We start from the raw sequence: 288,358 nt of genomic DNA, 5'->3' as shown, positions 1-288,358 counted from the left end.
GTTGTAGTCGCTTTACTTATTAAGAGTTAAGATGGAAAATCTAATTCGCTTTGGCATGCACCTGCAAAAGGGGGTAAATACAATCTAGTGTAATTACATGATTAAAAAAAATATCAATATGAAAGTGTGGTGTAGCCATTAAACTGAATCAGCACTTTAAAAAATGTCAAATTCAATAATATGCAGAGCATACTTTTATTCGTTTTAGTTGTCACAAGTTTACTGACATTGAAGCCAAACGTGTCGCTTCAGAAAATAGCGTAAAAATGCAGTAATGTGTGTTACGATTCTTACGGTAACCTGCCATTTTGTTGCTTGGTTACTGAACTGGTCTGGTGATAACACTACACAGCAATTGACAAATCATATAGACAAATTCAACATGGTACTCGCTCTTACGTTTGTTGATTTTACCCGCTTTTTCTTCAGGCCTTGCGAAATCCCGAGACGCGCGAGATATGATAAAGTCGGGATATATCGGAAGAAGAAGCTGTTAATGTCTTATCTACATCTCTGAAAAACGTTAAATGTTTTCATCGTTCTACCCTTCCTTTATAAATGTTTGGAGAATTTATTTTTATATGTAAATCTAGTACCCAGTTTAATCTCGAAGATGTGCTCGATCCATGTCATGTTGCTAAGACAACATGCTTACGTAGGAAGTTCGATTAAGAATAAATGTTAAAGGGATCTTTTCACGCTTTGGTAAATTGACAAAATTGGAAAAAGTTGTTTCAGATTCGTAAGTTTTCGTTTTAGTTATGATATTTGTGAGGAAACAGTAATACTAAACATTAACCATGCTCTAATATAGCCATTATATGCATCTTTTGACGATTTTAAAATCTAAAAATTATAAAGCGTTGCAACGCGAAACGATTGAATAATTTGGAGAGTTCTGTTTTTGTCGTTAAATTTTGTGAAACTACGAAGATTTCTTATATTAGGTATAAAATACGTCAAAAATGTGTACTCGGCGGAATAGCTCAGTAGGCTAAAGCGTTTTTACTTCAGGACTCTGGCAGGACTCCAGGGGTCACTGGTTCGAAACCTGCTCCGGGCAATGTTCTTTTCCTTTTTTTAATTTTTTTCTTGATTTTTTACTGGAGCTTTTATGATCCAATGTTTACATTTATCAATATAAAGCATTTAATGAATAAGTTGAAAAAAATGCCAAAATCTGTGAAAAGGCCCCTTTAATATTGATCAGATCTCCTGGAAACATATGATACAGGTTTTTACATTCTAATTTTATCGAACATTAAACTTACTATGCAGTACTTAGGCATGTGTCAGCATTGCCCAGTTAAGAAATTAATCAACAAAACGACAGATTTTCTAACGTTTGAAGTTTGACATTATATAAATTTATGATCATGTTTAAAAAAACGTCGTAAATGATTGTGTTTAATGTAAAAACATAATTACTTTATATTTCATGTTTTTTTTGTAACAGAAATTCACATTTTCGTCACACAATACTGTATTGAGTTATTCTCATGTAACTAGTTTAATAGAAATATTTATGAGGTCACAAATACTAGAACAAAGGGTCAATTACTTTGCGACTTATTTTTTTAAACTAAAATATATAGTATAGTATAAAAGTATACTGAAATACGGGGTGCGATTTTAATAACATTGCTCTGTATACGAAAACAAACGTGTTTAAGACATTAGTGATCAGAGTCTTCTTAAGTAGATTCTCGTATTAAAGACAGTGATGGACAATTATTCAGAGGTTATTGGCAATCTGGTTGATTATCGCCCCAACACGTCAATAATTGCCGGTGGGCCGAAAACCTGAATGATATATTTGACTCATTATGGCAATGATAATCAAACACCAGGTTGCCAATAACCTCTGAATAATAGCCCATCACTGTCTTTAGTACGAGAGTCTACTTAAGAATATTGACAACATATTTAATTAATGATATTAAAAATCAAACTTTATAAGACAAACCACGATGCCGTTAAATTGACACTTTTAATTGACAGATGTTGTGTTCCGTTCACAGGAATGCTACATGGACTAGGTTGTGACGGAAACGTTCAATAATGTGTACCGAGGAGGTTGCCGAGGAAAAGAAGTAAGTACGTTGCTTGAACTGCTGCCACGCAATTATGTGCTGGGTTGTTTAATTATTTTCTTAATATAAAACATTATTTACAGAAATTAGGTAAATTTCTGAAAACATTAGCATGCCTTTTTGCAGAGTGTATATTTCGTTGCTTGGTTAGAATCGATGTTTATGTATTAGCAGACATGTGTGAAACTCGTTAATTTTATCTCTCTATATATCCACGATCTTTATTGTGATGCCGTGACAAACAATAATTTAGATATTATAAATAAGCAAGGACTTACTCTTGCAGTAATGCGATTTGTAAACATATATTTTGTTTGTGAAATTAAGGCATGAGGGACTACAGGGCCGGTTGCTTAAAGCCGTGAAGTCCTTATACAGTGATGGGAAATGTTGTGTGAGAGTAAATTGGTTAGATTCAGAGTGGTTCGACGTCAAATGCGGCTTGAAGCAGGGCAGTCCTTTGTTCCCTGTGCTATTCAATATCTAAATCAATGATTTGATATTCTTTTTGAGTAACTTATGAGTAGGTATTGACATAGATAATCAACAAGTATGTGGTCTCCTGTTTGCTGATGATGTAGTTCTGCTCGCAAAAAAATTCTGATGACCTCCAACTGTTATTCGATTCTTTTTCTGCCTGCTGTTAATGAAATTAAATGCAAGTTAACTGTGACAAAGATTGTTAATTTATTTTAGACCAAAAAGTGTTTAAAAAACTGAACATGTGTTTAAAATTGCTGGAATGAACTTAGAAATTCTACATTGTTAAAAATACGTTGGTGTTATCTTAAATGAGTACTTAGACTACCATGAAATAGCAAATAAGTGTAGCTAAGTCTGCGTCTAGAGCACTGGGTTTAGTTATTTCTAAATATAAAGCTTTTGGAGGCTTCGTGTTTTCAACCTTTACAAAACTGTTTTAGTCCATGATATGGCCAATAATTAATTATAGTGCGTCAATATGGGGAGATAAATCCTATTCATGCATTAACGTTGTTCAGAAAAGAGCCAAGCGGTACTATCTTGGTGTTGGTAAATACACGCCAAATGCGGCTGTTTTGGGTGAAATGGGCTGGACACCACCAATAGTTAAACAATTAGGATATGTTTGTAGAAAGCATTTTAGAAATGTGAATATGGGTGAATCTAGAATTTACAAGAAAATGTATAATTGGGCAAAAACAATATATGTTCGAAATGGGTACACAAGATTAAAGGTGTGTTTGAATTATCTTAATATGTCATATATTGTAGATATACCATTTGATAATAGTAAACATGTTATAATTGATATAGAGTGATATAAGTTATTAGCAAAGGAAACTGTTAAATGGAGAAATTTTGTTAATAGAGAATCTGGACAAAAGGGCATAGGACGTAATAAATTAAGGACGTAATAAATTAAGGACTTATAAACTATTTAAAGTAAATTTTGGTACTGAAACATATTTTAGCGGTAAAATACCATTCAATTATAGAAGTGATTTAACTAAGTTTAGGTGTGGTGTGGCGCCGCTAAGTTTAAAGACCGGTCAGTATGAAAATATAGAGCTATGTAATATGACTTGTTTCTATTGTACAGATAAGATTGAGGATAAAAACATGTACTCTTTCACTGTCAGTTGTATGTTGATGCAAGGAAAATGCTAATGTATAATATAAGTGTAAATCCTGCTAATCATGCCATGTCAGATTGTGAAAAAATTAAATATATATTTACTACAGAGAATGTTATGTATTCAGCCCTAACCTGCTATTCTATTCTTCATAAAAGGAAAAACTACATCTACTCAAAATAACAATGAGATATGTACGCAGACTATTTTCGCACGATATCCCCGATCGTCGACTGTCCTACCCTATATTTCTCCGACAGAATCCTGAGTGTAGGTTTCGGGAACATCTCTAATTCTTTTATCAAATTGATTTGGTCTTCTAGAGACAATTCCACGGGCCTTCGCTTAGAAGGAGGTTTGGACATTTTTAGTCTTAGTTATCTTAATTACCAATTTGAAAATCTAAATGAATATATAAATGCAACTGCTTCAAGAACTCTGCAAAGCACCATTTTATATGACACTAAATTAGAATTTGTAATAAACTACACAAAATATAATAGCATTAAGGTTATTAAAATTTAACACAGCTTTCTACATCAACAACAAAACACACTAAAGAACTCTATGTTTGTTATCAGTAATTATAATCAGTATTATCACCTCTATTGATCGATATATACATCACAGGGCAAGTATCTTTAAATTGGTTTGCGATTTTTACAGTTTACAAATTTTCGACCACCTTTATTAATTTCACGCGTTCATAATCCGCTATATACAACTTTTCGACACTAGGTCTGAGGTGCGATAAAGTGGCCCTGAGCGGTTTTGAGGGGTACAATTACGTATGGAATGACCCAATTTTGATCCAAAGAATGACCGGTATTCGGAATTGAGGGGATTCCGGTCTCGAGGAGATATTTTACGCATGGTATTATAGGGGAAAAAATGGGACCGGACAATTATAGCGGTTTAGAGAGGATTCCGGTATAAAGAGGATCCGGTTTAGAGGGTTTCCACTGTAATTAACTTTCAATGCTATCATAAGTGTAAAGAAAATGAATTATCTTGAACCTGTCATTTGTAAACGTTGTAGCGACTATGGTATATAAAAAGCATAATAGCCGTATCATATCTGTGATACTCACTCTTCTGCGTGCTTTCTCATTTTGCATATTTTATAAACTTTTCAAACATAAATTACAGAGCCACATCAGTGCACATACTATGTTTGACAATTCATTCGTTCGTTGGATATTGTTTGCTGTTTTAAACACATATTAGGTCATATCACGGAGATTTAGTTAACCTTACCATGTGTTCATGGGCAAACTCACGTATTCAAGTGCTCTTACGACTATGTGCTCATACCCACTTTCGATCGGGAATCATCATGAAAGTATTGCCGTAATTAAGGAACAAACATGTCTAAGCTTATTGAATTAGAGAAAAAGAACAATGATCAAAAGAGAAAAAGTATATTTTCACGCACATGGGATTGTGAAATCACGTCCGTACACATAGCATCATTAACTTAGGAAAGGAAACAACGAAATATAAAGTTTGGTATGATATACATGTGAAATAAAAGAGAATGGTGTAATTAAAGAGCATGTCAAGTTTTGAATTTATATGCTAAAACGTAATGTTATAACCCACAAACGTTTTACTGTAACAGACAGTTTTTAAAGATAAGTGGTACAGAAAATACACGTCGAATACCTTTTTAAAGATATTTCTTGTTATATTTGATCGAGAATGTAACCCGCCTCCCAGTTTCGCGGCAAGGATCAAGTTCCCCACGGCTACTATTTCCCCGTACCCCCAATTTTTTTACCCATTTTTTTTTCGTACCCATTTTTTTTTCGTACCCAAATTTTTGCTCGTAACCAATTTTGTTTCGTACCCAATTTTTTTCCTACCCAATATTTTTATCGTGACCAAATCTTTTTACGTATTTATTTTTTTTTTTTGCATAATTGTTGTACCCAAAATTTTCGTACATATTTTTTCCTACCCAAAATTTTCGCACCCACATACACAATTGGGGTGATGTAGATAAACTTAAATAGATGCTTTTATATCAATCCTGTTCAAAAGCATCGTCACACAAGTACTGTCAGTACTTTGATCATTATTATATGCACAATTATAACATGCTAGTTAGTGCAAAATAACTCACTTAAATGGTGTGCACCCAGACTGAGGAGACCAAAACCTGTATAAAGTCACACAGAATTTATGGGAAACTGGGTAGGGTTGTTTATTCCTTTGGAATAAGTATGTGCTGGATGTCTGTACTGGTAAATATGTCTCTCTGAAATCAGTCTGGCGTCACCGTTCGGGTTTAAATGTATATTGTTTTAAAATGTAATCAATGTCGCTATAGTCTTAGTCAACAGGGTCTGTTAGTTTGTATCTAAGCTTAGGTAACTATTGCTTATCAGTTCATTTCCGACCTGATTAGAGTTGATAATCGATTTCTTAAACCATTTTATACTATGCGCGTTAGTGCCACTATTGTATACAGTGTCAGTATTTTACTTCATTATATCTTATGGCAGTTTTTAATAATAGATTAGCAATTGTAACCCAACTTTTAATTTAAATATGTATATAAAGAACAAGTATGTGAAAACTAGGAAATATTTTACTCCTCATAGTCTCTTATAATTCTTACATAGAATGGTCATTTTCATGTTTATATGAATGTTTTCATGCTCTGTAATAAGTATGTACATGAAATGGATGAGACTAACCACTTAAATAAAACATTGAATTGAATTTATTTGTTCAGTAATATGTATACATGCATAATATGTATTATAATACTTATTATTTTAAAGAACAATTATTAAGCAAACAAGTTTGTTTAACACGGCTAATTTCAATATAAATGCTTATAAATTTGAAATATGCAGAATTGATTACATATACTACATGTTGTAGATGCTTTATTTTCAAATGATCAGTCAAACAAAGAAAAATTGTTGTGTTATATTCTTTGCTGTTGTGGTACTTTAAGCAATGCAAAGGGGGTACAGCTGGTGCGATAGGAAAGCGGGATGAGGTCGTCAGCTGCTCACAGTAAGTCCTCTTCCATCCACTAAATCCCATACGCTTTACGGTAATTGTATTCGCCAAACACCTGCAATAAATCCGCACTTCTAACGTAACAGTTACATTTCTAATTATGTATCAGTTATTACTTAATGTTTCTTATAAATAGCGTAATTTCTAGATATTAAATTATAATTGATCAACATTTTGATTAAGGAAATCAGAAGCATCACTACACGAGCAAAAAGATGTGTTTGTGAAACACTATGTCCCCAATATTTTTTACCTTTGACCTCCAAGGATGACCTCATCTTGACCTTGATCAAAATGTGCAGCTCCATGAGATACATATGTATGCCAAATATGATGTTGCTATCTTCAATATTGCAAGTGTTATGGCAAAGGTTAAAGTTTGACGATTTTGACCCATATTTTTATGCCCCCAGATCGAAAGATCGGGGGTATATTGTTTTTGTCCTGTCTGTCTGTCCAAAACTTTAACCTTGGGTACAGTTTAATAACTTTTGCAATATTGGACATAACAACTTGATATTTACCATGCACGTGTATCTCATAGAGCTGCTCAATTTGAGTGGTGAAAAGTAAAGGTCATCCTTCAAGGTCAAAGGTAAAATATCATTGTATTTTTTAACCTGCGTTAAAGTTTTATCATAACTTTTTAATATTGAACACAGCATCTTCATATTTGGCATGCATGTGTATCTCGTGGAGCTGCACATTATGAGTGGTGAAAGGTCAAGGTCATCATTCAAGGTCAAAGGTCAAAAATTAAAAAAATATATATATCAATCTCTTATTTACTTCTCGTGGAGCTGCATATTTTGAGTGGTGAAAGGTCAAGGTAAACCTTCAAGATTAAAGGTAAAAATTATAAAAAACAAATTTTCATAACTTTTTTAATATTTAACACATGTGTATCTGGTGGAGCTGCACATTTTGAGTGGTGAAAGGTCAAGGTCATCCTTCAAGGTCAAAGGTAAAAAAAGCGGTGCATTAGGGGGCATTGTGTTTCTGACAAACACATGTCTTCTTTACCTCTGACCGTAAAGAATAACATTGACCTTGACCTTTCACCGCTCAAAATGTGCAGCTCCATGGGATACACATGCATGCCAAATATTAAGGTGCTATCTTCAATATTGCAAAAGTAATGGAAAATGTTAAAGTTTGACGCAAACCAACAAGCCAACAAACAAATCAACAGACATAGCAAAACAATATTTCCCCCCGTATATACTGGGGGACATAAAAATGAAATCTATTTGATTTCAGTGTAAACGAGTAAATACCAAGGGACCTTTTAATTAATATGTATTTGTTTATAGTTTCTCAGAACTTGTATGATATATTTCACGTCGATGCTTGGTGGCAGGTTGACGCATATACCGCATCGAGAACCAATGCTATCTAATAAATATCTGTTGAATGTTCATCCATTTTTGAATACGAGTCTTTTCAAGTTCCAAGAAGGTATACAAGGTTACAGGTCATATCTTTACACCCATTTAAAACGTATCACGCACATACAATCCCCTCGATCGAGTCTGTTTTAAGGTATACCAAGCGTCGAAACCAGCTAGATTTCGCTGGTGTCGACAAAATATTCGAATCAACAACGCATCGTTTGATTTCTTTATATTAAAACGAAATCAAGTAAAACTATCAATGCAAATTTGTGCTGATAACGTTTATATATGAATCTCCGGATTATAAATGTTTTTGTATTTGTAAATATATTTATACATGCACAAAAGCATGTGCTTGTTGAGTTTTTGCATTATGCTCTTGATACAAAATGCCAACTTAAACCTCAATTGGTATTAAGATTTATCATTCCATTAACCGTGTGCGTCTGAAATTACTTTCATAATTTAGGATCCAATTGTATATCCTACATAAAAAATTATATTAATGTCCTATTTCAAAATTATTTCATGTAAAAAAATATAAAACAAATACAGTGTACGTTATAGCAATAGCCAACATTTTAAAGCTAGATGTGGTTTGGTACCATAGATTTAACGAGATACACAATGCTCGTTTTAATTTTGTAGTGTGACAATATATTCCATGTGAATTTCTCGCGACGATATCCGAACATTACCAAGCAAACGTGGATTGGCTTAACGCAGCGTCGGAAGCACGATGTAGTCTTATGAGCTTCCCAAAGCCCATCTCGCGTTCTCTCGTAAATGTTTGGATATCGTAATATTTTACGACATATTCTTTGACTTTCAGTGTTTATGGGGCTTTAATATTCGTATTAACAACTCACTTCTCCTTGTTATCAGATGCTGTTCACACGGCGACGACTGTAACAAACTTTTGTGTGGAATTAGACAGGGTAATGACTTTTATATATTCATATATATGATAATCAAATTGGTATTTGTTTTTAAGTTGCCAACACATGTTTCTCATACATGTATAGAATACTTGATTTAGATGCTAGCATTTTGAGATTTACTCACTTGGGTTAATTATCTGCATTGCATCATTTATTATATAATATCACCAGTAAGATAATTCTATAATAAAGTATAAAATACACAAATTGATATTTTGCATAGTATTTATCTCAGTTTTTTACTAGAAACATTTCAGAGCATTTGACAAATATGCAGAAAGAAAATAACTATGGATTTCAGTTTTTCCAACCCTAAACATTTTATTTCACCAATACAAATTTCAAGCGCGGAGTCATTTGCCTCCTGCTTTTTAATATCTTTATTAATCCCTAAAAACCTTGCTCCAATCCCTGCGGAAGTAACCAAGGTGCGTTTAAATTTGAAAATATATACGCACATTACAATGTATCATTGAAAGATTTCGATAACACTTAATGAGTACCATTGCAGTATTTACCCTTAACAAATATGTAAAAATTCTGACTTCTGATCAAACGGTTCAAGGCATTTTCATTTTTTATTGATATGCTACGATATATTCTTATATGATGACACCTTGACAATGGATAAACGACGTATTTGCGCTGGGCATATGAAATGTGTTGCCTTTCAGATTTTTTTGGAATAAAAAGAAGTCACAAGGGACAGGTTTAGCTTTATTCAGAGGTTAAGGAAGCACTCCAACCTTTTCATTCATTAACAAAAACTAAACTAAAAATATACGCCACTTGTGCGATGCCGTATTGTCATGCAGAAATATGACATTGGTATAAATGCACAGTGTTCTCTTTTTTGCAATATGTATTGAGTTCGTTTAAGAACTTTAGTCTTGCAAAGCTTTGTATTTACGAATATTCAATTAATTCTAGCAAATTGAAGAACGAAACATTGATATTTAAATAATATTGCATTATTACATTATTTACTCTTACGGACCGTTGCCTTTTGACTCACTTCGTTTTCAATTTAAATTTAACCTATATCACGTCACCAATGACATTGTTTTTAAACAGCTCGTAATTCTAATGTTTGAACAAGGTTTTTTGCGCATCTGTGCTCTTTTGTGCTTATTTTTCAATATATTGACAACCCATCAAGCAAGGATCTTAAGCATGTTCAAAATAAGTTTAAGTATTGTAGAAAATACTCCCAACAAGATGTGAAACATACTTCGTATTTTCCAGACAGTGTATTTTGCAGAAGGCACGCATAATTCTCTGTATAATACACACATATTTTTTTGCATAAACACGCATAATTTTTGGCATAAATACGCATAATTCTTTGCATAAGACACGCATAATACTTTGCATAAAACACGCATAATTCTTTGCATAAATAACGCATAATTCTTTCCATAAAATACGCATAATTCTTTCACTCCAGCAAACTGCTGTACAGACAATCCTGTTTTGTCGAAGTCATATGTATTTTTATCTTCTTTTAAAACCAGTTTTCACCTAAATTCTGAATACAGCGCATAACTTTCAAAAATGCACTTTATTATTTTATTATGTCCATTCACTAAACACATTTCACCAAAAACGTCTTTAAACTCTATGCAACGAATACAAAGACTCCTCATATGGGACAGTAATGCCGCGGCGAATTGAGACTCTATACCAACAATAGTTGTATAATTGTATATGAGTACACTTACAATATTTAGCTTTTCATAAATACATGCCAACTTAGCGGATTTTAACGGGAAAGGATACATTATAAAACTTGCATCTAAATATACCCACGACTGTCGGTTCCGCGTGATTATCGCGATGCCGTCTGAAAAAAACGTCCACAACAATTCATACTTGAACGCTTCTAGTAATGCCTAGTTTCATTCCTCGAAAACCAAATAGTGTCATGGTTCAAATGATTAATCATAATAATTATTTGACGAAAAAACAATTAATAAGATTATTCTAATTACTAGTCACAGCTTTATAATCTTTGTTCAATAGATGTACACATATTATATGTTTTCTCCACAGGTACCATACGCTTATTTGCAAAGCAAGTTCATTATTTATGTATTAATAAACATGTGCTTTTAGAAATTACCAACACATTTCAATGCTACTTCTGCGACTCATCCAAGTCTGATCAGGCATCAGTCTCCAACCTTTCGGACTGTATCACTCTCACTACGTGTGACACCGACCAGGTAACTTTTTATGTATGGAACCCCTTTTTGAGTTCAGCACGACTGCTTATCATCATTAGAAACCACGATGGAGGTTTACGATAGAAAATAAGAATTGTGATCCAAATAAAAGAATAAAACTTACATCTATATAAATTAAATGGATGTGAACCGGACACCAATGCTTTAGAGAATAAATGAAACCGTAACCAATTTACTAATGTTACATTATGAAAAACAAGAAATGCATTCAGCCGAGCCATGTTCATGATTTAACAGAACACAATACATTAAATACTGTATTTTTCAAGTGTAATGTTCAAACTTCAAAACATGTTAGTAACGTTTGCACTAATTTTTGCTTGCACATGTCTATAGTGTTCCTGCATATTCGTATATCAGAGATTTCAAAAAGTAATGTTTTGTAATGTGTAACTCTGTGTGACGGACCCTATAATTACTATAGAATGCGTGTTTGTATTGTCAGGTTTGCTATGCCCGCAATGAGTACCACCCAGGATCGGCTACGACGTTCAAATACGGGTGTCAGAACAAATACGTGAGTCGTGATACAGTTAATGGTTATACATACAAATAGCGCAATCGCATCTGAGAATGTAATGCTATAAGATTAACATAAACGTGCAGTGCCAAATCAATCACACAAGCCTCTGAAACCGTTTCTTTTACCTACCTTTGTCATTATACATGTTTGTCCAGTTTAATGAATGCATAATAGAGGAACATTCGTATACAATGACAATCGTATTTGCTGCTACACACACATTGAATAATTTAAACGCTTAGTCAGTGTACTCTGCTTATGCTAATACGTGAATACAAGTATATTCGTAAAGTCTAATTTGTTCAAGAAGAAGAGGAGTAATGGCGTAATGGTGAGATCGTTGCTATCTGATTCGGAGAATTCTATGAAAGAGCGTTTTTACTAAACGTAATAAAGTTATGCTGACATTGGGTGTAATCAAGCTATTTCGTTTCATCGAAAGTAATATTCGTTTTATAATATTAAAAATACTATTGTAACCACAGACCCAGTACTAGAAAAGGTACATGTATTGACGCACTCATTTTCATATGAGCCTCGTCTTATGAAACGTGGTTTAAAACATGTGCGTAAAGTGTCGTCCCAGATAAGCCTGTTCTGTCCACACAGGTTTATCAGAGACGACACTGTCCGCCCAAACCGGATTTTTTATAAGAAGAGACATTCTGTAGACGAAAAATATCATACAAGCGGAACGTGTCGCCCCTGATTAACCTGTGCGGACTGCATGTGCTAATCTGGGACGCCACTTTATGCAAATGCATTAAACCCCCTTTTCTCAGAGCGAGGCTCATATCAACCATAAACGTCTAAAAACCACAGCCGGGCACAACTCCTTTAGCAACACAAATAGTGCTAGACATCGAAAAATAAAACAGATGACTCAAACAGAACATCAAACGCAATATAACGTTTAACTGTAAATATGGACTCATTAGCAAAGCTTCAAGATTAATTCAAACTCTGTTTCAGATATGTAGACTATTGATGAAGAGGGTGTTCGAAGATATCCGTCATTGTGCGGGTAGTTTTTCTTCACCAGATTGCCAACATGAGAGCCCAAACTGCGATGTCTGCTGCGGAGACGGAGCCTGTAACTACGGCGAATGCAAGATCCTCAAAGGTATGGTTCATGAGTCTCGTTCTGGTAAAACTGGGTTTAATGCATGTGCGTAATGTTACGTCCTAGATTAACCTGTGCACTTATCGTATATAATAATAAGCTTTGGTATAGTATAGTATACCTGTTAAACTACTCTACCATACACGCAGTATACATGGCGCAGGTCAGCACATAATGTAGTCTCGGAGAATCAGGGATGACCTGTAAATAAACTATGACATACACACAGTATATATGCTGCATGTCAGCACATAATGTAGTCGTGAAGACTCAGCAATGACATGTAAATAAACTTAGACATACACGCATTTTATATGGTGTCAGGCTGCAAATATATACAATTCCTTGTGTACGATTTTACATTGGATATTGTGAGGAGAGTATATCTCTGAGCCATTTAAAAGTTCTCGTTCACACAGTTGAGTAGTGTTGTTTTATGTTTTCTCATCAAACTATAATATTAAGAACACGCCAAAGTAATAAAAATGCAATCAAGAAAAAGTTGAAATACTAGAAAAACAATGTCTGTACTGGGATTCGGACCCGGCATTATTAAAAGCAAAATTTAAACCATATTCTGGATCCGTAAGAACATACCAAGATGTATTTAAAACAAGTTTAATGATACACGTTTTATCTACACGATTTATTATTTAACAATTTTGATTGATGATTGTGTATTGACGATTCGATATTTTAGTCATATTGAAAGCTGAACATGTCGAACTAACACAGTGTCTGCTCTTTTCAGCTCGCCTTTTCCAACTGTGGACTGCAGGCAAGTTCAACAATGATACCCTTAAAGTCATTCCATAGGCGCTGCGAGTGGACCCGTCAGATTTAGTTGTGTCAACTGTGTAGTTTGACCGTTAATAAAGCTTTATAATATTGTGTGTGGGTGCTAATCTATAAGAAAGTTGCAACTAGGTAAATAATTTGTTTTATTCCATCGTTATGCCCGCAATAATAAATCAAAGTACTGACAGTACTGGTGTGACGATGCTTTTGAAGAGGATGGATTTATACAAGCATCAATTTAAGTTGATCTACATCATCACAAATGTGTACGAAAAATAATTTTGGTACACAAATTTTGGGAACGAAAATAATTATGCCCAAAAAATTTGGTTAAAGAAAAAAATTGGTTACGAAAAAAAATTGGGTACGAACATTTTTTTGCAACAAAACAAAAATTGGGTACGAAAAAATATTGGGTACAAAACAATTTTGGTACGGAAACAAATGGGGGTACGGGGACGTAGTTCCCCTGGGGCACATGACCCAAAGTCAAGTCACATATTTCAATCCAGGCCATGTCAAACTCAAAGTGTCAAAGTCAAATGAAAGATGCGTTCATTAATTATCGTCCCATTGTTTACTACTGCCATTAATGTTTATATAATAAAACTGATGACCATCATGTGAGAGAAAATTCACATTAGCTTAGTATATCAGGTTTAGCAGCCTTTCAGGTAACACAGTTGGCTAGTTTTCAATGTCGCTTCTGGGGATCAAACCCGCAGCACATCCTCTTGCAATCAGTGACGACACTACCACTAAGCTTTTAGGAAGATTCTGAAATTTTTCGATCCCTCGTCAGAGCAACCAAACCAAAATTTAAGTCAAATATTGCTGACTCGGTATTATTGAGTCAGTTCATGAGAGATAATGGAAGATGCAACATCTCTCACACCCCCTAGCATCGCCTTAAGCAGTATTCAATTCTCAACAAGAAAGTGCTGTAGTCATTGATCTCGAGGGACCAGAACAAGAGGGCTATGATGGCTCTGTATCGCTTCACTGTTTTTTATGTGAAGCAAGGGCTGTTTGTAAAACATGGACGCCCACCATATTGGCTGTCAGTTATAGTGGCAGCCATTGTGTTAATACGTTTTTTTGGCACTGTGACCTTGACTTTTGACATATTGACCAGAAAATCAATATGGGTCATCTGCGAGTCATGATCAATGTACCTATGAAGTTTCATGATCTTAGGCATAAGCATTCTTGAGTTATCATCCAGAAACCATTTTACTATTTCGGGGCACCGTGACCTTAACCTTCGACCTAGTGACCTGAAAATCAAAAGGGTTCATCTGCGAGTCATGATCAATGTACCTATGAAGTTTAATGATCCTAGGCGTAAGCTTTCTTTAGTTATCATCCGGAAACCATGTAACTTTGTCAAGTCTCCGTGACCTGGACCTTTGACCTAGTGACCTGAAAGTCGATAGGGATCATCTGCTTGTCATAATCAATGTACCTATGAAGTTTCATGATCCCAGGCGTAAGCGTTCTTGAGTTATCATCCGGAAACCATTTTTCTAAGTTGAGTCAGCATGACCTCGACCTTTGACCTAGGGACCTGAAAATCAATAGGGGTCATCTTCGAATCATGATCAATGTACCTATGAAGTTTCATGATCTTAGGCATAAGCATTCTTGAGTTATCATTCGGAAACCATTTTACTATTTCGGGGCACAGTGACCTTAACCTTCGACCTAGTGACCTGAAAATCAAAAGGGTTCATCTGCGAGTCATGATCAATGTACCTATTAAGTTTCATGATCCTAGACATAAGCGTTCTTGAGTTATCATCCGGAAATCATTTTACTATTTCATGTCATCGTGACCTTGGCCTTCCACCTAGTGAACTGAAAATCAATAGGGGTCATCTGCGAGTCATGATCAATGTGCCTATGAAGTTTCATGATCAAAAGCATAAGCGTTCTTGAGTTATCATCCGGTAACCGTTTTACTATTTCGGGTCACCGTGACCTTTGACCTAGTGACCTGAAAATCAATAGGGGTCATCTGACAGTCATGATCAATGTACCTGTGAAGTTTCATGATCCTAGGCATAAGCGTTTTTGAATTATCATCCGGAAAAAAGTTGAATACTTGTAAAACAATGTCTGTACTGGGATTCGGATCCGGCATTACTAAAAGCAAAAGTGAAACCTTACTCTGGATCCGTAAGAACATAACAGGGTGTTTTTAAAACAGGTTAAGTGATACACGTTTTATGTAAACGATTTATTTTAAAACAAGTTTGATTGAAGATTGCGCATAAACGAATCGATATTGTTGTCATATTGAAAGCTGAATATTATAATTATTATAAGAAAAATTGAAGACTTACTCTGGATCCTTAAGAGCATAACAGGGTGGTTTTGAAACAAGTTTAGTGATACACGTTTTATCTTAACGATTTATTATTTAACAGTTTTGATTGATGATTGTGTATAAACGAATCGATATTTTAGTCAAAGCTGAACATGTCGAACTAACACAGTGTCTGCTGCTCTTTTCAGCGCGCCTTTACAACCTGTGGGTGTCAGGCAAGTTAAACAATGATACCCTTCAAGTCATTTATTAGGCGCTGGGAGTGGACCCGTCAGATGTAGTTGTGTCAACTGTGTTGTTTGACCGTTAATAAAGCTGTATTATGTTGTGTGTGTGTGTGCTCATCGATTAGGAAATTGCTACTAGTTAAATAATTTGTTTTATTTTATGCTTTCCGTTTGTTAATAGAAAAATATCAGTGAAACAAAACTGATATTTCACTGTTTCACACAGTGAAAAATAACAGTGACTAATATCGATAATTTTCTCTGCTTTACTGTAAATTACGTCATTCTTTCGACGAAATGACATCATTATTCCAAGGGAATCCTCCAGTTAAACTCTTTTACAATGTAAACAAACGGTGAAAAAAGCATAAAATGAAAAGAAAATTTGTTTGATTTGGTTTTATAACGATTTTAATTTACTGGTGATCATAAATCATATATTTTTATGATATCTCATGAAATCAAATCGGTATACCACCGAATCCAACACATATCCTCTATTTATCCCATCATTATGCCCGCAATAATAAAATAACACCCGAACGATAATGACACCATTTTGTGTTCATTACGTTGTGCAATATTTACAGTAAGCGTTTGATTTCTGCAGTTTTCTGATTTTCACCTTTGTTTTGAAGTATGGAATACGTGGAAATGATTGAGTACATGTACATGTTGTATATAGAATTCCAGGTAAGTGTAGATTTCAAATAAGTTTATTTAGCTCAGCTAAAATTATCTCTATTTGTATTCCACAATAAGCTCGTATTCGCTAAGCGTGTCATTTATTTAAGAAAGATACATTGAATAAAATGGTAACATTATACGTCGCCGTGGTGTAATAGATGTGGTGTCTCCTAGCGACGGGTTCAATCCCCACCGTGGGATCTCCTCCAAAGACACCAAGTACTGGTTCTAGGCCCAGAAAACGGACTCGAGAGCGTGTATATAAGCCGTAGGCTTTCGACGCAATTGAGCTGTAATATATAGGTGTAAACTAGCATCATACCTCTGCGAACGTTTTGGGTTAAAGTTCAAAGACTGCTGAAATATGATTGAGTATTTTTAAAATGTTACTGGTAAGCGATCGATCCCCCACATTAATAACTACGAGGTCGTTTTCAATTACTAGAATTCGTAATTCGTAACCAATGCCATATTACTAGTTTATCATACCGCTGCATTGATATCTGTCTGATACAGCGTTGCATGATATATTTTTTATCATACCGCTGCATTGATATCTGTCTGATACAGCGTTGCATGATATATTCTTTATCATACCACCGCTTTGATATCTGTCTGATACAGCGTTGCATGATATATTTGTTATCATACTACTGCATTGATATCTGTCTGATACAGCGTTGCATGATATATTTGTAATCATACCACCGCATTGATATCTGTCTGATACAGCGTTGCAGGATATATTTGTTATCATACAATCGCATTGATATCTGCCTGATACAGCGTTGCATGATATAAGTGTTATAATACCACCGCATTGATATCTGCCTGATACAGCGTTGCTTGATATATGTGTCATCATTCCACCGCATTGGTATCTGCCTGATACAGCGTTGCATGATATATTTGTTATCATACCACCGCATTGATATCTGTCTGATACAGCGTTGCATGATATATTTGTTATCATACCAACGCATTGATATCTGCCTGATACAGCGTTGCATGATACAATTGTTATAATACCACCGCATTGATATCTGCCTGATACATCGTTGCATGATATATTTGTTATCATACCACCGCATTGGTATCTGCCTGATACAGCGTTGCATGATTTACTGTGAAACCATTATAATTCGTCCGACATTAATTTTCGCCTTTTTCGTCCTTCGACCGATGGACGAATTCAAGATCCTAACAAACAATCATGTCCCATATTTGAAACAAATAAGACTGAATTACCGTAGGCATGAGGCATTTAAATCCAGCGTAATCCACGCATATACACAGGGCTTGAAATTAGCACTCGAAAAATGCGAGAAAAAAAGATTGCAAGGTAAGTTATAAGCCACTAGTATTTTTTGCAAATAAAGAAATAGTGAAAAAAAAACGAGTTATATTGCTTAATGCGTTCGACGGCATGAACGCTAAACCGTAGGTTAAGTTTTTGAACGTCCGAATACCCATATGCGGAAGCGCGCACCTTGTTTGTTGACTGGTTGACTATAATACATATACACAGATGGTATTGATAAAAAGAACATGAAACAGTCGACTATTCACACAAGTTAAATCCGGTTTTGACACAAGGGGTGTTCATTATACAGTGTACTGACAACTGACATTTCCTGTAAAACGCGAATGCAATAAGGCTGTATCGAATGCGTCGACTTCGTTTAGGTATAAAAGTGTTGATTAGCGCTAAGTGTTAACAACTTTATTACCCATTGTGTGTATTGTGTTTTTCATGGGTGTTGCAGATTATACAGCCTACACGCGGCGAATCCGGATTAAAGACAATACATTAAACGCAATTAAAATATGACCATGTGTGATCAACACCTGACATCATAACAAAGAACGTGTCAATGACATAAAATAATAAGGGACAGTTACTATCACCTAAAATAACAGACTTGTTAATTGGCATATGCCAAACAAGGCCCACCTCCTGCAAGTGACTACCAAGTGTCAACTCTCTTTCCCAAGCACGATTTTTCGCAATCGCGTATTACATGTATTACAAACAAATCGGACGTTTTTTTTTCAAAACCAGAAATGGACGAATTTAAGAGCGGACGAAATAGTCATTTTTATGAAAAGGGCGAAATTTTGTGCCGACGAAAATAAATGGTTTCACAGGATTTGTTATCATACCACCGCATTGATATATGTCTGATTCAGCGTTGCATGATATATTTGTAATCATACCACCGCATTGATATCTGTCTGATACAGCGTTGCATGATATATTTGTTATCATACCACCGCATTAATATCTGTCTGATACAGTGTTGCATGATATATTTGTTATCATACCACCGCATTGATATGTGCCTGATACAGCGTTGTATGATATATTTGTTATCAAACCACCACATTGATATCTGCCTGATACAGCGTATCATGAGATATTTGTTATCACACTATCGCATTGATATCTGCCTGATACAGCGTTGCATGATATATGTGTTATCATACCACCGCAATGATATATGCCTGATACAGCGTTGCATGATATATTTGTTATCATACCACCGCATTGATATCTGCCTGATACAGCGTTGCATGATATATTTGTTATCATACCACCGCATTGATATCTGCCTGTTACAGCGTTGCATGATATATTTGTTATCATACCGCCGCATTGATATCTGCCTGATACAGCGTTGCATGATATATTTGTTATCATACCACCGCATTGATATCTGTCTGATACAGCGTTGCATGATATATTTGTTATCATACCGCCGTATTGATATCTGTCTGATACAGCGTTGCATGATTAATTTTGTATCATACCGCCGCATTGATATCTGTCTGATACAGCGTTGCATAATATTTTTTTTATCATACCACTGTATTGATATCTGTCTGATACAGCGTGGCATGATATTTTTGTATCATACCACCGCATTGATATCTGTCTGATACAGCGTTGCATGATATATATGTTATCATACCACCGCATTGATATCTGTCTGATACAGCGTTGCATGATATATTTGTTATCATACCTCCGCATTGATATCTGTCTGATACAGCGTTGCATGATATTTTGTTTATCATACCTCCGCCTTGATATCTGTCTGATACAGCGTTGCATGATATTTGTTTTATCATTCCACTGCAATGATATCTGTCTGATACAGCGTAGCATATTTTTGTGATCATAACACCGCATTGATATCTGTGTGATACAGCGTTGCATGATATTTTTTTATCATACCACCACATTGATATCTGTCTGATACAGCGTTGCATGATATCTTTGTTATCATACCACCGCATTGATATCTGTCTGATACAGCGTTGCATGATATTTTTATCATACCACCGCAGTGATATATGTCTGATACAGCGTTGTATGATATAATTGTTATCATACCCCCGCATTGATTACTGTCTGTAACAGCGTTGCATGATATATTTGTTATCATACCACCGCGCTGATATCTGTCTGATACAGCGTTGCATGATATATTTGTTATCATACCACCGCATTGATATCTGTCTGATACAGCGTTGCATAATATTTTTTTATCATGCCACCGCAGTGACATATGTCTGATACATCGTTGCATGATATATTTATTATCATACCACCGCATTGACATCTGTCTGATACAGCGTTGCATGATATATTTGTTATCATACAACCGCAGTGATATCTGTCTGATAGAGCGTTGCATGATATATTTGTTATCATACCACCGCATTGATATCTGTCTGATACAGCGTTTCATGATTTTTTTTATCATACCACCGCATTGATATCTGTCTGATACATCGTTGCATGATATATTTGTTATCATACCACTGCATTGATATCTGCCTAATATAACGCGTCCTGATATATTGTTATATATTGTGGTAAACAAGAAGTTTTTATATCACCCGATGATAGGAGGAAGGTAATATTCCTCGAAATCAACCATAATCATATTAAGTAAAATCGAATCAAATTCTTTAAAATAAGCAAGTTGATACCATTACGTTATATATTTTATACACGAAATCAACACAAACAAAAAAACAACATGTTTTACAAATATTGGTCCCGTTTCAGATACAATTCATCTAAGTTTTTCATAAGAATTCTGCGATAGTAACGTTCGAACTTTTATACGCCAATTCCTACGAACGTTTCATAAACACGTTCGCAAACTTAAGAATTATTACGAATCTTACGAACGTTAAACAAGTCTAGTTCTTTAATTGAATATTTGAAAAGACGTCACAATACAATTTGGCGCCATCTGTCAGATTAATTCTACAACAGGCAATAAAGCCTTATGATTACGAATACATTTTATTTTCCCTTTTAAGTAAATGTGAAGTCGTACGCAAAAATTCATTAAAATTAGGTCGATGTTATTTGACACGAAACGTATTTTTGCAATACTTTAACTGCACCCGATATGAATTGATGTGAACTAAAACATGTAAAATGTGTTATTTTGGTAACTATTTCAGACGAACACTGACTCCTCGAAAATTAATTGTAAACGATTTACAAAGAGTTCATAACGTTCGTCAAGTGTAACAATTTCTTTTTGTTCATATTGAAATGCATTATTGGGGTTAAAATGGTGTGTAGCAAAAAGCTGAAAGTTACTGTCGGTGTTGAATATATTTACATGGATTTACAACAGAGCGTACTTATATTGATTGACATGGAGACATTCTTCACTAAGAAGATGGTATTCCACATTATGAATCTGCATGAAATTGTGATAAAAGTCGCATTTGTAAACATTGCAATATACTATTTTGTTTTGGAAGAAGAATACATGTTAAAACTGGCTAAATTTAATTTTATTATAGATTTATAATGTAATTCTATGGCATTTAAGTAGTAATACTAACCTTGCTTAGATGTCTGATTGTAATATAAGTAAAGAGATTTGTTAGTTTGAGCTATTTTTTCAAACATTTTTCATATCAATACATTTTGAATTGATTTAAATAAATAACAGCTGCTTCAAGTACATTTATGGTTTCATTTGTGTTCATTATTTCACATTCACTTCTGTTGAGATAACTAAGAAAAAAAAACAAAAAAACATTTTGAGTGGTGAAAAGGTCAATGTCATAATACAAGGTCAAAGGTCAAATATCATTGTATTTTTCTTTCCTTAAACTTTAACCCATTTATGCCTATTGGACTCTCCCATTCAGCTAAATTGGATCAATTTATCATGACTGGCAGATGACCCCTATTGATTTTCAGGTCAGTAGGTCAAAGGTCAAGGTCACAGTGATAAAAAACGTATTCACACAATGGTTTCCACTACAACTGACAGCCCATATAGGGGGCATGCATGTTTTACAAGAAGCCCTTGTAAATTACTTAAATATAACCTTAGTGTGGGGTCACATGGGCTCTTTGACCAACCAAATTCGGTCTTGGCCACAATGGCTCTTTGTTCCTTCCAGACCGTTAAGTGGTATCCAGTATGGTCAAAATTAACAACCCATCTCCACCCCTTCTCCGCCATAAGGTTTTAACTCCCGTACTATGTATGTTTTTACCAGTGTGTAAAACACATTTGTATATTATTTTACTGTTATAAGCATCAAGTTATTTTCTTTTATACTTATTGTGGGCGTGTTTTTATCGCTGTCATCACATTCAACTTCACAAATTCATGTTTTGTATGTGTATGGCGTGTTTTGTATAACCCATTATGCCTTTCTGGAAAGAATCTGTTGTTTGTTTATCTTTTTTATGGCATTTTAAACTAAATGCCAGTTTTAAATTAACAATATTGTGTTGGTTCATTCCTTCAATATAAAGAAGTGAAACTCCAGCTGCAGGAGTCATACCTTCAAGTCATACGAGCGCGTCCGGTCTATGATCTTTTCATTACCACCGAGGACTATACATAAATAATATTATTCAGCAAGAAAGGTTTGAATTTCGCTTTCGAATTGTAGGTTTTTGCTAATAAATGAAGTATGCAGTTTTGAAAAATAGCAAAATTTCTGTTCTATACAACTTTTTTCCTGTTTATATTCCCATGCAAAATGCTTTCAGAATGTAATGTACATGGGCAATCATGCAATGCAGGACCTCTCGGTAGAACCAAGATCCATGTGTTACACTGGCATATCGGTCAGACATACACACAACTTCTTCATTATCAAGAACATTAACTCTCCATATATGTTGACGCTTTACATAAATACTGTTTCAATACATAGTATGAGGGAAATGGTTGAGTGGAAAAAGTGTCAGGCTCTAAGCTTAGAGGTTATGGGTTCTTCCCTACAATTGTTATGACCATGTTTCCGCATATATCAGTACTATTGGTGGCTTCTATGATGCTAACATACTTGGGAATTTGTCGTGTGTGGCATCTCGAAAAAATCCGAATGCTAAGGCCTCCAGCACTGATCGAAAGGGTTTAGCTTATATCATGAATGAACATCGAAACAGCAAATTAAATAATAACAATCATTTATCTTTATTCTTTATTGTAATAATAACCACAGTAAAGATTAACATACAATAAGTGTATGGTTAACATTTTGCCGGTTAATGTCTTTACATAATGAATATATGCATGTAGCAACAACTTTTTGTTTTGATTAAGAGCGTTTCAATTCACCACCAACATAATCTCTACCTTAAAAAAGATTAGGCGTTCATCCTGATAGACTGTCTAGCTCGACCAATATGACTATTCAAGCCAGTTTAACTGTTACCTTTTCAACGTGTAATTTTATTAAAACAGAACACCCCTTAAAGTCAAGGCAATGAGACAATTACCGCCGTTCTAATTGACATCTCGACCCCTCGCGTCAAACTTTATACTGGGCTGAAGATAGTGATATGGGCTGAATATAGTTCACACTCCGGTTTCAGACTAAGATCTTCAACCCAGTAACAAGCCCAAAACGTTTAAGTTCATTTACATAATAATTCCACTTGTAATTGTATTACAACAGAACTCCCCATAACGTCAATGCAAATTCAACATATGACCAACATTCTAATTGACATCTCGACCTCTAGTGTCAAACTTTATACTGGGCTGAAGATAGTCATATTAGACTTTGGCCTGACAGGCTTCAGGCTAATATGACTATCTTCAATTCGGCCTCCGGCTTCAGACTAAAACGATGAAAATCATGAACAGGGTAAAACACATCAGTGAACTAACAGATAATCTAAGTACATAATTGCGTACTGGTATCATTCAAAGAGTGCAACTGTTATGTTCTACATGTATCTAAACAAGTATGAACAGTGATCTAGTTTTGGAAGAAGCATTAACCTATTTTATAAAACTTAAAACTTAAATGATATGTCAGTCATCTATATTATTCTTGGATTCAAATTTCTGAATATTCGTTAACTGACGGCAAACCTCCAAACAAAAATAATAATTTCAATCTGATTCCTGAGAACTTTGTCCATAATCTACTCTCTTAAGTTTTCCAGAATACACATTATATTCACTGACCCCCCACCCCCCACTAATATTTGCACCGCACAAAACAGCATACGGGTTTAAATTTTGACGGTTGGTGTAATTCAATGGGTTCTCCTTGTTTTGTTCAGAGTATACTGCCATGTTTGTTTCTTTCTCATTTGGCCCTGTGTTCGCCAGCACTACATCAGCAATGATGTCTGATGCCTTTACCTGTTGGTCAATTGAGGGAACAGAGTAATCATTCACTGTCTGTACATTATTCCAGCCAGCAATATGTGCAATTTCCGTTGAAGGTCTCCCTGCTTTCACTTATGTGTTTGGAAAAATTGTTCTGCAAGAATGATTCACGTTGCGACCTTCAAGCTCCCTCTCTTCTGCTAACACGTTCATCATCTTACCTTCCCTACAGCAGTTTCGCTGTACCAGACATCCGAACTTGGAGATTTTATGTCTTGCAAATAAAATCTACACATGAGTTTCGATGGTCTATGATCCCTGTAGGCTTTGTAAACCTTTACTGGGCAGCACGGGTCGTCAGGCCTCTCAAAAAACTTCGGCTTAACTTTTCTTATATCGGTTGACTTTGTCCCACTCCTAGTTTTTGTTCATCATTCTGAAATAAACCATAATATATGGTTGAGATAAACCTGAAACTCTTCTTTTTGTATGCTGACATTTTCTTTAATAATAAATTTCAAACTTTGAGTGTTACTGTTTGGGAAACCATTAATACAGCTTTCATACAAACTATGCACTTGTGAAAGAACTTTTAACCCTTTCAAAGCTGAAACTATTTGCAAACAGTCTGGATCCAGACCAGACGCCACATTCAAACTGTTTGCTATTGTTAGTGTTTTTTGGAAAACAAATTTGAATAAATTCAGCAGATGACATCTTAGAAGACGACAAATTCCCAACATGAAAAGGGTTAATGCTTTTAAATACAAGTGAATATTTCCACAAAACTTTTGCATTCAATATACTTTAGCACCTTAAATGTGTTGATGCAACATTAAGCAAAACATTAACAATCCTTTCTTTATATACATAAGGTGCACAGATTTTAAAATATTATGGAACTGACAAAGTCGAAAATTCTGTGACAATTTGTCACAAAATGTTAAAATCAAGTACCGTTACATTCTAAATATTCTCTTTCATCACTTGTATTTTAAACGATATGTCACCCCACAGCAAATAAAGGTGATCTTGACGACCTCGTAAACCGAAGAAAATTCCATTGTTCAACCAGATAGTGTATAGCAACTGTTCTGGCGTTTCTGAAACAAATATAACATACATATTAATTTATCAACCGGAAAATAGGAACTGTATATATAATTGAAATTTACTTACAATTCACCCACACACTCAAATCGACGTGTAAATTATATTACATGGATTATAAATTTTAATAAAGGGTTTAGAAAACCAAAAGTAGTTTAAAATGAGTTTGCGTATTTTTAGATTGGCAAAACAGCGTTTTGATGAAAATAGCGATATAAAAAGAATTAGTCATTTACAGTATCAAATACAAAAAAACATCCAAGGAGTCCTTTGCTTCTTAGCTTTTCTATTTTCTGTTAATGGTTCTGCTCGATTAGTCTTGTTCCCCATTCCCTGCGGTTTTAAGTACTTCCTTTTAGACTCAAGAACTCGGTTGGAGTGCGAAAACAAACTGTCACGCTTGATGCTGAACTCCACATGAAAACCAACAATATGCACTTGCCACCCGGATGAATTTGTCCGAGCATACACATCTAAATCATGCAGTCACATCTCAGATTGATGCTGCCTGCCTTCAGACTACTGTATTGAAATGACTATATGCTCGAAATTCTTTCAACAGACAACATGAAAGACACTATTTTATATTCGGCTGACTGTGAAACAAGCTTTCCTTTTAACTTACTTACGTTACTTATGTTGTTCTGCCGGCTGTGGGGTCCAAATAAACACCGAGGTTTCTCTGGCAGTTTTGTATGCGTTTTAACTAATTGAATAAGTGTCTTGATGAACATACCAGGCCCCGATTTCTCGAAAATTCTTAAGTCAAATTATTTAAGTTAAGCTGGTAAAAACGAGCTTAAGTTGATCGCTTAAATTAATCCGATTTCACGAACAAATTTACGGGATTAACTTATTAGCTTAAGTACGTTATTTTAAACCAAGTACTTAGCAGGCTTATTTCTGTTATTGCGGCTTAAATATGGCGGAGATACGGCGTCGTATTCGTCAGTTGCGAAGAGTTGTCAGGATAGAGAGAGTGTTTCAAGATAGGTTGAATCCGCTTGAAGTCCTGTCGGACGAAGAGATTGTTCGGCGGTATCGTTTCCGTAGTAGAACAATAATGGACATTGTTGAAGTGCTGTTCCCCTTCTTAGAGAGGCCGACGAAGCGCTCGTCACCTCTCCCACCACTTTTGAGCGTTTTAGTAACGCTTTATTTTTTTGCCTCGGGAGCCCACTATGTGGTGATAGAGGACGTTCATGGAGTTTCGGCGCCCTCTATATGCAGATCCGTCAATAGCGTTGTGAAACTGCTGGCGCGAATGGGCTTGCATCGGATAAAATTTCCCAGAGTACTTGGCGACACGAAGGCCAAGTTTTATTCCATTGCAGGTATATTATGATAGCTATCATTCTTTTCCTACTTAAAATTTTCTGCATAAAATATTGGTGATTTTTAACCTTCATTTTGCTTGTTATTTTCTAGTCTGGATTACCTGCCCCTTTCTAGGTTTTCCAAATGTTATTGGTGTCATAGACTGCACCCATGTGAAAGTTCTGGCACCAAGAGAGTATGAAGCTGACTACGTAAGTCGCAAAGGCTACCATTCACTCAATGTACAAATAAATTATGTGAAATGTGTTTATTGTTTTGAAACATCAAACATTCACTTTTTATTGCATTCTTTTAGAGTCTATGCTTTCAAACATAATGGAAAACTAATAAATTGGCTATGCAAATTAACTATGTGCAAATTGTGCTTAATAAACACATTCTTTTTTCCATTTAATTTACATAATGAGGGTACTTCTGCAGTGCCATGTTACTATGGATTTTGTAAAGTTTTTAGATGGCCCAGTTTGAATCGCATAAGAAAATGTGTGAATAACAACATTTTGCACAGACGCGAACTTCTGTATGATTCTACAATTGCTGCTTTCAGATGGTGTGCGATTCTGGCTATCGTTTTCTGAACGTGGTGGCAAAGTGGCCAGGAAGTGTGCATGATGCCAGGATATTTAGAAATTCCTTACTTTGTCAGCATTTAGAAAACGGTCAAGTATTGTTTATAATGCATATATTGTTGTTATCCATACAGTTATTACCATATAAAGTTTTAGTTAATCCATATTGAAAAATTATATATTTTTGAATAATTTAATTGACCTTGACAGAGTTTCTTAATAACCACACTGTCCATTCATTCAGCTGTTCTTTAATGCACCTTCATATTTTTGCATATTTTAAGGGTCATGTACTAAGAAGCTGCCTTTGTTTATGACCAAATAGAGAAAAAAAGGTTCTTGAGAATGTTGCTTATATACACTTAATACCGAAAACTTAATTAATAATGCTTAATTGTGTATCAATTTTGCTTGATGTAATTTAACATTGATGTATTTCCATATCTCCTGCAGGAACTCTTGATGGATGTATCTTGGGTGACAGTGGGTACCCCAGTAGACGTTATCTGATGACCCCTTACTTACAAACAAGGAACAGGGCACAGGAAAGGTAAACCCCAAAATCAATCACTTGTTTGTGAGAAATTACACATTTCTTGAATTTTCTTTTGTGAGTGTGCATATCGAGATTCTCATGTGCATGTAATTCATAAATATTTTAATACTTCTACGATTTTCCAGTGCCCGCGAATGTTGTCTTTGGGACAAATTTATGTCATTAATAAAATAAATATTTTGCAGAATAATATTAACAAAAAAGATTTTGTATTAAGAAATCAAAGTTAAAAAATCATTACTTGTTTACCAAAATGACCCCAACCTATAAACACGAGCAGACAAATGTATCAAGATCATCTTATAAATGAACCCATCCCACATTATACCCCCCCTCTCAACCCCCACCCCCTCAAAAAAAAATTGTTTCCTTTTTTATTTTTTAAAGATATAAGGGTATGGGGAAGTAGTACCGGTGGGAAACTAGACCCATTCAGCCTAAGTACCAGTTAATAGATTGTTAGAGATTGTCCCGAACCTCTCGATAAATTTGAAAGAGGACCGGATCCATGCTGCCTTTACCTTTATCAATGATAATCAGCGAGGTATGCCGATTGAGAAAATTTAGCTAACTCAATCGGACTGGCTCGGATTTTTTCATAGGTCGCCATTGTGAAGAATTTTCATGGTATGGTAACTTATACGAGCAGTTTCGCTGAAGCAGCATTGCAAAAATCATATCATGCAATCATATTAATAACATTTAATGTTATTTCAGATATAACCGATCACTACTATGGACCAGGGTTATTGTGGAGCAGGCATTTGACGTTTTGAATTGTCGCTTTGCTTGCTTGGCGTATGGCCTGCGATGCCACCCTGGAAGATGCTGTAGCATTATCATTGCTACTGTATTCTTACACAATTATGGACTTGACTGTGGTGACATCTTGGAACGCAATCAGGATATGGATGTAAATCAACCCCCCAACATTGCTCATCAAGAAAACAACAATGGAATTCAATACAGGGATATATTTGCTGAACGTTATTTTTCTTAAAGGTTTTCCTTGCATGTATATACATATGTGTCGCGTTCTGAAAAAAACTGGGCATAATGCATGTACATAAAGTGTTGTCCCAGATTAGTCTGTGCAGTCGGCACAAGCTAATCAGGGACGACACTTTCCGCTTTTATGACATTTTTTTGTTAAAATGAAGTCTCTTAGCAAAAATCCAATTTAGGCGGAAAGTGTTGTCCCTGATTAGCTGCCTGTGTCGACTGCACACGCTAATCTGGGACAACACTTTACGCATATGCATTATGCCCAGTTTTCTCAGAACGCAACTCATATACAGACAAGAAATGTTTATGAAACAGGTATGCCCCCCCCCCCCTAAATGCTATAATATCAACACAACTATATAAAATAAATGTTAAATACATATTGCTTTGTATGAAAAACATAACAAATAACAATTAATTTAACCCTTTCCCACTTGGAAGCAAAGTGAAAATTGCTATGAGCTAACAGCATAAATCCAGAACAGCCTGCATGTAACACGCTGTCTGTTCAGGTTTTATGCTGTTTGCTGCTCGTCCGTATCATGGGGTTGGAAGTGTGGCCTTTAAAAGTTGAATTTATTAAGAAAAGTCTTTAATTAAATTTAACTTTCTAAGGACTTCAAATCAGTCAAAATACGTATCTAAGTGATAAAGGGTTAAAAAACAATGTAAAGATATTATGGCAAGAAATTATCTATTTGTTTCAATATAAGTGTTTTGTTGAGTTCATGTATTTCCTTTTCTTGGACAATTTTATTTTCATAGTAAATCTGCTTTGCCTCCCAGGCTCTAATCTCGCTGGTAATTCGCCGGTTTTCAAGATCGTACAACTCTTCCTCCACATCAACCTTCCGTTTCTTCATTGATTTCTTGCCTGCATGATAATAAAACACAATATATTATAGTATTTGCTTTGTGATAGTTCATGCTTAAAAATGAATATCCTGATTGGATTCCAAGATGTCGCCACAGCCAAGTCCATAATTGTGTAATTACATGTATACAGTAGCAATTATAATGCTACATTTTTTGAGCTTACTTGATTTCTCAGGTGAGCTTTTGTGATCGGTCTTTGTCCGTCATCTGTCGTCCACATTTGGTTTGAAAACACTCTAGAGGCCACATTTCTTGTCCGATCTTCATGAAATTTGGTCAGAAGATTTGTCCGAATGATACTTTGATCGAGTTCAAAACTGGGTCATGCTGGGTCAAAAACTAGGTCAGTAGCTCAAAATAAGAAAAACCTATTACACACTGTAGAAGTCACATTTCATGCACAATCTTAATGAAACTTTGTCAAAATGTTTGTCTTAATGACATGTTGGTTGAAAAACATGGCTGGCAGGGGTGGGAGTTAGCGCATTTTCCTTATATTTATATAGTAAAAAAAGCTTGTGAACACTCTAGAAGTCACAATTTTTGCCCAATCATCATGAAACTTGGTGAAAACATTGGTTTAATAAATATTTCAGATGAGGTCGAAGATGGTCCCGATTGGTCAAAAAACATGATCGCCAGGGTAGTGGGACAGTTTTTATTATATGAGTATAGAGAAACCTTGTGAACTCTCTAGAAGTGATATCGTGAAACTTAGTCAAGACTTTGGTTTTATTGATATCTCAGACAAGTTGGAAAAGGTCTCAGTTTGGTTCAAAAAAACACTTTTTAGCTCACCTGATTGCTCAGGTGAGGTTTTGGGGTTGGTCGTTGTCAGTCGTATGTCCGTCCGTCCACATTTGGTTTTTAAACTCTTTTGCATTCACATTTCCCAAGCATTCTTAATCGAAGCTATATGGCTACAAGATCTGAGTCAAGTTTGATAATGAGCAAAATCGCATAATAAATGACAGAATTATTGCCCTTAAATTGTCAATGATGATACTTGACCAAGATTATTTTCTTGATGATATCAATGCAAAGTATGACATTGGTTCATGTGGGGTCAAAATCTTGGTCACAAGGTTCAAATTTTACAAAAACCTTGTAAACACAAGTAGAACTAGCATTACTTGCAAATGTTTGCATTGCAAAAAAACAACATGCAAATTGACAGTACTCAATCAGAATTAATAATATGCTCACACTGAAAAAGTAAACAGAAGAGAACCAATCTAATATGCTCTAGAGGTACTGAATTTTCAACTAAACAATAAACAAGGCCTTGTTAAAAAAGGATGAGCGAACTAGGGCCATCTTGGCCCTCTTGTTTTTAAACAAGTTCTGTTTTGATTATGGTGATTTCTTATGAAAAACGTGTTAACAATTACTTAACATATTATAATACATATATTGTTTTAATTAGTATGTAAGTGGCTTATACTCACCTCTGTTTTTCTCTGGTTGTCACTCCTGTTGAAACATCCGACTCCAAGAGTATCTCGTATCTGTTAGAAAATTATTGATATTGAAAGAAACATATTTCTACAATTGATAAACCATATTTTATGTATTTTTTCCACAGAAATAAAATAAGGGAAATTTACAAAGTGTTATATTGTGCACAGTTGTCCATGTTTTACGAAACTTCTTCACACTAACTTGCCTTTATTACAACGGAAGACAGACATAGTTTATCCAGCTTTGTGAACTTACAGTACATTCCCGTTCGATATGCCACTGGAACATGGCTCCGTTGTGACAGCTGCAGGTGGGGAGCATTTATGCACGCTGCAGGTGGCTGTTGAAGAGGACGGTTGACCCTCTTTTGGCGGCCTGTTCTCATTCTCGAATGTGCCTACATAATCACACAGTGATTCATAAGATTAAAACAAGCAACTGTTATAAGTTATTATTACTAAAATTCTTCACAATCAAGCCAGTTTTCTTAGCTTGTAGATTAATGGAATACAAATCCAGTGACCGCTGGTTCTATCCTCGGTTTTTGCCAGGCCCGATTTATGCCAAGCCATACATTCTCGCTCGCTCTGGCATCATAACCCAGTAGACAATTTATTGACTGAATTACAGTTGCTGGGTGCACAGGGACATTTGATGTAAATGATGCCCGATTGTACAATAATTTACATTTATAAACATTTAACTGAAATATCACACAAACGCTATGCAAATTACTTACTTTCCACACCCCGGTATTCCGTCCAGTTGGTGGGGATTTTGATCGCGAAGAATACCGGCCACGATCTCTTCTTCAATGGAGAAGTCCACCCTTCCATGGCCAGTTGATCTGGAATCGTCGACTTTACTACGCACTGAAATGAGATCTCATTTTGATGCGCAATCAAATAGATATTTAATTGTAGTGTAATTGCGTTTCATTCATTTAAATTGACGTTATTAGCTTTTTAGCATAATCGGGCATTCGATGCTTTGGGAGAAACTCCACCGGTCTGGTATGGTGACCGCCAGCCGAACTCTGTACCGCGAGTCCGAATTAATGAGGCGATTCCGACATGAGGCTGCATTATGTGTGGAATCAGTGCGTGTCCCAGCACTCTAAACTAGATCTACTTAGCCTAGACTAAGGAGTACTGTGATCAATTGTGAATGATCAATCTACTTTTTTAACTTTTTTTAAAAACTATGATGTGATCTTACGTGGTATGTGTGTGTGTGTGGGGAGTGGGTGCATATAACCCAGAGAAAACACCAACTGCCGCCAACAAAAATCACATTTTCAGGGAGCGGGAATCGAGCCATTTATTTTGAAAATTTTAAAGGGGCTTTGGCAAATGAAAATAATAATATAATGCAAGCGTATATATCCACGGTTTAAACTGGGTATATTTCACATGAAATGTTTGAGGCATTTTGACATACAAAACATTTCATGAATTGGTTTTTGTTTGTTTGGCCCTTTTCTTGGTGTTTACCGAATTTCTATTGTTGTCTTTTACTACATGTGGTTCTCCAACGAATATGTATTCGCTTAGCGCATGTGTTAAATATTTGAAATTAAAATTGGAATTGTTTTTTCGTTGCCATAGTCCCTCTAACAACCGCTATAATAACGCTATGAAGTTCATATAATGATATTTGCTTTGCATTCTCGCCATAAAACTTTTTTCCAATAATACGATATTGCAATACGGCTTAGTTATGAATATACTGAATACACCCATTAATGTTACATGGTATGCTCCGTATACTGAATTTGGGACAGTTCATTTTACAAACGTTAATTTGTTCATTACTTAAAATTAGCGCGTATGTTATTCAATAGTATTAACATTTGATAACTATTAATGCATTACAAAATGAATTGTATTGACAATACGATTAACAAAACTGATATGTTAAAAAAACAAACTAATTACACATTCTCATGACATGCTGTGTAAACCGAAATAGTGACATCAACCAATGAAATTGGACCGTGTGCAAAAGCGCGTCATCACCCGCGAACGACCATTTCAGTTTAACCGTTCATAAGTGTGAGTCGTTCATTTAAAATTGGAAACTATGAAAAATTCAAGGCATGGATGTTTTAGATGGATTACAGTGCTATAGTAGATTTATATGCTTGAAATAATAGTGGTGATTTTGACAAATGAGCTAACATTGGTGAAGATTTCAATATGCACTGGGACATATAGATTAACATGTCTCCATTTGCAATTGGTAACTGGATGAAATTTTCTTTTATGATTCAGAAATGGTGAACTAAAAACCGAATGATGACATTCAACCCTAGTTTACCCATTTATGCCTAGTGGACTCTCTCATCCTTCTAAATTGGATCAATGTATTTCCAAAATTAGGGATGTCTAGTATATTTATTTCTATATTTAGAATATATTCTTACATAAATTCTTTTAAGCAAACAGCGCAGACCCAGATGAGGTCAGCGCTGTTTGCAAAGGCCTTTTTTCTAGACGCTAGGCATAAATGTGTAAACATGACAAAACTGGAACTTTTACTTGAAATATAGAAACAGTAATGTTAGTAGGATGCCGTAAATGGATGAACATGTTGAATTTACCACATGGATCGTTTTACACACTTAACATGTAGACTATTCAATTTCTTTAGTGGGACAATTTGAAATTCGTTTCCATTATGTAAGTGCCTAAAGCAGCTTTGTTCTCGTTCATGTACATGTTTCATTGAATGAAATGCGTACGTTGTCGTTTGTATAAAGCTTTGGGGAATTACATATTTGACTTCATTATGGATACAGTAGTTTCTTAAGGAATGGACATAAACATGATGAAAGGTAAGTCCTTTCTAGTCTTTTATGTTGAATATTTGTTAACCGAGAATGGTGTGTTATGCGATAATTATAACATGTTTCGCATGCAATTTGTCTTGTACACCATTAACTATGAAAATATTTGCACAATGCATTTTCTTTCACTTTTTAATAACCTCGTTTGAAATGGATTTCACTAAGACGAAATGCGTACTGTATTGTGTCGCTTCTATTGTAAAAAGCACCTAACTTACCACTGTTCTTGAACATGGTTTTGATCTCCTCCACTCCCCGATTTTCTGAGCATACGCCTGACCTGTAATTTTTATATTTTAATGTTTTATCAGCGTATATACGAATGAGCAACTTAGCATGAATAAAATAATTTCTTTTTTTGCGAACATTGAATGATTTGTTCCGCATGTAATAAATCGTGGTTGTTTATAAATTTGTTAAGAAAATAAGAAATTAAAAGAATACTATAGTAGATCTCGTTTTACAAATTACTGAAAATAAACCTCATTTATTATAAACAATAACTATTTAGTATTATTACACAATATACATTAACTTTTGCAAAAATCAGAAAATTTACAAACGCGTTCAAATCCAGGGCGATTTTCTCCCAGCATAGCTTCTTTTTCAGCTTGCCTTAATTTGCCCCTTGAAATCGCTCAAAAATCTCTTCCTGGGATTTGATAAGTTCTAAGGCAAAGGCCTTTTCTGCCTTTGACCAATTTTGACAGCGTTTCTTGTTTTTTTCTTCGGCCATTTTGTTTTGTTTGTAAACAGACGACTTTTAGAAGAGTACCGATTGTACCCAAAACTATCGGCAAGATAATCGCATAAAAATCGCTTAGCTAAACTCTTCGCTCAACTCGTTTAAGAAATCGGTTTAAGTTGCAGTACTTAGCTTAACCACTAAATGGGGTTTAAGTCTTAATTTAATCTTTATAACTTAAGAATTTTCGAGAAATCGGGGCAAGAGATTTAAAGCACATGTCAATTTATCAATGTGATAAGATTGACAATTATGATGAGTTCAAGAGAGAACTTCGGAAATCGAAACAGAGTTGAAAGAACCTGTTAAAGAGCAAAAGTCCTGTAAGGCGATTACCAAAGTACCTCCACCTGATAACAATGACTTGTCAGAAATGAAATTATTGCTACAGCAATTGAATGAAAGGATAGCAAATTTAGACAAGGAACATGGCAATTCAATAAATACATATCAAAGCAGATACCCACTAGGAAGCCGAGGTGCTTACAGGGGTAAAATAAGTACTGCTAATCGTGGAAGGGGCACATACAGGTCAACAAGACCTACTGCGGGTACCTCATTTCAAGGTACATGTTACATGTGTAACCAAAATGGTAAAAAAATGAGGACTTGTCCTATGAATAAGGACAGTGAGATCATTTGTTACAAATGTAACCAGAAAGGCCACAGGCAACTAAATTGCCAAAAATTTTAAGTGCTCAGGTTGATGGGTCGAACTCCAGCACGAGGATTCAGACCCGCAATTATTTGGTGACACAAATGAAGCGGAAATTTCAATTAATAATATCAGTACCATTGCTTTACTTGACACAGGCAGCTGTTGTCTCAAAAAAAAATTTATAACAATCTTTTATCTTCAGTCACTGTACAACCGTTGACAAATATAGCTAACATTTAATGTGCAGATGAGAATAGTGTACCATATGAAGGCTATATTGAAGTTGAAATTCAAATTAAAAATGCCTACCTAAAGCTGAAAATAGAAGTTGTCTTCTACTTGTTGTGCCTGACACCAAGTACTCTAACAAAACACCAGTTATTCTGGGAACTAATGTTTTGCAGGAAATTTTGTCACATTGCCAATCTCAATATGGAGATCAATTTTTACAGAAAACAAACATGTACAGTCCATGGTACTTAAGTTTGAGAACAATGGTACTAAGAGAAAAAGAATTGAAAAGAAAGCCAAGAATTGCTATTGTCAGAAGTGCTATACCGCACAAAATACTTCTAAAACCAAATCAGTGTATTGACATTAGGGGATATTTGGACAAACAAGTTAACCATCCAGATACAACAGCTATTATACAGGAATCAACTCTGAGTAATTTGCCATCATACATAGATTATACAACAGCTGCTGTACAAATTAAGAAAACAGGCTATTCTAAGTGAATGTTACTCTTTCAAATTTAACATCTAATACCGTTACTATATCTCCAAGAGCTATTTAATGTGAACTTCAACCCGTCACTATTGCTGAAGAAGTATTTGAAAATATTGAACAATGTCAAAGAAAGCAAATTGTTGATCAGTTGAAAATAGATACACATAACATACTTAATCATGAACAAAAGGAAAAATTAAAAGAATTATTAGAATTACATATAGACATATTTTCTGTTTCTGATACTGACATTGGCCAATGTAATTCTATAAAACACAGGATTGATTCAATCAATGAAACACCTTTTAAACAACGTCATAGGAAAATACCACCTGGTATGATAGAGGAGGTTCGTCAACATGTAGAACAACTCCTAGCTAGTGGTGTCATTAGACCTTCCAAATCTCCTTGGACTAGTAATGTTGTACTAGTAAAGAAAAAGAATGGAAAGCTTAGATTATGTGTTGACTTTATGATGTTAAATCAAAGGACAGTGAAGGATTCATATGCATTACCTAGAACTGAAGAATTTTTTGACTGTTTAAATGGAGCTCAATATTTTTCAACAATAGATTTAAAATCAGGATATCATCAAGTTGAAGTAGAAGAAGAACATAAAGAAAGAACATGATTTACAGTAGGATCAATAGGATTTTTTTAGTTCAACGACATGCCTTTCGGACTCGCCACATAACAACGCCTAATGGAGGAATGCCTGAAAGTACTCAATTTGTGCATATGTGTCGTTTTCCTGGATAATTGAATTTTTTTTAGCGACGCATTTGAAGAACACTTAGAAAGACTAAATACTGTTTTAAATGAAATCTTGCAATTTGAAATTGGCTCCTAAAAAAGTTTTTTTCTTTCAACCCAGTCACTTTTCTTGGACATGTTGTTAGCAGTAATGGGATTGAAACAGATCCAGCTAAAATTGAAAAAGTAAAAAAATGGCCAGTACCAGAAAATTCATATGTATTGAGATTTTTCATAGCCTTTGCAGGATATTATCGACGCTTTGTCAAAGATTTCAGTAAATTAACAAGGCCATTGAATGATCTTTTACCTCCTACAGTTAACAAAAATAAACATAAAAATTCTAAAGAATGGAAATGGACTGGCTAAGCAGGGACGACACTTTACGCTTTTATAATGTTTTCTGTTTAAAGAAAGTCTCTTCTAAGCAAAAATCCAGTTTAAGCGGAAAGCGTCGTCCCTAATTAGCCTGTGCGGACTACACGGGCTAATCTAGGACGACATTTTACGAACATGCACTAAACCCCCTTTTCACAGAGCACGGCTTAAATATAAAAAATACATTCGCACGGGCCTAGTGACGGAACCTCACGATTAAGTAGGGCGTGATTCAGGATTATTGAAGTGGTTGCGAATAAGTCGATACATAACTCTGAGAAAGAACATTATACCAGTAAATATTTCTTAAAAATGCTCTGGTTGGTGATGCTTTTAAATCGAGAATTAATAAGTACCTTATATAGATCAAAAGGTAGACGTAGTAACCCACCAAGTGCTAGCGTGGGATAGCAGCAGGTGCGCACACATGTCAGTTACACGAACATACCCGACGTGTGTGACGTCATATTTAATGTAAGCCCTACATATCATGTGTGCGGTATTAGGGCTTTCCTGGATTCAGTATTATTTATTTAATTCTATTATTTAGTCAAATATCAATACATTGAATTCAGTTCTTGATTAAGCCACGATCTCGCCATTTCCTGTTGATCTTTATTCGGTACTTAAACTCGTGGCTCCTGCGCTTTCTGTATTGTTGGAGAGATATGTGGAGGAATCTGAAAGTAACAAGCGCGTGAAATGTAAGCGCCACTCCGAGTGAAAATTTATATTTTCTATGGTCATGAGTGAATTAAAATCCATATTCCACCAAATCCAACAAATTTTCTTTTTATTTTATGCTTTTTTTCACAGTTTATATACAATGTTTAAGAGTTTAACTAAAGAATTTCGCTGGGATAATGACGTCACTTCGTCAAAATGACGTCATTTCACAGTAAACAGTGAAAAGTATCGATAATTTTCACTGCTGATTTTCACTGTTTGCGACGTGAAATTATCAGTTTTAGTTCACTGATATTTCTCAATAAACCACCGGAAACCTGAAGTTAAAGTGTGAGTCTTTAGAAGACATCACAATCAGAGTTGTCGTTCTTTCTCAACAACGTTTGCATGCCACTCTCTATTTTTGCAATTATTGATCGCTGTGTATGATAAATTGCCTTTCAAAATTGTGTCTCGGACAACAAAAGTCTTAGAACGAATGACACGCACTTCTTGAAGCAGTTATTTATACCAGTTGTGTAAGGGTCAGATATCACGTCAATCAAACAATTGTATTGCTGTGTTGAGCCAATAGATCATTTCAATCAAACAATTGTATTGATGTGTTGAGCCAATAAATCAGTCCCATCATACATTTGTATTGCTGTTTTGAGCTAATAAATCAGCCCTATCATTTGTATGGTTGTGTTGAGTCAATAAATCACTCCCATCAAACATTTGTATGGTTGTGTTGAGCCAATAAAGCAGTCGCATAATACATTTGTATTGTTGTGTTGAGCCAATCATTCAGTCCCATCAAACATTTGTATGGTTGTGTTCAGCCAATAATTCAGTCCCATCAAACATTTGCATGGTTGTGTGGAGCCAATAAATCAGTCCCATCATGCATTTGTATTGCTGTAATGAGCCAATAAATCAGTCCCATCATTTCATATAGTTGTGTCAAGCCAATAAATCAGTTCAAACGTACATTTGTATTGCTGTGTTGAGCCAATAAATCAGTCCCTTCATACATTTGTATGGTTGTGTCAAGTCAATAAATCACTTCAATCATACATTTGTATTGCTGTGCTGAGCCAATAAATCAGTTCCTTCATACATTTGTATGGTTGTGCTGAGCCAATAAATCAGTCCCATTATACATTTGTTTGGTTGTGTAGAGCCAAGAACTCAGTCCCATTATACATTTGTGTTGTTTTGTTGGGTCAAGAGATCAGTCCAATAAATTCATTTTTCTTTGACATTCGATGATAACCAATTAGTACATTTATTAACTGATCTCAAAATGATATTTTTTGTTTCAACTGCAGACATGTATATATGCAAATATGATTTCCCTCATGCCTGGCTTAGGTGATCAAATCAGTTTAATGAGTGGACGATAAATATGAAGACGGTGCTTGCTGCGAACCAGTAAGCCGTAATAGGGCCCCAAAAGTCCCGGTGTCTGTCCTCTAACGGGGTTAACGATGATCAGACAAGGGGCAATATCGGGTCATCTGCGACCCCATCCCTCTCCAATTAAACTTTTTGGGTCAGCTGCCGTAACCCCTGTCCTCCACACCCCGGTAATCACACACTAAAATGACCCTGACTAAATATAAATTTCGACATAAGTATACATTCCGGGGTCGAAATTCAAGTCTATAATCCCGTATATCCACATGCTCTAAGAGAATATATATGCATAACTAATTTTGCAAAAGATCAATTAGGGTCACAAATCCATGAAAACAAAACAAAACATTTACGAAGTGTTATAGTATTGCCGGATTGATTACAAAGTGTTACACATACTAACGAATATTGTCTTCTGACTACTTAAGAAAACGTATTTGTACACAATTGAACCAAATGACTAGTGCACAATTTTAACACGTAACCACTATATAACTCTGGGGTTCTTTAGGGTATTATAACTCACATAAGAGGACTATACAACTCAATACTTTTCAGTTTTCTCGTATCAATATATTCATGTAAATACACAAATAAGTGATCAGCATGTAGTATCTATGGAAACGTCCCATCATGTAAAAAAACAATTACATATTAAGTATGATGCATAATAATAATGGTAATATTATAATTAATATACACTGTAGATCATACTTATTTATACTATAAATAAGATATGTCGTGTTCTAGTGGCCAATAACACCTGAACATTAAACATTATTATGCAATAAAAATAGTAACAAACATACAAAGAAACAAATATATATCACATGACAAGAACAGTATATAACACATAGCACACAGTTATATTACCAATTGGTGGAATTGAATGGCTCCTCTTACTTCCAAGTTCTACACTCCAAGCTCACGTGACTGCTGTAAATAAAGCATGCACAAACATTTTTAAGTGCACTGATTAGTAAAGAATTAAAACGATTCCAAATACTAAAATATTAAAAGAATTGAATCCATTGTGCAACCATTTCAACAATCGCGAAAATATAACATTTAACATTACTAACATGTCAAATCATTCTTTAAATACAAATGCAATAGTAACAATTGATTGAATACAGTTCATGACAACCGAATACAACATACCAGCCAGTGGAAATCCTGATTTAATACTAATACAACAGAAGAAGAAAATGCCTTTCTTCTCCAAATTCCCACCAAAAGTGAACAATTCAATCAGAAAACCAAACCCAATAGTGATAAAACTGGCCACAAGAAATTGGGTAACAAATAAATAAAAAGGGTTAAAAACCACTCGGGTACATACTCCCCCGCTTTTCTAAAAGACGTCCCGTCATAAAGTATACGTCTGTGTATGTCCATGTCATGTTACACACAAACTTATCTCCTATATACACTACTTGCTATTTACTACTAAATATTATTAACTATATACACTACTCACTATTTACCACTACATAGTTTTACATGAAATCAAATTTCATCACACAGCTATGTAGAATACTTTGCACTTCATACAAAGTATTCATTATACACTTTATATTATTAAAGTATTATACACTTCGCGAACTCCCCCACAACAGAAAATGTGACCGCACAATTTCAGATGTATAAACTTACAAAATGTTCCTCAAAATTAAATGAGAATGATAAAAACACTTATTAAAACAATTTACATTTTATTATAAAGAATACATTCAACTCATTTCATAACAGCTCCAATTATCTGGTGATCTATATTGGTATCAATTTGATCTAAAATACCAGCATTAAATAATACAGATAATGCTTCAATTTTACAATCATGAGAAATTTCGGCCATGCAATTAAGATCATAATCTCTAAGTCTATTCGGTGGATGTCTTTCTCTGGTAGATCTTCTGGGTACTGGGACTGGTGGTTCTCGAGTTGTTTCAGTTGCAACAGACTGACTCTTCCGTGTCCTCTCTGTACCATCTTTTTATTCTGACATCCTGACCTGTGTCTGTAAGCTGAATGTCTTGTTCAGTGTCATGGTCTATGGGTTCTTCAGCTGCTTCTACACTGTTGCCATGGAGTACTTCGGCTCCTTGACCAGTCATATCAGCTGCTTATTCACCTGTTTCATCTGTTGTTCTTGCTTCAGGTTCGTCCATTGTTTCTTCTGTCTGCTCAGCAGAAATAATTCCTACTAAATGTCTTAGATTCTCTTCATGTTCTTCGTTCTGACTCTCTTCTGTATGTAGATCTACATCTGATATGTCCACTTCTATGCATGGATTGTGGGCATCCCCAATTTGTTTTGTAGTAGCTACAAAATCTAGTCCATCTTCATCTTCTTCCTCAGTGACGTCACATACAACTGTCTCATCTGTGGCTTCTTTACAGCACTCACTTCTGACCCCTTTGAACTTTTCTCAAGTCCAATACGATCTGTTCCTTCACTACCATAAACTTCATTCTGACTTTTAATCAGAATCAATAAGTTTCTGTGGAGAACTTTTTCTCTACCTGAACCAATTTTTTTGACTCTGTACACTGGAATACCACAACATATTCTTGTTCTTCAAATCTATCATCAATTTTATGCTTTCTATCAAATGACACTTTTCGTACTAAAACACGATCACCAACTGATATCCTAACAGCTTTTGCCTTTTTGTCATATTGTTTCTTTTGTTTATCATTTGCCTTAGTTACATGTTTTTCTACAATTTGTTGTGTTGTTTTCATCCTAGATCTTAAATCCTCCATGTATTCATATGTAGATTTGTTGCCAAATTCCTCTCTTGACTTTTCAAAAACTGCATCAATGGTCAGTTTTGGTTTCCGACCAAACATTATTTCATGTGGAGAAAATCCAGTTGAGACATGGGGAATGCAATTATATGCATTAACTAATGATTTAATATAGTGTTTCCAATCTGTTTTCTGTTCTTTTTTGCCAGTGTTCCTAACATATCTAAAAGTGTCCTATTAAATCTCTCTGGGCAGGCATTTCCTTGGGGATGGTATAGAGTAGTATGGCTTTTTTTATATTTGCTAAATTACAAAGCTCTCTAATGATTTCACTTTCAAAATTGGCCCCTTGATCTGAATGTAGGCGTGTCGGTATCCCATAATGTATTATAAAATTATTGTAGAATGCTTCTGCTGTAGTTTTGGCTGTCTGCTTTCTGGTTGGTACGGCTAAAGCATATTTGGTGTAATGGTCTGTTATGACAAGTACATTGTCAATGCCACCTTTAGCTGGTTCAAGTGTCAAATAATCGAACACACTAACTCAAGTTGATATTAGGTATTAATGCTAACTAGTGGAGCTCTCTCATTAGTATTTTTCTTTCTTCTCAAACACCGTTCTTAACCATTGATCCACTGTTCTATATCGGCTGCTACACCTGGCCAATAAAATCTCTCTTTAATTAATTTAGTTGTTTTCTCCTTTCCAGGATGACCTACATTGTTGTGTAATCCTTTCAATATTTCTTCTTTATAACAGTCAGGAATGACTAACTTATGCTATAAGTATGTAACATGCGTAAATAATATTAGGTACTACGTATGCGCATATGACCAGGGTTTTACTGGAATAAACTATGAAAGTTCTCACATGGGATTTTTTTTTCAGAAACACAAGCTTCTGTTAAATATAATTCTTATTTATAACAAAAAGACAATATATATATATATATATATATATATATATATATATACAAAAATGCATATAAATAGTGTCTTTTTTGTATTACAAGATGATGTTTACAATATTTGTAACGACTCCAATGGTATAACAAAAATCATAATTAATAGTATTTTCTGTTCATTTTGAAAACTACAAGTGCAATATCTACTGTTACTAAGTCTGTATAAATACTGTATATGAACTGTTGTGTGTTGAGTTTGTAAACTTGCGCATATTTACGATTTCAGTCTCCAACAAACAGTTGATATGCTACATTTGTGTAGACATGTCTCATCTTGAACTTTGTGATACATTGAAGACAAGGCCGATGGGGAAGTAGGACTTTTATGTTTATAAATCATTTGCATATATTTGAATACGATTTTTAACATATTTTATAACTTCTTTAATAAAGCGCTCTTTTGAGATTTGTTTACATTTGATGTATCTTTATCTACATTAAGAAATGTAATTCTTTTCAGGTGTATGTGCTAGAGCGAACTCATGCAAAGTACATATGTGCAAATATGTCGGTTACTACAAAGTTCACATACAGCTTCGTCTTCATCAACTAGTCCATTTTCTTTTGATAATTATCTGGAAGTTTTTAAATCATTATTTCTACATAGAATTCTCCCCTTCCTTAGGCAATAAGGTGTTGTTTGTTTATTATATTTCATTTGCTTTATTTAATATCAGTTGCTATAAATTTATTAATAACAGATATCATTTATACCGTATACAGGTATATTTATTTTGATCGTTTTGATTTAGTTGTTGTATACATATAATCAAACATAAAGTCATTGTGCGAAATATTGCATCATAACCCATGCGATCAAAGTGGTTAAGGTGTTAAAGGGATCTTTTCACGGTTTGGTAAATTGCCAAAATTGAAAAAAAGTTGTTTCAGATTCGCAAATTTTCGTTTCAGTTATAATATTTGTGAGGAAATAGTATTACTGAACATTTACCACAGTCTTATATAGCCATTATATGCATCTTTTGACGATTTAAAAACCTAAAAATTATAAAGCGTTGCAACGCGAAACGATTGAATACGTTGGAGAGTTTTGTTGTTGTCGTTTATATTTACGAAACTACGAAGATGGCTTATATAATGTATAAAATACGTCCTGCATGAACACTCGGCAGAATAGCCGAGTGGGCAAATGCGTTTGTTTTACTCCAGGACTCCGGGGTCACTGGTTCGAGCCCCGGTGCGAGCTACATTTTTTTCTTTTTTTAATTTTATTCTTGATTTTTCACTGGAGCTTTTAAGATCTAATGTTTACATATATCAAAATAAAGCATTTAATGACTAACTTCAAAATATGCCAAAATCTGTGAAAAGGCCCCGTTAAAGGTAACCCTCTTTTGAAAGTCATGTTTGAACACAAATACAGTTGATTTATTATTTTATTAGCGTCGTTAACATATACGGGTATGTCAGAACTAGTTATGTTTAATAAATGTGAAGGTTTAGTCTCAGAACAGGAACAAGGCCCATTGCGTTATACCTGCAATCATGTACGAACGATTCAACAATGCACGTCTATTAGACCGTGAAAAAAGCACCAGGTGAGTTTTAATACGTGTACGATAGTTCATTGGAAATTATGCACGATTGTATATTGTTCTAATTGAAAAATTTCACATTATATTTTTTTTTAAACACATTAAGTCTAAAAGCTGTGTCTCATTTAAAACATGAACACAATAACTACCGGTCTCCTATTCATATGCAATTTTCTAGCATAGCAACAGTGTATTTTATTTTCTGATAAATGTTTAATTTCTCGTCATGCAGTATCGAATCACACACAATTCAAGATTGGGTGTGAGGATTCACCGGAATGTCGATATAATACTAGTATATTCGTATACACGATTTATAGATCACTGATGATTTATTTGAATTGTTTATTGAGATTTATAGATTTATATCTCAGTAATCGCAAGTTCATTTCTGAATGCATTTCCAGTGCAGCGGTACCGTGAACAGATTGCTTCGTTCTTCGCCATGCTGCAAATCCTTTTTGACAAAGACTTTTTAAACACCAATTGCACACATCCCCACTCCATATGCATACTTGGTAACCAACGATAGTTTTCTAAGAAACGTGTAATACACACCAGTAAAGTTAACTCTGTGAAAGAAAAAGTGCTCGCAAAATGATGCCTTCAAATTATAAGAGCCTTTTGGAATACTTTTACAAATATAACAACAGGTTTATTATTCAGCAAATAAGCTGTTGCAATCGTGTGGCTTACGTATGCGGTACATAAACAAACATACACATTTACACGCAATTTTAGATTTGGAGTTTTGTATTTCATGTTTACAGATTTAATCGCAATATGTGTATTATTGAAAGATAATGTCCTTTGTGTTATAATCATTCGTTGTTCATCAAATGGTTTTAATGTAAGGAGCAAGATTTTTATCATATTAATAGGTGTCGTGAACCTGCATTCTGGCATACTAACTGTGATACTTGCAATGTATGTATTTTCATTTTAATATCAGCATGAGATAAATGTTGTCTATTTGTGTTCATGTTAGAATTAGTATAAGTACATGTTAGGTATTTCCCTATTGATAAATAGCATTGCTATTATATAAATTTATATTTAACTTCAGGGTGACGCGACATCTGGTTAAGTAATGTGCATCTGATCATGCGTATAACATGTACACACTCACATATGAAGATCAAAAGAACAAAATCAAATGATGCTGAACTTCTCTAGTTTAAACATATATTGACTACAACTCGCCTACTCCACAACATATACGCACTAATCATACCCATACAATACGTTGTCTAGTCGAAATACTTTCACTGTCTGGATACGTCTGAGTATACAATAAAACGTCTATGAGTATATTCCGGCGATAGGCAACTATAAGTATTAAAAGGTTGTATTTACAATAAAATACTTTGATATCTGTCTTACATGTACAACACAGTTTTACTATTCCCAATAATACTGTAAGCTTATTTGATACAATAATAATAAATAATGTATCAATAACTTACTTAAGAATCGTATACTTAATAAATAGTGTAAACATGAAATCAAGCTTCGTGCATTAAATCTTGCCAATAAATTATTTACGATTTGTTGACAATATGCATATATTTAATGTTTTGTGGTATGGGGTTTGCAAATAAGAAAACATGGCGTCTGACATGTTTTAGGTGGCATGTCTTTATACTAGCGCAAGTCCGACCGCTTTAAAAGTTATTGTCATCAAATATGTAATGTTCCTGTTTTAATGCGTTCTATAGAAGGAATACGTGATGACATGTTCATGTGAAATACACACGTGATATATGTCTAAATAGGACTCGTTTTGCACTTTACTTCACTTAATATGATAAGTAAAATTTCCAATTTCAGAACCTTTTTAAAGTGGTTTATGTTCCTTAATTATGAAGAATTCTTTTTTCTCATAAAAAGAACCCTTTTTCATACCAAAAAATAAATAAAAACAACTCACCCAAATCACTTGAACGTCCGCCGCTTCTAAATTTTAAATAAATATAAAGTAGGTTTAACAACTCTAAAAATAATAAGTTGAGGGTTAACAAATATGCCAGTAGGTGCAATATGATTAGAAAATTGAAGAGCATTATTATCATTTGAAATAAACTTAGCATTTAAGCGTATTAGAATGTTTAATCGGCTCCTTTCTTGGTATGTAAGAAATACGTGTATTTGTGTTTAGTGTGGCTATATAAAAACACTTAAAGATAGTAACCGCAGACTGCCTTTAACACCTAAGCAAACGATTTGTTTGTTTCATTTTTGCATCATTTTTCAAAAATAGTTCAAGTTCTAAAACAATTTTAAACATATTGTAAAGACCTAATTGGTTGTGACTTTGATAATGGATTGATAAATTGATCAGGTATTTGCTCAAGAAAAGTATACGGTAAACGGATTCCTTTAAGAGGGCTTCAATAGGAGCTCTTTTTTTAAAATTTGTTTACAATTATATTCAAACGACAAACACATTCATAAAATCAGACAATCAACACATGATTTAGTGCAGTACTAGATTAAGTATCTCACAAATAGGTTATTCTTATATTTTGCCAAGGTGTATGTATCTCGCAATTGTGTGAACATCATACATCAGCGAGAACATCATCTTTAGCTCTTAAACAACTATTCACATCGTCAGTTATTCAACAATAGAAAACTATACTAATGAAAAGCGAGCGTTTAGCACCAGGCCATGTGCTGTACTTACCTACAGAAGTGCAAACTCGGTAAATGTAATAGTTGTGCCAGAAATGTGATAGCCACACCATACGGGTACATGATTATGATTAATAATGACTTAAAAATCATGCTACTGTAGTCAAAACTGGCAATGCCACAGAATAACATATTTTGTATAGAATTACATTTTGAAATAACATAAACATTTTGACTAAACAAAAGTCAAGAATGGCAATACTTGGAATGCCATAAGATTTATCGATCAAGTTTATGTCAAATGTCGGGTTGAAATGTTTTATATTGAATTGTATTGCATTAAAATTATCAAACACCAATTCACACAGATTTGATATTTAGTATATGAAATCAGATTGTTGTCCTTCACATGGATTGTTAAAATCATGCCCCTGCGTTTGGATCTGGCCACGCCCCTAACGCAGGCGAACAATCTACAGCCATCTCATTAATGGCATGTTTGCGAGTTGCGGAGCCTCTGGTATAAGATCTTATATATTTGTTTATATGACCACAAAATAATGATAGTACGATCTTATTTAAAAATCAACAAACAGCCTCTCAAGAGATTACGTGTCTTAAAATTAAATAAAGCAAGCAACGTCTGCTTAATCGAGTTTGTGTAGGTCTGAAATGAATTTTCCCAACGATAGTATCTGTGCTACTCGATGTTTGTCCTACGGTAACAACTATCGGTCCAATCATTTTTCTGAAAACTAAAGCATATTTTCGTTTCAGCACGAAATCTCAAACACTAAGAATCCTTATCTGATGAATTTCGGTATGATGCATCCCTTTAGGGATATAGGTCGTTCCGGTCAAATGTTTCTTTCTCATAGAGTGATTGGAAATATGTCAGACAAAATATAGCAGTTTTCGAAAATGTAGAGACACTCTAATTATGCTACATTGGCGAACGAATAAAATGTTTCTTTCTCATAGAGTGATTGAAAATATGTCAGACAAAATATAGCAGTTTTCGAAAATGTAGAAACACTCTAATTATTCTACATTGACGAACGAATAAAAGCACGTGCTTGAAACATAAATTGCCGTTTAGAATTAATTACTTTTATATGTGTTTACTTTAAGCAGTTGGGTGAAACCATTTTCTTTTTACTTTGTTTTAATGTGTATAGCCCTTGCTCGAATTAACATGCCATTTATTTTTGGCTTCTATAATATTGTCATATTCTATTTTTGTTTCTCTAATTGATTTTATAATGTGTTCATCATCAGCTGTGTTATTGTTTAATTTTTTTTCTAATGTCTCTAAGTTTTCAATAACTTGATTTTCTTTCTCCTGATTTCTTTTTTTGGTCGCAGATGAAAATTTTATACTGACGTTTCTCACAGTCCCTTTTATCAGCTCCCATAATGTATTCGGATTACTATTTTTGTTAAGTTCTACTACTGTTTTTATTGCATGTTTGATTTGTGTTTGATACTCTTCTTTTAGCAGTATAGTATTATTTCATTTAAAGTATCCAGGTCCTTTGTCTTGTATTTTGTTATCGATAGTTATTTCTATCATTGAATGATCTGTTTTGTAGCCTGGTTTTATTTTGGCTCTATTTATTATGTTACACAGATTTTTTGAAATTAAAAAGTAATCGAGTCTACAAAATATGGTTGGTTTTCCATTTGAGTGCCATGTTTGCTCCGGATGAGATACTCGCCATATGTCAATTAAGTGACATGAATTTATAATGTTGTTTATTGTGTTTCTACATTTTGTATGTGTCTCTTGTTTACCGTTTTTCTTATCTAGTTGTGGATTTAGAATTTTGTTAAAGTCTCCTCCTATTATATAATTTTGTCCAAATTTTGAAGAAAATGCTTTTCAAGTTGTTCAAAAAAACTTGTCATCATTATTTGGGCCATAAACAGTTATTAAGGCTAAAGTGATCTTATGGGCATTTTGCACTGTTGAATTGAGCTGAAAAGAATTAACAGGTCAAAAGAGTTAATTAAAATGTGGTTACTGATCAATTATCTGCGACTCATCTTGCTACCAGTTGTTTATAAAAATATATTTTATATTCGATATTCTTACGTGACCCACCCAGTCCTGTAAGCCGAAATGATCTGTAAAACAAAGTCGTGTCTTTGTGTCGTATGAACGAATCTGCACTAAAACTAAATTTTGGTTCAAATCGTTCATGCATGATCAGTTGTCAAACGAAAGTACGGTTGATATTCAAATGCATTATTTTTCTCTTTCCAGTATATTGTTTTGATATGTTGATGCTGCATTATTAACTATAAGTGTTTATGAAGTGAAAACACCAAAAATAAACAACGGTTGCGATAGACACCTATAAACTGTTAGATGCCCATAGTGTCACTATAATTCTTGGTTATTTATTGTAATATCTATTGTACATAGTCTGCCTGGTATTAATTCCTTAAAATCACCTATGTTCACATTGTCCCTATTTGTTATTAAAATACCGAAGCCCTCACTATTACACTTTTTCCCATTGAAGAAGTTTGTTTCATTCCATTCAGATCGCCATTGAGTTTTTGAAAGTTTGCTGGTATGTGTCTCCTGTAGTAAACACACTGTGTTATTATTTTCATCAAACCATTTAAACAGACTTTTTCTTTTATCACTGTTGTTTAAACCTCTGACATTGAGAGAGCATATTGTTTCACACATTTTTAATGTTTTAAAATGGCTTTATTTTTTAATTGTATAATGGATCTGTCCTATTAAGATGAAAGAGTTGTGTTTAAAACAAGTATAAAGACATGAATAACATGTATGGAAAAATGTACGTGGTCGGTAGTTTCTGTATAAATGAAATATTAAAAAATATGACGATAATTAGTACATGTGTGTTAATATATATATATTACTTAATGTTTAATGTGAGCTTATTGTTTCTTTTGCGTGGTTTTGTTTCTTTTGTCATTTTTTGCCTTTTATATAAGTCATTAAGATCAACTTATATGGATGTCTATCTATAGATGCAAACGTACAAGAATGCCAAAAAAGCGTACGTGCATTCTTTCGTGCACGTGCGTACGCGGTATTGTGTGTGAATGTGTGTGTGTTTGGTGTGTGCGCGTGCGTGAGAGTGTTCGTGCACGTGCTTGTGTGCGCGTACGCGTACGGGTGTGTGTGTGTGCGTGTGTGTGAGCGCGTGTGTGTGCGTGTGTGTGTACGTGCGTGTGCGCGTGCAAGTTTGTGTGCGTGCATGTTTGTGTGTGTCTGATATTGGGTGCGTGCGTGCGTGCATGTGTTTGCACTTGTGAGAGCCAATTTGTTTTCTTTCAAAAAGACAAATAAGTACATACATATGCGTATACAGTACAATAACACCAAGAAAAACAACAGCACTATTTTCAAAATCATTATCACCACTAAGAAAAACGGTAACATCGAGGATGATCTAGGATACATTCTTTTGCAATTTTGATATTTGACAATTTGGTAAAAGTTCTCCACGCCAGGACCGTATGTACCAATACATTATGCACCGCTGAACAATATAAGTGTGTCTTCATGCAACTTCATCCAAGATGATATCGTTTTGCCACATGTTGGTGGTTACTTAAACAAGTTAAGTTAATCAAAGATATCAACCAATTGTAGTTAAATTTACGTAAATGTATGTAACGACACTAGTTATTATCTATAATTGATTTATAGAACGCTTACAATAGTAATCGCTAATCGGTTAACCTCATGAAGCGAAAGTGGCAAAACAAACAATGTTATCCAATAATCGGTTAACCTAATGAAACTTAAAAGGCGAAAAACACATTGGCCTAGTCTTATTTTAGGTACAAATAGCATATCAAAAGTTTGTATTGATTGCTATCTTAGCATTTGCCTGTTTACATTTTTTACAACTTGGTATAAATCTGTATTAGATATATAGTAAATGCATACTTACTGACAAGTTAAACACGTTTCCTGTAGCATAAATATCTAACAATCAGCTAATCTATCGGAGTCTGTGTGTGTGTGTGTGTGTGTGTGCGTGCGTGCGTGAATCCGTGCGTGTGTGTGCGTTGCGTGTGTATGTGCGTGCATGTGTGCGTGTGTACGTACATGTGTTTGCACTTGCGCAAGTAAATTTGCTTGTCTAAAAAAACAGTTACATACATATTCGTATACAGTACAATAACACCAAGAAAAACAACAGCATTACGATCACAATCACTATCACCACTAAAAAACTATAAAATCGAGGGTGATATGGAATGCATTCTATTGCAATTTTGATGTTTGACAATTTGATAAAAGTTCTCCATGCCAGGACTGTGCGTATCAATACATTATGCGGTCTGAACAATATAATTGTGTCTTCATACAACTACGTCCAAGATGATATCGTTTTTCCACATGTTAGTAGTTACCTTAAAAAAGAGTTTATCAAAGATACCAAATGTATATAGCATATAGCGTCACTACAATTAAGTATCTATACTTGATTCATATAACGTTTACTTGTCACAATATTATCCAATAATCGGTTAATCTAATGAAGCTAAAAAGGCGAAACACATTAGATTATCATTATTTTGGACACAATAAGCATATCAAAAGTTTGTATCGATTGCTATCCTAATTGACAAGTTTAACATGTAGTGTCCTGTAGCATAAATAACCGATTATCAGCCAATCTAAAAGAGCGAGAAATCAAAAAATCGATTAGATTAGCATTCGGACCACTTGCCATGTATTACAAAATGCATACATGTAATTTATCATTATAATTGTTATAAGTACATTCATATTAAACTGTTCTACTTGAACATCTTATTACATATCTTACAAATATTACTTTTTAGCCACTTTATTGTTTTTGCATCAATAAAAAACTTCTTTTTTTATATTGATTGAAAAAACTAGTGTTTGGCAGTATACAAATAATTCATTAGATTGTACATAGATATCAAACAAACGTATTTAAAATTCACACAAATGCACATATCTACCATGTTATTCTGTATTTATAATAAATCTAACGAACACTTTTTTGCAATTCTTTTGTAAAAGAGTCGTTTTTATCTATAAACGATGTCAACTTGTCGTTCATCAATTTCAGTTCGACTTTCAAATCTTGAATTTGGCTCTCCATACTTTCACCCTGTATTTCAGGAATCGTTTTTCCTTTTGATGCGGCTATTTTACCTTTTTTCTTCTTTTGCTTTGCAACCACTACTTCACTTATACTTGACTAACTCACTCTCGCTTGTACTAATGTGCTTTCGCTTATCCGCCATTGACTATTTTCTTTTGAGAAGTATACATATTTTGACCGTGGTGTGCAGACGTGCGTATTATTGTCAGTTTACACATATGTCAAAATGTTCACATTCAATATTGCGACATCCTCTTTTGTAGCATAGCATGACCATCGGCACTATAAAAAATTTACATTGTCGTTATTTTTCAATTTAAAATGAAAGTCGTATGACCTCGTTACAAGAAAATTTCCATTTTTTGTCACAAATATCACTTTAATCCAGTGAAAATATTCCCTTTACTAGGTTTTATTTATTCTTTCGCCCCGTCCAAAAAAATACGTCTTCCCTCGAAGGGAAACAACTCGAACAGCATTTTCTTTTTCCGAGATACTTAAGTATTTCTTTTACCTAAATACTTATATATTTGCCCTGTAACGCAAATGTAATGGTCCACTGTTTTAAGGTATCCTTTCAAGTTGTATTACCGTAATTTGTTTGCAAAAGACATAATCAAAGTGTTATCACATACTCTTTACGGGGATAAATTCTGAAAAAATAAGATTATAAATATTATATTATAATAACATTATAAAATGTCCGAAAATTTACACTAATTAATTCTGGACGAAAACCCGTATGTCCGAAAATAAAGAGCAATGAAAAGCTTTTTTTTGCCAAAACCTAAAATATTTGTCAATTCATTTGATTGATAACAATAATCAATGTAGTGATGAACTCGTCATTACTTCAGTCAGTAATTTTTTCAGTATCTTACATATCTCCTGAAACGGCAAGTACATGCGAATGTATAGAGACTTCCATTTGACTCGTGCTAATATTTTACATTTTATAGACTCCTAGCTCGTTTTTAAGTTATGTGCGCCAGCGTGGGTCATTTTTAAAATAAATGAAAACCCTACATACCAGTACCTCGTAATGAACATAAGGCCTTGAAGCTAGGCGCACATTATTTCAAGAAGCTCACACACAAGTCTCAGTTTAAGAGTTCCGTCGAATGGTGATGGAAATTAATGCCCGTGATTGGATTTGATATAACATTAGGTGAACAATAACCCTTCTCAAGCAAGAAAATGATAGAAGGGCCTTAGCATTAAGATGTCAATTTGGGCTATGTTTCCGTTTTAAAAAGAGATTGGGGGGGGTGAAAGCGAAACGGCTCTAACTGACATTTTTTCAACAAAATGATTTTTTGTATATTTTGTATCGCAACATTCATTCCCATTATGTATTAAAATATCTTAGTTCCAGGCATCAAATAAAAAGTAAAATTGAAATTTGTCCTAAATCGTGTAGTACAATTAAATATATGTTAGTGCGAAAAGGTTCTATGTGCAGTAAAGTGCTACTTAGAGCTCTTTCGCATTCAGGTGGTTGTTGTTAAGAAAAATTCTAAATGAAACTTTTAGCAATAATTGAGGAATATATTTACAAAACAAAAATAATATATTTGTATTTTGAACACTTCCAGAACAAATAATATTTTGTAACTGATGAAAACTAAGAAAACATATAGATTCACTTAGACCTTTTTCGTACTGAATTTGTGTAACTTTACAAATTTTCTTAAATTATTGATTTATGTGTAACATAAAAAAATAACTTTTTGACAACTTTCATATTAATTTAATCTCTATTTAACATTCAGTTTTATGTATACATGTCTATTCTTTAAACTACAAAGCTTATTGAAAAAATGGAAACGTAATATCAAAAAAGCTTGTTTGATTTGAAATGAATTTCTAAGAGATGTGAGCCTTGTTATGAGCTCTACCTAACTTTTTAATGTAAATTGTCTGGTTTTCAAAACAATAAGAATAAACGCATTAAAGTGTTCATATTTTGATTGTTGTATAATTGTTAAATTGCAGATACCTTAAATCTTTCTATTCTTCTCTCGGAATTACCTAGTACCTAGTTTGTTGTATACAACGTCATAGAAAGTGAAATATGAAATTTATGATAAATAAATATTATTGCATAAACTCTATCTATAATGTCCTCTGGCGGGGTGCAGAATCTTGGCAAAAAGACGGCTTGAACGGGAGAAATCGTGTATTAACAAGGCGATTCATGTGCCGTTCAAGCCTTGTTGTGTGTTTTTAATATCCTTAAACTGTTCCACGCGCAGATAATTCCCTTAGTCTTCTTTGAATTCTTCTTAGTGGATTCAATGAAGTTGTAATGAACTTTGTTAATAACTCCAGCTTCGACGACTTTCCAAGCATAAATGGGGAACTGAATAAACACCAGTTTCCTCATGCATGCAGGGATTAAGGCAATAAATATTTCAATCCACTTTTCAAATTATACCATCTGCACACTCTTGACAACAGCTTTATTTTATTGGCAACGTCAATGAAGTTAAGGTTATGTACTCAACACTTTCAAAAAACAATGCTGTACATTTAAGTGTTTATGTACCTTCAACGTTCCTGCTGTATGCTTGAAATACTTGAGTGACAACATATTGGCAGTATTATTTTTTAGAAAATTTAGTTGGAACGAAATAAGATAGATCTGAAAGAAAGAAACATTATTAAAACAATTACTTATTCTGACGATTGATTTATCCGTCATGACCAGTAATATCCAAAATAATTCCCCATTTCTTACTTTGCGCGGCTGCATTTGAAATTTGAATTAATCCACTGTTTAAACACATTTTAAATCGAAAACTGCCTATCCGAAGGTAAAGCCTCGTCATTTCTGATGATGACCGAGTGAGGCATATGTAAAACACAACCTTGAACTGAATAACGTCATATGAAATAATCAAATTATTGTGTAGGTGCCGAATGAACAAAACATATTGTTTTTAATGTTACTTTAATGTATATTGGTATGTGTGATTTGTGTTTGCAACAATAGCGAAAATACACATTTTCTCGGACATGATCATCTGCAGGCGCTCTCATAATCCGTTCCTGCCCTTGTGTTGCGCACTCGGGGAGAAACGGATTTTTAAGCGCCCGCAGGTGATCATGCCCTCGAAAACGTGTAATATCCCTATATTAACAAATATTACAGTAATTTGGTTGATATTGTGGTATTTACCAACACTGATTAGTTCCAGTGATTTGAGGTGAGATGTGAATTAATTGGTTAACTAATTACTTTTCTGGAAAGATAATAATTCGTATAAAACTCTAAAAATAACATTGAATCAGAAGACTAACATTTTGGTGTGATGTAATTTGGTTTGTATCAGTGTCATTGGATGTTAATCAGAGAGTAACCATTCAGGAGTGCTGTGATGTGCTTTGTATCTGGGCCAGAGGATGTTTATCAGTAAGTAACCATTCAAGAGTGACGTATTTTGCTTGTTATTTATGCCAATGGAAATTTATCAGTAAGTAACCATTCAGGAGTGATGTGATTCGCTTGGTACCTGTTCCATTGGATGTAAATAAGTAAGTAATCATTCAGGAGTTATGTGATTTGCTTGTTACATTTGCCAGTGGATGTTTATCAGTAAGAAAGCATCCAGGAGTGATGTATCTATGCAAGTGGATGTTAACAAGATGGGAAGTAATTAGTACTGCGTTTTGAGGTATTTAGTTCTTATACTATGTTTATGAGATGAGAACTAGTTTAACTATAACATTATGTCATGATGAGTAATTATAAAAATGACTGTGATCTGTAAAGTTATTTGTTTCAGGACTGACTGTTTATAAGATGTAAAGTTCTTATTGCCTTGACTGTGTGAAACGCAAACTAGCTGAAAACTGATTGCTATATCGGTATACAATCATGTTGTGTCTCATGCATCTTGTATTGCACTGGGATATGTTAACTCCATTCTGTATTTCCTTTGAATGGTATTCACATAGTATTGTATTGACTTATAAAAATATCCTAAACATGATGACAATAATTGTTTTATGGAATCTCAAAAGTCAGTGGTATAATATATCTATATGTAATCATGCTTCAATGTTACTTCATTGTTACTAATCATTTATGCAATAATAACATTATACATTCTGGTTGTGGCGCCCTTTTAATGAAATGTGAAACACCAACATCCCACTATCGCCATTCTTAATTCTGTCTCTGCATACTACCGTAACTCTTATTATATTAAGACTCTTCACATTTTATAAAACATAATGCTAAAATCGTGCTCTTTTACATAATGGTGGATGTTGCTGTTGTTGTGTGCTTGACTTTTGAGTATGTACTTTATATAAAAAAGGTCAGAATGTTCTGTCAGACCTTAGGTTATTCTGTCAGACCAAAGAACAGACGTGAAATTTCAAAAGAAAACTGAGAAAAATGTAAACAATAAGAAGTACGTAAATATTGATTCATCATTTTAGTTTGTATCATATTACTATGAGTAACAAAGTAAAGACACAAAGTTTGGTTACATCCACTTCCTCATTATTAAAGTCACAAATACAATCACTATCTGTATCGTATCTATTTAAAAGCTTAATGCCATTTCAATGTCGTCTTGTTCCCAGTCTTTTTCATCGTTCTGCGAGTTCCCAGGCTCTGGCTCCTTGGGAGCAATTGCCCTGGAAAAAAAATATATGGAGGATATTTGTTAATGTCAGTGTGAGATCGTTTGTTATTTCACGAGTGATCATGGAAAATATATTTTCACGATTGGCGTAGCCACGAGTGAAAATATTATTTTTCTATGATCACGAGATTAACAGCTGTTTCCCTTTTGCTGAAAATTTACCCTTTCTCGGAGCTCCTCCCGTAGCGTGCCTCAATACATTGATATGACGTCGTTTTGTTGACGTAATTACGTCATTATACCAGGGAATATCTTCAGTTAAACTCTTTTACAATGCTAATAAACGGTAAAAAAAAGCATAAAACTAAAATTTGGATTCGGTGGAATATCGATTTTAATTCACTCGTGATCATAGAAAAAAATATAAACAAGGATATGAACAAGGGAAGTACATCTTGATATGATAATCTAAAAATAGAAAAAGGAATTCCGACAATTTGTTATTTTCATCGGTGAAAATAATTTCACTGCTGTTATTTCACTGTGTATAAAAGAAAACATCATTTTATTCTTAATTACATTGAATTTGTTTTGAGTAACAGTTATTTGTTTTAATTCATGGTCTTCCAAGACTCAACGAATTTACAAGGGGCGCTTATCCTCGTATTTTTTCCACTAGCTCACGGGCGTTTGCAAGTCATCTTATCCCGTTTTGAATTTTCAGGCTTTAAAACTTCCACATTATTGACATTCTATACATAGATGGTGACGTCATTACGTTATTGTCAGTGAGACCGGTGTGTACACAATGCATTGTTGATATTTACCTATTTACTACAAATTTACTAAATACAAAAGAAGGACAATGAAAACGAAATCACCTGGTTATAAATCCCCGTTAAGCTCCGTGCATGTTCGTCGATATTGTTGATAACCGCAAGCTCTTGCTTTGTTTAACGTTCACTTTTGTTTAAAACTAAAAGTCGATCGAATGATGGTCAGATGAACCGATCCTGGCATGAAGCACGCACTTATTAACTCGTCACCAATATGCAGGGAACCAAATGTATTTCAAGAACATTCATCACTAAACACAGATTATTTCCGATATTTCACAAGAAGACTTTAGACCAATCAACAGTGGGTTAACTGACCGACGAATACACTCGAATTTCTCAACATCTCGTATTTCACAAAATCGGCAAAGTGCGTATTCCGCCGTATTTAGCCAATGTTCTTTTAATACTTTTAATTTCTTGGGTAAACCCGAAAATATTTGTGTCGGACATTTTGGCCCGACGAGTTAAGAATTTCGATAGGCCCTTGACTTTTTGTGCCGGACATGTCCGTAGGTCCGACCGAGTTTCGGGAAGTCTGCACCGTCAAGACATGCCACATTCACTGTATGTATAACTAATAATGTATTAAACTAATATTTATGATTTTAAATCATTAAAGATATAATTTTGTTAACTAAACTCTGCAATAAATTTTGATGTATAATGACATGGCTTCGGCCTACAAAGTACGCCAAATATTTGCTAAAGCATAAATTAATTTCGCAAATAATGATAGAAAGATAAAAATCATTTCAAACTCAATCTTAAATTCCGAAAAAGGTTTCAAATAAGAATGAAAAACTTAAGGGTCTATCACGTAAGTTTCACCGATGCACCTTTTCTAACGTGTTACTGATTGTTGGAAACACTCACTACGACAACTTTTTTTGATTAGTGTGTTGTTAATTCAAAACAAAAACATTATTTGTTAAAGACATTTTAATGAATACTTTTGTGCATCTCCAATGTTAAGACAAAAAACAACTGCAATAAATTAATATTAAGAATAAAATAACGTCAATTGATATATAAATTTTTTAAGTATTATTAAATGATATAAGAACAATAAATTTAGGTTATCTGTTTCGAGCATGTTTTTTCCTAATATATTTTTCAGAAATAACTTTATAGAAATGTTAAGAGTATTAAATTGAAAATATATGCCTAAAAGTGAAAATTATTAATGTTTTTTCAAGTCACTGAATGTCGCTTTCACCTTTTTCGCTGTTAAAAATTAGTTGAATAAAGTATTTGTTAAATGCAAAAGGATCTAAGTGCCATTTTTTAATATTGTTTTTGTTTTCAATATAGGAAAATTATTTTATATAAAATAAATGCTTTAAATTGATCATTTTAGTTATTTTACAAATCACTTAGGACTGTTAAGCTCTTAACGCTGAGTACAAAAAAATGTGAAATTTCAGTGCGAAAAGGTTCTAAGTTGTTCGAATAATTTTTTTGTTTGTGAAATGTGATAAGTACAGATTATTCCTTATCAAACTTGGTATTATACCATATATATATATATATATATATATATATATATATATATATATATATATATATATATATATATATATATATATATATATATATATATATATATATATATATATATATATATATATTTATATATATTTATATATATATATATATTTATTTATATATATATTATATATATATATTATAAGCCTTCATTGTTTAAAGTCTTAATCTGATTAAGTTTTAACCTTCTCCTGTAAATTTTTGTAAAATGCGTTTAGAACCGTTTCGCTTTCACCCCTCGGAGTGTACAGTGCAATTCTACTAAGGTGTCACTGATAACGTTTTGGGAATGGCCGAATAAGGAACTAATAGTAGAACACAACCCAGCGTGCTTCTCACGTGATCTGACTGTTTAGCGTTCATGTCATGACTCTCATTTAAAACGCGTATGTGGTGAACTATTATCATCACGATAAAGATATACGCACAGTGTTTAATAAGTCAGTTATAATGACAATCAAAACATATTATCATAATGGGAAATGTTCGCATTGCGTCTGATAATAACATACATTTATATCAATATTTCATATTCATTTTACACATTGTGAGGTTTAAAAAAATTAATTAATTAACACAAATAATCCCTGCGTAACCCTCTAAACAATGTTATATAATAAATTTAATTTGCTAAAATATGTGAAAATCGAGCATCATCATATTGTAAACATTAACATTGGATTTTATTATCGATGGAATGATCGATCACACGGGCAAGCTGTTGAAATTATTTCTAGTTTATAGTTGTGTCGTCAATATCAATCGCAATATTTTATAGTACATTTTGTCAGAACGGAATTTTAAACATCCGATTATATAAAAGTTCATTTTTTTTATAACTCGGCATTGCCGGTGTTTTCATTTGCGAAATATAAATGGTACATTGCCTATACATTAATATGAACAATATTAATACATTTTATGGTCATTTAAACAACCAAGGTTGTATTTATTCTTAAGAAAATCTAATAACATAAAGATAAAGTGTTTTCGAATGGAAAACACGTACATAAATAATCATAATTTACGTTAACTGCACTAAATGCTCTGGAGTTAAATTATCTCAAAATAACAGGTCTTCATATCATTAACGGTCGTTGATTCTTACAATTCAGCGGTGGTTAAGTGTTAATCGACTTGTAAGAAATAGGAGAAAATATAAAACGTATGTGTATGATATTATTATTTAACTTATGGTTAGAAAACATAAGGAAGAAGGATAATTCTCATTTGGTCTTTTATGTCTAAACAATTAAGTATAAATGAAAGCCCGCGTGTGTACGACTAACAATACAGCAAAATATGTTTGTAAAAAAGTAATTCCATCGAACATTTGCAAATGCTGGTAACTTAAGGGTCAGTTTACTAATTGCACATCTATAAAACTGTTAATTTCCATTTATCATTTCTGCACCCATGAATTTCATCGCAATCAATTAAGAAGTCAGTCATATAGTATATATACATAATAAAATGTATGATTCTGGATAGTTTTTAGTTGCATCCTATTTTATGTAATATACTAGCAATAATTGATAAATAATAATTATTATTATTATTAATAACTAATAAAGTCTATTAAACAAATATACGTTTCCTTTGATTTGTGTCCAGTTCGAATCTTATGATCATGCGCTGACACGTCGACTTCTGAACCATAACCTGAGTTGCTGTTGTCTGGAGTTGGGGATTCGTCTGAAATTGTTTTGCAAAATAAATTTACATGCCAGCACACTCTGAACATGTTCATTTTTTTAATTAACTTGGAAAACAGTTGGCAATGTTTAAACTGAATCATTGCTTCTTCATTACAACAATGATTACATTTATGTTTGCTTTTAAATATGACGTTTATATGCATGCATATCTACCTGCAATCTTCACAACGTGTGGAAAACCTGTTAATTGTAGTTGTAATTAAAGATTTTTAAGAAGAAGTAGAAGTAATAATGGTAGTAAGACACGAGTGTTTATTAAATGTGTGTGAATTAAATAAAAATTTCCCTGTGACGTACCTCAACCAGTGTTTCTAAACTCTTGGATTGGCCCATAACATATTGTGTAGGTGCAATTTTAAAGGTCTGACTTCAAGTATGTCTATATCATAACAGGCATCGACATCCCTTTAAAACTTTTGTATTATCTATTGAGAATATCAAATAAAAATTTGTAAATAAATATAGTAAAATGAACAAGTTTTCATTACAAAAAATGTTACTCTTATTCGAAAGATCTATGAATAAACGTCTTTTTATAGATTTTTGCCTATCCGTTAATACCCGTGTATGTTATGAGACGTTCCACTGCTTATAGTGTGTGACTTCAGATGCAATGTGTGTACTGTCAGAGAGATGTGTCTATGGACGTTTTACATTTCATCAAATAAGATACTAACGGATTTAAAAGTGCATCGTAGAGTTGGTACAATTCATATTGTAAAGATTTAGAGTACATGTATTTGGAAACAATAAAATAGATTTGTTTAAACCGTTTATGTGGACATACGATTGATAAAAACTAAACAGCAATCGATAGTTCACAATGTATTCCGGATGTGAGCTACAAATCAGAAAATAGGAAATAAATGAAATTTTAAACCTTCTGCAACTGAAGTTAAAGCTGCAAGGACATTAACCCATTGTGTTCATCTTATCAAAGCTATTGTTTGTGTAGAAAATGTGTACAGGTTGAGTGTAAAGTGAGCTGTTTACTAACGTATCTTACAAGAAATTCTACACAGATAGAACTGTTTGCCTTTAATCCTGGATGTTCCAATCACGACCCACATCATAAGCTAATTTGCTCTATACATGAGTGCACACGTCTCCTTGTGTGAGTCTAACAAAGAAAGGACCAAAACATAATTATAATAAATCTATTGGTATCAACGAACATTGTATTTTATTCTCAAGCAAACCAAATTTAAAAAAAAAACATATTAAAATATTTAATATGTTTCGCCTAAAATAAAATGCTTCATTTCATTTATTTCCATTTAATTTTTATTCACTTTCATGTCTTGACATGTCCCCTTCCCTGTCACCAATATTTCACCAATATATCTACTGCAATGTATCCGTAGTAAATTGACGTATTTTTTATTTTGTATAGTTTCAATGTGTCAAAACTTTCTGATAGTGTACATTAATTCTGATTAAAATTTTGCTTCATAAAAAACTACACGTACTAAGTTGCACGTCTATACTTAGCATATGGTTTGTTGCAACTCGCAAACTTTTCATGAGTTGAACTTGACAGATGGCAGCAACAATTTCGCGCTATTATTAAAACAAGGGTTTTACATGGCTTACATGTATAGTAAATGTAATAAATGCTAAACATTGTAGATGCGTTCGAAGGGACTTGAGGCAGCAAATAATACCACATTGCTATAGACAAACAGTTTTAATCAGTCTAATACATGGACATGGTAAAATATACATTTACTGGAATTTCAAGCTACCGCCTATCTGTACTGTTATATTACGTGAATGGAAAAACTGTTATTACGTGTTAATCTATCTGCGGTAAACGATTACTTCATTGACCGACGTCAATCCAAAATAACAGGCCCCAATAAACCCCGCTCTCAGAAGCATTTTCTTAACCGACTGTACGATGTACAGCACATTTTGGCGACCAGGCAGTAACCTGCGAATTTTTCTCGTGACACATCTGCGTCAGCATACATAACTCTTATCAGCGGATTATCTCGTACTATATGGGGCGTTTATGTCGATAACGTGTAGAAGTAAGTACCGTGTGCTCTTTTAAAGTAGGGAATACTGACACATTTATAGAGTTCCTCTGTGTCTTTGCGAATGCATCTATTGGCTGACCTGTCCCTTTGACCTTTAATAAGAGCTGTGTTACGCGATTTCAACGTTACACTCAGTGGACTATTTCATGATACAAAAATGTAAACTATGCTCTTCCGCGCCGCGAACTCTTTATCGACTCGGATGCGCGGGTGCGGAAATATCAGGTTTTTACTACATAACAAATTTGGCTTGCAAAACGTGGTATTAACCCTTTTTATTCGCTAGCGAAAAACTACACATAAAGGTTTTAGAGTATATTTCGACGACTTGTGTATGTTTTTATTTCACGAATAATATATTTATAATATAATAATATATATTTGATGTGATTTCATGTGATAGGAAAAATAAATGTTTTCATTTGTTGTTTATTTATTTAATGAATCGTTGAAATAAATAAAACACATTCTCAATGAGATATGCGTTATGTCTGCTTACTGAAGCAACTGTCGAAAAAAAGGAATCGTGGCAACAGCTAGTACGAGTACCCATGTATTGTTGATAAACATGAAACCGTATCAGTTAATACTGATATTGATTTCTGCGATTTATTTCATGCACTTTTTTTTATATATATGGAACTGATTTTGTTGCTATATGTAATTGAAAATGATATACATTTTACATCTATTTTACTGAATTACATTGAAGCAAAACTAAAACTAAAACGAGTTAAATAATTTACACATTTCCGAATAGTATGTCAAATTATTATCATTTTACAATAACGGACTATACTGTACAGCGGAAATAGCACTCAACCAGTACCGATTTACTTGAATTTGGGTATGTTGGATTTGTTGGTTTTCATATATGTTCCATATCGTACCAATCTCTTTGACATTTTATGTTTATTGCTTATTATTATAGTATGGCACAGTTAGCATGCATGCGTGATTTTCATCCCGGCATATATATCAACGTCTCAAGTGCGTTTCAAAGGTCACTGCTGCAACAGTTCCCTCAACGGATAAATTCTTTCTTACACTGTCAAAATTCCAATGTAAACATCGAACGTGTACATAGTTTATTTAGATCGACCATGTAGGTAAGTGGGCTGATCAATAGGTGTAACAGTTTTTAAAAAGGCATAACGACGATAATTTCATCTTAAAGAAGACTCAAGTGGGGTTAAAGCTCTCGCACATTTTAGCGAACAAACACTACAGTACCTTAATCAATTGTCAGCGTGCTACATTGTGTAATAATGGAACGTATAATTAACGCTCCATTCTAAATTATTTTAATATTTGTCCGCCACCTAGGTATCAGACAGAGAAATATATCTATGTTTATTAAAATTAAAGTGCTGCTTGAGTAAACAAAACAGAGACCTGAATGTAAAACAATCATTTAATACATTATCATCATTTATTTAAAAATAATATACGTGTACCATAAAAACCGTTTATATACATCAGAATCATCAATAACAAAATTAGTTTGGAACAACTTTTTTATAATCGAAGGCAAGTGTACATTTTATTAGAAAGCTGGGTTCATACCAATTACCTCTATTAGGAATGCAAACTGCGTTTCTCATAAGAACTTCAAACAAACTGAACATGTAACCGAATTGGTGGAGCCGCACTCTACTTTGTCTCAAACTTCCACAAATTGTTCGCACAATTTTTAACAGAAGTATGCAGGTGAACAATTTCACAATCTTATTCATATGTTTAAATGGCTCCATCTTTTAAGCAGCAATACTTTATGCGTTACACGTCTAAAAAATATGTCATTTTTTAACAAACTTACTCCTTTCAAATTAAATGTCCTGAGATTCAAACTCAAGTTTTAAAATATTATAATTAATTTACACAAATTACATTTGCAATCCTTTTTACCAATTTGATTATGTCTCCCAGTTTCTCAATTTATGGTAACAACATAATAATCAACCTAATGCTTTTGTATACTAATGGGCGCGTCTATTAAAAACGTCACAATTAAATAATATTTTTTGGATTTAGGAGATGCAAAATCGACTTGTATTGTTATTTTGAAACCAATTGTGTGTATAAAAATCGACAAGCTTTTGTTTAAACATAATAAGCAAAATATGGACATCCCTGAATACTAACAAACAAATCCATACATACCTAAATCCGTAATGATGTAACACATTATTTATTGTTTGAATATCAGTGCAAGCATTTAAGGGTGGTGACAGATAGTGTTTCATTTATTAGAGATTATGATCTTATATTTCATAATGGCATATGCAAATTATTTATTAATGTATATGATTGTGTTATTCATTGCTCAGTTTATATTAGCAAATTGAATATAACATAATTAAATCAGTTTAGTTTGTATTATTGTTTTTTTTGTAACAACGAACATCATATGTCATACATTTTTGCTGCATTGCTTAGATTTGAGGACTTTAGTTTTAATTAGCACTTTCTAAACACGACATGTCCTCCTTAAAAGATAAGGCATCTAGAGGTCGCAAAATGTTCGCCGTAGATAAATAAATAATTGAGACATAGACATTTTCCATATTATGGCTTTATTTTATTTTAAAAAAGAAAACATTTATTGTCATATAAAAAGATTTTATTTAATAAAAATACACTTATCGATGTGTTGTATGAACGAATTTGTACAGACTACTCGATTTTGGTGAAGACACAGACACTGTATCGATTTTTTATATGAACAAATCTGCACAGAATATCCGCTTTTGTTATAGCACCCGACACTGTATCAATGCGTTGTATGAACAAATCTGCACAGAACATTCGCTTTTGTTATAGCACCAGACACTGTATCGATCTGTTGTGTAGACAAATTTGCACAGAATACTCGCTTTTGTTATAGCACCAGAAACTGTATCTATCGACGTGTTGTATGAACAAATCTGCACATAAAATTCGCTTTTTGTAATAGCAACAGACACTGTATCGATGCGTTATATGAACAAATCTGCAAGGAATATTTGCTTGTGCTATAGCACCAGACACTGTATCGATGTGTTATATGAACAAATCTGCACATAATATTCGCTTTGGTTATAACACCAGACACTGTATCAGTGTGTTGTATGAACAAATCTGCACAGACTATTCGCTTTTGTTATAGCGCCATACACTGTATCGATGCGTTGTATGAACACATCTGCACAGAACATTCGCTTTTGTTATAGCACCAGACACTGTATCTATGTGTTGTATTAACAAATTTGCACAGAATATTCGCTTTTGTTATAGCACCAGACACTGTATCGATGTGTTGTATAAACGAATCTGCACAGAATATTCGCTTTGTTGTAGCACCAGACACTGTATCGATGTGTTGTACAAATCGGCACTGAATATTCGCTTTTGTTATAGCACCAGACACTGTATCGATGCGTTGTATGAACAAATCTGCACAGAATATTCGCTTTTGTTATAGCACCAGACACTGTATCGATGTAATGTATGGACAAATCTGCACAGAATATTCGCATTTGTTATGGCACCAGACACTATCGATGTGTTGTATGAACAAATCTGCACAAATTAGTTGGGATTTGTCATAAGTGTATATGTCGCTTGTACATAATAAATGTTAACTGTATGATTTGCAATAGTTCAATGCTCTGACTTCGTTTATTTTCGGATAACACCGCTTTTGAATGTTCATACTATTTTTTCATCAACATTAAAATTGTTTTAACAAAATATTACTCGATCGTGTATACTCGCTTTAGAAAGCATTCCTGTTGTTGTTTTTTAAGAGCTATGAAACAGGCCCTCCTATTATGTTACCACTAATTTAATTCGTAGGCCTTTTTATCGCTCTTTTTGTAGAAATCTTATCAGCCAAGGCAGCCTTTATCTGACCTATGCGCTGAATAAAGATTCACTTACATGTGTAACGAAATGAGACCTCACGATTTCACTTGACATCGGCCTCTTATCCACATTCAATGTATCACGAATAGATGGTCCCACTGATCATTGTAAGTCGACAGAGAGCAGTGAGTTAAATATGTTTATTTGATTTCTTCGTTTTGTTTCTAGCTTTAACTTTATTTTGAATCATGCATGTATCCTTTCCTAATGCAACACATTTACGCGGTGTTTATTTTACCCTTTCAGAAGAAAAAAACGCATGCGAAAATGAGTGAGTAAATTATAATCATTAATGTGTTTTAAAATGTAATTTGTCTTGATGTTTAACCTTAATATCAAGTAAGAATTAGTATGGGTGGTTTGAAGTTACATAATGATATTCTTGAACATTTGTTTCACATGCTATACTTCGTTGTTCGTTAAATACATGAATGCTTAAAATGTTTATTTAAACAATAATTATGGTCGGGCACATGGTCATGTTGATTTAAACAAAAATAAAAACAAACTCTGTGGGGTAAATGAAGCTTTATTCTAGTTAAATCATGCACATACACTCACAATTCCAAAAGGCGCATGCCATTCGTGTTAATACAAAAACAGGGTTAGCATTAGGTAAGGCCGACTTTTCATATCAGATAGATTATTAAATAAAAATAAAAAGGGGTAAGGGAGGTAGAAAGCAATTCCGAGCAAGAAAAGCGCTCGACTAATCAAGAAGCCCGCACCATGTAACCCACCGGTCATGACCTTGTCACGTGAGGTTTGGCGCTCTGCATAGTTTTATGTTAAAAAGATATTAAGTTATTAAATACCAATTTAACAAAAGAAACAGCGGGAGCTTCATTCTACAAAACTCAAAAAATCCTTCTTATTAAGCGAGCAATATTTAGTCAAATCATTACCATTAAGACAAAATTCAATACTGTGCATGACAAAAATGCAAATACGATGTTTCATAATTTTACCAGGCATACATGTATGTAATAAACCATTGTGCATATGAAAGTTCTTAAGGTCGTAACTCTAAAGTATGTGGGAGTATAAAACTAAAATTTTAACTGTGCTGAGAATTGTCATACAAAACTATACATATGTTAGATAGGATTTATTCAAGTGTGTAAACGAAACTGATATATTATTAAAAACATGTGGATTTCAAATATCCATACAGTATAAAAGAACCAGCTGAAATGTCATTCTTGTGACAGAAAGATGCCCGAATGGCCGAAAAGAATTCCAATTTTGCCAGGGTCATTGTCAGTTCACTTAGATAATATTTCACATAATAAATACAAACGTCTCCGCGTAGAGGCTTGCAAGTACCTTATTTGTGATAGACGAAAGCGGTGCTAGCATAGTGGGCACATTTATTCAATTCCAAACTGTGTCTAGCTGGCCTGCGCATAAACGACTGTCTGTCATACGTGTAAGTGGCACTTCGGAGATGCGCTTTCGTATTGATTAACTTTGTAATATGTAATGCGAGTTCGGTGCCAATATTTCTTTATTTATTACACTGATAAACCAGCATGTTGAAAAACGTACGATTACAATTAATACACTGTTAAAGCAATTTAAACTTCCAAATTACACTTTGAGAATGGCGCTATATAATCGTTTTACAAATAAGTGTTTGCTTTAAATCCTAAAGTATTTCAGATGTGTTTTCGTCTATAAAGGTATCACTTTCGGAACCTACCGTAATCTCATGTATAATAATCTTTGGAACGGCCCTTCGAATTTGTTATAATTTATTTGGCATCTTTATTCCTGGAACAAACGTCTGAATTCATGTAAAACATTTTTGTTTGGTCGCACGGTTTAGCGATTATAATAATTCGTCTAAATAACAAATACTCTTTTTGAAACCCTTTCTTGCCATAACTTGCACTCGCGGTTTGTGGTATACGATTAAATAACTTTGACATAGATGCATCAAACGGAAGACGTTTATTGATCATAAATGTTATATGAGAGTCACCAGAAAATGTCAATATACGCTAGGTTACTTTGATATTGTATTGATACAATTTCACACTTATATAAGCATCGGCCACGTGGATCTTTATAATGAAATAACTTGGTGTCATGTGACTCATGGCATCTTAACGTGTATTATCTTAAGGGTTCCGTCCTTACGTAATCGTTTAGCGCTTAACCCCTTGGTCTGCTACAGTTTTACCAGTCTGACCTTAGATGACCCTTTTTAAGGTATCGCACCTAGAGCTGAAATAATACTTGGTGTCTCATCGAAATCTTCACAATGCCCATTTTAATCACTGGTAAAATTTGGTAAAATTTGGGATTCACAACGCGCGCGGCCATCAGCATTGATTACCGATAGTCTGACCTTAGATGACCCTTTCTAATGTATCGCGCCTAGAGCTGACATAATACGTGGTTTTTCATCGAAAACTTCACAATTTCCATTCTAATCTCTGGTTACATTTGGGATTCACAACGCGCACGGACATCCGCATTTATTACCGATAGGTATTTATTAATTTCAACACTTTCCAATATTGTTTCGGGTACACGATTTTAAGACCAAGCTTTATTCCATTGAGAGTGAACTTGCGATCACAAGCATCCAAAGGTAAATCATGCCTCAATGCTTAAAAGTTCAGGCTCATAGATCTGGTAAATTTTAACTGGTCCATCTTGGCGGGTATCCAGGCTTCTTTGTTACGGTACCGATACTTAGTTTCAAAGGGGCAATAAAGTTTTTTCCATGATGATACGACACTTTACTCATGGTTGCATCGATGCTAAAATTCTTTTTTGTCGCGTGACGTTACGTTTTGATTAGAATTTGAAGTTCCGTATGTGTGGAAAGAATACCAAACGAAACCCATGCTCAATATTGAGTTCGTTATTCCTTGTGAAGTCAAAGATTTTTGTAATGTAAGCTAGGTAGAACTCGACATCGGTGCGTTTGATCATGCCGGTGCTGAGGAGCTTGTAAAGGATTCGCATGCTGGCAGACCCCCCCCCCCGCCATTCTTCTACGTAGATTAAGGGCAAAGGGTGGTCCGCAGACGTTTTGATGGCAATATTGTTTGTTCTCCCGGTCGCCACTTCCGCTAAGCACGTATACTTGTCTTTTACTTTTTGCGGCCAAATTAAGTCTTTTCGTCTAGAAAAATGGGTTACATGTGTCGCAAACATGTGTACTGCTTTTATAATTAGTATTTGTCTAGGATCCATGACAGACATGTCACCGTGTGCTGGTATGTATATGTCGCCCGAGGCACTTACAAGATTGTGAAATGACTTACCTGCCTCTCGAACTATGTGATCATTGATCCTTGATGTCAGATGTGGTATAGTCATGCTTTGCTGGTTCATCTGCCATTGTTACTTTCATAGCTCCGAGTCTTTGAGATCGGTCTCTGTTACAAGTCTGATCCTTTTTTTACGCCATAATCTCTCATTGCCGTGGTATATGATAAACGTGCTAAAAATGAGTAGCTATGTACACGACATAACTTAATTAATCACTTCCTCAATTACATTGTCCATTATATGTTTCTGTTTCCTTACTTTCGATTGTTAACATGGTTGTTATATTCGCGGGTATTTCAATTTTCATCACAAGCAAAATATTTTAAGCAATTCCTAACAGCAATGCCGCGCGACTATTCAAGAAGCCCGCCTTGTTACCGACAGGTCATTACCTCGTAACGTGATGTTTTGCGTGCTATTTGTTTGTATGTTTAAACAATTTTAAGTATTTAATAGCAACAAATTTGTCGTACACAGAGAAATATAGGATAATTAGGGGTTTGATAAATTTAACGTTATTAGTCTATTTCTACGTATATTAAGAAATCATTTAAGCTCTGACATTGTCATTATGTATTGCATTTGTTAAGGATATGACCAACGCGTTCAATTAAATATGATATAAATAATTATTCGTGTTTGGTTTTATAAATGTATGATTTTAGATACATGTACGAGACTTGTTATTGGCGTCGCTTTCTTCTTGATTGGTGGTAAGTTATGTTGTTTTTTTTGTTTAAAAAAAATTTGATTGCGTTTTTGAGCTTGTCAATTTTGCGTTAAATATCCATGCTTTCACTGCTCGTAAATATCAAATATATTATGCAAACAAATGCAGTCAAATGACTTCGGTACGATCGATCGTATTGTACCATTTTTCTCAGATTCAACTTATTGTCATAAAGATCTAATTGTTCTGGTTGCCGAACGTTATATTTCGGTAATTAATGAATTAATGTTCATGGTTTATATTATATTTAATTAAAGGACCATGCTAATAATATTACATGTGGTTGTTTTTTACTTTGTTGAAAACCACTTCCTTCCATTTAGTTGTATAAGGCTTATTGATGATCATACGAAAGTCGATTTCCAAATACATGAAAGTAATGCCATACACGGTGGCGATTTCTAAATATCATGAAAATATTTTCAATATAGTGTTTGGCCAGGAAATCCCGGTCGCGGATCAACTGAAGTGTCGATTATGCAACAATGCATTGGAGGGTAGAGATTGCACGAAGCTGGCGGTATGCGACAACAGGACCGAGGTATTATAACGTGATTTGTCATTATTGATCAAATCGTAAAATAATCGCATTTATTGAATTGGTCATATGCACAAAACTATAATGGGTTTCTTTCCAAAAGAATGCAATACAACATATGCACATAATTATACATCTCGTAGGAAGGTCATGGTGTAATTTAATATAACTAGGAACTCATCAGAATTGTGGGCATTCTATTGCATACATATAAATTGACTTCGAACGGTGTAGGAATTGCACGTAAAACAATGATTAGGTAAACTTTTTGTAAGAGCACAAATGTGAAGCAGTGATAGCCGATCTTGGCTTTTTATTTTCTTAATGACGTTTGCAGATATATGAATTGCAAAAGGTTATTTCAAATCAATTGTTGACCCCAAATTACGTACATAATAATAAGGTAAGTAAGGCTTTGTTTACAAAGTAACATACATCAACACATGAATTTCATAAAACACTACACAGCAATCTCTATTCGATAAAACACACTGATTTGCTTAAGTCTTTTCGATTGAAAATTCATTAAAATGGATTCGACAAAAACTGAGTTTTAAGTATTGAAACATGTATGCCGTAATCAACTTAAAAACAATTACTAATCGAAAAGTTATTTGCTATCGTCAAAAACATAGGTTTAATAGGTTTGGTGACCTTTGTTTATAGTTAAATTGTTATTTTGTTTTCCAATTTAATAACAATATGCAATGAAATTCAGACATCCTTTAAGTCGGTTGAACTATCGTAAGGAAAGTTTAGTTACGTTAAAATTAATTCAATTTAATTGAATTTAGCAAATCAGGATCTCAGACTAAATATTTATCTCAGTGAATTTTGCAAAAATAATAAAAATCTCAACATGTAAATCATCAAACAAAGTTAAAGGTTGGCACAACAAAAAAGGGTAGATTTTGTTTGAAATATAAACAATTTTTTTCATCTCTTTACTTGATTATGGCATATTTGACCGACTATTATTCTTGCTGTATCTTATGAAGTGTTCAATTGTCTGTCTTAGCAATTTCATTGTTGTAATTGGCGTGCGTGTAAATGCATAGCGCAAATTATGTATTAAGTAATAAAGTGGTAGTAATAATATTATATTATTACTATAGACATATCACAAGTGGTTGGTACATGTATGGGACGCTTACCCCAATAATCCGGTGTGTTTTGACACCGACATCTCGGCAATTATGCATTATAGGCAAATACGTTACACTTTTCTCCAAGACGGCGTCTACAGTCGCTATTGAATATTGACGAAATAACTATCAAGAGCACTAAGACCGAAACAAACACGAAGTCTCATTGTTACAAAAAAACAGAGATGTAGATAACAGAGATAGGCAGCTCGCGCAATATCGGCAAACTTTCGCACCTCGCGTGGTTTCGGCGAGATAATTCTAAGCGCGCACCTGTTTGTCGGTTGCCACGGTAGTTAATACGCTTATCAACATTTCTGAAACACGATTTCGCGTTCCAGGTTTTGTGATTGGAAACAAATTAACTTTTACGTATTATCAAAATGAGAATGTATGCAGTATTATCATACAATTGTAATGTGTCAATAAAAATAAATCATATGCCAAATTGTTTTATTTAGCGATTATATCCGGCTCCAGTTTGAAGAAAAAAAACAATGATAACCGGTATTTAAGGATGCCTTTGAAATACGATAAAATATTCAAATAAAGGAGCGAACAGAATCTTACGACAAACAACTTATAATGTTTGTTTTAATTAGATGTTTGTTTTTCATTTTAATTAGATTAATCCGAATGCCAGTTACCTGGGATTAAATTTGAACTAAGCTGTGAACAAATTTGAGCAATTATTTTGGTCTGATCTAATTAAATGTTTGTGTTCTTTTTCTCTTTTATTACCGCTAAATATAATGCACGATTTTACCAATTAGAACATTGCCACCTAGAGTATGTAAATATAAATCTTCAGACCAGTACACTGTGCCATTATCCGATATTTAGCATCTCGGTACCGTAATGTAGTCGCTTTTCTGTGTATCTTCACCATGTCTTAGACGGATTTTGTGTCATGTGATGACGAGGATTTAAATCTGGATTTACTTCTAGGTATAGCGATTATGATGAACATTATGATAGTGAATTTGTGCAGGCCATCTGTCATTTGTGTATGAGACTCCAGAATGTACAAAAGTAATGAAAGGCATATTTGGATATCGAGGACATGTTGTATAGAAGCATAATCTAAACTTTAAAGGTACGCCCTCTTATGTGCATAATGCTATATTATATGATATATGGCCCGGCTCGAGCCTATGAAACCATGTGTGATCATACGGTCTCGTAATAACCTTCAAAGTAACAATTTTAGTCCATTCCATACAATAATACTTGAACATAGTTTTTACAGTTGAATGGCATTTCTATATAACTTCATAATTCATTACCAAATACCAATACACCTGGCAAAACATATTCAGCAATGATTGAGTAAGTTCTTGGACTCATAGCCGGTTAATTTACTTTTGAATTTTCGAAGATACCATATCATCTTCATCAGCTGATCACTGGTTAACTGACGTCACAGTCACATGACCGGTGAAGGGTGACGTGATACGAGGAGACTGTCATACACCCGGGATAGCTTGAGTCCCTTGTCCCTGTTAAGTTTGAGATCAAACAGCGGCGGCCATCACTTTTAAATTTAATAAGCAGTCGTCGATCATTAAATGTCCCCGATTTATATTAAGATTCAGTTATTTACGTTTCCATCCTCAAGTCCGCCTTCTTCTTGTCGTTTATATGTTATTGTTAAATGGGTTCCAAGTGATAGTAGATGTGTTATGAATTTAGATGTTATTGGCCGAAAGTTCCTAATTTAAAAGCTAGCGTTCCCGCTGTATCGTCATTTGTATACTTTCCCGCGCTGTGATACTATTTTTTATTTTAATATTTACAAGATATTTACATTGTAGTTCAATCAAGCACAGTGCTTGTACTTTGTGCTCATCTGTTTTATACATCTTTTCAAGCACAGTGCTTGTACTTTATTATTATATTATAGTATGAAATGACATGAATGGTACTTACCGGTTTCGCATGTTCGGTGTTGCCATTTTTGGCAACTATCGCATTCAATTGCTTGCTGCCTTGGACCCACATTCCTTTAACACAATATACACGGATAATCACACAAAAATGGGGTGTATAAAATCTGGTGTAATTTTCTTTATCAAAGGAATATCACTATGAAACTGTGAAAATACATAAAGTGCAATAAGCAATGTATACAAATATAAGTTATGATATGATGCAATGCACCCTTCTTAGCTTTGGTCACTCAAAATATGCAAGGTTATTGCAGAAAATCCAAATTGTTGAAAGTAAATATCTGAAAAACTGGATATATTGAAACATTTATGATATGATTCATAGTATATGTTTTCAATTTTAGTCGCTGAAACTATGAAAGTTTAGAGGGAAACACATTTTGGCTTAAATAATGCACCCACAAAATGGCGTAAATAAAATCTGGTGTAATTTTCTTATGTAAAGGGATAAAATTATGAAACTAAGGACAAAAATACAATTACATCAGCACTGAACAAAATATTAGTTATAATATGATGCAATGCACCCTTTTGTAGTTTATGTCACTCGAAATATGCACGTCTTGATGGAAAACCAAAATGGCTGAAAGCGAGTATGTGACAACTGGGGTAAATTAAAACTTGTCATTTAAAGGTATATCACAATCAAGTATGGGCAACCATAAAACTTAATCTGCACATATGATGTGATCCATAGTTTATAATCGGAGTTGTAGTCGCTTTAATTATTAAGAGTTTAGATGGAAAATCCAATTCGCTTTGGTATGCATCTGCAAAAGGGGGTAAATACAATCTAGCGTAATTACATGATTTAAAAGAATATCAATATGAAATAATGGGTAGCCATTAAACTGAATCAGCACTTTAAAAAATGTCAAATTCAATAATATGCAGAGCATACTTTTATTCGTTTTAGTTGTCACAAATTTACTGACATTGAAGCCAAACGTGTCGCTTCAGAAAATAGCGTAAAAATGCAGTAATGTTTGTTACGATTCTTACGGTAACCTCCTATTATGTTGCTTGGTTACTGAACTGGTCTGGTGATAACACTACACAGCAATTGACAAATAATATAGACAAATCCAAACATGGTACTCGCTCTAAATTCGCTCTTACGTTTGTTGATTTTACCCGCTTTTTCTTCAGGCCTTGCGAAATCCCGTGACGCGCGAGATATGGTAAAGTCGGGATATATCAGAAGAAGAAGCTGCCAATGTCTTATCTACATCTCTGAAAAACGTTAAATGTTTTCATCGTTCTACCCTTCCTTTATAAAAAGTTGAAGAATTTATTTTGAGATGTAAATCTAGCTACCCAGTTTAATCTTGAAGATGTGCTCGATCCATGTCATGTTGCTAAGACAACATGCATACGTAGGAACTTCGATTAAGAATAAATGTTAATATTGATCAGATCTCCTGGAAACATATGATACAGGTTTTAACATTCTTATTTTATCGAATATTAAACTTACTGTGCAGTACTTAGACATGTGTCAGCATTGCCCAGTTAAGAAATTAATCAACAAAACCACATGTTTTCTACCGTTTAAAGGTTGGCCTTATATAAATTCATGATCATTTAAAAATAACGTTGTAAATGATTGTGTTTAATGTAAAAACATAATTACTTTATATTTCATGTTTTTGGTAACAAAAATTCGCATTTTATTCACACAACACTGTATTGAGTTATTCTCATGTAACTAGTTTAATAGAAATATTCATGAGGTCACAAATAGTAATACTAGAAAAAAAGGGTCAATTACTTTGCGACTTATTTTTGTAAACTAAAATATATAGTATAGTATAAAAGTATACTAAAATACGGGATGCGATCTTAATTACATTGCTCTGTATACGAAAACAAACGTGTTTAAGACATGTGTGATCAGAGTCTTCTTAAGTAGATTCTCGTATTAAAGACAGTGATGGACAATTATTCAGAGGTTATTGGCAATCTGGTTAATTATCACCCCAACACGTCAATAATGGCCGGTGGGCCGAAAACCTGGAGGATATATTTGACTCAAAATGGCAATGATAATCAAACACCAGGTTGCCAATAACCTCTGAATAATAGCCCATTACTGTCCTTAGTACGAGAGTCTACTTAAGAATATTGACAACATATTTAATTAATGATGTTAAAAATCAAACTTTATAAGACAAACAACGATGCCGTTAAATTGACACTTTTTATTGACAGATGTTGTGTTCCGTTCACAGGAATGCTACATGGACCAGGTTGTGACGGAAACGTTCAATACTGTGTACCGAGGAGGTTGCCGAGGAAGAGATGTAAGTACGTTGCTTGAACTTCTGCCACGCAATTATGTGCTGGGTTGTTTAATTATTTTCTTAATATAAAACATTATTTACAGAAATTAGATAAATTTCTGCAAACATTAACAAACCTTTTTGCAGAGTGTATATTTCGATGCCTGGTGAGAATCGATGTTTATGTATTACCATACATGTGTAAAACTCGTTACTTTTCTCTCTCTTTATATCCACGATCTTTATTGTGTTGCCGTGACAAACAATAATTTAGATATTATAAATAAGCAAGGACTTATAGTTATGCGATTTGTAAACATATATTTTGTTTGTGAAATTAAGGCATGAGGGACTAGAGGGCCGTCTGCTTCAAGCCGTGAAGTCCTTATACAGTGATGTGAAATGTTGTGTGAGAGTAAATTGGTTCGATTCAGAGTGGTTCGACGTCAAATGCGGCTTGAAGCAGGGCAGTCCTTTGTTCCCTGTGCTATTCAATATCTACATAAATGATTTGATATCCTTTTTGAGTAACTTATGAGTAGGTATTGACATAGATGATCAAGAAGTATGTATTCTCATTTTTGCTGATGATATAGTTCTGCTCGAAAAAAAATGATGATGACCTCCAACTGTTATTAGATTCTTTTTCTGCCTTGTGATCACGAAACTAAATGCAAGTTAACTGTTATAAATCAAAGATTGTTCATTTTAGACCAAAAAGTGTTTAAAAAACTGAACATGTGTTAAAATTGCTGGAATGAACTTAGAAATTCTACATTGTTAAAAATACGTTGGTGTTATCTTAAATGAGTACTTAGACTACCATGAAATAGCAAAAAAAGTGTAGCTAAGTCTGCATCTAGAGCACTGGGTTTAGTTATTTCTAAATGTAAAGCTTTTACAGGCTTCGGGTTTTGAACCTTTACAAAACTGTTTTAGAGTATGATATGGCCCATTATTAATTATAGTGCGTCAATATGGGGGGATAAATCCTACTCATGCAATAACGTTGTTCAGAATAGAGCTATGCGGTACTATCTTGGTGTTGGTAAATACACGCCAATGCGGCTGTTTTGGGTGAAATGGGCTGGACACCATATATAGTTAAACAATTAGGATCTGTTTGTAGAAAGCATTTTAGAAATGTGAATATGGATGAATCTAGAATTAACAAGAAAATGTATAATTGGACAAAACAATATCTGTTCGAAATGGGTACACAAGATTAAAGGTGTGTTTAAATTATCTTAATATGTCTTATATTGTAGATATACCATTAGATAATAGTCAACATGTTATAATTGATATAGAGTGATATAAGTTATTAGCAAAGGAAACTGTTAAATGGAGAAATTTTGTTAATAGAGAATCTGGACGAAAGGGCATAGGACGTAAAAAAATAAGGACTTATAAACTATTTAAAGTATATTTTGGTACTGAAACATATTTTAGCGGTAAAATACCATTCAATTAACTAAGTTTAGGTGTGGTGTTGCGCCGCTTAGGTTAAAGGCCGGTCAGTATGAAAATATAGAGCTATGTAATAGAACTTGTTTCCATTGTACAGATAAGATCGAGGATGAAATACATGTACTCTTTCACTGTCCGTTGTATGTTGATGCAAGGAATATGCTATTCTATTCTTCATGAAAGGAAAAAATACATCTACTCAAAATAGGTTTAAAACTTTAATGAAACCTTCTTTGGAGTATTTTTAATTTTTGACGATGCTGCGAAGCATCGTCTAAGTTATCATATCATGAAAATATTCTTCACAATGGCAACCTATGTAAAAGACCGAGCCAGTCCGATTGAGATAGCTCGATTTTTCTCATTGACATAACTCTCTGATTATCATTGATAAAGGTATAGGAAGCTGAGCTATAAATGGGACAGCATATTTTGGGAAAAGATTAAATAATAGCTTGAAAACGTAAATTTGAAATCAGTTATATTCAATCCATTATATGTTTATAGATCAATGAAACAACTATGTATTTTCTGTATTGTATTTGACATTTGTCGTGATTCAGTAAGTAAATTGCGAATTTAAACGTGTATACAGTGGAACCCCTCAAAACCAGACATCCCCGGGACCAAGAGGAAATTCCGGTTTAGAGAGGATTCCGGTTTAGAGGGGACTTTGTCTATTTTAATTTCAGAAGCTCAATAACATTGCTGATATGGAAAAAACACTTTCAGCTAAATTTAATAGTTTATTTACATATAACATTTATTGATACTGCATCACATAAGAACAACACATGTCACTTAATCTATTGATTTGAAAGCAATATCATTCACCACATAAAAACAAACAGTTCAACCTGAAAAACAAACAATTTTACACATGTATGCATTTTTTAGGGGAATTTAGTTCCTTTTTTACATTGAAAAACATCTTTCAACGACACAGCCACCCATTAGACGCTTTAAAGTCACTTATTCCTAGTTCCTTAGCAAAGCTCCGTGCCTTTTCCTGTATGATCGGACCAGAGATCGGCAATGACTTAGCCCTTACAATACAGAACCAGTCCCATACAAGTTCGATGATGTTTCTAAATTTTATTTCGTTGTTAAAACGACTTTTGTTTGGTGAAGAGTTTTCCCAATGAGATATGTACGCAGACTATTTTCGCACGATTACCCCGATCGTCGACTTTCCTACCCTATATTTCTCTGACAGAATCTTGAGTGTAGGTTTAGGGAACATCTCTGATTCTTTTATCAATTTGATTTTGTCTTCTAGAGACAATTCCACGCACCTTTGCTTAGAAGGAGGTTCGGACATTTTTAGTTTTAGTTATCTTAATTACCAATTTAAAAATCTAAATGAATATCTAAATGCAACTGCTTCAAGAACTCTGCAAATCACCATTTCATATGACACTTAATTAGAATTTGTAATAAACTACACAAAATATAATAGCATTAAGATTATTACAATTTAACACGGCTTCCTACATCAACAACAAAACACACTTAAGAACTCTATGTTATTTATCAGTAATTATAATCAGTATTATCACCTCTATTGATCGTTATATACATCACAGGGCAAGTATCTTTAAAATTGGTTTGCGATTTTTACAGTTTACAAATTTTCGACCACCTTTATTAATTTCACGCGTCTTAAATCCGCTATTCACAACTTTTCGACACTAGGTCTGAAGTGCGATAAACCGGCTCTGAGCGGTTTAGAGGGGTACAATTTTACTTATGGAATGACCCAATTTGGATCCAAAGAATGACCGGTTTTCGGAATTGAGGGGATTCCGGTCTCGAGGAGTTATTTTACGCATGGTATTATAGGGGAAAATGAGACCGGACAATTTGTCCGGTTTAGAGTGGATTCCGGTATAAAAAGGATCCGGTTTAGAGGGTTTCCACTTTAATTAACTTTCAACGCGATATTGAGTGTAAAGAAAATGAATTATTTCGAACCTGTCATTTGTAAACGTTGTAGCGACTATGGTATATAAACAGCATAATAGCCGTATCATATTATTTGTGATACTCGCTCTTCTGCGTGCTTTCTCATTTTGCATATTTTATAAACTTTTCAAACATAAATTACAGAGCCATATCAGTGCACATACTATGTTTGACAATTCATTCGTTTGTTGGATATTGTTTGCTGTTTTAAACACATATTAGGTCATATCGCGGAGATTTAGTTAAACATACCATGACGTGTTTATGGGCGAGCTCACGTATTCAAGTGCTCTTACGACTATGTGCTCATACCCACTTTATATCGGGAATCATCATAAAATTATTGCCGTACTTAACGAACAAACATGCTTAAGCTTATTGAATTAGAGAAAAAGAACAATAATCAAAAGAAAAAAAGTATATGTTCATGCACATGGGAGTGTGAAATCACGTCCATACACATAGCATCATTAACTTAGGAAAGGAAACAACGAAATATAAAGTTTGGTATGATATACGTGTGACATTAAAGAGCATGGTATAATTAAAGAGCATGTCAAGTTTTGAATTTATATGCTGAAAGGTAATGTTATAACCCATAAACGTTTTACTGTAACAGACATTTTTTTTAAGACAAGTGGTACAGAAAATACACGTCGAATGCCTTTTTAAAGATATTTCTTGTTATATTTGATCGAGAATGTAACCCGCCTCCCAGTTTCGCTGAAAGGATCAAGTTCCCCACGGGTACTACTTACCCGTACCCCCGAATTTTTTTTCATACCCTACATTTTTCGTACCCAATTTTTTTCGTACCGAATTTTTTTTCGTACCCAAATTTTTGCTTGTAACAAATTTTTTTTGTACCCAATTTTTTTCCTACCCATTTTTTTCCGTAACCAAATCTTTTTACGTTCTTAATTGTTTTTGGCATAATTATTGTACCCAAAATTTTCGTACCCATTTTTTTGCTACCAAAAATTTTCGTACCCACATACACAATTGTGGTGACGTAGATAAACTTAAATAGATGCTTTTATATCAATCCTGTTCAAAAGCATTGTCACACCAGTACTGTCAGTACTTTCATCATTATTATATGCACAGTTGTAACATGCTAGTTAGTGCAAAATAACTCACTTAAATGGTGTGCACCCAGACTGAGGAAACCAAATCCTGTAATAAGTCACACAGAATTTATGGGAAACTGTTTAGGCTTGCTTATTCCTTCGGAATAAGTATGTGCTGGATGTCTGTTCTGCTAAATATGTCTCTCTGAACTCAGTCTGGCGTCACCGTTCGGGTTTAAAATGTATATTGTTTTCAAATGTAAGCAATGTCACTATAGTCTAAGTCAACAGGGTCTGTAAGTTTGTATCTAAGCTTAGGTAACCATTGCTTATCAGTTCATTTCCGACCTGGTCAGAGTTGATAATCGATTTCTTAAACCATTTTTTATTATGCGCGTTAGTGCCACTTTTGTTTACAGTGTCAGTATTTTACTTCATTATATCTTATGGCAGTTTTTTATCATGTATTAGCAATGGTAACCCAACTTTTAATTTAAATATGTATATAAAGAACAAGTATATGAAAACTAGGAAATATTTTACTCCTCATTGTCTCTTATAATTCTTACATAGAATGGCCATTTTCATGTTTTTATGAATGTTTTCATGCTCTGTAATAAGTATGTACATGAAATGGATGAGACTTAAATAAAACATTGAATTGAATATATTTGTTCAGTCATATGTTTACATGCATAATATGTAGTATAATACTTATTATTTTATAGAACAATTATTAAGCAAACAAGTTTGTTTAACACGGCTAATTTCAATATAAATGCTTATAAATTTGAAATATGCAGAATTAAAGCGGGTATATACGATTTTTTATAAGTGTTTAATTGTAATATATTGATAAAATATGTTACAATAACACAAAATAGGCAAGAGAAATTATACATTTAAGCCGAATTTCATAAAATGCAGCAAAGACAAATTAGCGCCCGAGCCGATTGTGACGTACATATTTTCCTACAATAACCGAATCATTCGTCTTTGTATTAGGATCGGAGTTAGTGTTCGTGTGTCGTATGAATAGATATCGTTGCAGGAATTCAAATAAACCGTTAAACTAAGTTTAGATTCACATCGTACATGTATGGTATACATGCTGGCGAATTCGGCTGTACAGCCGTTTTCAATTTCAGAATTAAATATTTGGCTTATTTCGCATTTTTCGACACATGTTCTTCTTAACTTTTATTTTAATTTATATTGAAATATATATATTATAAGTTGTGTACACATTTTATATGAATTCATAAATATTTGACAAAATCGTATATACCCGCTTTACTTACATGTAATGCATGTTGTAGATGCTTTATTTTCAAATGATCAGTCAAACAAAGTAAAATTGTTGTGTTATATTATTTGCTGTTGTGGTACTTTAAGCAATGCAAAGGGGGTACAGCTGGTGCAATAGGAAAGCGGGAAGAGCTCGTCAGCTGCTCACAGTAAGTCCTCTTCCACCCACTAAATCCCATATGCTTTACGGTAATTGTATTCGCCATACACCTGAAATAAATCCGCACTTCTAATGTATCAGTTACATTTCTAATTATGTATCAGTTATTACTTAATGTTTCTCGTAAATAACGTAATTCCTAGATATTAAATTATAATTGATCAATATTTTGATCAAGAAAATCAGAAGCATCACTACAAGAGCAACAAGATGTGTTTGTGAAACACTATGTCCCCCATATTTTTGACCTTTGACCTTCAAGGATGACCTCATCTTGACCTTGATCAAAATGTGCAGCTCCATGAGATACACAAGTGTGCCAAATATGATTTTGCTATCTTCAATATTGCAAATGTTATGGCAAAGGTTAAAGTTTGACGATTTTGACCCATATTTTTATGCCCCCGGATCGACAGATCGGGGTATATTGTTTTTGTCCTGTCTGTCTGTCCAAAACTTTAACCTCGGTTAAAGTTTAATAACTTTTGCAATATTGGGCATAACAACTTGATATTTACCATGCACGTGTATCTCAAAGAGCTGCTCATTTTGAGTGGTGAAAAGTAAAGGTCAAGGTCATCCTTCAAGGTCAAAGGTCAAATATCATTGTATTTTTTAACCTTCGTTAAAGTTTTATCATAACTTTTTAAATATTGAACACAGCATCTTCATATTTGGCATGCATGTGTATCTCGTGGAGCTGCACATTATGAGTGGTAAAAGGTCAAGGTCATCATTCAAGGTCAAAGGTCAAACATTAAAAAAAAATCTATCAATCTGTTATTTACTTCTCGTGGAGCTGCACATTTTGAGTGGTGAAAGGCTAAGGTAAACCTTCAAGGTCAAAGGTCAAAATATAAAAAACATAAATTTTCATAACTTTTTTAAATATTTAACACATGTCTATCTGGTGAAGCTGCACATTTTGAGTGGTGAAAGGTCAAGGTCATACTTCAAGGTCAAAGGGAAAAAAAGCGGCGCATTAGGGGGCATTGTGTTTCTGGCAAACACATCTCTTGTTTACCTATGACCGTGAAGAATAACATTGACCTTGACATTTCACCGCTCAAAATGTGTAGCTCCATGGGATACACATGCATGCCAAATATTAAGTTGCTATCTTCAATATCGCAAAAGTAATTGAAAATGTTTAAGTTTGACGCAAACCAACAAGGCAACAAACAAATCAACATACATGGCAAAACAATATTTCTCCCAGTATATACTGGGGAACATAAAAATGAAATCTATTTGATTTCAGTGTAAACGAGTAAATACCAAGGGACCTTTTAATTAATATGTATTTGTATATAGTTTCTCAGAACTTGTATGATATATTTCACGTCGATGCTTGGTGGCAGGTTGACGCATATACCACATCGAGAACCAATGCTATCTAATAAATATCTGTTGAATGTTCATCCATTTTAGAATACGAGTCTTTTCAAGTTCCAAGAAGGTATACAAGGTTACAGGTCATGTCTTTACACCTATTTAAAACTTATCACGCACATACAATCCCCTCGATCGGGTCTTCTTTAAGGTATACCAAGCGTTCGAAACCAGCTACATTTCGCTGGTGTCGACAAAATATTCGAATCAACAACGCATCGTTTCATTTCTTTATATTAAAACTAAATCCAGTAAAACTATTAATGCAAAATTGTGTTGATAACGTTTATATATGAATCTCCAAATTATATATGTATTTATATTTGTAAATATATTAATACATGCACAAAAGGATGTGTTTGTTGAGTTTTTGCATTATGCTCTTGATACAAAATGTCAACTTAAACCTCAATTGGTATTAATATGTATTATTCCTTTAACCGTGTGCGTCTGAAATTACTTTCATAATTTAGGAACCAATTGTATATCCTACATACAAAATTATATCAAAGTCCTATTTTAAAATTATTTCATGTAAAAAATAAAACAAATACAGTGTACTTTATAGCAATAGCCCAAAAGTTCAAAGCTATATGTGGTTTGATGCCATATATTTTACGAGATAAACATGTTTGTTTAAATTTTTTGTGTGACAATATATTCCATGTGAATTTCTCGCGACGATATCCAAACATTTATGAGCGAACGTTGATTGGCTTAATGCAGCATCAGAAGCACGATGTAGTTCACATGAGCTGCTCGAAGCCTATCTCGAGTTCACTCGTAAATGTTTGGATATCGTTATACTTTACGAAATATATGTTGACTTTCAGTGTTTATGAGGTTTTAATGTTAATATACACACTTTTCCATGTTATCAGATGCTGTTCAAACCAAGACGACTGTAACAAACGTTTGTGTGGAATTAGACCGGGTAGTTTCTTTTATGTATACATATTTATGATAATCAAATTGGTACTTTTTTTGTTGCCAACACATGTTTCTCATACATCATTTTTGGCACAGAATACTTGATTTAGATGCCAGCATTTTGAGATTTACTCACCTGTGTGAATTATCTGCATTGCATCATTTATTATATAATATCACCAGTAAGATAATTCTATAATAGGGTATCAATTACACAAATTGAGATTTTGCATAGTATTTATCTCAGTTTTTTACTAGAAACATTTCAGAGCATTTAACAAATATGCAGAAAGACAATAACTATGTTTTTCAGTATTTTCAACCCTGAACATTTTATTTCACCAATAAAAAATTCAAGCGCGGAGTCATTTGCCTCCTGCTTTTAAATATCTTTATGTATCCCTAAAAACCTTGCTCCAATCCCTGCGGAAGTAACCAAGGTGCATTTAAATTTGAAAATATATACGCACATTACAATGTATCATTGAAAGATTTCGATAACACTTTTAATGAGTACCATTGCAGTATTTACCCTTAACAAATATGTAAACATTCTGACTTCTGATCAAAGAGTTAAAGGAATTTTCATTCTTTGACGATGCTGGAACAGCATCGTCTAAGGTATGATAACCATCAAACAATTATTCACAATGGCGACCTATGTAAAAGACCGAGCCAGTCCGATTGAGATAGCTCGATGTTTTCTAATCAGCATACCTCGCTGATTATCATTGATAAAGGTATAGGAAGCTCAGCTATAAAAAGGACAGCATATACTGGGAAAAGATTTAATAATAGTTTGAAAACGTTAATTTTAAATCAGTTATATTCAATCCATTATATGTTTATAGAAAAAACAATGCATTTTCTGTATTGTATTTGACATTTGTCGTGATTCAGTAAATAAATTGCGAATTAAAACGTGTATTATTAACTTTCAACGCGATCATGAGTCTAAAGATAACGAATGATTTCGAACCTGCCATTTGTAAACGTTGTAGCGACTATGATATATAAACAGCATAATAGCCATATCATATCTGTGATACTCGCTCTTCTGCATGCTTTCTCATTTTGCATATTTAATAAACTTTTCAAACATAAATTACAGAGCCACACCAGTGCACATACTATGTTTGACAATTCATTCGTTTGTTGGATATTGTTTGCTGTTTTAAACACATATAAGGTCATATCACGGAGATTTAGGTAACCTTACCATGTGTTTATGGGTGAACTCACGTATTTAAGTGCTTTTACGACTATGTGCTCATACCCACTTTCGATCGGGAATCATCATGAAATTATTGCCGTACTTAACGAACAAACATGCCTACGCTTATTGAATTAGAGAAAAAGAACAATAATCAAAAGAGAAAAAGTATATGTTCATGCACATGGGATTGTGAAATCACGTCCGTACACATAGCATCATTAATTCAGGAAAGGAAACAACGAAATATAAAGTTTGGTATGATATACATGTGAAATTAAAGCGAGGTGTTATTAAAAAGCATGTCAAGTTTTGAATTTATATGCTGAAACGTAATGTTATAACCCACAAACGTTTTACTGTAACAGACAGTTTTTTCAGATAAGTGGTACAGAAAATACACGTCGAATACCTTTTTAAAGATATTTCTTGTTATATTTGATCGAGAATGTAACCCGCCTCCCAGTTTCGCTGAAAGGATCAAGTTCCCAACGGGAACTACTTGCCCGTACTCCCAATTTTGTTTCGTACCCTACATTTTTCGCACCCAATTTTTTTCGTACCGAATTGTTTTTCGTACCCAAATTTTTGCTAGTTACCAAATTTTTATTTGTACCCAAGTTTTTTCCTACCCAAATTGTTTTCGTAACCAAATCTTTTTACGTACTTAATTTTTTTTCTGGCATAATTTTTGTACCCAAAATTTTCATACCCATTTTTTTCCTACCCAAAATTTTCGTACCCACATACACAATTGTGGTGATGTAGAAAAACTTAAATAGAAGCTTTTATATCAATCCTCTTCAAAAGCATCGTCACACCAGTACTGTCAGTACTTTGATTATTGCTATTCTACGATATATTCTTATATGATGACACCTTGACAATGGATAAACGACGTATTTGCGCTGGACATATGAAATGTGTTGCCTTTAAGCTTTTTTCTGGAATAAAAAGAAGTCACAAGGGACAGGATTAGCTTTATTCATAGGTTTAGGAAGCACTCCAACTTTTTCATTCATTAAAAGAAACTTAACTTACAAAAATACGCTCCTTGTGCGATGACGCATTGTCATGCAAAACTATGACATTGACATATATGCACCGTGTCCTCTTTTTTGAAATATGTCTTGAGCTTTGAACAACTAAGTCTTGAAAAGCTTTGTATTTACGAATTTTACTTTACGTCTAGCAAACTGAAGAAACAAACATTGATATGTAAATAATATTGCATAATTACAGTATTCACTCTTAAGGACCATTGCCTTTTGACTTACCTCGTTGTCAATTTTAAATGCAACCCATATCACGTCGCCTATGACGTTTTTTTAAACAGTTCATAGTTCTAATGTTTGAACAATGTTTGTGCGCATTTGTGCCCTTTTCAGCTTATCTTTCAATATATTGACAACCAATCAAGCAAAGATATTTAGCATGCTCAAAATAAGTTTAAGAATGGTAGGAAATGCTCCTAATAAGATGTAAAGCATACTTTCTATTTGCCTGACGGTGTAGTTTGCAGAATTGTTTGCATAAAACCCGCATAATTGTTTGCATAAAACACGCATAACTCTTTGCATAAAACACGCATAAGTCTTTTCATAAAACTCGCATAATTCTTTGCATAAAACACGCATAATTCTTTGCATAAAACACGCATAATTCTTTCACTCCACCAAGCTTCTGTACAGACGTTCCCGTTTTGTCGAAGCCATATGTACATATAAATATACCCACGACTGTCGGTTCCTCGTGATTATCGCGATGCCGTCTGAAACAAACATCCACATCAATTCATACTTGAACGCTTCTCGTAATACCTAGTTTTGTCGAAGCCATATGCATTTTTACCTTCTATTAAACTCTAAAACCAGTCCGCAAATAAATTCTCAATACAGCGAATAACTTTCGAAGAATACATTGCATTAGGTCCATTAACTGAACACATTTCACCACAATCGTCTTAAACTCAATGCAACAAATACAACGACTCCTAATATGGGACAGTAACACCGCGGCGTATTTTAACTCCCAACAAACAATTGGTGTATAATTGTATAAAAGTACACTTACAATGTTTAGCTTTTCATAAATGCATGCCAACTGGGTGGATTTTAACGGGAAAGGATACAGTATAAAAATTACATATAAATATACCCACGACTGTCGGTTCCTCGTGATTATCGCGATGCCGTCTGAAACAAACATCCACATCAACTCATACTTGAATGATTTTCGTAATACCTAGTTGCGTTCTTAGAAAACAAAACAGTGACATGCTTAATATAATTAACCATAACACTTATATGACTTAAAACAAATAATAAAAGTATTTCGATTACAAGTCACAGCTGAATAATCTTTGTTTAATAGTACATATATTATGTTTTCTCCGCAGGTACCATATGCTGGTGTGTAAAGGATGTTCATTATTTATGTAATTATATACACGTGCTTTTAGAAAATATGACCACAGGTCAATGCTACTTCTGCGACACATCCAAATCTGACCAGGCATCAGTCTCCAACCCTAAGGACTGTATCACTTTTACTACGTGTGACACCGACCAGGTAACGTTTTATGGATGTAACCCCTTTTTGAGTTTTTATCTCAACTGCTTAACAGCATTAGAAACCTGGATGGAGGTATACGATAGATACATTGAATACTGTATTTCTCAATTGTCATGTTCAAACTTCCAAACATGTTAGAAACGTTTGCATTAATTTTTGCTTGAACATGACTATGGTGTTCTTGCATATTCGTATATTAGAGATTTCAAAAAGTTATGTTTTGTTATGTGTAACTCTGTGTGACGGACCCTATAATTACTATTGCATGCGAGTTTGTATTGTCAGATTTGCTATGCCCGCAATGAGTACCATCCAGGATCGGCTATGACGTTCAGATACGGGTGTCAGAACAAATACGTGAGTCGTGATACAGTTAATGGTTAAACATACAAATAGCCCAATCGCATCTGAGAATGCAATGATATAAGAATAACATAAACGTGCAGTGCCGAATCAATCAGACAAGCCGCTGCAACTGTTTCTTTTACCTACCTTTGTCATTATACATGTTTGTCCAGTAATGCATAATAGAGGAACATTCGTATACAATGACAATCATGTTTGCTGATATACACAAATTGAATAATTTAAACGCTTAGTCAGTGTACTCTGCTTATGCTAATACGTGAATACTAGTATATACGTAAAAGGTAATTTGTTCAAAAAGAATAGGAGTAATGGCGTAATGATGAGATCGATGTTATCTTATGCAGAGAATTCTATGAAAGAGCGTTTATACTAAACTTTACTTTTTAATAAAGTTGTGCTGACATTGGGTGTAATCAAGCTATTTCGTTTCATTTAATGTAATATTTGTTCTATAACAAATACTATTGAATCCATAGACCCAGTACTAGAAAAGACACATGTATTAACGCACTTATTTACATATGAGCCTTGCCCAATGAAAAGTGGTTTAGAGCATGTGAATAAAATATCGTCCCAGACTAGCCTGTTCAGTCCACACAGGCTAATCAGGTACGACTATTTCCGCCTAAACCGGATTTTATTATAAGAAGAGACATTCTGTAGACAAAAATTATCATAAAAGCGGAAAGTGTCGTTCCTAATTAACCTGTGCGGACTGCAGGTGCTAATCTGGGACGCCACTTTACGCAAATGCATTGAACCCCCTTTTCTTAGAGCGAGGCTAATATCAACTAGGTAAAAGTCCAGAAACCACGACCGGACACAACTCCTATTGCCACACAAAAAGTGTAAGACATTGACAAACAAAACATGTATCTCAAACAGAACACAAAAACACAATACAATGGGCGCACCGACGTTTAACTGATAATAAGGAATACTTTTCAAAGCTTCAAGATTATTTCAAACTCTGTTTCAGATATGTAAATTCTTAATGAGGAATGTGTTCGAATTTATGCTTCGTTGTGCGGGTATTTCCTCAGCAGAGTGCCAACATGACAGCGTATTCTGCGATGTCTGCTGCGGAGACCGAGCCTGTAACTACGACGATTGCAGGATCCTCAAGGGTATGGAACATAAATTAAATAAGTCTCGTTCTGGTAAAACTGGGTTTAATGCATGTGCGTCATGTTACGTCCTAGATTAACCTGTGCACTTATCGTATATAATTATAAGGGTCGCTTGTGGTATTGTATATATGGCGCAGGTCAGCACATGAGGTAGTCAAGAAGACTCAGCGATGATCTGTAAATAAACTCTGGCATACACACAGTATATCTGGCGCAGGTCAGCACATAAGATAGTCGAGAAGACTTAGCGATGACCTGTAAATAAACTCTGGCATACACACAGTATATACGGCGTCGGTCAGCACATAAGCTTGTCGAGAAGACTCAGCAATGACCTGTACATAAACTCTGACATACACACAGTATATATGGCGTACGTCAGCACATACGATAGTCGAGAAATCTCAGCGATGACCTGTAACTAAACTCTGAAATACACACAGTATATATGCCGCAGGTCAGCACATAAGGTAGTCGAGGCGACTCAGTGATGACCTGTAAATAAACTCTGACATACACACAGTATAATATGGCGCTGGTCAGCACATACGGTAGTCGAGAAGACTCAGCGATGTCCTGTAAATAAACTCTGACATACACACCGTATATAAGCGGCAGGTCAGCACATAATGTAGTCGTGAAGACTCAGCGATGACCTGTCAATAAACTCTGAAATACACACAGTATATATGCCGCAAGTCAGCACATACGGTAGTCGAGACGACTCAGCGATGACCTGTAAATAAACTCTGACATTCACACAGTATATACGCGGCAGGTCAGCACATCAGGTAGTCGTTAAGACTCAGCGATGACCTGTAAATAAACTCTTACTTACACACAATATATATGACGTAGGTCAGCACATACAATAGTCGAATAGACTCAGCAATGACCCGTGAATAAACTCTGAAATACATACATTATAATATGGCGCAGGTCAACACAAACGGTAGTCGAGAAGACTCAGCGATGACCTGTAAATAAACTCTGACATACACACAGTATATATGCCGCAAGTTAGCACATAAGGTATACGAGAAGACTCAGCGATGACTTGTAAATAAACTATGACATGCACACAGTATATATGGCGCAGGTTTGCACATAAGGTATAAATGAAGACTCAACGATGACCTGTAAATAAACTCTGACATACGCACAGTATATATGGCGCAGGTCAGCACATTAGGCAGTCGAGAAGACTCAGCGATGACTTGTAAATACACTATGACATGCACACAGTATATATGGCGCAGGTCTGCACATACGGTAGTAGTGAAGACTCAGCGATGACCTGTAAATAAACTCTGACATACGCACAGTATATATGGCGCAGGACAGCACACAAGGCAGTCGAGAAGACTCAGCGATGACCTGTAAATACACTCTGCCATGCACACAGTATATATGGCGCAGGTCAGCACATCAGGTAGTCGAGAATACTCAGCGATGACCTGTAAATAAACTCTGACATACACACAGTATATATGCCGCAGGTCAGCACATGATGTTGTCGAGAAGACTCAGCGATGACTTGTAAATAAACTCTGACATACACACAGTATATATGGCGCACGCCAGCACAAAAGGTAGTCGTGAACACTCAGCAATGACCTGTAAATAAACTCTTGCATACGCGCATTATATATGGTGTCGGGCTGCAAATATATTCAATTCCTTGTGGGCAATTTTACTTTGGTATTTGCTAGGAGCCGCGGACAGTATTGATTTGTTAGTCTGTGTTCGTCTTTGCAAAAAGTACAATTACTCTCAGATTTAACACTATCAAATGTTTTATACCAAAACAAAAACATCCATAAGTTAAATGCATTTATATCCCGTAAAGTGTTATCCGATAGTCGACAGTACACAGGTTTATCAGGGACGACATTTGCCGCATTAATTTGATTTTGCTAAGTAAATATTTTGTTAAAGGGGCCTTTTCACAGATTTTGGCATTTTTTAAACTTATTCATTAAATGCTTTATTTTGATAAATGTAAACATTGGATCGTAAAAGCTCCAGTAAAAAATCAAGAAAAAAAAAAAAAGGAAAAGAACATTGCCCGGAGCAGGTTTCGAACCAGTGACCCCTGGAGTCCTGCCAGAGTCCTGAAGTAAAAACGCTTTAGCCTACTGAGCTATTCCGCCGAGTACACATTTTTGACGTATTTTATACCTTATATAAGCAATCTTCGTAGTTTCACAAAATTTAACGACAAAAACAGAACTCTCCAAATTATTCAATCGTTTCGCGTTGCAACGCTTTATAATTTCTAGGTTTTAAAATCGTCAAAAGATGCATATAATGGCTATATTAGAGCATGGTTAATGTTCAGTATTACTGTTTCCTCACATATATCATAACTAAAACGAAAACTTACGAATCTGAAACAACTTTTTTCAATTTTGTCAATTTACCAAAGCGTGAAAAGATCCCTTTAAAACGAAACATATCATAGAAGCGGAAAGTGTCGTCCTTAGTCTAGTTGACACTTTACGCACATGCACTTAAGCCCGTTTTTCGAAACGTGTCTCAAATTAACGCTATATTAACTATTAAATAGTAATTGATATGCATGTTCGTGTGAGCTTGTACAAAAAATGCGTGAATTGGATATTGTGTGGAGAGTATATCTTGGAGCGATTTAAAAGTTATTGTTCACACAGTTGCGTAATGTTGTTTTATGTTTTCTCATCAAACTATAATACATATAACACACCAAAGTAATAGAAATACAATCAAGAAAAAAGTTGAATACAAGTAAAACAATGTCTGTACTGGTATTCGGACCCGGCATTTATAAAAACAAAATTTTAAAATTACTCGGGATCCTTAAGAACATAAAAGGGTGTTTTTAAAACAAGTTTAGTGATACACGTTTTATTCATACGATTTATTTTTTAACAATTTTGATTGATGATTGTGTATAAACGATTCGATTTTTTGTCATATTGAAAGCTGAACATTCGACTTAACGCAGTGTCCACACTTTTCAGGGCGCCTTTTCCAACTGTGGACTGCAGGCAAGTTAAACAATGATACTCTTCAAGTCATTCCATAGGCACTGGGAGTGGACCCGTCAGATGGTGTTGTGTTAATTGTGTATTTTGACCGTTAATAAAACTGTATATAGTTGTGTGTGGATGCTAATCTATAAGAGAATTGCTACTAGGTAAATAATTTGTTTTATTCCATCCTTAGGCCCGCAATAATGAAAAAGTGTCAGAACGATAACGACGTCATTTTGTGTATAATCATTACGTAATGCAATATTAACAGTAAGCGTTTCTTTTCTGCAACTTTCTGATGTTCAGTTTCGTTATGAAGTATGAAATATGTGGAAATGATTGAATGAATAGAATGCCAGGTAAGTGTAGAATACAAATAAGTTTGTATTCGACAATAACCTCGTTTTCTCTAAGTGGGACATTTATTTAAAAAAGATACATTGATAAAAATAATTACATCATACGTCTACAAAGAATTTGGGTTAAAGTTCAATTTTGCTGAATAATGATTGAATTTTTTTAGAATGTTACTGGTTAGCGATCGTTGCCCCTACAAAATAATTACGTGGTCGTTTTTAATTATTCATAATTCATAACTGATGCCATATTACTAGTTTATCATAACACCGCATTGATATCTGCCTGATATAACGTTGCATTATATATTTTTATATCATGGTCAACAGTAAGTTCTTATATCAGTCATGTGTGGAGGATGGTCATATTACTCGGAATCAACTATAAAGTACTCATTTTTATTAAAATCGAATATGACTCAACATAACAAAAATTTGGTAACAAGATGCAGTATGTTTAAGCACAAAATGCAACACAAACCGCAAAAAAAAAACAACATTTTTTTACAAATATTAAGCGTGCTCATGACGTCATTATTAACACGTCAAATGACAAAAGTCATGTTCTTTCCCGCTAAAACTGCAGCTTTTAAGCGATTTTTTCCTTATTTCCATAAAATCGGGGACGAACAGGTATGATAAACAGAAAAACAGGTTACTGCCTGATCTTTTTGTAATATATGAGGCTCGGCACGAATAATTTAACGGCTCGGCAAGCCTCGCCGTTATATTATTCTAAGCCGTGCAAGATATATTACAAAAAGATCAGGCAGTAACCTGTTATTCTCTCTTTATCATACCGTTACATTAATATCTATCTGATGCAACGTTGCATGATATATTGTTTTAGTATACCTCTCTTTCATTCACAATGCTAAACTCCCAAAGGCCATAGTGACATAAAAATACTGTCAGACCAAGCGGTAAAAAAAATAACTGACCATAAAAAACCTGTTGCCCGCTCAAAAATACTGTCGCCCGCTATCTTAGCAATCACGTGCAAAATGCTAAACATTTCGATATTTGATAACCATGTATTGTAATACATATATGGAAATTATTGTGTACAAAAGATTACAAGACTTTCAATAAAAAAGTAATGCATCAAAAAAATTAAATTATACTTTTTGCTTGATGATCAAAGTGTTTCATATCAAATCATATATCTTATAATTGCTTGCTTTATAGCCTCTGTAATTCAAAGCTGGTTCAGTGGCTTCGGCGTAGTGGATATGGAATGCAAGATAATCACAGGTATGAATATTCATAAATAAATTTATATATTTCATTTAATAGATAAGGCGCATTGAGACGTGAAATCGAGTCCGTTATTTAGGAATAACAAGCTTAAGTCTATTCAAAGATTTTGAGAAAGCTATCAGAACAGGCATCATTATCCGGATTTCCGTGTCACAAGTAGTATACCATATACTAAACCGAACGTTTCACACTAAGATCTAATATTACTAGACACACGTTCGTTTATTAATAAACGTGCACGGCTCAGATGGGGCAATATATAGAAATGGTCGCGGCAGAAGTAACGATACGAGTTCGCGTCATCAACTAAAATCAAAATATTAAATTTTTAACTGATTCACCTTAAAAGCAAACGGAAGTTATATACCTATAAGATTAGATCAATTACAGTATGCACGTAGTGACCGTATTGACCCACGCTCAAACAGTCATGAGAGTTAAATGAGTGAAATGGTTATCTCCAAACTGACCCTACGCGTGTCAAAAGATGTTTTCTTTTCTTTTCATAATATTTCCATTTTTAACCCAGAGTCACAACGAAATTTGAATTTGTATGCTTACATACTGGCCAGAAACACTATTTACGATATCAAGTGAAAGGTCAAAACAACTGTTTTTATTTCAAAGAATTTTTTCAATAATTGTTACACGATTAACTCACAATCCAGATTTTTCTGATGTCGATGCCTGATTTATAAATCTTATTTAAAATGATATACGTATAACAACTTCTTACCTGTTCAGATTGACAATTCAAAACATATCTTGAACTCTTGAACATTATTTATACGGACCAGTTGGTCTGTAAAAAAAACAAATTATTTCAGCATGTATACTTTATAATTATTACTGTTTTACCAATGCATACTTTTTCCCACCCTTTAAACTTTTAAAAGATGACACACCTGCTTTGTCCTCTGACGAAATAAATGTCTACCAATTGGGCAAAACGTGCTCTCAGGCTAGTGATTTAAATATATGACAGTAAAGACTGCCTGTGAAAAACGGTATATTTTAGATGATCAAATATCCTCCATGTTACAATATGATCAGGCTCCGGTCGTTGTCGGTTCAGGTGCTACATGTACTTCCATTGAAAGTACCCCGGGTACTCTGAAGACAAGTATCGTTAAAGAACCTCTTCTCGAACCTCACCTCTTTTCGAACCCTTCATTAGTTTACATTTTATGCGCGCACGTGCAGTACATCACGGTTTTTTTAGCATTAGTAATTTGTTTACGTCGACTCGCGCGTAGCTGCAAATCGACAAAAATGCGTCAAAAACAGGTAGATTTAGTTGATTAATCATAAAACACACAAAAATCATTGTATTTCTTAATGCTTTTCACATATGTAAGGATTTTCCTTAACAAAAAACTTTAAAAACATGGTCTAAATTTTGTTCTCAACTTTGCTTGACAATTTACACATGTTAGCTGCTGCAGTTAGTCACGTGTTCATGGTCAAATATCTGACTAATTTATTTTTAAAGTTGTACACTGAATGGTTCGAAAGCAGGTACTGATTGTTTGGGTGGTATTGATAGTTTTACTTGATATGGATGTGTTGGAAACTTGCAAACATCTGATATCAAAAGAGGATTTACATAGCAATTACAGTTGCCAGCCATGAAGAAACAAGTTATTTATCAAATACATTACTTGTAAATATGTTTCACTATTTTCAAAATTATATTTGAGTATAATTGACGTGTCAAAAATTAAGAGGTTCAAAAGATGGTTCGTCCATAATATACTTCAATTTACCCGGCTTAGGAAAATATAGGAAAAGGCAACTTGACATACTCGGGGGTACTTTTTAGTATATTTTCCATACCCCGGGTACTTTGAAGTATACTTAAGAGTACTCAGGATACAAAAATGTTGTACCTGAGCCGACAATTACCAAATGAGCATTATTTGTTACTGTACTTTCTCAACACTCCAGTTTCAGATGAGCATTAATGAAATTACAATAATGAGTTCAAAGATTACCACCACCTGTGATTGTAGCGAACAGTCAACCTTTGACATGCATTTATAGTCATCTGATCTACATGTTACAAGAAATTCCACAATTATTTAATTATGTTGTACATGTACTGATAGGTTTGATTCTAGCAAATGGATATTTTCAATCAGAACTGTTCGCAGACTGAGATAAAAAAAAACTATATCGTTTTTCTTATAAGATTCCTGTTACTATATTGGTTGTTCAGTATTTTTATATTTCTATTGTGGAAGTCAAACAAAATTGACATAATTAAGAAAATAAAAACATTATAATTATTTCTGGGATATTAACAGAGAAAAACAAATCATGTTATCTTGTACGATTTTAATAACAGTATTACACACCTGTGTTTAGGATATACCGTTCAATAAGGGTGACAACAATACTTGAAAATAATGAAAAATGAAGGTAAGCTGTAATGTATTGCAGATTCACTGATACCGGTATGTGTTATGTAAAAAGGATCCAATGAACAATTATCTTAAGGGATTTGTTTAATATACCACAGATAAAATATATTTAAGGTTAATAGTCTTACACATGCTAATTTGCCTTTAACATGCCCTTTTTTCAAGATAAAATACTTTCCTTGCCAGAGGAAAGAGGTTTGGGTTCAAATCCCAGCAGGACTTCAGAGGAGATGCATTTGGGACAAATGCTTGTATTTGCTTTTATTGTATTTGCTTTACTTTATCCGTATAACCAACATGCACATGTATTGAAAATAATCTTTGTTTTGACATCAATGAAAAGACATCAGCCTTATGAATGGACATCATTTTAATTCGTTTAAGTAACTTAAACTATCATGCAAAATTCAAATGCAAAAGAATAACATTTATGGTTTCAATATACTCAATACAAAACAAACACAGCATAATGCAAAAAAAGGAGAGAACAAAAAAAACTCAATAATTACATGTTTTAAATAATTTCACAATTTATAACAATTTAAATAACTTAATTATAACTTATTATAGTAATGTACATGTATTTAATACATCTTAGTAATAAAAACTTGACAAATGTCATACTTTGACTCAAACAACCATTAAACCATTGATGACATTGCCGAAAATCACTTTTTATCCATGACCCCATTTGTGAATATAAGGTTTGAAATTGTGGGTAAATAATAAGATTTGTACATGTGTGCACATAAACCGCCTAAAAAGAGGCATAACAATTATGGGTTTACAACTGACTTCTGGATATATTCTCATTGAATTTGAACTCATGTAGTATGTTGCTTGGAACTGGATTCCAATGTTGTTGAAAAGCCATTTATATTTTATGTCCTGGGTTTTGTAAAAGCAGGTCAGTGAAGGAATGCAATTACTTCACTTTTTCTGTAGAATGTTTCTTCATTATCACTTATCCCCGTTTTAGCTCATCAATTTGTGAAAATAAAAGAGCTATTGTCATCACTTGAGCGTCGGCCTCCGGTTAAGTTTTGTGTTTAAGTCCAGTTTTCTCATAAAGTATCAAAGCTTTTGCATCCAAACATGACACGCTTACTAACTATCATGAGGGGACTTTGCAGGCAAATTTATGTAACCCTGACTGGCATTTTGACAGAATATTGACCCCTTTTAAACTTAGAAAATTGAAAATTTGGGTAAAGTTTGTGTTTAGGTCCACTTTATTCCTAAAGATTTAAAGCTTTTGCTTTCATACTTGCAACTATTACCAACTATCATAAAGGGACTGTATAAGACAAATTCTTTTTTTTTGACTTAGTAACTTAGAATATTTTGTTAAATTTTGTGTTAAGATCCACTCTACTTCTGCAATATCACGCCTATTGCTATCAAACTGTAAATACTTTCTTATTATCATAAGTGTACTGTACCTGGCAAGTTGAATTTGACCTCGACCTTTGAATGACATTGACTCTCAATATCAAATTATTATATTTTGCTAAAATCGCCATAACTTTTTTTATTTTTGATCAGATGTGATTCATACTTTGACGAAACTACACTTACCTGATACCACAATGGACCCCTCACAAACCATCACAGGCCCCACCTCAAAATCCCCCCCCCCCAAAAAAAAAATGTTATTGTAACATGGTTAAAAAACAATATTTAATTTTAGTATTTAATTTTTGAAAGACTGTCCAACCATTCCCCCAAACAATCCCCCAACCAAAAGTTTTGTTTTTCATTTTTGAAAGATAATTCAATTAGTGACCACATCCCCACACTATATACCCCTCTCCGCCCTACCCCACCCCCATTTTGATTGAAGTATTTAGACAGGTCCATTCACCTTTTAAAAGATAAATAGATGAGCAGTCTGCACCCGCTAGACGGTGCTCTTGTTCACATTTTAACTCTTCAACATTGTACAAGGGGTACTGAATTTCTTATATCTGATTCTGACACTTTTCTAATGTTTATGTTATTGGTGAACTAATTCCTTTCTATTTATGGGGAACTGTTTTTTTTCCATAAATATCCATGCAGTGTATTTCCTGAAAATAGACATTAGTTCATATTTATTCAAATTTTATGCTATACATTAATGATATTGACATTATGTGTTTAATTTTTAACAAAACTATAATACCAACCCTTGTCATTAGAGTTGTTAAATTACAAACTGTGACAGTATATCGCTTTACTATTGCCTCGATCATTTTGAAACAAGGCCATACAATATTATTCTATGTTAATAGTCTACGGTGTGCCCAAACTTTTAAAACAAGCGGAAAATTATTATTTTAAGTGTAAGAAAAATAACGACAGTGACCCATATGACGACAATACCTGCGTTATTCCAGAAAAAAGATGTACCGGTATTCATGTTTGGTGTACAGGTGTTATCCAGGTCACCTCCTTTGGAACAACTAATTAACACCTTCGGCCAAATGTGGCTGACTGATTGAATCAACCAGTGATAGAAGTCTGTACTTAAATAGCTCGAAGAGACTGTCAAACAAGTATTTTGTTTCGATTAAGATATAATCAGTTCCATCGTTGAGAATGGTGATTTTCATCTGATTATCAATAACTGCATAGAATGAACATGTGAATTTGCTGTTTTGTCCCTTATACTACCTTTTTTATACTGTATCTATTGCCCTTTTAAGATTTACTTTCAAATATATACCCAGTAATTAAAAATCTTAATTTAAATATTATGTGACACAACAATTTGTTAACATCAAACAACTATATTTATTTTATAATAATGACTTAAGACTGATATAAGATATTATGGTATGAGATGGTTTTCTTTAATGCAGTGAATGTAATGTAACCTTTCTGCCAGAGATTGTTTAGTAGACTGTAACCTCTATGATGAACGCTTGGAATGATCATGACATGATTGAGATGGTTTCATAAAAATAGTACGTTCTGAGTCCAACACAGAGGTGAATGTAATGTAACCGTCGTGCAAGAGATTGCGAAAATTGTAGTATTTGCTGATCACACACTCGGTTAATTTTTTCGGTGCTGGCGTCTGCTGGTGTTGGGCGACCGTTGAAAATAACATCGACGCCAAACAACATTTGTAAGTACTTCAGCAACAACAATGCGGCGCAGTTGGATGTACGAAAAAAAAGTGTTGTTCAATTATTGGAATCGTTTTGGGTAATGTTACTAAAAACCACGAATCCTAAAAAAACATGACGGCGAAAGTGACGGACAAAACGTTAAGCGAATAGAATGCACTGTTTGTGTGACTTTGTACTTCAACAACTGACGACTGAAAACGAATACATTGTGTGCAAAGCAAAAGGACCGCTAAAAATGTCACTTGCCAACGGTATGATAGCTTGAAAGTATGTTGACTGCAAAGCTATGTGTTTAAGTTATGTATTATATTTAAGAAAGTCACTAAATCAGCAATGTATACTTACCTTTAAACACATAATATTTATACAGGTTCCATTTAAATTCAACATATTGAATTTTCATCATATTGATCCTGTTTAGTCTTCAATTACTCTATCAAAATATGCAGTCAATCCGACAGCTGTTTGTTTTTATTCTGCATTTGTGCATTTTCATTGAAACCTGTGTCGATGTACTAGTATGGTCCATGTATGTCCTGGCAAACGGTTAATTTTCCATAAAATGTATCCACTGCCCACAGTTTTATAAGTATTCAATCTATATAGTTATTTTTGTATTAGCCCAACACAAAATTTAAGTCTGATTTACGTGAAACAAACCCGTTTGTATCGTGCATTTGGATATGGTGTCCGTCTTGCTCTCGGATGGTCATGGGTTCGATCTCTTATCTGGGAGTATTATTCTTTTTTTGAAAAATACAAACAATGTCAATGCTTTATTAAAATCAATAGTGAAATATTTTTCTCTTGCAAAAAAATAAGATCAATATATTTATTTAACGTTTGTTTTTGGAAATCGATTCAAATGAATGTATGTGGATGTCTATTTTTATGGATAAATGGGGTGACTGTAATGGATGATGATGTTTATGTTGATACGGATAAATGTTGATTGAATACATACTTTTTAAAAGGTTATGTTACAAAAAATTGTATTTAATGCACATTCTGGTTTGTTTAGGTAGTGGAATAATATAGACGTCATCTTTGTAGAAACACAACACACAAAGAGAACATGAGATTGCGACCAAGTGTGCTGAAATCAACTCTGCTCCAGATCCAATGCCTGTTACTACATACAGTACTCCGAAGATGCCCAGGACCCAATCGATGTGATGGTAACCAAGGAAGACAATGCGTATTCAATACTGTGTATACAGTTGCAAAATGAGACATGCCTTCAGAAAAAGTTAATAGTATGTTAGATCTACAGGTGAAAACGGTGTAGATGTGAAATATAAAAACTTGAGTTGGGCAACACTTTTTAAATTGCAAAAATCTATTTGTCAAGTAATTACAAACGATTTAGTAACTGATATTAATTCATCACTATCGTTTGGTATTATTTTAGATGATAGTACCGATATAGGAATTAATGAAAGAGTGCCAGTATGTGTTAGATTTATGAAAGCTGGTAAGGCTATCACCAAGTGTTTAAAATTGTTTTCTTGGTGATGGACGTGCTCATACTATAGTCAGTTTTCTGATAAAATAATTTGAAAAGCTTGGAATCAACCTTGAACATTGTACAAGCATTGCGACTAATGGAGAATGCGTACTGATGGGTAAAAGACTGGCGCTGGCGTACAGCTGATTGCAAAGTGTTCTCCATTCGCTGTACATAAACATTGTCTTATACACAGATTAAATTTAGCCTGTAGCGATACCATTAAGAAAGATGACTACATGACAACATTTCGATCTAAATTCAACGGCTTGTACACTTTTACGAGTGCATCATCACAGCGATTTTATTTTGCCAAATTTGGAAATGTACCGGTACCAGCCCAAAATTGGCAACATTGTGCACGAAAAACCCTGATAATAGAAAAATTCGAGTAGTAAAGTCGTCATATTGGAAAATGAGTGTATTTGACATTTTGCTCCCAAATTCTTTACAACACACGTTTTGAGAGGCATTCTGAAAGAAAACGAAAAATCATATTAGGTTTTTCTTGTTTACATACTCATTAAAATACTGTAAATAAGTTTCAAACTTTTTTCAACGTTACGTTTATATTTTTGCAAGTTATCTAACCAAACGAAAACGTGCGTATTATGCGAATCGAACTCGTACCATACGCATGGTAGTCTAGCGCTGACTTTTGAAAGTGTTGAGTAAATAACTTAACTTCATTGACGTTGCCAATAAAATCAAGCTGTTGTCAAGAGAGTGCAGATGGTATAATTTGAAAAGTGGATTGAAATAGTCAGTGTCCCTGCATGCATGAGCAAACTGGTGCTTATTCAGTTCCCCATTTATGCTTGGAAAGTCGTCGAAGGCTGGAGAAGGGAAGCATCCTCGCGTGGACCAGATTATGGATATGAAAAACACATAACAGGGCTTGGACGGCACGTGAATCGCCTTGTTAATACACGATTTCTCCCGTTCAAGCCCTCCTTTTGCCAAGTTTCTGCACCCCGCCAGAGGGCATTATAGAAAGAGTTTATGCAATACTATACATATATATATAAATTGCGATTGAAAACAACGGTTTTCACAACAATATTTTTTTTGCGTCGTCTGCAGCCGCAATGCACCAAAGTACTATAATGGATCTGTCAACATCAAAATGGCAACTTGAAATTAATGAAAGTAAAAAAGGTGAGTCCTAGTGGTCCTTTAAAATTAGTGATGCGAGTGTTCACTGCATGTTGTCATGGAGGGTATGTTTACAAACGTAAAAGAGTTGATTCCCTTACTTAGTTTTCACAATTCTGAAATGTATTCAAAATTATTTTCTTCACATAAATTTAAAAAAAACAACATTGCATTGTGCGTAGACAACTTGTTCTTAATATAACAGCATTATTATTTAACAACAAAACACATATAATTAGAATTGTGTTTAATGTGCATAACAACAAAGACATTTGGTTACAGCTCAAAATTTAAATTCACAAAAGTTCAAAATTACATATGAAGGCATATTACCCACACACAAACATTTTTGTTTGCATCTATCTCCGAAATATGAATCAAAACTTAAAATATATAGTAAGGGAAACTTGCTATCATATTTGTTTAGGTCGTTAAGTGTCCAACACTTGTTAAATTGTCAAAATTTAGGTGATTTTTCTGAACTATACATGTTTGTGGTATATTTTAGAGTTGATTAACGCGATTTATAAGGCAAAAGGCTTTTGAATGAGACATTTAAGATGTTAAGCTCCACAAATATACCAAACTTATGAAGATTTTTGAATTATTTTTTCTACATGTTCATAGGGCATATAAAGCTGCTTCGTGAACCTAGTCTAGTCCTTAGATACTTATTATATATCTATGTTCATGTTAATGTATATGAATCTATTTTCAGTTTTATTGTATTATAATTAAAAGCATCAGTTAGGTATTTCTAGATTGATAAATTATAACGAACCAATATGTGTTGATCCATATTCACTACAGGGTGACATGATGATTATCTGGCGAAGATGTGTGGGTCTTTATTAATGATGCTTTTACTATGTACAAACGTGCATATGCAGAATAAATATTCAGAATTAAATGGATTTGAACTTGTCATCGGTATTCCTATATTCAGTTTAAGTCTACAAATGACAATCATCTACGAGCATATCATGCTCATACAATAACTAAGTTTGTATAGTATCGATTTTCAGGCGATAGCCCCTACCATTTAACACATGGCTGTACTGATAATTACATGGCTTTCTTACATTTTGTTTACTCTTCTTAAGAATATATTAAACGTGTTAAATAAGCTTTTATCACATGCTATACCCTGTTTCCATGTAATACAACCATTGCATATTTTGTTTATATTACACATGTGTAATACAACAATTTTTAGCGTTTGTATTGCCTTAGTTTATTGACCAATCGCACTTTGTTATTTTGCTGAAATGACGTTGCAACGTCAAATGACGTCACGAAATGTCAACCATATTCGGGATTTATCATTATGTTTGCGTTAATATTTATTTTATTTGCTCATTTTAAAGCATGTTTAAAAAAAGTTCTGACACTCGTTGTCATATCATAGGATCTGTCATATCGTACCATATTTTATTAAACTCGTCCAGTAAAATTCGTAAGTAAGCTCGCCAAAGGCTCGGTCACTAAGAAAATTCCTGAACTCGTTTAATAAAATATGGTATGATATGACAACTCGTGCCAGATCCTATTTATATGTCTCATGAATATTGCTGGGCCAAGTAAGCACTCTTAATCCGGTTTAATCCCCCACTGCTTTGCATAGACCGTTCCAATGCGGTGACTACAGCTTTATTCTTCTGAGTATTTTTTTTGGTATTGTTTTGTTTCTTACTGTTTTGGCAATTGGTCACTTGCCTTAAATAAAGGATCAACTAGTTGTTTATAATGCGAATGCAATATTGTTCCAGAAGCTGGAGTTTCATTTCATTATATTGCATATCAGGAAACGTGGCGCCTAACACGTTTTGAGTTGTCTTTCCTTATCCTACAGCTTTTAAACTTATTATAGCAATTGTTGACTGTGAATGTTTATATTCTTCATTGAATTGTTGTGAGTAAAGTGTTTTTTGTACACATTTTTGCAAAAGGGAGAATACAATATTTCTATATAAAACATAAACAGTCTCTGGTGCATCCCTAGTTGTTCGAAATTACTTGTGATCAATTTATTTAATCTAAATAAAATACATATATTTTATTTGTTTGATGTGTCTCTGTTTGAAAAAGAATCAACCTACAACCTTGATATGTAATTCCAAGGGCTTTCGGGTGTCATCAATACTAGTTTAAAATTCTGCAATTTCAAGAAAAAACAACAAATGTCATGAGCTGACCATTAAAGCAAGCAATAAAGCGATTTTAGGCCGAATAACACTTACTTTAACGCAAAGGACATTGGCGAAGGGACACATATCCCATGTAAGTATATATCGTGCACGAATTCATTCGAAATGTAAGTGATAATGTCTAACATGTATGTACAGTTTGCTGCTTGACAAATAGCAAGTAAGGAATTTTCATTATGACTCCGTATTTCTATTTCTTTTTTAAGGTAGCACATCTGTGGCCGAAAGGTTAAGGCGATATATTATTATTAGATATTTCATTAGCGTCGTTTTGTTTATAAACAAATCTGCATGACCTACTTGTCAAATCTGACCGGAAACATCTCTCGTTGCCAGTATGAATCGAGTTTTTGATTTTTTTTACAGTGCTTGAAAATAATTGTAATACTTATATGAGTTGATGTCTTCATTTACATATATTTCAATTGTAATATACGTCATTGATTGTTTCTTTCAATGGTATGTCAGATCTTTATTTGTTCATGCTTAATATAATATAATTGATGGCTAACAAATATACCGGGCGAACAAACCAACAGCAATTGCGGACAGTGGTGTTGTTTATGTTTCTACCGCAGTAAATATAAGGATTTTCGTCATAAAAGGGCAATTATCCAATAAAATTAAGCTAAATATGTTTATCTTTTTAATCATGTATCTGATATATGAAGATGGTTTCTAAACGCAAGTGAATATATCGTAGGTACCGCAATAATAGAATGCCAATGATGCCTGCATACCTGGACTGAGAGCATCCAGCATTCCATAATCTAAGAGTATTCTCTTTATATCACATGCTCGCATGTCTTGTCTATGTCATGCCTATATGCTGTTCCTTTCGTTAATTAAAACGCATTGTGAAGTATATGGTCCCCCGGATTCTCTTATCTAACCGACTTTTCAATGCTATAAGGATAACTGATGCGTATGCTGTTACATATTAATTTCGATCATAAGAATAATTGATATGCTATAAGAGTAAATGATAATAAACTATATGCTATAAGAGTACATGATATGCATATGGTGTTACATTACACAACCTATCCCCTTATTTATATATATATATTTTATGATATATAAAAATGTATTATTTCTTAACTATAAAATACATGAAGATGTGGGTAAAATACAATGTATATGAATTACTTGCAGAGTCTCGATTATATTGGATATACGCTTGTTACTAAATATTAAGAATTTAAGATTATGACAATAAAATACTACGACACAATACAATATAATAGAGTGATGCATTAACACCATATCTATTTTATTTTAGTAAATTGAACAGGAATCGTATTGAAAAGTCATATCTATCTGTCTGTTTCTGTTGTATGACCTTTTTTGATTTGTTATATTTTCTACTTCTTAACCCACGAATTTGTGGTTGTTTATACCTAGCGTAGATTATTTGTAAGTCCGATTCCTGTATTTCCGTGAAACAAAATCGGCAGACATGCTTATTCATTATAACCTGATGTGGAGTGACACATGCGACATGATAACCTAGCTAACAACAATGTAATCGAGCGCCGCAGAAGTTGAATCGTTGACAGATTTGACATAGAAGATCTGGGTTTATTTGTGTCTTTCCGCGTCGACCTGTAGTGGTGAATTGATGGGTGCGATCATATACTTGCTTATTGTCAGTGCGGTAAAATGAAGCGATAGACATGTGTTTGCGTTATTTTCTTGGGAGTGATGTTGACCGTTTTAGGAAGTGAAATGCTCTTATGGATTGAAGATATTCAAACCTGTAAGTTCCTATGATGGCTTTGCAGAGAAAGATATTCTGTGTATGGTTAACGCTTGATAGGTGATCGCACATTTGCCTGTGTAAAACCGATATGTCTAAGTAGTCAATGAGGAAAGCCATGTTGTCAATTTGTATTTCTCCTGATGTCATCATGTATGTGAATATTGACGTATCATATGTGCGTTGTATGTTGTCCATATTTTGAAACGTAGAGATAAAGTAACGGATTTGCTGTAACTGTGATTCCTTAATTGGTAGTGTGATGGGTATACTATCTTGAATGTAGAGTTTTGGTAAAAACCAAATGAGGGCCTGGATGAATGCTTAATGGTTAAACGAAAAACTGAGGCCAATGATTACGTCAATGGTGTACATTTCCGTAATTTATGAAAGTTAAAATTAAATGCACAGATTAAGATTAATGTAAGAAATGTCTTTGTCAACTTGTAACGTATGGAGCGGCGTCGGATGTGGCTTTTCTTGGATGCAGCTGGTTGTGGTTGTGTGTTGCAGTGTGAAACGGATGAAAGTGGCACTGTTGTGGAGTCGGATGACGTCAGTGGTGATTTCGTTAATGTATAGCGAAGTTGTGGGGTTGTATGACGTCGGTGACGATGTCGTTGATGGAACGTGATTTCGTGGGTTGAGGTAGCTGATGTCGGTATCGGTTTGGTTATAACGGACGGCGATTCGCTTCCGGTGGTTGTTGGTGTCTGCGGACGACGATGCGCTTCGGTTATTGTTGGTGTCTGCGGCAGAAGAACGTGTGGAATAAACAATTAGTGTCATGTTGTGTCACTGTGTGGAGAGCAGTCATGGTGTATTATATATGCATTATTATTAAATATAGTCCACTGTTGGTTATGGTATAGTCCAATAACTTTCACTACGTATGTACAGGCATAACTCCAAATGTTTATAGAAGAATATAAGGTAATCCATCACTCATTATTTACAGTTAATTCGCGCAGTTATATCGATCGATTCAGTTATGCACTAAACAATGTTCGTTGGAATTATTCGTTTCAATCACCTATTTATTGTTCCGTTCATTATTGACGATAGTAGATAATATCCAGTTAAAAGCCCATGGCGCCGTTTATGGTACACAACTTGGATAGAATGTTAGATAATGATGTTGGTAACAAGTTGTTATCGTCAAGGATCATCCTGATGACGTCGTCTGAAAGGGTGTGTTACCCTCGTAGAGACGGGTATATGGATGACAGTGTTCTCGGCTGTTGCAGGGGTGCCGAGGGCTTTCTGACCTCGGGCACGAGATGTTCGCGCGCCACATCGCTGATTTCTCCCAGGCGCATATCATCGTTGGCAGATCGAAATAGGGTAATTATGGGACGATTAGATCGGGTCGTGCGTTTACATTTACAGTAAATGAAAAGTGCTGCACCAGAACTCAGAGCTGTCACCACTCCTATGACAATGTTTCCCCACAATTGAAAGTTATCGGATGTCGTGTCAATGTCATTTAATTGCCTGATACCCTGCAGTTTTGTTATCAAAGCTTCCATAGGTATTTCTCTGATGTTTGAGAGCTCATGAAGCATTTCAGTTTTAGAGAAATTGTTGAGAGAGGTATGGAATGGTTTCCAGATGGAAGAACCCTTAACGGTAGGCAACTCGCAATTGTCGTTTTGAAGGTGGGTTTGGCTGGAGTTAATGTACCAAGCTTTTAATGTAAAGTGCTCATTATATGCGCGGCAGTTCATGGGTATATTAACAATGTCGATGGGAGTGATTGCGCGAGCAGATATTTTATTTTGGGTATGGTATTGACATATTGTTACAAGGCGTAGGTCTTGTCTGGAGACTATCGCCCAGTTACCAGATCCTTAATATTTGGAATCATGTAAGATTGTGTTAGGGTGTATAAGCACCTTGCAATAATCCTTTATGTGCTGAGTGTCGTTAACCATAATGGCTATGACGCATAATTTAGACATGTCCACTTGGCAAAATGGAGATTGTTCGTCACATGTACATCGCGCTTGACAAGTTCTCAGTTCATAATCCGTCAATAGGCAGTAGTGATTTCGCACTTGATCAATCAAAAGGCCATTAGTTTCTATTTCGTATCTAGCGGACATGTTATGTTGGAATTTGTTGTCATTGATAGTTTCATAAGCAGGTGAATAGGGCATATCGAAATTGAATACTTTATATTCTTCGAAGGAAGCTCCTATTTTGAGGAGAAGGATGTCCATTGTAATGATAATAGCGGTAGGTGACATTATGGTGGTCGTCGAGGTAGATTGGTAATAATGCCATAGGTCGGTCTTGGGATTAGCTGGTAGTTGTAAATTATAAGGTAGTTTTGTCGCAATGTCCAATAGTACGTCTTTGAGGTGAATAGGTGAAATAAGAGATGGAAAAAGTCTGCCGGTGCTGAGCATATTAAGTTGTCCCTTAAAAGTTTCTAGATGGAGTGACGCGTGCAAAACAGCCTGGCTTAATTCATCAATCATGATCTTAAGGGAGTTGTTATTAACCGTGTAGTCTTGAATAGCGTGAATCATTGCCTGCATTCGCTCATGTCTGTTCCTGATTTTGTCATCAAGCTGTCTAAGAGTAGATATTAAAGTGTTAATAGAGTGGCGATTCTCAGATATGTGTTGTTGGGTAACATTTAGAATGGATAAACTATTTTGTAATGCATGTATATCAGTTTTCTGACTTTCTTGAAGTTGATTAACATGTATTTGAATATTACGGATGTCAGAATCGTTAGCTGTACCGAAAAGAAATTTGAAGAATCCGCCTAGGGTAATAATGAGCGTTTTTGGGTATGACTTAGTGTTTAATAATCTAGATAACTGTCAAGTACGTTGTCATACGTTGCAACGCTTAATAATTTTCAGGCTTTTAAACCGTCAAAAGATGCATATACTGGATATTAAAGAGCATGGTTAATGCTCAGTTTTACTGTTTCCCCACAAATATCATAACTACAAAGAAAATTTGCGAATTGAAAACAATTTTTTATAATTTTGTCAATTTACTGAAACGTGAAAATGCCCCTTTAATGGCCTTAGTTAAAGATCCAAACTGATTTTTTTTAATTTAATTTACGAACTAGTATTATTGAGTGAATTTGAAGGATATTAGATTCTACTTCAGATTATTAGTTTAATAGCAATGTTTAAGATGTGTAAATAGCAGGAACTTTCTGATATCCGTGATATCAAAATGAAAGGATCATTCATAAGATCTATAGCAAAATGGATTAACGAAGATGAAAAACTACTAAATACTTTTGCAATTTGGAAAAACAGCACTCAGCTAGTAAAACAATACCTTATATTATAAACAATAACGGTCAAAATAAATATGATCAAAATGAAATTTTATTAGGAGCTTCCACATGTTATAAGACTTTATACTCAAAACGTGAAATAAAAGACAGTGATAACACTATTTTTGATGAACTTAATTTGATACACGGCACAAAATTGAATAACGATGAGGCTCAAGTATTAAAGGGCATATTGACAAAGGAAGAAATCTCGACTACGCTGAAAAATATTAAACATTTTAAAAGTCCTGGTTCAGATGGCTTCACAACAGATTTTTTTTTAATTTTTCTGGAAAGACCTTAAGTATTTCATTTTAAGGAGTCTTAATTATGCTTTTATTTCTGGAACTATGTCAATCACTCAAAAACAAGGTATTATCACCTGTATACCAAAAGAAAATTAGCCAAGACACTCCTTTAACAATCTTAGACCATTAACACTCTTAAATGTTGTATACAAAATAGCTTCAGGCACAATTGCAAACAGGCTTAAAACAGTACTTGACTAATTTATTTCCAACGATCAGACAGGATTTATAAAAGGAAAATATATAGGTGAAAATACAAGACTATTGTATGATATCCTAAAATATACAGAAGATAACAAAATCCCGGGACTTTTATTAACGTTAGACTTTGATAAGGCATTCAACTCATTGGCATTCAATTTCATCAAAAAAAAACTTATTAATTTTAATGTTGGCCCAATGTTCAAAAAAATGGATATCTCTTTGTTTTATACAACAGCCATTCAGATCAATGGATTCCTGTAAGAATCATTCAAATTGAAAAAGGCTGCAGTCAGGGCGATCCGATCAGTTCTTACATGTTTATACTATGTGCAGAAATATTGGCAATCAAAATACGAAACTCAAAACAAATTAAAGGAATAACAAAAGAAAACACTGAATATAAAATTTCCCAATTTGCAGACGACACATCACTTCTATTAGACGGTTCTGAAATTTCTCTTAATACTGCACTTGACCTACTTCTAACCTTTGCCCTGGAATCTGGACTTCAAATTAACTATGACAAAACAAAACTCATATGGATAGGTTCCAAGAAATATAGTACACACTCAATAGAAACTAAATACAAACTTAAGTGGGGTTCAACCAATTTCAAAGTACTAGGTATCATATTTGATGCCGACCTAGTGAAAATGATTGATTATATTTATTCTAGCAAATTGACAATGTTACAAAATATCATACATTTTTTGGAAAAGGAAAAATATCTCACCATTAGGGAAGATAACTGTAGTTAAATCCATGTTACTCCCCCTTGTTACTCATTTATTTATTTCTCTTCCTAGCCCAGGATTACATGTATTAAAGGGGCCTTTTCACAGATTTTGGCATTTATTAGCTTATTCATTAAATGCTTTATATCGATAAATGTAAACATTGGATCGTAAAAGCTCCAGTAAAAAATCAAGAGTAAAATTAAAAAAAGGAAAAGAACATTGCCCGGACCAGGTTTCGAACCAGTGACCCCTGGAGTCCTGCCAGAGTCCTGAAGTAAAAACGCTTTAGCCTACCGAGCTATTCCGCCGATTACACATATGTGATGTATTTTATACCTTATATAAGGAATCTTCGTAGTTTCACAAAATTTAACGACAAAAACAGAACTCTCCAAATTATTCAATCGTTTCGCGTTGCAACGCTTTATATTTTTTAGGTTTTAAAATCGTCAAAAGATGCATATAATGAATATATTAGACCATGGTAAATGTTCAGTATTACTGTTTCCTCACAAATATCATAACTAAAACGAAAATTTGCGAATCTGAAACAACTTTTTTCAATTTTGTCAATTTACCAAAGCGTGAAAAGATCCCTTTAAAGCAAATACACAATTGTTTTTACAACTTTATTTGGGACGGTCCTGTGAAAATCAAACACAATGTTCTTATGAAACCTTATGAAGAAGGAGGGCTCAATATAATAGATATATACTCATTTGAAAAAAGTATGAAACTAACATGGATAAAGATACTTGCAATGTGTACGGGTGAATGCTTTGTATTAGTATATTCATTGTTTGATGTTAAAAAATGTTAAATATGGGAAATGCATATGTGCAAAAATTGCTTAAAGATTAAGTAACACATTTTGGAAAGATGTTCTTAATTGTTATAGTTAATAAATTTAAGGTTTGTACTTTTGATGATGTATTAAACATTCCATTATTTTACAACGACAACTTTAAATTGGTACTTATTGCATTTATGAAAAGAGCATGTATGACAGAGGAATTAGACTTGAGAGACATATTATGTACCTCTGGAGGGTTCAAGACCAAGAATGATATTGAGAATTACACTGGAAAAGTGCTTAATGTTTTATTCTATGAAGGAGTGAAAAGAACTGTATCAGATTTCATTAAAAAGTCAAGTTTTGCTTCTGTTAACAAGCCAAACACGACTGGAGTATTTATCTCTTCCTATCTGAATGTGATTGTTTTAAAGCAAAACCATAATAAATCAATATATAGGACATATACATTTAATAATGAAAAACCTACATGTCAAAGTAAATGGAATGAAATATTTAATAATTTTGATTGGAAGTTTACACATAACTTTGTTTTTAAAAACTCCAGAGATACATATATACAACAGCTTCAAACTAGAATTGTACACAGAAACCTGGGTACAAAATCTCTGTTATTTTAAATGAAAATTGTGAAAGACAATCTATGTTCTTTATGTAATAAACACGAGGAAACCTTAACTCATCTTTTCTGGGAATGTGAACACATTCAACCTATTATCAACAATATAAAACATTCAATGATTCTAAACAACATCAATTTGACCAATATTTCTTGCCAATATATGCTCCTTGGAATTTGTTCTGTAATAAATAGGTTTGTTTTTATTTGTAAAAAAACATAGTAAAATCCCAACAATACCAGGGCAAAAAAGGAGTTTACAACTTGCATGGGAAATTCAAAAGCACACCATTTGCAAAGACTCGGAATTTCCAAATTGGTCAGTTGTAAGATCATAAATACAATGAACCACCATGGGTGGTGCGGTTGTCGAGTGGTAACACTCTGGTCTACCATTCCAGAGGTCCACGGTTCGATTCCCGGCCGGGGCACTGGAAAATTCAGAAATGTTTCAAGTGTTCCCACCCAACTAGAGATGTACTGGTATGAAACCCAGGTAATTCTCGCGTGTATCGATGCTATACACTGAGCACGTAAAAGAACCAAGGATCTATTCGCAAAGAGCTCGGGTATCGCACCCGGATTCCTTATATCCCAATACTGTCTCTTCTGCTTGATGTCTCTTCAGCAAAAAACCAAAGGACCCCATTGGAAATAAGTGCTTGCACTTTAATGGGTTATCCTTGACTGCAAGGTCAAAAGAAATACATACAACCCATAAATAAAATATCTACTTGCTTTACATTGATGTGCACTGAAATGAATATTTCAAATTTACACTGTGGCCTTGATATTTCACTTTTTTTTCAAATCTTCACTTTATTAACCATTTACACGAGTAAATAATGATATGTGTAGTACAAATCTCCATATTACGTATACAGATCTCTGTGTTATATAGAATGTATAGTTGCTACTTGTATTTTTTTGCTTTTATAAAGATTTTCATTTACTATGTATACATGCATACATTGTACACTGATTATTAACTTGCATCCTGTCTATAAACTTGCAAACCATTTAGCTATTTACTAACACAACTGTATTCAATTGCTACTATTACATAATGTTTGTAAGGTATGGAGTAGGATGGTCTCGACCTTCACATACCTATTGACGAGGTAAATAAAGTTTATTTAAAAAAAAAAAGGGTAAATACTTTCCGAAATAAAACGCCTTGTTGTAGTTCAAACCCTCTTTGTATCTAATTGAGTGCAAACAATGTCAATAAATATATCAAAGACCTTCGTATTTGAAACTCTTGAAAGCGTAGTGTGAGGTATTTTTTCACTTTTTTAATTAACAAAAAGCAATACTTTGGAAAATAATCCTCACAGAACTGAGTTAATAAATAATTCCACGTCATACGTTTTTCAAGAGCATATCAGACTTTCAGTGATTCACATGTTTAATGATTCCATTTTGAGTATCTTAGTGGTTATAACTGTTGCTTTATATTCAGCAATTGTTCAAATGCTTTAAGTGACATAAATAACATTTGTTGGTAAAGAATATAATAAAATCATTTTAGTGTATGCACATTCAGTTTCAGATATTGACGAATGCGCAAGTAATCCATGCCTGAATGACGGTACAGGTCCCGATGATCTTAACGTTTAAACCTGTTTATGTCGATCTGGGTTTAGTACACGAAATTGTAAAACCGGTGAAATATACCAAAAATGGTGTGAGCAACTTCTCGGAAATATATCCAAATGAATTAAACTTAACTTTGCATTAGGTTATGATATCCACACTACTATTGTAAAGTGGGTGCTCCGTCTCATGTCTGATGTTAATGTGAAAATCAATCAATAAAGAAAAAAACTAGTGCTACTAGTACGTTTTCGGAATCGTTAATATAATATCTTGATCGACGGATACTATTACAAGAAATGTGAAAACGCACACAATTAAATGTTGTCATCAGCATCAGATCTCTGAATGTTAAACATTATTTGATAATTGTGTTGTGTCGATGCATATTTTCTGCTTTGCTGGGACCGACTGAAAAGCGTGCGTTGATTGCATGATTGCTATCCTGTGACTATAGAAAAAATACACAATATAGCCGAGAGGGCAAATGCGTTTTTACGCCAGGACTCCGGGGTCATTGGTTCGAGCCCCGGTGCGAGCTACATTTTTTTTCTTTTTTAATTTTATTCTTGATTTTTAACTGGAGCTTTTAAGATCTAATGTTTACATTTATCAAAATAAAGCATTTAATGACTAACTTCAAAATATGCCAAAATCTGTGAAAAGGCCCCGTTAAAGGTAACCCTCTTTTGAAAGTCATGTTTGAACACAAATACAGTTGATTTATTATTTTATTAGCGTCGTTAACATATAGGGGTATGTCAGAACTAGTTATGTTTAATAAATGTTAAGGTTTAGTCTCAGAACAGGAACAAAGCCCATTGCGTTATACCTGCAATCACGTACGAACGATTCAACAATGCACGTCTATTAGACCGTGAACAAAGCACCAGGTGAGTTTTTATACGTGTACGATAGTTCATTGGAAATTATGAACGATTGTATATTGTTCTAATTATTGTTTTTCACATTATATTTGTTTTTAAACACATTAAGTCTAAAATCTGTCTACAATTTTCTAGCATAGCAGCAGTGTATTTTATTTTCTGATAAATGTTTAATTTCTCGTCATGCAGTATCGAATCTTACACAATTCAAGATTGGGTGTGAGGATTCACCGGAATGTCGATATTCGTATATTCGTTTACACGATTAATAGATCACTGATGATTTATTTCGATTGTTTATTAAGATTTATAGATTTATGTCTCAGTAATCGCAAGTTCATTTCTGAATGCATTTCCAGTGCAGCGCTATCGTGAACAGATTGCTACGTTCTTCGCTATGCTGCAAATCCTTTTTTGACTAAGACTTTTTTAAACACCAATTGCACACATTCCCAGTCCATAAGCATACTTGATAACCAACAATTGTTTTCTAAGAAACATGTCGTACACACTTGTAAAGTTAACTCTGTGAAAGAAAAAGTGCTTTACAATATTATGCCTTCAAATTATAAGAGCCTTTTAGAATACTTTTACAAATATAACAACACGTTTATTTTTCAGCAAATAAGCTGTTGCAATCGTATGGCTTACGTATGCGGTACATAAACAAAAATAACATTTACATGCAATTTTAGATGTGGTGTTTTGTATTTCATGTTAACAGATTTAATCGCAATATGTGTATTATTGAAAGATAATGTCATATGTGTTATAATCATTCGTTGTTCATCAAATGGTTTGAATGTAAGGAGCAAGATTTTTATCATATTAATAGGTGTCGTGAACCTGCATTCTTGCACACTTACTGTGATACTTGCAATGTATGTATTTTCATTTTAATATCAGCATGAGATAAATGTTGTCTATTTGTGTTCATGTTAAAATCAGTATAAGAACATGTTAGGTATTTCCCTATTGATAAATAGCATTGCTATTATATAAATTTATATTTAACTTCAGGGTGACGCGACATCTGGTAAAGTAATGTGCATCTGACTATGCTTATAACATGTACACACTCACATATGGAGACCAAAAGAACAAAATCAAATGTTGCTGAACTTATTTAGTTTATACATATATTAACTACAACTCGACTACTACACAACATATACGCACTAATCATACCCATACAATACGTTGTCTAGTCGAAAAATTTTCACTGTCAGAAGACATCTGAGTATACAAGAAAACGTCTATGAGTATTCGGCGATAGTCAACTATAAGTATTAAAGGTTGTAGTTACAATAAAATACTTTAATATCTGTCTTACATGTACAACACAGTTTTACTATTCCCAATAATACTGTAAGCTTATTTGATACAATAATAAAAAATAATATATCAATAAATTAAGAATCGTATACTTAATAAATAGTGTAAACATGAAATCAAGCTTCGTGCATAAAATCTAGCCAATACATTATTTACGATTTTTTGACAATGTGCATATTTAATGTTTTGTGGTATGGGGTTTGCAAATAAGAAAACATGGCGTCTGACATGTTTAAGGTGGCATGTCTTTATACTAGCGCAAGTCCGACCGACCGCTTTAAAAGTAATTGTCATCATATATGTAATGTTCCTGTTTTAAGGTGTTCTATAGAAGGAAAACGTGATGTCATGTTCATGTGAAATACACACGTGATATATGTCTAAGTAGGACTCGTTTTGTACTTTACTTCACTTAATAAATACAATTTCCTTTTTTAGAACCTTTTTAAAGTGGTTTATGCTCCTTAATTATGAAGAGTTCTTTTTTTTCATAAAAAGAACCTTTTTTCATACCAAAAAATAAATTTAAAAAAACTCACACAAATCACTTGAACGTCCACCGCTTCTAAATTTAAAATACATATAAAATAGGTTTAACAAATCTAAGAATAATAAGTTGAGGGTTTACAAATATGCAAGTTGGAGCAATATGATTAGAAAATTGAAGAGCACCGCAACCTTATTATTATTTGAAATTAACCTAGCATTCAAGCGTATTAGAATGTGTAATCGGCTCCTTTCTTGATATGTAAGAAAGACGTTAATTTATGTTTAGTGTGGCTATATAAAAAACATTTGAAGATAGTAACCGCAATCTGCCTTCAACAACAAAGCAAACGATTTTTTGGTTTCATTTTTGCATCATTTTTCAAAAATATTAAACATATTGTAAAGACCTAATTGGTTGTGACTTTGATAATGGATTGATAAATTGATCAGGTATTTGCTCAAGAAAATTATACGGTTAACGAGATTCCTATAAGAGGGCTTCAAAAGGAGCTTTTTTTTATATTTTGTTTACAATTATATTCAAACGACAAACACATTCATAAAATCAGACAATCAACACATGATTTAGTGCAGTACTAGATTAAGTATCTAACAAATAGGTTGTTCTTATATGTTGCCAAGGTGTATGTATCTCGAAATTGTGTGAACATCGTACATCAGCGAGAACATCATCTTTAGCTCTTAAACAACTATTCACATCGTCAGTTATTCAACAATAGAAAACTATACTAATGAAAAGCGAGCGTTTAGAAACAGGCCATGTGCTGTACTTACCTACAGAAGTGCAAACTCGGTAAATGTAATAGTTGTGCCAGAAATGTGATAGCCACACCATACGGGTACATGATTATGATTAATAATGACTTAAAAATCATACATGGTTCAAACAGAAATCTCAAACCTTAATTCAAGCACTTTTCAAGGACTTTCCAAGGCCAAATTTTCATTTTCAAGGCCGAAAACCGTACGTTAGTTTCCTTTAGTTTCATTGGCTTGGATATGTCTTTCTTGTTTAAACTTTCATCAAAAGACACTGAGTACTGGGACACTGAGTACTGTCCACTTATAGAACTATCAAGTACAGTTTTGAAATGTTCGGCTAGCTTCAAAACAGCCACATATGCTTTGCTATGGTACTATCATGGAACACAACCTGAAAAAACTTTGTAATGTTTTTATCAGAATTAAAGGATGGTTGTGTGCAAACGGTATGCAATACCCACAATACTTTCGCGTTCAACATATCAATTTTTGAAACGAATTTGTCTATGGATGTCTGCGAGTTTGATACTACTGCTGAAAGTTGCGAAGGTCCTGGAATTTGAATCTTTTATCTGCACACTCTCTGTGGCTGTGCCTTCCTGATTCGACCCCCTTTTTTTAAAGAATTTGTCTATGGATGTCTGCGAGTTTGATACTACTGCTGAAAGTTGCGAAGGTCCTGGAACTTGAATCTTCTATCTGCACACTCTCTGTGGCTGTGCCTTCCTGGTTACGACACAGATGGGCTGTTGTTGTTCATGTCTGTTTTAGATTTAACAGTTTTAACAATAGTACCTTCCTGTTTAACAAAAACACATTGCAGGAACCCTGCTTGCTTCTCAATTTCATGTTTTCTTTGAGGGTTTCCACTTTCTCGTGGCTTTTCAAAGCGCTTTCCCCCATACCCCCGACATCAATGGTCTTCATACAGACCCGACAATGTGCTTTTCGAATGTCATTTGTTTTCTGTACCCAGGAATATTCAGTTAACCACCCTGGTTTGAAACGACACTTCCCCATCACTGCGTTTTCACTCGCGAAAATTGATCACAATGGAGAACCTCTGAAGTAGCACACATAATCTGTGACGTGTACACATAACATTAAATACTCAATAGTGTACGAAACTTATATTTCGTACTCAACTTTTTGCGTGAAGGAATCTATGATAAATTTTCGTAATATTTCCCTTAAGAACGATTTAAGTTTATAATTAAAGCGATGATTACAGTATTTTTGAGCAGAAATAAACATTTTCAAGGCTTTTTTACATGAAATAAGCACTTTTCAAGCACTTTTTTAAGGCCAACCTTTGTTCAAGGGCTTTCCAAGCCTAGGACTCATTTTCAAGCACTTTTCAAGCCCTGTGCAAACCCTGTCATACTACTGTAGTCAAAACTGGCAATGCCACAGAATAACATATTTTGTATATATTAACAATTTTGAAATAACTTAAACATTTGGACTAAACAATAGTCAAGAATGGCAATACTTGGAATGCTATAATATTTATCGATCAAGTTTATGTTAAATGTCGGGTAGAAATGTTTTATATTGAATTGTATTGCATAAAAATTATCAAACAACAATTCACACATATTTGATATTTAGTATATGAAATCAGATTGTTGTCCTTTACATGGATTGTTAAAAGCATGCCCCTGCGTTTGGATCTGGCCACGCCCCTAACGCAGGCGAACAATCTACAGCCATCTCATGAATGGCATGTTTGCGAGTTGCGGAGCCTCTGGTATAAGATCTTATATATTTGTTTAAATGGCCACATAATAATTATAGAACGATCTTATTTAAAAATCAACGAACAGCCTCTCAAGAGATTACGTGTCTTAAAATTAATTTAAGCAAGCAACGTCTGCTTAATCGAGTTTGTGTAGGTCTGAAAAGAATTTTCCCAACGATAGTATCTGTGCTACTCGATGTTTGTCCTACGGTCATAACTATCGGTCCAATCATTTTTCAGAAAACTAAAGCATATTTTCGTTTCAGCACGAAATCTCAAACACTAAGAATCCTTATATGATGCATTTCGGTTTATTATACCTCACTTTTATTTACAATGCTAAACTCCCATAGGCCATCGTGACATAGAAATACTGTCAGACCCAGCGGGAATAAATTTACTGTCCAAAATATACTGTATCCCGCTGCCATAGCAATCACGTGCCAACAGCGGGAAAAAAATTACTGACAAAAAAATACTGTATCCCGCTGTCTTAGCAATCACGTGCGGAATGTTCGAAAATTATACTGTCCCATTCGCGCATTTTTGTTTTGCGTGTCCGTTGTATTTGGATAATTAAAATATCGATTGCAGCTGAAACTGTGCGGTAGAATAGATTAATGCCATTATTTAAGCTTTGACAGGAGTCAAAAAGAAAATCAATTTAGTATAAACGACACGCTTACCTCAAAGGCAACTTTAATCCAATGCTAATAACAATAAAGTTACAACGATATACACGTCCAGTGTCTGTTCTTAAGGTGTTATGCATGACAAACACACAATCCGAAATACGTTTTGGATTCGTTCGATGCTTTATATAAATATTTTACTGTTAAAAAAAACCACCACGTCCATATTGTTGTTCCAAAATGTTTCGTCATCGAAATGACGTCACACAAGTACGTCATAAATTGCGTAATCAAGTGATGAAAATAAAATACGGAAGCTGGTTCTGTTATATATTTTCAAAGAAATAATTGACGACTAAGAAAATTGATGGGATAAATTGATTACTAGGTCGGTGCCGAATAAAGCGAAGTTTATTTTGCTCTGCCCGTAAATCTGAACCACTCAACATATTAATGGTTATTCATTGCTGAAATTAAATTCAATTATTGAATATTAAAATTGTTCATGGTTCATATAAATTGTTCATGCTTGAATAGTTTATTCGGTATAATAAAATTAATATTACATGTCTGACTGGGTGACAGTAAATTTGTCAACTTTCGGAAAAATACTGTCAACCTTGGCTTCGCCTCGGTTGACAGTATTTCCTCAAGTTGACAAATTTACTGTCACCCTGTCAGCCATGTAATATTTATATAATGAAGCATCCCTTTAGGGATATAGGTCGTTCCGTTCAAATGTTTCTTTCTCATAGAGTGATTGAAAATATGTCAGACAAAATATAGCAGTTTTCGAAAATGTAGAGACACTATAATTATACTACATTGGCGAACGAATAAAATGTTTCTTTCTCATAGAGTGATTGAAAATATGTCAGACAAAATATAGCAGTTTTCGAAAATGTAGAGACACTCTAATTATTATACATTGACGAACGAATACAAGCACGTTCTTGCAACAAAAATTGCCGTTTAGAATTAATTAATTTTATATGTGTTTACTTTAAGCAGTTGGGTGAAACACTTTTCTTTTTCCTTTGTTCAATGTGTATAGCCCTTGCTCGAATTAAAATGCCATTTATTTTCTCTTCTATAATATTGTCATATTCTATTTTTGTTTCTCTAATTGATTTTATAATGTGTTCATCATCAGCTGTGTTATTGTTTATTTTTTTTCTAATGTCTCTAATTTTTCAATAAATTGATGTTCTTTCTCCTGATTTCTTTTTTTGGTCACAGATGAAAATTTTATACTGACGTTTCTCACAGTCCCTTTTATCAGCTTCCATAATGTATTTGGATTACTATTTTTGTTAAGTTCTACTACTGTTTTTATTTCATGTTTGATTTGTGTTTGATACTCTTCTTTTAGCAGTATAGTATTATTTAATTTAAAGTATCCAGGTCCTTTGTCTTGTATTTTGTTATCGATAGTTATTTCTATTATTGAATGATCTGTTTTGTAGCCTGGTTTTATTTTGGCTCTATTTATTATGTTAACACATATATTCTGAAATTAAAAAGTAATCGAGTCTACAAAATATGGCTGGCTTTCCATTTGAGTGCCATGTGTAACATGTTTGCTCCGGATGAGATACTCGCCATATGTCAATTAAGAGACATGAATTTATCATGTTGTTTATTGTGTTTCTACATTTTGTATGTGTCTCTTGTTTACAGTTTTTCTTATCTAGTTGTGGGTTTAGGATTGTGTTAAAGTCTCCTCCTATTATATAATTTTGTCCAAATTTTGAAGAAAATGCTTCTCAAGTTGTTCAAAAAAACTTGTCATCATTATGTGGGCCATAAACAGTCATTAAGGTTAAAGTGATATTATGGGCATTTTGCAGTGTTGAATTGAGCTGAAAAGAATTAACAGGTCAAAAGAGTTAATTAAAATGTGGTTACTGATCAATTATCTGCGACTCACCTTGCTACCAGTTGTTTATAAAAATATATTTTATATTCGATATTCTTACGTGACCCACCCAGTCCTGTAAGCCGAAATGATCCGTAAAACAAAGTCGTGTCTTTGTGTCGTATGATGCCCAAAATAAGATTAGGCCAATGTGTTTTTCGCCTTTTTAGTTTCATTAGGTTAACCGATTATTGGATAACATTGTGTTTTTTTGCCCACTTTATTGTTTTTTGCATCAATAAAAAACTTCTTTTTTATATTGATTGAAAAAACTTGTGTTTGGCAGTATACAAATAATTCATTAGATTGTACATAGATATCAAACAAACGTATTTAAAATTCACACAAATGCACATATCTACCATGTTATTCTGTATTAATAATAAATCTAACGAACACTTTATTGCAATTCTTTTGTAAAAGAGTCGTTTTTATCTATAAACGATGTCAACTTATAGTTCATCAATTTCAGTTCGACTTTCAAATCTTGAATTTGGCTCTCCATACTTTTACCCTGTGTTTCAGGAATCGTTTTTCCTTTTGATGCGGCTATTTTACCTTTTTTCTTCTTTTGCTTTGCAACCACTACCTTACTTATACTTGACTAACTCACTCTCGATTGTTCTAATTTGCTTTCGCTTATCCGCCATTGACTATTTTCTTTTGAGAAGTATACATATTTTGACCGTGGTGTGCAGGCGTGCGTATTATTGTCAGTTTACACATATGTCAAAATGTACACAGTCAATATGGCGACATCCTCTTTTGTAGCATAGCATGACCATGTGCACTTTTAAAAAAAATACATTGTAGTTATTTTTCAATTTTAAATGAAAGTCGTATTACCTCGTTACAAGAAAATTTCCATTTTTTTTGTCACAAATATCACTTTAATCCAGTGAAAATATTCCCTTTACTAGGTTTTATTTATTCTTTGACTCCGTCCAAAAAAACACGTCTTCCCTCAAAGGGAAACACCTCGAACCGCATTTTCTTTTTCCGAGATACTTAAGTATTTCTTTTACCTAAATACTTATGTATTTGCCCTGTAACGCAAATGTAATGGTCCATTGTTTTAAGGTATCCTTTCAAGTTGTATAACCGTAATTTGTTTGCAAAAAAACATAATCAAAGTGTTATCACATACTCTTTACGGAGATAAATTCTGAAAATATTTTCCATGATCACTCGTGAAATAACAAACGATCTTACACTGACATTAACAAATATCCTCCATATATTTTCTTTCCAGACAAATTGCCCCCAAGGAGCCAGAGCCTGGGAACTCGCAGAACGATGAAAAAGACTGGGAACAAGACGACAGTGAAATAACATTAAGCTTTTAAATAGATACGATACAGATAGTGATTGTATTTGTGACTTTAATAATGATGACGTGGATGTTACCAAACGTTGTGTCTTTACTTTGTTACTCATAGTAATATGATACAAACTAAAATGATGAAGCAATATTTACGTATTTCTAATTATTTACATTTTTCTCAGTTTTGTTTTGAAATTTCACGTATGTTCTTTGGTCTGACAGAATAACCTAAGGTCTGACAGAAAATTCTTACCTTTATTATAAAAAGTACATACTCAAAAGTCAAGCACACAACAACAGCAACATCCACCATTATGTAAAAGAGCACGATTTTAGCATGATGTGTTATAAAATGTGAAGAGTCTTAATGTAATAAGAGTTACGGTAGTATTCAGAGACAGAATTAAGAATGGCGCAAGTGGGATGTCGCCACGAGTGAAAATATTATTTTTCTATGATCACGAGTGAAATAACAAACGAACTTACACTGACATTAACACATTTTCTGTTTCTTTTATGCCTCTTTTTCAAGAAAATAATTAACAGCTGTAACCCTTTTGCTGAAAATTTACCCTTTCTCGCAGCTTCTCCCGTGGCGTGCCTCAATACATTGATATGACGTCGTTTTGTTGACGAAATTACGTCATTATTCCAGGGAATATATTCAGTTAAACTCTTTTACAATGTTAATTAATGGTAAAAAAAGCATAAAACTGAAAGAAAACGTGTTGGAATCGGTGGAATATCGATTTTAATTCACTCGTGATCATAGAAAAAATATAAACAAGGATATGAACAAGAGAAGTACATCTTGATATGATAATCTAAAAAAAGAAAAAGTAATTCCGAAAATTTGTTATTTTCATCGGTGAAAAAAACAATTGTGTTATTTTCACTGCTGTTATTTCACTGTGTATATAAGAGATCTTCATTTTATTATTAATCACATTGAATTTGTTTTGAGTAACAGTTATTTGTTTAAATTCATGGTCTGCCTCATCGTCGGATACCCACGGCTGCTGATTACGCTCCGCTCATACATCCTTTTTTTATTATACTTGTATGAGTTATTTAATTTGTATGGCATTCTCTATAAAATGTCAGTTCTAAACCGAATCAGGTAATGAGGTAGCAATATGATAAATAACATTATTATTTATAATATTTAAATGAATCCAAAGAAGTGTGTGAAATTCATGCTTCAATTGAAGTTATACAATTATGTTATTAATAATTAAGCAAGCTTCAACATGAGTAACAGTAAATGTATAACTGTATTGTATGCATGATAAATTCACTTGGAATTAAGAAATATGCATACAGTAAGCAGATTCATACTCTTCAGTATTTTATAAAAGGTAAAATAGCAATCATATCACTAAAATATACATTCAATGTGTACACAATACCATTCCACCATTTAACATCATCAATTTATTGATATAGCATAGGTATGATAAAACAACAAAAATGCTAACCCTTTACCAATCTACATTTGAAAATATTTGTACAAGTATAGTGTATACAATTTCTTGGTAAGCAAACCAAATTAATTCATGTTTTACCAGCTTGCAACATTAATACAAAGGTATCTTGCAAGTGAGTTTTACAAGATATGATTTTCAAAACTGTCAATATTCATCACTTGGAAATTTAGATCAGCAAATCACCCTGTTTTCAGCTAAAATTTTCTATTTTTTAAGAACAACAAAAGTGAGGCGAGGAAATTAAGACATACAGTTCACAAAAGTTACTGTCAACTGGAAATGCGATTCACATACATTCATAATAGATTGTGAAAACCATTACACACCTTTTACACTAATGTATTTATTATTTATTCCACACAAGAACTATGTCACACACACAGGGCCCCCCCCCCCCAATGGCAATGGTCAAAGTTGTGTATGGGGACAGAAACATGTTTTATTCAATACATTGGCGTTTAATGAAATTGTAAGATTTATTTCGGAAAGGTCAAAGATAAACATGATGATAAAACAAATAGCAATAACAAGAGCTATGGTCACTCTGCACTGCATTTCTTCTTTATGAAATCAAAGGAAGTTTCAAGTTAATAACTTTATCGTGTTCTAGATATGGCCCATACATGTACATATAGCAAACGTTAAGAATGACAAACAGGGTGGTTTCTATAAGACGCTGCACTTCACATTAAAGAACTACAGCATATACATAATATCTATAACATTTTAAGTGAATACGTTTAAGGTAGCGCACCTCTTATGATTTCCCGCGATTTCTTCGAAGGTTGAAGAGCCTACTATTAGGCGCCGTAGCCTAGTGGTTAAGGCGATAGACTAGAAATCTTTTGGGATATTCCCGCGCAGGTTCGAATCCTGCCGACGACGTATACTTTTTTGCGACGCGTTTTATTTATTTTCTAACGTAATTTGATTTAATATGGCATATAAGCTATATTTATTGTTAAATATGTTGCAATTTTTATGCACATTCTTCAATTATTAAAATTAAAACAACGTTATGGCGAAATTGGGTGATTTACTGTTGAAAATACGAACCATGCATGTTGCTTTTTATTGTTATTTCAAAAAGTAAACGGTAAATCTGTCTATTTCTTTGTATTTTTGCTGTATATAGTGTTTCTATAAAAACTAAGTTTAAAATATGACTTAAATGATACTATTTTGAATTTTATGACACTTTGTTTTTAACCGACCCAATTTTTACTTGGCTGAAATCACTTACATTTCATGGCGCTCTTCCATAGATAAAAATTTGTAAAAAATAAATGTCTGTAAAAGAATACTTATTTCATCTTGTTTAAACTTTAAACACCTTTACAGCATCTGTACACACCCACTGCATGCCCATATTTGGAAATTTGAATGAATTATGGAACTTTTATATACCCCAGGGGTGAAAATAAATTGGACAAAAGCCGAGCGTGGGGGTGGTTTTGAAAAAAAAATCGGTATATTTTTTTAAAAAGCATGGAAAGCCTACCTACAAATTTGCATATAGTTCAGTGAAATGATGCTGATTAAAAAAAATAATTAATTACATTATATTTTGATATGTGCCCATTAGAGGTGCGCTACCTTAACACTTTTCGAGTTATGGACCGGACAAAAATAAAGCATGAAAAAAAATGGTAATACTGCATACAAATGTACAAGAATTCTGGTCCTTGTGCATTAAAATATAGATATCTACACATAACATTTAAAAGATGGCGCCTATACTTTTCAAGACATGGGCTAGACAAAAATTGGCATGGACACAGTGCAATAACTTACCAACTTTATTAGGGCAAGAGTACACAAACTTGTGATTTTTGTACACTGCACATTCCTCTCAACAGATCCCTTTCAATGACTGTAAACAATTTACATTTAAATGCTAGCAATTGTTTTCTGCCTGTTAATCCAAATGTGTAATTCATCTGCATCAATACATTTTATTGGATCTTTGAATGAACTATAACTTTTCCAAGCCAAATCTTTCACAGGACCCTGCTGCCTAAGGAATTTTACCATGTGAACAATATCATTTGTTTTGTCAACTACTGGCCTTTCCCTCCTAGATCTGACTGTTTTGGAAGTACGAACCAATTGTTCACGGATAGCATCTACCACCTGAGTAGTCATACAAATGTTTTTGGCTGATTGATATGATTTATTAGCACCCTGAGTTGCAAGTTCCCGTTTTATGTTATTTACCTGCAACTCTACGCAGTTGTCATTTGGAATGTTGTTATAAATACCCCCCTTAAAATTCACAGTCATGTTCCAAAGGTACTCAAAACTGTCTTCAACTCCCAGTATAGAAATAACATAGGAAATCATTCGCCATAACCATAATTTGTATTTTGTATGCTTTACAGAACTATCAAACAGCCATTCAAAATATGCATTTCTTAGTATTCGCTCACCATCTCCCATCTTGTAAGAGTCCATGGTGTCTCTAAAAAGCAATGACATGAACAGAAAATGTTGAACTGCATTTGTAGCTTTAACATCTGTGCTGACAGTGTGCAATGTCCAGTGATGTTTCTTAATAAGATGTTTTTTAAACCAGGAAACCTGTTTACATTTGTATGTTCTGTTGCAAAGTGGGCACTTGTATATATCTTCCTGCTTCATTGCTTTCAGCTGGTCATCCTCTGCATTCAGAGCCAGTAAATTGTCACGTAGTTCATTTACTGATGACAGTTCATTTAATTTTAAATTGTCAATTATCCTTAATGAAATTTCATTTAACCACCTCACTTTTTGTTCGGGGCTCATCAGATGGAGTAACTGTGGAGATGAGGGATCAGAAGTCACATCTTCCATGTCCATGACATCAAGGAATGCCCCATCTTAGTAGGCGTCTAGGACATCATCAATGAACAACTGATGTGGCCTATGCATAAAACAGAAAAAAAATATGAAAATAAATAAGAAATTCTAATTCATATTAGCTACGTGAAAAGGATATATATCTTGTAATTTATTGTTTAACCCTTTCTTTCATTAGAAGCAAAGTGAAAATGGCTATGTGCAAACAGCATAAAACCAGAACAGCCTGCGAGTAACTCGCAGTCTGTTTAGGTTTTATGCTGTTTGCTGCTCATCAGTATCTAAGGGTTGTAAATGAAGCCTTAAAAACTTGAACCTAGTAAGAAAGGTCTTCAATTAAATGTAACTTTCTAAGGGACTACAAATGGGTAAAGATACGTATCTACGTGGTAAAGGGTTGACCTTTTAATCTGATACATGTTTTTTTTGTATTTTGAGAAAAAGGACTTTCAACGAAACAGTTCACCTTTGCTGACGTAAACGAGGTTAAAGACAATGAATAGCTTGGAAAATTGGAGCTTAAATATAGTTGTATTTCAAAATAGCCAATTGACCAAATTTTTTTTACTAAAGGTCATCGGGTGGAAACACAACAGGAACACATTTGTGGTTGGTTTTTAAATTTCTTTCCACATTAGTGTACATTGAATTTTTAACGGTTTATGATCGAAATAATGTGACTTTATTAAAATTCTTCTCAAAGAAGACAATAATAATTAAACACCAATGTTTTACCCCAAATTAATCAGTTTGGTTTCGTGCAAGACATTCGGAAAGTTCACTTTGATTAACCCTTTCAGTGCGGGAACCGAATTTTGAAGGCCTGTGCAAACAGTTTGGATCCAGATGAGACGCCACAGAACGTGGCGTCTCATCAGGATCCAAACTGTTTGCTATTCTGATAGTATTCTTTGAAAAAAATCGAAGAAAATGCTAATTTTTGAAATTAAGCAGACAGCATTTTAGCAGACGACAAATTTCCCAGCATGCAAAGGGTTACAATTGTCCTTTAAGTACTTTCGCAAGAAAAATGGTAACAGCTATGACAGACACAAGGCGATCACAAATATTCACCATGACCTCACTAAAATGAGTCTTTCATGAACATTTATTATTGATATTAGTTGTTGACATACCTAAATTTATGGACAACTTCCTTTGGTCCACTAACGTCCCTTCTGTTGACCCAATTCCACAACTGGTACAATGATCCGTGGTCCTTTGAACTGCTTTCTTTGTAGAACAGTTGATATATCACCTGAAACAAAAGTGTGGTCCCTTTAAAAATGAGAGAAGTAGAGCCTACTGTAGAGCATTATAACATATCAGCAGGGCTTAGGTTAACTTTGGAAATCTGGAAGTCTGAACGTACTGGCTTCTGATTTTGGAAGTTTTCCAAAGTAAAAGGAAGTTATCAGATGACATTAATGTTTTCAAAACACATTTCAATAACTATTTTTACTTCATGTTTTTCATGTATTGTATGTCAGATATATTGTTTATTTAAATCAAAATAAGTGAATGCACTTAATATTATGAAATTTCAATATAGACGTTTTGGATACTTGGAAGTTTTGAGGCTTCCTTGGCTGCAATTCATGAAACGAAAGCCCTGTATCAGTATTACTTGACGAGTTCTATGGAAATGAACACAAAAAGCCCTTATGTGAATTACCAAGTAAACATTGCTTTCTTCCATTTGGTAGGTCTGATTTTTGTTAATTCTATTCATGTAATTTTATTAGAGAAAATATCACATTCACACTTCAAGCAATGGACTATAATAAACACACACATGAAATATCTAGGATAACAAGGTGTTGTTAAAAAGCAGTTAAAAGTCAATACCGGCTTAATAACAGTATCTTAAATTTTCTTTTAAATGCGAAATAGATTTTGCATATCTGATGTTTCCAATATTCATTGTTTTTAGCAATGTGTTACTGATAATAGACAATTTATAAAATATTCTGATTTCAAAATGTTTAACACATGGAATAAGAACAATGCAGCACCTTGCTAACTATTCCTAGATTTTCCCTATAACGATACAATTTACTCACTTGGAACAAGGTAATAACTGTATCCAACTGCAAAACTATATTAAGTTGGAACTATAACAGGCAGAACTGTTAAAACTTTCAACACTTTTGTACTTGTAGAAAGTTAAATTCTCTGTGTAGTCCTTCAGGTCTGTGAATGATGCCAGCTAAACTTGCAAATTTTGACTGACAATTCTGCATAGCTTCTTGAGCTGCAAAAGCACGTTCATTCGTCAGTACATCACCTCCAAAAACTACTTTTTGCAATATGGTATCTGAACTATGAGGAACGGCGAGGTCGTGGAAATTCTGCAATATTTTTATCATGCCTTGAGATGAATTTTCACTGGCATCTAATCCATCTATTAGGTCACAGTTCAAAACAATTGACTTTTTCGATGTTATATGTGTGTACCGATGATCAATGTAACTTGGATATGACACTTTGATTGGAGATAACATTTTGATGTATTTTATTAAAGTTGTCGATATATGAAAGACAAAGTTATTTAGAATTGAATCAATTTGTTCACTTGAAGGAATCCACTCAGATGACGGAATATCTAATATCTGTTTTTGGTTCACTGTAGAAGACTTGTTTAAATCATCATGATAAGTAATTCTTTTTTGTTTGACCATGGTCAAAAACCAATGTAAACTTTGTCTTTGCTTTTTCATTGTCATCCGTGTTGGAGCAATGCAGACATCCAAATTATCGCCAATTATCTTAAAAGGTTTTGGAATAAATGTGTTCACATCATTGTCTCTATCAATGATCACATTTGAATCCCGTTCATTATGAATAATGTCTCCATCAATGTTCATGTTTGATTGACAATCACCCACTATAACATTTTCGTGTTCAGAAATTTTTGCACTGACATATTACTTTCTGACAACAGAATTTAAATTGTCTTCGTGCTGTTTGACAAGACTTTTCCTCTTGTTGTGGACACTGGTGTATGACACAGACAATCCTATGTCATGCAGTATGTTGAGACCCTGAAATGAGAAAAAATCAATTAAAAGTACTCTGTTAAAGGGCAAATATTAAAGCTGTTCATTGAGCACTATGTCAGATCATCATCAAACATGACTAAGATCTAAGAACAGAGAATAGAAAACGTTAGGCTTTTCTACTGTTCTGTAATTCATGTAAGTGTTTCAGTACTGTTGACCTCAACATTTTAATGAATGCCTATACAAGTAACTAGTGACAACTCCTGGATAAAATGTTGACATTATATGCATTGATATCAAGTTTTACACATGATCACACATTCTAAATTCTTATTTTATTTTTTGAATGTGTTACATTAAGCACAGATTTTAAATATAAATCTTTTTTTTTTCATAATTCAATTCATTTTAACTTCTGTAAGCATCTTATCATAGTGATTTTTAATGCAAAAAAATAAACCTAGACGCAGGCACGAGTAATATAGACTTAAAATATACCAATTTGTCTTAGTAATGAGTTTCAAATGCATACTTCTTTATTAAGTCCACATCTATCCAATGTAAGTCCAATGATGTACTGAAGCAGGTTCAACTGCTGACATCTTCCATACAGAATGACACTTGCACCTACGATGACATATGGCAAGCGATTATTCAGGTTGTCTCCAATGCTTGACTTTAATATCGACATTAGAGTCAGTATTTTCTGCTGAAGTATTTCAGCTTGAGATCCCCAATCGAATGTTAGCAGATCTAGAATACTGACAACTTTTAAAGCAGTCTCTCTTCTATTAGGCAGCTGGGAAACTTCAAATTCAATGTCTTTGGATAGTGTTTGTATCATAGCATTTTTAAATTTTTGGTCCTTCACTAAATGTTTTATAACAGTTTTTTCACTTTTATTGTTTAGAATTGCTTTCAAAGCTGTCTGTTGAACTATGTCCTTAATTATTCTTGATCGCTCCTTTCCTTTGTATTTCACATCCACCTGAAAGGATACAACAATTTTTTAGGTACACAATTAAAAGCACTACAAAAACATCCAATATTGTAGGCCAGAATGCAGCAATATTTTTTTCATTTTTGGGAAAGTACCCGGTTGGGAATCTTTGTGCAAAGTTTCTGTAAAGTGCTAATTTTCACATGTTAATCTAAATATAAGGAAAGAAAATATCCTAATATAATGTAAAAGTTGTTAAAAAAAGCTTTTGTTAATTTGTATAACATGATAGAATATTAAAGTTATTGTGAAATCAACCAAGATTTTACACTTGTGAATGTTGTATTCCATATTCAAGAACATTTTAACTAGCATTGCATATATCAATAAATAATCTTAATAGCATATTTTGGGAATTTTTCAGTTGGAAATTTGACAAAATTTTCATTCTTAGTGATCTGGATATGGGTACCTAATAAAGAAGGAAAAAAATACTGCCAAAATGTGTCAAGCACTGTTAAACTTTGATAAAGCTGGTTGGTTATTTATAACTGGTACATAATAGATTGAATTAAACCCTAATACCATTTTATTTAATAAATGTTGACGTTTTAATGTCATAATTGATGTGATGTTATTCCCATGATATTTTAATGTAGTAATATATTGTAATATGCCTGGTGAGCATTGTAAATGCCTTAGATTTCCAATACAAGTTTGAAATTCTACTAACATATTAATAATCTGTACACCACATTATATATTATTATATTTCATCTGCAATCCGTAATCTTACATGTACCCCGGGTACTCTTAAGTATACTAACATGTACCCCGGGTACAGAAAATATACTAAAACGTAACTGGGGAATTTTAACCATAAATCAGTCGTTGTAGGCTATATTTTTTTTTATTAAATGGCCTCTATGTCATGGAAAAATCAGTTTTTTTACATAGAAGTTTGTTTAAGATAAACAATATTGTTTAACTTTAATCGGTAGTGCTTTTAACGACATCAGATTTTGGTTGTGAATACACCTCTGGTACAGAAAAATATCAACCGGGTACGTTTAAGTATATTTAACGTACTCGGGGTACATGTTAGTATACTTTAGAGTACCCTGGGTACACGTAAGTAGTACCCTAGTCAATATAAATTGCCGCCTTAAGAGTCTTTTGATGATTTTATTCTGAACACGAATTATTTCAGCTAGTAGTACCCGAGCCGACAATGACCATTCGAGCCTTAATCTGACATTCAAATAAACACACAAAAAGAAAAATATTGTGCACAAACCTTTACATGAAAGTCACACTGCGTGTGTACTGTTTGTGTGCTTTGATCGGCAACTTGTTAAGGGCAGGTTATCCCAGGAGAAGAAGATGGTTGTTTTGAAGGTGTGAAGAACAATGGCCTTTTACTTTTGGGTGTTGCGCCAGTTGGGGTTCTTGGCAATGGTCTCTTTTTATTTGTACTGCAACCTGTTCATCAATATACATATGCACTTTGAGAACACAAATAATAAGTCAGAGTCCTATTACGCTAAAAATTATAACATGCAAACTGTAGGTGGATGGTCCACGGCCGTCCACAAGCTCAAATGACCATATATGGTGAAAAAGGCGGGACCAAACCAAATAAGCTTGCAATGCGCATGCCCGAGCATAACCGCTTGTTAGCCATTTTGAATTGTTTGCTTGAAAAGAATGTGCTACATTTATTGGATATTTTAATATGATGAATATTCTAGGTAGAGACTTTGGATAGTATTATCATTATTACGTCAAAAAAACTCAACAATTGTATTGACTTGTTGACACAAAGAAAAAGCTATTTCGAGGTTGTTATGACCATTGAATCGCTAAGTTTGAGTAAGATAGTAGTTGCAATAATCCAACTCCCAGTTATTGACCCTCCGGGTCCTGGGAGTTGCAACTGGTTTCGCGATTTACCATAGCAAAATCAGGGTGGCAGACGTTTCTCCCCCAAGACGTTTCCTCCCCAGACGTTTCCTCCCAAGACGTTTCACCCCCAAAACGGGGGTGAAACGTCTGCATAATATGTAAATGTATATTAGCAACAGTTATTTGTAATAAAGTGAAAATAAAGTATTAGTATTTTAATTGAGTGCATTTTATGTGTAAAAAAATGATGTTAGTTGAGTCCTGACTAATTGAAATATTAATTAATGATTTTATATGGTTGTTTAGGGAAGCCTCTAACAAATTTAATACTTGATTTTATAAGTGCCTTAAATTGTTCTTGCATTAATTAAGCTCATTGAAAAATTGAGTAAAATCAAAGCTTTGATGTTCTTTGATGGTCATTTTAAATGGAAAAGTATGTTACAAATTAAAATAATTATAACTATTGTATTAATCAATTGAGTAAAAGCACACCTTTGATGTTCTTTGATGGTCATTGATGGTCATTGTAAGTGGAATGGTATGCTACAAATTAAACAATTATAACTATTGTATAAATCAATTGAGTAAACAAACACCTTTTTTTTGATGATCATTTTAAGTGGAATGGTATGTTACAAAGTAAAGAATTACTATTATTGAATTAATGAATTCATGTTGCTACAAACAAATCTATAATTTAAGTTTAATAAGATATTTTCCATTACTTGTTCATTCACAGTGATTGATTTTTTTTCATTTAAAGTTAATTAATAAAAAATCCAGTTTTAAAGTAAAATCAATTTAAATAATGCTATTATAATCAGAAAATTTAAATACGGAAAAATGTTTATTATTTTAATAAAACATCTTTGTGCTTCTCGTGAAAATTTAACAAAATGTCACTTACGCTACTTTTTACATTCAGAAAATGACATGCGTTTGTTATGTCAATTTCGAAAATTGGATAAAAACATTATTTTTACCAAAAAGGTTGACTTAATATTTTATCAGTTGATGTATGTCACCTTAATAAACACAAAATTGGAAAAAAGTAAAAATGTATAAAATGTATAAAAATGTCAGTTACATGACTTATTACATTCAGTAGGCGATATGTTTTAATTATAATTTGTAAAATTAGATAAATACAACATATAAAACTGCATATTATGCACTTTTGATAAAACACAATTTATTCCCAAATTGATGTTTTATTCCCAATTCACATAATGCAGTGTTATAATGAAAATAAGCCATAAGTTATGATTTTTTAGAATGAATAATAACTATAACATATTTTTATTTTTATTTTGAGTAAATAAAGTTGTTATATGACATTAAAATTATAATTTATTACAGCCAATATTGAATTGTAGTTCTCAAAAATAATTTTGATAAATAACTATCAGTGTGTCATAGATCTTTATTAATACCATTTACCTTCCAATTTAAAAATTAATTTAATTTGAAGCCAAAAAAATGTGACAGCATTTTCATCATTTGGCTAATATTAAATAACAACCACACCTACCATTATACAAGATATTAGGCACTTAGGGTGCAATAAACAAGCATTGATTAGATTAGCAAGTGTAGTACAACAGATAACAGCTAGATTATGGGTGCAATATACAGGCCCTTTAATCAGCATTGATGAGATTAGGTGACAGGGGGATAAGATGAGATTAGCACATTATTATGCAAAAAAAAAGTTTTTAAATAGTTTATCACTGTATTAAATATTATTAATGAATAGATTTGATTTGACTTAATTGATAGTTTTATATATGGAACAGAACAGAACAGATAGTTTATTCATATAACTTGAACATTTACAGTTCATAGTTACATATACAAAACTGACAATATAATAAGCAATAAGCACATGCATAGTAATGCGAAAGTGACCAAACTAGTACATTAAAAGGTGTTATATATAATATACAATTAGTTTGTTTAACAGTATACAATTTATGAAATATTTTATTATTCGTACATAGCGATTTATATATAATGGGTATCGCCCTAGTTCCCCGTATACAGCTGAATTAGCGATACTCATTTTGACACCCAGTATTCGTTTCAAAAATCTTCTGTGAACTCTTCGCAATTAAAGAAATCCGACAACGTCCCCATATGTCTTACACATAATTTCACTTCATCATACATAGACCGAATAATTTTTAACAATCTACCGTTTATTTCGCTCTTAATAAGCTTGTACCATAGTCCGTTTCAATATATTGAATCATAACATTTCATAAGGTCGATATAGCAACAGTATAGTTTCTTTTTAGAACTAAATGTTTATCTATAAAAGCCTTTAGTAGGAAAATAGCATCCACAGTGCTATAATTTTGAATCCAAACTATGGTAGTCATAGATGCATCTGTTGTATTTCACAGTGACATCCAGTCATTTTATTATATACATACATATAAATGCATGAAAAAATATAATTGTTGACAATTATATAGTTTATTTATTTATCATATTTAACTGTTACAATGAAAACAGTTTTGAAATTAATATAAATGTGATTTAAGTTCATTTAACCATTTAATCAATTCACCAATTGACCCTATTTGATTGGATTAATTGGATTAAAAACAACAAACAACTACAGTTCCTCAACACTTATGATTTACATGCATTCCATTCACAGTTAAACCAAACAAATAATCAAACAAGCTGCTTCATAAATAAAGTTAATTGAAAACTTCATAAACAAAATAATTATTTTGATAATAAATCAAGAATAAACTTCAACCAAACAATCATACATTTATTGGGGGGGAAACGTCTGCACTTAAACCAAAGTGGGGGAGAAACGTCTGGGGAGGAAACGTCTTGGGGGAGAAACGTCTAGGGGAGGAAACGTCTTGGGGGTGAAACGTCCGGAAATCGCAAAATCACCGCCTGAAATCCGAGCGGTCATTTATTGGTAAAATTAGCAACATAAACTATTTTCTGGCATGAATAAACACAAATAGATCGTCAATATATCTATAATGAGCAAATTAAGATATCTTACATGATATGGTGTGCTCGCAGAAGAAAGATTTTAAACAAAGTTTCAAACACGTCAATCGTAAATGTAAATGTCAACTTGTTTGCATATGGAACAGTTTTTATTAACCAAAAGAAAAATTAAAGGAACGCACGCGGTGTGTTTACAACAACATGTACCAATAAACGGTTTACCTGTGCTTTTCTCCGAACATACAATTTATGTTTTTAAGAAAGGTTATTTTCAAATATTAAATATTTGTTTTAAATGGACAGAAATTTTATATATAATTTGTTCAAATTTTACTTAATACTTATGTTAATTGTATATGAATAGCGGTCAGATCTGCCGTAAGGGAATTATAATACAACATCTACAGCAGCAACATGTATTAGCTCTAAAGCATACAATTGCTTTAAGCCATATACAAAATAGAAAATAACAAAGTGTAATGCATGGATTATAAGAATTGTGATTTCCCCAGGCGATTTTAGCCCAGCGGTCTAAAATGCGAGCTTGAAATTCTCACAAGCGCTTGCTGTCTGCTTTCGGCCAATGTTCAATCAAAACATGCACGCTCTTATCAGCGGTTTGTGCATAAGGGGCTTAGATAACATGTATGAGCGATTTACGGGTCGTTCATGGGGATCATTATGGTGTTTGTCCCTAATAATGGCCGATAAGGATCTATTATTACCGGTACATGTGGAGTAAGAGCAATTAAAGATATGCTCAAATTGTTTGTTTGTTCTATTTTAATAGTTTAAACCTATTTATTGTAGCTCGATTGCATCGAAAGCCGTAGGCTTATATAAACGCTCTTGAGTCCGTTTCCTGGGACTAGAACCAGTACTTGGTGTCTTTTGGGGGAGATCGAAGGAACGCTCACAGTGGGGTTTTAACCCGTGACTTCCCGATCTCTAGGTGTACACCTTATCCACTACGCCACAGTGATCTTTTAAATATTTTATTTTTTTACGACTATTGCAGAAAATAAAAAGTATAAAAAACTTGCTTCAAAAACAAACCGTAACTGATGTGTGTTGCGGTTGTGCGTAATTTAAGTTATAAATACAATTAATTGGAATCAAACGTCTTATTTTATTGCTCTCGACCATTTACAGTAACATTACTACTCAAAATCATAGAACATTTCATACAAATGTTCGTAAAATAAACTTAACCAATTAAAAATCAGTGTTCTTTATGGCATTTGCCGAAAGTTCAACGCCAGATGTGGACTGGTAAAATAAATGTTTGTAGATACAAAATGCTCGTTTTCATTATTGTTTTGCATATCTATTCATACGACACATGTACACTAAAATGGTGTTCAAGTGTCGTATGAATAGATATATTCGCGGGAATTAATTGTGGCCACAAATAAATAAACACGAGCATTTTGTATCAGTTCTACAAAAATCTATGTAATCATATCACATCTAGCGTTGAAATTTTGGATATTGCTTTAAGGAACACTGATTGTTAAGGTGTTAACTTTATTTTACGAAAAACTTAACGAAATTTTCGTTGATTTTGAGCTTTATAGAGACTTTAAAATGTGTTCAAATTATTTTCTTAACGCCGACTATAGCTTAACAGTACCAATATTTAATATATTCAGATCCAATAGATATATAGTTTCTTTCATATTAACGAAATTCGCTATATACCTGCAACACATTTTTCTTTAGTCTTTGTGCATGACAGAATACAATCTAATAAACGACCAGTAGTTGGAAGCAAGATTTTCCATGGGTCACAGAAAGTTTTTCAATATTATTTTTGCTTTCTGTTTATTTTGGTTGTTATTTAATATTATAATATATGACTTAAATGAAATGAACTGAGGACAAATACATAAATATTAAAAGAAATGTTGTGATTTGGTAGCTCCAAAGTAGTGTGGATTTTGATTTATAACATTTAGAAAGTATATAAAGAATTCAACACCAACCGCCTGTCGCAGTGCCTGACCAAATTCCTGGGGAAATGCCAGTATATAAATATTATTCGCTTGTTATTCTTGTTTGTTTATCATAACATTTTAATTGCACAGCAACTGGAACAACGCTGACAAAGATCACACTCACATACAGAACAATTCTTTAAAACGCAACCTTTCCTAAGGCATAACACACTTTCACCCATCTCTTTAGTCAACAAAGTCTTTACTACAGACAGCCTTAAGCACTCAACACTCTTAAACGTCTCTCTCAGTCAACTGTCTCCCACTAACGAACGACCATACGGATAGACAACGGCAAGGGACGGGTTCTATATGCTTTTATTTTAATATGTATTTCAATATTTACACACATTATCAAAGCTTTACAATATGTACACTAGGAGACATACATCTATACACTGTTATTTTAATATTTATTTCATTATCACACACAGTATCAAGCTATACAATATGTACATAAGTAGACATACATCTATATACGTTTATACTAATATTTATTTTATTCCGTTAATTAACTAAGTACTAAATAGTATAGCATGAAAAAATAAAATATTTATTAAGTATTCCATACTACAGCCTTATCTCTAGGCAACCCCTTTCAGTAAAAGCTTTATCTACCCCTCGATAATCAGTACCCTCATCAGCTCTGAAATGGCCTATTGCCTTATCAAAGACATTCGCACGTGTTAACCCCTTTGTCAATGCACCGCAGAGTACATAACAGGGCGGTAGACTTGCTAAGCATGTAAGAACACCCGACACTACATCCAGATTTTTTCCGGATTTTCAGTTCAATTAGCATACAGCGCAATAACTGTTTATACAATGCCGTATCTAAAAGCACGGACTCTGCCACTAATCCGATCGCAGCGAGAATACAGTAATAAGAATGTGTCATAATTCAAACTACACTGTTATGCGGCGCAATACAATTTCAACTGCTACCACAAGACATCGTCAGATACTACAGTTAAAACAATTTGTGCAGTGTAACCTTTTCTTTTGCTTTGTTCAAATCGACAATTCACAACTTCCGCCATGAACGATTTGTTATCAAGTTTATGTTTTGAGCATTTCTCAACAAAATACACGCACATTGATGTCGATTGCAACAGGTATTGTGTTTGTAGCAATGTATTAGGTTGATTTAACTCGATTTTATGTACATATGTGAGACATTATTTTTTTACATTGAATTTAATTTGAACAAGAAGAATTATGAGCTGTACGTATGTACTCCTAAAAGCTCAGAGCATTCAAGAAGAACTAAGTAAGATAGGTCAAAGTTTATTGATCATGACTTTCATATTGATAATGTATATCTAGGCTTTAGTAAAGGAATCTTTGAGTAATATTAAAAAATCTTTCGCAATCTATAGCTTAATCATGTCTTGTTGTTATATTATAAACTTTTGTGCGTGAGCCATTTGAATATGCCCATGCCGTTTGCATTACTTTTTTAGTTGTTTCCCCTGGAAAATACTCTTCTTGCAAGCCTTCACCAATCGATAACATATTGCCGATTGTTGACTTGTTGTTGTTTTTTGGGTAAAGCTGCATGCTATTGTTAGATAATGTTTAATGTATCATTTACATTTGATTCTGTTTAAACCATAGTTAATCGATGTTTTGGCGAATTTCGTACATGCTTAACTTTCCTGATTTCCGACGTAATTTACTTTCGGATACATGCTCCTCTTGTGTTTTTTTTGCAATGTTTTCTTATGTATGCAACTTAAAAATAGCCCATGCTAAAATGTGTTATTGAGCAAGTGACTACAAATTAACAAAAAGTAATTATGATCTCATATATCAGTTAGAATTTTACAGCCATTCATTATATTAAATACACCGGTCTAGGCAATAAATTCATATATTTGCTGGTTTTAATTTAAATTCATGTAATTTTTTAATAGAATGGAAATAAACCTGTAATTTTGTCTTTCATTATGGTGTGTAAAATCACATTTAATGGAATCCAACCTTCTCTATTTCAAATACAGTAGGCGCCGTGACCTGGACGCAGATTCTAAGCAAGATGGGCCAAAAATGGGGGTAGCTTAAGAGACTTGCCCATAACAGACACGCCTGGAGGAATCTGGTTGGCGGCCTATGTCCCAGATGGGACAACAGGCGAAGAAAAGATGAACCTACTTGATTTGATAAACATTTTTGTAAGTCATTAAAGAATCAAGCAAACATTTTGTTTCCAATAAGCAATCATGTATATATCTGAAATACAAATAAAATGTTTAAGGTTCCTTGATCCTCATCTTGGTATTTAAGGGACCTTTTAACAGATTTTGGCTTTTATTGAAGTTTGTCATTAAATGCATTATATTTATAAATGTAAACATTAAATCTAAAAAGCTCAAGTAAAAAAGAAGAAAAAAAAGTAATCCTCATCTGGGCTCGAACCACTGACCTCTTGAGTAAAAGTATAACGCTCAGACCACTCGGCCATCCGTGCTCATACAATATTCTAGGTTGGCGCTAAGGAAAAAAACTTAGTCGCCAAATCTAGGGGTGTCTGCCCCCCCCCTTCCCGAAAATGTTTTGATCCTAGATTGTCTGTGGTGCGTTTTGGGGTTATTTCCTGAGCAAAATTAAGACTTTTTCTTTCTGAAATTTCCCTTTTTTGCTTGAAAATTTTTCTTTGGTGGTGAGCCACTTACTGACACTTTGCAGCCAATTTATTTGTTTAAAAAGACACCGGTGGCGTAGTGATAATGATACATTAACACCGTTAAACAGTTTTCGGTACATGTGGTATTTAGGTTTGAAGCCACTAAAACAGCCCGCCCGTCTCGGTAGTAATTATACGACATTTTATGAAATCCAAACATTACTTTTGTTCATTTTTTTTGTGTTTTTGAAGAAATGCGCAGGAAATTACTAAGTCAGCATGAGACGGTCATAGCATGTCATAAAACCGTGAGACTCACGACGAAATCGTGAGACTTGACAGGTATAGACGTTTCCGATTCTGCATTCATGTCTGCACTTTTTTAGATGTCCTCCAATCGCGAACCTAACATTTGGTCATTTCCTGAGTTTACATTATTCTGTCCTCTTTCTTTTCTAAACAATTGTGTTAATTTCTGTTGCTTCGACTTTCCATTTTCACTCACAGCATCCATTTTTCCCAGAATATGCAACCCACTTTGTAATCGGTCTTTCAAGTCGCATAGCGACTGTAAAGGGAAGTAACTCTTATCTACTTTTTTTAGCCAATCAAAATCGTTGTGTCTTGGGAAATTAGTTTATAGTGGCTATGCCAATGCCATAACTCCGCCCATCTGATTAAATGACAATTCCGTACTGGTCGATTCGATAACGTTGAATCATAACATCTATAGAATAGGTCATTACACAGCACGCTTTAGAGATTCAGTCATCACGTAAATCCCCAAGTAACCCAAATGTTCAAAAAGTCTGGTCGCAGTGTAAAGCGTGACCAATTATGACATTAGCCATGTGGATTATCGACCTAGGCGGTCGTCATTATCCCCTGGGGCCTTTCCGGTAAGGGTGTTATCTGTGTAATCTTAGCGATGTTTCTGGCGATTTTTACGGCCTGAAAACAGGCATTTAGACTGTGCATTTGTAAAGCATAGGGTCTATTTTTTTCCAATCGCCAATTTCATAAAAATCTGATTTTTAATCGCCAGCTAAGAATTGTAATCGCCAATGGCGATTTCGGCGATCGGTAACGCTAACGTAGCAATATTTAATACTTTCTATAATCTCGTAGTGTCACAAATTAAACTACAACAACAGTACTCCAAATTATTCAATTGTTTCGCTTTGCAACGCTTTATCATTTTCAGGTTGTTAATGTTAAGTATTACTGTTTTCTCACAAATATCAACTGCAACAAACATGTGCGAGTCTGAAACATTTTTTTTATTTTGTCAATTTACCAAAACATGCAAAGGCCCCTTTAAATACATGAAGCTATGTTTACAGTTGTCCATAACCACATATTGAAAAAGAATGTGCAAGCTCTATGTATTGGCACAAACAAGTTCAGCGATTTTCCTCCTTCTTTATAAAGTACCGGTAAACGGCACTTTCCCAATTACGAAAAAAATACATATTTCCCAATTGATGTCCTTAAATTCCCAATTAAAGGTAAACAAAAAAAAAAATTTTTTTTTTATTTTTTTTTTAAGCAACATTTAGTTAGTTTCCCTTTGCAGCTCTATAGCTTGAACCTAGGTTTATATAATATTGACAGCTTGAAAACACTTGGTTATCAATTTTAAAGTATTTGGGAGCAAAAAATCAAATACACCAATTTCCCAATTTGAGGTTTTCACGACTCGATTTTTCCCAATTTTGAGGTTTTCACGACTCGATTTTTCCCAATTGGACCGGTACGGGTACTTTTCCCACTTGGACAAGGAAAATCGCTGAAGTTAACAACGCCAATTGGACAGCCATCTTTGATAGTTACGTTAACAAAAAACAATGTGCTGAATCTGTTGGATTATTACTCCGGGCGAATGGTTCACGGCAAGCAATATAATGTTAGGTATACCTTCTATAATAAGGTGTGCGTACTTTAATCACATTAACATTTGAAATACTATGGAAGTACAAAAATGTCACAGGGCTCCCTCTGGCTCAACATTTTCTGTAGCCAAATTTACCTTTTTATGTCTTAATTCTTATTATTTTGGATATTTTATGGGTGATAATGCAGAAAACCTTGCAGCCAAATGATTTTTTTTGTAGCCAAATTTCCTTATTAGTAGCCATTGGCTAATTTGGCGAATGGCAGAGTAAGCCCTGCGTCAGAATGATAACAAACAGGTTTGTAATGGACATCATCTTGCAATTGCTATTTGTGTGAGTTGGATGGTAAAAAAATTCTGAATTTGTTATATGCAGGACATTTAGTAACTTAGCAACCCATGCATGTTGCAAGGGTGTCAATTGTCCGGATTATTTGGAAATCCCAATTTGAGTTCAGGATTGATTTTTAGATCAGTGTAAATCCAATGGTTTATTTTAAGGGGGTGAGAACAAATATTGTAATAGCTTCCTGGGCATGCTGGAAAAGTGCGCTTGGTATTGATTTTTCCAGGTCTTTTTATTATGCCCCCCTTTGAAGAAGAGGGGGTATATTGCTTTGCACATGTCGGTCGGTCGGTCTGTCGGTCGGTCTGTCGGTCGGTCCGTCCATCAGGTGGTTTCCGGAGGATAACTCAAGAACGCTTGGGCCTAGGATCATGAAACTTCATAGGTTCATTGATCATGACTCGCAGATAACCCCTATTGATTTTGAGGTCACTAGGTCAAAGGTCAAGGTCACGGTGACCCAAAATAGTAAAATGGTTTCCGGATGATAACTCAAGGACGCTTAGGCCTAGGATCATGAAACTTGATAGGTAGATTGATCATGACTCGCAGATGAACCCTATCGATTTTAAGGTCACTAGGTCAAAGGTCAAGGTCACAGTGACCCGAAATAGTAAAATGGTTTCCGGATGATAACTCAAGAACGCTTATGCCTAGGATCAGGTCACTAGTTATTGTCTGATTGGTAAGCCGCTGACACAGACATGAAACGTAACTGACCAAACCTCTTGGCTACTTTCCGAAAATCTTACATACTACGAAATGTTGCCTATGTCCCCCATCTTTAAATTTCCATTTTCTGCTGACAAACTAAATGCATATATTATTTCATTTTGCAAAGGACGTATCTGGATATATTTTTGGAAAGTTGTTTTCGGATATGGTATGGTTAGTTGATTAACATTTATTATCAATGTTTTTTATAACATTTATATAAAATGGCAAATACACATTGAGTGTTACTGGTGGTCTGGCTAATATTATTTTGCATTTTACTCACCAGAAATAGCAACTAAAAGACTATAAAAAGAACAATAAACTATGGCTCGGGGGCTCTACCTGTACGGGACCAACGGCCTCAGACTCCCGACTTTATTATTCAGATTTCAAATTTGGGACATTTGACACCCATGATGTTGTGTCATGTAACAACCGTCTATATATAAAAATTTATTTTATTTATAGGATATGTAGAAGATTTGGTGATGCAATCATTGGATTTCATTTTGTTGTTTGTCGACCTACTTTTAGTTTTTAGTGCTCAGCATAACTATGGCTGTCAAAACACAATCGTATTAAGATGTACAAAATTAATAGTGCTTCAAATTATACAAGACTTTCTTTTTGTTTTAGATGTTTTTCAGTTTCACCTGAAGACGTTTCCCACCAACCATCCTGTCTTGAAAGAAATTACTTTTGAACCCGATTTTCTGGTAATACTGCTTTTTTAAAATACAGTTAATATTAATGAATTATGAACATTTCATAAGGATCTCAAGGGTCACAACAGGTATATATATATAATATATATATCAAGATTTTCCATAGGCAGTTAGAGCACAGCCGGCTGGCATAGGCTGGACAAGTTAACAAAAAAAAATTAATATCTCATGTGTACAAAAATACTTTGCATTGCAGAGAACATTAAGATCATTTTATTTCTGTGAAAATGGTCAAAGTTGGTTTTACAAAATTATATCCTGAATGCTTTTAGGGCCTTAAATGATATATGGAAACAAGCATATTTAATAATGAAAAGGAATTGTTGAGTTTTTGTTACTCTTATTAAAGATTTACATAAAGACCGTTTTTAGCTCACCTGAGCACAATGTGCTCATGGTGAGCTTTTGTGATCGTCTTTTGTCCGTCATGCGTTGTGCGGCGTCAACATTTGCATTGTTTACACTCTAGAGGCCACATTTATTTCCAATCTTCGTGAAGTTTGGTCGGAAGATTGATCTCAATGATTTCTTGGATGAGTTCGAAAATGGTTACCGTAAAACGCTGTGTATAAAGCGCATTTATGTATAGCGCGCATCAACTTTTTGAAAAAATATCGGGAAGGCAAAATTTCCGTACCATAGATTCACTGAAAATTGTTTAATTTATATTGCCAATCTCATGTGTTATTTTATTTTTCAATAATTAATTATCTTAAAGACGATAACGATAAAGATACAACTTGTTTGTGTGTGTTTTTTTAAATTATAATATTACGTGTAAATGTTTCGATTTAAATGAATTATGCATGAAATGGACAAACTCGAGGATACCATTGAGGTTTTCATCATAAGTCTCCAAAGTAACTGTCCACGATTTTATCATGGAGGAGTACACATTGCGGACCAATTAGTGTGCTTAGTATAACTAAGACACTGAAATTTTTTATTGGTATTGGCACGGGGTTTTTCACACATGGCTTATTCACAACCGCGCATTTTATTTACATTTCCCATCTCACGCTTTCTTTCGAGCGTCTATAATTGACAGGAGACTTTGACAACTCAAACTTCTCAACACCATTACTGACATTACCAGCGTTAAACAAACAATGGAGGTTTGAAGTCGTTTGCCGGTTTGCATGTTTTGATAATAGCCCAGCTACACAAAATTTGACAGGTGACGCAAATTGCTCGATAATCACAACCCCAATCTTGACAAGACGTATGAAAACGTGTAAACAAACACAACATCAATTTTATGAACACTTTTGAAAAGCAAGAAAAATAATAATAAATGTATCGGGAAAGGCCTTGCCGGCATACTATTGAAAATTGACAAGTGCCCCTTAATAAGTTGTGTAACCCTAGTACAGTTGGGTATAATATTTTTGGAAAAAACAATAAAGTTTAAATAAAAAGATCTTTGTTTTTCATTTTCTTCTTCAAAATTATTTGATTTCAATGCTCTGTATGTACCTGAAAAAGATAGAAAATATTAATGTTAACTTTATAATGTTTGTCCATCTTATTCAGATTGTAAATATAACACAATTATTAACATAGTTACAGTTAAAACACCGGGGAACAGAATGATGTGAATTACTGCAATTGGGTAACTGACAGTGAAAAAATGTCTTGGCATGGCTGTAGTTGTGCATAACACGCATCAAGTTATTAAAATTAAATTTGGGGGTAAAAATGTGCGCCTTAAACACAACCTTTTACGGTACGTTTGCTTGAAAAACATGGCTGCCAAGGGGCGGGGCATTTATCCTTAAATGGCTATAGTAAAATATAGTAACACTCTAGAGGCCACATTCATTGTCTGATCTTCATGAAACATGGTCAGAAGATTCATCCCAATAATATCTTTGACGAGCTTAAAAATGGTGCCGGTTGGTTGAAAAACATGGCATTTAGGAGTTGGGGCATTTTCCTTATATGGCTATAGTTAAACCTTGTTAACACTCTAGAGGCCACATTTATTGTCTGATTTTCATGAAACTTGGTCAGAAAATTTGTCACAATGATATCTTGGATTAGTTCGAAAATGGTTTTGGTTGCTTTAAAAACATGGCCTCCAGGGGGCGGGGCATTTTTCCTTATATGGTTATATACAGTCAAAACTGACCTAACGGCCACCTGAATTTACCGGTCACCTGCAGACAACGGTCAGTCTGGAATCCCCCTGACAAAAAACACTATATTACACTTGAATTTAATGGCCACCTGACCATAACGGCCAACGGCCACTATAATCCATTTCGAAATTCATGTTTGACCTGAAATCAACGGTCACGCGTCAGTCGTCTCGAGTCGCGAAAATTAAAATCACAGCACATTATTTGTCCGTCTATTTTGCGTTTAAAGCGTCTGTAAGCGGTAATTGTCTATGATATTATAAAAGCGGCCCGCTGCGAGTAAACAAATTATAAGGTGTTGAGAAGGTTTCTTTTCCGGGGATAATTGTGATGGCATCTTTAAAAGAAAATATATCAGAGTTTATGACTTGTTGAAAGTAATTATCGCTAAATTAAATGACCGCTATTTCTTTGAATTAGAACGGTACAATTACACCGTACTATCGGTTTATGACACCGAATCCGCTTTTTAGACTTTACGGACGTAACGTCAACGGAACATGACAAGCTTTATTTACTGAATGAATGAGATGCATGAGTAAACAATTATACCAGCATTGATAAAGTCATTTTTTAATTTAACAATATGAAATTAAATCAATCTAAAATTATTCTCTATTATTCAATGTACACGCGTAAGTTAATGCTGTTTTTATGATTTGTTAATGCAATGAGCATTAGTTTTACACTGTATGCAAACAACTGGGTGGGGTAACGACGTAGTAATACTACCAACTGACCAACCTTCTTAAAATTGTGATCCGAATTCAACGGTCACCTGTGGACAACGGTCACTTTGATCATTTCCCTTGACTGACCGCTGAATTCAGGTTTAGTAAAACCTTGTTAACACTTTAGAAGCCACATTTATTGTCTGATCATCATGAAATTTGGTCAGAAGATTGGTCTCAATGATATCTTGGATGAGTTTGAAAATGGTTACGTTTGTTTGAAAAACATGGCTGCCAAGGGCGGGCATTTTTCCTAATATGGCTTTATATTGCTATAGTAAAATCTTGTAAACACTCTAGAAGCCACATTTATTGTCCGATCTTCATGAAACATAGTTAGAAGATTCACCCCATTATATCTTTGACGAGTTCAAAACTGATGCCGTTTGGTTGAAAAACATGGTTGCCAGGGGGCAGAGCATTTTTCCTTCTATGGCTATAGTAAAACCTTTTTAATATTCTAGAGGCAGAAGACTTTTTGAAAATGATACAGAGCTCCAGACAAGGTTTTGTGAAATTCTTAACGTACTACCAGATTTTAAAAAAGAACTCTGAAATTTTATTCTTAACGTTACTACTTAGTTTTGGAAAATAATTCTTAACTTTTCTAAATGCCCAAAAAATAAATAATAATGGTTATTTTCATGCAACAAATCAAAATAAACATACTAGCAACTTTATTTATACGAGTTCAATAGTGTCTATTCAGTATCATACAATTTTATTTTTCAAATACCTTCATATGCCCAAACTGTGCTTAGATCGCATGCCTTCGATGAATTTTTACATATTTCACAATTAAAACAGTTCTCCCCTTCAATCTGTTCAACGATTAGCCACGTGAATTGTCCCTTCCACTCGTTCAATGTTTTGTTTTGTTTAAGTTTGGACCCGTCGTATTTTTTGTTTAGCTTTTCCAACTTTGTTGGCAACTGAACATACAACATCGTATAAGATCTTTACTATAATGTCTTTCTTAACATTCAACTTCGGCTCACTTTGCAAACAATATGTTAAAAGCGTGGCTTTGCACGCTTTTCAGTTTTTTAGGACGCTCTCTGGAACCGCCATTGTTTTTTGACAGATAGACTGTACACGCCGCTTTTATTGGAAAAAATGCGCTTTGTTAAACAAACCCGATAACCATTCTATATAAGCACCGAAAAGATCTTTCATGCGCGAAAAGAACTCAATCAAAATAGATACAAACCGATGCAAAAATAATATATTCGTAACTTGATTTTTTAATTCATAATGGTACGTCAAGATTCTAAAATAAATACGTAACAGACTTGAAAATAATTCGTAATTACGAAAATACGACCCTTATCTGGAGCTCTGTGATATCTTGGATGAGTTTGAAAATTGTTCAAGTTGGTGGAAAAACATGGCCACCAAGGGGGCATGGCAATTTTCCTTATATGGCTATAGTAAAACCTTGTTAACACTCTAGTGGTCACATTTATTGTCTGATCTTCATGAAACTTGGTCAGAAGATTTGTCCCGATGATATCTTGGAATAGTTCGAAAATGGTTTTGGTTGCTATAAAAACATGGCCACCAGGGAGCGGGGCTTTTTTCCTTACATGGCTATATATATGGCTTTAGTAAAAGCTTGTTAACACTCTAGAGGCCACATTTATTGTCTGATCATCATGAAACTTGTTTAGAAGATTTGTCCAAATGATATCTTGGATGAGTTCGAAAATGGTTCCAGTTGGTGGAAAAACATAGCCGCCAAGGGGGCATGGCAATAGAAGCCACTTTTATTGTCAGATCATTATGAAACTTGGTCAGAAGATTTGTCCCAATGATATCTTAGATAAGTTCGAAAATGGTTCCAGTTGCTTGAAAAACATGGTCACCTGGGGGCTGGGCATTTTTCCTTATATGGCTTCATGAATCTTCATAAAACTTGGTCAGAATTTTTGTTTAAATGATATCTTTGATGTGTATGAAAATGGTTCTGGTCTGTTGAAAAATATGGCTGCCAGGATGTTCACTAGTCATGAAAGTTGGTGAGAATATGTGTTCTAATTACATCTTGGGCTGCACAGAAGAGGTCAGTTCCTTTGAATCTCAGCTGAGCGACTTTGGGTCTTTCAGGCCCTCTTGTTATTGTCAATACTAAGTATATCACTTAAACTGTCGCGTAATTTTATATTCAATCTAAATTTAAATTCACTCGTTATTTCTTAATATAAACAGTGCTCGATGCTCGCACATCACTTAGCTTGATCCATTCATGGTCTAATGGAATTCCCCATCCCACATTTCACTTTGTTTATGCACTTCCTTAAAATGGCAGAGGTCTGTTTTTATGAATATTTGTCATACTTTGTTTTTGAATATACACATGATAATTATACTGGATTACCGTAATTACTCTTAAGTTTTCGGACACCCTCTTTTTTAGCAAAAATAATTATGTTTGTGACTGTTAACTTTAGACATAGGGTTTTTGTCCATTATTAAAGTCTCTTAAGTTTCAGACAATGTGTTTAACCGCGCGATTCTACATACTTTGACCCTGTTTTTGCTTATCTTGTGACACTTCGATCATAGATTCTTACAGCCGGATTGAGGTAATACAACCGGTCGGATGCATGACTGAGGGCAAAAATAACATTACATTAGCATTATTGTTTAATAGCCATGTATACACCTGTAGAATATAATGGATACACCCAACAGCATTTTAAACAGTGTCGTCATTTCTCGGAAGCAGAATGTTTTCATTTTTATTCCCCCTTTCGAAGAAAAGGGGGTATATAGTTTTCCCTTTTTCCGTCAGTCTGTCTGTCAGTCTGTCACACTTTTTGTGTCCGCTCTCTAATTCAAATAGTTTTGATCCGATCTTTACCAAACTTGGTCAGAAGTTGTATCTAGACAATATACAGGTCAAGTTCGAATATGGGTCATGCCAGGTCAAAAACTAGGTCACAGGGTCACTAAGTGCATTTCGAGGATTTAGCATGGTGTCCGCTCTCTATTTGAAGTAGTTTTCATCTGATCTTTACCAAACTTGGTCAGAAGTCAGAAGTTGTATCAAGAAAATATCTATCACAGATTTAGCATGGTGTCGGCTCTCTAGTTTATGTGGCTTTCTGATTTATTTTGATATTCTAAGACGTCCGAAGGAGAGCATAGTGACCGGACGTCACAATTTGCGTTTAGATTTCTATGTCGCTTCAGATAGCATTTTAATATTTTGCATGCATGTGTATATGGACAAGGCCTTTTCATACGCACACAAATTTTGAATCCTGTGACCTTGAACTTAGGGTCAGTGTTTAGGTTTCGAAATCTGCGTTTTGGTTTCGAAAAAAGCTCATAACTACCAAGCGTTTATAGGGGGCATAAGTCATCCTATGGTGACAGCTCTTGTTTGTTCTATATCATTTCAGGCAAGAAATAGCAGAGCTGTGAAGTTGTATTTATTTTTGAAGCAGAAAGAGAAGTGTTTATCACAATACAATTATTGTACATTAATTTGTTGTATTTATTTAAAAATAATTATCATTTTTGGACATTAATTGTTTTCTCTAAATTTTCGGACATCTGTAATTTTTTACTAGTTTTCGTATCTAAATCGAAAAAAAAATGTGTCCCAAACATAGAATAATTACGGTATAGTGAAATTGATAGGGTTCGAACATATATATATATCCAGGGATAAACACAAAAATAATTTGGTGGGGGATATCAATTCAACGAATATGCTTGTAAAAATTTGAAGTCATAGTCCGTCCGCCAGTCCGTCCGGATTATTTGTCATCAGATCTTCACCAAACTTCATGAAAATGTGTAAGGCAATAACATCTAGGTCAAGTTAGATAATGGGCCAAATTGACCCAGACACTCTTGAGTTATGGCCCTTGAATCATTGTAAAATTGGGTTTTTAGCTCGACTATTATATATGATATATAAATAGTGGAGCTATCCTACCAGGGCCCTCACACTACTTTGGGGGAAGGGGTCTGCAGCCCTTAGGAGGGGGAATTTTCGCGGCATTTCCCTTTTTGGGGGATTTTTTTTACTTACTCTCTCATTATTTCATTTTTACATGTTTGCACTATTAAGTATGTTTGAAAAGATTAAATTGAAATAGAATTGAGATATAATAATCATGAGACACATCTTTTTATTTTAAAAAAAAATAAATTTTTTTTTTGGGGGGGGGGGGGATTTTTCCCCAAAAAAGGGGAAAAAAGTATACTTTTCAGGTGGGGGACTGCCGCCGAAATTCGGCGGCAGATTTGATAGATTGAGGGCCCTGCCTACTCACCCTGGTGTCGGCGTTCCCGTGTGCGTGAGCGTTGGAATGTATAAGTTTGCGTACCACCACAAATATTTCCTATTACCCTTGACATATTGCTTTCATATTTTGCATACTTCTTTACCAACATGACCCCAATCTATAAACAATAACAGACAACTGTAACAAGCATTTTGTAAGAATTGTGGCCCTTTTTATGCCCCCGGATCGAAAGATCGGGGGTATATTTTTTTGGCCTGTCTGTCATTCATTGTGTGTGTCCTGAAACTTTAACCTTGGTTTAAGTTTTGCGATTACTTAAGGAAATATTGAACATAGCAACTTGATATTTGGCATGCATGTGTATCTCATGGAGCTGCACATTTTGAGTGGTGAAAGGTCAAGGTCATCCTTCAAGGTCAAAGGTCAAAAAAATACATTCAAAGCGGCGCAATAGGGGGCATTGTGTTTCTGACAAACACACCTCTTGTTTTCAATTAGAATATGCATATTATTGATAAATCTATGTTAAAGTTTGCGTACCATATCAAATATTCTCAATGTACATTGTTATATTGCTTTTATATTTTGCATACTGTGAAACCATTTATTTTCGTCAGCACGAAATTTTGTCCTTTAAAAAAAAAATGACTATTTCGTCAGCACTTAAATTCATCCATTTCTGGTTTTGAAAAAAAAAAGCGTCCGATTTGTTTGTATTACATGTAATACGCGGTTGCGAAAAATTCGTGCTGAGGAAAGAGGGGTGACACTTGGTAGTCACTTGCAAGAGGTGGGCCTTGTTTTGCATATGCCAATTAACAAGTCTGTTATTTCAGGTGATAGTAACTGTCCCTTATATTTTTAATAGTATTGTCTTTAATCCGGATTCGCAGCGTGTTGGCTGTATAAACTGCAACACCAATGAAAAACACAATACACACAATGGGTAATAAAGTTGTTAACAATTAGCGCTAATCAACACTATTCTACCTAAACGAAGTGGATGCATTCGATACAGCCTTATTGCATTCGCCTTTTACAGGAAATGTCAGTTGTCAGTACACTGTATAATGTACACCCCTTTGTGTCAAAACCCGATTTAACTTGAGTGTGACTAGTCGACTGTTAAATGTTCTTTGTATTAATACCATCCAGGTATCTGTACCATAAGTATACCAGTCTACAAACAAGATGCGCGCTTCCGCATATGGGTATTTGGACGTTAAAAAAATTGACCTACGGTTTAGCGTGCATGCCGTAGAACGCATTTAGCAATATAACTCGTTTTTTTTCCCACTATTTCTTTACTTGCAAAAAATACTAGTGGCTTATAACTTACCTTGCAATCTTTTTTTGCTCGCATTTTGCGAGTGTGCGAGTGTTAATTTCAAGCCCTGTGTGTATGCGTGGATTACGCTGGATTTAAATGCCTCATGCTTACGGTAATTCAGTCTTATTTGTTTCAAATATGGGACATGATTGTTCGTTAGGATCTTGAATTGGTCCATCGGTCGAAGGACGAAAAAGACGAAACTTAAAGTCTGACGAATTATAATGGTTTCACAGTACTTCTTCACCAACATGATTGCAATCTATAAACATGAGCAGACAACTGTAACAAGCATTTTGTAAGAATTATGTTCCCTTTTTATACCTAGAAAAATGCAAATTTGGTTCAGTTTTGTGTTTAGGTTAATTTTATTCTTAAGTATCAAAGCTATTGCTTTCAGACTTATAAAACTCGCTAACTATCATAAGGGGACTGTACAGGGCAAGTTGCATAACTCTTGTTGGCACTTTTAGGGAATAATGGCCCTTTTTTGTCTTAGTAACTTTGAATATTTTGTTAAATTATGTTTATATCGACTTTACTTATAAAGTATCAGAGCTATTGCTTTCAAACTTCAATTACTTTCTTCCTATCATGAGGGTACTGTACCTTGCAAGTTGAATTTGACCTTGACATTTGTATGACCTTGACTCTCATGGTAAAATTAAAAAAAATTGCTTATATTGCCATAACTTTTTTTATTTATGATCATACTTTGACAAAACAATACTTACCTGACACACCACAATGGACTCCACCTTACCCCATGCCCCGTCCCAAATCTCCTCCCCCTACCCCCCAAAAAAATAAAAAATAAATTCTTATTTTTGAAAGATCATCTAATAAATGCCCACACACCCCAAGTTCCCCATGATGGCTTACGACCAAATTGAACCAGATACTCCTGCGTTTTTTCTCGTTTCCACCCAATAACTCCTGCGATTGTCATTGTAAATTCACTATGCGTCATGAAAATGTGAAAGGCAATAACATCTAGGTCAAGTTTGATAATCAGTCAAATTTACCCAGACACTTCTGAGTTACGGCCCTTGAATCATCGAAAAATCTAAAATATCCTGTATTAACATAATGTTTCCATCAAAGCATCTTCCAATTATCAGAGCATCTTCGGGGGCATGTCTCATCCTTCGGAGACAGCTCATGTTTGAAAATCCGTTTAGTTTTCAAGTCCTACTCTTCTTTAATCTTGAGATTTAATGATTGTTTAGCAATATTAAGTTTTAATCAAAATGTTTACAAAGGTTCACAATTTGCTGGAGATCTTTTAGGTTTTTGCCACGAATTGTTGAGAGACCTTCAGGAGATGGATGTTCAGCAGCTGTATGTTCATCTAGGCTCCAACTACTTTCTCGGTAATGAATTGGTGTTTTACTGGTACATAAACAAGAATAAAAAAAATACATTTTCATGGCATTTCTATAAAATAAATATAATATAAATTTGCAAAAATAAAATGTTATTTCTTATAGAGAACTTACAATGATTGTAAAATACATTCTAATTTATTAAATAAGCAGTTCACACTATTTTATTATGCAAATAAATAGGACTGTGTTTTTCATGATTTGCTGTTTGCAAAGCCAATTTATTTTAAATTGACATAGGCTATTAGCAATAAATGTTTTATTTCAGCATACTATATACTTCATAATGATGTTTATTTGTTTATGTCTCTTTACTGGTCTTTAAGTGCAGTGATTTTTTTTGCTCAAATTTACAGCCGATTTTCGGCTGCTTCACAATCGCAAAAATACACGTTTTTTCCAAAAAATCTGACCAAAATTTCCCCCCAAAAAAAAACAACTTCCAAAAAAAAAAATATATATATTTTTTTTTTTTTTTTTTTTTTTTTAGAAAGAAGTCTCATATAACTTAATTATGATTTCTTAAATCTAGGTCTCAACTTTATTTTTTAAACTTCTTACAAAATATATAACTTGAATTTAGTCATTTTTGTCCATAAATCATTCCCAAACTTCCCAATTTGACCAGACTCCTTTTCTAGAAAACTCCCTGAACACGCACTTAAAAACAATATCACTTCTGTTACTTATAATCCTATTTATAATGCTAAATTTTTCCCAATTTCATGGTTTATCACGCTATTTTTCCCAATTTCACGATTTATCGCGCTAATTTTCCCAATTCAAATGGCACAGGCTGTAACAAATTAAAGCAAAAAGAATCACTGTATTGATTGTGAAAAAAAAAGTAGAAATGTGTTAACCTCACATGCTTTAACAATTAAATTGAAACTAATCTGCCATCAACATAAAGTGTATATGTGCAAGATCTAATCCCCAGTGAATCACACAATACTGTGGTTTTTACCCTTGAACATCTGTATGACAAATTTAAAGCTCTAGTTTCCCATATTGTTTTTGTTGCTGATGAAACTGGCAAAAACTCTTCAGTTGTTGACCTTATATTTACATATTTATTAGAATAATTGTTTTGAAATATTTCCAGAGATGTAGCTGACTTGTGCGATTTGGTCTATCAGGTCAGTCCAGACACGTTGACTTGTGCGAAGTGCTTCCTCGGTGTGCAGATTACAGACAAGGTTGTTGGATACCAGAAGGACGTCTGACTGCCATGCAGAAATGGATTAAACGAGCCAACTCACTACTTCTGGACTACTGTCGTAGATTGTTTTTTTGGTAGGTTTCTGGTATATCAGAAGGTAATTAACATCTTAAACATGTTTTTATGTATTTCAAATCATAAAAAAATGTGAGCTTCACCTTTGAATGTTTGTCACAACAATCAATGCAGTTGTCTTTTTATACATTCTTCCGTCAAGCGTTTATTATGCAAACACCTTGAGGGGCATTCCTTACCGAGGAGACCAATGTCGGCCGTCTAAGTGGAACAGTTTTAACTTGATCATATTAAAACTTTATGATAAGGCTTTAGGGCATAATATCAGAGTTCGACAACCAGGCATATTGCTTCAAGCACTAATTAATCATGACCCTTATAAAAATAAGGCCATTTTAACCTCTGCTCTCTAACTCAGTTTAGATTGGATAATCCTTGAACTTTGTGATAATTTAGGTGGATATTATATCTCGGCAAAGTAGATAAACCCTCTTGTCAAAGTTGGCTTTTATGGCATAAACACAACTTGTTTAATCCTTGTAACATGACTTTTTTCATCATATGCTAAAAAGTTTCAAAGTGAATGCTTCTTTTTCAAATAAGCCATTTGGGGTTATTCCAAATCACTATTTGTGACAACTTAAATTTGAGGTTTGTAATGTTTGACATGCAGATTGACATCAAAAATTCACTTTAGATACATGGGTTGTGTTGTTAATTATAATAACGATTTTTTTAATATTACCAAAGTTATTATAGTTGATACTAAATGTGCTGAATTTATGATGTCAAAATTATATAGGGCATGAACTTGTTTAAGTCCAATCTGTAGAACCGGACCTTCATTTGCAAGTGATACATATGTAATGCAACTAAAGCTATGTTCTTTTTTCCCTCCCTACACCTGAGCCTGAAGTGCTCAAAGTGAGCTATCGTGTTCAACCATGTCTGTCGTCACAGTGTGTTTTGTCAACTGATTAATGGTTGCTTCTCATTTTTGTTACCAAACATAGTGTAAAGCATTAAGCATAGCTTTTCTCTGCCTGTTTATCTGTATGTCCATATTTTTTAATGTCCATAGGCTTTTGTTTTAATTTCCTCTTTAACTAATGGTGGATGTTTCCAAACTTATTCAGTATGCAATTTTCAAATACATTACAACAAATCTCCAACATGTCGAGATGATGCATATCCAACAATACCAATATCTCTAGTTTGAAGGTCAAGGTCGCACTTATGTGATCAACTGTAAAATGTAGGCATAATACAGCTTCAATTGACTGTCACCTCTTCATTCATCAATCAATTTTAATTGGCACCTGCAACAGGCGTTCACAGTTCACCATGAGTAGTCACAGTGTATCATCCATCTCCCTTATGCACAAGTCAAGGTCAAGCTAAGAGGTCAAAAGTGATTTTGGCATAATACAGGTTATCCAGACTGTTACTCTTTATTAATCAACTAAATTATCAAAGATATGTTCCAGATTTGCAGACAGTGTGTTGTGTATTAATATTTTATCTTTCTTCAGAAAAAGGATCATCTGGAAAGTATCTTGTGCTTGCCTTAAAGGCTGATGGCATGGGAAGGAATCAGGCTTTGAGCCGATAATTTTTGCAAGAGAGATTTTTGGCCAGTTATGGTTTTGTGACTCTCGCTGAAACTGCCCTGATTTAAGGCTGACAATTCACATGAAATTGACATGAGGGTTTATAAATTATCCATGGTCCTGACCCCTTTATTATCTGAAATCCCTGTTTGTGCATATTATATAACATAATGAGAACACCCTTTGGGCGACCTAAATTTGTATTTTAATCAGTTTCTTGTCTTGACCATTATTTTGACATTATCATCAAAACTTGTTAGTTTCCTACAGGTGGAACAGGAGAGCGACTTATGGTTTGCGCTCTTTGTTTCTTTCTGTCTGACATACTTTTCTGGATCATGCGATAAATTTAAAAGTTCTTCATATTTTTTCATGAAACTTGAAACATGGACAGATGGCAATATGTATATTATGCATGTCATTTCATTTTGTTCCTACGTCAAGAATTCTGGTTGCTTTGGCAACAAATAGACTAGAAATATTGCTAAAAATGGTGGATCCTGCGATCCTGCTAAAATAGCTACAGTAGAGGACTTTTATTGCTTGGCAATAGTCTTGTTTAATATGTTTGTTGTTTTGATGTTCCATTAAAAAGAGATAAATAGTGAGATACTAAATATTTTAAACATCGGCCTCAAATCTGCAACTAAAAGGAATAAACTATGTATGGGCCCAAATTTGGCAGAATTATGGCCCTTGCTCATTTTTGTGAAGCTCCTCAGCTGAAATCATCATTTAGCAGTCGCAATGGTTGAGCGGTTGAGGAGGCATGCATTGCGTCATACTACCTGCTCAGACTATATCATTGTAATGCCTTATCCAAATAACACAAATGTTCACCATGTGCAAATGTCTTGTTGCCTGTATAACTCTATTAGCTCAAAAGTAAAAAGCATTTGAACTTGCACACTTTGGTATGTAAGTTTAATTTTGTTTGGACATTTAAATTGTTTTGAAACTAAAGATTGTTGTGGGGGCATTAAGCTTCTCTTTCAAATGTTTAATTGTGATTATTTTTTTCAGTTTGGTGGACAAAACATGCTGATCAAAAAGAATGTGTACCACAGGGGCCGGTGTTTTCATTTGAGTGATTGTCAAGAAGAAGAGATGAGAAATGTTATCATCATATTGTACACTCGACATTTATAGTGTACAGCTCAATCATGTATTGAACTGGTGTTGTAGAATATAATTGGAGATACAATGTGAACATTCTAACATTATATATAAGATGATATTTCAAAAGCAATAAGTAATAAAAAGTATAAAAATGAAGAAAAACAGTAAACCATGTGTTTCAGAGGTTTAAACTAAGTGCAGTGGAAGTGACTAGTTAACTGTTGATCATAAGCTACACTGGTGGAAAAAATAGTGGGAATTACTATTTAGAAAACTGTTAAACCTTGGACAACAGTTGTGGAACTTCATAAATGACTTTATCCCACTTTAACAGCGAAATCGGTTGATTAAAGCCCCGTTGATTAAATTTCATCTATAATCAACGGCAAGGCTATAATCAATGGCACGAAATGACGTCATCAACTGCCGAACCGGGACTACTTTTTCCCACGCACCTCGTCACCTGTGTTTGCCAAGTGCATCAATAATAAAAACAATCTCAAATGTTTGTCAATCTTAATGACCTTAAAACAAAGGAAAGTAGCAAAAAAACGAGTTTTTTGTCATTTATTGTCATTAAAACCTAGTATTAGGTAAATTTAACACTATGCAAATAGGTTCTGTTGTTGTTGCTCCCCTTTGAAGAAGTCAGTTCGAGTTGCTCCCCTTTGACCGTAGAAAACAATCGTCTGGACCAAGAAATCCTGTGTTCATTTACAAGATGTACTCGGATATGCGTCCATCTGATTTTTCTTTAAAGCATCTTTTCTACCTGGCAATACGCACAAATGACACTGCATCCCGGTGATTCTTGCGTCAACAATTGGGTGTCAACAAGTTAGGTCAGATGCTGAAGGCCATGGCAAAAGACGCCGGCTTTCTCAAGCACAAGAGAATAACGAACCACTCAGTTCGCAAATTCCTGGTCCAAAAACTTCCAAATGCAAACATTCCACCCACTGAAACCATGGCCATAACAGGGCACAACAATGTCCAGTCCATAACCAATTATTCCAACATATCTGTTGAACAGAAGCAAAAGTGTTCATTCTTGCTCAGTCCAGTAAATGTAACAATCCAACAGATTCCTCTTGTTCACCTTCACGCACTGAAACTATGGCCGAAATGCAGCCTAGACAACCGATGTCTACCGTCGAACAAGTTGATCTTGATGTTCGCCCCACCCAGTCACTTCACTTGCAAATGTCTTTCTCTAGTTCGAACAACTTTGCCTCACAATTCTTTGGTGCCACTTTCAACATTCAAAATGTTAATGTATATAATTAGCTTAAATCCAAGTAATCTTTGTTATTTTGTCACGAAATAACCACATATTATAACAAAGAAGGAAATATTGTGCACCTCGTGATCGACTCGATAGTTTGATATCGAAAATGAATTGTGTGTGGTGTTAGGCTACGTTGTAAACAAATGTAGTTCCTTGTATATAACAACTTAATGCCATATTGATATCATAAAACTTAAAGATTTGCAATTCAATATGATTAAAAGTGTAATAAATAACGCTCGACACTTTGTTACAGAACGATATTCTGATTTAAAAAAAAATGATTATTTGATCAGCGGTTATTTTTGGAACGCGGAGTAATACACTGACCTTGGTTACACTACAGTCATTATCAAAGTACGACAAACACTCATGAAAACTTATTTTGTTTAAATAAAAATAGTTTACTGAATAAAAAGTGGGATAAATAGAATAATAGGTTAGTGTTGATTATAGATCAGGTTTATCATGCTCGGCACGAAAACGAAAAAGCACTCGCCAAGGCTCGTGCTTTTTGTTTTCTAAGCCTCGCATGATAAACCTGATCTATAATCAACACTAACCTATTATTCTCTATGTATATAACAGGGCAGGGCAGTTTTCCTTATATAGCTATAGTGACACCCTTTGAACACTAGTGAAGTCAATTTTTTTTTCCACTCTTTATGCATTTTGGGCGAATATTTGTTCTAATGACTGCTCAATCCAGTTTTGAAATTGTTGTGTCTATTCAAAAAACATATCCACCAGAGCGCTAGGCAATTTTCTTTTTATGGCTATAATGAAACCTTGTAAACTCTGTAGAAGTCACATTTTTAGCCCAATCTTCATAAATTTTGGTCGGAATATTCTAATGATAGCTCAGTTGTCAAGTTTGTAACTGGTTCCGGTTTGTAAAAAAAAATTTGCTGTAATGTAATGCAAGTCAAGTTTAAAATTGATTATTTGCCTACAAATTACATTTTTTTTATGTCCCCCACCACGTATAGTGTTATAGTATTGTTTTTGCCCTGTCGGTTGGTTGGTTTGTGTGTTTGTTTTCTCCAACTTTAAAATTTGCCATAACTTTTGCTATGTTGAAGATAGAAACTTGATATTTGGAATGCATGTGTATCTCATGGAGATGCACATTTTGAGTGGTTAAAGGTCAAGGTCATCCTTCAAGGTCAACAACAAAAAAATCAAAGCGGCACATAAGGGTTTCTGACAAACACATTTTGAGTGGTGAAAGGTAAAGTTCATCATCAAGGTCAAAGGTAAAAAAAAAATATTAAAAAATCAAAGTGGCACAGAAGGGGACATAGTGTTTCTGACAAACACATTTCTTGTTCATCAAGAGCATTTATTATTCTTAATTCCACCCTCTCAGAATAGTTCTTTCTGGTCACAGTTGAGCACCTTAGGGCTCTTGTTCTATAGTTTGACTGTGAATTGTGAGCAAGTCCAAATTTAATTAACCCTGCTTTGTGGTATCATGTTTTCCTTAAATGTATAAAATTATAATTTGGAAAATTATCTATGAATCTGACTGCATATATATTTGGTATTCAGTATAGCATCGTGTACATGTAGTAGAACTAAACACAATTTTGTCATCATAAAACTAGCCATACCATGGGGTCAAATATAGACTTGTAGCAAAAAGACTTGAAAATTGAATCCGTTAAATATATTTTGTGTACAAAATGATTAGCTTTTTCCTTCGACTTAACGCTTTCATGGTGTAAAGAAAACATGCCGACTTACTGAGTAAGTAGGAGATGAAGTGAAGTGAGAGTGAAGTCACAAGGAAAAATGCATATTGTTTGAAGGATTTATTATATTCAACACGAAGATTTTTTTCTTTGCTCTTTCAGTTACACATAACAGCAATTAATCTGAAAGTAGTTGTTTATAACGTAGTTCTAAGTTAGTGTCATGAATAGTAAATTGAAAGAATGCACTTATTAGAAACTATACATGTTGTATATAAAACTAAAATACAAAGAAATAAATTACCAGTATCATTATTAATACATTTTTGGCATTATCATAACAGACCTTAGATTAAAACACTAACATTGTATTCGTGTGTCAAATGAATAGATATTCGCGGGAAACTAAAATGAAATTAATTGTCTCACAAATAAATAAAAACGAGCATTTTGTATATACAAAAATCTACGTAATCAAACCACATCTAGCGTTGAAATTGTGGCTATTGCTATAAGGAACACCGATTGTTTAGGTGTTAACTCTATTTTACGAAATACCTCACGAAATTTTCGTTGATTTTGAGCGTTAGAGCATTTATGTAATTTAAAAGTTATTACAGGTATTAATGTTATCTCAAATGACATTTATTGTGTGGTATAAGTATTGACACTAATAAACATCCTCAAAAATGTGTTCGTCAGTGATTTCAATTAATATAACTGTGGCAATATTATTAAAAGTATTCACACACTGGCAAGTCCCTCCAAAAGACTTTCGCCTTCACACGTGTATATACAACGAACTTTTGTTAAATGTTGTCTGATTATAATGACAATTATTGTACAACAATAACACAGTTATGACTAATGATATTTACTTACGTGTGTGTGTGTGTGCTCGCGTGCGTGTGTGTGGTGTATAGAAACAAATCAACATGCGATAGCATTCTGCAACATCTGTTTTGGTTCATTACTACAGACACAAGATACGTGTATCTGAAATTCACCCTATCTGAATTTACCATCACTATAATTTAATGGTATAATAATTTCTGTATATCAAGAAACGATCACATCATGTTCGTATTTTGCTATTTATGATAACTAAAACACGGTTTAACTAACCAATTTTACAGACCATATTTTGCAAATCATTATGTGTTTAGAAGCCTTAGTTACGGTATGGAAAGACAACCACTGCCTGTTGCAGCAGACGACAAATGCTATATAGAGCGTCCGCTAGGAAAGATAACTACCACATTTGCCTGTTTATAGTTCACTACTGGTACATTGCAGAGGGTTTATATGACTAATAGTGTTTAACAGCTTGTAAAACGAGATTGGCAAGTCTAGTGTTTATCATTGAAATCATAGATAACCATATTGGGCAATTTATTGAGAACGCCAGTCATAGATTCACTATACGGACATGATTATCTAGTACATGTACATTGAAACACTGGTAGTCCCATATAATTATGAACACCAATCACGTGGGTCTATTGGGACATGATAACCTAGTAGTTAGATACCACTAACCCGTTTTATTGTCAACGTCCAGCATATAGTCACTGTACGGGCATGATCATCTAGAAGTTTGATACCAATGCAACCCCTAAAACCTAATGTTCGTATTAGTAACGATATATCACAAGAAAGCCATATACCCTTCTATCCCATGCTCGTATAAGTAATGCCGTGTCACGCTTGTACTATACTAGCGAGTCATATACCGGGTATATCCTACTATCCCATGCTCGTATATAAGTAATGCCGTGTCAAGCCGGTAATATACTAGCGAGTCATATACCGGGTATATCCTACTATCCCATGCTCGTATATAAGTAATGCCGTGTCACGCTAGTGCTATACTAGCTAGTCATAGCGGGTATATCCTACTATCCCATGCTCGTATATAAGTAATGCCGTGTCACGCTAGTACTATACTAGCGAGTCATATACCGGGTATATCCTACTACCCCATGCTCGTATATAAGTAATGCCGTGTCACGCTAGTACAATACTAGCGAGTCATATAGCGGGTAAATCCTACTATCCCATGCTCGTATATAAGTAATGCCGTGTCAAGCCGGTAATATACTAGCGAGTCATATACCGGGTATATCCTACTACCCAATGCTCGTAATAGTAATGCCGTAGCACGCTATAACTATACTAGCGTGTCATACACCGGGTATCCTACTATCCCATGCTCGTATAAGTAGTGCCGTGTCAATCCGGTACTATACTAGCGAGTAATATACCGGGTATATCCTGCTACCCCATGCTCGTATAAGTAATGCCATGTCAAGCCGGTACTATTCAAGCGAGTCATATACCGGGTATATCCTACTACCGTATGCTCGTATATAAGTAATGCCGTATCGCGCTAGTACTATACTAGCGAGTTATATAGCGGGTATATCCTACTACCCCATGCTCGTATATAAGTAATGCCGTATCACGCTATAACTTATACTAGCGAGTAATATACCGGGTATATCCTACTACCCCATGCTCGTATAAGTAATGCCGTGTCAAGGCGGTACTATACAAGCGAGTCATATACCGGGTATATCCTACTACCGTATGCTCGTATATAAGTAATGCCGTATCGCGCTATCACTATACTAGCGAGTTATATAGCGGGTATATCCTACTACCCCATGCTCGTATATAAGTAATGCCGTATCACGCTATAACTTATACTAGCGAGTCATATACCGGGTATATCCTACTACCCAATGCTCGTATTTGTAATGCCGTATCAGGCCAGTACTATACTAGCGAGTCATATACCGGGTATATCCTACTATCCCATGCTCGTATATAAGTAATGCCGTGTCAAGTCGGTAATATTCTAGCGAGTCATATACCGGGTATATCCTACTACCCCATGCTCATATAAGTAATGCCGTGTCAAGCCGGTCGCGTATATCCTACTTTCCCATGCTCGTATAAGTAATGCCGTGTCAAGCCGGTACTATACTAGCGAGTCATATACCGGGTATATCCTACTACCCCATGCTCGTATTAGTAATGCCGTATCGCGCTAGTACTATACTAGCGAGTTATATACCGGGTATATCCTACTACCCCATGCTCGTATAAGTAATGCCGTGTCCAGCCGGTCGGGAATATCCTACTATCCCATGCTCGTATAAGTAGTGCCGTGTCAATCCGGTACTATACTAGCGAGTCATATACCGGGTATATCCTACTACCCCATGCTCGTATAAGTAATGCCGTGTCAAGTCGGTACTATACAAGCGAGTCATATACCGGGTATATCCTACTACCCCATGCTCGTATATAAGTAATGCCGTATCACGCTAGTACTATACTAGCGAGTCATATACCGGGTATATCCTACTATCCCATGCTCGTATATAAGTAGTGCCGTGTCAAGCCGGTAATATATTAGCGAGTCATATACCGGGTATATCCTACTACCCCATGCTCGTATTAGTAATGCCGTATCACGCTAGTACTGAGTCATATACCGGGTATATCCTATTATCCCATGCTCGTATAAGTAGTGCCGTGTCAATCCGGTACTATACTAGCGAGTCATATACCGGGTATATCCTACTACCCCATGCTCGTATAAGTAATGCCGTGTCAAGCCGGTCGGGTATATCCTACTATCCCATGCTCGTATAAGTAATGCCGTGTCAAGCCGGTACTATACTAGCGAGTTAATACCGGGTATATCCTACTATAACATGCTCGTAAAAGTAATGCCGTTTCAAGCCGGTCGGGTATATCCTACTATCCCATGCTCGTATTAGTAATGCCGTGTCAAGCCGGTACTATACTAGCGAGTTAATACCGGGTATATCCTACTATAACATGCTCGTATAAGTAATGCCGTGTCAAGCCGGTCGGGTATATCCTACTATCCCATGCTCGTATAAGTAATGCCGTGTCAAGCCGGTACTATACTAGCGAGTCATACACCGGATATATACTACTACCCAAATGCTCGTATTAGTAATGCCGTATCACGCTAGTACTATACTAGCGAGTCATATACCGGGTATATCCTACTATCCCATGCTCGTATAAGTAATGCCATGTCAAGCCGGTACTATACTAGCGAGTCTTAGCGGGTATATCCTACTACCCCATGCTCGTATATAAGTAATGCCGTATTAGTTACACTGTTACTGATTGTGTATGAGAGCGAAGCTCGAGTAGGGAACTGAGGGTGTATATCCCATACACAATCAGTTACTAACTGTGTAACAATTATATCTCTTAGAAACCGACTCCTCGATTAATCGGGGTGTATGGAAATTACTCGGGATGTATGGAAAATACACCATGGCACGTGACCGCTCTAAGCAACACGGGTTAGGTCATTTTTGTAGGCGAGATATACCCTACTACCCCATGCTCGTATAAGAAATGCCGTATCACATCAGTTGTATTCTTTATGTCATTTAGTTATGTACAGGATAGTCATATAGCGGGTATTTCCTATAACCCCATGTAAGTACTGTTAATGCTATATCAAACCTGTTCTATTCCTAATTTCACAAAGCGGGTATAACCGACTATCCCGAAGTATCTAACCACTGAAATTCTATGTCATTAAGCGGGGATATCTGACTATCGTATGTTCGTATTTAAGTAATGCTGCAGCACACCAGTTCAACACTCACAAGTCAAACCAAGGGTATATAGGATTAGGGTAACTAACCCTTATTATATTGCTCACGGCTCGCCAGCTTGGTCTGTTCTTCTAAGAGCCATGTAACAAACACAAGGATTATGCTGTGTGCATATTTTGATCAATGCTATTTTGGTTGTTCGGCGTAGCTGTCTTACTAAGCTTTTCACATTGAATAACATTTATCAACAAAATATTAAATGTTGGGGAAATTTCACGCCTGTAGACCCGAATGAATGAATTAGAATATTTTAATAATTGATTTCAGAGAAATCACCCACAGCATTGGTCAAATCACTGCGGAAATCCGGACTTTCTGCACGTTTTCGACCTAACTACAATTACGCATTTAATTCGATTCTTCGCCATCTGGCCAGTAAATAACTAGTGAGACCACGATAAGTTGCGTGTATTTTATAGCGGACTGCGTAGCTCATGTTGTTACTGCGAAATTGCGCAGACCGTGTTTTGAGTTACGCTGGCCGCATACGCATTCAGACCTATTTTCGCAAGACGCGACTATAAAATTGTGTTTTTGATGTGATGAAAGAACACTGTGTATGTATGAAATATTTACATCTCATTTCGATGGCGATGTAATAAATTCATAATAAGCCTTGTGAGGCTACATATGATCACATGTAGTATATTTTTATCTAAGAACACAATTGTTCGGTTTGAATATACGTGCACCTTTATAAGAAACACATCAAGCGGTGGATATGCGACAATTAAACATTTGTTTTCTATTTAAATATTTATAAACGTGAATATACGACTTGCTTTAACGAAACAAGCGTTAATGCGTTACTGATAGGAACATGAGGCAGCAATGAATTGGACACTCCTAGTGTAAGTAATCATCATAGAGTCTAGGGCAGCAATGAATAACACTCCTCGTGTAAGTAATCATCATAGAGTCTAGGGACCCTTTACATTTTGCATCGTAAGAGTGTGACCCGTTAATATTGCTTAAAATAGTTGAGCTAACTTATTTTTCATCTTTTCTCGTGCTGTTTAACCCATTCATGCCTAGCGTCCTGAAGAAAGGACATTGCAAACAGCTTAAACCCAGATGAGACGCCGCATGATGCGGCGTCTCATCTGGGTCTACGCTTTTTGCTTAAAGGAATTTCTGTAAGAATTGCACTAAATATAGAAAAAAATATACTAGACATCCCTAATTTTGGAAATAAATTGATCCAACTTATGGGAGAGTCCACTGGGCATAAATGGGTTAATTACCCACACATTTAGGTCCGGTTGATAGTACTTTTACTTCCCACAGAACAATTCGGTTCAAATTACTAATAACAACAATACACCTTTTTAGCTTTATTTCAAATGTGAACATATTTATTTAACGCAGACGTGTACATACATTTTAACACAGAACAAGGGCTGTTTGTAAAACATGCATTCCCCCCATATGGGCTGTCAGTTGTAGTGGCAGCCATTGTGTGAATACGTTTTTTGTCACTGTGACCTTGACCTTTGACCTAGTGACCTGACAATTAATAGCAGTCATCTGCCAGTCATAATCAATGTACCTATGAAGTTTCATGATTCTATGCGTAAGCATTCTTGAGTTATCATCCAGAAACCTTTTTACTGTTTCGAGTCACTGTGACCTTGACCTTTGACCTAGTGACCTGAAAATCAATAGGGGTCATCTGCCAGTCATGACCAATGTAACTATGAAGTTTCATAATGATCCTAGGCCTAAGCGTTCTTGAGTTATCATCCGGAAACCATTTCACTTTTTCCAGTCAATGTGACCTTTACCTTTGACCTAGTGACCTGAAAATCAATAGGGGTCATCTGCCAGTCATGACCAATGTACCTATGAAGTTTCATGATCCTAGGCCTAAGCGTTCTTGTGGTATCATCCGAAAACCATTTTACTATTTCCATTCACTGTGACCTTGACCTTTGACCTAGTGACCTGAAAATCCATAGGGGTCATCTGCCAGTCATGATCAATGTACCTATGAAGTTTCATGATCCTAGGCCAAAGCATTCTTGAGTTATCATCCGGAAACCATTTTACTATTTCGAGTTCCTGTGACCTTGACCTTTGACCTGAAAATCAATAGGGGTCATCTTCCAGTCATGACCAATGTACCCATGAAGTTTCATAATACTAGGCCTAAGCGTTCTTGAGTTTTCATCCGGAAACCATCTGGTGGACGGATGGACGGATGGACCCACCGACATGTGCAAAACAATATACCCCCCTTTTCTTCGAAGGGGGCATAAATATAACATTTACTAATCTACATTAAATAAAAATTGCTATATGATATTTTCCAAGAAATTATCGGAAAACATTGTTATAGTTAAAGGGTATCTGCCGGCTTATGCCATTATAACACCAATGTTAAATGACAAAAGCCGTTGCCCGGTTCACGGCACGCGGAGCCTACCCTCTTGTGAACCATAACCTTTTTGTGTATTTCATCCAAGTAGTAACCTTGACACATAACAGAAACGTGTCATTTTTATGAAACAATTCTTATAAAACTTGTATACACATTGTGACATTGTTGTCCACTTATCTGTCAGTCCAGGTCCGAATAGTCGCTAAAATTGAGACACCTCGATAAGAATTCATGAAACTTTACATTCACATTTTAAAATACACAAAGTAATGCATTGACCATTTTAATTTTGTGATGAAACTTAGTTTACAAATGAACTCAGAAGAGCAATGTGATATTTATTATTTTCCCTACCGTTTTCACAGGAAGGGATTTACGGTTGACCATCTGTCCATCCGTCTGTCAGTCAAATAAACCTGGATCCGGTTACAATGTTTTTCTAAGACCTATTTTTGGACACCCGTAACCCAGGCTTACTCAACCTAGATATTGTCAAGATGAGCATTGTGATCAAGTTTCATCAACATTGAGTCTAAAAGGGCCTCTAGTGTTAACAAGGATTTTACAAGACTTGACATGTTGACCTAGGTTTAAGACAACGCGTGGCCAAGATACGAACCTCTGCTGGAAATTGTCCAGATAAGCATTCTAACAAAGTTTCATCAAGCTCGAGTCATGTGGGCTTTTGAGCGGTAACAACGTTTTTCTAAGATTTGACATTATGACCCAGTTTTCGGACACATGTTACTCAGATTCGAACTCGGTCTTGATATGGTCTATATAAACATTCTGATCAAGTTTTATTAAGTTAATTATGGCTGCTGGAATGTAACAAGGTTTTTCTAGGATTTAACCTGGTTTTTGGATCCACATCATCCAGATTCTAACTTGGCATAGATATTGTACAGATCAATTTTTTTGGACGCACTTGACCAGATTGGAACTCGTCCAAACATAGGGTGATCACAATAGCTCATCTTGGTCACTTTGTGCTAAAGTAATGTAAAAACTTAACATATAAAGAAATAAATAAATAGTAGAACGTATGAACAACTAGCATTTAATTTCTATGCAGAATTTTGACAACTTTTGAATGAACTATTAGTCAAGTCCAGCTAATGCGACTCTAATTTTCTTTTGAAAAAGTTTTAATTTCCTAGAATTCCACTCATGCAAGAAAAATTGAAGATAAAAGCAGAAATGAGGCTGTGACATTTGCCTACCTGACTTTTTAACACATTGAATGAAACTATTGAATTGTTCTCAAATTTCAGAGTTCACAGTTTCAAAACCTTGCAGCCTACACGAATTAAAAGCACTGGAACATTTGTGGGTATATCCGTGAAAAATATCATGAAAGAAACGGACATTTTTGTAATACCCACTTTCTCGATTTAAGCAGTATTCTTGTAAATTGCATGCAAAATCGTAAAAAATATCAGTTGGTGGTGTTTCTAAATGTGTATACAAGGATGCTGCTGGGTCTTTACGTCCTTCTACTGTGGTCATATGAAACCCATAACAATGACCATGATCAGCACAAAACTACAGAAATAAATTTGACGTACCAGGAGCCGAAGTATGAACTTTTGAGTACAATTTTTGACAGCGTTCAAAGTCTAATGTTGGATCATCGTGGTCAACATTCTTTTTACTAGAATTATCATTGTCTATGGTAAATTTTCGCATGTTCCTCAATTTCAATCCTTTTTTATTAAAGTAATATGCATGACCATAAACTGCTGGATTATATGTTCCTAACTGGGGAATTGCTGGTTCTGGTTCATTGCTCTCAATACTTTGTGACTGATTGATAATATGCATAATCAAAAGTTTAATATCATCCGGCAGTGTGTTGTTATTATGTAACATGGATTCACCTACAAGGTCTCTGAGCTCAGGAGCAACACGTCTCATTTCATTGAGTATAGCATTAAACCGATCAATGGACAAACTTGGTTCACAGATAAACAAACGTAATGTAGAACAGAAGGAAGGTGGTAAGAAGCTTGTAACAGATGCAGTGGTTGCTAACATTTTAATAACATAAGCAAAGGCTATCTTTTCCCCAGCAGACATACTGTTACTTAAAAATCTTTCAAATGATGGTCTAACATCAGCATCTAAAACCTGTGTAACATTTTGTATTCTGCTTTTTTTTTCTAAATCATCTTATATATCTGTATTGTTAATTTCTCTTAGCTCCAGTTTAGCCAAATAAATCAACGTGTCCCTATTTTTAATCATTTGTTGTTTATCAATATCATTCATGTTTTTCAAAAAACACCGATCCATTCTACGATGTAATGTTGGTTGTATATCAATATTATCAGCGCATTGCGAAATTTCCTCAAAAGTGGCATGTCTAAATCCTACACCAATTTTTGTTCCATCACAACAGAGCCTTTTGGGTTGAAATCCACAGACACTACATGGAATTCTAAAATCTATTTTCATATTAGAGGCCCAACTAAACCACCAATTTAAAAATACCTTCGGGTCCATGAATTTAGCTTCAGGATGTCTAAATTTGTATGATTCATTTTTCATCATGCAAAATGCAGAAAATGTTGTGCCAGATGTTGTTACCATATTAATAAACTCGTATCCTATTTCATCACCTGCAGCAGTATCTCTTGATAATACATGCAAACAATCACCCAATCCTTCATCCCAGTAGATTTTACATGGCTCTGACGCACTGCAACAATGTCTTGTATAAACATCACATTTAACAGGGGAAAAGAGTGTGTAAACAGTTAGGCACCGTTTGTTTTCATGCAAAATGATGCCATTAGGATCCCATTCCTCGTGATCATCTGTTTGTACCCAACCAATACCACATGCACATGTAGTGCCGGGAACTGTAGGAAACAAGTCAGGACCTCTAAGACATCCATCATTTGTTCGACTTAAATGAAGATCATTCCATGAATCACGCTTTAAAATATTATTTCTTAGAGTATCACTATCTTTGGATTGTGCTGGATGTCCGCTTTTACATTTAAATTGCCAAAGACCAGATTCTACATTAAAAAAGTCAGTGCTTGTATTTTCAAAGTTACCTATATCATTAGTATTAGTGTCATACTGATCAATAACCTCATCAGGTTCTGTTTGAACAGGATCATTTAAAACTTCAATGTCAACAGAATCAAATTCTTCCAACACCTCAGGGTGACGTTGTAAAACAGCAATGTGTTTACAGACATTTTTGGAAAGAAGATTGTCTATTGATTTTTTGTGTCCTCTCGTGGTTCTGCATTTTCCATCCAAACAACTTAACATGTACTTATTTAATTTTTTATTAAATGTAAGATGAACAAACACTGGATGTTCGTCACCTTCCACAAGAATTGAATACTTACGTGTGTCTTGACTGCAAGAGAGTGTCACTTAATCTTTATCCTTATCATTTAAAGCAGTTTGTACAAACCGTTGAATTCGTGTTTCAGTAGAGTTACTGCCATCAACCGTCAAGTTGGACACAACCATCTGTTCTAGAAATTTGCAGTGCATACAAGTTACAGCATTTTCTTCTGTTGTATCTAAAACGAAAAACTCATCATTTGATTTGTGTGCATTTTTAATATTTATCAAAGTACTGTAGGTGTTACAACTACAACGATAATAATCTCTAGTTTCCTGTGGGTATTTGAGGACATAGACAAATGAGTTCCTCTTAAATGAGCCGTCATGCTGATCATAATCATTCATCACACAGCCTAAATTTCCTAATTCATCAAACATTTGAATAGAAAACTTCCCATGATCCAGGAGTGAGCAATAGTAATTTTGAAACAGGTTCAAAGAAGAATTTGTGGATGATTGTATTAAGGTTGCATGAGGCAATGCTTCTGTTAACTGGCCCTGTAAAAATGTACGTGTTACACTATTGGTCTTAATTGTTTTGCATCTTTTTATTTTTTTCGCTACCACATTTGTATTACATAAACTTGCCCCTGGAGTATATGTGGTGTTGGAATTATTTAACTCTGGAAAAGCCTTAACAAAATAATTGAAAAGTGAGGCATATTCTTTTTTCATGAAAAGATATATTGAAAGATTTCTTAACGAAGTTGCCTGAGATAAATTAAAAAAGAAGTTTGAATCAAAACGTGCTGATTTTGCAAAGAATGACTCTAATCCTTTAATATCCCCTGATAAACAATTCAATATTTGTTATTGTTCCAAAAGCGTTTTGTTACCCGTTACCTTTTCAGTTAGCATATCATTTGACTTGACAAATTTACTTTCAACTTGATTTAAACGGAAGTTATCAAACAGATTGATAATTTCAGACTGTGTCTGGCTAGGCGATAAAGGTTTAAAACAAAGGTATTGTTCATCAGGTTTTCCTAATGAAGCTTTGCTTTTTTTTGGCAAAACATGTATTATAAACGAATCTATACTAATTTCTGAGGTGTCTATAATGGTATCCAGCTCAGCAGCGGACTTGGGAATCGTTTTTGAAATACAAAGTTTCACAATTTTGTCTGGTCTATCTCGTTTTTTGGGTAATTTATTATTTTCTGTTTCCATTTTCTTACAATCTTCTACATTTATTACATTATGCAACAAAATGCTGTCATCTGACACTGCAAACTTATCTTCCATGAATTTTAAGTATGTCTGTTCCATCAATCCTTGATATATCCCACTTTCAAAATATCTGACATAAATTATTTCTTTTTCTTCAATAACACACTTAAAAATTGTACAAACAAAACATCCTTTTGTGCAGTTTTTAACAGACGAAAGTCTAGCTGCTTCTTGCTCTAAAGTAAAAAAACTCTGTTTAACACCAGTTACAATCTGTTGTTCATACATTTTATGTAATATTTGTTGTTGATATTGAGAAGCCTTTGAACATTTATCAAGATTACCTAAAAGAACTTTGAACCATTCCTCCCCATAACTTAATTCATAACCAACAGTTTTACTTTCCTCGCGCTTGCGTTTAGATGATTTAAGTTTCGTGCCAGAAAACAGGTTGGAGCCAAGTTCAGGTCTACATGTCTCAACAAAATCAAATTGAGTGCATTTTTTTACATAATAGTATGACCTAGGAGCATGACTCGGTACCAATGCTGACGCAGAAGCAACTTTATTATGGTTGGAATATTGGCTTATTATATCTGGCCATCTTTCTCCTAACAGAGATCTTCTGTGTAAAAATTCCACACAAAGATTTTGAAACTTTTCAAAAGCTTTGCTACTTATGTCCTCTAACTACTTAGCATGATCCTTTGGTGTGTAAGTGAGCAAATCATCCATGATGTTGAACTCTTCATCAAATAATGGCAGCATCAGCTGTGGTCTCTGGAAAAAAGATTCAAATCAGGAGCAAATACAATTTAATTGAACTGTATACCGGAAAGTGTTGTCAATTAATATCAATGAATATTAGGCAAATGCTATGATATTTTTATGAAGCATAATAGATGCTAGACGAAACACATTTGGACCTTCTGAATTATTTGTAGTCTACTTAATCTTATTTAAACTAATGTTCCGCGGTCGGAGACATATGCCCCCCCAAACATTGCCTTGACCATGACTTTGACCTAGTAACCTGAAAATCAATAGGGGTCACCTGCCAGTCATGATCAATGTACCTATGAAGTTTCATGATCCTAGGCCTAAGCGTTCTTGAGTTATCATCCGGAAACATTTAGTGGACGGACCGACGGACGGACGGACCAACAGACGGACAGACCGACATGTGCAAAACAATATACCCCCTCTTCTACGAAGGGGGCATAAAAAGTACAAAAGTTAGTCAATGTCAGGTCCAAATGAGGTCAGGGTGATGTGGATGTGTTGATAGTGCTAGGAAACATGTTATTTTGTAATAGCCTTGAATGGCAGGACACGTACCAACCGACAGGCCGATTGCTATATGCCTTGAGCATCAGTAGATTCTGCCGTTCAAAAAGTCAATGAAGCTTAACTGTGTTGTTCTAACTGAACAGTAAAATTTACATACTAAATGCATTGGGCATAACACCAGATTTGTGGTTTCTTCCTTCACCTGATGATCCTCTAACACAGCAAGCCAATCCTCCAATGTTCGAAATATATTCTGGTCCTTATAATGGCAGACAAAAACAAGACCTATGATTTTAAGTAAATTTGTTATGTTCATATATACATTAATTATTTTTTCCAACTATTTTTTTTAGTTTGTATGTGTTGTTATACAATTGTATTAGACATGGCTATTGAATTTTTTCATTAGATTCTAACTAAACAAATGAGTGTATTTTTTTTTAACTCTTGATGCAAGCAAATGATGAACAGTAGTAATTAGGCACACAAACCTGGAAGACAATATGTACTTGACCATCAACACTAGAGAAGACCGACATAAAGATATGCAGAAAATTAAGTAACACCAGTTCATACACAGTACTCAACTTCCATCATAGAGATGTTTAAGTGCGTGGATTTCAAGACGATTAAAGCTCAGGACTTTGGTACAGTCTCCCCATCTACAGCACTTCTCTTGACCCACATGAGAGATGATATGTGCATCTAGCTGTCCTATTGAGTGAAAGTCTTCCTTGCAGGATGTCCATTTGCATGAATACTCCTATAACAAGAAAATTTGTAAACTGCAGATTTGGAGGCCAAAGTCAATTAACTTACAGTGTCCACATTTTTAACTTAAGTTATAATCATTCACTAAGTTTTACACAAATGTTATTTTTGTTTGAAAATGTTAATGAAAAGGCAAGACAAAAAAAGAGATGTACTCACATAAGTCAATGAAAATAAGACTACTAATAGGTCTTGGTGTGTATTGTGGATTTCACCATGATTTGTTTTACTCTATTTTTGTTTTATTTATCTATATATTGATATTTTCCATGAGTATTTTACACAGATACACATCTAATCAGAGCCTCCGTTAATGTAATAAAGTATATAACTGTTCTGTTCTTCTGTTAATAACTTATCGTAAACAAGGAACCGTCGGAGACGGGTGATGCTCTCCAAAGTTTTTTTTGTCACAATATTGCACTATATATTCAGATAAAAGGAAACGTCTTGAGGGGCATAAGTTTGGACAAAATAATACAATGGATGGTTTAGCAACTTTAAAATTTCAAATTTCAAAGGGCCATAACTCTGTGAAAAATCATCCGACCATAAACGGCTGATAATATGCACATCTCCTCTTGGTAGTGAAGCTTCCCATAAAGTTTCATTGAATTCCCGTAATAAGTTGCTGAGAAATAGCCCGGACAAGAATTGCACTATATGTACAATGGAAAAATTCAAAGGGCCATAACTCTGTGAAAAATCATCCGAAGAGAACCGGCTGATAATATGCACATCTCCTTTTGGTAGTGAAGCTTCCCATAAAGTGTCATTGAATTCCAGTCATTAGTTGCTGAAAAATAGCCCGGACAAGAATTGCACTCTATAAACATGTTAATGGAAAATTTCAAAGGGCCATAACTCTGTGAAAAAAAATCCGCCCAGAACCGGCTGATAATATGCACATCTCCTCTTGGTAGTGAAGCTTCCCATAAAGTTTCATTGAATTCCGGTCATTAGTTGCTGAGAAATAGCCCGGACAAAAATTGTGCACGGACGGGCGGATGGACACACAGACAGACGAAGCGGCGACTATATGCTCCCCCCCAATTTTTTTTTGAGGGGAGCATAAAAATAGCAACAAGTAAATTTGATATATTGTATGAATATGGCATACACTTATTTTTCCAGGTTGAAATCTTATTTAGTTTCTGATATATAGCCCTTAAATGTTTGTAACAGACAGATGGATGGACTGACAGACTGACCGATGGAAAACGCCAAAACTGTATCTCTCTGCCTTTGGCGAGGATAATAATTCAACAGAAAGTAGAAATCATCAATAAAAACTTGATGCATTTAAGTTGACTTAGCATTGAGTGAGTTCATTATGCCCCTTAACTGAACAAAACAGCTATTTCAAATACTAAACATGATTTGTTGCAATTATAAAAAAGCACTTACAGGTCCTGGGTTTCAATCACCAACATATGATAAAAATAGTTCTCAGTAACAAAGGGCACAGAAAATGCAAGAAAAAAACACTTAAAGGTTAAAATAAATATATACATGTATGGTTATTCAATAAACAATGTATAATTTGTCATAAAGTACCGGTCCTGGGTTTTTCTCAACATCATTTGAGAGCATCAACATCCGCTGGGACAGGTTAACATGTTGCTGAATACACAGCTGCATCATGATGTAATGAAGACCACCTTGTCCACACATATGACCCAGCATCATCAGTCCAAACATCTTCATCCACATGGTGGGAGGGAAATGTTCGTATGTTCCTACAGAACAAAACATGTTAATGACTTATTCTAGCTGTGCGGATCTTGGTAATATACCCATTAAAACATTCCTTAAAGACACACACCTTGAAATGAAATACATGGCATAGTAAATTTAAGTATTAATAAGAAACATATTTTATCTTTGCCAATTAGAATATATCTGGTGGTTGCAATGTAGAAATCCGTCTCTTTTGCGCTTTAAAACTTAAAAATAATTGCGTTTGACGAACTGGACGTATACGTATAAAAATCCTTCTGTCAGTTTTAAAAGCGGTAACGTTTGAAAAATAATAAATTACTTGCTAACTAGGCTATAGATTTAATTTTATCTATGCCAATTACAATATATCTGGTGGTTACGTCTTTTTGCGCTTTAAACCTTAAAAATAATCGCGTTTTTTAAATGGATGTATACATATAGAAATCCTTTCAGTTTTAAAATTTAGAAAAATAAATAAATTACTTGCTATCTATGCTATAGATTTGATTTTATCTATGCCAATTAGAATATATCTGGTGATTAAGGTAGAAATCCGTCTTTTTGCACTTTAAAACTTAAAAATAATCGCGTTTGTCGAATTGGACGTGTACGAATAGAAATCATTCTTTCAGTTTTAAAATTAAAAAAAAAAATTACTTGCTAACTAGGCTATAGATTTAATGACAATTTTGCACACTTTCAAATTGCATCTATATGTATTGATTAACATGTATTTCATTTCAAGGTGTGTGGCTTTAATATAATATATAAAACATTGTTGAAATGCTCAGTTAAATAAAAATAAGTAATATCCCTCAATGGGATCAAGTCACACAATAAACTTATAGACAATGCTTAATTTATTCACTTCAAACTGTTTTTCTTGACAGATATCAAAAGTTGAATCAAATTTGCTTTAATTTCATTCAAGATCTTATCACTGCATTTGATTACAAATTTGAAAAATGCTAAAATTTGCCTTCACAATGGAAACTTCTATTTTCCAAGCATCCCTTCCACTTCCTTGAGCTGACTTCGTTGAGTTCTTGATTAGCAGATGCAATCTGTAGGATTAACTTTATAAATAACTCTAAAATAAGTGATCATTACCCAAAAAATAAAAAATATTAATTCTTTTGCCTAATGAGACACTTTCACATCCATAAATGTGCCACAAACATAAAGTCCATTAACCATCCAATCAAAATATTCAGAAATAGAGGTGCTCATTATATTAACAGTAATGACAAAGTTTGTATACATGTATATATTTTCAACATACTATGTTCTGCAAAATATTCTCATGCAAACCAGGGTTGTCAATTTAATAAGCTACATTGCATGTAATAGGGGTAAGACAATTCTGAAAATAATCCTTGTTGTGTTTGTCAAATTTTGTTCGACAACTTCATTAATCACATATTAGCTAGATTTTAGGTTGCCATAGTGTAGTGGATATGGTGGCCACCTCACAAACAGAAGGTCATTGGTTGGATCTTAAACAGTGGAAGCATGCTTAAGATCTCCCCAAAAGACACCTATTAATGATCCTACGGACATATTAGCTTGATTTAACGTATCCATGTTGAAGTGGATATGGTATCCGCCTAGCAAACATGAGGTCAGTGGTTGGATCCCCACTGTGGGAGAAAATTCTTTAGATCTTCCGCAAAGACATCAAGTACTAATCCTACCCAGGGAACGGACTTGAGGGCATTTCAAGCAATCTGGCTAAAACAAACAGGTTTAATTAAAATAGAAAGATTAACTAAAATGGACATATCACTTATATAGGGCTATAACTATCATATTGAGTATGTCAACACAAAATTGTGTCATTAGTTGCTAGAAGATACAGAAAACATTATATGGGAAAGTGCATGTGTAGACCTCCTTTCTTTTGTTACTTAATTAGTACATAAAATGCTTGTCAAGCATACGCAAGGCAGTGATTAAAAGTCATACCATGGGTGAAGCTATTAGCTTAATTTTACTCTCTTTTCCAGTCTCCGGTTGCTTGATGTGGCGACTGCAGAAGTGGCTCAGCAAAGCGTCTTCGTTTGTGCAAACAACCCTGCATTCTGGACACGAAAGGTGCGCCTTCTTGAAATATAAAACTTAGTGAAACATAAAAATATATTAAACATTTTTTTTTCATTATATTAACTAACAAATACCTAATAAACACGAAATTTGAGATTAACTTAGATAAGAAAACATTTAATGTAAGCAAGTTAGTTCAAATAACAATGAACAAAATTGCAATATTTTTTATCAATAAATCAATAATAATTATTTTAAAAAACAACAACCTGACAATCTGCTCACATTTATGTGACTGAACTATCAGTCAAAAAACGTTTGTGAGCTAACAGATAGATATCTGTTATGAGAGAAGATCCAAAATATTTTTGCCATTTCTGATGTCATACTGCAAGTGTCAGTTCTTCTGGCTCTGGGCATTTTCTATTTCTATCAAACCACTAAATTCAATGTATTTTATTCAGAAAAGAATTAACAGACCATGGATGTTATCTAGCCTAAGAAGCATTATAATGCAAGGTACACTAATAAGTTACATTTCTTACCTTTTTCAGCTTCATCAATAAAGGACGACATGCGGGTGGGTTCTTCTGTCTGCAGGGTCGTGCCACTTCTTTCCTCTTCTTCTGCCAAAATATTAATTAAACATACTTGGTAACCAATATTATTTATAATGATGGAAGTAAATATATTTTTAATTTGCAGACAATTATTATATCTCTATTATGCTTTCTCACCAGGTATGTTCCACAGATATTTGAAGCCTTCACCTCCACTACAACGGTCTGGGCAAGTTCTACAACTATACAATCCTTCGTACTGGTTGCTGTCGGACATCTGAATTATGGAAGAAATACACACATATATATTGCCAAGTTGTATGATTTTGATACAAAAGTGATTTATTCCTCTATCGTTATCACAAAAGAATCACAAACCCAACCAACAGCAGTTTTATTCCTATGCTCTCACCTTAAACTCTGCAAGGGGCTCAATTTCACATATCTTGTCAAACCAGAACAAATGTACTTCAAGTTTTCATTTAATTACATGTATATGGACTGGCAAACTATGAATAGTTAAAGAACTTAGAACTGCTTTCTGTCCAATATGCGCATAGCAAATAAGCTTGCATTGTAAATGTTAACACTACCAAAAACGCTATGCTTATTATGAGGACCATTCTTTATACTGTCAATTAAGGGTGTTCACTGAAACATGCTGAACATAATTAAATGTTTGGAACTTTATAAGTGAAACATTCAATAATTTTAAAAAGAAAAATCACTTTAGTCAGTTCCATTTCTTAAGTGGTCTTCATGCATATGGTTTCATGCATGATGTTTCGTGCATAGTGTTTCATTCATCTGAAAGCCAACTACATTATTAGAGGTCTTGTTTTATGCATATGGTTTTATGCATGGTGTTTCATGCAAAGGGTTTGATGCATAGTGTTACACATTTGGTTTCTTTGCGTGTGGTTTATACACGAGGTTTAGTATAGGTTGTTTTCATGCATCTGGTTTTGTGCATGCGGGTTTAGAGTGTGTGGTTTTGTGTATGATGTTTGAGATCGAGGTTTTAATGCCTATCACTTTGGAGTATAGTGTGCGTTCATACAAACAGTTTTCATGGTAAAAGGTTCGAACCTGATGGGTCCTGGTCGAGTTTCATAAGAGAGAAATCAGCGCTGTAGTTTTAGGTTTTGATAATAATTGTTCTGTTCAGTTTCCGATCAATTTGGAAAGATAGCCACAAGGAAAATTCATTATAACCATTCTGTACGATTCGTCCGGAAAGCTAGCCGTTACTGTGTACATAAGGGAGGGATCGTTACAAATCTTAATACCACTTAAACTTAAATTTGCAAACACAATAAGAATGTGAAACCCATTTTAACTTTTTTTTTAAAATAATCAATTAACATCACACATAAAAAGGTTTATAATAATTTAAAACTCATAGAAAAACAACACTTAACGATCAACACAACAACAGCAACTATTAACAGGTGTAACAAGATGGCCATGCATAATTTAGATTTGGATAACTATGTTTTGGCTTAAAACACTTTTTATTTTCACATTATCTTCAATTTTGGATTACGTTCATTTTCAATTGTTATTTTGCAGGTTTCTATATTAGAATGTGTGTTTTCGATTTTATTTCTTTGTTTTGATTTATCATTGATGCGTGACCCTGGCTGAATCTAGCTAGTGGAGAACTTCAAATTACACATACTATGAACAGTGATCCTTAGCAAATTTTGGATAGTATATATGGCCTGGCTCTCACAACTAAAGGTAACATGTAACTTCATTAACCCAGAAACTTTACCTTTCATCAACAGTCTTAGATTTCTGGAACTTACATTCAACATGCACAATTATATAAGCTTAGGCTTTCGATGCAATCGAGCTAGAATAAATGGGTTTAAACTTAACATGAACAGTTATAAACATGCTTCTGTGGAAATCTTTAACTACTGCAAATAAAGAACACATTTATGATGTGGCGCGCAGTCCACAACCGAGTTTGAATAAAGCTGGCTTACATACTTTTTTATTTATTGCAGGATCCAAAAGGTTTCAGAATGACACACAGGGCAAATGGAGTCTCATTCGGTGAAATCAATAGGGGACTTATAAATAATTCCATATCACATTCAAAAGAAGGCTTTAATAAAAGATGGCTTAAATGAAAACTGTCATATTGAGAAGTTTAACATTAGTCTCAGTAAACTGCATACCTCCTTCCGGCCTAAAATTGGTCTTAGTTGACGTTTCCGTTCCTTGCAGACAACCACCATCTGCAAAAGACACATTCTTTATAAAATGACAGAATTATAAAAAAAATTAAAACAGTTTAACTTTAAGTAAAACTTATAATATAAAGTATAATGCTTCTTTTCTTTTTTTAACTTCACAATGTTTATGTTTTTTTCATTCTGTAAAAAAGCCATGAAAACGACTAACAATGACAATGGTATAATTGCTAATACCTTCTTCGTAATCTTGGGATGTAGTGAAGTCTTTTGAAGTGGCTTGATGCCAGCAGTTGCAGCAGGAGCCTAAAATTATTTGTTTAAATACAAACTAGATGACAACCAGACATTGATTCCCACCACGGAATTTGTCCGGACAAGGACAAATCCAATAGTCAGTTAAAGATTAAATGCATCCATGCAAAAGCCATGCTATTTATTCTCAAAACTTGTAAAAACAGGACGAAGCGCCATAATTATGACAAAATCGGTTACAGCTAAAACTCCTTTTTTACCAATCTCTATCACCTTTAACGCCATTCAGCTGTGGAAATATCAGCCAAGTTCTTCCACTATTAATGAAATATTGACTTTACAAACTTGCAGATTGCCAAGCAAGAGACGTGCTTAATACCTACCACATGGGAGGGGGGAGAGCTAGTGATAAAACTTCAAGCTGAAAGAATGCTCTTAAATATTAAATGACTTGGATAATCAACAAAATGCATTAAACATTTTAATGAGTTAAGAAGAAAGAAATTTGATAAACAAGTGTGTTTAAGAACATTTTTCATAAAAGCCACAATGCTATCAACACATGACCACAATTCTGCCAATACATGGTAAGTGACAAATGTGGCCTAAACCCTTTCATAAAACAACATTTTTATTATAACTTGTTTTCATATAAACAAGTATACCATTCGAACAACATCTGCGTATGATTTCGTATTTGCATCAGACACCATGGCTGGAGTGGAAACTGGAGTCCAGACACAATCAAGAACAACAGGCTCAGCTTCAGTCTGGTGGACATCAGTCACTGGCTGCATGTCGTCAAGGACCGTCTCTAAACAGCCACGAGCACCACTGGCATTAAGATGAAGGCCATCCCGGGTGAACATGTTCCTTGTCTATGATTGAATATACATGCAAGCATTTGATTGATTTTCATGTTTAGAAAAATACAAAAAATTTAAGTTGAAATTAATAAACATAATGAGTTTTTGTTTATATACAGTGTTCCAGATAAGTGTTCATGCAATACAAATAACTACATGAAATTTTTTGAAAAAACACCCAGTAAAATAAATCTGTACTTTTCTCTGGTAAAATATAAATTATATGTTCACATTAAAATCACTTTATTACTAAGAGTACTTGAATACATTTAAATAGACGATAGTCCCTGTCTCTGCTATCTTTTATTACTCAAGAATTCTAAAGTTCTGACACATGTCATATTTTGTTATTGGCTGTGAATAACAGTCTTAATGTTTCTTTGTTTTGTATTTATTTTAAAAAGAAACCCTTTTATCACAACAGCAAATAATTACATCATTAAGTTGAAAAAATAATTGATTATAATTTATTGAACAAGAGATTGCCAAGCAATATGCCCCCCTACCGGTGAAACTCCACCATTGTCAGTAAAAAATAATTTTTTTTTTTTATATATTTGTCGCCAAAGCAACCAGAATTTTTGACATAGGAACAAAATAAAATGACGTGCATAATCTCCATATTGCCATCTATCCATGTTTCAAGTTTCATGAAAAAATATTAAGAACTTTTAAAGTTATTGCAGGATCCAGAAAAGTGTGACGGACCGACTGACAGACGGACGGACGGAGTGCAAACCATAAGTCCCCTCCGGTTTCACCGGTAGGGGACAATAAAGCTTTGGGAAAGAAGATACAAACAGACAAGAGCATTGCTTTGTGTCACTTTCAAAGGTGGAGCAGACATTTTTTAAATGATCTGAAAAACATAGAAACATGTTAAAGAAGTCAATTACCTTCTGGTACACCAGAAACCTAACAAACAAAACCCTACGACAGTAGTCCTGAAGTAGTGAGTTGGCTCGTTTAATCCATTTCTGCATGGCAGTCAGACGTCCTTCTGGTATCCAACAACCTTGTCTGTAATCTGCACACCGAGGAAGCACTTCGCACAAGACAACCTCGGTGTCTGGACTGACCTGATGGACCACATCGCACAAGTCAGCAACATCTCTGGAAATTTTTCAATACAATCATTCTCATTAATAATAATATGTAAAAATGCAGTCAACAATTAAATAGTTGTTGTCACTAAGAATATACACTTCATGGCGACAACATATTATTTTCAACTAAATTGTTAAAAAATGTAGAGTAAAGTATACAAATGTGTTCTTTTTCTTTGCAGACTGACTAACCAACCAACATAGTTACATAAACAAATATGTATAATTATATTGTTAATAGTATGCGCATAAATAAACGATTTATTGCGTATAAATAAAACATTTATTGCTATTTCATGTAAAATTAATTGTAGACAGCAGGCCTTTTTCTGCCTATCTCACGCGTCCGATAGTCGGTGGACCCATTCCCAATGCTAAATATGTATATTTTTCTGACAGCAAATAATAAAAAACAGTAAAATTAACATGGATAATAGAAACAAGGGCTGTTTGTAAAACATGCATGCCCCCCCATATGGGCTGTCAGTTGTAGTGGCAGCCATTGTGTGCATACGTTTTTTGTCACGGTGACCTTGACCTTTGACCTTGTGACCTAAAAATTAATAGGGGTCATCTGCCACTCATGATAAATGTTCCTATGAAGTTTCAAGATCCTAGGCATAAGAATTCTTGAGATAGCATCCGGAAACCATTTTACTATTTAAAGTCACTGTGACCTTGATCTTTGACCTAGTGACCTGAAAATCAATAGGGGTTATTTGCCAGTCATGATCAATGTTCCTAAGAAGTTTCATGATCCTAGGCCTAAGCATTATTGAGTAATCATCCGGAAACCATTTCACTATTTCGAGTCACTGTGACCTTGACCTTTGACCTAGTGACCTGAAAATCAATAGGGGTTATTTGCCAGTCATGATCAATGTTCCTATAAAGTTTCATAATGATCCTAGGCCTAAGCATTATTGACTGATCATCCGGAAACCATTTCATTATTTCGAGTTACTGTGACATTGACCTTTGACCTAGTGACTTAAAAATGAAAAGGGGTCATCTACCAGTCATGATCAATGTACCTATAAAGTTTCATGATCCTATGCCTAAGCGTTCTTGAGTTATCATCCGGAAACTATCTGGTGGATGGACCGACATGTGCAAAACAATATACCCCCTTTACTTCGAAGGGGGGCATACATATTGTGTAATGCTTTATTTATAAATTAGAAACTAGATCACACTTTTACAATGATTGTTAGTTCTCCATGAGGAATAAACCATGAAAAATGTTAGTATTGCAAATATATGTAGTTATGGGAAACAACTATATTAAATTAAAATAAGTTTTTTAAAATTATTGATTTATAAACTTTATGTACCGGTAAAACACCGCTTCATTCGTATGAATGTCATTGGAGCCTAGATGAATATACAGCTGTTGAACATCCATCTCCCTCAGGTCTCTCAACAATGCATGGCGAAAACCCCGACGATCACCAGAAAGTTTGGCACCTTTGAAAACAGAGTTAGCGATTATATTTTCTTAAAGAATATCTCAGTAAATAAATTGTAAATATACAATGAATGAATACACAAGGAAAATGCATGTTTTTCCTCAGGATTAAAATGAAAAGTTTGCAAATACAATTCTCTAAAATCTGTACAAATATCCCACGCGTTAAATATACAACCATGAAAATAAGTTCAAAAACGCAATTATGGCACATCAACATAATAAGTATAACTTTACATTGATGACAAATATTGTAAGCATAAGAAGCTTAGGAATTGAAATCTTAACTGATTAAGTATCAAGAAATGAAATAATTATATCATTTATAGAAACAAATGTGTAACTTTAATAACTGTTCTATACCATTTCCATTACATATTCTCACCAGAGATTGGCAGGCATTTGACAGCTATATCGTCAGGAAGAATATCCTTAATCCGATGAACATTTGAGTCCCCAGCAATAAGGTTCACTTTTTTTCCTGTCGTGGGCACCTGAAAAAAATAAAAGGAAAACGCTTCCCGCCACAACGCTGCATCCTGTTTAGCTAAAGAAACTTCAGCGTACAGTGCGTCTAACTACAAAAAGAATACAGTCAAAACTGGTCAATCACACTTCAAGAAAAATTAAGGTCACACAAGTGAAAAAGCACTAGTTTTCAATAATCAATAAGTGTTAAAATTGCTATACACTGGTCAGTGTTAAATGCAAATATCACTTTGAACACGTAAAAGCGTCAATTATTGCACTTTAAGTGGTCAATCACACTTCAAGAAAAATTAAGGTCACACAAGTGAAAAAGCACTAGTTTTCAATAATCAATAAGTGTTAAAATTGCTATACACTGGTCAGTGTTAAATGCAAATATCACTTTGAACACGTAAAAGCGTCAATTATTGCACTTTAAGTGTCCAAATGCGCGAAGCACGTGTTTTTAACAGATCACGAAAGGGGTAATAAAACACACAGTTGAACTTGAAGTGAAAGTAAACACAAATCCTTCGTTCACGCACACTAGGTTACTAGGTCGCGAAAATTAATGCCACTTTGAATAATACACTTCACACCGTCGAAATACACCAAATCACAATAAAACGATTGCTATTGCAAGTTCAAAAACAAAACAGAAATATATTTACCGCCGAAATGACTTATTGATCTCAAAATAATGTCACAAACGTATACGATTCCGTATCTCAACCGTTTGAAAGAACGTGGTAAAATCAGAAGGGGTGATTATTCCAACGATGTTTTTTTAATTCTGCGATTGATTCTGTAGTGCCGGGCACCAGTCGTCTATGTGCAACCTCCATTGAACTACGCGTATATGTTAGTGGATGTTGGCCGAGCTCCACGAGAAGCGGGTCCGGGATTCTCGTGGATGGGAGAGTGCAGCCAAACAGCCCTTCCTAGACCAGACGCTCACGAGTGAGGACGTGTTGAACTGTTGTGCACATTAAAGAAGCCGGGAAACGTATCGCATCGTAAGTCACCCTTTATCATTTTTCCTGTTTAGTCTACCAGTACGGTCCACGAACACCAAAGCTAACCGGGATAAAACACAACATTGGCGTTGTCGGCAGGATTCAGTGTCTCATGTGTTTTTGTTTCCAGGTTTTGTCTTTTGATAAACCACGTGGTGGACCACATGTTGTAGTTTAACAATTTTGTTATTGGTTTGAACCAGCCACGCAACGTAGGAATACTCTGACGCCATACTCCATTTGAAATTTTATTTGAATTTCCCGGCCACGTGTTAACTCGTCCGTGTCGGCCATCTTTGTTGTTGTCACCACAATTGAGGGCTTAAGTTCACGTGAAAGATAGGCACATGATAGGAATTTTAATTTTTTTGTTTTGAAAAACGTTTTCATTGTCCTTACCATTGTAGCACAACTTTTCATTTAAGAATTTTTTGATTAAGTAACTTCAAGTCCGTTTTTATTGGTTTTGTTTAAATTTTCTTTATTTACCCTTTAACGTTCTAAATTAACAATGGATATGGGAAGTGGATATACCCCACCATTTTCACCGGTAGCCCCCAGGAAAGTTCGTGTGAATTTTGACACTCCCACTAGATTATGCAATATTCTGGGGGTGGGCAGACAACTGGCACAGGCCATTGTTGTGATACGGGAAAACACGGGAAATTTGGTACCAAATACCTTGGGTACAATTATAGGGCGGCCGCTGACCATGGGTGACATGACCGAGTTAGATTTTAGCACTAACCCCGCATTATTTAGAGAAACCCTGTGGTATGGGGACGGTGCGGAAAATGCAAGTAGTCCCATGTACCCACACGGAAGGCGAGCAAATATGCCTGTGTTGGATGATCCGATAAGTCGCGAGAAAGCCCAACTTATGGCCCAAATTACAGCTCTTGAGGCTGACTTAAATGCTAGTTATGAACGTTTTAAGTCACAAACAACTTCATCCCGCTCATTAAACTATGGGCAAGATCCCCAAGAGGCAAAAAACTTGCCCCGGCCAGAGTCCTATGTGACATTGTCCCAGACCCCAAGGATATCTAGGGAATTTAATCTGCCCCCGGGACGACCAGATAGGGAACCTGTGCTAAAGTGGCACAGTCCAGTGACGACGCTCAAGACAGAGACCCGTTCCCCAATAACTCGTCCCCGCCTACACTTGGGCGTGTTAAGTGACGACAATGAGGCCTTTTTGCATCAACTGTCACTTTTAAACGCTGCACGAGCTCTCCCAAGTCCTCCGGTGACAAGTACTCCAGCCACAACTGTTCCCCCTGTAGTGTCTGGCCTAGTTACGAACAACCCTCCAGCTACAAACAACACACCAGCTCCAAACAACCGCCCAACTATAGGTAATCCTCCAGCTCCAAATATCCCTACTGTCCCAGCAGTAATGACAATCCCAAGTAACCCTCCAGCCCCAAATATTCTTACTGTCCCAGCAGTAATACCTATAACGAATAACGTCCCTACTTCCGTCCCACTTCCGCCTACCATACCACATACTACTTCCGTCTCACTTCCACCTATCACACCAAACCTCCTTACCCCTTTAAAGAGGGATGTACTCACCAAGCTTCCCAAAGCTTTGCAATTTGACGGCCGCAGCAACTGGCCAGTCTTTTGGGGTAAGTTTGAAGGGTACGCCAAGTTGAACAGATGGTCAGACGAGGAAAGCGCAGAGTGCCTAGCCTGGTGTTTAATAGGAAAGGCATCAGATTTTTACGCGGTGTTAACCGAAGGCAATACTAAAGTACAGTACGCTGATCTTATGCAGCGGTTGGAGGAGCGTTTTGGGGCAAAGGAGCTCCCCGCCACGGCTCAGGGTCGTTTTCAGGTTGCCCACCAGGCATCAGGTGAGTCCCTGGAAGATTGGTCAGACCGTGTTCTGACGCTGGCAACTAAAGCCTTTAGGGACTTGCCTTCAAAATATGCTACCGAACAGGCGGTGGCAAAGTTTTGCCAAGGGCTGAGCGATAAGGAGGCAGGCAAACACGTGAGCCTACAAGTACCCACCTCAATGGGGGACGCCATGAACAAAATTAAAATGCATAATTATGTCCTCGCAGCATGTGCCTCTATTCCGAGAGATGGTGCTAAGGTAAGGCCAGAAGACTCGAAGCGGGTGCACGCAGTAAATATAGAGCCAAACCCAGTTGCAGTGGATGGGTCTACTGTTGGTAGGTTGGTTCAGGCGGTAGAGCGCCTAGAGGGCGCTATTGGGCATTTGTCCGGGGCCGGGGGAAATTCGGGCGTTGATCCCAGATCCCAACAACTGGGTCAGCCGCCCCGTAATAGAGGTTTGAATAATTCTTCCTATCAAGGGAACGCCCCTAATCGGGGATTTTATGGCCAAAATCAGGGTAGGTACGCCGAGGGTAGGGGTGCCGGCGGTCCACCTAGATACCCGAACCAGTACAACCCCTACAATAATCGCAATGCAATCCCAGTGGGTGCGCAGCGCGGAGGGTATAGTGGTGCCAACAGAGGTAGGTACCCTTACCAGCCTGTAGCGAACAGGGGGGGTCGCCCTGGCTATGCGCCTCCACCAGGACCCGGAAGACGCGGAGGTGGAAGGCAAGATGTGGTATGTTATAGATGTAGGGGTTTAGGTCATTTTCAGCGGGAATGCCCACAGCCCGCCCCTGCCCCTCAACAACCTTTAAACTAGAAAAGGTCGGGCTTCGCGGCCCATGTCCGACCTTGACGTCCGTGGCCAAAAAGGGGAGGGCGCCGCCTGTGGAGGCAATAACAACTGAACAGTCAGGTCAACCGGAAGTGGTTCATGTTAACCAACTCGGATCGGTTTCACAGTTTTGCATGAAGGTTCAGGTAGGCGACATAGTGGTAAACGCGGTGGTTGATTCAGCTGCCGAGGTCAGCATTATTTCGGATAAAATATATAAATCCATGAAACATCCCCCTCCTAAGCTACGTGACGTCAAACTGTTGACTGCAGGCAGGAAATTGTCCATGCATGGTTCTATTGTAGGCCCAGTAAAGCTTCAAATTGGCAACTGTTGGTATACGGAAAATTTGTATGTTGCCCCAATAGATACAGATATGCTCCTCGGTTTTGATATCTTGGTTCATCGTGGGAAAGCTATTCTTAACATGGCAGAAGCCATTCTAATTTTTGATGGACAGGTTCTGAGCCTAGACATAGGGTCAACAGACGGACATAGGCAGATCGCGGAAGTGCGAGTGGGGAAGAGGCGTGTAGTACCCACAAATTCAGTTATGAAGGTTAAATGCCAGATGCCTAAATCTGAGACAGATTATGTGGTTGAATCTTTTGGTAACTCGAAGCTACTTGTCCCTAGGGTGGTACTGTCTGCGGGTTCTGATCCCGTATTGTGCCTAGTCAACCCTACGGACCGCTTTCAACTGGTCAAAAAGAATTCTCTTATTGCAAGGGCGTATCCAGTTGCAGAGTACCTATCCAAGGATTCTTTTGCCCCAGATTCAATGGGATGCCGGGTACAAGCTTGCTCTCGCGTGGATCCGGTGATGACGAAAGCATTACCGGAGCACATCCGGGAATTATACGAACGTTCCGGAGAGCATCTAAATGAGTTAGAGCGGAAGCAGTTAGCAGACCTGTTGACCGAGTATCAAGATGTGTTCGCCAGGGATGAGTTTGACCTGGGTAATTTTACAGCTATCTCACACACTATTGATACCGGAAGCGCCCTACCGGTCACAGAGCGTATGCGGCGGACACCCGCCATGTTTGTACAGGAGGAGGAGTCTCATCTCGATAAGATGTTGAGGGCCGGTGTGATTGAGGAATCGACATCGGAGTGGTCCTCAGCCCCAGTGTTGATCCGGAAGCGAGATGGTAGCGTCAGGTGGTGTATTGACTACCGGAAGTTAAATGACGTCACTGTTAAGGATGTATTTCCCTTACCCCTGATCGATGACTGTCTAGACACTCTAGCAGGCAGTGTCTGGTTTTCTAAGCTCGATGCAAACTCGGCTTATTGGCAGGTGAACATTGCGGAGGAGGACCGGAAGAAGACTGCGTTTGTAACGAAGTACGGCCTCTTCCAACATGTAAAAATGGGATTCGGACTCTGCAATGCCCCCGCGACCTATTCCTGGGTAATGAACCTGGTTCTTAGGGGTCTCAATTGGGAGACCATGTTGGCTTTCCTGGATGACGTCATGGTTTTGGGTAGCTCATTTGCTGATCATCTGTCAAATCTGCGGGACGCTTTTTCCAGATTTCGTTTGCATGGTTTGAAGTTAAAGGCCAAAAAGTGTATTCTTTTTCAGCGACAGGTTGAGTTTCTGGGTCGCAGAGTGAGCAGCAATGAGATTGCCATGACAGACGCCGACATTCAGGTTGTTTTAGATTGGCCGATACCTAGGTGTGCCAAGAAGGTTGAGAGGTTCACCGGTTTAGCAAATTATCACCGAGTTTTTATCAAAAATTACTCTGATATAGCGGCGCCATTGTATCAGGTCACGGGCAAGAGTCTCTTCCGGTGGGAATATGAGCAACAAAAAGCGTTTGATGAATTGAAAAGGGCATTGACGTCTCCACCCGTACTAGGGCTCCCAAATCAGAATGATGAGTTTATCCTGGATACCGACGCGTCGGATGTTGCCATAGGAGCAGAACTCATCCAGCTTCAAGATGGGGAGGAACGGGTGATAGCGTACGGTAGCTACGCCCTGACCAAAGAACAGAGGCGTTATTGCACTACCCGGAAGGAGCTACTGGCGGTAGTACGGTTTACGCGTCAATTTAGACACTATTTGTTAGGTAGACCTTTCACAATCAGGACTGACCACTCGAGTTTAACGTGGCTGTTGCGCTTTAAGCAACCACAGGGACAGCTGGCTAGATGGATGGAGGAATTATCACAGTTTAATATGGTGCTGCAACACAGGGTTGGCCGAAAGCATGCGAATGCGGATGCTCTTTCCCGTATTCCCGAGGGCTCATGCGATATTCGGTCTGGAGATTTGCCTTGTGGAGGGTGCAAGCACTGCCAGCGTGCGGATCTGTGGGATGCATTCACTGAGGACGTTGATGATGCCGTTCCATTGGTGCTGCCAACAGTGCAATCAGTCGTCCGTGACATTGGGGTGTTCACCGACGAGAGCACTGAAGGAGACAATGGTGAGACTGGCAGCGTCAGTGAGGTTATAGGAGCAGCAACAGGAGACAAGAGTGGCAAGTCGGATCCTGAATTGCAGGAGGAAGACCTCATTTTGAAAAATTTGCTTCAGAATTCATGTCAGGTTGATGTGTTGACAGTTGGTGGCGATTTTTGGGTATGTGCCTGTGTTCCAGAACCGGAACCGGAGGTTCAAGCCGGGCCAGCCGTGTCGGAACCCAGCAGTTGGGGTTTCACATGTGTGGATTTGCTTGAGGCGCAAAGTCAGGATCCGGATTTAAGCTTTGCTCAGCAGTGGCTGAGCAAGGGGATCGAGCCCGGGGAAGCGGAATTGTTTGCAGCCAGTCCAGGTGCTAAGTTTCATTGGTTAAACAAAAGTCAATTGTTATTAATTGATGATGTTTTATATGAAAACAATCCTGTGACTGGAGATAAGCTGTTGGTAGTGCCAAAGTCCCTGAGGGAGGAGGCAATCCGGTTGAATCATGATATTCCCTCCGCGGGCCATCAGGGCATCAAGAGAACCAAGGAGAAGGTCAAGGAGAAATTCACCTGGTACGGTATGAGCAAAGAGGTGGCCGGATATGTGTCCGTGTGCGAGGCCTGTAACCGGAATAAAAAATCCGATCGGAAGGGAAAAGGTCCCATGACAGAGTATCAGGCTGGAGCTCCCATGGAGAGGGTCCATTTGGATTTTTTAGGTCCATTACCAAAAACACGCGATGGCAATGAGTATATACTCATGATGGTGGACCAGTTCACTAAATGGGTCGAATGTGTACCCCTCCCAACGCAGACGGCCGAGGACACAGCTCGAGCCGCTGTAAATCATTTTTTCTCCAGATTTGGTTTTCCCCTTCAGGTTTTTTCTGATCAGGGACGAAATTTTGAATCCAAGCTCTTCGCAGAGTTATGCAAGGTGCTAGAGATTCACAAGGCTCGTACCACGCCGTACCGTCCTTCAGCTAATGGCCAAGTAGAGCGTTTCAACCGAACGCTAATGGACGCTGTCCGGTGTTATATTGGCAAACACCAGAACCGGTGGGACCAAAACCTACAGCAAATAGCAGGAGCACTACGTGCTTCTGTCAACCGTAGCACAGGTTTCACGGCAAACAGACTAATGTTGGGTCGGGAAGTAAATACTCCGGCCAATTTAATGTTTCCTTTAAATGGGAAACCTATGGAAGAAGAAAATTATGCTCACCAGTTGGTGAATGATCTCCAAACCGCACATGAGTGCGCAAGGAGCAAACTAAGGGCCACCACAAAGCGCATGAAGCGCAATTACGATTTGCGTTTGTTAGAACGAAATTTCGAAGTTGGGGATGCTGTATACCTCCTTGACACCGCCACTATGAAAGGTAAGTGCAAAAAACTATGCCCTCCTTGGAAAGGACCCGGACTGGTGGTAAGAAAACTATCACACCTTCTCTTTCAAATCAAACTAAAGAATGCAGTCCATGTCATGAACCATGATCGTCTCAAACCATGTAGGGATAGAACCTTGCCAGCCTGGCTAACAAAAGAAAGGGACCAGCCCGAATCTGACCTTGACGAAACGACAGATGGGCAATTATACTGTCTATGTAGGAAACCTTGGCAAGGCCGATTCATGATCCAGTGTGATCATTGCGATGAATGGTACCATGGATCATGTGTGAATGTTACGGCCACTGATGCTTTGGACATTCAAAGGTACCGTTGTCCGAAATGTTAATTTTAATGGTAGAGAACAACAAAACAAACAACCTGTTAACACTGATTATCCTGTGCAATGTGCGCAGGCTGATCAATGTTTACAGGCGTTTTATCATTTGTCTTGCCATGGTCATTTTAGGATCAATGGTGCTAGATGCATGTCTAATTGAATTAAACTGTGAACACTAATTAAACCGTGAACACTAATTAGCCTGTACAGTGTGCGCAGGCTGATCTTTGATAGTGTTTCCGGAATTTGTTTAAAAGAGAGTCTCTGTTATAAGTCGGGGATAAAAGTAAATGTATACGCATAAAGCCCTATTCTCCAAAAATCTATTTTTAAAGATTTTAGAATTGGAAAAAACAAACAACACTACAACGACTTGACTTGTGTTTTAATTCTACCCTCATTGTTTTAGGATGGATTCAGATCTAATAACGGTCGAGGAAGTGGAGTCTTCCTTTGATGAGGAGTTGCTGTTAGAGCCAGAAGGTGAGGGTTCTACACCCAGTAAAAGCTGGGCTGAGCAGATGGATGAGAGGGATAGGGTGTGGACCGCGGCAGCCCAGCGTATCATAGCTGAGCGGTCCGGTAAAGTGCCCACTGCATGCTCACCAGATGTTGAGGTATTAGATGCCAATAACAACATAAGTGCCTCCCCGGTCGCTGGCCATAGTAATGCTGACTATAACCAAGCCGCTCCGTATTCGAACGGTCGCGGTTATGGTAGGCCTTGGTATGGTAGGCGGCCGCGTGGGAGAAGAAGTTTTGATCCCCGCCGTTGGGAAAGATCCCAATCGTTCTTTAATAATAAGGGGAAATATGTACAACCTGTCCGAAAATTTGAAGGGGACAAAAGGGGAAAATACAATTTTGTACAACCTCTCCCACTTCTAGACCCACGAATAATGCCTGTCCGGAGCAATGAAGGGTTTAAGAAGAGGCCTCAGGCCCAGCGGGAAAGATATGGGGGGAATGATGGGGTTTCTTCCATTAAAAGGCCTAGGGTAGATTCGTGTTGTCCGGTCCGGGATTGCGGAGAGACCTTTGACTTGAGACACGTTCTTAAATCTCACGTTCCGCAGGTCATGGACCTCAGGGTCCCACTAAGTGAGTCCCTTACACGTAGAAGATTAGCATTTTTGATGGCGCTGGGGGTCAGGGTTGTCCGGGATGGAACGTCTGTAGGGGATTTGGCGTTGTTTGCATATAAGATGGGCTATGTACCCAAGGGGGGTGGGGAAAAACCCTCCCAGGTTGGGGCTGCAGAAGCTATTGCGAGATTAACAGGGGAAGAGGCAAATACCTTCTTTAGTTTATTGGACTGGAGCGTATTAGGCCGACTATGGGCCCTTCTTACTTGTGATGAGCAAAAGTTTTTTCAGGAGACTTATTCCCTGACAGCTGAGGAACAGGAGTCCAGGTGGCAGGTGGCTGTTGACAGCCATTGCCACTTGGACAGATGGTCTATCAAAGTGGGGGTGAGCCTGGATGGCAATATATTGACTCATCTTAAGGACCACTCCCCTTTGGTAGAAATAGAGGTAAACGTGAAAGCTATGGTTACCAATTTTTGTGACCCCCCCACCTACCCTGATGTTTCCCTACTGAAAACACTATCCTCCATGCGGTGTTTTCCCACCATTGGTTTACACCCTAAGGGGGCCTCCAGGTATTCAGACACCGACATAAATCAGTTCGCCAAATTACTTGGCAGGCCCGAGGTAGTGGGGTTTGGGGAGGTGGGTTTGGATCACTCTGTGCCCTATACAGAATGGTTGGGGCAGTCCATTCTACTAAGGCGTGTCCTGGGCTTTCTGGAAGAACGGCATGTTTTGATCCTTCACTGTAGGGGGTCAAAGGGAGATCAGGATGGCAGGGAAGTTAATATGCGCCTCCTATCAATACTTCATGGATTAATTAGTCCCAATCAGCAAATCCACCTGCATTGTTTCCGTGGAGACCTGGAAATGTTCCGGGCCTTCACGGATTCATTCCCAAATACTTATGTTGGGTATACCCACAAAACTAGTGATTTGTCACCAGCAGCGCTACTAGCATTGCGCACAATACCCACAGAGCGATTGCTTGTGGAAACAGATGCTCCTTATTTTGTCAACCCTACCATTGGTCCTTTTTCTTCACCGAATGTGGTGGGGCTGGCAGCCAGGAATGTGGGAATGATAAGGGGCGAAAGCACAAGGGATGTGCTCACAGCCACTGTGTCAAACTTTGAAGATTTGTACCGCCTTAAGTTATAAAGTGCGATGTGTATTGCTAGCAGAATTTATGTAATGATATTACATCATAATTGCTATTTAAGTAAAAGCAAAATAGAGCACAAAATATGTGCAGACAGTGTTTATAAAATTGTTATTGCGTTTGCGTAAAAATATTACGTTATTCCTTTATCTTTGTTGTTTTAGATGATGGTTTCACCTGTGGTCGCACCTGATTTCTTTTTTCTTCTTTTTTATGTTTGACTTGTTTTCTAATTTTGGGAGGTCCCCGCTGTTGAGCTACGCCATTTTTTTTTATGTAATCCCAAAATTGCTGAAATATCCATTATATAAATTCAAAAACAAATGTTAATGAATAAAACGAATTCATCTTAATAATGTAATATAAAGACTCATACAATTAAAAAAAAAATAATGCACAAAGCATGTGCTATCAGACATTGTCTAATTTCCAGAATACGTACCGCCTAAAGATTTGGCAGTGAGGGTGGGAGTATTGTTATTGCAGAATTTGCACATTTTTAGCAATTGTAAACATTCATATTATCGTAATGTATACACATATATCTAATTCCTCTGGGAAGTAACCACTTTCGCCAAATCATACAAATGTTAAGATTCATACAAAAATTAAGACTCATACAAATATAGAGACTCGTATAATTTAGAATTATACATATAACACAACACATTAATAGTATATCATACAGTAAATGGATGAAAAACACAAGTCCATAAATAAATAATAATAATTTATTAATGTATGTATACCTGTTATTTACCCAAGTTATTAAGTCATTTTTCGGGGCAGGAAAAGTAAATATGCGCCTCCTGTCAATACTACATGTATTAATTATCTTTTCTTTCTTTCTGGAAGAACTGCATGTTTTGATCCTTCACTGTACGGGGTCAAAGGGAGTTCAGGATGGCAGGGAAGTTAATATGCGCCTCCTATCAGTACTACATGGATTAGTTATCTTTTTTTTCTTTCTGGGAGAACTGCATGTTTTGATCCTTCACTGTACGGGGTCAAAGGGAGATCAGGATGGCAGGGAAGTTAATATGCGCCTCTTATCAGTACTACATGGATTAATTATCTTTTCTTTAATAATAAGGGGAAATATGTACCGCCTGTCCCAAAATTTGTCCCTGACCCGTAGTAGATTAGCATTTTTGATGGCTCTGGGAGTCCGGCTATCGTCCCTCCCAGATTGGAGCTGCGGAAGCTATTGCAAAATTCACGGGGAAAGATTCAAATCCCCCTGTTGTGTCTGGTCCGGCCAAAGATAACCCCTTAGTTACTAATAACCCTCCGGCCATCAGTATTCCTCCTGTCCCAGCAGTGATGACCATCACAAGTAAATAGAAATTCTTCCGTCGCCTTCGACATCGGCCACTTGAACGTATTCCTTTTTGTTATGAATGATGTGCTTTGTAAACAGCTGACTGTACAGATTTACACACTGGTCACAGAATAACCCACACTGTAGAACTCTGTCTCTGTTAAAGAATCATTGCTGAGAGTAATGTAATGTAGAAATAATGTAAACAATAATGTTGATTCTATATATCAAAAATGTTAGTGACCCCAGTTAAAATAAAAATAATATATAAAACATTAATATATATTAAGTATTCATCATTAAATATTTAGATAGTAAAGGTCAGGTTATAATATAATACATAGAACTATTCCTCTAGTTACAGAAGGACTACAGCCTTTGGTTTTTCCTTTCTGGGAGAAGCTATTGACCTAGAGTTTGCCCTCTAGTTTCAGAACAAAACAGCTTCTTTGTTTATATTTATTACAGATGCTATGGCTTTATTTCACTGAGACTAAAATCTTCCTGTTTCGCAGGTCGACGTCCAGAGCACAGAAACAGTCTCTACCTCTGTTCTAAACTCTGCTATATAACCGACTGAGTTATTTCCGCGTCTTGAGTTTGAGCGGTATTCCAAATTGAACAAATGGTCGGACGAAGAGAACGCAGAACAGCCTCTGTTTTTCCTTGTGTAGGATCTCCACTAACCTTCTGCCATCTGAATAAACAACTACAAACTAGGTTTTTCCTTCAGTGCAACGGGCGCATTAATGAGTTTAACTCTTGCTGCAAAATCATTCTCCGCGTACTTTAGGTAATATTCATTTATTGTATGGAGGTAGTATATGTGGAGTTCTTATTAGGTATTTGGGCATAATATATGATATAAAATATATCTCCCAGGAAACAATCATCAATCATTTATTAATGAATTCATTTAATGAACTTTGTCTTCATTCGTCCATTAAAATTTTCAACGTTACTCTAGAATTTATTTTCATACCAACTATGCTTTTACTATAACTACAACTATAGTAACTACTACTATAGAAAAACTTTTACTACTACTACTACTACTGTTGCTGCTGCTGCTGCTTTTGGTGTTGCTGCTGGAGTGTACCCTTACTTTGGAAACCGTTTTGGTGCGGTGTGATGTTGAGTTATTAGATACCAATAACAACATTACCGAGCAAAAGTCAGTTGACTTATTTACGCAAAGGGGGCCTCTAGGTATACAGACACCGACATAAATGCCTTTCGTCCGATCTCTCTTTCTGCGCGACGTCCGCAGTATACCACAACTAAAATTAATTCCTCTCCATTAAATGTCAATAACCCCCTTTTTATAATCATAGAATAATAACCCACAATTGGTTATGCCTTGGTGCAAATAGGCTTGCTTATAAAATGCAAATACATAATAAACAAAAACAGTTTCAGTGAATGGCTAATTTGCACAACTATGAAACTATACGCTTTAACCATAAAGCCATAATTAAATGAAATCAATGGTCACTGTGACTGCCTTTTATTTGATTATGCATATAAGCCTACAAATTGTGTAAAAACAAATCTGCAAAAACAAAATAATTTTCCAAACAAGGTCCTGTAACTCCTGCCCTTCACAGGCTCACAGTAACAGACACACATATACAATACAATACCATATAAAATACACAGGCTCACAATTCCTCACACAATACTCACATTGGGATATAGACATACCCCATTAACTCAATATGCCTCAAAACCCGAGTGTATCAATACAAAAATCAACCCAGGTGCCTTACCAAAGCTTTTCGACCCAATATTCTAAAAAACAAGGTCAGGTTTCTCCTGTCCTTTTCTTGTCTACACAATGAATGGACATGAGCACCCACCTTACAATCCATTTTTTGCTGGTTTACATTGAACTAGCAGAGTCTTGGATGTCGCCAACCTGGTGAGGTCGAGACTGCCAGGACAGGTATTCACTATCACATCAACCCTTTGTTGTAGGTTGCAAATGTCAACTTTTTTACCACCAAGACTGCAATACTGCCAAATTCTGTGGAGTCTGGGAAGACTGCAATACTGTCAAGTTCACTTTCCCTTCTTTGGTATCGCTGTTTGCAGACATTTATAAATGCGTTGCCTTTTACTCTAAATCCAGACTGCTGTTTTTTAAGGCCATTTCCATACTTTGTCTTCATAAACGCTTCTAGAACTTCATCTTCCCGGTTTTTTCGTCCTGGCTGTTCAGGCTTTTCCCTGTTCCCTGGCCCCGAGAAACGAGTAAACTATTTTCAATTGAAATAATACTCGAATTTCCTGGCCGGCGAATTAATTGTATACCCGGTAAGCACATTTTTACGGCTTACGGGACATTTTAATTAATTATTGCAAAACACACAAAACAAAATACGTCAATCAATTTAATTCAGTACAACAATTACATATTGTGGGGTCATTAATAAGCAATAAACAAATATAATAATTAAAATCCATTGAGTTATGTCTGTTTCAATAGCTGAACAATTTGGATCACAAACCACTTTATCTTCATTAAACTATATGGAGTTAAATCCCATTTTCTTGGCACATTGTTTACATTTTTTATCAGCGACGCAGATATTGTAAACATTCAGGTCATCAGGTCATCTGGTGCACTTTAATCCGCACCACTGATCACGCGACCTCGAAAACAGACAATATATATTCACGTCTAGACGGTTTGTAGCGTATCCGACGCCTAGCATGTCTAAAAATAGACTGCTCTATCTGAGCAGACGATTAGAATAGGCCACTGAATATTGAAATGTATTTAAACAACAAACAAGACAAATACTCTGATGTTTTACTGAAAACTCTATCCTATTCGCGGTGTTGATAATGTACATGTATTACGGGGTACGCGGAGTATAAAAGTAAATAGTTATTTTAAAACATTTTGAGAAAATTAAATTAATTGTTTTGAATCGGTATATGTCCTATTGTTTTATTTTTAACTCGGGTTTTTATCACAATATTGTCGGAATTACAAAATTGAAACTAATCTGAGTAGTGCTCTGCGAAAAGGGGTTTTAATGCATGAGCGTAAGGCATCGTCCCAGATTAGCTGGTGCCGTCCATATTAAACTTCCTGTAATTTTCCATTATATGACAGAGGTTTAAGGTGCTTTGCACATTCACGGATGTGTTTATTTCCCGTGAAGTGGGTCTTTTTCCATTAAAAGGCCTAGGAAATATTCCTGCTGTGGCAGATGAGTTTTTTTTTCGGTACAGCTCTTCCTTCTTTTTGAGATGTTCCCGTACATTCACGGATGTTTTTGTATTTTCTTATTAAATCCAGTCTTTTCCTGGTGGTCGTATGTGACAGTGCTTAGCGACCACTGTTACAACGAACCACTGGATGTAGTAACTATTGTTGTGGTCCGCGAACATTCGCCATTGTTTTGGTACGGGAAAATACGGGACATTTGTACACAAATACTTGGGTGTTTCCTGCAATATACCCATCTTGGCATCTCCGTCATCTTTTATTCTTCCATGTTAAGATTCGTGAATCGATCTTACTTAAATCACTTCGTCATTTCTGTATCATGTCATCTATTTTAGTAACTTCTGTAAATGAATAAATTTACCAACAATATGCTTAAGCAATGTCCTAGAATTTTGTCGCATGAGTTTGTTTCTTATAGGTGACAGTGCTTGACGACCACTGTCACACTCCATACTTAAAAAAAAAGAAAAAAAAAGTAATAAAAAAAAATAAAACAGGGCCGGAAGTGGTATTTCCCGGAGTTTTTCTTTTAAACAATATTTTTCCTGTCTTTCTAAATTTTTATGTTACCGTGCTTGACGGCAACTGTCTGTTAGCTTCACTTTGATTTTTTGAATGACCGGAGATGTGACCCGGTGCATGTACACTTTAATTTTGGTTTCATTTTTGTAAAGTACATTATTTCTGAGTTTGATCTCCACATTCTAATACATAAGTGACTGTACTTGTTGGACGAAAGCCAACAAGAATGTTTTTTCTTGATTAATTAATTGTCGGACGATAGCCGACATGAATTTTTTATTTTTAATTATCTAATGTGATGGAATTTTAAATATGCAAGAAACATATTGGTCACTAACCGCTAGAATGCAGCGGTCTGTATACCCCGCTGGGCAAGGGCACTCCTGTGCCTGCGGGAAGGGGGAAATCATGGTCCCATTTGAGTCTCTGTCTCGGTGTATACCCCGCTGGGCAAGGGCACTCCTGTGCCTGCGGGGAGGGGGAAATCATGGTCCCATTTGAGTCTCTGTCTCTGTGTATACCCCGCTGGGCAAGGGCACTCCTGTGCCTGCGGGAAGGGGGAAATCATGGTCCCATTTGAGTCTCTGTCTCTTCTGCCTTGGGTGCGACCGTACGATTACCATGGGGCGGTGGCCCAAGAGTAGAAAAATGGGAAGAGTGTAGTGCCGGGCACCAGTCGTCTATGTGCAACCTCCATTGAACTACGCGTATATGTTTGTGGATGTTGGCCGAGCTCCACGAGAAGCGGGTCCGGGATTCTCGTGGATGGGAGAGTGCAGCCAAACAGCCCTTCCTAGACCAGACGCTCACGAGTGAGGACGTGTTGAACTGTTGTGCACATTAAAGAAGCCGGGAAACGTATCGCATCGTAAGTCACCCTTTATCATTTTTCCTGTTTAGTCTACCAGTACGGTCCACGAACACCAAAGCTAACCGGGATAAAACACAACAATTCTTCTCGAAAGTTATCGGTTTACGATTTCTCCATATATGGTCATACTACAATCATTCATAACGTTTATTTATAGATGTTTGTGTTGTTACATATATGGTTAGGATTACCATATAAGGTAAAGACGGCCAGGGACCAGAGTCCGTCTGCAAAACAACATCCAGATTGCAATTTCCCAGCTTGCAAAATATTTAATTGATAGAATAAGCAACAGGCTACACATTACCAAATGTATTTTGGTATCATCAATAATCATTCGAGCTTTTTGACTGCAGTCCATGCAACCTTGCAATTTATTATTTATGTATTTTTATTATTATTTATAACGATCCTTTAGCACAGGAGTATATTGAATACATCAAAATATTGATTAATTTAAATAGACAGAAAAAGGGAAGCTTGCAAACAATATCTGGTCTTTAGCAGTTAGGTCTAATGTTGGATTTTGCCCATATAAAAATAACTCTATATCTGTTTAATATGACACAACTTGTTGAGCTTATCAACAAAGCTCATCATGTGCAGTAACGGTATGTGTATACATATTGTATAGAACATTTACAACATATGTTGGTCAAAAGCTATGCATAGCTTTTGTTTCAATTTTGTTATTTTCTGGGCTAGATTGCACTTAACTGGTACGCAGTTGTTTTACACTATCAACAAAGCAGGGGTTTGGGAGCAGTAGGAAATTTATAGGATAAAAAGGATTATTAGGTGTGCATTAGCTGTTAGATGTTGTGCTTACTGATAAAGTGCAATTGCCCGATTTTATTTATCCGACTATGTATATTAAATAGCAACTCGAAATCGAACCTATGGGTATTTGGTCCCGCGAAAAAATTAATTTCGTAGGAGTGTGAGTCATTTCAGCGTTGGATTGTTATTGCATGCCTTTTATCAGCGAATGTTCAAACGGTTCATTTCAATCGTGAGTGTAGCAAGTCGAAATCGAACCTATGGGCATTTGGTCCCGATGTAGACATTATGCTTCAAAACATTGAAATCGTATTTCAATTTTGCAACCGTAAAGGTCGACCGTTTACATTTTATGAAAGCACTCATGCAGCTGCTATTAACTCCCTTTCCAAAGCTACTCTTAATAGAGCCTAGTGGTATTATGGTTAAGGATAGGATGATGAATATTGCTATTGAGCAGCGAGTAGTATTCGTGTTATAACCAAAGCCGGGACTTGCACCCAGATTTCTTCTCCCTCGAAGAAGGAAAAGCGTTCTGCTTTGAACTACTGTGGTTGTATAAACACGTTTCATACAAGCTACATGATCAAGAGGTGTCACTCAGCGTTTGTACGGGCTTGTGACCGTTCTTTTCACAGCGAAATGAAAAGAGCCGCTTTACCACCTTGCGATATGCAATACGGACTAGCATACTAGCAAATATAGCAGTAACTTTTGTCATACATACATGAAGAAACATTGGCCTTTCGGCGATGGCTAAACCTCAGAAATCCCATTCAAATAGATATTTTTCACATCTTGCAGAAATGTTTTGACGCAGCATTGAAGCGACACTGCTTTCCAAACTAACCAAGTAGTTGTTTAACATGTGCATACAGATCTGTTACATCAATACATCATATATTGTATCTTATAACCAAACCATATCATTGAAGTAATACTGCTTTCCGAAATATTAAAGCAGGTGTATGAATGTGCTTACGGGTCTGTAACATTGATGCTACTATACTATATATTACATCTCACAACCAAATCATAGCGATGAAGCGATACTGCTTTTCAAAACATTCAAGCAGTTGTGTTACTTGACTGTCGTTTCAAAATGGGAACATTCGTATTGTTCTGTACAAACAATTGAGTTCTTGAGTGTTGAATACGGTTGAAGTGTAGCGAAATGTTTCAGGTTTTAAACTGCATGCAACTTTTAACGCAAAATTGCTTTGCACAATTTCAAACTTCATGATCATTCATCGAAAGTTATGAAACTGCGTATATAGTTTTTATTTATTTTGCTAGCGAAATTTTAACATTTCATTGAATAACGCAAGTTTATGGCCATGTGGTGAATGTCATGAAAGTCGCTTAAACTGATGTATATACTTTTTCATCATATCATCTCAAATGGAAAGTGAAAATAATCCCTAAACGTCATTTATGTAGTGTGTTTTGTTCGTATATTCTACAAGCGCAATATAAAGCCTAAATACTGTTGAACGTTTATGTTAATGTGCCTCACTGAAAGACAAGTTATACCAATAACGAACCGTTGTACAAAATGTGTATGCAGTCAAAAGCGAGTAACTGCTTTACGTTTACGAGTCACTCAATGTAAGTCTCAACACGAGTAGTTCGTAAGGCGCAATTAATGTTCAACGCAACATTGAGTAGCATAGTTTGTTGCCATATGGAAAATATCTTATATCGGTTAGTCATTCATATAGTTTTTTTTATCATTTTACCTCAAATTCAAGTTTGAAAGTTTTTTGCTTTGTACGTTTGCAAGCTAGTGGTGTCACTCGGCGTTTTCACGGACTTGTGACCGTTCCTCTTGTCTGAGTACAAGAGAAGTCGCCTTCCCACCCCAGCCCTAGCAGACTTAAACCTAACAATTTGAACAATGCGTGTTATCAACCGGTTGGTAGCCTTATCAAATGCCATCGCGTCCTCGGACTCGCATACGCATCGACCAACGTCAGGTTCTAAAGCTTGCGGGCAATAATGAGTGTCCCTCGCGATAGATTGAGGAGCCTTGCCAGAGTATAACGACTGCATGGATAACACATGTTAGAACCGAAAACCGAGGCGTTTCCCCTCAAGTGCTATCGGTTCGCTTCGCAACTTGTGGAGTCGGTCTATTGACACCTACATACCTCGGTCGCCCATACTCAGTTAATTAACCGCTGTTGTCTTTCTGCTTGCCAAATAGCAGTCAACGACAACCTTACATTGATCTAGCCAGATTGGAAACTACGAGCGAAAACTAACTCGCCCAAGCGAGTGACCCGCTCCCGATTCGAGCAAAACCTCACCTAAGCACTATCGACCCAAAAAACGCCAGTAACACTGCTCCGTTACTAGGGAGCCTTGCTAGTCAACACAAGTAATTTGCAATCCTGGCTAGAGCAATGAGTATATTCGGACTGGTGTACCACCATGTGATTGTCTGCGTCTAAATTGTTGGTATTTGATACTTAGAGTCTCTTGTGCCAAAGTAGAGACTGAATATTTGTTTTATAAATCAAGCAATCATTTACTGGTTGGTAGTTCTAACAGTGCGTCAAAATAAGCACCGTGAAAACATTTTAGCACCGAAATACCGAGGTGTTTACCCCCAAGTGCTATCAGTGCGCTTCACACTTGTGGAGTCTTAAACCCCTCGGCCGCCCAAACACAGTTAATGACTGTTAATGTTTATTTTTTGTTTGATTTTGGTATTGCATAGTTTATACAGATACATCAATACATCAATATTGCTGGCCAGCACAATAAAACAAGGAAAAAAAAGGTAGGAGAACAATCTCCTTTATTTTTCATGTAAAAGCATAAACATAAACATGCACACTGTCAACACTTGCCACTTGCAACACCGAGTTCGTTTCATTGCATAATGTTCACATTTTTCGATCGACACATATTCGCAATGTTACATGGATTCACAAAGTTACATGGATTCACAAAGTTGCACTGATGTCCATACGCGGGCAAATGTTCAAGTTATCGGTGCGATGGACCCACGGTTTTGTCGCAGCTGTACCCCACACGTATGTATTGACTACTCGGTGTCCACATCAAGGTTTGCAAATTGGCACTGAAAATAGAAAAGCAAATTGTGTTAAACAGTAAACGATGAAAGTAAACAGCCTGAAATGATAAAAAGCATGCATGTGTAATATACCATGTATCAAATAAAATAGTAAACACAAACTGCTAAAGAAAAACACACAACTCTACCAACTGTTTGACTGATACTTACTTTTTTGTATTGTGTTGCATGTTCAGGCGCCTTTCTGTCACTGCTCGTCTAGCAGTAGAGCTGAAATGAAATAGAAAGCATGATCAGAAACTTTCATTGTGATTGTACAACTTACAATTTATGTGCACAATTTTGCATTTAAGTGTAACATACAGAAAAACAATTTCAACTAATACTCACTTTTTTGTTGTGTTGTTTCCACAAAGGCGCCTTGTTGTCACTGCTCGCCTGGTAGTAAAGCTGACTCGTCAAGTAGTAGAGAACACTCGTCTAGCAGTAAAGCTGAAATGAAATCGAAAGCATGATTAGAAACTTTTGAATGTGTTTGTACAACTTAAAATTTATAAACACAATATTGAACTGTAACAGTAAACATGAAACAGATAACAATTTTACTTACCTATGTTGTCTTCGCTGAAATACAAAAGTCATGTTCATAGCAATCATAGCATATTTACACACAATGAATACAACTCAAAACTTTTAGTAAGAAACTCAGTACTTACTTTGTATTTTGTATCCAATCCCTCTGCTGGCAATCTTCTTCAGTCCACAATCGAGCTGAAATCAAGACTCAATGCATACATGTAAATTTTGCCAAATAACAAACAGAACTGTGAACCAAAACTTTAACTAAACAAAACTAACTTTTCAACTGTAATGGTACTCACCTCTGGCAACTGAAAACATACAGACATTTTGCATAGCACAATACATTTTTAGTTTGAAGATAAGAATGATTTATGAACATTTTACTTACACAAAGCATAAATATAAAAGACATGCTTTGATGAAAAAAAAACTTTGTATACACAATTATACATAAAGAAACACACTATACTTACCATTGCTGACCTGAAATTGAAAAAAGCACATTTTGTTTAGCAGAATACAAGTCATCAAAACAGTTCAATATGAAAATTAAAGAAAGTTAGTGTACTTACCACAGCCATACTGAAATGAAAAAGAAACACATTTTACAATGCAAAATACAGGTCATCAAAACAGTTTAATATGAAATGATAGAAAGTTAGTGTACTTACCACAGGCAACTGAAATGAAAAAAACACATTTTGTATAGCAGAATACAAGTCATCAAAACAGTTCAATATGAAAGTTAAAGAAAGTTAGTGTACTTACCAACAGGCTACTGAAATGAAAAAAAACATTAAGCATTGCATAGTAGTATAAAAGTCATCAAAACAGTTCAATATGAAAATTAAAGAAAGTTTGTGTACTTACCACAGCCATACTGAAATGAAAAAGAAACACATTTTACAATGCAAAATACAGGTCATCAAAACAGTTCAATATGAAAGGCAATTGTACTTACCACAGCCATACTGAAATGAAAAAGAAACACATTTTACAATGCAGAATACAGGTCATCAAAACAATTCACTATGAAATTATAGAAAGTTAGTGTACTTACCAACAGGCTACTGAAATGAAAAAAACATTAGGCATTGCATAGTAGTATACAAGTCATCAAAACAGTTCAATATGAAAATTAAAGAAGGCAATTGTACTTACCACAGGATACTGAAATGAAAAACAGACATTTTACAATGCAGAATACAGGTCATAAAAACAGTTCAATATTAAATTATAGAAAGTTTGTGTACTTACCACACCCATACTGGAATGAAAAAAACATTTAGCAATGCACAATAATCAAGACTTACCTAGCTGATCTTGAATCATTCTCTGTTTCTCAACTTCTCAGTTGTCCAAAAGTCTGCTCTGTAACGACCCACCATTCCAATCTGAAAAATAGTTAAGCATAACAAAGCACAAAACAAACCAAAAGAATAGTTTACTTACCTCATATTTTGTGCAGGTTTTCAACAGCCAATTTTCTTCTTGAAACCTGTATTCGTCTCTTTTTTGACCCACTGTGGAACAGTCACAGCAATGTAAGTCTGAAACATAGAAGGGCATAACAACATTACATACAAACCAGTATATTTGTTTTGACTTACCTCGTGGCTAGAGTCGAGACACAGCTGCTGAATTTCTTTTCTGTCTCAAGCTGTCAAAACATCTCTGCAACATCTTTGCAATTGAAACCTGAAACAGAGTAAAACAGAGAAACATTTTGTATACAATATAGTAAACACTTACCTTGTTATAGGCCTGAGTTGCAGCAGTGATTCTTTCTTGAAATCTTCTTCTTTTGCATCACTGCATGAGAGACCTGAAAAATAGCATGCAGTGCAAAACACATGAGTTAAATTAAACCAAAATTGTGTTTCTACTTACCTTGCTTCTGTAGAGTTGAATCACAGTAGTAGAATTCCTTCTTCAAACACATTTCTCTGTCTACACCAGGAACTTGAATCTGAAACAGAGAAAAGCATCACATCAAATTGTACAACTCAAGTGCATTCATTCAATGCTTACCTACTTTCTGTTGAGTTGTTTCACAGCAGCTGAAATCCTTATTCACTGTTGGCACTGCTATGAGACCATTTCTGCATGTGAAATCTGAAACAGAGCAAAGCAAAGTATGCATGGTAAAAATCAAACAAACAATTGTAACACTTACCCTGTTTGCAAGTCCCATTCACTTTCTCAGCAATGTTCCTCTTCTTGAATCGTCTTCGTCGCTGACTACAAGTACACCTGAAACATAGCATGCACAAAACATACCATATAAAAACAAAATACAAGTGTTCATACTAAAATGAAACACACTTACCTTTCTGCTTTGCTCAGCTCTGTTCGACTGTCAACTCTTCATGTCATGTCGTATCTGAAACGAACTAAATCAAAACATGCATAGCACACTATCATTGATAAAATATTGAAACAATTGTATGCTTCATAGCTGTGTTTTTTCCACTTTACATCACAGACAACTGGCGATCACAAAAGTAAAGACATTTTTGTTCTACTCAAACATTAAGCTCACATTCACAAACACCGACCGACAGAGTTTTGTATAGAGTGCTAATACCTAAAACTGTACAAAAAGAATCGACATCAGTTTTCATTCATCATCGTTTATTGAGACAAATTAATACTACAATACTTACCACAGCTCCCTGAAATGAAATAGAAATGTTAACAGCATGCAAACAAATGTTAACCAATATCAAATCATCTATAGTAAATATCAACAAAAGCATTTTGATACACATAGTAAGTGTTCACCATCATAGTACATCATCAGTTAGTTCGACATCCCACGGTTGCTCAAGTGTAAGTACTGGCTAGCATTTACCCTTTTCAGTAAACCGTCACACATCAGCATTTTTAGACACAAGTGCTGATAGATTCAACCCTTGTTATCATCTTTCACAGACTTCTATGAGTAAACAACTGAAAAATATAAAACGTTTGTACTCACTGTTTGGCAGCTCCAAGAAACACGTCTGTACTGCTTGCCATCTGGACATCAACTGAAACAAAACATCTGAAAACACACATACATTTTAAACGTTTTTGAACAAAAATCAACACAGAGCAGAGCTAAGCTGCAGCAGTTAATCTTTCTTAAAATTGAATTCTCCATCTCTGCATAGCACACATGAAAAATAGCATAACATCACATTACAGCAGTCAATGAAAACAAAAATTTGATCGACTTACCTTGCTTCTGTAGAGTTGAGTAACAGACGTGGAAATCTTCTTCCATGTGTAAACCAGTGACTCGAATCTGAAATAAAGTAAAGAACACATTGTACAACTCAAATCAATGAATTAAAACTTACCTTACTTTTGATGAATTGTGTCTCAGCAGTTGAAATCCTGTTTAATTTCTGCATGTGAAATCTGAAACAGAGCAAAGCACGCATGTTACAAATTAAACAAACACAAGTGTTACACTTACCCTGTTTGCAAGTCCCAATCACTTTCTCAACAATGTTCCTCTTCTTGATTCGTCTTCGTCGCTGTCAGCAAGTACACCTGAAACATAAAAGCATGCACAAAACATCCCATATAACAACTATTTTGTACTTACCATATGAGTGCTTTTCTGTTCAGGTCAGCTTGAAAACCCATCACTGCCATCAGCATCTGAAAAATAGTACATCACAAACAAACAAACAAACATAACATATCATAAAAACAGTTTAACACAACAGATATGAGAGCTCTCGCAACCACGTCTGTTCTGTTCGACTGTCCAAAAGCAACTGACAGTACTTCAATTCACTAACATTGAGAAATTCTAAACTTACCTTCAAGGCTTGTTAAGTAGCTCCAAAATCAAGACTGCTTGACTCCACTGTTCACTCCAACTGTCATATCATCACTGGATAAGCACTCCTGAAATGTATTAAAACAAAACATGCATAGAACAAACATTCAGTCAAAAGTACTTACCTTTCACTGTGTCACTGCCCTGTGCTCAACTCCAGTCAGCATGACATCTCTGCTTGAAAGTCTGAAACATATAAAAACATGCAATGCAAAACAAACATAGTTACTTACCTTCTAGCATATTGTTGGAGCTCCAGAAAACACGACTGTTCACTCCAGCTGCCAGACTTGAACTGCCAGCACACATCTGAAAATCTGAACAAAGCATTCATGTTCATACTTTACTAGCCGTACAATTAAAGTTACTGACATACTCATCATCCAAAATAGAGTACACGAAAAGCTAGCTAGGTTTACCTCTGTTCACTAAATGAAACCATGATGATAAAGTAACTCACTTTATCTCTTCTTTTGTCAAAATACAAGTGTTCATAGTGGAATGAAACAGACTTACCTTTTCGTTTCCCAGCTCTGTTCAAATCATGTCAGGTTTTCATCTCATGTCAAATCTGAAACGAACTAAATCAAAACATGCATAGTATACAATCATTGATAAAATTTCGAAACATTTGTATGCTTCATAGCTCTGTGTATTTTCACTTTACAGATCACGGACAGCTGGCGACCACAAAAGCGAAAACATTTTTGTACTACTCAAACATTGCTGTATTAGTCTCACACTCATGAACACCAACCGACAGAGTTGTGATAGAGTGAAAATACCTAAAATTACACAAAACGAATCGAAATCAGTTTTCATTCATCATCGTTTATTGAATTCTATACATATGCACTACAATCTACAGTACTCACCACAGCACCCTGAAATGAAATAGAAATGTTACAGCATGCAAATACAATTTAAGCAATATCATATCATTTATCTACTATGTTTGCAAATTTTTTTCAATCATATGTTCGTTTCCCCAAAGTAGCTCATGTTCTGTTCCACCATCATACACCATCATCGCTAATCACAACATATCGACACTATATCAGTACTGAGTAGATTCTAATTTCTACCCAACGCATTACACTTCTATACAAGTAAACCTGTACAAAACGAATCAAAATCAGTTTTCATTCATCATGATTTATTGAAACAAATTTATACTACAATACTCACCACAGCCCCCTGAAATGGAATAGAAATGTTACAGCATGCAAATACAATTTAATCAATATCATACATATCAACAAAAGCGATTCAATACATTGTCATTTAATATTTTTGCAACATTTTTCCATCATATGTTCGCTTCCTCAAAATAGCTCAATGAATATTCTGTTCCACCATCATCCACTATTATCGCTCATCACAACATATCGACACTGTATCAGCACTGAGTAATTTCTACCCAACACATTACAACCATCATACATCATCACGCAACTTGTAAACAGTAAAACGAAAAAAATTTGTACTCACGTTTTTTGTAGACAGCAGCTCGATGAACACGTCCGCACAGCTCGACATCTGAACCTCAACTGACAGTCAATCGCTTGACACCACAACATAAATTAAATTATTCACAACAGTCAGGGCTTAAAAAAACACGTCCGATCAGTCCGATGTCAAAACTTAAATTGAAGTCAAGTCGTTCAAAAAAATTAATGTAAGTCAAACATTTCATATATAACGCTCACAAAAATTCGTTGTCAGTCAGTACTAAACGTTCAAAAGTTATCATCGCATAAGAGTATGATTTCATTTCACAACTCAAGTCAAAGTCAAGTTGTTATCTCATAACAATAACCTAACACTACAGTCATCCAGTCATTCAACAACCTGAGTACCAAGTCGCTATTCTTTAACGCGAAAACTTTTCATCAATAGTCAGAGCTCACGAAAGTACGTCCGTCTTCGTCAACGTTCAAAAGTCAACTGAAACTTTTTAATCGTAAAAATATTTCAAAGTCAAATTTTTTTCAGAGCTCACAAAAACAAGTCTGTCTTTGTCAAAGACCATCAGTCAACTAAGATTCTGTCGTAGTAAAAAAAATTTAAAAGTCAAAACTTTTTTCAGAGCGCTTTAAAAACACGTCCGTATTGGTCAATGTCCAAGTCGCAACTGAGCGTTCTTTACCCGCGCAGTTCAAATTATAATTAGGTCACGACGGCGAGAGCTTCGAAAAACACGTCCGAACCCTTCAACGACCAAACGAAGAATGACAGAAAAGCACATGGAAAATGTTTATTCTTCATGATTTGAGTTACGATCGAATGTGTATTTGATGACAAATCTAAAAATCATACTTACCATGCAAAAATCCTACAAATATTGACTTTGTGATGATATTTTGTCATGACCATACAAGCCGAAATATTCACACTCACAGCTTGAATGGGCATAAAAATTGATAAGCATGAGTCCGTACAATCCATCCAGTATTTCCTTCGATTTATAGCAAATCCAGGGTCTTCTAGTCTCAAATCTTGATATGAGGCGTACCCAACGCAGATTTTTTGAGTAAATGTAAAAACTAGAAAATGCGTGTATATAAAAACAACTAGTCAAACATAGATTTACTAACCTATCATTCTGAAAGAATCCTAGATCATATCAAATATGTGAGTAATCCATCAAAATATTTATAACTGAACATTTAACATCAGCACAAAATATTCCCGTATACCCATTTAGTTTTCTACATAGCCTGAACAATTCAATATTTATTTTCAATTCCGAGAACTCAAATGTTTTCATGACGTTCGACTGACGAAAGCAGCTCGATATGATTTCGCACTAACTTTATTAAAGAGCAACTATCGCGCTGTGATTTTTTCAACTGTGTTTTGTGATTTGTACTAGTACAACGAAGATATAGAAAATAAATATCAAACCACATATATCAAAATGTTCAGCACACTGGCGCCTACACAATGATATACAAATAGTATGGTTATGTGTACAATTGTTCTTGAAAATTTGAAATATCGAGAAAATTTGCGTTAAAATCAAAATTTCATAACTCGCGCGTTCGATTTTGTATACACAAATAGTACCAGTATGAGCGCATCGAAATTTCGGTTCATCTGGTGAAAATTTTATGGAATTTGGACAACTGGTTCTATAGATATTGCACTTAAACCACTGTCAAAGAAACACAATTTTCTATCGTCGATATGTAAACACCCCTTTAAGTTAAAGATGAGTTTCATTGAAATGACGTCGTCGATTTGCACTGACAACGAAGGGTCAAAATTACGATTCATGAAATGTGTGTTTGTTGTGATATGGTTTTCTGCCCGTATAACTGCAGCGTTTTACAAAAACATCAAGTATGTTACACCAAAATGCACAGAAATAAATTCCCCATCGCATGATGCAAATATTACTGTATCATATTGCGAAATGAAAATCTTTTCTTCATATCAACCCAAGTTTTACCAATAAACAGAAATTTTGACATATATCCACTTATCTACTTGCAAAATATTTAAACTCTTATTGTTCCTCTCTGATTGCTAGTTATGGTAGTGAAAATTTCATCGAAATGCGTTCACGCGTTATTGTGACAGTTAAAATAAACCGCTTCGATACAAACACAGTTTTATCAACTATTCGCTATCTAACGACGTTCGGTTTAACTCGATACTTTAAAGTTCAAAATTTCTATAAGCACGAATGCGTTTTCTCTCAGCAGTATTCTTGTAATTAGACCTATTGTGGAGTATCATACATCAAAATGTGCAGAACAGAATTCCTTATCGAATGGTATCAATTGTTTTATACTTGTCTTAAATGGGAATTTTTTTTCTTGTCAGCGAAGTGATTTTCATGCGAAAAACTAAGAATTTCTACCAAATGCGAATATGTTAGCAAAAAATGATCCCCACAAAACTTGTTGCTATTATCGTGTTTCATATTAATGCGAAAATGTTATGTTGATCGGTCAAATGGTTGGGAAGAAACGCGAAGTTAAACTTTGTACGAAATCACTGTTCTATTCGCAGAGAGTTTTCGACGTTGAGTCAAAATGTAAAGTTAAAGACAGAAATGCGTTTAGTACGAAATCGTTATCGCACTGTATTTTTGTTGTGTCTAAACATACGGTAAAGTGTAATATATAAAAATGCGTGGAATCGAATTTCCTACAAGCTAGTACCAAAATAACGATAAATGCTCATTACACAAAAAAGTTTTCTTGTTAGCGAATTTTGCAAAGTTGAATATCTGATACAATAAGTCGTGTGAGAACAATATAGGTGAAACAAAAATTGTAGCTATCATGCGGTTAAATATTGTGGTGAAAATTTCATCTGAATATCATGAGGCGTTCTCGAAAGAATTGAGTTAAACCGATGCATTTTAAACTCCTTTCCCTCGCTTGTTTACATGCATATGAATGACGTTGTAAAAAATCTAAAGTTAAAGACAGAAATGCGTTTAGTACGAAATCGTTATCGCACTGTATTTTTGTTGTGTCTAAACATACGGTAAAGTGTAATATATAAAAATGCGTGGAATCGAATTTCCTACAAGCTAGTACCAAAATAACGATAAATGCTCATTACACAAAAAAGTTTTCTTGTTAGCGAATTTTGCAAAGTTGAATATCTGATACAATAAGTCGTGTGAGAACAATATAGGCGAAACAAAAAATGTAGCTATCATATGATACAATACTGTGGTGAAAAAATCATTTAAATATCATGAGACGTTTGCGAAAGAATTGAGTTAAACCGATGTAACTGAAACTTTTCCCTCGCTTGTTTACATGCATAGAAATGCAATGGACGTTGTAAAAATCTTAAGTTAGACAGAAATGCGTTTTGTACGAAATCGTTATCGGACTGTTTTATTGTTGTGTTATGATATATAGTTAAGTGTTATACATCAAAATGCGTGGAATTGAATTTCCAACAGAATCATACCAAACTAAAGATGAATGCTCTTAACGCAAAAAAGTTTTCTTGTTAGCGAGTTTTGCAAAGTAGAATATCTGACACAATGAGTCGTGTGAGAACAATATAGGCGAGACAAAAATTGTAGCTATCATATGATGCAATACTGTGGTGAAAAAATCATCTAAATATCAAGAGACGCTATCGAGCAAAATGAGTTAAACCGATGCAACTTAAACTCTTTCCCCGCTTGTTTACATGCATAGAAATGCAATGACGTTGAAAAAAAATCTAAAGTTAAAGACAGAAATGCGTTTATGACAAAATCGTTATCGGACTGTTTTATTGTTGTGTTATGATATATAGCTAAGTGTTATACATCAAAATGCGTGGAATTGAATTTCCAACAGAATCATACCAAACTAAAGATGAATGCTCTTAACGCAAAAAAGTTTTCTTGTTAGCGAGTTTTGCAAAGTAGAATATCTGACACAATGAGTCGTGTGAGAACAATATAGGCGAAACAAAAAATGTAGCTATCATATGATAGAATATTATGGTGAAAATTTCATCTTAATATCATGAGACGTTTTCGAGCAAATTGAGTTAAACCGATGTAACTTAACATCTTGTTTCGTTTGTTTACATGGATAAAAGACGACGTTGTAAAAATCTAAAGTTAAAGACAGAAATGCGTTTAGTACGAAATCGTTATTGCACTGTATTGTTTGTGTGTTTAGACAGACGTTTAAGTGTAATACATCAAAATGCGTGGAATTGAATTTCCTACAAAATCATACCAAAATGAAGATAAATGCTCTTAACACGAAAAAGTTTTCTTCTTAGCGAATTTTGCAAAATTGAATATCTGACACAATGAGTCGTGTGAGAACAATATAGGCGAGACAAAAATTGTAGCTATCATATGATAGAATATTGTGGTGAACATTTCATCTGGATATTATGAGTGGTTTCAAAGAAAATTGACTTAAACCTCATTGTAAGATATTGCACCCAAGCCAAAGTTGTTTTCATGGATAGAAATGACGTTCGAGCTACAGTACATGTGTGCTTTAAAAGTCAATTCATGATTACATGCAAAATGGTTTTCGGCTAGTCTTGATCAAGCGATACAATAGACATACAAGCATGTCATATCAAAATATGTGGAATTACATGCTCTTCATGTTGATATCAGTTTTGTTTCAAAAAGCGATAGAATGAAAAAGTTTTCTAGTTGCGAACGTTTTCAAAGTGATTTTTATCACATAAGCATGTATGTTGGAACAAAAATATCAATAGAAAAGTTGTAGCTATCAATAAGCTGGGCATTGTACTTTAAATTTGATAGTGATGACTTGAACAGTTCCGGAGAAATTTGACTTAAACCTCGGTGTACGATATTTTACTCAAGGTTGTTTACATAAAGCGAAATGACGTACTACATGTAATGAATTTTTGCGCGATGTCGATTTAAAGAAAACGATCAATGTTGCGTTTAACTCGTGTTCAATCGAAATGTTTCACATACATACAAAGTGATATACACCAAATTCTTCAGAAAACAATTCCCTATTCAGCGGTACATATTTTGTTTATGAAAACGAAAAGGCAAAAAAGTTTTCTTCATACACAAGATTTCGGACAGATATTTAACATAGAAACATATATTTCAGGGCAAACTAATCAGTACGTAATTGTAGCATATAGCCATCTGTGTCATGCACTGAAAATTTCATATTGATATTTTGAGTGGTTTCAAAGAAAATGCACTTAAACCTCGTTGTACGATATTGCACCAAGGTTGTTTACATGAAGCGAAATTACGTAGATCTACTGCACGTCATGAGTTTAAGTGCGTTGTAGAAAAACAATATCAGAGTTGAGTTCAGTTTTCTGCTGATAAATCGGCGTTTCAATGTGTGATTATTTAATCCACACAAACACTTCATATTCAACGGTACACATTTTGAACAATGTATCGCAAAACGAAAAGGCAAAAAGATTTCTTCATAAAGGCTTTATTTTCGATCAAAAACTAGTATGTTTGTCAAAAAAGCATCAACAAAAGAATAAAACGTTCGGAATAATCGATGTAAGGCTCTCTAAGTTGAATATCATAGTCAAAATTTGATCCCAATATCTGCAGTGGTTTTTGATAAATTTACATTTAAACTTTCTCGCAAATACTCATCTATCTGTGTACTTTACTGTGAAATGACGTTCGATATTATTTGCACTTTATGACCTCGCTGTACTGGGTGTAATTTCTCGTGCGATGCTGGTAGATATTTGATGAAGTATTGGATTGGAAATTTTAGCGTTGTGAAATTATTACAGCAAAAAGTTGTACTAGCGAGATATTGTGATTTGAAAAATACTCCACTGCACTGTTGCGTTTAAAAATTGATCATAGTACATTTCGCAAAAATATTCATACAAGTTCATATCAAATAACAGCTGTTAGGTATTAACTCATTTTTCACACACACAATTTTATTTTGTCGAGATGAAGAATTGCGAATGAGCAAAATGCTAAGTAAACGTATATGGCTGGAATTTTCACTAACGCATAAGCTTTGTCGAAACTTGTGATACGTATCGAGTACTTGAGTTAGATATTCTCTGCGTACTTTTGTTGTAACATTCGATGTTTTGTATTCGAGTAGTATTAGGGTAACATTTGGTATATGAATAACGAAATCGGGTCGCCTGTTCTGAATTGTTAATTCGTGCTTTATGTACAACCGACAGTCGTCGCGAAGTGTGGGAAATGTCTTTCTGAGGTACTGACCCAACTCGCTAACGTACGTTTTATCAAAATCCCTCAGACATGCAACTTTGTTCAGCGTTTTTCTTAAGTACGAGTGTCTATATCTGCCACGCGTTAGAAATTTGCTATTCATCTTTATCAAGGACTTTGGTATGTAAGCGCTATGCTTTGTCTATATACTGAAAACGCACCAGCCCGTTGGGTATATAAAGCGACACGGACAGCTATTGTCATCATTCTTGATTTGAGACTCCAAGAGAGAACATTGACTCGAAATCATGCCGAAATACGCAAACCGACTGCCAAAGTTCGAGGACACAGACGCTGCTAGTGGTAGTAGCGAAACGACTGGCAAGGGCAAGCGACATGCTACAAAGCCATACACTCGACCAGAACAATCGGCGTCAATTGATCTAAAGTCGTTCGGCTATCAACTGAACAGACTTGGAAGTCAGGTTACAGCGTTTGTGAACAGCAGCGACTACGCTATGTCAAAGGAAGGTCGCGATGTCTGCAAAAAAATGGTATCGTGTATTCAGAAGGCTTCATCTTATCAGCGAGAAGCGAGCGAACATTTGATTAATGATCAAGAACGTTTCTTCGAGGATGAGTGGTCTAAACGCGAACGCGCGCTAAAAGAGCAGCATGAACTCGAAACCGATAGGATAATATCGCAGCTCCTATTTGAAAAAGAGCAGGCTTTGGATTCGCTTAGAACAAAACTTCAAGAAGAAAAAGAAGAGGCTATTCGAGCATTGAAAACGTGTACCATATGCTACGATGAGGAAAAAAACAGTACCTTGACAAAGTGTGGGCACACTTTTTGTGAAAACTGCTGCCTGATGATGTTCGATGGAGACTGCGCTATGTGTCGAGCTGACGTTACTGGCTGGGTGCGAATGCTTTTCACGGATTAAATGTTTTGACTGTTTTCATATGTTTGATGTTTGTTGTAAAATAAAATGTTTAAATGCATATGATGTGTATGTTGTTAGTCGAGCAGGTTAGACCCATTTCAGTCGGGATACGGTTTCATTCGTATTGCCCTGATATCAGATTATTACAAATATTTGTATATAAGCAAACGAATTCCTGTGTTGCTTTGTATTGTACAGCAATGAAACGCAAACGAGAGGATTTAACTGTATGGGATGCTGCAAACGTACACAAACACAAAAGTATGTGGTATTGGTGGGAATATATTAGAAGAAAAGATTTGATAAATCATGAGCAAACCGATTGCGATGCGATTCAATTGTTACAGTCTGCAAGTGTAAAACAGCAAAAGACACAATCAGATAAATTTCTTACATCATTCTCGGTTGGACTGCGTCCTACTAAACATCAAAAACAAGTCCTCAACGAAATGCTTCGCGTTTCAAATTATACGTATAACTGGTGCTTGTGGTTAGTAAACGAAAAAGGTTTAAGACCACACCAATTCGAGCTACAGAAAATTGTTTGCAAAACAAATGCTAGGGATGTGGATCCGCAGTACAGGATGGAAAACGATGATTGGTTCTTCAACAACAAAATGACTAGAGTAAAGGGAACATCATGCAAAAAATTTTGTACATCTTACAAGTCGGCTAAGGCTCTTAAATCAAAACTAAAACGACCAATGCCTATTTCAAATATCATTGAAGGATCTTTTGGGGTTCCAAATCTTTACATAAGATTGCTTTCATCTAAAGACGTTTGCACACATGAAACCAACATGCAGAACCGATACATCTGTATGATACCGGACAATTTCGAAAAGCGTTCTAATCCCAAAGAACGATTCTTAAAATTGGCTAAATCAATAACAAAAATACCTCCTATTGATCACGACGTTAACATTGTCAAGCGTGCTGATGGCATGTTTATCATGAATATTCCTTGTGACCCTAAGTATACACGAAGAAATGCATCAAATGATACGATAGAGAAACGTGTATGTGGCATTGATCCTGGTGGTAGAACGTTTGCTACAGTATATGACCCTATTGACTGTTGTGTTTTCCAAGTTGGAATTAAAGAAGACAAGCAGTATGTGATTAGTAAACTCCACAATAAAATTGATCATGCCAATATGCATTTGACTAAAGCGCAACACAAAAAGCAGCAAAAAGCAGCACAGGAACGCATTGTGTCCCTAAAGAAAATACACTTTAAACTTAAAACATTCGTTGATGATATCCACTTAAAGCTTTCCTCACATCTCGTCAAAGAGTATAAATATGTTGCACTGGGTAAAATCAATGTTGCACCACTTGTAAAGAAAAAACATTTATCGAAACGAGCTAAAAGGGATTTGCTATACTGGCAGCATTACAGATTTCGCCAAAGGCTTACTCACCGAACTACGAACACAGAATGCATATTGGATGTTCAAAATGAAGCATACACTTCGAAGACGTGTGGAGTGTGTTCAACAATCAACGAAAATCTTGAAAAGAGTGAAACATTTTATTGCGATCAGTGCAAATATAACACACACAGAGACGTAAATGGTGCTAGAAACATTTTGCTGAAATCTTTGCGCATGTTTCCGTTTGAAAATCAATAACAATAATAACTATGTTACAATTAGGTCGATCCATCCTAAATTCGAAAGTCGATTGCTTCGAGACTTTGCGTATGCTTAGTCCGGGGCAATTTTCTGCCGAATGAAATGGGTTATAGTAGAACGTTGAGCTTACGAACAATTTCGTATCGAATTGCGATGGATTGAATGCTAAATATGAGTCATTGTGGAATCTAGCATCTTGTTGCATCAACATGTTTCGAAATGTACAGCGAAATAAAAAAAAAATATAACTCAAACTTGTACGATAAAAAGCCAGTCTTTTGACAAGCTCAATCATTCTCATTTGAGTAAGCAAAGCAAAATGGTCTCCAAACAGCGTGCCGATGTTGGTTTATGTTTGGATGATGTAGGTCATCAATTATATCTCACCCCAAGTGAGCTCGACCAAACTTGTCAAAATGTGCACTCTCTTCTTAAAATGACAGACGAAGAAGCTGGCAATCAGTTTCAATCCCGAGAAGACGAAGAAGCTGTTGATTTTTTAACGCAGCTTGTACATAACAATTCCAACGACTCGTCAGGTTTGACTAGTAAAAAGGATTCGAATAAACGCAAAGCTATTGCCAATAATAACGGCCAAACTGCCAAAAAACCTAAAGGTTCGCGAAATACAAAACAGGACCCGATTTCAACTGGAAACAAGCAGACTGACTTTGTAGAACAGTATCTGAAGAAACAACAGAGACTAAAATCGCTGCACGCTGATGCTCGTACTAGGATCGCGTTTATTGAAAAATCGTTACAATATGTACAATCCAAAGAAAGCGATGAGCCAACGGTTTGCTCTTTTCTGTCAAAGGCATCTTCAAACATTGCGCTTGCTATAGAAAGCATCTCAAGTGAACTACAAAACAGTGGCGATGTTGACTCGTGCCGAATATGCAAAAATGAAGACAATCCACCAACAGTTATAAGCAAGACGTGCGGACACGGGTTTTGCTGTATGAAGTGCATAGTGAAGTATTTGGAATACGTCTACAACAAAAATTCTGGGCGACTTATTTGTTTGAAATGCAAACATCAGTACGATGAAAACGCCACATATCAAGTTGGCTCACGCTATGGCATTATTGGTTGATACATAGTATGAATAAATCATATTAAACATCTAATCTGTGTTTTGTTTTACATGCTTGAAATGAATGTTTTATGCTTACACGACTTCAGGCTCATATTGGCCTTAAAAAAGGAAAATTAAGGTCACGGGTATAAATAGCTAGTTTTTGACACAACACAATCATTCTTCCTTGAGATTTCAAAGCGACATGGCGCTCTCCAAACAGCTTACCAATGCTGGTGTTCGTGTAGATGATGAAACTCATCCATTGCATTCAACACCCAGTGAGATGATACGAAAGCATCCAATTTTGTACTCACTTCTCACAATGACTGACGAAGAAATTAAAACAGAATATCGTTCGCGAGAAAACGATGCAGCAGCTAATTTCATGGCTCAGCCATCACAGCAATGTTCCAACGACTCAACAGGTTCAACTAGTACAACGACATCGAATAAACGAAAAGCTATTGCTAATTCTGACGGTCAAACTGTCAAAAAACCAAAACGAAACGCAAAACAGGACGCTATTTCAACTGAAAAGAAGCATGAAGACTTTTTCGAAGAGTATTTAAAAAAACAAGAGATACTAAAATCGTCGCACGGCAAAGCTCAGATAAAAATCGACAGTCTCAATAAGGCGCTAAGGTACGTTAAATCTGTACCAATTGATGAGCCGAGGTTAACATCGTGCGTAACAACTGCAGCTACAAACATTTCCAATGCAATTGATTTGATTATTTCAAACCATCTAAAAAGCAGCAGCAAAATCGACTACTGCAGACTATGCAAACTTGAAAGCAATCCACCTAGAGTGTTCAGCAAGAAGTGTGGGCACGGGTTTTGTTGTCTAAATTGCTTTCCAAAGTACATGGAATTTGTAAGTGCTAACACTGGTGAACAAATTGTTTGTTTGAAATGCAAAATACCATATGATTGTCACACTGGTTGTTTTGGACCAGGTTATTTCATGTTTGGCTAGCAATTTATCAATAAAATCTATGTTAAACCTTACATTTGTGTTTTTGTGTTATATGATTATACATAGAGTTGTGAGTGAAAGAATCTGAAAATACTGAAAACTGCCATTTCACACAATCAGACAAGTAGAAGGTTGTGCTTGCTAGCAGTAATAGGCTCTCGGAATGGCAATCTCTTTTTGAACCAGACCAGTTATGTAAGCCGAGTATGAAAATTCTCATCTTCTTATTCATATAGACAAATAAAACAAATCTGAACAAAAAATTGGCTTGTGGTTGTGCTTGCAAGGTCACACACACACTGTAATATGCGCTCGGAATGGCAATCTCTTTTTGCATCAGACCAGTTATGAGAGCCATGTATAAAAATTCTCATATACTCTACTATAGACACGAATAAAACAAATCTGAACCGAAAATTGGCTTGTGGTTGTGCTTGCTAGTTTGCACACACTGTAAGGGGCATTCAAATAAAATCTGGTAAACAGACAATGTCATGCCTGCAAAAATAGCAAAAGTTTCCACTTTTTGTGTAAATACATTTTTCCATCATTCTCAACCATAACCAGCAATGTGGGATTTTTATCAAAATTCTCAAATATACCCTTATGGGCACTGATCAGAAAAACCTGAACTGAAACAGAATAACATATGCAGTGATGCGTTTTGTAAAGAGTTTTGTATCTATACTATAGGTACTCTAACCAAGACAGACTTCCAATGGGGTTTGCTTGTTGATACACATATTTGTGTCAACTTGAATGAGCGTTGAACTGAAAAACGGCAGGCTATAAAAGGCGAATCGCTCGTGTTTGAATCATTTCGTATTTTGACACAGAGATAACAACACGCACAATGACTGATAGAAAAGCATGCGAGAGGTGGATGTTAAGTGTAAAAGAGAGCGGGAGCTACCGAGCGTGGTTAGAAAGACAGAATACCTCGTCAGCTGGAAACAACAAAGCAGCTTGTAACAGATGGATTAAGAGCATGGGCGAAATGCTGCCAACTGTGTATGACACTACGTTAGTGATTGTGTGTCATAGGTGCAAAAACTTTTTTTCGATGGTGAACTTTTGCCGTAGATGCGAGGCCCTCGGCTGTGTGTCATGTACGCGGATCGACGATCGCTGCGAATGGTGTGGCGAAATTCAGGGTTACGGCCAAAACAGAGGAGTGAGGCTTTTGCATCTGTGATCGAGCGGACTATGTGGGCTGATCTAGTGGACTATGTAAACTGTTGTACGTTGTTGTTGCGAAAGATTGAATGTTTGAAATATTGATTGTTGCAGAATAAAATCGTTTGAAACTACATATACATAGTTGTTTGTATTTGCTTTGATTAGAGTTGGATAATATAGTTTGAGAAAACATACGACACTGGGTTATATCAATAACTAACGCAATAGCGAAATCAAACATTCGTGCACACAATAGTACTTGTTTTTCAACTCTGCGTTTGGTAGTTGCACGAATAAGTATATGTTACTACAAGAATAAGAACAAAACGAATTGAACGGTTCATGATATTTATTTACAACACGATCATACAAAACCTACTCATGTGTCTATCAATAGTCTTGTTCCTGGACCCACCATTCGCAAAAACTGGCAATTCGGTGAATGTTTATGGTGTTCCAAGAACGCATCGTCTGTAGATTTCCAATGATACAACACAATGCCACAACGAAAACATTTGCAACGGTCGTGTTGTCCCAAGTAGTACAACCCGCAAGAAGCAAGCTGGTATTTGTTTGGTTGTATTTGGGGAGACCAATGCTCAAACGTTTTCAGTCTGTCGATATAGTTGTTCATAAACATACTTGTTTCATTCGTGCAAAAAGCGTCGGTATCATCCATGATATGATATGATATTATATTACACATGCAATTGGTTATTTCAACATCTTTATACATTTTTTGTCTCAAAAATACTCTTGGTCAAACGTTACGAGTTTTGTTCTCTTGGCTTTTGAGCTCAACAAAATCCCATTAATGGTTTGAAGTCGTTTTGTGGGATCTTGGTGTGTCCAGCACAAATCATATTTCGGATTGATCAGAATAACCTCAATATCGACATAGTACACAATTTCCGTATCTGTCGCTTTCCAACATTGATCTCGCGTCGAAAATGTAAACTTCACATCTGGATAGAGATCCATGATGTACATTTCGACAGCTTTGTTCCACTTTTCAATATTCAAACGCAACATATGTCGAAAAAATCCCAAATCTTTGAGTTCAACGGCTAGCATTGTTTAGGTGTATAGAATCAATTTTCAAGTTACTACCTATATAACATTTTCTACCAAACAAACAAACACATGTTAACGTTTCAACAAGTTTATTCAATATTTTGCACATCGACAATTGACAGGCACGCAGTGACAGGTCCAGCATCGGTGCATTCGGTTTATACGTCGCTGTGTTATTTTGCCCACGCTGAGAAAGAATGGAGGACGTTTCGCCACCGCAATTTCAGCTTCCCAGTCTTCGGTTTTCGTTTTTGGAGTTACCACCCCGATGCTGGTATTTTCTGAAACAGAAAAAGCAAAAGTTAACAACTAAATGAACAATGCTTACAATAAAAACTGCTATGAAAACACAATATCTTATCAACACAACTTACTTTTCATCTCGGACTGGCTTATTTCTAAGTCCCAATTCTCAGTCTGTGGAACTTGAAATTTATTTGCTGGTACAGACATGTTGTCGCTTTGGTGTTTAAATCAAAAATGATTTGAATCAATAGTCATGTAGCGCATTTTATATTCAGCGACTGTTTGAGAACCACTAACCCAAAGTTGTTGTCACTTGTGTTCGTGTACAGAATATTGAGAATTTTGTTTGCAGTATTGTATTGACAAGAAACAAAGTTGTACTTTGTTTGCACCAAACGCTCAATTTCATCACGAAGTGTTGTTGAGTCATCTTGTTGTGAGACCTTATCTATTTTATCACGAATATTTTTTGTGCGAAATGAGTCAAGTTGTTTGTTCCAAAATTCAGTGGTGCATTTGGGTACGAGTGTTTGACCATAACGTTTGATTAGACACGAAGCCAGTTTGTCATGCGTATGCTTTGAAAATGTAAGTACTCCAATCATACTCAACGCGTTTGTCAAGTTATAGCTTGTAGCTGCCATATCTTTGGTACATGTGTTTGAAAAATAAAGGTGACACTGATGAACCTCATTGCCGTAGATATCTTCGTAATCGGTCTGTTCACACAGCAGAAAATCAAACCCATTGCTTTTAGAATCACTAAACCTGAGCTTCACAAACTGTATGAATTCAGATTTTGATTTATGAATGACAACTTGTTCTAAATCTGTTTGTGTGAAATTAACAGGCAAAACATGTTTTTCTTTGATAACAATGTAACACGATGAATCGAAACCAAAGTTTCGATTAATGTGTGTAGCTAGCAACTCGGGTTGGTTTGATTTGATGAGTGCATTTAATTTGCTTTCGCCTTTCCTTTCGATGCAACGAGCCATATCTGTTTTCAAAACCAACTTTTTCAAGCTTTTAACACTAACTTTGTAACATGACGGGTTGTATATAAAGCCATGCAACTTATTCAATGCGTCTCATTTACAATCTGACAACCGAAGCGACAACATGTTCGTCCAAACATTGTGCGAAAAATTCATTCGCGAGAAAAGAAATTTCAATGCGAATGGTCACCAGAAGAAGTACATGTTTAGCGTTACATGTCCTTTCACAGATGTCGAGGGACTGCGTTTTACGTCGATAACTAACAGTCCGTATGACTACTTGAACTACAAGCCAACGCTGGACCATGTGTTTCTCGATGAACCGACACTAGCTGCGTTTGAACGATATGTTGACTTGATGTTTTCTGTTGCCGATGAAAAGATTGATATGTGCTACTTCAAAATATTGAAAACATTAGTACCAGAACATTTCGCAACTCTAAACGAGCGCATAAAGAAGGGTAGATACATGCAGTCGAATCCCACGTTAAACTACAGACTGCCGATATGCATAATACCAGTGTTGGAGTTGCACGGAATCGAGGAGTTTAGCAAAGTCTATTCGGTGAAATCCACTTGCCTATCTTTGTAAAGGACACAGATACGATTGAAGCTGAACACCTACTTTCGAGCAGTCATGACATTACTCGATTGTTCGGAAAATGATATCGTGGAAATATTGGTGAAAAAAGGAGTGCTACCGAGTAAAAACTTTCAGCTTGTCAGTACACAGAAAGAGCTCACAATAGGTCTGAAAATTGTGAGAAGCTGTGGTGAAATATACGAAGCGTTGCAAACTGGCATCGAAATGAGAGAGATGAATGCTAACGTATACTCACTGCAACCAAAATATGGATATCCAAATACAAATTTGTGTCAGGCGTTAGAGGTTTTGTTTGTGATGCATCCTTTGTACCGCAAGCACATCAACAGTCTTCACATTGAAACGGAGCTGATCGATGGGGGAAAAGGTAGATTAGTCAATGCTATTCCTAATCGTAAACGCAAATTTGCTGAACATTCAAAGGATCAGTCCAGTCTCCCCAAAAAGATGCTTTGCAAAACACAAGAACAAACATGGAATGACTTGCCTTGTTCTGATAAGAAGGCGTGTTCGGAGCAAAACGAGATAATCAGTATGCCGGTCGATTTGGCAGTCGTGAAAGAAGAAATCGTGGAAACGTTCACCCCAGAACAAGAGGTGCAAGAAGCCCCAATGCCCGTTAGCGAAATGTTACCTGAAAAAGACCCATGTTAGGTTTACTTCATCAATCAGTGTCAAAACGAAGAACACGAAGATATTCTCTCTCAAGCGGTTAGAACATGCATTCCCAACATTCACATCCCACCAAACTTTGTCGCATTTTGTGTGTCAAAGGAATTGCTGACAAACGGCCTCGTTTTGTACATTCCTGCAGATTTTGTGTTGTAGTCTGTTAAGTTCATATTTTTTGTTATATAGCTATTACATGTGTTTTGTTAGATGAATGAAATAAAAACCAGCAATGTTGCGTTTCATACTATTTGTCTTGTTTGTGTCTCTATGTAGCTGTAACGATAACTGCTTCAAAAAATCGCCAGAGCGCGATCTGGGTATATACAATGGTGAATTCTCGATCGTTTCCTATGATGATGCGCTAGAAAAGTTACGCAAAATTGTATATATTCCTGAGAGAACGTACACAACGCAATATGATATTCTCGAGGCCATACGAAAAGTCATTAATAAAATTTTGGGCGTGAAAGACAATTATTTGACCATTGATAATCACAGGGACAGGTTTTGTTTCCAAATCAAAGGCAAACTCTTTTTGATTTTGACCGCGAATATAGGTAGGATGCTAGCTACTGATTCTCTATCGCGGTTCTTGGTACCAGACAATACATCTAATCATGTTGCAGACATCGAAAAACGCAGTACCGATAATGAGCTCGTCACATCGACAGTTTCAAACGAAATTGACACACACACAAACAGCGAAATGGAAAACACAACGCTTGCTTTTATCCCTAACAATGGTTCGACAACCACAAAGGTTAACAAAAAAAGCACGCAAGCAACACTGAGAGTTGCACACGAAAATACCACTAAAACATTAAGTAAAAAACATAACACATCAGTTGTCAATGCCCTTAGCGATGGTTCAACAACCTCAAAGGTTGAAGAAAATAGCGATCTTGGCACATCGATAGTTGCAAACGAAACTAGCACACAACAAAACTACAGTGAAATCCATAACATAACGAGTGGTAATATCACAAATAATGGCTCAACAACCACAAAGGCTAACGAAAATAGCGAAACAGGATCTGTCCTTGTTATAATCGAAGTTGTGTTTTGCATTCTAGCCGTGTTTGCAATCGTTCTTGGACTAATAGGATTTGTGTATAACGTTATAAAAAAACACAGGAACTAAAATAAATATAAAACACACTTATACAAACGGATCTTGTCATTCTTGATGTTCTAAGCCAACCATGCGGTCGTTTATCATTTTGTGTTTTTTCATTGTTGTCCGCGCAGACACAACAGTTCAAAGTGTTTCTTCAACAACCACATCGAGAGTTGCAAACAAAACTAGCACACAACAGAACTACAGTGAAATCGATAACATAACGAGTGGTAATATCACCACCAATGGCTCAACAACCACAAAGGCTAACGAACATGGCGAAAAAGGATCTGTCGACGTTGTGTTTTGCATTCTAGTCGTGTTTGCAATCGTTTTTGGAATAATAGGATTTATGTCGTACGTAATAAAAAGATCATAAGAACTAAAATAAATATAAAACACACTTAAACAAACGGATCTTGTCATTCTTGATGTTCTGAGCCAAGCATGCGGGCGTTTATCATTTTGTGTTTTTTCATTGTTGTCCGCGCAGACACAACAGTTCAAAGCGTTTCTTCTTACGGTTTACAAAACTGTTATTGCAATGTGTGTGATCCGACTAAAAGTATTGGTAAAATATATGATGGATCTTGCTACTTTATCAGTATTGAGCAACAGTTCAAAGTTGGAAACCAGTTTTCAACGAACGTCAATGTACGTAAAACTGTAAACAGAACCGACTATAATGCATACGATGTGGTCATTTTTGGACATAAAAACATTCATCTAAAAACGGTTTTCACTCAAGTAAGCAACGAATTTATTTTAAACAACATCCAAGGTTCTATCAAGATAGCGCTGTTCAACAACAAAGATAGGCCTGCTCAATGCGTTCATTTGTTCAAACGAAAATATTTGGGCATTTCATGCGAAACGGCTAACGTAGCGCTGTTAAAAGCGGATCGAGGAGAGTTTGTGACTGTGTCACCTTTCAATCCGCGTGCGTACAAGACATGTTCATTTGACGAAAACGCAGCAGCGTCGATCACATCTCCTAAAACTTGTTTCGTGGTGAATGAAGATGGCCAGTGCTTACCAGCAGTGCTGCAAACAGAAGAAGAGTTTCAAAACGCTTTTGACTATCTGATTAACAGAACGCACGACCCGAAGGTGAATGCAATATCTCAAAATTTGATGTTCAAAATTGACAGTCTGAACGAAACGCTCGAATTAAACGATTACGCGATAGTCTATTCGCGAGTGTCATATGATGAGAACAATACGTGCTTGTATATCGACGTGAATGAAAAATCTATTTCGTATGAAGATTGTACAACAAAACGAACTCTGTGTCAGATTAGAATTCCTGGTATGGGACTGGATTCACCGAGTGACGATGATTCCAAAATAAACAGCTTTTGGGTCTTATTTATTGCACTAACATTTGTGGTTGTTTCTTTGGTTATAGTTATAGTTATTGCGTATGTGTTGCAAGGATTTCAATCTAGACGTTTACAAACTACTACAACAGTTCAAATAACAAGCGCCTAACTCGAGTATAAAACCATTCACGCAAAGTCAGTAGTTGTCATAACGTAAAAAAATGTTCAGCTGTGAGTTTGTGGCTGCGATGGTAGCAAATTACTTGGAATGCAAGCAGTTTGAGGACTCAAATGACACTCTTTGTGACATCGTCGAATGTGTGATTTTGGTTGTAAATAGCACTGTTACGATGCATGTTCTTACAAAAGATGAACTGACCATAGCTTGTTTTGATGAAGACTATTTCGCCGAATTGCTTGAACAAAAGCTGAACAGTGGTTTGAGCTGGGATGTGTTTGTGACTGCATTTGTTTTGTTTGTGGCCGTCGTGAATGAACTATCGAAATACAACCTTGAAGGCTTCTACCACCTGGTCAAGATTCAAGACGTGTTCCGTAAATATAGACTTACTGACTGGGTTGCAAATCAACCTGGCAAATGGACATCGTTTGTACAGTATTGTAAGCGAGTTTGTTGAATAAAAAGTAGAAACAGACAAATGTGTGTTAAGTTGTTTTATTCAGTATCGCATTCACATTCAACTTCACTTTCTATAGATAACGATATGTTCGAAGCCAAATTTTCGAATAATTCATACTCATCGTTAATGTCTTTGAGACCAATCATATCGATGATTTCTTTGCACATATCAGAACCATTGGTTTTAAGCAAACCGTGTTTCTTCTCAACCACACCATCGCGGTCAAAAATGTTGAAAAATAGTTTTGTATCGTCTGGTCTGTCCATAACAAGCATCAAGTCGTCCTCGTCGTCATCTTCACCCAATCTTACATACACATTCAAATGAACTGTTAGTCCAAAGCATGTGATTTTGATCTGATAATCGAACTCGGGTTGAGGTTCATAGTCAGGAGAAAAAAATGCATATGGTTCAAATGTTTCAGATTTTGACATGCGAAACAATTTCACCCTAGGCTCCTCTGTGGATATTATGCTCATATGCTTTGATATGATGTCCCACAACTTATTCGCAGCAGATTGAGATTTGATTTTCCATTTTCTTTTCTGTATACGTTTCTGCTCTGGTGTTTTCAAACGAGCATTGAAGCATATGCATTGAACGTTCTCCATGTTCTAAAATGTGACCAATGTGGCAACGTTTACAGACAAAGTGAAACGGTTTGTGAAATAGATCGTTACAAAATTTGCATATAAAAGCGCAGCATAAACAGTAAGCTTCATTTCATTTGTTGATGTTCGCGACTCTATTTCTTGGCATTTTGCTTATTCGATTCATCATTGAAGAACGAAACCCCGATTTTTGGGATCACAAAAAGACTAAAATTGACAATAATAAGAAGCCATGATTGTTGCTACAATCCTAGCGGTGAGCTGTATTCAAGACTTGCGATGGTGGTTTTCTTATAGAAAAATACGAAAAGAACACATACAGGTTATGAAAGAACTTCGTGAATGCTTTCAAGCAAATAGTTGCTGTCATCGCAAAGTCTGCAAAAAACGTATGGCTCAACTACAGCTGGAGAAAGAGCAAGCGGTGAAAGACTCACGAACTTGTATAGTTTGTCGCAATGACGAGAAAACCTGTGTGGTAACAGCATGCTGGCACTTGTTTTGCGTAAACTGTTGCTGGCGCATGCATATGAACGGGAACAAATGCGCTGTGTGTGGAGCTGAAATGTTTGGTTGGACACCAATTCATTGGACCGATCAGAAGTTATGACAATGAGTGTATACTTGTATGTGTATTTGTTCGAATAGTATCGTGAAATAAAATTTTGAAATGAATTTTATGTTTTAGTTGATAGAGAAGATGCAAGTATATTGACGTTTTGGGTTTTATCTTCTTTCATGAAGAAAACAAACACACAAGTTTACTGTTTTTGCTCTTTATTTTCAACATACAACAAACAACATACAACATTTAGTTCATAACATTTTCTTCTCTGCGCTTTCGACTCAGACTACGACTGAACACCTTTGTAAAGCTTCTCTTTCTAGTTCTCGACCGCTTTTCATCGTTTTCGCTAGGTTCGTTGACAGACATTGGTTTTTGGTTTTCCTTAGACTCGTTTTCTCTTCTGAGCAATTCGTTATCATACGCGGTTTTGTTGTGAAATGTAAGAAGTTGTGGAATGCGTTTAAGAAACATCACCACTTCTGTCATGCCTAGGTGCTCAGCGAGTTCGATCATGTTTACCAGACTAGAGATTGACTGCCAATCCGAGTAATCTAGCGTGAGACCGTTACATTGGTACTCAGACAGGTTCATGAGAATTTCAAACACGTTCATCAATTCTTGAACACTGTACTTCGGCTGAATCTTGACATGATTTGTCTTAACGTTAGTGAACATTTTCACAATTGCTGCTGGGTATGATTTTTGTTCTTTGCCCACATAAAATACAACCCTGTCTTTGCTTTGTTTAAGCGACTGAATGAGCTTTGAAGAGATTTCAATACCAATATCGTACTTCAGTTTAGTGAACAAGCGATTAGTGGCTTCGGTGTCAGTGACCCGTTTAATATCTTTAACGTTTATGGTTGACATGGTTGACATGGTTGTGTGTGGTTTGAGTGTTTCTATAGAAAAACTAACCTTAAATAGATTTTTATCGCAGTTTTCCAAACCGTAATTTGTGATTGTATGGACAGTTGAACATCCACAAAAAGTCATGTTTTTTCTTGAGCTGGGAATCACATCCTATAGTGTTAATCATAACAAGAAAAACATAAACTCCTAAAAGCGAATAAGGACAGAGTGACGTGTTTCTCGAATGTTTGTATGTATCGTAAATAAACTTGATGTATGTGGAATTGTTAACTGTACTTTCGTCGAACAGAGAGAAAAAATTGTAAGCTTTAAGTCGGTTGTATCCACAAATAGGATCGCCAAATACTGAATCAAAATGGCTTGTAATTTCGCTAGTTGTCAATTTTTTGAACAACGACATGCGTTCATCGTCTTTGAACTCATTGAGAACCATTGTGACACACGTTTGAATTCCACACCCGAGTTTTGAGTTCATTTCTACTAGCTTGCTTTCGAATATTCGTATTGGTTCTTCATATTCTGTTATGTATTGAAAAATGCATAGCGAGCATTCGTGGTGATGTCTAGAGTACATGGGTGAAAGCAAGTAGGTGTTTTGTGCTAACTGTTCGTCTTCGTCAACAATCAAAACCTCGTCAATATCCATTGATAAGGCAACAAATGTTTACAGTTCATTGATACAATTTATTTACAACATATACAAAAAATGTAACACACACAAGTCAACATAATCATACAATATTGCAACAACGTAGTCATTGGTCATCATCGCTCAATTCTAGATCACTGAGTATTGTTTTTTCCTTTTTCGGTTTCTTAACAGTTTTTTTTTCACCAGATTTTCGCATTCTCTTAACAGCCAGAGCGTTCATAATTTCCTCTTCATCATCGTTTAGCGTATCTGAGATTTCTGTATCGGAGATGTCGATATCGGCATATTTGCGTTTTTCCTCAACATTGGAAGATTTTATTCGCTCTATTAGCGCAAACATGTTTTCGTCTTCCCCAGAACCGAGTATTTTGTTAATCACATCAATTGGAATTCGATCGAAAACGTTAGAGCTCACAGTCTTCACAACATCGTTCTGCAGGTTTTTTGTTTTCTTGATGCCCTTTATCAGATTCTGCGTTCTTACTTTGAGGCTTTTGTACTGCGCTAGTTTGGCATCAATCTGTTTTAGTTTCTCTGAAAGTTCTTCTATCTTCAAATAATCGTTAGGCGACAAGAAGACACCTGACTCGACTTCAGACACCAAATTCCTTTTCACGCCGTGATTCAGTACAGTGTTCGCAAACTGCTGTATTCGTTCTCGGTTGTTCGTTTTCATAACATAACTCGAGGTCAACATTGCTTGTGCCATCGTAGAAAGTGATTGCGAGTGTGCTTATTTTGTTAGCTGCAGCTATATATATATACGCGTGAAAAATAATGCACGTCTTACTTGTTCATCATTGGTTGGAATAATCGAATGTAGTACGCCTCTTTTGCTTTACGCACATGCTTGTCTCGCTCTGTCTCCAAAACGAATACAGTGTAACGTTCTTTTACATCGCACAAGTGTTTCCCACATTCTATCAAATGATCAGTAGCTCGACAATAATGCTGCTCTGTTCGAATATGAGAGTTGTGTGTGTGAATGCGTTTTCTCAGATTAACGGTCTCGCCAATATACTCACCGCCGCAAGTGTTGCACTTCAGGACATATATAACATCTTTTGATTTACAAGTCAAGTTCTCTCCATCTTCCACCTTATACACAAAACCACATTTAAACTGAAAACTATTTCCACTCTTTATTTGAGAACATAGAGTGCAGCGCTCACCGTTACATGGTTTAACTTTGTAGTCCATACAAATTTCGATATTTCGAGATTGTGAATAAAAATGTGTTTATACGCTTTTTGTTACTGAGACGTGAAGATCAGCTGGTACCGTGAAATTGATTCCGTGTTCCTGCATAGCACAAGTAATGTCAAAACACGAACAGTTTTGCGAATTTAGCTGACTGATATGTAGAGTTTTACTAACTTTTGTGAAACAAAACTCGATTGTCAAGTCGAATATGAACACGTTTTCGTCTCCAATATCGTCTAGTATGGTTTCAAAAATGCTTTCGAGCAGTTCTTGTTCATTGATCAAAACACTGATGCATTTAAAAACGTGGATGGACAATTCTTGAGTGTTACCAATGCTCTCGCGTTCAATGGTATACATGTTGTCATACGAAGTCATTGTGAGTTATGACAATAGCGGATACAAACGCTTTGATATATGTTAACTGTTTACAACAGTATCGTTATGCCGAGCTATGCTGTGTAGTACAATTATGAAGCAAATAGCAGCTATCACAAGCACAATGAATCCACCAACACAAACAGCGACAGTTTCCCAAAACGTTAATTTTCTTAGTCCCGGTTCGTCATTCAATGTACTTTTACCCAACAAAACCTCGCAAATCGTGGGACTGTGTTTGCATTTTTCGATTGAAATGGTCTTTGATCGCATATCGACATACGTGCATTCTTGTCCACTGTTCGTCCTTTTGTTGTACACAATGAAGTGTTCGCATGTGACAGAACTGTCATCTATATTTTTTATTTGAAACTTTGCCTCACTCATATTGTGTGCAGTGTTCTGAGTAATGCTAACCAAATATGAAACTAACTTATCATCCAAATCGTAAACACTCGCAATACTTGAGTGCGAACAATTTGCATCAATCCGAAAACATTTGCCATTTTCCGCTTTCACAGCACCAATATCGCAGTACGTGAAATTAGCCAATTGTATTTGTGGTACGCGAATGAAATGACCATTTCTCGCTATAAGCACAGCATTCGTGCTCTCGGTACAATTCTCAATTTGATACGTATTTCTGAATAACGACATACAAATCTTATCAACAGTTGTGCCATCTTTGGTGCTGAAGACAGTAAGTCGATATGATGAAGCCTTTTTCGCGAGAATAACTTCGTTACTCACTTGTTTCACTATTTGACTTAGCATCGCACGTAAAGCATGATTACGTTCGTTGATAATCAAGAGTGTGTATTCACGAAACGGAGAAAAATGCGTATTAGAGGAAATCTTGAATGATGAATCCAAGTTGATGAAATAGCAACGATTGTTATGTACTTTACCGATTGTAGTTGAACGATTACATGTTAGGCAGTAACAATTTTGCAATCCATACGTAGATACTTCTGCAACGGTCTGCTTGTGGTGCTTAATTCCCATTTTATGCTTGTTGATAGCATCTTGCATATTTTGAAATTGTTGGTTAACAATGTTATCGTTTTTAACTGGCAGACTAACGGTGAGTTTTGGCTTGGTAAGAGCATTTTGAATTTTGTGAGAAGTTTGGTTAACAACAGTATTTTTTTTAACTGTTGGACTTATCTTGTTTTTTGGCTTGTTGGTAGAAGTTTGAATATCGTAAAATTGTTGGCTAACGAAAGTATTGGCATTTTGAATATCGTGAACTTTTTGGCTTACGATAGGTTCAACGATAGGTTTGTTTGTTACTGACAGAACTTTAGTGTTTTTGAAAAAAAAGTCAGAAAAATCGATTATTGGTACATTTTCAGCGCTTTGCTTTTCATCCAAATTATCGTCAGAGTAATCCTCATCAAAGTTATCCTCGTCAGAGTTATCCTCGTCAGATTGATCATAGTCAAAGTCGAACTTATCATCGATTTTTAAGCGGATCTCACTCATTTCTTGCTCTATTTGTGTAATTGTGTCTCGCAATTCTTTGGACTTAGAAGGGATTATTTCCAAACCTAGATCATATTCTTTGATATACTTGGCGACTGACAAATCATTCATTTTTCTCTTCAATAACGCATTTTTGATTCGTGTTAACGCATGATCCTGTTTCTCGGGACTAGCACCTTCTAAATTCACATCGCACCATGTTCCGAACGTTGTACACAGTTCAGTATTAAATCTGATGAAGGCATGACCGTGCATCCCATTTGCACAAATTTCACTTCCATCATAGGTCAATGAAAAATTGTACGGAAACAAAGGTATCCAAGCGTGTGTGTAAATCTCAGTAAACACAGATTCTACAAACTCACTGATAGAGTACGTTTTCGGCTCAATTTGCAATCTAACTAAAAGACTTGGTAAGTCGTAAGTGATAAACATTGATCCCGCTACAAAACCATCAACTACACTGTATACCGGTTTTGAAAACGCTTTTTTCTTGTTCGGACATCTAGATAGACCTATGGATTTGCATTGTTGCTCATGACCTTCTAAACTAAACTCTGGGTTTTGCATCCATTTGTTGAAAAATTGTAAATTTTCTTTGACATCGTCGTATAATGACAAATACTCATAGGTTACGTTTATCAACACATAAAATAAACCATTCGTAACGTCAATCGGTGTATTCTGTACATGCTTGAAACAAGACGGTTCATAAAAATTTGGTTTAGGACGTCCTAACGCATTTGTTTGTAAAACTATGGGACAAAACAGGGCAACTATATGCACAAACATATACATGACGAGTTTTTGATGCATTGTCATTTTGGAAAGTTCCTATATAAGTATTTTCTACAAACGAATTGAAGTTATTTGTCTTCCAGTCATTCACATGGATTACACCACAAATAGCATTCCTATGTGTCTGTGGACAGATTTCCAGCATGTGGAAATAAATACAAGAGAACATTTTGCACATCAATTCGAAACGTACGCAAGACTCAAAGCTTCTCTACAACCAACGAAGTTGATAATGTGTCTATTTGATGAAATTGTTGAATTCGTTTGCAGCAAAACAAACATAAGCAAAATCAAGATTCAACACGCGCTAATGGACTCTTGTACTTCAAGGAAAACCTTTTCAGTTTGGTCGTTTCTGATCAAAGATGTGACAAAAGAAACTCTGAACGTTCTTGCTACGAAAGCAAATCTGTGTAGATTCGATTTATTGTATAGTTTCATTCACGTCGAAAACTGGATATGTGGTGCAATTGATTTTCATGGTGTTGAAAAGTCAAAAGATATTGCCAAAGATATTCTTGAAACAGAGCACGTTTTTGAAATGTTTAGCGCACACGCGATGACTAGATATACCAATAAAATTACCATGAGTAATATTGTATCACATCGTGATTGCTCAATAAAACGTATTGTATCATAGCTTGTGTTTTCGTGATTTGTTCAGAACATACTCAAATAACAAACAACACGCAAAATTGTTTCAAGGTTTTTTATTAACACATACAATCGAACACAACAGAACAAACATGCTATAAATTTGGGTCGTTGATAAGCATGTGTTGATTTTCATATCCATCCTTGTGCTACGTACTGATGGTATATATCTTTTGGTTCGTTGATTAGCAATCGATCGTATGCCTCATCGAATGCCTCATAATCAGAAAAATAAATATGGTGGGCCTCTTCTTCCACCTTTTTATCAATCAAATATTCATATGGCGATAGAACATAGGGTACACGTTCAATTTGATTTTGTTCTTCATCATCGACGCCACCGATTTCGTCCGCAAAACAATTGTCGAATTCTTCTTTATATTTTTCCTCCAAAAAACGTTCGTAAGATTGCAAAAACTGATCTTCTATCATATCATCGATATCACGGCTTCTGCAAACCCAACACATTTTTCGATCATGTATTTTTACATCTCGATCATTGGAAACTGTTTGAGTTGTGTAATTATCATCGTCGTTTTTTTCCTGGCAATATGTTTGTTTTTGATCTCGATTTGCATTGCGTATTTTTGTTCTTCGTTTTGAAAGTTGCCTTTGCAAACGCCTTTGTTCAGCCTTTTTACGTTGCTTTTCAGTTTGTTTTTTATAGGAATTGGGGCGGGTACGAGTACAAGTCTTTTCAATTTTCGCCGTAAGCAGGTCATCGAAATCACTGTAATCATCGTATTCGTCATCATTTTGGTTATCTTTGGTTTGAAGGATATCAACCGATTTCGTTGAACATCGTTGGTTATTGCTTTCTGTTTTCGCAATTCCATTGTTCGCTTTTTGATATAGCTTGGAAAACTCATTTTGTAAGTACCGACCGAATGATTCATTGTCAAAAGGACAAGCAGGGCTAAACCGTCGCTGACTAAGTTTCAGTTTCACTTCTTCTTCTGTGTTCATGACCCAATCGAACACAAAAGGGCAAACGGGGCACAGCTGTCGATGCCTAAGTTTTACATCTTCTTTATCCATGTTCCAAATGGAAATGTGCACATGGCAAAACACGCATCGAACGCACTCAATATTTTCGGAGATTACACAAGTGTCGTAGATGAACCCTTGGCTAGCCAGGTCTTCCTTTGACACGCCGAAATGGGAAGGCCTGTTTTTAAACGATTGAAGTCTCTGATACAACGACATGTTTGCGAACGAACGTTCTTAGACTCAGTAAAGCATTCATCTGCTATTTATACAAAAAATTGTAATGTAAATTTTATGTCCATCCATGTAGCGATCAAATGCCTTATTGTCAGAAAAATAAAACGCCCGGCAAAATTAGCGGGGGGGTCTTTTTTAAAACCCCACCCCCCTTATTAAACCGTCAGAACATTTTCCGGGCATATCATATAGCGCCGCATCCCGCACCAAAAATGCACACAAGAAAAAAGTGGCTGTGGTAAATAAGTATTGAATTGATGAAACAATGAGCAATATTAAAATATTTTGAATTACTTGGAGAAAGCTGTTGTTCTGCAGCATGCATTGCCTTCAACCCTGGCATTTCACTCAATACTTTGATCAAGTCATTCTTTTCTTTTTGGATTTTGAAAATAATTGATGTTTCGTCGGCATTGAGTTATGGAGAGTAACGTAATGAATAGACCGGGGGTGTCCGACGATGGGTCTGCCTGTTTTTCAAGACTCAACGAATTTACGAGGGGGCGCTTATCCTCGTATTTTTTCCACTAGCTCACGGGCGTTTGCAAGTTGTCATCTTTTCCCGTTTTGAATTTTCAGGCTTTGAGACATTTAACAACTTTCACATTATTGATATTCTATACATAGATGGTGACGTCATTACGTTATTGTCAGTTAGACCGGTGTGTACACAATATATTGTTGATATTTACCTCGTATTTCACAAAATCGGCAAAGTGCGTATTCCGCCGTATTAAGCCAATGTTCTATTTATACTTTTAATTTCTTGGGTAACCCCGAATATATTTGTGTCGGACATTTTGGGCCGACGAGTTAAGAATTTCGATCAGCCCTTGACTTTTTGTGCCGGACATGTCCGTAGGTCCGACTGAGTTTCGGGAAGTCTGGACCGTCAAGACATGCCACATTCACTGTATGTAAAACTAATTATGTACTAAACTAATATTTATGATTTTAAATCATTAAAGATATAAATTTGTTAACTAAACATTGCAATAAATTTTGATGTATAATGACATGGCTTCGGCCTACAAAGTACGCCAAATATTTGCCAAAGCATAAATTATTTTCGCAAATAATGATAGAATGATAAAAATCATTTCAAACTCAACCTTAAATTCCGAAAAAGGTTTTAAATAAGAATGAAAAACTTAAGGGTCTATCACGTAAGTTTCACCAATGCACCTTTTCTAACGTGTTACTGATTGTTGGAAACACTCACTACGACAACTTTTTTTGATTAGTGTGTTGTTAATTCAAAACAAAAACATTATTTGTTTAAGACATTTTAATGCATACGTTTGTGCACTCCAATGTTAAGACAAAAAACAACTGCAATAAATTAATATTAAGAATAAAATAACGTCAATTGATATATAAAATTGATAAGTATTATTAAATGATATAAGAACAATATATTTAGGTTATCTGTTTAGAGCAATTTTTTTCCAAATATATTTTGCAGAAATAACTTTATAGAAATGTTAAGAGTATTAAATTTAAAATAAATGCCTTAAAGTGATTTTTTTTTTCAAGTCACTGAATGTCGCTTTCACCTTTTTCGCTCTTAAAAATTAGTTGAATAAAGTATTTGTTCACTGCAAAAGGATCTAAGTGTCATTTTTTAAATATTGTTATTTTCAATATAGGAAAATTATTTTATATAAAATTAATACTGTAAATTGATCATTTAAGTTATTTTACAAATCACTTAGGACTGTTAAGCTCTTAACGCTGAGTAAAAAAAAGGTGAAATTTCATTGCGAAAAGGTTCTAAGTTGTTCGAATAAATATTTTGTTTTTGAAAATGTGATAAGTACAGAATATTCCTTATCAAACTTGGTATTATACAGCCTTCATTGTTTAAAGTGTTAATCTGATTAAGTTTTTAACCTTCTCCTTTAAATTTTTGTAAAATGCACTTAGAACCTTTTCGCTTTCACCCCTCGGAGTGTACAGTGCAATTCTACTAAGGTGTCACTGATAACGTTTTGGGAATGGCCGAATAAGGAACTAATAGTAGAACACAACCCAGCGTGCTTCTCACGTGATCTGACTGTTTAGCGTTCATGTCATGACTCTCATTTTAAACGCGTATGTGGTGAACTATTATCACCACGATAAAGATATACGCACAGTGTTTAATAAGTCAGTTATAATGACAATCAAAACATATTATCATAATGGGAAATGTTCGCATCGAGTCTGATTATAACATACATTTATATCAATATTTCATATTCATTTTTAACAATGTGAGCTTTCAAAAAAATTTAATTAATTAACACAAATTATCCCTGCGTAACCCTCTAAACAATGTTTTATAATAAATTTAATTTGCTAAAATATGTGAAAATCGAGCATCATCATATTGTAAACATTAACATTGGATTTTATTATCGATGGAATGATCGATCACACGAGCAAGCTGTTGAAATTATTTCCAGTTTATAGTTGTGTCGTCAATATCAATCGAAATATTTTATAGTACATTTTGTCAGAACGGAATTTTAAACATCCGATTATATAAATGTTCTATTTTTTTATAACTCGGCATTGCCGGTGTTTTCATTTGCGAAATATAAATGGTACATTGCCTATACATTAATATGAACAATATTAATACATTTTATGGTCATTTAAACAACCAAGGTTGTATTTATTCTTAAGAAAATCTAATAACATAAAGATAAAGTGTTTTCGAATGGAAAAAAAATTATATAAATAATCATAATTTACGTTTACTGCACTTTATGCTCTGAATTAAATTATCTCAAAATATCAGGTCTTTATATCCTTAACGGTCGTTGATTCTTACAATTCAACGGTGGTTAAGTGTTAATCGACTGGTAAGAAATAGAAGAAAATATAAAACGTATGTGTATGATATTATTATTTAACTTATGGTTAGAAAACATAAGTAAGAAGGATAATTCTTATTTGGTCTTTTATGTCTAAACAATGAAGTATAAATGAAAGCCCGCGTGTGTACGATTAACAATACAGCAAAATATGTTTGTAAAACAGTAATTCCATTCGAACATTTGCAAATGCTGGTAACTTAAGGATCAGTTTACTAATTGCACATCTATTAAACTGTTAATTCCATTTATCATTTCTGCACCCATGATCTTCATCGCAATCAATTAAGAAGTCAGTCATACAGTATATATACATAATCAAATGTATGATTCTGGATAGTTTTTAGTTGCGTCCTATTTTATGTACATATACTAGAAATTATTAATAATTATTAATTATTATTATTATTAATAACTAATTAAGTTTATTAAACACATATACGTTTCCATTGATTTATGTCCAGTTCGAAGCTCATGATCATGCGCTGGCACGTCGACTACAGAACCATAACCTTAGTTCCTGTTGTCTGGAGTTGGGGATTCGTCTGAAATTGTTTTGCCAAGGTATTTTACATGCCAGCACACTCTGAACATGTTAATTTTTTTAATTTACTTGGAAAACAGTTAGCAATTTTAAAACTGAATCATTGCTTCTTCATTACAACAATGATTACATTTATGTTAACATTTAAATATGACGTTTATATGCATGCATATCTACATGCAATCTTCACAACGTGACTTTGTGGAAAACCTGTTAATTGTAGTTATAGTTGAAGATTTTAAGAAGAAGTAGAAGTAATAATGGTAGTAAGACACGAGTGTTTATTAAATTTCCCTGTGACGTACCCCAACCAGTTTTTCTAAACTCTTGGATTGGCCCATAACATATTGTGTAGGTGCAATTTTAAAATTCTGACTTCAAGTATGTCTATATCAAAACAGGCAACGACATCCCTTTAAAACTTTTGTATTATCTATTGAGTATATTAAATAAAGATTTGTAAATAAATATAGTAAAATGAACAAGTTTTCATTACAAAAAATGTTACTCTTATTCGAAAGATCTATGAATAAACGTCTTTTTATAGATTTTTGCCTATCCGTAAATACCCGTGTATGTTATGAGACGTTCCACTGCTAATAGCGTGTGACTTCAGATGCAATGTGTGTACTGTCAGAGAGATGTTTCTATGGACGTTTTACATTTCATCAAATAAGATACTCACGGATTAAAAAGTGCATCGTAGAATTGGTACAATTCATATTATAAAGATTTAGAGTACATGTATTTGGAAACAATAAGATAGATTTGTTTTAACCGTTTATGTGGACATACGATTGAAAACTAAACAGCAATCGACAGTTCACAATGTATTCCGGATGTGAGGTACAAATCAGAAAATAGGAAATAAATGAAATTTTAAACCGATATTATGAATAGAAAATATAAACATTCCCACAAAATGATCTGCACATGGTTGTCTTCTTCTGCAACTGAAGTTTAAGCTGCAAGGACATTAACCCATTGTGTTCTTCTTATCAAAGCTATTGTTTGTGTAGAAAATGTGTACAGGTTGAGTGTAAAGTGAGCTGTTTACTTTACTTACGTATCTTACAAGAAATTCTACACAGATAGAACTGTTTGCCTTCAATCCTGGATGTTCCAATCACGACCCACATCATAAGTTAATTTGCTCTATACATGAGTGCACACGTCTCCTTGTGTGAATCTAACAAAGAAAGGACCAAAACATAATTATAATAACTCTATTGGTATCAACGAACATTGTTTTATATTCTCAAGCAAACCACATTTTAAAAAAACATATTAAAATATTTAATATGTTTCGCCTAAATAAAATGCTTCATTTCATTTATTTCCATTTAATTTTTACTCACTTTCCTGTCTTGACATGTCCCCTTCCCTGTCACCAATATTTCACCAATATATCTACTGCAATGTATCCGTAGTAAATTGACGTATTTTTCATTTTGTATAGTTTCAATGTGTCAATACTTTCTGATTGTGTACATTAATTCTGATTTAAATTTTGCTTCATAAAAAACTACACGTACTAAGTTGCACGTCTATATTTAGCATATGGTTTGTTGCAACTCGCAAACTTTTTATGAGTTGAACTTGACAGATGGCAGCAACAATTTCGCGCTATTATTAAAACAAGGGTTTTTCATGGCTTACATGTATAGTAACTGTAGTAAAAGCTAAACATTGTAGATGCGTTCGAAGGGACTTGAGGAAGCAAATATTACCACATTGCTATAGACAAACAGTTTTAATCAGTCTAATAAATGGACATGGTAAAATATACATTTACTGGAATTTCAAGCTACCGCCTATCTGTACTGTTATATTACGTGAATGGAAAAACTGTTATTACGTGTTAATCTATCTGCGGTAAACGATTACTTCATTACGGGCCCCTATTAACCCCGCTCTCAGAAGCATTTTTCTTAACCGACTGTACGATGTACAGCACATTTTGGCGACCAGGCAGTAACCTGCGAATTTTTCTCGTGACACATCTGTGTCAGCATACATAACTCTTATCAGCGGATTATCTCGTACTATATGGGGCGTTTATGTCGATAACGTGTAGAAGTAAGAACCGTGTGCTCTTTTAAAGTAGGGAATACTGACACATTTATAGAGTTCCTCTGTGTCTTTGCGAATGCATCTATTGGCTGACCTGTCCCTTTGACCTTTAATAAGAGCTGTGTTACGCGATTTCAACGTTACAATCAGTGGACTATTTCATGATACAACGAGAGCGCCGATGCATAGGTGCAAGATACAGGGAAGAATGGCGTCACGTGGTATAATGTAGTTCGATATCGCCATCCGCGAATTTCTCAAATCAATAATTTCAAACAATTACCGACTATTTAAATAGATAATCTTTCCATTTACATCAGTGTTTGAAACGCTTATGAAAAATAATTACCCAAGCCTTTCAAAATTTAAGCACGGACAGATCTGTATCGATTCTTTTCTCTATTCTTTTCACAAATGAAAATAGACGCTACCCTATTCGTCTGCGTCAAGAATTTGTCGTAAAACTTGTGGTAAGCGTTAGATGCAGACGTGCACAACAGATTGAGTTCTGAATACAGATTTCTGAATGCAGATTTTAATAGAAACTCCTCACAGCAGTTACTTCCCTTGCTTCGCCCGGTCAGTAACTTCTAGTATAAGGGAGGCCACTGCAAAGGAGATTGAGATTTATAGTGCAGATAGAATTGTTTTACGAACGAAATTTGTTTTAGGTTATAAGAAGATTTTTTGACATAAAACGGTCTTAGAAAAAAATCACTAAAAACGGTGTCAGCAATATTCTTGGAAGAAAACGTTAGAAAAACGTTTCAAAAAAAAAATGTAAGAATGACCATATACTAAATTAAATAGATATTTCGTCTGATTTTTGATCAGGTAAGGCTTCATAAAGGGCAACCGATGGATGTGGATTTTCGAAATGTGGTATATACCATAAGCATAGGTGCGTAAACGCACCTATGCTAAAAATGTAAACTATACCTTTCCGCGCCGCGACCTCTTTATCGACTCGGATGCGCGGGTGCGGAAATATCAGGTTTTTACTACATAACAAATTTGGCTTGCAAAACGTGGTATTAACCCTTTTTATTCGCTAGCGAAAAACTACACATAAAAGTTTTAGAGTATATTTCGACGACTTGTGTATGTTTTAATTTCACGAATAATATATTTATAATATAACAATATATATTTGATGTGATTTCATGTGATAGGAAAAATATATGTTTTCATTTGTTGTTTATTTATTTAATGAATCGTTGAAATAAATAAAACACATTCTCAATTAGATATGCGTTATGTCTGCTTACTGCAGCAAATCTTCGAAAAAAAAAAGAATCGTGGCTAGTACGAGTACCCATGTATTGTTGATAAACATGAAACCGTATCAGTTAATACTGATATTGAGTTCTGCGATTTATTTCATGCCAATTTTTGTTTATATATGGAACTGATTTTGTTGCTATATGTAATTGAAAATGATATACATTTTACATCTATTTTACTGAATTACATTGAAGCCAAACTAAAACTTAAACCAGTTTAATAATTTACACATTTAGTTTAAACCTATTTATTTTAGCTCGATTGCATCGAAAGCCTAAGGCTTATATAAACGCTCTCGAGTCCGTTTCCTGGGCCTAGAACCAGTACTTGGTGTCTTTGGGGAAGATCTAAAGAACGCTCCCAGTGTGGGGATCGAACCCGTGACCTCCCGGTCGCTAGGCGGACACCATATCCATTACACCACAGCGACCTGCAAAAAATTTACACATTTCCGAATAGTATGTCAAATTATTATCATTTTACAATAATGGACTATACTGTACAGCGGAAATAGCACTCAACCTGTACCGATTTACTTGAATTTGGGTATGTTGGATTTGTTGGTTTTCATATATGTTCCATATCGTACCAATCTCTTTGACATATTATGTTTATTGCTTATTATTATAGTATGGCACAGTTAACATGCATGCGTGATTTTCATCCCGGCATATATATCAACGTCTCAAGTGCGTTTCAAAGGTCACTGCTGCAACAGTACCCTCAACGGATAAATTCTTTCTTACAGAAAACACTCAAAATTCCAATGTAAACATCGAACGTGTACATAGTTTATTTAGATCGACCATGTAGGTAAGTTGGCTGATCAATAGGTGTAACCGTTTTTAAAAAGGCATAACGACGATAATTTCATCTTAAAGAAGACTCAAGTGGGGTTAAAGCTCTCGCACAATCTAGCGAACAAACACTACAGTACCTTAATCAATTGTCAGCGTGCTACATTGTGTAATAATGGAACGTATAATTAACGCTCCATTCTAAATTATTTTAATATTTGTCCGCCACCTAGTTATCAGACAGAAAAATATATCTATGTTTATTAAAATTCAAGTGCTGCTTGAGTAAATAAAACAGAGACCTGAATGTAAAACAATCATTTAATACATTATCATCATTTATTTAAAAATAAAATACGTGTATCATAAAACCGTTTATATACATCAGAATCATCAATAACAAAATTAGTTTGGAACGACATTTTTATAATCGAAGGCAAGTGTACATTTTATTAGAAAGCTGGGTTCATACCAATTACCTCTATTAGGAATGCAAACTGCGTTTCTTTTAAGAACTTCAAACAAAATGAACATGTAACCGAATTGGTGGAGCCGCACTCTACTTTGTCTCAAACTTCCACAAGTTGTTCGCACAATTTTTAAGAGAAGTATGCAGGTGAACAATTTCACAATCTTATTCAAATGTTTAAATGGCTCCATCATTTTTAAGCAGCAATACTTACTGTGTTACACGTCCAAAAAAATATGTAATTTTTTTAACAAACTTACTCCTTTCAAATTAAATGTCCTGAGATTCAAACTCAAGTTTTAAAATATAATAATTAATTTACACAAATTACATTTGCAATCCTTTTTACCAATTTGATTATGTCTCCCAGTTTCTCAATTTATGGTAACAACATAGTAATCAACCTAATGCTTGTGTATACTAATGGGCGCGTCTATTAAAAACGTCACAATTAAATAATATTTTTTGGATTTTGGAGAGGCAAAATCGACTTGTATTGTTATTTTGAAACCAATTGTGTGTATAAAAATCGACAAGCCTTTGTTTAAACATAGTAAGCAAAATATGGACATCCCTGAATACTAACAAACAAATCCATGCATACCTAAATCCGTAATGATATTACACATTATTTATTGTTTGAATATCTGTGCAAGCATTTAAATACGGTGAAAGATAGTGTTTCATTTATTAGAGAGTATGATCTTATATTTCGTAATGGCATATGCAAATTATTTATTAATGTATATGATTTTGTTATTAATTGCTCAGTTTATATTAGCAAATTAAATATAACATAATTCAATCAGTTTAGTTTGTATTTTTTTTTTGTAACAACGAACATCATATGTCATACATTTTTGCTGCATTGCTTAGATTTGAGGACTTTAGTTTTAATTAGCACTTTCTAAACACGACATGTCCTCCTGAAATGATAAGGCATCTAGAGGTCACAAAATGTTCGCCGTAGATAAATAAATAATTGAGACATAGACATTTTCCATATTATGGCTTTATTTAATTAAAAAAAAAGAAAACATTTATTGTCATATAAAAAAGATTTTATTTAATAAAAATACACTGTATCGATGTGCTGTATGAACGAATTTGTACAGAATACTCGAGTTTGGTGAAGACACAGACACTGTATCGATTTTTTATATGAACAAACCTGCACAAAATATCCTCTTTTGTTATAGCACCCGACACTGTATCGATGCGTTGTATGAACAAATCTGCACAGAACATTCGCTTTTGTTATAGCACCAGACACTGTATCGGTGTGTTGTGTAGACAAATCTGCACAGAATACTCGCTTTTGTTATAGCACCAGACACTGTATCTATCGACGTGTTGTATGAACAAATCTGCACAGAATATTCGCTTTTTGTAATAGCAACAGACACTGTATCGGTGCGTTATATGAACAAATATGCAAGGAATATTTGCTTGTGCTATAGCAACAGACACTGTATCGATGTGTTATGTGAACAAATCTGCACATAATATTCGCTTTGGTTATGACACCAGACACTGTATCGATGTGTTGTATGAACAAATCTGCACATAATATTCGCTTTTGTTATAGCACCAGACACTGTATCGATGCGTTGTATGAACAAATCTGCACAGAACATTCGCTTTTGTTATAGCACCAGACACTGTATCTATGTGTTGTATAAACAAATCTGCACATAATATTCGCTTTTGTTTTAGCACCAGACACTGTATCGATGTGTTGTATGAACGAATCTGCACAGAATATTCGCTTTTGTTGTAGCACCAGACACTGTATCGATGCGTTGTATGAACAAATCTGCACAGAATAATCGATTTTGTTATAGCACCAGACACTGTATCGATGTATTGTATGGACAAATCTGCACAGAATATTCGCATTTGTTATAGCACCAGACACTATCGATGTGTTGTATGAACAAATCTGCACAGATTAGTTGGGATTTGTCATTAGTGTATATATCGCGTCTACATAATAAAATGTTAACTGTATGATTTGCAATAGTTCAATGCTCTGACTTTGTTTATTTTCGGATTACACCGCTTTGAATGTTCATACTATTTTTTCATCAACATTAAACTTGTTTTAACAAAATATTACTCGATCGTGTATACTCGCTTTAGAAAGGTTTCCTGTTGTTGTTTTTTTTAAGAGCTATAAAACAGGCCCTCCTATTATGTTACCACTCATTTAATGCGTAGGCCTTTTTATCACTCTTTTTGTAGAAATCTTATCAGCCTAGGTGGCCTTTATCTGACCTCTGCGCTGAATAAAGATTCACTAACATGTGTAACGAAATGAGACCTCACGATTTCACATCGGCCTCTTATCCACATTCAATGTATCACGAATAGATGGTCTCACTGATCATTGTAAGTCGACAGAGAGCAGTGAGTTAAATATGTTTATTTGATTTCTTCGTTTTGTTTCTAGCTTTAACTTTATTTTGAATCATGCATGTATTCTTTCCTAATGCAGCACATTTACGCGGTGTTTCTTTTACCCTTTCAGAAGAAAAAACGCATGCGAAAATGAGTGAGTAAATTATAATCATTAATGTGTTTTAAAATGTAATTTGTCTTGATGTTTAACCTTAATATCAAGTAAGAATTAGTATGGGTGGTTTGAAGTTACATAATGATATTCTTAAACATTTGTTTCACATGCTATACGTCGTTGTTCGTTAAATACACTAATGCTTAAAATGTGTTATATAACACATTTAAACGGTAATTATGGTCGGGCACATGGCCATGTTGATTTAAACAAAAGTAAAAACAAACTCTGGGGGGTAAATGAAGCTTTATTCTAGTTAAATCATACACATACACTCACAATTCCATAGCGCGCATGCCATTCGTGTTAATACAAATACAGGGTTAGCATTAGGTAAGGTCGACTTTTCATACCAGATAGATTATTAAATAAAAATAAAAAAGGGGTAAGGGAGGTAGAAAGCAATTCCGAGCAAGAAAAGCGCTCGACTAATCAAGAAGCTCGCACCATGTAACCGACCGGTCATGACCTTGTCAAGTGAGGTTTGGCGCTCTGCGTGGTTTTATGTTAAACAGATATTAAGTTATTTAATACCAATTTAACAAAACAAACAGCGGGAGCTTTATTCTACAAAACATAAAAACTCCTTCTTATTATGCGAGCAATATTTAGTCAAATCATTACCATTAAGACAAAATTAAATACTGCGCATGACAAAAATGCAAATACGAGGTTTCATAATTTAACCATGCATACATGTATGAAATAAACCATTGTGCATATGAAAGTTCTTAAGGTCGTGACTCTAAAGTATGTGGGAGTATGAAACTAAAATTTTAACTGTGCTGAGAATTGTCATACAAAAATATACATATGTTAGATAGGATTTATTCAAGTGTGTAAACGATACTGATATATTATTAATAACATGTGGATTTCAAATATCCATACAGTATAAAAGAACCAGCTGAAATGTCATTCTTGTGACAGAAAGATGCCCGAATGGCCGAAAAGAATTCCAATTTTGCCGGGGTCATTGTCGGTTCACTTAGACATAATTTCACATGATAAATACAAACGTCTCCGCGTAGAGGCTTGCAAGTACCTTATTTGTGATAGACGAAAGCGGGGCTAGCATAGTGGGCACATTTATTCAATTCCAAACTGTGTCTAGCTGGTCTGGACATAAACGACTGTCTGTCATGCGTGTAAGTGGCACTTCGGAGATGCGCTTTCGTATTGATTAACTTTGTAATATGTAATGCGAGTTCGGTGCCAAGATTACTCTTATTTATTACACCGATAAATCAGCCTTTTGAAAAACGTACGATTACAATGAATACACTGTTAAAGCAATTTTAACTTCCCAATTACACTTTTAGAATGGCGCTATATAATCGTTTTACAATTAAGTGTTTGCTTTAAATCCTAAAGTATTTCAGATTTGTTTTCGTCTATAAAGGTATCACTTTCGGAACCTACTGTAAATTCCAATGTATAATAATCTTTGGAACGGCCCTTCGAATTTGTTATAATTTATTTGGCATCTTTATTCCTGGAACAAACGTCTGAATTCATGTAAAACATTTTTGTTTGGTCGCACGGTTTAGCGATTATAATAATTCGTCTAAATAACAAATAATTTTCTTGAAACCCTTTCTTGCCATAACTTGCACTCGCGGTTTGTGTTATACGATTAAATAACTTTGGCGACATAGATGCATCAAACGGAAGACGTTTATTGATCATAAATATAATATGAGAGTCTCCAGAAAATGTCAAATTACGCTAGGTTGCTTTGATATTGTATTGATACAATTTCACACTTATGTAAGCATCGGTCACGTGGACCTTTATAATGAAATAACTTGGTGTCATGTGACCCATGGCATCTTAACGTGTATTATCTTAAGGGTTCCGTCCTTACGTAATCGTTTAGCGCTTAACCCCTTGGTCTGCTACAGTTTTACCAGTCTGACCTAAGATGACCCTTTCTAAGGTTCCGCACCTAGAGCTGAAATAATACTTGGTGTCTCATCGAAATCTTCACAATGCCCAATTTAATCACTGGTAAAATTTGGTAAAATTTGGGATTCACAACGCGCGCGGGCATCAGCATTGATTACCGATAGTCTGACCTTAGATGACCCTTTCTAATGTATTGCGCCTAGAGCTGAAATAATACGTGGTTTTTCATCGAAAACTTCACAATTTCCATTCTAATCTCTGGTTACATTTGGGATTCACAACGCGCACGGACATCCGCATTTATTACCGATTTTTCGGGTACACGATGTTAAGACCAAGCTTTATTCCATTGAGAGTGAACTTGCGATCGCAAGCATCCACATGTAAATCATGCCTCAATGCTTAAAAGTTCAGGCTCATAGATCGGGTAAATCTTAACTGGTCCATCTTGGCGGGTATCCAGGCTTCTTTGTGACGGTACCGATACTTAGTTTCAAAGGGGCACTAAAGTTTTTCCATGATGATACGACACTTTACTCATGGTTGCATCGATGCTAAAATTCTTTTTTGTCGCGTGACGTTACGTTTTGATTAGAATTAGAAGTTCCGTATGTGTTGAAAGAATACCAAACGAAACCCATGTTCAATATTGAGTTCGTTATTCCTTGTGAAGTCAAAGAATTTTGTGATGTAAGCTAGGTAGAACTCGACATCGATGAGTTTGATCATGCCGGTGCTGAGGAGCTTGTAAAGGATTCGCATGCTGGCAGACCCCCCCCCCCCGCCATTCTTCTACGTAGATTAAGGACAAAGGGTGGTCCACAGACGTTTTGAAGGCAATATTGTTTGTTCTCCCGGTCGCCACTTCCGCTAAGCACGTATACTTGTCTTTTACTTTTTGCGGCCAAATTAAGTCTTTTCGTCTAGAAAAATGGGTTACATGTGTCGCAAACATGTGTACTGCTTTTATTATTAATATTTGTCTAGGATCCATGACAGACATGTCACCGTGTGCTGGTATGTATATGTCGCCTGAGGCACTTACAAGATTGTGAAATGACTTACCTGCCTCTCGAACTATGTGATAATTGATCCTTGATGTCAGATGTGGTATTGTCATGCTTTGCTGGTTCATCTGCCATTGTTACTTTTATAGCTCCAAGTCTTTGAGATCGGTCTCTGTTACAAGTCTGATCCTTTTTTACGCCATAATCTCTCATTGCCGTGGTATATGATAAACGTGCTAAAAATGAGTAGCTATGTACACGACATAACTTAATTAAACACTTCATCAATTACATTGTCCATTATATGTTTCTGTTTCCTTACTTTCGATTGTTAACATGGTTGTTATATTCAATTTTCATCACAAGCAAAATATTTTAAGCAATTCCTAACAGCAATGCCGCGCGACTATTCAAGAAGCCCGCCTTGTTACCGACAGGTCATGACCTCGTAACGTGATGTTTTGCGTGCTATATGTTTGTATGTTTAAACAATTTTAAGTATTAAATAGCAACAAATACGTCGTACACAGAGAAATATAGGATTTTTCGGGGTTTTGATAAATTTAACGTTATAAGTCTATTTCTACGTATATTAAGAACTCATTTAAGCTCTGTCATTGTCATTATGTATTGCATTTGTTAAGGATATGACCAACGCGTTCAATTAAATATGATATAAAATAATAATTCGTGTTTGGTTTGATAAATGTATGATTTTAGATACATGTACGAGACTTGTTATTGGGGTCGCTTTCTTCTTGATTGGTGGTAAGTTATGTTTTTTGTGTTTAAAACAAATTTGATTGCGTTTTTTAGCTTTTCAATTTTGCGTTAAATATCCATGCTTTCACTTCTCGTAAATATCAAGTATATTATGCAAACAAATGCAGTCAAATGACTTTTGTACGGTCGATCTTATTGTACCATTTTTCTCAGATTCATCTTATTATCATAAAGATCTAATTGTTCTGGTTGCCGAACGTTATATTTCGATAAGTAATGTTCACGGTTTATATTATATTTAATTTAAGGACCATGCTTATAATATAACTTGTGGTTGTTTTTTACTTTGTTGAAAACCACTTCCTTCCAATTGGTTATATAAGGCTTATTGATGATCATACGAAAATCGATTTCCAAATACATGACAGTAATGCCGTACACGTCGGCGATTTCGAAATATCATGTAAATATTTTCAATATAGTGTTTGGCCAGGAAATCCCGGACGCGAATCAACTGAAGTGTCGACTATGCAGCTATGCATTTGAGCTTATAGATTGCACGAAGCAGGCGGTATGCGACAACAGGACCGAGGTATATTTTCTTAATAACGTTTGCAGATATATGAATTGCAAAAGGTTATTTCAAATCAAATGTTGACCCCAAATTACGTACATAATAATAAGGTCAAGTAAGGCTTTGTTATCAAAGTAACATACATCAACACATGAATTTCTTAAAACACTACACAGCAATCTCTATTCAATAAAACACACTGATTTGCTTTAGTCTTTTCGACTGAAAATTCATAAAAATGGATTCGACAAAAACTGAGTTTTAAGTATCGAAACATGTATGCCGTAATCAACTTAAAAACAATTACTAATCGAAAAGTTATTTGCTGTCGTCAAAAACATAGGTTTAATAGGTTTGGTGACCTTTGTTTACAGTAAAATTGTGATTTTGTTTTCCAATTTAATAAGAATATGCAATGAAATTCAGACATCCTTTAAGTCGGTTGAACTTTCGTAAGGAAAGTTAAGTTACGTTAAAATTAATTCAATATAATTGAATTTAGCAAAACAGGATCTCAGACTAAATATTTATCTCAGTGAATTTTGCAAAAATAATAAAAATCTCAACATGCAAATCATCAAACAAAGTTAAGGGTTGGCACAACAAAAAAGGGTAGATTTTGTTTGAAATATAAACACATTTGTTCATCTCTTTACTTGATTATGGCTTATTTGACCGACTATTATTCTTGCTGTATCTTATGAAGTGTTCAATTGTCTGTCTTAGCAATTTCATTGTTGTAATTGGCGTGCGTGTAAATGCATAGCGCAAATTATGTATACAGTAATAAAGTGGTAGTAATAATATTATATTATTACTATAGACATATTACAAGAGGTTGGTACATGTATTGAACGATTACCCCAATAATCTGGTGAGTTTTGACACCGACATCTCGGCATTATGCATTATAGGCAAATACGTTACACTTTTTTTCAAGACGGCGTCTACAGTCGCTATTGAATATTGACGAAATAACTATCAAGAGCACTAAGACCGAAACAAACACGAATTCTCATTGTTACAAAAAACAGAGACGTAGATAACAAAGATAGGCAGCTCGCGCAATATCGGCAAACTTTCGCACCTCGCGTGGTTTCGGCGAGATAATTCTAAGCGCGCACCTGTTTGTCGGTTGCCACGGTAGTTAATACGCTTATCAACATTTCTGAAACACGATTTCGCGTTCCAGGTTTTGTGATTGAAATTAACTTTTTGTATTATCAAAATGAGAATGTATGCAGTATTATCATACAATTGTAATGTGTCAATAAAAATAAATCATATGCAAAATTGTTTTATTTAGCGATTATATCCGGCTTCAGTTTGAAAAAAACAATCATAACCGGTATTTAAGGATGCCTTTGAAATACGATAAAATATTCAAGTAAAGGAGCGATCAGAATCTTACGACAAACAACTTATAATGTTTGTTTTAATTAGATGTTTGTTTTTCATTTTAATTTGATTAATACGAATGCCAGTTACCTGGGATTCAATTTGAACTAAGCTGTGAACAAATTTGAGCAATTATTTTGGTCTGATCTAATTAAATGTTTGTGTTCTTTTTCTCTTTAATTACCGCTAAATTTAATGCACGATTCTACCAATTAGAGCATTGCCACCTAGAGTATGTAAATAGAAATCTTCAGACCAGTACACTGTGCCATTATCCGATATTAAGCATCTCGGTACAGTGATGTAGTCGCTTTTCTGTGTATCTTCACCATGTCTTAGACGGATTTTGTGTCATGTGATGACGAGGATTTAAATCTGGATTTACTTCTAGGTATATCGATTATGATGAACATTGTGATAGTGAATTTTTCTTCTTCATTAGCTGATCTCTGGTTAACTGACGTCAGTCACATGACCGGTGAAGGGTGACGTGATACGAGGAGACTGTCATACACCCGGAATAGCTTGAGTCCCTTGTCCCTGTTAAGTTAGAGATCAAACAGCGGCGGCCATCACTTTTAAATTTAATAAGCAGTAGTCGATCATTAAATGTCCCCGATTTATATTAAGATTTAGTTATTTACGTTTCCATCCTCAAGTCCGCCTTCTTCATGTCGTTGAAATGTTATCGTTAAATGGGTTCCAAGTGATAGTAGATGTGTTATGAATGTAGATGTTGTTGGCCGAAAGTTCCTAAGTTAAAAGCTAGCGTTCCCGCTGTGTCGTCATTTGTATACTTTCCCGCGCTGTGATACTTAAACCGTACTCGAGTTGCTCGCAGCCAATTAGAACGCTTTATTTAAATGACGTAAGGGGCGAACCTCTTCGTTTCGAAAAATTCCGGAAAAGAATCCATCCGCCCGAAAGCAATAAACCCTTTTCGGATACTTATCCTTTAAGTACTTAAAGCACTCAGTCCCTAATATATTCAGCTCACTTTTTCGACAATAACAATAGTGCAGTGTAACCACAACAGTAAGTTTCAATTTTTGAGCATATATACATAAATAACAACTTTGAATATTTTCAAGCTACAATAGGCGCCGAAAGCAAAACTAATTCGAAATCATAGAGGATTTACACATTACAAATGCGATTCCTAATGGCAATAAGTAAGTTTTCCATCCTTATTGTCTATCTGATTTGTATTAAAACAACGGTAGTGTATCCAGTGTGGCTGGAATGTTATACAGGTGATTTCAAACTTGTATAATTTGATTGCTTCATGAAACATCATTATGAAAATGAGGGATACCATAAAACTCAATCAGCACTTTAAAATAATATTATTTAGTTTGTGATTTCCGGTGGTTAGTAGAAAAATATCAGTGAAATAAAACTGGTATTTCACTGTTTCAAACAGTGAAAAATAACAGTGAAAAATAACGATATTTGTTTACTGTTTAACTGTAAAATGACGTCATTTTTTCGACGAAATGACGTCATAAATCCAGCGATATTATCCAGTTAAACTCTTTTACAATGTAAATAAACGGTGAAAAAAAAAGAAAAAAAAAGAAAATTTGTTGGAATCGATGGAATATCGATTTTAATTCACTCGTGATCATAAACAATACATATTTTCACTCGTGGCTGCGCCACTCGTGAAAATATTATTTTATATGGTCACTCGTGAAATAAAATCAATATTCCATCGAATCCAACAAACATCCTTTTTTATGATATAGTCCATTGTACCGGTATATGTTTTCTGTTTGTGTCGCTACAACAATGAGGAGTTTGATGGAAAACAAAATTTAATCATGCACCTACAAAATTGGGTAAATAAATTCTGGCGTAATTTTCTAATGCAAAGGAATATCACTATGACATGTGCGGTAAAATAAAGTACAAACAGCAATTTATAAAAATATCAGTTAAAATTTGATGCAATGCCACCATAAGCCTTTATAGCTTTGGTCACTCAAAATATGCAAGGTTTTTGCGTAAAATCAAAATGGCTGATTGCAAATATCTGAACAACTGGATAAATTAAAACTTGCATAATTTTATTATTTGAAGAACTAGCACAATGAACATATGAGGAGCCATTAAACTCAATTTTCACTTTAAAATAACACCATTTATGATACAGTATTCACAACATAGAATATAATTTCAGTTTTAGTCGCTACAACTACGACGAATTTGGGTGGAAACTTTTTTTTGGCTTAAAATATCTACCTGCAAAATGGGGTGTATAAAATCTGGTGTAATGTTCTTTACCAAAGGAATATCAATATGAAACTGTGAAAATACATAAAGTGCAATAAGCAATGCATACACATATAAGATATGATATGATGTAATGCACCCTTTTTAGCTTTGGTCACTCAAAATATGCAAGGTTATTGCGGAAAATCCAAATTGCTGAAAGTAAATATCTGAAAAACTGGTTATATTGAAACATTTATGATATGATTCATAGTATATGTTTTCATTTTAGTCGCTGAAACTATGAAAGTTTAGAGGGAAACACTCAGTGATTTTTTTTGCCAAGAATTACCGCCGATATTCTGCGGCTTCCCAATTGCAAAAAATGACGTTTTTTCCCAAAAATCTGACCAAAATTTCCCCCAAAATGACAAAATTTTCCCAATAAAGCCAATAACATTACAATGTCATTTAGATCTAGCGTTAATTTCGTAGAACGATTGCCGATCGAGCTTGTCGAGTCTTCGCCGAATGACAACTGACTTACGAATGTTCGCGCATATAGCCGAATACGATTTTACGTTGCTATCCACACATCTCTCTCTATATTGCGGAGGATACCGTCGATATTCGATGTATCCCGATTGTTAACGCCTGTTTTTACACACGTCCAAGATGGCGGCAAGCAGACGAGAAGTTTGCGATGAGAAAATTAACAGCGGACATCACATGGTTATTAGGAGATAATTTAATGTGTGTGTCAATTAACGCAAAATACTACGTTTGAGATGAACAACAACAAATATTTATTAGAAATCTTCACTGTGAATGTGCGTCACGGAAATCTGTGTTGGGAAATTGGAGTTAGTTTACTCACAAAGTTAAAGCATTTAAGATGGGTAGTCCAAATTTTTGACGCTCTTAAATATTAAGCTACTTTTTATATGGGTAATATGTGGAGCGTACAAAGAAGGAAAGACCAAATTAATGGTGGGAATTTTTCGTTCTTTGTCTATATTGTTGCGCAATGATTTTGTGCGCAACATTCAAGCCCCGATATAAGACACTTAATATCAACGGATTGCAATTATATTTACATACCTTCATTTCTCGATAATGTTCCATAGAAATTATGTAATGACACTTTGAATTTTGCACGCCTGATCAATTTAAATCCAACCACTATTCAATTTTTCAATATCTCTCGATTCGCTCGCTGTGTAGATATAAATCGATAACACGACCTCGATGTAAAGCATCTGGTTTAAAGTGGGAGAATAAACAGACAGCGTAAAATACAGTTTGCGTTCGTCTGTTGTGGTGCAGAGCGTTACATAGTAAACCGATGTTATACTTTTCTGGATTAATTTAGCATTGTATTTTTTTTTCTAAATTGACAATTAAAAAGTTCTGAAATAAATTACATCTTTTATTTTTATACTGTACACAAATAATTCTGATACAGATTGTACAGTATACCGTCCTCCTATGTAACGTAGGATGTAAGTAAATAAAACAACACAGATAGAGGTGCGAAAAAGACATGCATAAAAACTTGCTGAAACTTAGAACAGTGAATAGAAACTGCACCATATCTGTTTTGAACATATGCTTATTAAATCGACAAAGATTAGCATACTAGATCTAGTTAGGTAGTAGTCGGTGTTAAAAGCTCATGTTAAATAAAATTACGCGTACACGTTACACCGTAATGCCTTCTTCTGATTGGTTCATATTCAAATCAGTTTCATGACATGGCTACAGGTCAGTGATTGGTTTGCGATTTAAGCAGAAGTTTAACTGAAGAATTTATGCCTTTCCAACTTCAATTCGACGATATTTGAGGTAAAAATGGACTTCTGAACTAAAACTGAATGAGTTGGTAATGTTTTTTGAAAATTTTACGCAAATCGATGAAAATTTAAACTTTCTGGTTTTCAACACATTTTTGACTTTTCCCCGATAAGACGTTCCAAAAAATTTAGTCCATATAAAAAGTATCTCTAAATTCTTTGTGCGTCTTATAAATAAGACTATTAAGATGGGTATCGTTCGAAAATGGAAAGAGACAAACATGATTTGATTTATATGGTAGTGGATCTGTGTATAATCAGATTCATATGCATATTCTGCTTTATTATGTTTGTCACGCTGTATAGTTTGGTGAAATGGCATTGAACTGAGGATGTCAATTGTGCAAGATATTAAAAGGTAAACAAATGAAATGTATTATTTTAGCTCCATTTAATACAACATTAACACAGCAAGAACACTTAAGCATGCTTGTTAATATTTGTTAATGTTTTCACCATATCATATTTTACTTTTAAAAACATCCTGAATTAAATTCATACTCTTAAAGAGATTATGATTAAATCATAATGGTACATATATATTGAAGAATCTATAGATTATTGCAAGTTAAATATCCATGTGGAAGAATATTAACTTAACGTTGTAAGGAGACATGAAAGCAACACTTTATAATATAAAAATGCTGTCAAACATGAACTTAGCATTTTGTATTCTGTTCTTATAATCATATTTATAATGTTTCCCAATTTTATGGTTTATTACGCTAATTTTCCCAATCCTAATGCCACAGGATGTAAAAAAAAATCAAAAAAAATCACTGAACACATTTTGGCTTAAAGAATGCACCCACAAAATGGCGTAAATAAAATCTGGTGTAATTTTCTTATGTAAAGGGATAAAACTATGAAACTAAGGACAAAAATACAATAACATCAGCACTGTACAAAAATATTAGTTATAATATGATGCAATGCATCCTTTTGTAGTTTATGTCACCCGAAATATGCACGTCTTGATGGAAAACCAAAATGGCTGAAAGCGATTATGTGACAACTGGGGTAAATTAAAACTTGCAAAATGTCATTTAAAGGTAAATCACAATCAAATATGGGCAATCATAAAACTTAATCTGCACTTGAGCATGATACCACATATGATGTGATCCATAGTTTATAATCGAAGTTGTAGTCGCTTTAATTATTAAGAGTTTAGATGGAAAATCCAATTCGCTTTGGCATGCATCTGCAAAAGAGGGTAAATACAATCTAGCGTAATTACATGATTTTAAAGAATATCAATATGAAATAATGGGTAGCCATTAAACTGAATCAGCACTTTAAAAAATGTCAAATTCTACAATATGCAGAGCATACTTTTATTCGTTTTAGTTGTCACAAGTTTACTGACATTGAAGCCAAACGTGTCGCTTCAAAAAATAGCGTAAAAATGCAGTAATGTTTGTTACGATTCTTACCGTAACCTCCTATTATGTTGCTTGGTTACTGAACTGGTCTGGTGATAACACTACACAGCAGTTGACAAATAATATAGACAAATTCAACATGGTACTCGCTCTAAATTCGCTCTTACGTTTGTTGATTTTACCCGCTTTTTCTTCAGGCCTTGCGAAATCCCGTGACGCGCGAGATATGGTAAAGTCGGGATATATCAGAAGAAGGAGCTGCCAATGGCTTATCTACTTCTCTGAAAAACGTTAAATGTTTTCATCGTTCTACCCTTCCTTTATAAAAAGTTGAAGAATTTATTTTGAGATGTAAATCTAGCTACCCAGTTTAATCTTGAAGATATGCTCGATCCATGTCATGTTGCTAAGACAACATGCATACGTAGGAACTTCGATTAAGAATAAATGTTAATATTGATCAGATCTCCTGGAAACATATGATACAGGTTTTAACATTCTTATTTTATCGAATATTAAACTTACTGTGCAGTACTTAGACATGTGTCAGCATTGCCCAGTTAAGAAATTAATCAACAAAACCACATGTTTTCTACCGTTTAAAGGTTGACCTTATATAAATTCATGATCATGTTGAAAATAACGTTGTAAATGATTGTGTTTAATGTAAAAACATAATTACTTTATATTTCATGTTTTTGGTAACAAAAATCCACATTTTATTCACACAACACTGTATTGAGTTATTCTCATGTAACTAGTTTAATAGAACTATTCATGAGGTCACAAATAGTAATACTAGAAAAAAAGGGTAAATTACTTTGCGACTTATTTTTGTAAACTAAAATACAGAGTATAGTATAAAAGTATACTGAAATACGGGATGCGATCTTAATAACATTGCTCTGTATACGAAAACAAACGTGTTTAAGACATTAGTGATCAGAGTCTTCTTAAGTAGATTCTCGTATTAAAGACAGTGATGGACAATTATTCAGAGGTTATTGGCAATCTGGTTAATTATCACCCCAACACGTCAATAATGGCCGGTGGGCCGAAAACCTGGAGGATATATTTGACTCATAATGGCAATGATAATGAAACACCAGGTTGCCAATAACCTCTGAATAATAGACCATTACTGTCCTAAGTACGAGAGGCTACTTAAGACTATTGACAACATATTTAATTAATGATGTTAAAAATCAAACTTTATAAGACAAACAACGATGCCGTTAAATTGACACTTTTTATTGACAGATGTTGTGTTCCGTTCACAGGAATGCTACATGGACCAGGTTGTGACGGAAACGTTCAATACTTTGTACCGAGGAGGTTGCCGAGGAAGAGATGTAAGTACGTTGCTTGAACTTCTGCCACGCAATTATGTGCTGGGTTGTTTAATTATTTTCTTAATATAAAACATTATTTACAGAAATTAGATAAATTTCTGCAAACATTAACATACCTTTTTGCAGAGTGTATATTTCGATGCCTGGTGAGAATCGATGTTTATGTATTACCATACATGTGTGAAACTCGTTAATTTTCTCTCTCTTTATATCCACGATCTTAATTGTGTTGCCGTGACAAACAATAATTTAGATATTATTAATAAGCAAGGACTTATTCTTGCAGTAATGCGATTTGTAAACATATATTTTGTTTGTAAAATTAAGGCATGAGGGACTACAGGGCCGTCTGCTTCAAGCCGTGAAGTCCTTATACAGTGATGTGAAATGTTGTGTGAGAGTAAATTGGTTCGATTCAGAGTGGTTCGACGTCAAATGCGGCTTGAAGCAGGGCAGTCCTTTGTTCCCTGTGCTATTCAATATCTACATAAATGATTTGATATCCTTTTTGAGTAACTTATGAGTAGGTATTGACATAGATGATCAACAAGTATGTATTCTCATTTTTGCTGATGATATAGTTCTGCTCGCAAAAAAATGATGATGACCTCCAACTGTTAATAGATTCTTTTTCTACCTTGTGATCACGAAATTAAATGCAAGTTAACTGTTATAAATCAAAGATTGTTCATTTTAGACCAAAAAGTGTTTAAAAAACTGAACATGTGTTACAATTGCTGGAATGAACTTATAAATTCTACATTGTTAAAAATACGTTGGTGTTATCTTAAATGAGTACTTAGACTACCATGAAATAGCAAAAAAGTGTTACTAAGTCTGCATCTAGAGCACTGGGTTTAGTAATTTCTAAATGTAAAGCTTTTGGAGGCTTCGGGTTTTGAACCTTTACAAAACTGTTTTAGAGTATGATATGTCCCATTATTAATTATAGTGCGTCAATATGGGGGGATAAATCCTACTCATGCAATAACGTTGTTCAGAATAGAGCTATGCGGTACTATCTTGGTGTTGGTAAATACACGCCAATGCGGCTGTTTTGGGTGAAATGGGCTGGACACCACATATAGTTAAACAATTAGGATCTGTTTGTAGAAAGCATTTTAGAAATGTGAATATGGATGAATCTAGAATTAAAAAGAAAATGTATAATTGGACAAAACAATATCTGTTCGAAATGGGTACACAAGATTAAAGGTGTGTTTAAATTATCTTTATATGTCTTATATTGTAGATATACCATTAGATAATAGTCAACATGTTATAATTGATATAGAGTGATATGAGTTATTAGCAAAGTAAACTGTTAAATGGAGAAATTTTGTTAATAGAGAATCTGGACAAAAGGGCATAGGACGTAATAAATTAAGGACTTATAAACTATTTAAAGTATATTTTGGTACTGAAACATATTTTAGCGGTAAAATACCATTCAATTAACTAAGTTTAGGTGTGGTGTTGCGCCGCTTAGGTTAAAGACCGGTCAGTATGAAAATATAGAGCTATGTAATAGAACTTGTTTCCATTGTACAGATAAGATCGAGGATGAAATACATGTACTCTTTCACTGTCCGTTGTATGTTGATGCAAGGAATCTGCTATTCTATTCTTCATGGAAGGAAAATATACATCTACTCAAAATAGGTTTAAAACTTTAATGAAACATTCTTTGGGGTATTTTTCCTTTTTGACGATGCTGCGAAGCATCGTCTAAGTTATCATATCATGAAAATATTCTTCACAATGGCAACCTATGTAAAAGACCGAGCCAGTCCGATTAATATAGCTCGATTTTTCTCATTGGCATATCTCTCTGATTATCATTGATAAAGGTATAGGAAGCTGAGCTATAAATAGGACAGCATATTTTGGGAAAAGATTAAATAATAGCTTGAAAACGTAAATTTTAAATCAGTTATATTCAATCCATTATATGTTTATAGATCAATGAAACAACTATGCATATTCTGTATTGTATTTGACATTTGTCGTGATTCAGTAAGTAAATTGCAAATTTAAACGTGTATACAGTGGAACCCCTCAAAACCGGACATCCCCGGGACCAAGAGGAAATTCCGGTTTAGAGAGGATTCCGGTTTAGAGGGGACTTTGTCTATTTTAATTTCAGAAGCTCAATTACATTGCTGATATGGTAAAAACACTTTTCAGCAAAATTTAATAGTTTATTTACATATAACATTTATTGATACTGCATCACATAAGAACAACACATGTCACTTAATCTATTGATTTGAAAGCAATATCATTCACAACATAAAACAAACAGTGCAACCTAAAAAACAAACAATTTTACACATGTATGCATTTTTTAGGGGAATTTAGTTCCTTTTTTACATTGAAAAACATCTTCCAACGACACAGCCACCCATAAGACGCTTTAAAGTCATTAATTCCTAGTTCCTTAGCAAAGCTCCGTGCCTTTTCCTGTATGATCGGACCAGAGATCGGCAATGACTGAGCCCTTACAATACAGAACCAGTCCCATACAAGTTCGATGATGTTTCTAAATTTTATTTCATTGTTAAAACGACTTTTGTTTGGTGAAGAGTTTTCCCAATGAGATATGTACGCAGACTATTTTCGCACGATAACCCCGATCGTCGACTTTCCTACCTTATATTTCTCTGACAGAATCTTGAGTGTAGGTTTAGGGAACATCTCTGATTCTTTTATCAATTTGATTTTGTCTTCTAGAGACAATTCCACGCACCTTTGCTTAGAAGGAGGTTCGGACATTTTTAGTTTTAGTTATCTTCATTACCAATTTGACTAAATGAATATCTAAATGCAACTGCTTCAAGAACTCTGCAAATCACCATTTCATATGACACTTAATTAGAATTTGTAATAAACTACACAAAATAGAATAGCATTAAGATTATTACAATTTAACACGGCTTCCTACATCAACAACAAAACACACTAAAGAACTCTATGTTATTTATCAGTAATTATAATCAGTATTATCACCTCTATTGATCGTTATATACATCACAGGGCAAGTATCTTTAAAATTGGTTTGCGATTTTTACAGTTTACAAATTTTCGACCACCTTTATTAATTTCACGCGTCTTAAATCCGCTATTCACAACTTTTCAACACTAGGTCTGAAGTGCGATAAACAAGCTCTGAGCGGTTTAGAGGGTACAATTTTACTTATGGAATGACCCAATTTGGATCCAAAGAATGACCGGTATTCGGAATTGAGGGGATTCCGGTCTCGAGGAGTTATTTTACGAATGATATTATAGGGGGAAAATGAGACCGGACAATTTGTCCGGTTTAGAGAGGATTCCGGTATAAAGAGGATCCGGTTTAGAGGGTTTCCACTTTAATTAACTTTCAACGCGATCATGAGTGTAAAGAAAATGAATTATTTCGAACCTGTCATTTGTAAACGTTGTAGCGACTATGGTATATAAACAGCATAATAGCCGTATCATATTATTTGTGATACTCGCTCTTCTGCGTGCTTTCTCATTTTGCATATTTTATAACCTTTTCAAACATAAATTACAGAGCCATATCAGTGCACATACTATGTTTGACAATTCATTCGTTTGTTGGATATTGTTTGCTGTTTTAAACACATATTAGGTCATATCGCGGAGAATTAGTTAAACATACCATGACGTGTTTATGGGCGAACTCACGTATTCATGTGCTCTTACGACTATGTGCTCATACCCACTTTATATCGGGAATCATCATGAAATTATTGCCGTACTTAACGAACAAACATGCCTAAGCTTATTGAATTAGAGAAAAAGAACAAAAATCAAAAGAAAAAAAGTATATGTTCATGCACATGGGAGTGTGAAATCACGTCCATACACATAGCATCATTAACTTAGGAAAGGAAACAACGAAATATAAAGTTTGGTATGATATACGTGTGACATTAAAGAGCATGGTATAATTAAAGAGCATGTCAGGTTTTGAATTTATATGCTGAAAGGTAATGTTATAACCCGCAAACGTTTTACTGTAACAGACATTTTTTAAGACAAGTGGTACAGAAAATACACGTCGAATACCTTTTTAAAGATATTTCTTGTTATATTTGATCGAGAATGTAACCCGCCTCCCAGTTTCGCTGAAAGGATCAAGTTCCCCACGGGTACTACTTACCCGTACCCCCAATTTTTTTTCGTACCCTACATTTTTCGTACCCAATTTTTTTCGTACCCAATTTTTTTTCGTACCCAAATTTTTGCTTGTAACCAAATTTTTTTTGTACCCAATTTTTTTCCTACCCATTTTTTTCCGTAACCAAATCTGTTTACGTTCTTAATTGTTTTTGGCATAATTTTTGTACCCAAAATTTTCGTACCCATTTTTTTGCTACCCAAAATTTTCGTACCCACATACACAATTGTGGTGACGTAGATAAACTTAAATAGATGCTTTTATATCAATCCTGTTCAAAAGCATTGTCACACCAGTACTGTCAGTACTTTCATTATTATTATATGCACAGTTGTAACATGCTAGTTATTGCAAAATAACTCACTTAAATGGTGTGCACCCAGACTGAGGAAACCAAATCCTGTATAAAGTCACACAGAATTTATGGGAAACTGGGTAGGCTTGCTTATTCCTTGGAATAAGTATGTGCTGGATGTCTGTTCTGCTAAATATGTCTCTCTGAACTCAGTCTGGCGTCAACGTTCGGGTTTAAAATGTATATTGTTTTCAAATGTAAGCAATTACACTATAGTCTAAGTCAACAGGGTCTGTTAGTTTGTATCTAAGCTTAGGTAACCATTGCTTATCAGTTCATTTTCGACCTGGTCAGAGCTGATAATCGATTTCTTAAACCATTTTATATTATGCGCGTTAGTGCCACTTTTGTTTACAGTGTCAGTATTTTACTTCATTATATCTTATGGCAGTTTTTAATTATGTATTAGCAATGGTAACCCAACTTTTAATTTAAATATGTATATAAAGAACAAGTATATGAAAACTAGGAAATATTTTACTCCTCATAGTCTCTTATAATTCTTACATAGAATGGCCATTTTCATGTTTTTATGAATGTTTTCATGCTCTGTAATAAGTATGTACATGAAATGGATGAGACTTAAATAAAACATTGAATTGAATATATTTGTTCAGTCATATGTTTACATGCATAATATGTAGTATAATACTTATTATTTTAAAGAACAATTATTTAGCAAACAAGTTTGTTTAACACGGCTAATTTCAATATTAATGCTTATAAATTTGAAATATGCAGAATTAATTACATGTAATGCATGTTGTAGATGCTTTATTTTCAAATGATCAGTCAAACAAAGTAAAATTGTTGTGTTATATTCTTTGCTGTTGTGGTACTTTAAGCAATGCAAAGGGGGTACAGCTGGTGCAATAGGAAAGCGGGATGTGCTCGTCAGCTGCTCACAGTAAGTCCTCTTCCACCCACTAAATCCCATACGCTTTACGGTAATTGTATTCGCCATACACCTGAAAGAAATCCGCACTTCTAATGTAACAGTTACATTTCTAATTATGTATCGGTTATTACTTTTTGTTTCTCGTAAATAACGTAATTCCTAGATATTAAATTATAATTGATCAACATTTTGATCAAGAAAATCAGAAGCATCACTACAAGAGCAACAAGATGTGTTTGTGAAAGACTATGTCCCCCATATTTTTGACCTTTGACCTTCAAGGATGACCTCATCTTGACCTTGATCAAAATGTGCAGCTCCATGAGATACAAACGTATGCCAAATATGAGGTTGCTATCTTCAATATTGCAAATGTTATGGAAAAGGTTAAAGTTTGACGATTTTGACCCATATTTTTATGCCCCCGGATCGAAAGATCGGGGTATATTGTTTTTGTCCTGTCTGTCTGTCCAAAACTTTTGCCTCGGTTAAAGTTTAATAACTTTTGCAATATTGGACATAACAACTTGATATTTACCATGCACGTGTATCTCAAAGAGCTGCTCATTTTGAGTGGTGAAACGTAAAGGTCAAGGTCATCCTTCAAGGTAAAAGGTCAAATATCATTGTATTTTTTAACCTTCGTTAAAGTTTTATCATAACTTTTTTAATATTGAACACAGAATCTTCATATGTGGCATGCATGTGTATCTCTTGGAGCTGCACATTATGAGTAGTAAAAGGTCAAGGTCATCATTCAAGGTCAAAGATCAAAAAATAAATAAAATCTATCAATCTGTTATTTACTTCTCGTGGAGCTGCACATTTTGAGTGGTGAAAGGCTAAGGTAAACCTTCAAGGTCAAAGGTCAAAATATAAAAAACATAAATTTTCATAACTTTTTTAAATATTTAACACATGTCTATCTGGTGAAGCTGCACATTTTGAGTGGTGAAAGGTCAAGGTCATCCTTCAAGGTTAAAGGTAAAAAATGCGGCGCATTAGGGGGCATTGTGTTTCTGGCAAACACAACTCTTGTTTACCTATGACCGTGAAGAATAACATTGACCTTGACCTTTCACCGCTCAAAATGTGTAGCTCCATGGGATACACATGCATGCCAAATATTAAGTTGCTATCTTCAATATTGCAAAAGTAATTGAAAATGTTTAAGTTTGACGCAAACCAACAAGGCAACAAACAAATCAACAGACATGGCAAAACAATATTTCCCCCAGTATATACTGGGGAACATAAAAAAAAAATCTATTTGATTTCAGTGTAAACGAGTAAATACCAAGGGACCTTTTAATTAATATGAATTTGTATATAGCTTCTCAGAACTTGTATGATATATTTCACGTCGATGCTTGGTGGCAGGTTGACGCATATACCACATCGAGAACCAATGCTATCTAATAAATATCTGTTGAATGTTCATCCATTTTAGAATACGAGTCTTTTCAAGTTCCAAGAAGGTATACAAGGTTACAGGTCATGTCTTTACACCCATTTAAAACTTATCACGCACATACAATCCCCTCGATCGAGTCTTCTTTAAGGTATACCAAGCGTTCGAAACCAGCTACATTTCGCTGGTGTCGACAAAATATTCGAATCAACAACGCATCGTTTCATTTCTTTATATTAAACGAAATCAAGTAAAACTATTAATGCAAAATTGTGTTGATAACGTTTATATATGAATCTCCAAATTATATATGTATTTATATTTGTAAATATATTTATACATGCACAAAAGAATGTGTGTGTTGAGTTTTTGCATTATGCTCTTGATACAAAATGTCAACTTAAACCTCAATTGGTATTAATATGTATTATTCCTTTAACCGTGTGCGTCTGAAATTACTTTCATAATTTAGGAACCAATTGTATATCCTACATAAAAAATTATATCAAAGTCCTATTTCAAAATTATTTCATGTAAAAATAAAACAAATACAGTGTACTTTATAGCAATAGCCCAAAAGTTCAAAGCTAGATGTGGTTTGATACCATATATTTTACGAGATAAAAAAGTTTGTTTTAATTTTTTGTGTGACAATATATTCCATGTGAATTTCTCGCGACGATATCCAAACATTTATGAGCGAACGTTGATTGGATTAAGGCAGCATCAGAAGCACGATGTAGTTCTCATGAGCTGCTCGAAGCCTATCTCGAGTTCACTCGTAAATGTTTGGATATCGTAATATTGTACGAAATATATGTTGACTTTCAGTGTTTATGAGGCTTTAATGTTAATATACACACTTTTCCATGTTATCAGATGCTGTTCAAACCAAGACGACTGTAACAAACATTTGTGTGGACTTAGACAGGGTAATTACTTTTATATATTCATATATATGATAATCAAATTGGTATTTGTTGCCAACACATGTTTCTCATACATGTACAGAATACTTGATTTAGATGCCATCATTTTGAGATTTACTCACTTGTGTGAATTTTCTGCGTTGCATCATTTATCATATAATATCACCAGTAAGATAATTCTATAATAAAGTATAAATTACACATATTTTGCATAGTATTTATCTCAGTTCTATACTAGAAACATTTCAGAGCATTTAACAAATATGCAGAAAGAAATAACTATGTATTTCAGTATTTCCACCCCTTAAAATTTAATTTCACCAATACAAATTTCAAGCGCGGAGTCGTTTGCCTCCTGCTTTTAAATATCTTTATTAATCCCTTAAAACCAATCCCTGCGAAAGTAGCCAAGGTGCGTTCAAATATGAAAGTATATACTCAAATAACAATGTATCATTGATGGATTTCAATAGCACTTTAAATGAGTAAAATTGCTGTATTTACCCTTAACAAAGATGTTCAACATTCTGAGTTCTGATCACACGGTTAAAAGCATTATCATATTGTATTGATTTGCTACGATATATTCGCATATGATTACACCATGAAAATGGATTACCGACGTATTTGCGCTGGACATGTGAAATGTGTTGCCTTTAAGCTTTTTCTGGAATAAAAAGAAGTCACAAGGGGCAGGTTTAGCTTTATTCAGGGGTTTAGGAAGCACTCCAACCTTTTCATTCATTAACAAAAACTTAACTAAAAAACATACGCTCCATTTGCGATGACGTATTGTCATGCAGAAATATGACATTGACATATACACATGTATGCACCTTGTCCTCTTTTTTTGCAATATGTCTTGAGTTTGTGAAGAACTTTAGTCTTGCAAATCTTTGTGTTTACGAATTTTCCTTTAGGTCTAGCAAACTGAAGAACGAAACATTAATATGTAACTAATATTGCATAATTACATTATTTACTCTTACGGACCGTTGCCTTTTGACTAACCTCGTTTTCAATTGTAAATTTAACCCATATCACGTCACCAATGACGTTTTTTTTTAAACAGTTCATAGTTCTAATGTTTGAACAAGGTTTTTTGCGCATATGTGCCCTTTTGTGCTTATCTTTCAATATTTTGACAATCCAATAAGCAAGGATCTTTAGCATGTTCAAAATATGTTTAAGAATTGTACGAAATACTCCAAATAAGATGTGAAACATACTTACTATTTGCCTGAATGTGTATTTTGCAGAAGACACGCATAATTCATTGCATAAAACACACATAATTCTTTGCATAAAACACGCATAATTCTTTGCATTAAACACGCATAATTCTTTGAATAAACACACATAATTCTTTGCATAAAACACAAATAATTATTTGCATAAAACACGCATAATTCTTTGCACAAAACACGCATAATTCTTTGCATAAGCACGCATAAATATTTCACTCCACCAAACTTTTGTACAGACGTTCTTGTTTTGTCGAAGCCATATGTAGTTTTATCTTCTATTAAAACCAGCTCGCAAATACATTCTGAATACAGCGAATAGCTTTCGAAAAAATACATGTTATTATGTCCATTAACTAAACACATTTCACCAAAAACGTCTGTAAACTCTATCCAACGAATACAACGACTCCTCATATGGGACAGTAATGCCGCGGCGTATTGTGACTCTCTAACAACCATTATTGTATAATTGTATATAATTACACTTACAATGTTAAGCTTTTCATAAATGCATGCCAACTGAACGGATATTAACGGGATACAGTATAAAACTTAAATCTAAATATACCCACGGCTGTCGGTTCCTCCTGATTATCGCGATGCCGTCTGAAACAAACGTCCACATCAATTCAGACTTGAACGCTTCTCGTAATACCTAGTTGCATCCCTCGAAAACACAATAGTGTCATGGTTCATATGATTAACCATAACAATTATATGACGAAAAAACTTATAACAAAAGATATTTAATTACAAGTCACAGCTGAATAATATTTGTTCAATAGATGTACAAATATCATATGTTTTCTCCGCAGGTACCATACCATACGCTGGTATGCAAAGTTAATTATTAATGTAATTATATACACGTGCTTTTAGGAAACTTGACCGGATCTCAATGCTACTTCTGCGACTCGTCCAAGTCTAACCAGTCATCAGTCTCCAACCCTAAGGACTGTATCACTCTTACTACGTGTGACACTGACCAGGTTACTTTATTGGATGGAACCCCTTTTTGAGTTTTCAGCGCGACTGCTTATCATCATTAGAAACCACGATGGATGTTTACGATAGAAAATTAGAATTGTGATCCAAATAAAAGAATAAAACTCAAATCTATTTACATTAAACGGATGTGAACCGGACATCAATGCTTTAGAGAATACATTAAACCGTAACAAATTTACTAATGTGACATTAAAAAAAACACAAGCGACGCATTCAGCCGAGCTACGTTTATGATTTAACATAACACAATACATTAAATACTGTATTTCTCCATTGTCATGTTCAAACTTCCAAACATGTTAGTAACGTTTGCATTAATTTTTGCTTGACCATGACTAGAGTGTTCTTGCATATTCGTATATCAGATATTTCAAACAGTTATGTTTTGTTAAGTGTAACTCTGTGTGACGGACCCTATAATTACTATTGCATGCATGTTTGTATTGTCAGGTTTGCTATGCCCACAATGAGTACCATCCAGGATCGGCTATGACGTTCAAATACGGGTGTCAGAACAAATACGTGAGTCGTGATACAGTTAATGGTCATGCATACAAATAGCGCAATCGCATCTGAGAATGTAATGCTATAAGAATAACATAAACGTGCAGTGCCGAATCAATCAGACAAGCCGCTGAACCTGTTTCTTTTACCTACCTTTGTCATTATACATGTTTGTCCAGTTTAATGAATGCATAATAGAGGAACATTCGTATACAATGACAATCGCGTTTGCTGATATACACAAATTGAATAATTTAAACGCTTAGTCAGTGTACTCTGCTAATGCTAATACGTGAATACTCGTATATAAGTAAAAGGTAATTCGTTCAAAAAGAAGACGAGTAATGGCGTAATGATGAGGTCGTTGTTATCTTATCCAGAGAATTCTATGAAAGAGCGTGTATACATAACGTAATAAAAGTTATGCTGACATTGGGTGTAATCAAGCTATTTCGTTTCATCGAAAGTAATATTCATTCTATAATATTAAAAATACTATTGTAGCCACAGACCCAGTACTAGAAAAGGTACATGTATTGACGCACTCATTTTTATATGAGCCTCGTCCAATGAAACGTGGTTTAGAACATGTGCGTAAAGTGTCGTCCCAGATAAGCCTGTTCAGTCCACACAGGCTAATCAGGGACGATACTGTCCGCCTTGACCAATTTTTTTATAAGAAGAGACATTTTTAGACGAACAATACCATACAAGCGGAAAGTGTCGCCCCTGATTAACCTGTGCTGACTGCAGGTGCTTATCTGGGACGACACTTTACGCAAATGCATTAAATCCCCTTTTCTCAGAGCGAGGCTCATATCAGCAAGGTACAAGTCCAAAACCCACAGCCGGGCACAACTCCTATAGCAAAACAAAAAGTGCAAGACATCGAAAAATAAAACAGATGACTAAAACAGAACATCAAACGCAAAATAACGTTTAACTGTAAATATGGACTCATTAGCAAAGCTTCAAGATTATTTCAAACTCTGTTTCAGGTATGTAGATTATTGATGAAGAGGTTCTTCGAAGATATGCGTCGTTGCGTGGGTTCGACAGAATGCCTACATGAAAGTGTGCTCTGCGATGTCTGCTGCGGAGACGGAGGCTGTAACTACGGCGATTGCAAGATAATCAAGGGTATGGTACATTAATAAAATAAGTCTCGTTCTGGTAAACTGGGATTATTGCATGTGCGTAATGTAACGTCCTATATTGACCTTTGTACTTATCGTATATAATAATAAGGGTCGCTTTGGTATAGTATAGTAAACCTGTAAATAAACTCTGACTTACACACAGTATAAATGGCGCAGGTCAGCACATAAGGTAGTCGTGAAGACTCAGCGATGACTGGTAAATACACTCTACCATACACACAGTATACATGGCGCAGGTCAGCACATAATGTAGTCTCGGAGAATCAGGGATGACCTGTAAAAAAACTATGACATACACACAGTATATATGCCACATGTCAGCACATAATGTAGTCGTGAAGACTCAGCAATGACATGTAAATAAACTTAGACATACACGCATTTTATAGGGTGTCAGGCTGCAAATATATACAATTCCTTGTGTGCGATTTTACATTATATATTGTGAGGAGAGTATATCTCTGAGCCATTTAAAAGTTCTCGTTCACACAGTTAAGTAATGTTGTTTTATGTTTACTCATCAAACTATGATATTTAGAACACGCAAAAGTAATAAAAATGCAATCAAGAAAAAGTTGAATACTAGAAAAACAATGTCTGTACTGGGATTCGGACCCGGCATTATTAAAAGCAAAATTTAAACCATATTCTGGATCCGTAAGAACATACCAAGATGTATTTAAAACAAGTTTAGTGATACACATTTTATCTACACGATTTATTATTTAACAATTTTGATTGATGATTGTGTATTGACGATTCGATATTTAAGTCATATTGAAAGCTGAACATGTCCAACTAACACAGTGTCTGCTCTTTTCAGCGCGCCTTTTCCAACTGTGGACTGCAGGCAAGTTGAACAATGATACCCTTCAAGTCATTCCATAGGCGCTGGGAGTGGACCAGTCAGATGTAGTTGTGTCAACTGTGTATTTTGACCGTAAATAAAGCTGTATAATGTCGTATGTGTGTGCTAATCGAAAAGAAAATTGCTACTAGGTAAATAATTTGTTTTATTCCATTCTTATGCCCGCAATAATAAATCAAAGTACTGACAGTACTGGTGTGACGATGCTTTTAAAGAGGATGGATTTATACAAGCATCAATTAAAGTTGATCTACATCATCACAACTGTGTATGTGGGTAGGAAAAAAAAAATTGATACATAAATTTTGGGAACGAAAAAAATTATGCCAAAAAAAAATTGGTTACGAAAAAAATTGGTTACGAAAAAAACTTGGGAACGAACATTTTTTTTGCAACAAAATAAAAATTGGGTACGAAATAAATATTGGGTACGAAACAATTTTATTACGGAAAAAATGGGGGTACGGGGACGTAGTTCCCCTGGGAAACTTGACCCAAAGTCAAGTCACATATTTCAATCTAGGCCATGTCAAACTCAAAGTGTCAAACTCAAAAGAAAGATGCGTTCATTAATAATTGTCCCATTGTTTACTACTGCTGTTATTTTTTAATTAATATAACTGATGACCATCATGTGAGAGAAAATTCACATTAGCTTAGTATATCAGGTTTAGCAGCCTTTTAGAAAACAAAGTTGGCTAGTTTTCAATGTCGCTTCTGGGGATCAAACCCGCAGCACATCCTCCTGCAATCAAAGACGACACTCTACCACTTCGCTTTAAGGAAGATTCTGAAATGTTTCGATCCCTCATCAGCGCAACCAAACCAAAAATTAAGTCAAATATTGCTGACTCGGTATTATTGAGTCAGTTCATGAGAAATAATGGAAGATGCAACATCTCTCACGCCCCCTAGCAGGGCCTTAAGCAGTATTCAATTATCAACAAGAAAGTGCTGGAACCATTGATCTCGAGGGACCAGAAACAAGAGGGCCATGATGGCCCTGTATCGCTCCACTGTTTTTTTAAATGGGAAACTAGGGCTGTTTGTAAAACATGCATGCCCCCCATATGGGCTGTCAGTTGTAGTGGCAGCCATTGTGTCAATACGTTTTTTTGGCACTGTGACCTTGACCTTTGACAAATTGACCAGAAAATCAATAGGGGTCATCTGCGAGTCCTGATCAATGTACCTATGAAGTTTCATGATCCTAGGCGTAAGCTTTCGTAAGTTATCATCCGGAAACCATGTTACTGTGTCAAGTCACCGTGACCTTGACCTTTGACCTAGTGACCTGAAAGTCGATAGGGATCATCTGCCAGTCATGATCAATGTACCTATGAAGTTTCATGATCCCAGGCGTAAGCGTTCTTGAGTTATCATCCGGAAACAATTTTTCTAAGTTGAGTCACCATGACCTCGACCTTTGACCTAGGGACCTGAAAATCAATAGGGGTCATCTTCGAGTCATGATGAATGTACCTATGAAGTTTCATGATCCTTGGCATAAGCATTCTTGAGTTATCATCCGGAAACCATTTTACTATTTCGGGGCACCGTGACCTTAACCTTCGACCTAGTGACCTGAAAATTAAAAGGGTTGATTTGCGAGTCATGATCAATGTACCTATAAAGTTTCATGATCTTAGGCATAAGCGTTCATGAGTTATCATACGGAAATCATTTTACTATTTCATGTCACCTTGACCTTCGACCTAGTGACCTAAATATCAAAAGGGGTCATCTGCGAGTCATGATCAATGTGTCTATGAAGTTTCATGATCATAGGCATAAGCGTTCTTGAGTTATCATCCGGAAACCATTTAACTATTTCGGGTCACCTTGACCTTTGACCTAGTGACCTGAAAATCAATAGGGGTCATCTGCGAGTCATGATCAATGTGCCTATGAAGTTTCATGATCATAGGCATAAGCGTTCTTGAGTTATCATCCAGAAACCATATTACTATTTCGGGTCATCGTGACCTTGACCTTTGACCTAGTTACCTGAAAATCAATAGGGGTTATCTGCAAGTCATGATCAATGTACATGTGAAGTATCATGATCCCAGGCATAAGCGTTTTTGAGTTATCATGCGGAAACCATTTTACTATTTCGGGTCACCATGACGTTGACCTTTGACCTAGTGATCTGAAAATCAATAGAGATCATCTGCGAGTCGTGATCAATGTACCTATGAAGTTTCATGATCCTAGGCCTAAGCGTTCTTGAGTTATCATCCGGAAACCATTTTACTATTTCGGATCACCGTGACCTTGACCTTTGATCTAGTGACCTCAAAATCAATAGGAGTGATCTGCGAGTCATGATCAATGTATCTATGTGGTTTCATGATCCTAGGCCGAAGCGTTCTTGATTTATCATCCGGAAACCATCTGGTGGACGGACATACGGCATACGGATGGACGGACATACCGACATGAGCAAAACAATATACCCCCTCTACTTCGAAGGGGGGCATAAAAAGCGTGCAATGCGCATGAAATGTACTCAAGCATGTGACTTTCTCTTTCTATCACTCGTCCCACTGGACGCTTAAAGTTGGAAGGGTGAAAATTTAATATATAAATTTGGCCCCAGGGGCATAATTTGAACAAACTTGGTAGAAAACTATAAGATGCCACTACATGCCATTTGGTAGCCATAGGCCCAATGGTTATGGACAGGAAGATTTTTAAAGTTTGCACAAAAGAGGCTTAATGTAAGCATATGTTCGGTTTTGTGACCCCGGGGCAGGGTCAAATTTGAACACAGGGGAATAATGTGAACAAATTTTGTAGAGGACTATGAGATGTCACTACATACCAAATTCAGTAGCCCTAGGCTTTATAAATATCAACAAGAAGATTTTTAAAGTTTGCACAAAATAGGCCTTATTTAAGCATATGTTCATTTTTGTGACCCCCGGAGCAGGGTCAATTCGACCCCAAGGGCATAATTTGAAAAAAACTTGGTAGAGAACTTTAAGATTTTAATGCATAACAAATTTGGTAGAAATAAGCCCAATGGTTATGGACAAGAAGATTTTAAGTGTACACAAAATAGGCCCAATATAAGCATATGTTCAATTTTGTGACCACTGGGGAACGCTCAAATTTGATCCAAGGGGCTTAATTTGAACACATTTGGGAGAGGACTATTGAATGTCACTTCATACCAAATTTAGTAGCCCTATGCCATACGGTAATGGACAAGAAGGTTTTTAAAGTTTGAAAAAAATAGGCCTTTATAAGCATATGTTCATTTTTGTGACCCCCGGTCAGGGTCAAATTTGACCCCAGGGGCATAATTTGAACAATGTAAGAAGAGAACTATTAGATGTCACTACATACCAAATGTGGTAGCCCTAGGCCCTACGGTTATAGACAAGAATATTTTTAAGTTTGCACAAAATAGGCCTTATTTAAGCATATGTTCATTCCCGTGTTCTCCGGGACAAATTTGGTAGAGGTCTATTAGATGCCACTACATACCAAATTTGGTAGCCCTATGCCATACGGTTATGGACAAGACGGTTTATAATGTTTGCACAAAATAGGCCTTATTTAAGCGTATGCTCATTTTTGTGACCCCCGGGGCAGGGTCAAATTTGACCCCAGGGGGCATAATCTGAACAAAATAAGTAGGGAACTATAAGATGTCACAACATACTGAATTTGGTAGCCCTAGGCCCTAAAGTTATGGACAAGAAGGTTTTTAAAGTTTGCACAATATAGTATATAAGCATGTGTTATTTTTTGTGACCCCCGGGGCAAGGTCAAATTTGACCCCAGGGGCATAATTTGAAACAATTTGGTAGAGGACTATGAGATGTTACTACAAACCAAATGTGGTAGCACTAGGCCCAATGATTATGGACAAGAAGATTTTTAAAGTTTGCGCAAAATAGGCTTTTTATAAGCATATGTTCAATATATTGACCCCCGGGGCGGGGTCAAATTTGATCCCAGGGGCATAATTTGAACAAATTTGAAAGAGGTTCGACCCAGGAACATTTGTGAGAAGTTTTATTAGAATTGGACTTGTTGTATAGGAGAAGAAGATGTTAAAAAAAGGTTAACGCACGGACGCACGCACGACGGACACAGGACCATGACATAAGCCCCGCTGGCCTCTGGCTAGTGGAGCTAAAAAAACACTTGATTAATGTTCGAAATAAAATCATTTGATTAATGACAATACTATTATTTGAGCCAGGTCACAGGGAAAGGGCAGTTTAATCAGTATCCAATTAAACTATTTGTAATTGTCAGAAAACCGCTTTTAGGCTAACAGCTTTCAAGCAACTGCAGGCTGATCTGGATCCAAACTGGCCACTATCGCCTTAATGTCTCTTTTACTGTGACACAGTTCATTTGACTTAAAAAATGATATTTAATACAGTCGATTGGTGTATAACGGATAGCTAAGGACTTCGAGTCTCATTTAAACGTCAAGACCAAGCATTTAGTAATTAAACCTTTAAACCTCGAAAGACAAATGTCTTTCCTATTGAAACATACCAGCGGTTTTAAAATTCCGACAAATATTTAACCAGGTTTTCCGAAGGAAAAAACTGGTTATTAGATTGGCGAATGCGGGCGGGCTGGCTGGCGGGCGGGCGGAACAAGCTTGTCCGTGCCATAACTATGTCGTTCATTGTCAGATTTTAAAACCATTTGGCACATTTGTTCACCATCATTGGACGGTGTGTCGCGCGAAATAATTACGTCGATATCTCCAAGGTCAATGTCACACTTTGAGTTCAAAGGTCAAAAATATATGAGCTTGTCCTGGCCATAACTATGTCATTCATTGTGAGATTTTAAAATCATTTGGCACATTTGTTCACCATCATAGGACGGTGTGTCGCACGAAAGAATCACGTCAATATCTCCAATGTAAAGGTCGCCACGACTAAAAATAGATTTTTTTTAAAAACAAACTTACAAAGGGGGTTTATTTTGTTTGTTCATTTCAAAAGTTCAGTTTGAGTTTTCTCCCTTTATCAGATTTTTTTTCACAATTAAAACCTGGTTTTGTGACAATTTTGTCCCTTGTTTTTGTTTACAGCGCAAATTTCCGGGTAAACTGATTCAGCAATTACCGGATTGCTTAGGTTTTTATCGGATTACATGTGTATCGTGTTATTTCTTGATATTTTACCCAGCATTTGTAAAACATATTGCAAGATATGTACATTTCCAGAAAAGGAACTTCATTTTTGCGTTAAGTAAGACCGAGTTCATGGAAATTGCTGCACAATTGAAGAAGTAATGGCTGTTCAAAGCTATGCACCCTATATTCGGGAGTTGAATACCTTGTTATATATATAGATTTGATAGTGAAAAATATTTTTTCAGAGAAATCGATTTTTCGTTATAATTTTATTATTTTTCATTCCAAATGATATTTTTACTTATAAATATTATAGCCATGCGCCAACCCACATGTGTATTGGACAACTTCAATTGAGTTTTCATTTAGTTTGAGACAATCCCCACATTCCCGAATATGTGTCGTCACATGTCCGTCATTCACTTAATCAGGAGTTGCAGCTCTCATGCTTATTTTATGTGGTACGCATCAATTTGGTTTCTGAGCATTCTTACTGTTAGAAAGGACACATTATACTACACTATTACATCAATGAACATATGTTTACCAAACAAAATCTTCAAAATTCAGGAAATCATACGTCTTCACATTACCTTTCGTCAACAAAAATGGTGGGTGTATAACGTGACCTTGTTTTGCTTTCGAAAAAAGAAACAATTGTAAGTTAAACATTGATACACGTCAACTTAAACATGAATCGACTGAACAATAATAGGCATTTTGTATTCACTATAAATCTTTAAGTAAATAAAAGTATTTTGCAAAAAAACTTTTAACCTTTCCGTTACTCACTAAAATTTGCTATACACCAATCGACTGTACTAAAATAGAAAGACCCGTATTATGAGCAAAGACTTATCCTCGAGAGACCCGAATCGGCGCTGCCCTAATTCGACGCCATTTTTTGTTTTGCCTCTGTTTGATACATAAGCGACATCCGTTGACGTTATACAATAGCACATGGTACACTACGCACAATTCGCTATAGTTGTTGTTTGTAATATGGAAAATAGCGGGTTAAAAGGTAAGATATGGTTGATTGGTTTGCAATTGATTGATTTTATGTATTTTACTTAATGCAAAACTTTTGAACAATTTACACCCAAATGTCTTTGTAAATAAGACCGTGGGATAATGCATCGGTTTCGTCGGCAAGAGTTCGCTATTTCATTCATAAGTCACGTGACTGCCATTTGACAAAACATAGTATTAATAGATTTATTTTCACTATGAAAAAGGTGTACGCGTAAACTTTGATTTGAAGTCCGGATATGTTTTTGGTTATGCTGTAAAACAATTTTAACTACATGTTGCAAGTGTTTATGTTGGTCATTGCATATTATGTTAATTACTTATTTTCATTTACATAATTAAATTTGTAGGTTCCACAAAAGAAGTACAAGTTATATTCACCTACTTCCATAAACACAGCTTATGACAAGGGGTTACTGACAGGGGCCCCTATTAAAACCACTGCCAGAAAGTATGGCATCCACAAATTATAAACCTTAATTGATTTTATTAATTTCAGTTCCATATCGCTTTTACAGTGATACAAATTTAAGAACAACAATCATGAGTTAATATGTTATGCATTCAGTCTCCACAGGAGTGATATTTACATTGAAATCAGGTAACCAAACAGATGCGTCGTTATAGGGCACTCTCAACAAATTTGGCCGCCGTTACATAGACTTGGGTCATTTCGTTTTTCAACGTTTTTTTGTTGATAACACAATCAATTGAATTTAAAATGTGTAAATAAAAGGTAAATGTGTATGAAGATAACACAATTAATTGCATAAATCCCTTTATTTAGCAACAAAAATTCAACAAACTGCTTGTATGCGTCGAAATGGGGCACTCGAAGATACTCACTTAGTAATAAATGTTTTCAGACCATCTTGGTGATCTGCAAATTTCATGTATATGTTGATATAGGGTATCATAGTCATTCAATAAGTCGCAAAATGCTCGAATACAATTTCCGAAGCAAAATGTGACTTAAATTGATAACTAAAATACCAGTCAAGCTGTCAAGTATCCAGGAAGTCCTGCATTCACATCGAATGTATCCTTCGAATTCAATCCATTGTTGACATTAGCGGAGATTTAGTTAATAAATAACTCATTTATCCTAAATGACAGTTTCTAAATAGCCAAACAAGCCGATGTATGCTGTAAGAAAGTTTTGACACGAGCGTGAAAATTCATGGGCGCCGCCATTGTTGTATGACCTTGAGGGGTGTGTAGATATACCGAACTCCCCGTAATTACCGAAATCCCCCGAAACCCCCAGAAATCTTCCGAAACACCCCTTAATATTGATTATTTATCAAAATACTGCGGATATTAATATAGAATATTGCAAAATACAATACAATCACTTATGAAACATTGTTTTTATCCAAGTTTGATAGTGAAAAACTAAAATATATAATTTCGGTAATTACGGGGATTTCGGTATTCCTCGAACCGAGCATTATCTCAATCGGACTGGCTCGGTCTTTTACATAGGTTGCCATTGTGAAGATTTTTTTCATGGTATCATAACTTAGACGATGCTGAAACAGCATCGTCAAAAAGTGCCCGAACGATAACGACGTCATTTTGTGTATAATCATTACGTTGTGGAATATTTACAGTAAGCGTTGTTTTTCTGCAACTTTCTGATGTTCACTTTCGTTATGTAGTTTTACATATGTGGAAATGGTTGAATGTTAGAATGCAGGGTAAGTGTAGAATACAAATAAGTTTATTTAGCTTGACATGAACCCTCGGCTAAAGTAACCAATTTGTTTTCCACAATAACCTCGTATTCTCTAAGTGTAACATTTATTTAAAAAAGATACATTGATTAAAATAATAACATCATACGTCTACAAAGATTTTGGGTTAAATTTCAATTTCTGCTGAAATATGATTGAGAATTTCATAACTGATGCCATATTACTAGTTTATCATACCACCGCATTGATATCTTCCTGATTTAACGTTGCATTATATATTTTTGTATATCATGGTCAACAGAAAGTTCTTATATCAGTCATGTGTGGAGGATTGTCATATTACTCGGAATCAACTATAAAGTACTCATTTTTATAAAAATCCAACAAGACTCAACATTACAAAAAATTTGATAACAAGGTGTTATATGTTTAAGCACAAAATGCAACACAAACCGCAAAAAAAACATTTTTTACAAATATTAAGCGCGCGTGCTCATGGCGTCATTATTAACACGTCAAACGACAAAAGTCATGTTCTTTCCCGCTAAAACTGCAGCTTTTAAGCGATTGTTTCATTATTTCCCTAAAATCGGGGACGAACAGGTATGATAAACAGAAAAACAGGTTACTGTCTGATCTTTTTGTTATATATGAGGCTCGGCAGGAATAAACCAACGGCTCGGCAAGCCTCGTTATATTATTCTAAGCCTTGCCTGATATATTACAAAAATATCATGAAGTAATCTGTTATTCTCGCTTTATCCTACCGCTAAATTGATATCTATCTGATGCAACGTTGCAGGATGTATCGTTTTAGTATACCTCACTTTCATTCACAATTGTCACGTAATTACACATTGTTCGTGGAGAACACACAGTTACAACCAAAGTTCATTTCGTGTTTTCACCGAGATTTATTTCTGTTGAATATTTTCTAACACAAAGCTTGCTAATGTTCATAAAATACAATTTTACAGCGCGGCGGCCAACACGGCGGCCACGTAAAGAAGACGTGACAAATCTCCCAGTTCTTAACAAATCTAACCGCAGACTTCCTACTTCTGACTACACCTCTACATTTTGTTACAGGTTAATATGCATATAATTTCTTTACAACTTTGATTGCTCCTTAGATAACGTGCTTATTGCTGATTGGTTGACTTGCTGGAATATACTAGCAAAAACCAATTTATTCATATATTTACATGCTTGGCAAATACTCCAAAATCTAATTACTTTGTATTGGTATTAAGTTTTACGGTTATTTTTGTCGGTGCAATACTTTGTGTAACCTATGCAAATAAGACTTTTCGGTGACCCGTTCATCTGTGCTATTTCAATAACTATGTGAAGTAATACTAATCTCATGTCCATATGCTGACCCTTCCGCTTATTGATCAAAGCAACTTTGTGTGTCTGATGTAAACATTTCATGAATAAGTACCTTGTTTAACATCCAGACTAAGGATTTTTCTATTTAACTATACTATCACTTTGTTAACTGATGTTTATTTGGTATCGAAAAACTTTCCAATATTTTAAACTAGTTCTTACATGCACGAAATGAACCCTCACATATTTTGAACACTTATTATTTTGATATAAGATCTGAATATTGATGTAAATAAACTTTAAACATTTTCTTACGTATCATTAATTTTAACAGTTATTTTATTTATAAATTGCTCAAATGTATTATTAAAGTATCTCCTTATCATATCATTTGTTAAACTATATAAACATAACTAAGTAATTTATTTATCTCTACGGGGTTATTACGTCACACAATGCTTAACTCCTATAGGCCATCGTGACATAGAAGTACTGTCAAACCAAGCGGGAAAAAAAATACTGTACACAAAAAACTGTCGCCCGCTCAAAAATACTGTCGCCCGCTATCTTAGCAATCACGTGCGGAATGGTAAAAATTTTGATATTTGATTACCATGTATTGTAATACGTATATGGAAATTATTGTGTTCAAAACATTACAAGACTTTCAATAAAAATGTAATGCATCAAAAAAAAATATAATATTTTTCTTGATGATCAAAGTGTTTCATATCAAATCTTATATCTTATAATTGCTTGCTTTTTAGCCTCTGTAATTCAAAGCTGGTTCAGTGGCTTCGGCGTAGTGGATATGGAATGCAAGATCATCACAGGTATGAATATTCATAAATAAATGTATATATGTCATTTAATAGATAATGCGCATTGAGACGTAAAATCGAGTCCGTCTTTTAGGAATAATAAGCTTTAGCCTATTCAAAGATTTTGAGAAAGCTATCAGAACAGGCATCGAACTCCGGATTCCCGTGACACAAGTAGTATACCATATACCAAACCGAACGTTTCACACTAAGATCTAATATTACTAGACACACGCTCGTTTATGAATAAACGTACACGGCTCAGATGGGGCAATATATAGAAATGGTCGCGGCAGAAGTATCGACACGAGTTCGCGTCATCAACTAAAATAAAAATTAATTTTTTAACTGATTTACCGTTAAAAGCAAACGGAAGTTATATACCTATTAGAATAGATCAATTACAGTAAATGCACGCAGTGACCGTATTGACCCACGCTCAAAAAGTCACGAGAGTTGAATGAGTGAAATGGTTTACTCCACTTTGTCCCTACGCGTGTCAATAGATGTTAACACAGTAATAATGGGAATGATTAAGCAATTGCTTTCCATGCAGTCGTTTCCAAATATTCGTACTTCGTAACCAATCGTACATATAACTAGCATATAATAAAGCGTACATTAATTGGTGGGTTAGTGCGTCTTTAAAAAGTGAATTTATTCTTTAGAACACCATACGATTTAAATCATACGTTCTAAAATCAAGTTAGAACGCTCTCATAGATTTTGCCTAAAACACATACAGGGTCTGCCACAACACACTGCAACTAACTTTACTTTATGTGCTATCCATGCCGTGCCTATGGAGACAATAGTTGATTACAGAAAGCTGGTTTTTCTAGGACAACTTTGCAACCTGCCAAATACATACATGGCCAAACACTTGTTTAACAGCAGACTCGTACATTATGAAAACTTTGACAAACAACACCATGATTTCATTCCCGACATACGTGCGATATTGTGCAAGTACGAACTTCACCACATTATGGATCAGTACATTGCAGAAGGCCTGTTCCCGGTGAAAAGTGTGTGGAAAGCCAAGCTCCGCCGACATGTTACACAAAAAAAGGATTTTAGATCTGCTGCAAGAGTGTTTAGTGAAGTACCCCTTTCTTGGCTCAACAATATTACGATCCGACGGAGTGTGTGCCTTATGGAATATAGCGAGAAATAATCCTGAACACTCCTCTCTCTGTAGCAAGACAGTGCGAGTCATTGGGCGACTTACTATGCCCGCGTATTTAAATACATGTGCACTTTGTAATGGATTGAATTCAAATATAGTGCACCATCGTATTCTGCTCTGTAATGCGAATTCAAACACTCGTGAACAGTTATGGAATACCATAATGGAAACCAATGGTCTTAGTGGTTTCAACCAGATGTGTCGCTCTAGTCTTTCTGAGCAGTGCAATTATATTCTTCGGATGTTTCTTGACATTAACTATGACAACTTCAATCATACAAGACTTTCATGCAAAATGTTTTCACAGTAGGGAACTCTCTAAATGATTACCTTGCGCGAGTATATATGTATGTGTGTGTGTTATGTATATATGTGTGTATATATATATATATAGACATTATATATTATACAGTACAATTAGATATTTGTTCTTACAGCCATGAATCGTCTGTTTAGCAATTTCGTGTTTCGGTGCTAGGCTCGAGATTGGCTTGTTATATAATTTTCCAACTTAACATAATGATAAAGATAACACGATACTCCTGGCGCCTGACTAGAATTTCGCTTTTGCCTCCTAGATGGGACAACCTGGAGACTCTGTTAAAAAAAAAAAAAGCATCGAGATTTTACTTAATAATAATGTTTATATTTTTTTCTCTCTTTTTTGCTGATGTTGTTGTTAACATCCATGTTTATCGTGTGTTTGTATTTACCTGAACCATTGCTTATTTATAGTTATATTGTGTTTCAAATAACAAATTTGGTAGAAATAAGCCCAATGGTTATGGACAAGAAGATTTTAAGTGTACACAAAATAGGCCCAATATACGCATATGTTCAATTTTGTGACCACTGGGGAACGCTCAAATTTGATCCAAGGGGCTTAATTTGAACACATTTGGGAGAGGACTATTGAATGTCACTTCATACCAAATGTGGTAGCCCTATGCCATACGGTAATGGACAAGAAGGTTTTTAAAGTTTGAACAAAATAGGCCTTTTTAAGCGTATGTTCATTTTTGTGACCCCCGGTCAGGGTCAAATTTGACCCCAGGGGGTATAATCTGAACAAAATAAGTAGGGAACTATAAGATGTCACTACATACTGAATTTGGTAGCCCTAGGCCCTAAGGTTATGGACAAGAAGGTTTTTAAAGTTTGCACAATATAGTATATAAGCATATGTTATTTTTTGTGACCCCCGAGGCAAGGTCAAATTTGACCCCAGGGGCATAATTTGAAACAATTTGGTAGAGGACTATTAGATGTTACTACAAACCAAATGTGATAGCACTAGGCCCAATGATTATGGACAAGAAGATTTTTAAAGTTTGCGCAAAATAGGCTTTATATATGGAATGAGTGATGTATTGGACGTCATCATTGATGACGTTCAATATTGGACGTCATCATTGATGACGTTCAATCGAACGAATGATTAAGGGGGCTAAGTTTCGTTAAGTTGGTGCATATAGTCGCGATTTGGGTCTCTTGAATACTGGCCGAACACGTTTGCTGAAATTTGACATGTATATGGACAAGAATGCGATCTACCTGTTGGCGTAGGCGTTATACCTGGGAAAAATCAAGTTTTCGAGTATTTTGCGTTTAAAT

At 35.0% G+C, this 288,358-nt stretch overlaps 7 protein-coding genes, 7 long non-coding RNA genes and 1 other non-coding gene across 16 annotated transcripts in view; 7 read left to right on the top strand and 8 right to left on the bottom strand.

Moving 5' to 3' along the window:
- LOC127837588 (uncharacterized) overlaps positions 1–13,863 on the top strand; it is a 377,541-nt gene extending 363,678 nt beyond the window's left edge. Inside the window, exons 6-12 of the mRNA XM_052364840.1 lie at positions 2,077–2,093; positions 6,678–6,739; positions 9,025–9,077; positions 11,196–11,305; positions 11,772–11,843; positions 12,822–12,972; positions 13,724–13,863. Of these exons, the coding sequence (XP_052220800.1) occupies positions 2,077–2,093; positions 6,678–6,739; positions 9,025–9,077; positions 11,196–11,305; positions 11,772–11,843; positions 12,822–12,972; positions 13,724–13,788 (530 nt within the window). The 3' untranslated portion in view covers positions 13,789–13,863. The remainder of the gene's footprint in view (positions 1–2,076; positions 2,094–6,677; positions 6,740–9,024; positions 9,078–11,195; positions 11,306–11,771; positions 11,844–12,821; positions 12,973–13,723) is intronic.
- Positions 13,864–26,673: 12,810 nt separating this feature from the next.
- LOC127839897 (uncharacterized) lies at positions 26,674–27,096 on the top strand. The gene has a single exon (XM_052368289.1). It carries the CDS (start codon positions 26,674–26,676, stop codon positions 27,094–27,096), a length of 423 nt encoding a protein of 140 aa, XP_052224249.1.
- A 40,407-nt stretch (positions 27,097–67,503) lies between these two features.
- LOC127837585 (uncharacterized) lies at positions 67,504–94,101 on the top strand. The gene is made up of 11 exons (XM_052364835.1): positions 67,504–67,554; positions 67,694–67,718; positions 71,401–71,448; positions 71,897–72,006; positions 77,329–77,400; positions 83,280–83,341; positions 85,626–85,678; positions 89,349–89,458; positions 89,747–89,818; positions 90,810–90,957; positions 93,963–94,101. Exons 1-11 carry the CDS (start codon positions 67,537–67,539, stop codon positions 94,025–94,027), a joined length of 783 nt encoding a protein of 260 aa, XP_052220795.1. The 5' UTR covers positions 67,504–67,536; the 3' UTR covers positions 94,028–94,101.
- On the top strand, positions 67,512–275,648 carry LOC127837590 (uncharacterized). Its single transcript, XM_052364848.1, has 11 exons — positions 67,512–67,572; positions 250,527–250,550; positions 254,207–254,254; positions 254,692–254,801; positions 262,914–262,985; positions 268,375–268,436; positions 270,718–270,770; positions 272,894–273,003; positions 273,473–273,544; positions 274,525–274,666; positions 275,510–275,648. Exons 2-11 carry the CDS (start codon positions 250,547–250,549, stop codon positions 275,572–275,574), a joined length of 738 nt encoding a protein of 245 aa, XP_052220808.1. The 5' UTR covers positions 67,512–67,572; positions 250,527–250,546; the 3' UTR covers positions 275,575–275,648.
- Trnas-aga (transfer RNA serine (anticodon AGA)) lies at positions 126,745–126,826 on the top strand. Its single transcript has one exon. It is a non-coding gene; the product is annotated as a tRNA-Ser (tRNA).
- On the bottom strand, positions 127,457–130,193 carry LOC127837580 (uncharacterized). Its single transcript, XM_052364828.1, has 2 exons — positions 129,916–130,193; positions 127,457–128,843 (listed from the first exon to the last, which is right to left on the bottom strand). Exon 2 carries the CDS (start codon positions 128,777–128,779, stop codon positions 127,832–127,834), a length of 948 nt encoding a protein of 315 aa, XP_052220788.1. The 5' UTR covers positions 128,780–128,843; positions 129,916–130,193; the 3' UTR covers positions 127,457–127,831.
- On the bottom strand, positions 130,401–132,266 carry LOC127837592 (uncharacterized). The gene has a single exon (XM_052364849.1). The coding sequence runs from the start codon at positions 131,644–131,646 to the stop codon at positions 130,921–130,923; it is 726 nt and encodes a 241-aa protein (XP_052220809.1). The 5' UTR covers positions 131,647–132,266; the 3' UTR covers positions 130,401–130,920.
- LOC127837618 (uncharacterized) lies at positions 132,648–240,388 on the bottom strand. Its single transcript, XR_008029372.1, has 3 exons — positions 240,263–240,388; positions 134,019–134,203; positions 132,648–132,769 (listed from the first exon to the last, which is right to left on the bottom strand). It is a non-coding gene; the product is annotated as an uncharacterized LOC127837618 (long non-coding RNA).
- On the top strand, positions 134,480–160,650 carry LOC127837603 (uncharacterized). Of its 2 annotated transcripts, none has more exons than XR_008029354.1 (6): positions 134,480–134,593; positions 141,612–141,782; positions 145,828–145,907; positions 155,670–155,753; positions 156,871–157,061; positions 159,636–160,650. It is a non-coding gene; the product is annotated as an uncharacterized LOC127837603 (long non-coding RNA). The 2 variants fall into 2 exon arrangements; XR_008029353.1 differs by lacking the exon at positions 134,480–134,593 and adding an exon at positions 140,649–140,723.
- Positions 168,711–169,809, bottom strand: LOC127837624 (uncharacterized). The gene is made up of 2 exons (XR_008029377.1): positions 169,334–169,809; positions 168,711–169,040 (listed from the first exon to the last, which is right to left on the bottom strand). It is a non-coding gene; the product is annotated as an uncharacterized LOC127837624 (long non-coding RNA).
- LOC127837593 (uncharacterized) lies at positions 176,059–180,751 on the bottom strand. The gene is made up of 5 exons (XM_052364850.1): positions 180,683–180,751; positions 180,060–180,197; positions 179,074–179,158; positions 177,930–178,111; positions 176,059–176,364 (listed from the first exon to the last, which is right to left on the bottom strand). Exons 1-5 carry the CDS (start codon positions 180,695–180,697, stop codon positions 176,185–176,187), a joined length of 600 nt encoding a protein of 199 aa, XP_052220810.1. The 5' UTR covers positions 180,698–180,751; the 3' UTR covers positions 176,059–176,184.
- LOC127837605 (uncharacterized) lies at positions 187,877–197,826 on the top strand. The gene is made up of 3 exons (XR_008029357.1): positions 187,877–188,080; positions 195,336–195,409; positions 197,344–197,826. It is a non-coding gene; the product is annotated as an uncharacterized LOC127837605 (long non-coding RNA).
- Positions 206,674–208,358, bottom strand: LOC127837607 (uncharacterized). The gene is made up of 3 exons (XR_008029361.1): positions 207,348–208,358; positions 207,168–207,227; positions 206,674–207,002 (listed from the first exon to the last, which is right to left on the bottom strand). It is a non-coding gene; the product is annotated as an uncharacterized LOC127837607 (long non-coding RNA).
- LOC127837615 (uncharacterized) lies at positions 211,397–212,953 on the bottom strand. Its single transcript, XR_008029370.1, has 3 exons — positions 211,891–212,953; positions 211,608–211,691; positions 211,397–211,442 (listed from the first exon to the last, which is right to left on the bottom strand). It is a non-coding gene; the product is annotated as an uncharacterized LOC127837615 (long non-coding RNA).
- LOC127837609 (uncharacterized) lies at positions 225,995–226,484 on the bottom strand. Its single transcript, XR_008029364.1, has 2 exons — positions 226,297–226,484; positions 225,995–226,203 (listed from the first exon to the last, which is right to left on the bottom strand). It is a non-coding gene; the product is annotated as an uncharacterized LOC127837609 (long non-coding RNA).
- Positions 275,649–288,358: the final 12,710 nt, after the last annotated feature.

The sequence above is a fragment of the Dreissena polymorpha genome, chromosome 7, assembly GCF_020536995.1.
Source record: "Dreissena polymorpha isolate Duluth1 chromosome 7, UMN_Dpol_1.0, whole genome shotgun sequence".
NCBI classification, from domain to species: Eukaryota; Metazoa; Mollusca; class Bivalvia; order Myida; family Dreissenidae; genus Dreissena; species Dreissena polymorpha.
This window is presented reverse-complemented; position numbering and strand designations above follow the sequence as displayed.

What these genes read in the sequence shown, in the direction of transcription:
- LOC127837585 (XM_052364835.1), top strand. An exon ending in CGCTTTCTTCTTGATTGGTG is followed by an intron (nt 71,449 to 71,896) that starts GTAAGTTATGTT and finishes TTTTCAATATAG; the next exon opens with TGTTTGGCCAGGAAATCCCG. An exon ending in CGATTGCAGGATCCTCAAGG is followed by an intron (nt 90,958 to 93,962) that starts GTATGGAACATA and finishes CACACTTTTCAG; the next exon opens with GGCGCCTTTTCCAACTGTGG.
- LOC127837580 (XM_052364828.1), bottom strand. Translation starts at nt 128,779, where the DNA reads ATGGACATGGAAGATGTGACTTCTGATCCCTCATCTCCACAGTTACTC.
- LOC127837593 (XM_052364850.1), bottom strand. An exon ending in AGCTAATAGCTTCACCCATG is followed by an intron (nt 179,159 to 180,059) that starts GTATGACTTTTA and finishes TTAATCCTACAG; the next exon opens with ATTGCATCTGCTAATCAAGA. An exon ending in TAGAAGTTTCCATTGTGAAG is followed by an intron (nt 178,112 to 179,073) that starts GCAAATTTTAGC and finishes TTTGTTCTGTAG; the next exon opens with GAACATACGAACATTTCCCT.
- LOC127837590 (XM_052364848.1), top strand. An exon ending in TATGCGACAACAGGACCGAG is followed by an intron (nt 254,802 to 262,913) that starts GTATATTTTCTT and finishes TTCCGTTCACAG; the next exon opens with GAATGCTACATGGACCAGGT. An exon ending in CGATTGCAAGATAATCAAGG is followed by an intron (nt 274,667 to 275,509) that starts GTATGGTACATT and finishes TGCTCTTTTCAG; the next exon opens with CGCGCCTTTTCCAACTGTGG.
- LOC127837592 (XM_052364849.1), bottom strand. Translation starts at nt 131,646, where the DNA reads ATGAACATTGATGGAGACATTATTCATAATGAACGGGATTCAAATGTG.
- LOC127839897 (XM_052368289.1), top strand. Translation starts at nt 26,674, where the DNA reads ATGGCGGAGATACGGCGTCGTATTCGTCAGTTGCGAAGAGTTGTCAGG.